This window comes from Dendronephthya gigantea, unplaced genomic scaffold (genome assembly GCF_004324835.1).
Source record: "Dendronephthya gigantea isolate DGI-Jeju-01 unplaced genomic scaffold, DenGig_1.0 000013F, whole genome shotgun sequence".
Taxonomy (NCBI): domain Eukaryota; kingdom Metazoa; phylum Cnidaria; class Anthozoa; order Malacalcyonacea; family Nephtheidae; genus Dendronephthya; species Dendronephthya gigantea.
The window spans coordinates 356,906-578,992 of NW_021163023.1; the positions used below are offsets into that span (position 1 = coordinate 356,906).

Here is a 222,087-nt window from a genome sequence, read left to right on the forward strand (position 1 = left end):
GTCTTGAAAAGATCTTTGCATGCAAATGTAAAAGGGAAAAAACAAAATAGAAAGATTTAAGCTGATCCTACATGAAACGATCCTTGTTTTGACGAAGTCCGTCGACGTTTCTGTATTAAAAATATCACTTTTATTATACTAATCATTTATATTATTTGAGAACTACGCTCTTATTTATTTTGTCAAATCTTTTTTTGCTGTCATTTTTAGTGTAGATGGTGCAGAAAAAATTTCTTTCTCATCGCAAAAAGCTTTAAAAATATTACTTAATTCAGTGTGTTATGTGAGAGCTATACTTTTATTGTAACTACACCAAGCCCATAGCGTTCATTCTCAAATTTATTACCAATTCACGAGTAATTTAACTGTTTTTTAATTTACCAAACCCTCGAAAGCAATTAGCAAAAAACACTCGGGATATTGTTTTCTCGCGTTCTGATATCCAGGTGAAACACTCACTTTCGTAGTTGATATATTGCTTCTAAACATACCTGATGTCGTTGAGACCGTTCTTGTTCCGGTCGGTGTTGGCCGTGCTATAAAGAAGATATTTCATTCACATATATGAATTTAGAATAAATTTCGAAGTGGTTTTCCTGCATTCTGAAACGGTAGTGAATATAGCTTTTTCTTGTTGTTTTTCTCAAATAACTTTTTTATGAAATTGTGTTGAACTGCACGCTTACGCTTTAGTTTAAAACTCAAACAAATTAAACGTTATAATTTGAGATACGTGTGATTGTAATACCATGAAACTATCACTTCGCTGGTAGGGCCGTAACTAGAACGATAATTGGGGGGGATGTTTATTCATATATTCAGTTCTGCCCGACGGATTTCCATTGTGAGCTATTGCACTTACAAAAGAAATCCGTCGGGCAGAACTGAATATATGAATAAACACCCCCCCCCCCCAATTATCGTTCTAGTTACGGTCCAGGGGCCGGTTGTTCGAAAGATGGATAACTTATCCAACGGATAAGTCCTATCCAACGGATAAATCTGCTATCCAGTGGATAGTTATCCATTGGATAAAAACGCATTGCACGAAGCGTGGATAGTGAAGTTGATAGCTATCCAATAGATAAGTTAAAATTTACTGGAAGAAAACAGGATTATCCTGAAATTTCGTACCACAACGTCAGCTGTTGCTAAGCATTTACAACATTGAATTCATAATCATTACGAATTCTCGAGTATAACTACTGAATGGAAAAGACTTGAACAAGAGATTTGCTCGAACTTTGCACTTCACATAATAGTGATTTTATTAATTAAACACATTGCAATTTTATTCCTTGACCTTGCAACGCTTTGCCTTTCGGTTCCACAGCAAATTTAGGAACACTATTTTAATGTTCGTGAATGAAATTACTTAGATATTAGCAAGTTTCCTTGGAATAGGTTGAATCTTTCTTTGCGTATTCGCGTTTATAAACTGATTAGAAGCGTATAGTAAATTTACCGCTTGTTATAAATGCGAGGATGTACAAAAAATCGCCGCTCGGAACGGAATGTGTAGGCAACGTTAAACGCTGCTGCGACAAATTGCACTTCGAAAACATTTTTAATAGTGAATACAATCATGATGTGTATTAGTTTGTTGAAACACAGTAACAGGAATATTGCATTTTTGTCCTATTTTATATAAATGTTTACAGTGTTACCTTGTATCTTTGAATTTATCCACTGGATAGTGGATTTAAACCACCTCCGGACCTTGGATAAATTTATCCGGTAGATAGCGATTTTTATCCGCTGGATAAAGTTATCCAAGCTTCGTGCAACGCAAATCACACGCTGGATAAAACTTATCCGTTGGGTAGCGAGTTATCCGTTGGATAGCGACTTATCCACCTTTCGAACGACCGGCCCCTGTTCGCTGGATCGTTCATTCTTTAGAGAGGTAATTAAGTTAACAAAAATCTGTAAACGAATTTTGTAAATAATCATGACGTACTTTTAAAATAGACAAAGATAATTTTTATTGTCGTATCCCTTCAATCATAATCACTCTCTGTCGTCTCTTGAAAACAGCTTCCGAAAGATATTTGTCAAGATTCATTTGAGAAAGCAACTATGAACAACTCTACCTTGTTCTTCACCGGGATATCCAAACACTCATAAACATTTAACAAAAACACTCGCGCTATTGTTTTCTCGTGTTTTGTTATCCCAAAGAAACAATCGCTTTCGTAGTTGATATATTGCTTCTAAACATACCTGATGTCGATGAAACCATTCTTGTTCCGATCGGGGTAGGCCGTGCGCATGCTATAAAAGAAGATATTTCATTCACGTTATTTAACTAGTATAAAAATAACAACTTCAGTATATCATTAGGAAGATACACTTTCATCGATCATCACTGCACGTGGTCAAGGCGTTTGTATTCTTTATTCTTATTGGATGCAGTTGAATGATTTCTTGTTGTATCTCTTGGTGTTGATGGTGGTACAGTAAAAAATCATATTTCGGTTGCTGAGAGTTAATAAAATGTTAAAACATAAATCTTTATAACTCGGCTTTGTCTATGTGCATATAATCTTACTTGTTTTAGTAGGAACATCATTTGTTGTCATTCTTGATGTAGATACTGCTATAAAAAGATCATATTTCATTCATATGTAAATAAGCAGGTATTACTTTACGTACATATTTTCTAAGGTTTACACTTTAATGGACACTAGTTTATATTTTTTGTTTATTTTCGTCTTACTTGATGGTGCTATAAAATTTAAATTATTTAAACAGATTATAATTATCAGTTGTAATTATGGATATGATTGTGCTCATCGATTAATTTTAAATAAAATAATTGTTTTTATAAGGTTTGCAACACTTTTGGTTTAGCATTTTCCCATCAAAATATCCGCGGCTCTAGTTCTAAATCTCCAGGGGCCGGTTGTATCAAGCCCGTTTAGCTTAAACGGTGGATAAGTCAAAATTAAATAACACTCTTACATCTCTCTGGATATTCAACAAGTTTCTGAACCTAGTATAAAATTCGTCAGAATAACAACCACACATATTATCAAGCGATGACAACATGCGTTAGCGAAAGTGTTAATGTGCATGCGGCTAACATTTAGGGAGTAATTAATACAAATTTGCATAAAAGTTAAAAACGTTAAAAACAATCGGCAAACTGCCAAACACGAAAACATACACCATACAAAATCACACATGCACCATACAAAATCATATACACGTCGTACCTGTTGCTTGGCGCAGAGTCGCCTGGGGCTTTGGCCTGGTTTGAACGCGATCTGTTGACTTCTTAAAAATGGAGAAAACATGAATTTAACTGAAGGGTTAAGGGTACTTCCCAATTCAAAACTCTTTTTGTGGTTTCAATCTTCAATAAAAATTTGGTCATTAATACTTCGCAATGCTGCAAGAGGATGTTGACGTATCTCAATATTCACTCAGTTAAAAACAGTTATAGCACAATTAAACCAACGAAATGTTTATTGACACGCAGTTTTAAATTGATCACGTTTCTGGTTTGTCAACCATGTAACGCTAAATGAATAAAGTAATTTAGGTGCAAAATAAAAAGCATCTGCTTGTTAACACAAGTAAGCATTTCAAAATTAATTTCTTTTAAATGATTGGTTGCTACCGTAATATGAGGTTATTAAGAAAATTTATATACACATGGAAAGTGCCCGTCATTAAACGCCTAACAAGTTTATTTTCTCGTTATTTTCAATTTTGAAATGTCTACACAATGAAACTTGCAGTAAAACATAAATGAGTGCAAAAAGTCGCAGTTTTAGTTACCTCACTAGATTAATTGACCAAAAAATTGTTAAAACATTAAACCAGTAGCGGTTTAACCATGCAGTGCCCTTATTACTCGAGCAAAAGCGAGAATCTTAAATTCGGTCAGTTTTTTTCCCCAGAACTTATTTTCTCACGCGACCAATCTTAATATTTTAATGTACGCTTTCTAAGCAACCGTCTTGTATCATTATAAACTGGCGAGAAGTGACTGGGTGGACGTAGATTGCTTATCAACAGAAGTGTAGTGCGGGTGAAAAAATACAGCGCTTTAAATCTAGTGTTGATTAAAAAGTAATGCAGCAAAACATATTGAGCGCAAAAAGTCGCAGTTTTGGAAGATACCTCAATAGATTGACTAAAAATTGTAGTAAAACCAGTAGCGGTTTAACCAATGCCCTTATATTTTTTTAAACTGGCGTGAATTGACTGGATGTTGATTGCTTATCTACTAAAGTGTAGTGCAGGGGGGGAAAGCGCTCTACTAAATCTAGTGTTGATTGAAAAATAATGCGGTGAAATTTATTTAAAAAATGATCATCTCTTGATGCCTGGGTTCCTAACACCTTATTATTATAACCTCACCCTGCTGTAACGATCACACAGCACACCTGTGCAATTACATGCATTTTAGTCAAGTTTTCCCTGAAATATATTATTAATGTTTTGCAACAGTTTGAGAAAATATTAAGTAACACACTCATATAGAACTGGAACTTTAGATTATAGATATCAATTTGCAAACAAAACAATCTTAATTTGTCTAGACGTAGTCAGGATAATAATGGAAAAATATTTTTTGACATTCAGTTTTAAACAAATTGATAATGTCAATCATGTAACGCTAAATGAATAAAGTAATTTTGGTGCAAAATAAAAGCATCTGCTTGTCAGCACAAGTAAGCATTTCAAAATGATTTCTTTCAAATGATTGGTTGCTACCGTAATATGGGGTTATTAAGAAAACTTATATACACATTTGCTACTGTTAATTTTCAAAAAGTTAATTTTCTCGTTATTTTCAATTTTGCAATGTCTACACAATGAAACTTGCAGTTTTAGATATCTTACTAGATTGACTAAAAATTGTTAAACCATGAAACCAGTACCGATTTAACCATGGAGGTGAAAAGAATAAAGCTCTCTAAATCTAGTGTTGATTCAAAAATTATGCAGTGAAATTTATTTAAAAAATGATCATCTCTTTACGCCTGGTTTTCTAACACTTTATTAGTATAACCTCACACTGCTGCAGCTCTGACACAGCACACCTGTGCAATTGCATGCATTTTATTTGCCACTGAAATATAAAATTCATTTGTTGCATCTTGCAACAGTTTAAGAAAAAAATTAAGTAAAACACTCATCTAGAACTGAAACCGTAGAATATAGTCATCAATTTGCAAATAAAATAATTATTTTTCTATAGTCGTAATCAGGATAATACTTTACGTGTTACACATGTCTCTCGTCCAATCAACCCGGATATAACTGGTCAAAAATTAGGTCAAATTTTATACAATTGCATCGCTCGTTTATTAAATGATATACAAATTACCCGCTATTCTAGCAAGGTCCTGCATTTAACAATTAATTTCTCTGATAAATCATACATATAGGCGTATCCATGCATTGCCTTTTGAATAGTATACTACAACAGTATGCTTATATAGCAGTGGCAAATATAGTTTTCTTACCTTTTCAACTTTGTGTAAATGGTTGAATTCTGGGTTATACATGCTTTCATCAGCGTAAGATATCTCTCGAAGTGTCTTGCTGTTGATCTCACAAAGACCTTTCCCGGGTCCAGAGGTTTTAAAATTGACTGAACCACATGAATCATTTCCGACCCAAAACATATAACATTCAAACTCTGTATCTGCATGTTTTGTATCAATTACATGTTTCCCTAAGTATTTTTGTTGGTGTTTCCTGAAAAAAGCCTGATGAATGATTTGACATTCGCCTGGCTGGAGTATTTTTGAGATTAAAATGAACGCACAAATGCTCTGTAAGACAGCCATTGTGAAAATGAGGTTCAGCTTTTTCACGCGCAGTTTTAAATTATTAATAACGATATTAAACAATTAATAGTGACAACTGACAAGCTCGAGTGAATTTAAGTAAACGGACTTTTAATCCTCATTAGGTTATTCTGTAGACACAACAACACACCTGTGTAGTTAAATGGTTTTACTTTGCTATTAACTTTCGGAATATCTTACGTACTGTATTTACTTGCGCGCCTGTATTTACTCTCGAGCCTATTTACTCTCAAACAAATATCTATATTATGTTTTATTCTATCCTCTTTTTACTTATGAATGATTATAGGATTTTCCTCCTTTTTTTTCTATACGTTTCCTTTTTTTACATTTTGCACATTATTCATGTCTCTCGTTTTATCTCAGTATTCTTTTATAGTCCATAAAATATCAACATTAATTCGCTCTCTGAAAGCGCGAAATTTCATTTGTTTAACGCAAAAAGGTTTTCAAGATTTGATGTACTATAATGCAAAAAAACCCTTGTTTCCTTGACAGATGTTTAATAAGGAACCGACGCGCATCTATAATTGACACGCTCAAGTAGATCTACTAGTTAAACATCAATGAGCTTGGTCCATTCTATTTTAAGACATCATACTGACTAAGATTAATAAAAATTTGATTCTACACTGGTTTTGTGTTTTAGGTTTAAATGTTCAAATTTGAAATCTGGTATAACAATATGCGCGTTGACAAAACATGTAAATGCACCCTGTAAATCAGGCATTATAATACGGAATTTTTACAAGGACACACATTGTCTTTAGGTTCAATAATCACTTAGTCTTAGAAATTACAACGTGAAATTACAACGCAAGCATATAAAAAAGAGCATAGCCATGCAAAGCACGGTCCGTCAGTCTCTAGCCTTTTTTAATATATAATATATTCAATAATGTCAATTTTATTATAGAAACAATAATTATTTTAAATAGTCAAATTCAAATTATATTAGACATTTTTGTCCATGAAGCATGATTTTTAACTACACACTTTTCCATTTACAAGGACACATTCGCTTTTTACAAGGACACAAAGTGTGTCAAAAACACGCGTATTATAATGCCTGCTGTAAATGCATCAACTTTGGTGTATAAGACGAGCAATTGCCTCCGCCCACTCATTCAAAGCAGGTGCATTCAAGTGAATATAGCTCTGGAAAATTCGGGCAATATATCGGTATAAAATAACGAGATTTTCTTAAGTCCCAAATAAAATCATCACAAAACAATTATCAGAGGTAAAAAATACAGGAAGGTCTTTTTTGCCTCCTCACATGCAGGAGTTTTGGCTCGTGCGCTAAATGTACGAAACTCCTGTCGATTATATATCTCACACGGCTTACTTATCCGTGATACATATGAAATAGCCAGAGACGTGTATTATAATGCGAGACATGTACGCAAATGCTCCGAAGCAAAAGTCACACTAAAGAACATGGCTGGGCCAAGCGAAAACTTTTACCCATGCGCTCACATACGTCAAGATGCTTCAGATGTAAATTATTTTAAATATAAAGATTACATATATACACACTCATCTAGAACTGAAACTGCCGAATATAGTCATCAATTTGCAAATAAAACAATTCTTATTTTTCTGAAGTCATCATCAAGACGTTACTTTACGTGTTACACGTGTCTCTCGTCCAATCAACCCGGATATAACTGGTCAAAAATTATCTCAAATTTTCTACAATTGCATGCATCGCTATTATATTAATATAAAAATTACCCGCTATTCTAACAAGGTCCTTCATCTAGCAATTAATTTCTCTGATATAAACCATGCATATGGGCGCATCCATGCATTGCCTTTGAGTACGATACTACAACAGTATGCTTATATAGCGGTGGCAAATATAGTTTTCTTACCTTTTCAACTTTGTGAAAATGGTTAAATTCTGGGTTATACATGCTTTCATCAGTGTAAGAAATCTCTCGAAGTGTCTTGTTGTTGATCTCACAGAGACCTTTCCCGGGTCCAGAGGTTTTAAAATTGACTGAAGCACATGAATCATTTTCGACGCAAAACATATAACATTCAAACTCTGTATCTGCATGTTTTGTATCAATAACATGTTTCCCTAAGTATTTTTGTTGGTGTTTTCGGAAAAAAGCCTGATGAATGATTTGACATTCGCCTGGCTGGAGTATTTTTGAGATTAAAATGAACGCACAAATGCTCTGTAGGACAGCCATTGTGAAAATGAGGTTCAGCTTTATGACACACAGTCTTAAATTATTAATAACGATATTAAACAATTGATAGTGACAACTGACAAGCTCGAGTGAATTTAAGTAAACGGACTTTTAATTCTCATTAGGTTATTCTGTAGACACAACAACACACCTGTGTAGTTTAATGGTTTTACTTTGCTATTAACTTTCGGAATATCTCACGTACTGTATTTACTTGCGCGCCTGTATTTACTCTCGAGCCTATTTACTCTCAAACAAATATCTATATTATGTTTTATTCTATCCTCTTTTTACTTATGAATGATTATAGGATTTTCCTCCCTTTTTTTCTATACGTTTCCTTTTTTTTACATTTTGCACATTATTCATGTCTCTCGTTTTATCTCAGTATTCTTTTATAGTCCATACAATATCAACATTAATTTGCTCTCTATAAGCGTGAAATTTCATTTGTTTAACGCAAAAAGGTTTTCAAGATTTGATGTACTATAATGCAAAAAAACCTTGTTTCCTTTACAGATGTTTAATAAGGAACCGATGCGCATCTATAATTGACACGCTCAAGTAGAACTACTAACATCAATGAACTTGGTCCATTCCATTTTAAGACATCATACTGACACAGATAAATAAACATGTAATTCCACACTGGTCTTGTGTTTTAGGTTTAAATGTTCAAATTTGAACTCTGGTATAACAATATGCGTGTTGACAAAACATGTAAAGCACCCTGTAAATGCATTAACTTAGGCGTATAAGACGAGGCAATTGCCTCCGCCCACTCATTCAAAGCAGGTGCATTCAAATGAATATATAGCGCCGGAAAATTCCGGCAACATAGAATAACGAGTTTTTCTTAGATCCCAAATAAAATCATCACAAAACAATTGTCAGAGGTAAAAAATACGGGCAAGTCTATTTTGCCCCCTCACATGCAGGAGGTTTGGCTCGTGCGCTAAATGTTCGAAATTTCTGTCGATTATATCTAACATGGCTTACTTGTCCGTGATACATATGAAATAGCCAGAGACGTGTTTTATAATGCGAGACATGTACGCAAATGCTCCGAAGCAGAAGTCACACTACAGAGTATGGCCAGGCCAAGCGTAAACTTTTACTCATACGCTCGCATACGTTGAGTTGCTTTGGGTGTAAATGCTTTATAACAAAGCCAAACGTACTAAATGCAATATATTAAGTGAAGGCTGCTCCTTCACACAATTTTATTTAGGTAGGTAGAACGAGTTGAAAGCTGGGCTCGGTTTTTCCTTTTTTCACACGTGGGTTGCACGAAGTCTTCGAACGAATCGAAATCGTCCCAGGATCGTTTCTCGCGCGCGTGTCACGACCGCTTTGACAACATCAGATTACGTCATAAAACTGTTATTTTCACACTAAAAATTAGAAGTTACAAGCTCAAGCGAGATAACTGTAGCCCGAGTGAACGCCTGAGCCGGCGTCTTGTTATGATGTAAGCTGGGGAACACAGTTAAAAGTATAACTGCATTGCGAGTTGCAAGAAAAATTGTAATGTGATCCGACTAAATTTAAAGTAGTAAGCATTAAGGGACACTGAAGCTCCAATTCATTAATCTTATATTTCTGTGGCGATAAATAATTTTAACATTCAGTTTTGCAATGTTGGTAAAATAATTTATAAAGTTGCCATTTCCTACGAGTTCCTCTGACGTATGGTCCTCGGGTGGGTATAAATCTCATAATCATTACCACACCATTAGAAAGGACAAAATTAATCGTATTTTTAGATGCCAAGGGCCTGTTGTAAGAACAATGCCTGTGGTTGGATAGGGCTATCCAACGGATGGTGTTTTTTTTTAATCGCTCTAAAATTATCAATAGCGTAGCCAACCTGACGATTTGTCCCGCTATCTTAATATTTGAGCTGTTCATTTACTGTGAAAACAATAAATTTCTAAAAACATGAGTAATCAAAATTTCCATAGCGGGACAAAATTTCCAGGCTGGCTTCGCTAACAAGAGGATATACTTTATCATCCAGCTTAAACGAGCAAAAATCCCAATACCAGATATACTGCTCTTCTACTGCACTTGTTTAAGACCAACTCTTGAATATAGTTCTGAGGTCTTTCACTATGAATTGCCAAATATCTTCAAGATTTTATTGAACGTGTACAACAAAGAGTACTTTCTATCATCTATCCGGGTTGTGGCTATACGGATTGTTTAAAGTATAGCAACCTACAAACTCTTCATGCTAGACGAGATGAAGCCTGTCTGAAGTTGTTTAAAAGCATCGAAAACAGTACGGATCATAAACTTCATAACCTACTTCCAATGCGAATGGTCCAGTCTCACTCTTTGAGAAGTCATCGTGAGTTTATAATTCCCAATGTGAATACGAACAGATTTTTAAACACATATGTCTTATCATCCGCGATGGCAATGAACAGGTTACAAGCGTAGATTTAATATAGCGTCCTTTCAGAGCGATTCTTTTTCAGCTTTTAAGCTGGTTTAAAGAGTCGATTTGTAAAACACGGACTGGACTAAATTAGTAAAACACGGACTGGACTAAATTAGTAAAACATGGACTGGACTAAATTAGTAAAACACGGACTGGACTAAATTAGTAAAATATGGACTGGACTAAATTAGTAAAACGCGGACTGGACTAAATTAGTAAAACCTGGACTGGACTAAATTAGTAAAACGCGGACTGGACTAAATTAGTAAAACATGGACTGGACTAAATTAGTAAAACGCGGACTGAACTAAATTAGTAAAACATGGACTGGACTAAATTAGTAAAATACGGACTGGACTAAATTAGTAAAACACGGACTGGACTAAATTAGTAAAACACGGACTGGACTAAATTAGTAAAACACGGACTGGACTAAATTAGTAAAACACGGACTGGACTAAATTAGTAAAACATGGACTGGACTAAATTAGTAAAACACGGACTGGACTAAATTAGTAAAATATGGACTGGACTAAATTAGTAAAACGCGGACTGGACTAAATTAGTAAAACCTGGACTGGACTAAATTAGTAAAACGCGGACTGGACTAAATTAGTAAAACATGGACTGGACTAAATTAGTAAAACGCGGACTGAACTAAATTAGTAAAACATGGACTGGACTAAATTAGTAAAATACGGACTGGACTAAATTAGTAAAACACGGACTGGACTAAATTAGTAAAACACGGACTGGACTAAATTAGTAAAACATGGACTGGACTAAATTAGTAAAATGCGGACTGGACTAAATTAGTAAAACATGGACTGGACTAAATTAGTAAAATGCGGACTGGACTAAATTAGTAAAACACGGACTGGACTAAATTAGTAAAATGCGGACTGGACTAAATTAGTAAAACATGGACTGGACTAAATTAGTAAAATGCGGACTGGACTAAATTAGTAAAACGCGGACTGGACTAAATTAGTAAAACATGGACTGGACTAAATTAGTAAAATGCGGACTGGACTAAATTAGTAAAATGCGGACTGGACTAAATTAGTAAAACATGGACTGGACTAAATTAGTAAAATGCGGACTGGACTAAATTAGTAAAACACGGACTGGACTAAATTAGTAAAATGCGGACTGGACTAAATTAGTAAAACATGGACTGGACTAAATTAGTAAAATGCGGACTGGACTAAATTAGTAAAACGCGGACTGGACTAAATTAGTAAAACATGGACTGGACTAAATTAGTAAAACATGGACTGGACTAAATTAGTAAAACGCGGACTGGACTAAATTAGTAAAACACGGACTAGACTAAATTAGTAAAACGCGGTCTGGACTAAATTAGTAAAACACGCACACATGCGTATCGAATGCGTACTGGAACGCGTCCCAGACGCGTTCGAGGACGCGTTCGGAACGCGTTCTGGAACGCGATTGAAACGCCTTCTGGAACGCGTTTGGAACGCGTTCTGGAACGCGTTCGGAACGCGTCCTCGAACGCGTCCGGAACGCGTTTTTGATTAGGTTATTTCTGAGCAGTACTGTATTTTTGATGGGATAGCTCTCCTTCAAAAGTTTAAGCCTCCTGGCTGTGCTACATTTGGAATCCTTGCAGAGCGAACCCTTGACGCAATACTCAATTCCTCTGAACAACGAATAGACGTCGTATTTGATGTCTACAAATATGTTTCAATTAAGATTACTGAACGGTCAAGGCGATCTCAGGAGTTAACAAAGGGAACAAGGTATAACACAAAATCATACACAAGAGAGTTTATATATTCTGCCAAAATATACTGTATATATCTGGCTATTAACATATTTTTCATTTATCAAAAAGATATAAGAATCTGCAGCCTGGATTTCCCATAAAGTCATGGAGGAACTTCTTGACTCTCTCCTGTAACAAAGTTGAAATTGTGAAGTTTCTTGTGACCTTTTGGAAGAGACCTGAATGCAGGGGAAAGCTTGGAGAACGAGTGTTTATGTTACCCAAGAGGAAGAATGTTAGAAGCTGACCTCATCGATTTTAGAGATGGTTCCAGAACTTAGGTGTAGTCACGAAGAAGCCAATACGCGTATTATTCTCCATGCAGTACATTGCCAATGTCCATTTATTGTTCATGCCGATGACACAGATGTGTTGGTTCTTCTTTTAGCACACAGTACCTATCTCAACAGAATTGGATATATGAAAATGGGTAAAGGCCAAAAGACGAGAATAGTCCAACTTCACCTCATAAGAGAGAAGCTGTTGAAAGATCTAGAGTCTGATCCTGAAATCACTGAAAATAGCTTCTTGAAATCTCTCATTGGGTTGCATGCTTTTACAGGTATACTTATTTCACATATAGGCCATTATTATTTAGCTTTGAACTTATACAATTGTCATTTATATCATGTGGGTTGTGATTCTGTGTCTTCGTTTGCTGGCAAAGGTAAAACTAAAGCTTTTAAGTTGCTAAAAGGTAGTTTCAGATATGTAAATGAATTCATTGCTCTTGGCGATTCTTGGATAGTTGATGATGGTCTACTTGATGTACTTGAGGAATTTGTTTGTGATCTCTATGGCAAGAAAACCAGTTCAAGTGTGAATCTACTTAGGTATCAGCTACACTGTGCCAAAGGTGGGAGCGTGGAACCAGAATTGCTACCCTCTTGTCGTTCATCTCTAGAGCTTCACATACGTCGAGCAAATTATCAAGCAGGGATTTGGCGAAGAGCCAAATGGTCAAGGATGGGAGGTTACTGATGATGGCAGTATCAACATCAAATGGCTAAGTTCTAAACCAGCACCAGAAGGAGTTCTTGAAATGCTAGTTTGTGTTTGCAAGAAATCATGTACCATTGCTTCCTGTTGTTGCTTGAAAGCTGGACTAAAATGCATCGATATGTGTTCCCTGGAGTGCGATAACATGGTTGTTGCCGATGAGATGGACAATAACTTTGATATAGACGAAGATGGAGAAGACGATTTCTAGATAAGGCACGAAACACAGCAACACAGAAATACCTTATTATAGAAAATTAACGCTTGTACATATTTATACATAAGCTAAGATACCGTGATATTGTATCGGATCAAGCAAAATCAGTTGCAAGAATATGTATTTTAAATTATCTTGCTTTGTTTTTTTCTATCACATTTTATGACTAAAACACAATATTCTCTACATGTTTTAACTAATTTTGTAGGTTTTGCCACCTTTTCTATTCAAATCAGGGTATTTTTTAGCTTGTTTTGTGTAACTTGGTCCCAGACCTCTGCTCGGCCAGACATGTAAATGACTTGTGCAATCAACAATTCTCAAAATGGCGGATGCTCATTCGTGTATACTGAACTTTGAAACATCGTCTTTGAAAGACAGACATAAAACATGGGATTGTTTTCTTTATCATATTAAATTTATTAACTACGTCATTACTGCACAAGGTACTCAATTTGTCTTTTTCCCAGCTATATTTTCAGCTTTAAATGCACATACAACCATTTTTTCGTATAATTGTTGATTTAATTATAATTTATTACCAGTGCATGTTGACTATTAAGTGATAATGCAGATACAACCATACTACACTACTTCTATATACGCATGTTCGTATATCTGACTGTAATTTATAGTTATTGTATTTGATGTCACTACATTGCTAATGACTAACTTATTCTTATCTCTTATAAAATTCACAAACTGGTCATTCACTGATCATCTACTAATTATATAATTATTCAACTGCTTCGTAAGATTCACCAGGTGCAGGGCTGCAATAAAATATAACGAATGCACTTTAACTTCGATATTCTGTTTCTATTACTATGAGAAAATGTATTATAAGATTTTGCAAGTTTACTGAAAGCCAAATGAACTGAAGCATTGAATGTATTTACGTTTACCAACTGTCAACAGTTGCGAGTTTTGGCACCTGAGAAAGTCTGGGGCTGCAGGGGCAGAATTTTAGAAAAGAACAGAGTCTTTTTACCACAGCAATTACACGCGGAGGAAGCCTGATCGTATTGGTAGGTACACACGATTTACAGATCCACAAGGGACTTGTTTTTAATGATATGATCATGGCTACAGTACCATTTTAACATTACTTCATATTTGATTATGGGATGAAATGGTAAAAGTATGACGCTCTATTGCAGCAAAGGGTCGCCGGGCGTCCTCGCTTGTCTCTGAAAGCGCTTGACCTTCGCTGTTCCTGTGGTCCGGCGTCCCACAGTTGGCATATCCCGTACATAAGGCGTAAATTACATAATTTTAAACAGAAACAAGACACCAACTTGGTGTTAACCTTAGGTCGTTGTAGCGCTGCAGGGTCAATAAAGACAACAAATCGGGTGGCATATATCTTATGTCTGAGAATACACATTCAAATCGTCAAAATAAATGGTAAACAAACGGTAGGATGTGACGTTACAGAGGCGATCATGCATTAGTGGTAAAAAACGCAATAAATGCCATGCAATGGTGAAGATATTTTGTTTGTGAATATCGCAGTTCCACGCGGTCAAATATATTCTCTGGCATGTAACCTTGGCTTCGTTTCTTCACTCAGATTTAATCACAGGATTTTAAAATAAACTTATATTCATATGAAGTATATAAGGTTAGTACATACCTCAGAAACAACCATAAAGCTCAATTCCCATACACAAGTAGGTATCCCAAGACTCTGGATGTATACGAATATAACGAGCAGTGATTGGTGGAGACAGAACATTCTTCACAATGGTATTCCAGTCACTATTCCCATCAAATATCTAGACAAAGTTGAAAATTAAATACTGATGTATTTTCTTGAAAATCATAAAAACCTACCGAAATTCGTTTAGAAAAAAATACAACCATTTAGTATATGACGGAACCGTTCACCATGCAGGCTTCCTATGATAGTATTGTACATTCAGTGACAAAGAAACAACAGACATATACTTTTACATAAACGGTGCAGTATGTGAAAACAAGGAGGAATTTCGTTTTAAACTTAAGCCGGTTTTTCACTAGGCGATACTTTTCGATCAAACAAATTTTTCGCTCGATTTTCTTTTCGATTGTGACTGATCAATTGTGACTCCCCCACGGTCGATTTAAACGCCTAACTCAAATGCATCTTGGTAAAAGTAAAAATCGAGATTTCAGTTCCCTTATTGATATCATTAATAAGGGTGCTGCCTTGCTCGCTCGCTCCAGGCTTGCTTGCTTTGGCAGCAAAAAGAGTGTTAACTGGCTGCTAATAGTGTTCAGAAGATTAAGAACAGCTGCAGCTAAAGGCAAAAGATCCACCATTACAAGACGTTTTGTAAATATTTTCTCCATATTTAAATTTGCCCGCGTTACCAAAGCGATGTCCCGGGTAAATGTCCCGGTGATATGTCCCGGTGATATGAGCCAATTTTATGAACCAATAACTAATTGTTAGCTGATACTATCGAGAATAAATCATTGATTTACTTGTATGAGGGAATTCATGACACTATTTTTTAACCGTGGCATGTCCACCGCTTAAGGTGACTCGATACTGTTTCTCGAGATTGCACATTTTAAACTGGGATATCAAGCATCCAAATATTTGGCTATAGGGATAAAAGTTAATAAACTTTGCAGGAAACATATCTAGAGCAGAAATCTATTCAGAAATTGTGCCTGTCACCCGTTACCATGGCTACAAAGACGTTTCAAAATATCTCCTTTGTGTTTATATCGCAAACGCGTTCGGTGATCCCCCATATAACGTTTACGCTATAGATACTTTATCTATGAAAAAGTTTTTAAAAAGTTCTGTCATGGGAAAGTTTTTTAATAAGCTAAAATAACGTTTTGTAAAAAGAAAAATTTCGATAAACTTTATTGAGCCACCAGAAACCTCAACCTCGTACCCAGGGTCTATTATCTGTGCTCACTATGGGGGAAGAAAAGACCCTGGGTACGAGGTTACCTCTAGATGAACCGGCCCCAGACTTTACGAACTGTACGCTATGTAGTGCAATTCTCACCTTATCTTTGTAAGATTCGAATGTTGTTCCATTCAAACTATGCGTCACAGAATAGGTCTTCACCCAACAAAAATGAAAAAAATTTTGTAAATTATAATATTGAATATAATAATATCCTCCCTGAGTGGCAATCCCGGAGACAACTTCCTTCTTGCCAAGATCAACCTGTATCCACTGGTTCCTATCGTTTACTCCTGCTATCCACCCTGCTATCCATTTTTTTCCCCATTCTCCAACGTTGTACAATCGTCCACTCGCTGCTGAGGTCAATGTGTTCCAATAACTCGAAGAAGTCAATTGCGAATCTTTAACTTTATTCTTATCTTCCACGCCAAGTGTCTTTTCACCAGTTTTGCAAGGAATTGCTTTCACTAGAGAGTAGTTTAAATTTAATAACATGCTTATTCACCTCCTAAATATACAACATAAAAGTCATACGACTAGTTCTAGAGGTAAGGGTCTTAATTTTGAGTGGAATTACACACACTTCAAATTCAAGCTAGGATTAGTTGATGGAATAATGAGTCAATTATAAGTCCTCCGGCAGAAATCGAACCTACGCTTTTGCAATGCTGGTGCAATGCTCTTGCCACTTTACCTGCATCGAGTGAAGTGAAAAAAATCATAATTGATTTACCCTCATTAGACTAGTTATATATCAGACAAGCGCTAGATATACATGACTAGCTTCAAAGAAATTAATAACTACTGTTAATGAGCTAATATAACCACTGTTTGTGCCAAATGAGCTTTGTACAACCGCTTAGTTTAGTACTAAACATTTATATTTCTTACTATTTCTTGCGGAAACAATCATAGTCCCGTAGATACCTTCCAGTACGGGCCAAACAAGTGCAATCCATTGCCCTCCCTATTTAGAATATGTTATCATATATCATGGGGTCCTGATATACAGACTTTTTTACCTTCTGTACCGCGTTCAAAATTGTAACCGATTTTATCCAAAAAGCAACTAATCATGTAAAAGAAAACGCTGTCCCTATTGATGATGCGCATACGGCTAAATTAATAAGTCTCTTATGATTACAGCAAGCAGCAGTTTGTAGATTTGAATTGCGTGACAAGAAGTGCCCAATAGTCTTGCAACGATAACGACCCTCACCCACCCGGGTACGGCAGTCACGAGGTTGTTGTTCGCTTGCGATCCTATAAAAATTATGTAAGTAACAGTGTTGACGGTTAGTTCGCGCGAGATCCTGACCGTGTCCAGGTCAGGATTCAATTGGTGCATTATCAGATCAACAAGGTACATCAGCAGATATCCCACAATAGCAGACTAGCATGCGCTCTTCAGCTTCGTATTGTATATTCGTCTCAAGAACGTCTACTGCTAGTCCAGAAAACCTTGTTATATATTTGTCGAAAATTTTGACACTTTCTTCTCAGTGTATTTTATAAAAACGCAATTAAGAAGAAAATATTTAAACTTACAATTACTGTTAGCAAACTTCTGCCTGCACTGCTTTAATCCTACCTCTTTGACAACCATAAAGTTCCACTCTCAAAGAAATGTGAATGTTCCATGTCTTTGGGTGTATGCGGATATAATGAGCTGTTACAGCTGGTGATAAGACATTTGTCACAACAGAATTTTCGTCCGTATTTCCATCGAACACCTGAAAGGAAAAACAGAATGGTCGCTGTATTTTCACTATTTCATAATTTTATTTTACTTGCATGGGTGTCTTTATATTAAATTCTAAAGGATTGGTTTAAATTTCAAAGCAGTAGCAAAAGCAAAGCGCAGTTGCCCCCACATGCCTCAGTAAACAGACAACAAATGGGGAAGCCGCCCTCTCTGCCCCATGGCTCAGGCGCCCCTGGCTAAAAGCGTCTATCGTTCGATTTAAGACGGGCAGAAACTCACTACTTTATGAAAATTTTTTCATATTTTCATATTCCCTTTAACAGGTTCCCCAATAATGTCATTTCAGCAACCAACCATTATAAACTAGAAATACATTGCATGCAAAGTCCCCTCGTCTGAAGCAATCAACTTATATTTCCATCACTGAAATTCTATAATACTCGTTTCTGCTAAAGTAAAATCCTATATCTTGGTACAATTATAAAGTCGACTCTCGAGCTATCAAATTCGACTATAATCATAATTGTGTTACGAATGGCTTTAAATACTACAATTTTTAGAGAAATTTCAATTACTTTTTAAACAAATTCACCTTTAAAAATAAATACTTTCCAAATCAAAATCATTTCAACGAAATTGACGAATAAATTCAAAGAGGTGTCATACATTTGTTGATAAATCCACCTGTTAAACTTACAAAACACTTGTATGCTTTAAAATACAAAATCTACCCATTTACCTGTTCAAAAACACTTTAAAAATGCTTCAAAATCGTAGATTTTTTACCATCCCTTTGAATGAAAATTTTTCTATCGAAAGGCAACTTTTACTTTATATTTTAATCAATTTTACGTATATTTTTAAGACTATCAAAATGAAAAATATTATTTAAAAAAAGTTTTATAATTCAAAGTATGAGTTATGCTGACGTGAACCCAAATTTTAATTTAGCCAATCGCACGTTTGTAAACGTTTGCTGTTACCAGTTTTGACTCGTCTTATACCCACGCATGCGCATAACTTACAAAAACGCCCAACGTCCATGACATAATCGCGGACAACTTTCATTTCGCATTTGCATTCCCGGGCGTAATTAAAATCTCTGTGTGGAAATAGTACCCCCGCCCGGTGCTTCGCACCGGCTCGGGGATTATATACTTGCAATATAATGGTTATTTGTTGAAATGACAGCACTGGGGAAATGGGAATCTGTTAAAATTAATATAAAAATCCTAAATTACGAAATCCTGGCATTATGATAATTAATGTCCTGAATTTCAGGTAGTGACTCTGTATAGAAAAAAGGCCTTCCTTTGTATGTCAGGAAATTTCATCAGATTGGTGAAACACAGTGAGTGTTACAATTAGGTCAAAAAAACAGGACATTGGCTGCGACTGGATCACATTTTATGATCAGAAAAAATATTTATTTCCCTCTGGAAACTGTCTGCTAAAAGATAGTTAAAAGTGGACAGCAATCTGATTGAATAATAGCTGTACTGGATTAAAAAATTACTTGACGGTTTACGTGTTTGGATGGCTTGACCCTAACACGCGGGAATGTTGCGAGAGTGAAGAAAAGCTCACGGAGAAAAATCTTGACTTTTTGTTACAATGTAATAATATGATTATTATTTCTTTAGCTTCTCACCTTCTGAGTTGCATTAATTTTGTATGAAGTGAGGTTTTCTTTATCCACACCGTAAGAGATCGAATAAGTTTTCACCCAACAACCATCACCAGAACCTTGAGTGGCAATCGCTGTAACAAGTTCCTTTTTGTCAAGATCGACTTGGAGCCATTGGTTCTGATCATTATTTGCGGGACGCCAAGAGTTTGCACCATTTAATCTTCCTTTTGATGTAGAAGATCCATTTTTTTCAGTTGATGATGACACCTGAGAATTCTTTATTCTTCCATCCTCTACTCCAAGTGGAACTTCACTGGTGTTGCAAGAACCTTGATTGTTGTAAGGAATGCAAAAAAGTAAGCGTGTAAGATCTAAGAGCTTCACTTAGATAATTGCGTACATTGGTCACTTGAAGAGGCCAAGCAAATTAATGTTACATACTAACTCATGCCACAATGGAGAAAGGGAACTGGGATCAGATGTGAGTAAAAAAATAGAATCAGGATAAATCATGCAATGTGTGAAAGCAGAGCTACAAGAAGAATATTTTTTCCAAATGTTATGTCGTTAAATGGATCGTTAAAAGTATCGCTAATACACCAAAGTTCACTGCCGTAATTGTAATGCAGAATAATTTAATGCTAATAACTTAATACTACATCATTTTGCTCCCCGGCCGTTCCAACCAAAAATCCTCAATATCCAGTGTTATATATTGCCTTGATGCTCGACTGTACGCAGGCATTTGCTCGGTGTTAATGCATTGAAATTCTAGCCACATGATTATGATCTCAAATGGTAATAATTCAGGCCACCCGACCCTTCACCCACAATCCAACGCTATGTTATTTTGGGACATTCATGTTAAAGGTAAACGAAGGACTGGAAACAAGTCACACATGCTCAATGTTAAGTATAGTTTACCTGTGTAGCAACCAATAACTTCGATTCTCAACGATATTTGATTAAACCAAGACACTGGGTGTATGCGAATATAACGCGCATTTATTGCTGGATATAAGAGATTTGTCACGACAGAATTCTTGTCATAATTTCCAGCGAATACCTTTATAAATTATAAGTGATTGATAAAATTGATCGTTTACATTATGAACTAATTTTGATTTAGGAAAATCATCACAGACATAAATAAAGAAATATATCACAGCCGACAATTTCGCGAAATATAATATAACATATCCGAAAATAAACTTCTTGAAAACACACAGTTTTTATCAAAGACAAAAAAATTTGGTGATATTTCGAGCATATTACCTCAATTCTGTGCGTTGTTTTTTTAACAACTTAGTTTTTTTAGAACACGTTTTGTGACTGTGGTGATTTATTTGAGTTTTCATTTTTATTTGGATTCGAAAGCAATTTTGAGGGACATTGCGTAACAATTGTGTATCAGTTTCCTTTTGTTAAAGGCCTGAGGCAGTCATTGGCTCTGACTGTTTGTACGATATTATTATAATAATGGGATTATTATCTCTATGGTTGCTCACCTTCTGAGTTGCATTAATTTTGTATGAAGTGAGGTTTTCTTTATGCACACCGTAAGACAAGGAATAAGTCTCCACCCAAGAAGCATTACCAGAACCTTGAGTAGCAATCGCTGTAACAAACTCCTTTTTGCCAAGATTGACTTGGAGCCATTGATTCTGATCATTATTTGTGGGACGCCAAGAGTCTGCACCGTTTAATCTTCCTTTTGATGGAGAAAATCCATTTTTATCAGTTGATGATGACATCTGAAAATTCTTTATTCTTCCATCCTCTATTCCAAGTGGAACCTCACTGATGTTGCAAAAACCTTGTTGTAAGTAGCCCAAAAAAGTAAGATACGTACATCTAAGAGAATCCTAAAGTAATTTCCCCCCAATCTTCCAACAAATAGTACATGTATAAAGGAAGAAAAATTTAAATTCTAATTTACAGTAAAGTGGAAAACAAATGTGTTTCCCTGTAGAAATAATAGAGTTACTTAACAATTTCCAGTGCTGACGTCATATGAAATGAAATAAATGATAATTCAGTTTTGTCGAGGATTTGGTTTTTGATTGGTTGATTTTTATGCTCAGATCAACTGGATATTATCATGAAAGATAATAATTAACGCCACCCGACTCTTCCACAATCCAACGCTTTGTTGAAGTTAATTTAGGATGTGCATGTTGAAGGTAAACGAGGGACTAGAAACAAGTTAGATATGCTCAATATTAAGTATTATTTACCTGTGTAGCAACCAATAACTTCGATTCTCAAGGATATGTGACTAAACCAAGACACTGGGTGTATGCGAATATAACGCGCATTTATTGCTGGATATAAGAGATTTGTCACGACAGAACTTTTGTCATAATTTCCAGCGAATACCTTTATAAATAATAATAGATTGATAAAATTCAACTTTTGCACTATAGACTACTTTTGATTTAAGAAAAAAATAAATATATATCACCACAGATAAACAGAGCGCACTAAAATTAGTAAGACACATTCGGGGGGGTGGGGTGATTTAAATGAATTTTCAATCCTAGACCAAAAAGTAGTCTCATCACAGCCCTAGAGTCAGTAATACGAAATTAATTTAGAGGGAACTTGAGGGAGAAGGATTGTGTGTCAGGTTCCTTTCGCAAGAAAAACCTGCCATTGGCTCTAACTGCTTGCACAAGAATAATTTAATAATTGGATTATTATCTCTTTTGCTGCTCACCTTCTGAGTTGCATTAATTTTGTATGAAGTGAGGTTTTCTTTATCCACACCGTAAGAGATCGAATAAGTCTTCACCCAACTATTACCAAAACCTTGAGTGGCAATCGCTGTAACAAGTTCCTTTTTGCCAAGATCGACTTGGAGCCATTGGTTCTGATCATTACTTGCGGGACGCCAAGAGTCTGCGCCGTTTAGTCTTCCTTTTGATGCAGAAAATCCAGTTTGTTCAGTTGATGATATCATCTGATACTTCTTTATCCTTCCATCCTCTACCCCAAGTGGAGCCTCACTGGTGTTGCAGGAACCTTGTTGTAGGAAATGCAAAAAAGCAAGGTAAGTGCAACATAAAATCTAACAGAATCACCTCATCAATAATTGGGTACATTCGTTCTGGATTTTGTAAATTGCACTATAACTCTACTGCATTATTGTGCCCCCCTCCCCCCCCCCCTTATGCAATCCTTGCGTTAACGAACAGCCAAAAATGAAACAAAATTTTAAACACTTTTGCTGTGAGAACAAGAAATAAAGTGGTCGACGTCTAATATAAAAAATCTTTGCATGCATATGCTAAAAAAAAAATTAAGGATGTAAAAAAAAGAAAGATTTAAGATGATCTTATAATTTTACGAAGTTCGTCGATGTTTGTGTTATGAAAATGTTATCTTATTTGAGAACTGCGCTCTTATTTATGTCTTCAAATCCTTTTTTGTCGTAATTTTCAGTGTAGGTGGCGCTGAAAAAATCTCTACCTCATCGCAAAAAACTTTAAAAATATTACTAATTCAGTATGTGATGTGAGAGTTATACTTTCATTGTCACTATACTGAGCCTATATATAGTGCTCATTCTCAAATTCATTACCAATTCACGAATAATTTAACTGTTTCTTATTTCAAACTGTGTTTTATCGGGAAATCGAAACACTGGAAAACAATTAGCAAAAACACCCGGTGAAACACTCGCTTTCTATAGTGATATATTACTTCAAAACATACCTGTCGATGAGACTATTCTTGTCCCGGTCAGTGTAGGCTGAGCTATAAAGAAGATATTTCATTCACATAAATTATATGACTTTAGTATAAATTTCGAGGTGGTTTTCCTGCATTCAGAAATGGTAGTCACTGGTCAGTAACTATAGTTTTTTCTTTTTTTTTTCTCGAATAAATCTTTATGAATTGTTAACTATTTTTTGTGTTTGAAAAATCATCATGTTTGTTCTAGCCTTGCCCGCTAGTCCAATTTCGGCAAAATATTCAAACACTACTCGTACTATTAATCCCTAATTGTACTCGTCATTCCATGATTATTTATTTATTATTAGCAAATTTCGAACTTTTAGGGCGTAATTTACAATCACCAGGGTGTTTTCTATAAATGTTATATTATAATATAATCTTATCACGTTGTTAAAATGGGGATGTGATATTCATTTCCCGTCGTATTAAGCTGACCTGCGCTGTTTTAGCAGTGCCTACCGATCTTTTGTTTTTATATTTATAAGTTTTCTCCGGCTAAGAGCACGAGCAAAACACTCCTTTAGCTCTAGTAAACGCTTAGCAGAGTCTTTCTCAGTGCATGATTGAATGGCTCGCGTGTACGCAGGCATTTGCTCGGTGTTAGAAGGATATGGCAATAAAATATTTCTGTTTTGTCGACAAGAAAACTTTTTCTAAAATTTGTTTATCTTCCTTACTTCGCAAGGTATTGCATGGTGATCGAAAACATCGTCTATTGAGGTATATCCGCCATTTTGTTTTATAATGAGATCTAATTACGTGAGGTCAGGGTTGACAATAAAGTTAACAAAAGTCTGTAAACGAATATTGTAAATAATCATGACGTTCTTTTAAAAGAGACAAAGATAATTTTTATTGCCGTATCCCTTCAATCATAATCACTCTCTGTCGTCTCTTGAAAACAGCTTACGAAAGTTATTTGTCAAGATTCATTTGAGAAAGCAACTATGAACAACTCTAGCTTGTTCCTCACCGGGATATCCAAACACTCGTAAACATTTAACAAAAACACTCGCGCTATTGTTTTCTCGTGTTTCGTTATCTCAAAGAAACAATCGCTTTCGTAGTTGATATATTACTTCTAAACCTACCTGATGTCGATGAAACCATTCTTGTTCCGCCCGGGGTAGGCCGTGCGCATGCTATAAAAGAAGATATTTCATTCACGTTATTCAACTAGTATAAAAATAATAACTTCAGTATATCATTAGGAAGATACACTTTCATCGATCATCACTGCACGTGGTCAATGCGTTTGTATTCTTTATTCTTACTGGATGCAGTTGAATGATTTCTTGTTGTATCTCTCGGTGTTGAATGTGGTACTATAAAAAATCATATTTCGGTTGCCGAGAGTTAATAAAATGTTAAAAAGATACATCTTTATTACTCGACTTTGTCTAATAGCATATATTCTTCTTACTGGTTTTAGTAGAAACATCATTTGTTGTCATTCTTGATGTAGATATTGCTATAAAATGATCATATTTCATACATCATGTAAATATGAAAGTATTACTCTCAGCACATATTTTCTGAAGTTTATACTTTAATCAACACTAGTTCATATTTTTTTGTTTATTTTCGTCTTACTTGATGTTGCCACTCTTGATGTAGATGCTGCTATATAAAAAGATCATATTTCATTCATATGTAAATAGGTAGGTATTACTTTACGTACATATTTTCTAAGGCTTACACTTTAATGGACACTAGTTAATATTTTTTGTTTATTTTCATCTTACTTGATGTTGCCACTCTTGATGTAGATGGTGCTATAAAATTTAAATTGTTTAAAAAGATTGTAATTATCAGTTGTAATTATGGATATGATTTTGCTCCATCGTAATTATCGCTACTCTGGTTTAAGTAAAGTAATGAAAGTATTCGGCTACTATTCGCCACACAAAGATTAACTTTCACGACCCAACGTTTCGACACTCCGGTCCATAGTGCCTTCATAATCTTTGTGTGGTGATTACTTTCATTATTTTAGTAAAACCTGGTTGCCGTGAACTCTTTAACTTCAATGATTGTGCTCATCGATTGATTTGAAATAAAATGATTGTTTATATAAGGTTTCCAACACTTTGGGTTTAGCATTGTCCCATCAAAATATCCGCGGTTTTAATTCCAAATCTCCGAGTGAAGCTAAGTACCCTCGCACGAGCACCTGCTGGTGGATTATCTGAAATCTGCACTTTCATCGACACATGGCCAACTGAATGTTTTTCTGTTCAATTTCATCTTACTTGTTGTCGTATCCTTGTCTGTTGTCGCTTCAAAAAAATTATTTCATTCGCTAATACTAGAAATACATGCATGCAAAATCGCCTCGCCTGAAGTAATAAACCTATATTTCCATTAGTGAAATTCTATAATACTCGTTTCTGCTGAATGATCGAAGTCGTATAAGTAAAATCCTATATCAAGTACAAATAGTCGACTCTCGAGCTATCACATTCAACTATAATCGTAATTCATTAATTGTGCTACGAATAGTTTTAAATACTACAACGTTTGTTGATAAATCTACAAGTTAAACTTACGAAATACTTGCATGCTCTAAAATACAAAATCTACCTATTTACCTGTTCAAAAACACTCGTAGATTTTTCACCATGTATTTGAATCAAAGTTTTTCTATCCGAAAGCATCATTTACTTTACATTTTAATCAATTTTCCGAATGAATTTTTCCGTATGTTTTCAAAACCATCCAAATGAAAAATATTTTTAAAAAAGTTTTATAATTCAAAATATCAGTTATGCTGATGCGAACCAAAATTTTAATTTAGCCAATCGCACGCTTGCAAACGTTTGATGGTTACCAGTTTTAACTCTTTTTAAACTCACGCATGTGCATAACTTACAAAAACGCCCAACGTCCATGACATAATGGCGGACAACTTTCATTTCTCCTTCGTACCTTCTCCGACTGATACTCGCAATACTGGTGCAGATCCGCGGCCGGCAGCGGTCTGGAACCCACAAATTTTTTGACATGCGTACTAACCATCCTCTTATTTCGTGGGCAAGCTTCGGTTTGAACTCATTTTACAAACAAGCGAAAAAAATCGCATAATCCCTCATAAATATTAAACATCCATCAGTATTTTCATGAAAGATGGCTACTAACCAGGTGAGTGAACAATTTCTCTTGTTGTACTGCGAGAATTAAGTCACTTAGACTTTGAAAACTTAACATTTTGTTGTTGACAAGTCGAGATTTAGTATATCGACTGGTTTTAATGAGGATTCCAACTAGTTATTCTGTAATTGCACGTGTATGTTATTATAGTTTAACTACCTTATATATTACGGATAAAAGACTGTACCTGCTTAAACAGTCTTAATGCCAAAATAAATAAACAAATAAGGTTCTGTTCAGAGTGCCAACTCGAACAAACCATTGGGTTTCAGATCAAACCATTGGGTTTCAGATCAGTTTCAAAAGTACCCCCTTGAAATTTATGCTACTGTACTATAATAAACAGTCTAATGGACTGTTTCCACCCTGCAGGTACCAGCCTTGCAGGAGATGGAGATTGAAACTGTTCAGAGTAACAACTCATCATCACTTACTGATGAAATTCGCACACTGGTCGCTGATCAAGTTACTAGCACAATTCAAAGCACTTTACCAATGCTTTTGAAAGAAGCATTGACAGCTGTTGCCCAACCTCAGTCTACAAATTCGATAGAAGAGTTACCCAAGGAAAGTGTAAACGATACCCCACAGCTCAACAGTCGTCTTGCCAAATATTATAATGAGGCTAAGGAAACCGAGTTGTCTGAAGAAGTTACAACCTTCTTGACCACAGCTTTCACCAAGCGTCTTTCTAAAGAAGTTTGGTCCGATCTTATGCAAAAGTATCCCCCAATAAAAGGGATGGATCAAGTGCTTGTTGCCCCTACAATGGAAACAGGCACTAGAGAATATATCAAACAAAAGTTTGGTTACCACAAAACCAAGGAGGTTTTCACATCAGATGATGGCCTCGTAGAGAAGCAAGCCCCCTTCCTGGCTGTTGCACGACCTATTGCAGCAGCATTAGATTGCCTGGAAGAGCCTCCAAATCTTGATGAGAGTGACGAGGGCATTGGTCCTGACCCGGATGAAATAAAAGCATACCTCGAAGATGCCCTGGTCTTACTGGGTAATGCAAACTTTCGATTAGATGCATGGCGCCAAAAGCGTTTTGGAGAATTTCTTACTGATGTTGGTAAGCGAATTCTAAAAGATGATATCCCAACGGATAAACATCTCTTCCCTGATAAATTTCATCAAGTAGTCCAAAGTGAGCATGACCATTCGAAGACAAATTCCAAAGTTATTGCAGCTCCCTCCAAGCCACAATACCAGAAGGACCGACCCAGGCAGCCCTTTCGTGCCACCTCAACCCCCAGTACCAGCGGTTCACGTCCTTGGGGGAAACGTAAATGGTCCTACAAATCCTCGGGTCACCCAAAACCAGATTTTAGTCGCTCATCATCAAACAGACCCTCCTTCAATAAGCGACCAAGAAATTCCAAGGAGCCCAACACCCAAAACAACAGCTGACTATATGATCCCTCAACTCAACAAAATTACCTTGCAAGAGAACCAGACAGCGGGTCGAATAAAACATTTTATGAAAAACTGGAAAATGATAACTTCAGACCAGTCGGTCCTAGAGACAGTGAAGGGATATCGAATTCCCCTGACATCGAAACCTTATCAATGGCGCAAACGAGTAACCAAGGCCAGATCCTTGGAACAACAAGCATTGCTATCACAAGCCATAGAGGAACTTGTTTCAAAAGGAGCAGTGCATCAAGTTGTAGAACAGGAGGAACAGTTTCTGTCTACACTATTCATAATACAGCAGGCGAACAAGAATCGCCCAGTTTTCAACCTGAAGACACTAAACAATTATGTCCACACAGAAAAGTTCAAACTAGAAAGTTTGGACCTAGTAAAAACAATATTGCAACCAAACGACTATCTCATGAAACTGGACCTGAAGGACGCATATTACTCTGTCCCAATGACAGAAGAACACAAGAAGTACCTTCGGTTTCAATTCCAAGGTATAACATACGAATACCAGTGTCTGCCCTTCGGTCTCTCATCAGCACCACGAGCATTCACCAAACTTGTCAAGCCAGTCATTGCCCTCCTGAGAAGATCTGGTATACGAGTAGTGATTTATTTGGACGACCTACTGATCCTTCACCAGGATCGAAAAGAGCTACAAACAATTTTCAAGATTGTTACCAACCTTCTCACCAACCTTGGGTTTATCATAAAACTCGAGAAATGCTCACCCTCACCCACACAAGTAATCATCTTTCTGGGTGCACAACTGGATTCAACCAACCTGACCATAGCAGTTCCTCTGGAGAAACTTTGTCACATACAATCAGAGTGCAAAGAGATCCAGACCAGGCAGGGGTGCTCCATGCTGGAGCTGTCGGCCTTATTGGGTCGGATGAATCAGACAGCCCGAATTGGGCTCTGGGAAGCACCATTGCACTATCGAGCCCTTCAAAGGATGTTCATTGCAGCTCTACACAAGAGAGGCCACTTCACAAGGTCGAAGACGTACTTCATTCCCCTGACAACGGAAGCATCCTACGAACTCAAATGGTGGTCTTCAGAGAAGCTGCATCAAATCAACGGGATGGCTTTGAACCCCCCAGCAATCGATATGATAATATCGACCGACGCATCCAAGAAAGGCTGGGGAGCCAGTTCTCTGGGCCAAAGGACGGGTGGTCAGTGGCAGAAGGACGAAGCCAGAGCACACATCAACTTGTTGGAGCTGAAGGCAGCTTACCTAGCCATTCAAGCGTTTGTGAAAGACAGCACGCGTCCACGCCACATTCAAGTGCTTATGGACAACTCCACTGCAGTTTCGTACATGAACAAGCGAGGAGGGACACATTCACCAACCTTGGCATCTCTGGCATTAGAGATATGGAACTTCTGCATTTCCCAGCAGATATGGATTACAGCGAGACATGTTCCAGGAGTGACCAACGACGAAGCAGACTTTGCGTCGAGGAATTTCAACAACCGAACAGAATGGACTTTGGAGAAGAGAGTGTTCCAGATGATCACCAAAAGGTTCTACACACCACAGGTGGATCTATTTGCATCTCGCATCAACCACCAGCTTCCTCGCTATGTGGCAAGATACCCCGACCCAGGGTCAATGGCAACGGATGCTTTTATTCAATACTGGGGGCAGTGGACTGTGTTCATACATGCTCCGATAGTGCTCCTGCCACGGATCCTTCAGAAACTGCGCCAGGATCATGCAACAGGATTGATGATAGCCCCAACATGGCCAGGGCAGCCCTGGTTTCCGACTCTCCTGGAGTTGCTGGTAGATTTTCCAGCGCAATTACCGATAGCAGAAGGAACGATTTTCTTACCGTTCGAGCAGCAAGCAATCCATCCAATGTGGAAAACTCTTCGACTAGCTGTATGGCCGTTTCATATCTGCAAACAACAGGCCTTTCACCAGAGGTGTGCAAAATTCTGTTGGCTTCCTGGAGGACAAGCACTCAGAAGCGATATGAAGGACCCTGGAAGCTATGGGCTAGCTGGTGTATGCAGAGGAATAAATGTCCCTTTTCAGCCCCTGTAACTGATGTCTTGGAATTTCTATCCACTCAATTTAGTGAACGTAATCTCGCTTACAGAACAGTAGGTGTGTACAAAGCTTGTATCTCACAGATGCATGACCCAGTTGATTGCTTGCAGCTTGGCAGCTTACCCCTGGTATCCCGCTTTATGAAAGGAATCTTCCAACTTCGACCAGCAACCCCTCGAGTTTGCACGACTTGGAAAGTCGGTCCAGTGCTGCAATATTTTTCATCCTTAGAACCATTGGAAGGACTTTCTCAGAAACTTTTGACGTTGAAGCTAACCACTCTACTAGCCTTGACTTCAGCCGCAAGGGCTCATGAAATTGCAGCCCTTCACTGTGATTATCTTTCAAAGAAAGCTAGCAGCTATGAGTTCATTATTCCCCCCCACGTGAAGAATTCAAGGCCCTATCATCCCTCTAGGAAGATATTCCTGGGACGTTACCAACAGGATTGCACCATTTGTGTTGTGAAGTGTTTGGAACATTATCTTCAACGTACCAGTAACCATAGAAAGCATAAGGAACTCCTACTTTTATATGTCAGTCCATACAAACCAGTGGGAAGCCAGACCATTTCAAGATGGATATGCACCCTAATTCGATTAGCAGGAGTGGATGTGTGCTTTACAGGACATTCGACCAGAGCAGCATCAACTTCGGAAGCTGTCGACAGTGGAGTGCCCGTAGAAGTCGTCTTGGAGGCTGCGGACTCACTGGTCCTCAGCACAAACTTTTGAGAAACATTATCACAAACGAGTAGATAAATCTACATTTGCTCACAAGGTACTTGATGCTATTAACGATTAAGATACTATGTTTAATTAATTAAAATCTTACAATTTAGTTAAGATATATTGAAACTGTCGACATTGGTAGCATAGGTTATATGCACTGTACCTGTAATTCACATTGTTTTAGTTATGAAAAGTATTTTGTTCTTGATGAAGTGCTTAATAGTGATGACATGATTCACATAGCTATCTTTGTATATCTGCATCAGTATTGCGAGTATCAGTCGGAGAAGGTACGAAGGAGAAATAAAATTTCCCCGGAGGGTACTTACCTGAAGGGGAGATGTAGTTCTCCGAGGACCTTCGAAGACTGATAGGAGCAATACTGGTACCCCTACCATGGTGGCTTTGTCTAGTCCACCCCTCCCAGCTACGTGAATCATAAACAAACCTCAGCAGTCAACTCAATAAGAGGATGGTTAGTACGCATGTCAAAAAATTTGTGGGTTCCAGACCGCTGCCGGCCGCGGATCTGCACCAGTATTGCTCCTATCAGTCTTCGAAGGTCCTCGGAGAACTACATCTCCCCTTCAGGTAAGTACCCTCCGGGGAAATTTTATTTCGCATTTGCATTCCCGGGCGTAATTAAAATCTCCGGGCGGAATTAGTACCCTCGCCCGGTGCATCGCACCGGCTCGGGGATAACTATAAAACTGTGACCTTCATACAAAGATAATGTTTACAGCTAAATATTCAGTGCATGTTATTCAAGTTGACTCGTTCAAAAGAGATGTAAAACTGTTATCTCACCTTGACTATTTACCCACCGTTTAGGGCCTGTTTTCCACTTCAACCGTATCGTAACGTAACGTAGAGTAGCTAATTCTTTGTTTCCGAAGTATTCGACCAGAACTAATGACTTTAAAACAATGAGATACGCTACGTTTTGCTACGATACGGTTGAAGTGGAAAACGGCCTTAAGCTAAACGGGCTTGATACACAGGCCCAATGGTTTAATTCATACTTTGGTCATCATTTTAAACTTACGTGATGTGGACGAGACCATTTTTATTGTCGCTTTTGGTGTTGATGGTTCTGTAGAGAAGATATTCATCTGCATGTATGACATGTATAACTTTTAATTGCACAACATATGACTCCCATATTTCTTCGTTATTCATGCCGTACAGTTTTAGGAAGAAACCTTTTTCAAATTCAAGCCTGATTGTTTAACTATGTTTACCATCATGACATCATTAACAATAAACCATCTATACTATGTTCTAAATGTTCTGTAGCCGTGTCATTATCACAATTTTTCATATTGCGTTGACCCAAAGTTACAGCTGGTATACATGTCGTACCTGTTGCTTGGCGCCGAGTCACCTGGGGCTTTGGGCTGGTTTCAACGCGATCTGCTGGCTTCTAAAAAAGGGGAAAATATGAACCTAACGAAGGGTTAAGGGTGCTTCCTAATTAAAAACTTTTTTTGTTGTGGCAATCTTCAATGAAAATATAGGTTAGTTGCAAAATATCATTTGGACAGCCTCATAACCCAGGCGTTTTAATAGTAAAATATGTAACGTTCAAATCAGTTATTTCTTTAGAGGTCAGCTGAAAAAAAGCGAGCGCGCGGGGGTGCTTGGGATAGTCTTGTTAACCAAAACTATACGAATGTGCGCATATTAGTCAATCTTCACCGTAGAACGAGAACGGACGAATATATGCAAGTGTGCTAATGTTGTTCTTGAAATTTTGAAAAGCTGATTGGTTTGCATATTATTCTAAACATGTATACGAAACGACGAAGGCGACGAACGAATGAACGACAAAAGTCGCTCTTCTGTACTGAACGACAAGAGTCGCTCTACTTAAGGTCTGTTCATACGACCATTGTTGGCTCGTCATTAACCTTGATAAAAAAGGCTAATATGTCGATAAAAAAGGCTAATATGTCGATGAATGAAAAAAAACCTGGTTACACCCATTTACAAGTCTGATGATAGGTTAAAATGCGAAAACTATCGCCGTATATCAATGCTACCTATCGCCAGTAAAATACTCGAGAGAAGCGTCTTTAATCAAATTTGCAAATTCACTTTTCTCAAAACATCAACATGGTTTTCGGCCCAAACACTCAACTCTTACCACCCTGACTCAGATGAGCGATACTCTTTATGAAAGTATGGCCAATGGTCTATTTGCGGGGTTGTTTTTCGGATATTCGTAAAGCCTTCGACTCACTTGATCATAATATTTTGCTTCATAAATTAGAAGACCAATTTGGAATATCGGGCACTGAGTTCGGATGGTTGAGTCTTAGTTAACTAAAAGGGAACAAGTCTGACATTCTGTATTGTCTAATGTCATCCGTCAAAAAGGATTGTTTCTGGGGTTCCGCTGGGATCTATTTTAGAAAATCTTCTACAAAAGCGCAATAATTTTCATCGCTTCAACAAAAGCATAATAAACTTTCACCGCTTCTATATACAAAAGCGTAAAAACTTTCACCGCTTTCATGAAAGCGTAATAATAATAACTTTCAATTGCTTCAACAAAGAATAAATCAACGTCAGATGCCACTAAAGGGTGCATATATGACTTGAAAGCGTCATGCATAACTTCATTGGCATTGCAAATTTTTCAAAGACGTTAAAATGTTGTAATCCGGGCGTAGAGTCAACCCGTGGACCATAAGCTTCCATTTGCTTTGAATAATTAATTTTGTAAACGTTGGCTATATAGCCTCACTTAAAAGCGGCAAAGTAGGAACTAGGAAGTATAGAAATTCTACACTGTTGTCTATAGTCGTATACAAAGGAAATTAAATGCTGCGATAGAGAGCTATTAAATCTGGCAGTATACTTCCTGATCTATAAAATAGATATATTTTGGGTAGGAATGCACATGGAGAGACCCACTCCGACAGCACGACTTGTATCCCACCGGCCCTGAACACGAGGATCCCGTCGTAGAATATAAGGTTTTCCGCGCTACACGGGAAGGGAAGCCAAGTGTGAATCTCCAGTAAATCGGTATACAGGTGAATGAGAGGTGAAGGGGAAACGCGAGTAACCCTGACCAAAGCGAGATAAATTTAAAAAACTGAACTTGGGTGGCGGATCTTATTCCCGTGTCTAAAGGTTCACTGCATTGTCATCAACTGTAAGCAATGGACGACTTGCGCTTTGGACTAACTTCTTACCTCGGCGATAAAAAGGGTATTTTCTGAATTTAGTAAAACTTTTTAACTATATACATATTTAAAAGAATTCTAAATAAAACTTGACCAAAATTAACTATTCTAATCACCATGCATTTTCAAATGGACTGTTTAAACTCTTTTCGAAAGTCATAATGATTGTTGTTCTTCCTAATTTTTATAGAAGAGGAGTACTTCACACGTAAAGTAAAAATCTAAAAAACTTTAAAAAACCTCAGCAATCTTAACATTTAGTCCAAAATCGTCTACTACTTCAAGTTCTTTTCTATAAAAAGGTGATCTAGATCCCCTTACACTCACATGTAAATACCGATCTTAGAATTTCGAAAGAGATTCTGGTTCTCAACCAAGCTATGACAACTGCATAACGTTCATGATCTCTTTCTGCCAATTTCTGCGCCAGCTGAGTATAAGAAACTTGTGGCATTCAGACCCCATTCCGCCATTGGTTCCGAAAAGAAGTGGGGTAAAAGAGCCAATTTCAACATCTAAAACTCTCTGTTGGTATTTTCTCTTCTTATTTTAAGTAAAACTGTCAATTTTGGCTGCGAATTGTCGTAAATTACAGAAAATAGAGCCAAGCGAAGTTGTCGAATTTTGTATACCTTTGTATTGCGGCCGGAAGTGTGTAACCAAATTAATTACACATTTCCGCACGTAATACAAAAGTATACAAAATTTGCCAATTCGCGTGGCTATATTTTCCGTATTTTAGAAAATTTCACAGCCAAACTTTGCATTTGCACTATTTTAGGTAAGATCTTTCTAGCTGTGATGAATTATTTCCTTCTAATTCTTCGATCAATAATTAGTCTAAAGTGCAAGTCGTGCATACCCATACCCATGCATGATATATTTTACGCAACTTCTGTCACATTACAGCCGCTATACGACTAATTTGAATTTCAAGTGTCAGGTTTTTTTTATTCATCCTGTATATGGGAACATGCAATAGACATGCACGTAAAAATCTCACTTCCTGTCAACAGGTTTTGATGTCAGTTTGTCAACAAGTTGTAGCAATGCAGTTGTTTTGTCAAGTTGTAGCAAATTTGTTGGAACAACTTGCAACAGAACTAACATGGCTGAACTATACACGGCTTCTAGAAGTCATCAAGCTTGACGAAAGTCTGCTGCAGATTTGTAGCAACTTGACAACAAGATACAACAAAAGCCGTGCGAAATCTTGCGACAAGCTTGTTCCAACAACCTGGAACCCAGCATGATAGCGCTCAGTGTGTTCTAATTACTACATTTGTTTGTGTGCACCAATGTTTTTGTTGGCGTTGTGTTTACTTGGCCTTCAATCCTTGGCAAAAATTAAAACGTGTGTACATTTCATACAGTTTAGAACAGAGTGTTTCAGAATAACTGCAAACGCCAAAAGTATTGTAATTTCATCACATTATTTTGTGATTTGAGCAATGTGCGTGAACATAATAGAAAGGAATTTTCTACAGAAATTAATCAGTAGCATTAAATTTAACTAGACTTCGTGTTGTTATTTTTAAATCCCAGGAGCATAATAAGATCCACAGCCACAGGAGTTGAAGTGTAAATCAGCAGTAGCTGGCAAATCAATTATTTGCTGCAGTTTGCAGTCACTCTGTCTGAATTCCCTGCATGTGTATACAACTTAGTTATTCGGCTTATTCCAAAAGGTTCAGAAACTACCATTACAAATCATCAATCATCGTCACCCTGTTTACATGCATGGTAGTACTTATAAATATACACGATATAACAGCATAAAAATATGACCAAAATATGCATGTTGAATATGGCTTAAAGTATACAAACGAATATGATAATAAAACTTGTTTTAGCCAATAGAAAGTATATATGAAGGATTGTGACCGTACTTTCGTTCAGTTAACGACGCTACTCGTTCGCTCTCGTTCTACGGTGCAGGTTATAAACTATGCTGTGTACTCGAATGATGCTAAATGACAAAGCACGCATATTCTGCGTTCTCGTTTGTACGCATATTCCATGAACTCGATCAAAACTAAATTAGTGCGCCTATATTTTCTGTACTCGAGCTAGTTATTAGATTTCAAAATTTAATGATATAATTATTATGTTGCTAAAATTCCGCCCTTAAAGATAGCCCTCGTTTTAAATTAACCTGCGATGTTTTTGCAGTGCATGACAATCTTCAGCTTTTATTTATAAACATTCTCCGCTAAAAGCAGCTGCTTTAGCTCGAGTAAACGCTTAGAACAGGCTTGTATCATTTTAAACAGGCGAGAAGTGACTGCATGTAGATTGCTAATCCATACTGAAGTCTAGTGCAGGTGAGAAAAAAGTGCTCTAAAAATATAATGTTGATCAAAAAATAATGCCGTGAAATTTATTAAGAAAATGATCATCTCTTGATGCCTGGGTTCCTAACACATTATTAGTACAACCTCACCCTGCTGTAACGATGACACAGCACACCTGTGCAATTACATGCATTTTAGTTATGTTACCACTGATATATAACATTTATGTGTTGCAACAGTTTAAGAAAATATGAAGTAACACAGTCATTAGAACTGAAACTGCCGAATATATATATTCATCAATTTGCAAATAAAACAAATATTTTATTTTTCTAGTTTTAATCAGAACAAAACTTTACGGATATAAAGTCAAAAATTAGGTCACATTTTATACAATTGCATCGCTCGTACATTAATATACAAATTACCCGCTTTTCTAACAACGTCCTTCGTATAACAATAAATTTCTCGGATAAATCATGCATATAGGCGTATCCATGCATTGCCTTTGAGTAGGATATAGCTACTACAACAGTATGCTTATATAGCAGTAGCAAATATAGTTTTCTTACCTTTTCAACTTTGTGTAAATGGTTGAATTCTGGGTTATACATGCTTTCATCAGCGTAAGATATCTCTCGAAGTGTCTTGCTGTTGATCTCACAAAGACCTTTCCCGGGTCCAGAGGTTTTAAAATTGACTGAAGCACACGATTCATCTCTAACGCAATATGTATAACACTCAGATTCGGTATCTGCATGTTTTGTATCAATTACATGATTCGCTAAATATTTTTTTTGATGTTTTCGAAAAACAGCCTGATGAATGATTTGACATTCGCCTGGCAGGAGTATTTTTGAGATTAAAATGAACGCACAAATGCTCATCAAGCCAGCCATCTTGAAAGTGAGGTATATGTTTTGACACGCAGTTTAAATTCACTAAATTGCTTGTTTATCAATTATGTATAGTTTTGTTTTGGCAAAGTAAATATCTTAATTAATATAGACGCAAAATTGACCTGCTTTCAGTTTCGATTGTCACAACATCTGAAATTCAGTGAAATGAGTTAATTTGCCACTAGACTCTATGTCTCCAGATGAAGGCATTTAATCAAGTTTCCCGTTTAATTTATTCAGCCTAGATATAAATATTTCGTATTTCAAAAGAACTATATATACATATAAATACTATGAAAGCATATAATTCCCTCGCTAAGTGTCGCAGAATTCACTTTATTCGTTCAACGAATTTGTCTGCACACGCAGATTCACAACTAACACGTTGGTTTTTCAATTTATATTTTACAACGATCTTAACAACGCTATACTCAACAATCAATACTCAATACTAACTAGTTCGCCCATTACTTATTGTCCTGGTTCGGAAACCGCACTCTGACGCATTTACTTTATCACATACTGCACTGCACAGGAACAACATAACTATAATACTCAGATAACTATATTTCCAATTTCCTCTTATTTTCTTTTCTTTTTTTTGCGAAGCCTCTTATTAAATCTATTTATTATTTAACCAAGTGTTCAGTTTACTAACATACAACTCCATAAATAAACACTATATGAATAATTTTATAAGTCAATATATTGTTCAACACGTAATCATGATACATTACACACATGAAACGTACATAGACTTTAACAACACTAAGAGTGCATGATTTCATGTAATCTAATGCAAAAAAATTCATTTCAATTTTTCTCGCAAAATTACTGTAATACTTATTTTTCTTCAAAACACATGTTTGCTTGGCGAACCTTTTTCAAGAGTTGATATTTATAATTGATTTGCGCGGCTAAGGATAAAGCGGCGACTAAAAGGGCCACTCAGCGTTGCGAAGTGCGCTTATTTCTTATACAGAAATATGCAAAAACTGGCGTAACACTAATAATAATTGTGCTCCACATTTGCATTCAAAAGTTCCGATTCAAGTGGTCCTTCTAAAACCTGATACACACTGATGCACTTCTCACACACACATGTCAATCGTAAAAATAAAATGTTTCTAGTTTGCGGGAGATATTTTGCTATTCGTGTCGTAAAATGTCTGAATTTGGTACCCTGAGACGACAAGTCAGTGGTCATGGCCAGAAATGCAGGCCAATATGGCCGCCAAGCAGGCGTGACTCTGCGCTAATCATTGAACTCAAATTACTCAATCAATGAAATTTGCTTTTTAATGTAAAGTTAGGATTGTAGATGGTAGATTGTACAGTTCTAGAACCAAAGCGCTAGCTTGGAGAAACCATATTCTAAAGCACTCAAATTACGTTTCCCGCGATATTGCCATTATTGAATTTTATTTTTAGTTGCTCATGCGAAGCGTTTCAACTGCGGTGTATGTATTATTATGTATAATGCGCTTCCTTCTATTTATGTATTTGTAAATCGATCTTAATAAGATAAACACTGGGCAATATAATTGGTTAAAATTTACCAGTGTATATTATATGCCTGGTCTAGCGCCTTGGCCATGAAGGAACCTTACTTACGTGATGCTTTTATGGCTTTTAATTGCTCCAGCTTAATTGAGCGAAAACTTAACAGAAGTGGACTCCTAAGTGGACGTATCACTAGACAGTCAAATTACATTCATGTCCCAAAATTTAGAACTGCCATGGGCCAAAAGTAGTTTGTGTATAGAGCATCAGTTATATGGAACTCTATCTCGTATGAACTAAAATTAAGCCGCCCTCCAGCCTCCAGGATTTTTAAACGTTGTTTGAAGGATGTTTTATACTACAGAATTTTTTTGAAGAAAATTGACTTGTTTTAGCCTAGCTTTGAATGTATAATTATACACTCATTTGTATTTGATCGATATAAATTTTATCTAATTTTTCAAAAATATCTTGTAAATTAGTTGTGTACAGCCGTCAGGATAACTATAATAAAGTTCTCACTGTATGGATGGATTTATGTTTGTATGTAAACAGATCATATCAAACTCACTCAGGACAAAAGATCAATCGCATTGCACGGGCTCTCGCTTCAGGCTGAGACGCAATAAAAATTTATCGAAGTTTTGTAGTTTTCGCTTCATACACTTGTACCAATAACTTGTGACCGAGATACCTGCGGAATTCGAAAATATATCATATTTGTAATGTTTTACAAGGGATTTAAACAAAATTTACCTTAATTTGAAGTCGGACTTATGGGGTTGAAATTTCATGTTTGTTTACAAAATCAGCCAAAAAATTGAACCGAAGTCAGTTAAGAGCGGAAATATCAAGCTTCTGGAAAGTTTATGCTTCCGCTCTCATTTTGGTATCAAAATCTTAGTAAGTATTGATGAATTCCCGCTTCGGACTAATATGGTCGAGATATTGTAATTTAAGCATTATGCTTCATATTTTCGTACTGTTTACATGCATGTTTGATCAGTGCTGCGGTAGCGGCCGGCGATGATTGTGAATCAAGTGTATCTGTTACAGTCCCGTCAATTTCCTGTATACGATATAGCTCAAGTAAATGAGTATAAAAATTACACTAACAGAATAATGAATCAAAGTTTTATTGCCCATCAGTTTGCTTGGACTTATTCCTATAATAATTTTATTTCATATATTCTTGCACTATAGCTTGGTGATATACACTCTAGAAAATGAAAATAAACGAGACGATGGGGAAAGCATGAAGTCTTTCGCGATCAACCTCAGTTATCTCAAGTTCATAGATATTATTGTCTTTTCTCTGTTTTTTAACCGGTTTAAACGTTTAGGGCAGGGCGTGTTTAGGCTGACGCACATTTCGTTTGGGTTTTTCTGTCTTTCAGCCCATTTTGTTCACATGCACTTCCAAATGTCCAATTTAATATGGCGAGGGTTTGAAGCATTAAGTATCGAACTTTAATTTCACTTAAGAGATATCTATAGCTACCTAAACACCACAGCTAAAGCGAGAGCTTTAATCTCAGTCGGGGTTTTTTAATTTTTGCAGACTTATTTTCCCACGCAGCCAATCTAAATCTTGGTCGCACGTGACATATTTGTGAGCATCTTATTGGCGTTGAGCGGCTAATTCAACTTCCTGCTTCGTAATGCACACTTCAACGTCTCATTCAACTTCTAGCTTCTTTGTGCTTAAGCTTAACATGCTTCTCGACCAATGATATAATATTATTAATAATATTTTTTAGAACACAAAGTTTTCAAAAATAACCGGGTGCCACTCAAACTTTGACCCAGGGAAGATGGGAGAACATAATGTTCAAACTAAGCCACCAAGATTTTAAGTGGGCAGCAGTGTTGGGACACTAAAGTTGTAATTTACAATGTTTTAGATTTCTATGCTAATAGCTATTTTCAAAAATTCATTTTTATTACAATATTGGTAAAATTATTGCATTAAATTGTAAATATGTATTGCTTCTAATTAAAGGTGCCATTTGTTTCAATCGCTCTGAAATTATCAGTAGCGTGGCCATTTTTTCCCACTATGCTAATATTTTGGTGTTCATTGATTGAGAAAACAATGAATTTCTAAAGAAATGAATAATTAGAATAACTCGAAATACATAGCAGGACAAAATCATTAGGCTGTCATGGCTACGGCGCCTACGAGCTGAAAATTATCTGTCCGTTGTTCGGTGTAACTTGGTTGAAACTTTAATATTCTATCACGGATTCCCTTTAATAATTGTTAGCTCCAAAACGGTAATTTTATTGCTTTTCAAGTATTTTTACAACGCCAACGGTTAAAGAATTACTATAAACTTGATAGTTCTACTTTATATCTAGCCGTCGTACAACTGGCCCCAGGCCCAGGTAATGAGTTACAGCATTATAAAATACTTGACTAACCTGCAAACTATACTCATTGTAAAACTTTTAAACAACATAACGTGTCATGAGAGCATAAACTTGTGACCATTGACAACACGAATATAATTTATTACAACACAACGATAACACAGGCTATATTCACTTTACCTCAAATTGCTCCAAGGAGTGGGCTTTTTTTGCTTTCAAATAATTTCGGTCCAGCAGTTTCTCTGTCTTTGAAACATAATCAAACTAACAGAGAATGTTGTGTTAGAGTTATCCTGCATAATCTAGTTTTCGCGGCATCATTGGTATTGAATGAACTATGTTGAAATTTGACCACAGCAGGAGGCCATCTTTAAATCGTACGATTTCTCAGGAGATGACGTCACAAATTCACCTGATTACTTCATGTTGGATCGACACAATGGTGATAACGGGAAGACCACGGGATAAGCATGCGCACCTGAGTTAGGACAATAACGAACATGGAATACTTAAAAACAAAAGACAAAAATTCTCTATCTTGAACTGCCGTAAGAAAAGTGATAAACGAAAACGTATAAATATTGTGCTGTAATTATTCATTTTTAGGAATTCTTTTTATTTTAAATTAGTTTTCAAATCAAAATTACTGATTCGAAACAAGAAGCACTGTGCAGTCATTGTAATGAACTATTCACATCAGTATCTGAATGCGTGCACGAGCAAAACACTATCTCATAGCCACCAAACAACAGTGTAAAATAATTGTTATCTAACAGCGCTTGCTGTAAAATTCCTGCACAAAATATTCCAAATACCCTGAAAATGTATAGCACTGAGATTCATAGCACATAAGCATTTTTTTAAACGAATCGAAAACTTGGGAGATTTTCTAAAATTTTTTTAGTAATAGAGATCTTTGAATAAATTCTTTGACATCTGCCTTCCATGACCTTCCAGAGATATTGCAAATCGACATCTAATGGACTCCAAATCCCCCGCCCCCTCAACAAAGGAGAACTTTGCCACTCAAGGTACGGTTTAGCGTAACTTCGACAAATAGCAAGAGAAAAAAGTAAAGTTTCGATACAGCAATTTCTGCTCTTCTAAAAGACTAATTCAGACTTTATCAATTGATGTTCGACTTTCATTCCTTGCTATGAAGTTAAAAGCGTTTAATAGATTTTAATTGGAGGAATGAAGCTTTTTGCGTACAATTTCCTAACTTTCTTTGTCTTTGGTGTTTGACGAATGCATGCACAACTTTGCTTCCCTCCCGAAACTGATGTTGTGAAATTAAATGCGTTTGATATTTATTCATTCTTGTAAATCCGTTTCTACAGATTTCTTCTTCCTGTTTCGATCGGAAAGATCAGAAGAAAAAACAAAATCAAGATGCTGTGAAATTTATAATGTTGTTCCAGCAAAAACCATTCAAAAACTTAACAAAAATTGCAAGTGCATGACTCGTGCAATCAACAATTCTCAAAATGGCGGATGCTCATTCGTGTATACTGAACTGTGAAACATCGTCTTTGAAAGACAGACATTGTTTTCTTTATCGTGTTAAATTACCAACAATACGTCATTACTAACACAAGGTAAACAACTTGTGTTTTCCCAACCATATTTTCGGCTTGAAATGCACACACCGCCATCTTTTTTGTATAATTGTTGATTTAATTACAATTTATTACCAGTGCATGTTGGATTACAGACTATTAAGTAATAATTCAGATTCAATCATACTACACTACTTCTACGCATGCTCGTATATCTGACTGTAATATAGTCATTGTATTTGATGCCACTGCATTGCTAATGACTAACTTATACTTATCTCTTATTAACTTCACAAACAGTTCATTCACTGATCATCTACTAATCATATAATTATTCAACTGCTTCATAAGATTCACCACGTCCAGGGCTACAATAAAATATAAGGAATGCATTCTAACTTAGATATTCTGTTTCTATAACTATGAGAAAACGTATGTATAAGGTTTTTCAAGTTAAATTTGTGTAAATTTTTTTAAAAGCCAAATGAAAAGCAATGAATGTATTTACGTTTACCAACTGTCAACAGTTTGGGTGAGTTTTTTGGGTTTCGGCACCTGAGGAAGTCTGCGGCTGCAGGGACAGAATTTTAGAAAAGAGCGCAGTCTTTTTACTTCAGCAATTACACGCGGAGGAATCTCAACGTATTCGTACGTACATACCATTTACAGATCCACAAGACGACGTGTTTTTAATGATATTATCATTACGACCATTTTAACATGACTTCATATTTGATTATGGGATGAATTGATAACAGCATGATGCTCTATTGCAGCAAAGGGTCGCGGGACGTCCTCCCTTGTCTCTGAAAGCGTTTGACTCTCGCTGTTCCCGTGGTTCCGGCGCCACAGTTGGCATATTTTGTACATAAGGCGTAAATTACATAATTTTAAACCGAAACAACACACAGACTTGGTGTTAACCTCAGGTTGTTGTAGCGCTGCAGAGCCAATAAAAACTACAAATCGGGTGGTATATATTTCATGTCTGAGATCTGACGTTTGAAGAAAACACATTCAAATTGTTCAAAATAAATCGCAAACAACGTTACAGACGCGACGATGCACCAGTGGTAAAAAACGCAATAAATGCCATGCAATGATGAAGATATTTTGTTGGTAAATATCGCAGTTCCACGCAGCTAAATATATTCTCTGGCATGTAACTTTGGCTTCCTTTGTAACAAGCTGATATTTATATGAAGTATATAATTTTAGTACATACCTCAGTAACAACCATAAAGCTCAATTCGCATGCATATGAAGTATTGCCTAGACTCTGGATGTATACGAATATAACGAGCAGTGATTGGTGGAGACAGGACATTCTTCACAATGGTATCCCAGTCACTATTCCCATCAAATATCTAGACAAAGTTGCAAATTAAATACTGATGTATTATCTTGAAAATCATAAAAACCTACCCAAATCCGTTTAGAAAATCATAATCTTGACCATGCAGGCTTCCTATGATAGTACTGTACATTCAGTGACAAACAAACAACAGACATACTTTTACATAAACCTGTGCAATATACGAAAACAACGAGGAATTTCGTTTTAAACTGAAGCCGTTCTTCCACTAGGCGATAATTTTCGATCGAACGAATTTTTCGCTCGATTTTCTTTTCAATTGTGAAATGCCGGTCAAAGGCATCCGCCACGGATTTTTTTCAATACTTCACGTAAAATGGTGAATAATGTTCTTTTTCACCGAATGAACGATTTTAAACCCTCGTAGGACCTTTCGTTACTGTTTAGTTTCGTGACATTGACATTAAACCCAACATTAAATTTGGCCGCGTTACCAAGGCGATGTCCTGGGTTAATGTCCCGGTGATATGAGCCTTTTTTTTGAGCCAGTAACTATATGTTAGCTGATACTATAGAGTAAATAATTGATTTATTTTTATGAGAGAATAAGTATGATATTTGTATGGCTCAGTACAGTTTCTCGAGATTTTTAGAAGCACATTTTAAACAGGGATATCAAGCATCTAAATATTTCGCTAGAAGGCTAAAAGTTCATATACTTTGCAGAAACATATCTAGAGCGGAAATCTATTCAGAACTTGTACCTGGCATCCGTTACCATGGCAAAAGAGACGTTTCAAAATAGCCGCCAAACAGGGTTTAATCGTGTGTTATAAGTTTTTTATTTTCTACTTTTATTAATGTTAGTTTCTTTTCTGGATGCTCTTCTCTTCACTTGGGATCTTTGTCATTTTTGGGTTCTTGTCTTGGTTGTCTGTTCTGTAAAGTTGAGCTTCGTAACGTTCAAAGGTTTTTACTCCGCTAGTCCACTGGGGCCGGTTGTTCAAAAGCCGGTTAACGCTAACCCAGGATTAGTGCTAAACCTGGGTTAAATTCCTTAACCCTAGGTTAGTTAATCCTGGGTTAATTCTGCGTTGCTGGAAGGTGGATTAGCGGGTTGATTAGTTATCCCTGGGTTAAAAAATTTAACCCACGGTTTAGAAGCGCGCGAAAATCAAAATGGCGGAAAAAAATTTAGGCCAAAATGAAAGAAAGAGAAAATTAAATTTTTCCACATCGGAAATTAATATAATAACGGAATTAGTGGAAGAAAATCTAGAAATTATCCAGTCAAAGCTTCCAAAAACGCTATAACAAATATAAGGAAGCAAGAAATATGGGCAAAAATTGCCGGGCAAGTGAGCGCACTCGGGATAGCTCACCGCTCCGTGCAAGACATAAAGGACAAGTGGAAAAACCTACAAACCACGGCAAAGAAGGAGTTCGCGCGGCAAAAGAGAAGCTTTGGACAAACAGGAGGTGGTCCACCAGTTAAGAAACCCAAAAAAGCCACGGAGAAGATCATTCGGTTATTTGAAAACGCCCCGTCTTTTACCGGACTAAGTGGCTTTGAAACGAGCGGTAAGTTTAAATTTCATGGGCGAGTTTAGGCAGGTTTTGCTGCCGTATCCAGGCTTCCAATGCCTCTCAATTCATGCACACAACAACAAGAAACCGTTTTCTGTAAAAGAAGGCTTTTCGTCAGTATTGGCGAACTTTATTATTTACAAAGACGTGATATTTTTCGTAGTTACCCGTAATATCAGAAAAAGATAAGTATTTATGTTTCATAATTTAGTAAAGTAATTCACAACTCACAAGGTCGCAGATTATTTTGCATGTCATGATACCAGTCGTCAGTCGATTATACATTTTGATATACGCAATTTTATTATTTACTTCTTCCATGCACAATGAAATCAATATTAATACGATAATTTTTTAATTTTTGTTTAGGGGAATCGGCAACGTTGTTGCGCGATGAAGTTTACACCAACAGTAACGGTTTTGTACAAGTGCAAAGGGAAGCTGATAGCTGTGAACTTGATAACAGTGATGACGATTTAAATACACCACCACCTTCTTTCACACCAGTTTATGGTCCAATTGATGTGGAGCAGCATACCAAACCTACACCCCTACCAGTTGGCACCCAAACAACTCAAAATAAGTCAAAGCTGAAAAAAAAGGTTAACCAGCAAGTTGTCCTTGAGATGCAATACGAAGTCCTCAAGGTGCAAAAGGAAATGATTCTGCTGAAAAATGAGAGACTGAAACTACAAGTAGCGGAGTTGAAAGAAAGGGCAAATGGCAGTAGCAATGGCAATTTTTAATTGAGGGATTTATAATATTTATATCGGGGGTGACATGGACATTGCTTGAAATCATTGTGTACTATAAGTGTACACAGTAAATTAATTACATTATTGAGAATATTACTTGTATTTCATTATTACAGCATTTGTGTTACAGTGGGACCAGTTTTATTATAGGTTCTAGGTCAATCATTTAATGTTGAAAGGTTTGCTGCAGCCAATAATTCAAATATGTATAAATAAATATTGCAAGATCTTTCAGACATACCTCTTGTTTTGGGGCCCCAGCTAGTGCTGTTGTGTATAATATAAGTTACTATAGAATGTGCTTAATTATCTTGTATTTCCCAATTCTAATATTGAAATAATTTCAGGAAAAATGTATTGTAAATTGTTGTGTGGCATATATGCATGCATGGTACATATTTCAATTAAAAAAAGTTATTTGTGATATGTGCCCTGATTTGCCTTCCTGTGTCATGGCCAACTGTGGTTCAACCTCTGGATCTGGTTCTTCTAGATCAACATCCTCTTCTTCATCTGGCTCATTAAACATTATTGCAATATTCTGAAGGACAGCACAAGCACCAATTAACAAGCAGACTTTCTCTGGTTCCATTCTGATCTCTGAATGCAGTAGGTGGAACCTTCTCTTCCATCGCCCAAACACTTGCTCAATCAATACGCGTGTTTTCTTCAAAGACCGATTAAATGCTCTTTCCTTTGCTGTAGTAGGGTCTGTGTAAGGTGTCATAAGGTAGGGTTTTAAGGCGTAACCATGCACTATCTCCCAATATGATCCCATCTTCCAGTGATGTGTGATGCTGCTCTATAAACTGTTGTATCTGTGACATTCGAAATATATGGCTGTCATGGACACTTCCAGGCCATCGGGCAACCAGATTTATGAACTTTCCTAAATGAAATGTGAAGAATGTTTGCTTTTCGACTGTATTCCATGCATTCCACCAGTATTAACAGTATCCCTACTTTACTATAGTAATTGTAACTATAATTGGTACATATAGAGTATAATAATTTACCTCGATCGTCGCAAATTGCTTGAACATTAATAGAATGATAGCGTTTCCGATTGACGTAATAATTCTCGTTTAGATGTGGTGCCTGGATTCGAATATGCGTACAATCGATACAACCAATAACGCCAGGAAAATTGGCCATGTCGTAAAACCCGTTCTTTATTTTCTCTTTTTCTTGATTTGAAGGCCAACGAATGAACTGTTCTCGTTTGTTTGATAGAGCAAGGCATACGTCACGAACTACTCGCGATACGGTGGACTTGTCAACGCCAAATGTGTCTCCGATAACCTGTAGGAAGCTTCCGCTTGCGAAAAACCGTAGTGCGATGAGAACTTGGACGTCGGGAATTAGTGAAAAATTTCTTTTAGTGTCACGAATAAGGTCATCGTATAGCAAATTTGTAATGTAATTTATTGCTTGGTAACCAAATCTGTATCTAATTCGCAATTCCGCATCAGTTAAACCTCGAATGTTCACGTTATCGTGACGATATCGCCTTTGTCTGCGAGGAAAATTCCGTATTGGTACAACAAACTGTAAAACATCCGCCATGTTATTTTGCACTTAACCTAGGATTAAAATTTTAAACCACCTAGCTAGCAGGGTTAATTTTTTTATCAATTTTAACCCAGGGTTAACGCTAACCGAGCTTTGTGCAACGCAAATTAACCAAGGTTTAACATTTAACCCTGGGTTAGGCATTTTTAACCCTGGGTTAGCGTTAACCGGCTTTTGAACAACCGGCCCCTGAAGGTTGGGGTGTTGTGCACGTCCTTTTATAGTAACGGTTGAGGGAAACTTGCAGACGTCATAAACCAGAGTGGCTGATTCTTATCCAACCAATCAGCGTTGTAAGTTAGAAATGTGGGCTGGTCTAGAAGCTCGTTCCAGCTCTCATATCTTGTTTGTTTAAGGCGTTGTCGCACTGTTGCTCAATCGATCAATACTTAAAAATGTTCATAACTTAAAATATTCATCATCAACAACTAGTAAAATTTACAAACAATACCTCTGTGAACAATATCTTTTAACTTAAACTATTTTCACTCTTATTTTATCGAATTGAACTTTTGATGACGTAATCTATTACATGTTTGACCGAGCAACATTTTTAACACAATTGATTGACATAAGAACTTGAATGGCCTACAGCACGCACATTTTTTATAAAATGTGACCATTAAGATAAGTGACGACTTAAGACTGTTTATCCAGGTATTAGTTCTGAGAGGGTGATAAATATTTTCACCTTATTACTTATTTAATCCCACGATATGTCATACATAAAAGGGAAAGGCGATTAATGTTTGTTAATGGCTGAAAATGATATTTACTCTGGCGTCTTGTGGCAAAAATCATTCACTAATCCCTGTCATGCTATTGATATTCCTATTTTTACAGCTATTTTTATATGCATATCTCTAAACTCAATAAAGCCTTGCGTAACACGTGTTTACATCAGTGGCGTAGCCAGTCCGACAATTTAGTCATGCTATGCTAATATTTTGGTGTTCATCGACTGTGAAAACAATGAATTTCTAAAGAAATGAATAATGATAATAACATAAAATTTGCATAGCATGACTAAATTGTCAGGCTGGCTACGCCACTGGTTTACATTCCAAACGAGTTCGGTGTCCCCAATTTTTTTGTATTAAACATTTACGCTATAGGTGTTTTATCTATAAAAAGTTTTAAAAAAATTCTGCCATGGGGAAGTTTCTTAATAAGCTAAAATAACCTTTTTTAAATAGAAAAAATTTCCATGAAAGAACTTTTTTAAAACGTTTGATAGCTAAAGCATCTATGGCGTAAACATTTAATACAAAAAAGTAATCAAGGGTCACCGAACTCGTGCGATATAAACACGATTAAACCTTGTTTGGCGACCATTCTGTTGTAATGGTAACGGGCGGCAGGAACAAGTTCTGAATAGATTTCCGCTCTAAACATGTTTCCTCCACAGTACATTAACTTTTAGTCCTCTAGCGAAAGATTTAGATGCTCGATATCCCTGTTTAAAATATGCAATAAAAAATTTCGAGAAACTGTATCGAGCCTTCCTATATCGGTAGCCCTCCAATAACCTGCCCCAGACTTTATTAACTGTATTTTTTTATAAGTCCTGCAGTGCAATAATTCTCACCTTATCATCACCCTCATCTTTGTAAGACTCGAATGTTGTTCCATTCAGACTATGCTTCACAGAATAGGTCTTCACCCAACAATAACCATAATAATGTTTATAATAATAATATCCTCCATGAGTGGCAATCCCTGAGACAACTTCCTTATTGCCAAGATCAACCTGTATCCACGGGTTCTGGTCGTCCACTATTGCTATCCATCCTGCTTTTGTTCCCCAAATTATTTCTTTCCATTCTCTAATGTTGTACAATCGTCCATAAGCTGCTGAGTGACTTTTCCAATAACTCGAAGAAGTCAATTGTGAATCTTTAACTTTTTTCTCATCTTCCACGCCAAGTGTCTTTTCACCAGCTTTGCAAGGAATTGCATTCACTAGAGAGTGTTTTAAAAATTTAAACCTGTGCAGGATAAAAGTCATAAGACTAGTTGCATATCACACAAGCGCTAGATATACATGACTAGTTTCAAAGAAATTAATAACTACTGTTAATGAGCTAATATAACCACTGAAGCACCGGGCGAGGGTGCTAAATCCGCCAGGAGATTTTAATTTCGCCCGGGAATGCAGATGTGAAATGAAAGTTGTCCGCCATTTTGTCATGGACGTTGGGTGTTTTTGTAAGTTATGTACATGCGTTAAAACGAGTTAAAACTGGTAACTAGCAAACGTTTACAAACGTGCGATTGGCTAAATTAAAATATGGGTTAACGTCAGCATAACTGATATTTTGTATTATAAAACTTTTTTTTAAATAGTATTTTTCATTTGTATGGTCTTAAAAATATACGAAAAATTGACTCGTAAAATTGATTAAAATATAATGTAAAAGATGCCATTGGATAGAAAAACTTTCATTCAAATGGATGGTAAAAAATCTACGATTTTGAAGCATTTTTAGAGTTTTTTTGAACAGGTAAATGGGTAGATTTTTTATTTCAAAGCATGCAAGTGTTTTGTAAATTTAATATGTGGATTTACTTTGTATGACACCTCTTTGAATTTATTCGTCAGTTGCGTTGAAATAAAAGTATTTATTTTTAAAGGTGAATCTGTTTAAAGAGTAATTGAAATTTCGCTAAAAATTGTAGTATTTAATTTTAAAACTATTCGTAGAACAATTATGATTATAGCCGAATTATTTTATCTTTGTTTTTTTACGACTTCGATCATTCAGCAGAAATGAGTATTATAGAATTTCAGTGATGGAAATATATGTTTATTGCTTCAGGCACGGGGACTTTGCATGCATGTATTTCTGGTAAGACTCTTATGATTACAGCGAGCAGCAGTTTGTAGATTTGAATGGCATTAAAAGAAATCCCCAATAGTCTTGGAACGATAATGCCACAGAGGAGAGATGGACAGAGAGTCGACTCGCGGCTCCACGCGTCCCCACTTTTTTACTCGCGCGCGCTAGTAAGCGTTTACACCCGATTCCCTTCTGGTAAGCTCCGAGCACATTTTTAATAAGGAAAAATGGAATTTTTGCTAGAAAAAATGCAATTTAAAAAAATTTAGCCGCTTTGGCTGAAATGTTCCAAACGTTTTTTGTAGTGTAAGGTAAGAGCTAAAATATATTTTCTTTAGAAAGCCCAGGGATGACATGCTTGGTGAAAATTTGATCAAAAAAGTTTGAAAAATGACTGAAAAACTATATGTAATCGAACGGCAACTCCGCTTGAGAAGTAAAGATACATAATTATGAATGTTTTCAGTGAATGTTTGTATCATCAAATTGTACTAATTATTAAAAAACTGATATCCTCTGCGAGTTAAAGCTATACAACGCCTAAAACTCTGTTTTGTTTTGAAATATTTTGCAATGTATTTTGTCGATATTTTAAAATGAAAACGCGAATTTAAATCCTTGAAATTCGTCCTATATTGTTATCCCACAAATATGCAAACGCTCTTCTGCTAGTTGACAAACAATAAAAAAGCAGCTCTGAGAACGTTTCGCTTTGGCAAACACAATTTGACAATTCAGGTAAAAATATGGCAGTCGACAAGGGTAATCAGAACTCACTTACAAAACAAGGATTTTAATACTGCTTTTAAAAACAGTACGATCATTTAAACCCAAAAAAACAAACAACTTACCGTTCGTCTCCAAAATTTTAGCCCAAAAATGAAGATAATCCGACCCAGTAAAAAAAAATCAATTTTTCACCTCTCGAACAGCGTTTTTTTTATACTTTTGTTTTGAAATTTGGCCGAAAGAGCTTACCAGAAGAGAATCGGGTGGTTGCATGGCGCGTGGAAATGACGTGAGAATGACGTGCATTAGGCAAAACTCGGGGACACTCGTTTAAACATTAAATCGGAAGAGTTGACTCTCTGTCCATCTCTCCTCTGTGATAATGCCCCCACCCACCCGGGGAGGCAGTCGCGAGGTTGCTTTTCGCTTGCGATCCTATATTCATAACCCGCCTATTGTGCGTTTATATGAGCCCGTCATTGCCGAGATCTCGCCTCGCTCAAGCGAGATCTTGGCAAAGCGGGCTGGCCCACTTTCCATGTGAATCAAATTTGAAAAACATATAGAAACAAGTTAGGAAGGGCGATCTCACCTCTGGCGAATCAGCCGGCAAAGCGGCCCAGCCTGGCTCAATATATAAAGGGCCTTAGCCCGGTAAGCCGGGCTGAAAATCGCTGATCGCTTTCTTCACAAACATGCCATCATAGCATCATTTCTCCATCTTATATATATGTATTTTGCAAACCAAAAGAACATATGAATTTGAAAAATTAACGAAAAAAACCCACCGAAAACTGTAATCGATGCAAGCAACATTTTCCCAATTGTGTAAACAGCAATTTGTATTTCCCGCTTTACCGCGCATCAGTGAATTAACTACGTAACGCTACCAGGCAAGCCCGCCCCATGTGAATCAGAAAATAAACTGGCCCGGCAAAGCGAGCTAGCCCGGCTACTTCGCGCGAGATCCTGACTGTGCCCAGGTCAAGATTCAATTGGGCGTAATTGGCGCATTATCAGATCAACAAAATACATCAGCAGATGTCCAACAATAACAGATTAGCATTCGCTCTTCAGCTTCGTATTGTATATTCGTCCCAAGAACGTCTATTGCTAGTGCAGAAAACCTTTTTATTTGTCGAAAATTTTCACACTCACTTTTCAGTGTATTTTATAGAAACGCAATTAAGAAAATTTACAAATTTACAATTGCTATTTGCCAACTTCTGCCTGCACTGCTTTTAATCCTACCTCTTTGACAACCATAAAGTTCCACTCTCAAGGAAATGCCATTTTTGTTCCATGTCTTTGGGTGTATGCGGATATAACGAGCTGTTACAGCTGGTGATAAGACATTTGTCACAACAGAATTTCCGTCCGTATTTCCATCGAACATCTGAAAGGAAATGTTGAATAGTCGCTGTATTTTCACTGTTTCATATTTTACTTGGGCGTCTTTATATTAAATTTTAAAATATTGTAAAATAGCAAAAGCGCAGGTGCCCCAGCATGCCTCAGTAAGCAGAGGACAAGTGGGGAAGTCGCCCTCTCTGCCTCATGGCTCAGAATACATTATTAATTTTTTCGAACGGGATTGACTGTTGCATTTTTTGTTCACTAATTTGAATCAAGTAATTCTAAAATCAACATACCGACCGTGCGGGAGCCGACAACTAATGTCACACTTTGTAACGCAACTAATGAATAACCAGAGATTCCACCATAAACCTCACCCATCTTGACGCTTCGTGACATTATGTATAAAACTTCATACCAAAATCCTTCAAGTATTATCCAGCAATTAACCATAACTCCAGCAAATCATCGCAGTTTTAGTACTTAATTAATTAGCCATTTTTTAATCGAGCAGGGTACTGGTTTCGTCGCGAACCGCAAAGCATCTATAGATTGTTTGGAGGGACAAATGATTTCAGACTTATATTTCCTGTCCCTCCAAACAGTCCATAGATGCTTTGCGATTCGTGACTAGACCCAGTACCCTGCTCGATTGGGAAATGGCTAATTAATGCCACAAATCGTCATAGTAGGTAAGGTTTTTTTTTATATCAGACCTCCTTATAAGGCAATAATGAAAAAGGATTAAAAATTTTTTAACGAAGACTACAGAGTGTATAAAAAAGAAGATCTTTAGAAATTAATCAATTGCTATAATTTCCATCACTATGCTAAGCCTTTGATGTGTAAAATATTGTCAGCGTTGTGCAAATATTACATATCTTTGTTATGAGCCAAAAAGTCTTTCTGCTCCTGGGAATTTGACATAACTTCTAAAAGCAAAATTCTGCACAATAATGCATGGTCAAAAAAGAGTTTTTTTCGCCCAGACTTATATCCAGATGTAAAGTACAGCTGTGGTACAAAACACGTTTTGAGAAAGGTTCTTGATCGATCGAACCTGAACAACGCCGGTGTGAAATTAATGAGCAGTAATAATTCGTGCCATGCATTAGATTTTATTCGATTGTGCATGTTTGCAAACCCGTGGGTTTGGAAAAATTGACCAGGCATTTAAATTATAACAATAGTTTAATTTCTGAAGGTCTTTCTTTTTTTATACACCCTGTATAGAAAAAAGCCCCTGCTGTGTCATTATGTCAGGAAATTTCGTCAGATTGTGGAAACACAGTGAGTGTTACAATTAGGTCATAAAATCAGGACATTGGCTGCGACTTGATCACATTTAATGATCAGAAAAAAAAATTCATTTCCCTCTGGAAACTGTCTGCTAAAGATAGTTAAAAGTGGACAGCAATCTGATTGAATAATAGCTGTGCTGGATTAGACAATTATTTAATGGTTTCCTTGTTTTGGATGGCCTGATCAAAACACGCAGGAGTTTTGCGAGAGTTAAGAAAAGCGCGCTGAAAAAACTCCTTGTATAATAATATCAATAATAAGATTATTATCTCTTTAGCTGCTCACCTTCTGAGTTGCATAAATTTTGTATGAAGCGAGGTTTTCTTTATCCACACCGTAAGAGATCGAATAAGTCTCGACCCAATAATGATTAGAACCAGAACCTTGAGTGGCAATCGCTATAACAAATTCCTTTTTGCCAAGATCGACTTGGAACCATTGGTTCAGATCACTATTTCTGGGATACCAAAAGTCTACACCATTTAATCTTCCTTGTGATGCAGAATATTCATTTTGTTTAAATGATGACATCTGATAATTCTTTATACTTCCATCCTCTACTCCAAGTGGAACCTCTTTGGTGTTGCAAGGACCTTAATTGTTGTAAGAAATGCAAAAAAGTAAGACACGTACATAAAATCTAAGAGAATAATCTAAATAATTTTCACCTGTTTTTCCGAATTATAGTATGAAGGGAGATAATGTAAATTCTAATTTACATTAAAGTGGGAAAACAAATGTGTTTCCGCATAGAAATAATAGACTTACTTAAAACTTTGCGATCTTATATGTAAGTAATGGTGTTGACTGCCAATTCTCGCGAGATCCTGACCGTGCCCAAGTCAAGAATCAATTGGTGCATTATCAGATCAACAAGGTACATCAGGAGATGTCCCAGGATAACAGGTTAGCATGCACCCTTCAGCTTCGTATTGTATATTCGTCTCAAGAACGTCTATTGCTAGTCCAAAAAACCTTGTTATTTGTCGAAAAATTTCACACTTTCTTTTCAGGGTATTTTATAAAAACGCAATTAAAAAAAATTTTCAAATTTACAATTAATATTTGCAAACTTCTTCCTGCACTGCTTTTAATCTTACCTTTTTGACAACCATAAAGTTCCACTCTCAAGGAAATGTAAATGATCCATGTCTTTGGGTGTATGCGAATATAACGAGCTGTCACAGCTGGTGATAAGACATTTTTCACAACAGAATTTCCGTCCGTATTTCCATGAAACTCCTGAAAGGAAATGTTGAATGGTCGCTGTACTTTCACTGTTTCATATTTCACTTGGGTCTCTTTATATTAAATTTTAAAAGATTAGCTTAAATTTCAAAGCAGCATCAAAGTAGCAAAGCGCAGTTGCTCCCGCATGCTTCAGTAAGCATAGGACAAATGGGGAAGTCGCCCGGCTGCCCATGGCTCAGGCGTCCCTGCCTAAAAGCGTCTATCGTTGACTGAATGACAATATAGAATATTAATTTTTTCGAACGGGATTGATTGTCACGTTCTTTGTTGACTAATTTGAATCAAGTAATTCTAAAATCAACATACCGACCGCGCGGGAGCCAACAACTAATGTCACACTTTGTAACACAACTAATGTATAACCAGAGATTCCACCATAAACCTCACCCATCTTGACGCTTCGTGACATTATGTATAAAACTTCAGACCAAAATCCTTCAAGTATTATCCAGCAATTAACCATAACTCCGGCAAATCATCACATTTTTAGCACTTATTAATGCCACAAATCGTCATACTAGGTGAGGGAATGATGAAAAAAGAGGCAAAATTTTTTAGCGAAGACTACAGAGCGAATAAAAAAAGAAGACGTTTAGAAATTAATCAATTGTTATAATTTAACAGTCCCATCGATATGCTAAGCCTTTGGATTTGTAAAATATTGTCAGCTTTGTAGATATATTATATGTGCAGATATATGTGCAGATATGTATACAGATCTTTGTTACAAGATAAAAAGCCTTTCTTCTCCTGGGAATTTTACATAACTTCTAAAAGCAAAATTGTGCACAATAATGCATGGTCAAAAAAGAGTTTTTATTGCCCAGACTTTTATCCAGATGTAAAGTACAGCTGTGGTACAAAACACTTTTTGAGAAAGGTTCTTGATCGATCGAACCTGAACAACGACGGTGTGAAATTAATGAGCAGTAATAATTCGTGCTATGCATTAGATTTTATTCGATTGTGCATGTTTGCGCACGCGTGGGTTTGGAAAAATTGACCAGGCATTTAAATTATAACAATAGTTTAATTTCTAAAGGTTCCTTTTTTATACACCCTGTGTAGAAAAAAGCCCTTGCTGTGTCATTATGTCAGGAAATTTCGTCAGATGGTGGAAACACAGTGAGTGTTACAATAAGGTCATAAAATCAGGACATTGGCAAAGACTGGATCACATTTTATGATCAGAAAAAAAACTCGCTGCAAAAAAAGATAGTTAAGAGTGGATAGCAATTTGATTGAATAATAGCTGCTGACTGGAATAAAAAAATTACTTGATGGTTTCCGTGTTTGGATGACCTGATCCAAACACGCGGAAATGTTGCCAGAGTGAAGAAAAAGCGCGCTGAAAAAAATCCTGACTCTTTGTACAATAATATAATAATAGGATTATTATGTCTTTAGCTTTTCACCTTCTCAGTTGCATTAATTTTGTATAAAGTGAGGTTTTCTTTATCCACACCGTAAGAGATCAAATAAGTCTTCATCCAAAAAGCAATACCAGAACCTTGGGTAGCAATCGCTGTAACAAGTTCCTTTTTGCGAAGATCGACTTGGAGCCATTCGTTCTGATCATCATATGTAGGATACCAAGAGTATGCACCGTTTAATCTTCCTTTTGATGTGGAAAATCCATTTTCATGATTTGATGATGACATCTGAGAATTCTTTATTCTTCCATCCTCTACTCCAAGTGGAACCTCACTTGTGTTGCAAAAACCTTGTCGTAAGAAATGCAAAAAAGTAAGAACGTATGTAAGATCTAAGAGAATCACTTTTTCGATCAATGCGTGCATTGGTCACTTGAAGATGTCAAGCGAATTAATTTTACATACCAACTCATGCAACAATGGAGACCTGGAACTGGGATCGGATGACAGTAAAAAAAATAGAATCAGGATCAATTATATATAATGTGTAAAATCGAAGTTACAAGAAGAATTTTTTTCACAAAATGTTATGTTGTTTAAAGGATCTTATGATGATAATTCACGGCACCCGACTTTTCACCCACAATCCAACGCCATGTTGGAGTTAATTTGGGACGTGCGAATTGAAGGTGAACGAGGGACTGGAAAGATGTGAGTGTTTAGTATTATTTACCTGTGTAGCAACCAATAACTTCGATTCTTAAGGATATGTAATCAGACCAAGACACTGGGTGTATGCGAATATAACGCGCATTTATTGCTGGATATAAGCGATTTGTCACGACTGTATCCTCGTCATAATTTCCAGCGAATACCTTTATAAATTATAAATGATGGGTAACATTGAACTTTTGCGTTATGAACTAATTTTGAGATCCATGAGTTTCTTTAATAGACAAAAACATTTCCGTGACATTTCGAGTGTCTATTTCAAGGTCATTGTCAATATCACCTGAATTCTATGTCTTGTTTTTTAACAACTTAATATTTTAGTACACTTTTTTAGCTGCGGTGATTTATTCGAGTTTTCATTTTTATTTTGATTTGAAAGTAATTTAGAGGGATTGTGCGTAACAATTGTGTGTCAATTTCCTTTCCATAAAAAATCCTGAAAAAGTCATTAGCTCTGATTGTTTGTACGATGATAATATAATAATAGGATTATTATATCTTTGGCTGCTCACCTTCTGAGTTGCATTAATTTTGTATGAAGTGAGGTTTTCTTTATCCACACCGTAAGAGATCGAATAAGTCTCTACCCAATAACTATCACCAGAACCTTGACTGGCAATCGCTGTAACAAGTTCCTTTTTGCCAAGATCGACTTGGAGCCATTGGTTCTGATCATTATTTGTAGAATACCAAGAGTCTACATCGTTTAATCTTCCTTTTGATGTAGAAAATCCGTTTTTTTCACTTGATGATGACATCTGAGAATTCTTTATTCTTCCATCCTCTACTCCAAATGGAGCCTCACTGGTGTTGCAAAAACCTTGTTGTAAGAAATGCAAAAAAGTAAGATACGTGCATAATATCTAAGAGAATAACCCGAAATTTCTCACCATTATTTCAACTAATAATGTGAAAGGAGAAAATTTAAATTCTAAATTACAGCAAAACAAATGTGTTTCCGCATAGAAATAATAGAATTACTTAGAATTTTCCAGTGCTGATGTCATATGAAATGAAGGAAATGATAATTCAGTTTTGTCGAGAATATGGTTTCTGATTGGTTGATTTTTATACCCAGATCAGCTGGATATTATCATGAAGGATAATAATTCACCCCACCCGACTTTTCACCCACAATCCAACACTATGTTGGAGTTAGTTTGGGACGTGCGAATTGAAGGTGAACGAGGGACTGGAAAGATGTCAGTGTTAAGTATTATTTACCTGTGCACGTGTGGCAGCCAATAACTTCGATTCTCATGGATATGTCTTTAAACCAAGACACTGGGTGTATGCGAATACAACGCGCATTTATTGCTGGATATAAGAGATTTGTCACGACTGAATCCTCGTCATAATTTCCAGCGAATACCTTTATAAATTATAAAGATGGGTAACATTGAACTTTTGCATTATGAACTAATTTTGACTACCGAAAAAAAAACCTTGTTAAAACAAGATCCATGAGTTTCTTTAATAGACAAAAACATTTCGGTGACATTTCGAGTGTCTATTTCAAAGTCATTGTCAATATCACCTGAATTCTATGTCTTGTTTTTTAACAACTTAGTAATTTTAGTACACTTTTTTAGCTGTGGTGATTTATTCGAGTTTTCATTTTTATTTTGATTTGAAAGTAATTGAGAGGGATAGTGCGTACCAATTGTGTGTTAGTTTCCTTTCCATAAAAAATCCTGAAAAAGTCATTAGCTCTGATTGTTTGTACGATGATAATATAATAATAGGATTATTATATCTTTGGCTGCTCACCTTCTGAGTTGCATTAATTTTGTATGAAGTGAGGTTTTCTTTATCCACACCGTAAGAGAACGAATAAGTCTTCACCCAATAACTATGACCAGAACCTTGAGTGGCAATCGCTGTAACAAGTTCCTTTTTGCCAAGATCGACTTGGAGCCGGCCATTGGTTCTGATAATTATTTGTGGGACACCAAGAGTCTGCACTGTTTAATCTTCCTTTTGATGTAGAAAATCCATTTTGTTCAGTTGATGATGACATCTGAGAATTCTTTATTCTTCCATCCTCTACTCCAAGTGGAACCTCGCTGGTGTTGCAAAAACCTTGTTGTAAAAAATGCAAAAAAGTAAGATACGTGCATAATGTCTAAGAGAATAACTCGAAGTAATTTCTCCCCATTATTTCAACTAATAATGTAAAGGGCGAAAAATTTAAATTCCAAATCTAGATCACAGCAAAACAAATATGTTTCCGCATAGAAATAATAGAATTACTTAAAATTTTCCAGCGCTGATGTCATATGAAATGAAGGAAATTATAATTCCATTTTGTCGAGGATCTGGTTTCTGATTGGTTGATTTTTATACCCACATCAGCTGAATATTATCATAAAAGTAATAATTCACCCCACCCGACTCTTCCACAATCCAATGCTTTGTTGGAGTTAATTAGGGACGTGCGTGTTGAAGGTGAACGAGAGAGTGGAAACAAGTTAGACATGCTCAATGTTGAGTATTATTTACCTGTGTAGCAACCATTAACTTCGATTCTCAAGGATATGTAATTAAACCAGGACACTGGGTGTATGCGAATATAACGCGCATTTATTACTGGATATAAGAGATTTATCACGACAGAATCCTTGTCATAATTTCCAGAGAATACCTTTATAAATTATAAATGGTTCATAAAATTGAACTTTTACATTACAGAATACCTTTGATTAAGGAAAAAAATTAAAGATATAAAATATATCACGACAGATAAACAGATCGCATTAAAACTACTAAGATACATTGGGGAGGGGGGTATTAACAACCGCTGTAGGTAATAGAATATTAAAAATTTGCAAACTTTGAGAGGCATATGTTGCACATTTTACAACATTTCGCAACTTATTATTTTAGTACACGTTTTGCAGTTGTGGTGATTTATTTCAATTTTCATTCCTAGATCAAAAAGTAGTCTCAGAATAGCTCTAAAGTCAGTGATTCGAAATTAATCTAGAGAGAACTTGGAACCTAGAGGGAGTGGTAACAATTGTGTGTCAGGTTCCTTTTGCAAGAAAAACCACAAGAAGCCATTGGCTCTGACTGTTTGCAGAATAATAATATAATAATAGGATTATCATCACGTTTGCTGGTAACCTTCTGAGTTGCATTCATTTTGTACAAAGTGAGACTTTCTTTATCCACACCGTAAGAGATCGAAAAGGTCTTCACCCAATAACTATCACCAGAATCTTGAGTGGCAATTGCTGTAACAAGTTCCTTTTTGCCCAGATCGACTTGGAGCCATTGGTTCTGATCATTATTTGTGGAATACCAAGAGAGTGCACCATTTAATCTTCCTTTTGATGCAGAGATTCCATTTTCATCAGTTGATGATGACATCTGGGAATTCTTTATTCTTCCATCCTCTACTCCAAATGGAGCCTCACTGGTGTTGCGAAAACCTTGTTGTAAGAAATGCAATAACGTAAGATACGTACATAATATCTAAAAGAAACAATTGATGCAATTTCTCCCCGTTCTTCCAACTAATAGTATGGGACGCCAAGAGTCTTCACCGCTTAATCGCCCTTTTGATGCAGAAAATTCGTCTTTTCGATGATGACATCTGCATGAGTATTTTCTATCCTTGCACGAACCTTGTTTTTACATATGCCAAAAAATTAAGTAGCTACGTTTATTGGGGCGAGCCTGAGCGCGCCCCATAGTTTGGTGGCTAACAGAGCTCAAGCGCAATGCATTATATGGTGCGTACGTATGTACACAGAACTAGTCTTGTTCTACAGTGATTTAAATCCTGTTTAAATCCTACCGGTCTTTCGCCATGGATGCACCGGTTATTTTGAGAACTTTCAGTTCAACAACTATAGACCTATACAGTCATTTAGAGTACATTTTGTCATGACTACAGTGCAGATATTTTTTTTTCTACGTTAAACAATTTCTGAGTGCGAAGCCCAGTTTCAATTTTATTTTTGCTGGATACTGATGCATTCTGGTAGTCTCTAGGATTACGAGTATGAACCTTATTGCAAATATTTAAAACATTGTTTGTATAAATGTTTTGTTTACATGAATGCATCGGCTATTCGTATTTCGTACTTATTTATATTTCTACTTTTGAAATGGAAACCCGAATTCGATTTGATTTGGGCTGAATATTCTACCTGTAATCCTTTTATTCTCCCCTGGTACTATTTGCATTATTTTCAAGTTTTTTTGCAATCTTTGAATGTTTTGACATTTTATTATGATGCATTTATGGTCTGCTATTTTTAGCGTGCGTGCTGAAAAGCATTCAAAAATTTCTATATTACATATTCAATATTTTATGCGTGAAACTGAGTGAACGGAAGATCATTTCATGATTTCAATTGCATGTTTAATGTGTTAACAAAATATCAAATAATAATGATACCCTGTTTCTAGAAGCTCTTTGCCAGAGCTGCAAAAAGAGTTCATCCTTCCTCCGGTAGGATTTCAAGTTTTGAATATCTTCCTCAAAATGGGTTTCCACTGAGCCAAGTGGAAACCGGCAGAAAGAAATATTTGGTTTTTTGTTACATGCATATGATCAATTAAAGCGTTCAGCTTTGAATCTTCCTCACAAATCTCATTCAAAGAAAACCTTCCTCCGGGTGGTACCCGCGTACCCGCAGCTTTTTTTGCAAATTGGCAAGGTCAATTATTGAACTCAATTTATTACATTTATTATGTTATATTTATTATAGACGAATAGTCGAGTGGTATCATTTGCTTTCATTTAATGGCACCCATGCTTTAAGCAAAGTCTACTCAGAGATATGGGAGTAATATATCCGTGACAATTTCCAATACATGAAAAGTAATACATTTTTTATACACTTCAACAAGAGGGAATTTCGCTTTCAACTAATCGGCACTGTTGTTTAAATTTTTTAGGCAAAGCCAATTAGAATGCCTAAATTTTTAATACTTCATGTAAAATGGTAAATAATTCGCCTTTTTACCGGAAGTAGTCAAAATTTATGCATTCTGATTGGGTTACAGAAAATGTAAAAAAACTTGCTGATTGGTCTAAAACGAAATTCCCCCTTGTTATACACATTACAAAAAACGTCGTATGATTTATGTCACGCACCAACCTACCTTTTGGTACAGTGACAGGCGCCAGTGGAAGAACGTTTGTACTCGGAACTAAAGATGAGAGGACACCGTCACATCAGTCACATAGATTAGGATAGGAGAAAATACTAGTTACATATGGATACCAGGGGCCGGTTGTTCAAAAGGTGGATAAAGTTATAACCACTGGATAGTGACTTTTTCAACCGTCGTAAAAAAGTTCAGAAAAATAAACGATAAAGTTACTTAAAAAAATTATTTCAACTTCGAAATTGTGAAGTTTAATCTTGGCCCCATAGCGACGACTTTTTAGCCAGCATAAATTCTCCCTAACTAACCCTAACTAACCCTCAAAAAACCCACTCACCTGAAAAAATGAGATAGTTCTTGTCCGTCTTCAACCAAAAATCACCAATAAATTCATATTTTTCTCCTTTTCCAGTCATAACTGTAACCTAAATGCGTACCAAATGTAATTTAATGAAAGAAGACAAAAATTGGGTGCATTTTTTTAACGCTAATCTAACTTAAATAGATAAATTCAAAATGGAGGAATAAACACCTTTTTTAACTGCCACTCTGGTCCAGACGTTCTAACTTCAATTTTGTTAATATTAATTAAGTCTTTGGGATCTTGAAGATTTTTGAAAATGTCAGTTCTAAAATATTGGAATTATATTTATCCACTTCATTTATAATAGGTAACTATTTGAAAAAAATCAATCAGCAATTGGTCTATCAATTCAAACCGAGTTACCATCTGTCAAGCAGAATACAAGAGAACTAACCGGTGCACTTCATGAAAATTGACAAATTTTCTGGGAATGGTAATCAGTGTCATTTTAAGTAAAAATAAAGTAAGGCGAAGTATTTTGTCTCCTACAGCAAAGCTGAATTCCTCAAAGAGGGGTTTCACAGAGACTCGTACACATAAGTGAAAATGGTGGTTACGATGGTGCATGTATCAGTCTTTGGCCGTGTGACTCGTGTCAGTCCCCAAAGATTTCCTTCAAAACTTACTTTCCCATTTCGAAGTTGTTCTCATGATTTTCACTCTTTTCTAATTTCAATCGGTTGGTAGCAGCATTCAATCCTGTCTTTCTTGACATTCCATAGAGCGTGATCTCAACGTTACCGTCTGTGCCCGCTCCAGCTGACGTGCCAGTCTCGACAATAATTGTATACTGTGTGTCTTATAAATAAACAGAATAAACTTAAAGGTAATGTACAGTTTGGTCTGCTCACTAACAACGCAGGTCCTGTAGATTTAAAAATTGTTCAAGATTTCTCTTGCATGTTTAATTTCCGCGATATTTCTGGAAACGAACTTTACACTGTATAAGCAACAAACAATGCCAATTTACCTCGGATAAATTTATTAGACCAATATTTTATTGGTTAAAAAAAACGTAACTAAATCTAAACCAAACATTGGGTTAAAACAAGCAGTGTTTGGGTAGAATATTCTCTAATGCTAAATGTTGACCAACGACCTCAGATACTTTGCGCATAAAAGCTAAAACTCTCAGGGTGGGGAGTACAAAACCAGCAGAAATAATAGTCACTTACAAGTTGTCACGTCAAACATGAAATATTGATTTACGTTTCTCATCCATCTATTCGCTGGAAATACAAATTCTTCCCCATTTTGCGTAGTGACAGAAATCTGAAAGGCATGAGAGAGAGCTTTATATGATTTTATATAACATCTTATTCATATAATGTTTTTTAATTGAGATTTTCAATGTTTTACTTTATACATTAAGTTTGTTCGTCAGAAAGTGACTAGTTAATTTTATTCCAACCACGTTGTGCAAACACGTATTTCTTAAATAGTTGTGAATGATCCGAAGTATGCTTATTGTTGCAACTCACGTCTTCTAAATACCAATCATCTCCTCTGCTATCTCTTACAACTCCGATCTTATTGAGGGTTGTCAGGTCCTCTTCATCTTCAATAGTGAATGTGTATACCCTGAAATTTACCATAAAAAACAATGGTAGTTCTAAGACTCTCAATCCCTAATTCTTACTCCAATCCTAATCCTAATCCAAAGTCTAATCCTAACCGACATTAACCCTAACACGAATCCCGACAAATCTACACCATGAAATAACAGAGAAATTTCGATTTACGCCCTCGGTCTTGCTTTGAAATTATAACAGGTTTCCAAACGGGTAGTGTCGCAGCTCCTCGGAAGAATGATTTTCATTGGCTGAACTTTACAATACATTTCTGTTTCAACCAATAGCATAGCTTCGTTCTTTAGAAAGCATAGAAAAGCATTATCGAATTGGACGAAAGCTTCCGAGCACTGCGACATGTCCCTTCCCAACATCACTCAGCTAGGCAATCTGATTGGATTTTGGCCAAAATGTAAACAAGCACTCTGATTGGCCTGAACCGTAATTCCTCCTTGTTTCAACAATAAGAAAGTTAACCAAACTCACGATGCGCGTGAAATGACATCATCAGCTACTGCTCCAGTGAGTTGTGTTGGAGTGATAGCCTTAGGCTGTTTCGTTCTTCTAGACAGACCATATATCTTGATATACACTTTGGAATTTGTTCCCGCACGATGCATATTGCCAGTTCTCACTATGACAGTGTACCTCGCTAGAAACAAACAGATGCATCGGGTATATGAAGCATAGTTTAAACAACGTTTCATGTTTTTCATGTCATAAAACCCGAATCTTATTGTGAGGTTCGCCTTTAAGTCCGTTTTCCACAAGGCGAAATTATTTGCGCGACGCAAAGCGATATCTAAAATCCGGTTATGTGATTGATTCGCCGCGAAAAAGTAGAAACTCTTTCTAATTTTTATCTGTTCGCGCAAATAAATTCGGCTAGTGGAAGACAGGCTTAAGGCCTTAGTTTCGCCGTCTTTTGGTGCTAGGAGGCGAAAATTAAGCAGAGAGGACGGGCAGGAAAAAACTCATTTTGGTTTCTATAAATCTTCGCAAAAGCGGCAAAATTGGCAGAGCTGCAAAAAGAGTTCATCCTTCCTCCGGTAGGATTTCAAGTTTTGAAAATCTTCCTCAAAATGAGTTTCCACTGAGCCAAGTGGAAACCGGCAGAAAGAAATATTTGGTTTTTTGTTACATGCATATGATCAATTAAAGCGTTCAGCTTTGAACCTTCCTCACAAATCTCATTCAAAGAAAACCTTCCTCCGGGTGGTACCCGCAGCTTTTTTGCAACTTTGATTAAATTGGCAAGCTCAATTATTGAACTCAATTTATTATATTCATGATGTTAAATTTATAATAGACGAACAGTCGAGTGGTATCATTTGCTTTCATTTATTGGCACCCATGCTTTAAGGAAAGTCTACTTAGAGATATGGGAGTAATATATCCGTGACAATTTCCAATACATGAAAAACGATACATTTTTTATACACTTTAACAAGAGGGAATTTCGCTTTAAACTAATCGTTACTGTTGTTTAAATTTTTTACGCAAAGCCAATCAGAATGCCTAAATTTTTAATACTTCATGTAAAATGGTAGATAATTTGCCTTTTTACCGGAAGTAGCCAAAATTTATGCATCCTGATTGGGTTGCTGAGAATGTAAACAAACTTGCTGATTGGTCTAAAACGAAATTCCCCCCTTGTTATACACATTACAAAAAGCGTCGTATGATTTATGTCACGCACCAACCTACCTTTTGGTACAGTGACAGGTGCCAGTGGAAGAACGTTTGTACTCGGAACTAAAGATGAGAGGACACCGTCATGTAGATTAGGATAGGAGAAAATACTAGTTACATATGGATACCAGGAGCCGGTAAATCCGGTTGTTCAAAAGGTGGATAAAGTTATAACCACTGGATAGTGACTTTTTCAACCGTCGTAAAAAAGTTCAGAAAAATAAACGATAAAGTTACTTATCGTTTATTTTAAAATTTAAAAATTATTTCAAATTCGAAATTGTGAAGTTTAATCTTGGCCACATGGCGAGAATTTTTTAGCCAGCATAAATTCTCCCTAACTAACCCTAACTAACCCTCAAAAAACGCACTCACCTGAAAAAATGAGATAGTTCATGCCCGTCTTCAACCAAAAATCACCAATAAATTCATATTTTTCTCCTTTTCCAGTCATAATTGTAACCTGAATGCGTACCAAATGTAATTTAATGAAAGAAGACAAAAATTGGGTGCATTTTTTTAACGCTAAACTAACTCAAATAGATAAATTCAAAATGGAGAAATAAACACCTTTTTTAACTGCCACTGTGGTCCAAGTGGGTACCCTGACGTTCTAACTTCAATTTTGTTAATATTAATTAAGTCTTTGGGATCTTGAAGATTTTTGAAAGTGTCAGTTCTAAAATATTTGAATTATATTTATCCACTTCATTTATAATAGATGGAATTATTTGAAAAAAATCAATCAGCAATTGGTCTATCAATTCAAACCGAGTTACCATCTGTCAAGCAGAATACAAGAGAAATAACCGGGGGGGGTTGTCACTTACTGAAAATTGACAAATTTTCTGGGAACTGGTAAACAGTCATTTTAGGTAAAAATAAATAATAGTAAATATTCTGTCTCCTACAGCAAAGCTGATTTCCTCAAAGAGGGGTTTCAGAGAGACTCGAGCAGACAAGTGAAAATGGTGGTTACGGTGGTGCATGTATCACTCTGTGACCGTGTGACTCGTGCCAGTCCCCGAAGATTTCCTTCAAAACTTACTTTCCCATTTCGAACTTGTTCGCATAATTTTCACTCTTTTCTAATTTCAATCGGTTGGTAGCAGCATTCAATCCTGTCTTTCTTAACATTCCATAGAGTGTGATCTCAACGTTACAGTCTGTGCCCGCTCCAGCTGACGTGCCAGTCTCGACAATAATTGTATACTGTGTGTCTTATAAATAAACAGAATAAACTTAAAGGTAATGTACAGTTAGGTTTGCTCACTAACAACGCAGGTCCCGTAGATTTAAAAATTGTTCAAGATTTCTCTTGCATGTTTAATTTCCGCGATATTTACTGTATAACTCACTGTATAAGCACCAAACAATGCCAATTTAAAATTGGTCACCTCGGATAAATTTATTAGACCAATTTTTTATTGGTTAAAAAACGTAACTATTCTAACCAAACATTGGGTTAAAACAAGCACTGTTTGGGTAGAATATTCTCTAGTGCTAAATGTTGACCAAGGACCTCAGATAGTTTGCGCATAAAAGCTAAAACTCACAGGATGAGGAGTACAAAACCAGTAGAAATAATAGTCACTTACAAGTCGTCACGTCAAACATGAAATATTGATTTACGTTTGTGATCCATCTATTCGCTGGAAATAAAAATTCTTCCCCATTTTGGGTAGTGACAGAAAGAAATATTTGCTTTTTTGTTACATGCATATGATCAATTAAAGCGTTCACCTTTGAACCTTCCTCACAAATCTCATTGAAAGAAAACCTTCCTCCGGGTGGTACCCGCGTACCCGCAACTTTTTTGCAACTCTGCTCTTTGCATGCGAGAAAGTGATCGAGCCTGTGTCACCAGGCAAGATAACGTATAGAGATACAATTCCCAACATTTATCCCAATATATTCCCAATAATCTCGTAGCGGTAGCGGGGGCGGTGGTCAAATCTAAAGCGGCGTTGTTAGTAGCTCTATTAAACAAACCAAAAAGAACCTTCCTAAATTTAAAACTGTGGGAATAAGTCTGAACCAACCTCGCTAGCCAGGCTTTTCTACCAACGCTTGAAGTCTCAACACGAAACACGAAATGAAATCACATGTTTTACCTCGCTCTCATTGTTCTTGCATGCTTAGGCCCGCCCCATGATGCTTAGCATCTCCCTAGTATAATAACGTTTAATTTCATTGGTCGAGAGCCTTGGTCTATAAGAGGACAGACGCACAGGATGACGTCGCAGATAATTTTAACAAATTTGTTTGGTCATCTCTTGTTTTATTTTTTCAACCAATCACATTTCAACACGTGTCTTAAGCTAGCTAATAGCATTTTTTCAATCATGTAGATAATGTAGGCGTGATATCTGCAAAATTTTCACTTTGACAATTTTCCAAGTGTTAGGGAAACTATTTGCCTGTTTAATTTATGGTATACCATGTACCTATAACTGAACAGACAACGGTTCAATGTTATGTATTTGTTAAATACAAGATGTAAGAGATTCACCTCTTCGATAATTGCGTATATTGGTTACGACTACTGTATAATGCACTATATTTCTACTATACACCATTCCTCTGTCAAAAATATCCAAAATATCTCATTTTATGCACTGCCTAAATTGACAAAAAGCTAGAAAAACACGGAGTACTTTTGCTATAAGATCAACAAATAAAGCCGTTGCCGATGATAAAAAGATCTTTTCATGCAAATGTAAAAGAAAGAAAGATTTAGGCAGGTGTTACACAAAACGATTCCTAGGGTTACGGTTCGTCTTGACGAAGTTTGTAAAATGGAAAGAACGCGAAATTTTATAAGTCGGGAACACCGGCAGGATCGCATTTTACTCAAAAAAATGCAAAAACCTCCTATTGTTCGAAGAAACAAAATATACAAGCTTCTAAAAAAATCTTAGTTATTGATTATGGTCTCAGACAACCCTTGCCAAATAACTACAATATTTTTATATAATTTTATGACATTGTAATTAATCAATCAAGCCTTTTGTGTGAAAAGTCTTAGAATAGTTACTTCATGAGGTTTGACAGCGTCGTTAAACAACTGAATACTACCAGTTTTGAATAAAATGTGTTGAAATTCTCCGAGAATCCTTGACATGCATGTTATATTGGACTTATGCTCTACTAACAGATTCAAAATACTGAGAGTCAAAATTCTTCTGAGTTCTGGAGAGCATGTTTCTGCATGCACGTTGTCAGCAGACATTCGATAATGCTTTCTCGCAACAACAAAAATATTACTTTGATCAATATCTACTTTGATCTCAGATCAATATATTTAACAAGCTGTGTATATGAGCTGATGTTCATAACATAACTACTAAAACTGAATTCGCTAAATGTTTATAAGATGTTAAATTGAATTTCAAAAGCCCGTTTTCTTGAACAAAAGGCTGCTTTTTGTCAGTTCTGCTTACTAAATATTGTATCCCATATTTTGTTGATTTGTTTTAAATCTCTGGGAGATGCAGATTAAAAAACAGTTTTAATTTCTCATTTTCTTCTTCTCCATGCAAATAAATATGTTTAGAAAAACAATTCATGATGCCGTACAGTTTTGAAAGAAACCTTGCTTTATTACTTATTTTTTTATGCATGAATACAATAATATATTATGTCGTACCTGTTTCTTGGCGCTGTGTCGTCTGGGGCTCTGGGCTGGTTTTAGCCCGAACTGTTGACTTCAAAAAAATGGGAATACATTTAATAATGTAATTAAGGGCGGTCCCCAGTCAAAAACTCTGGCCATCTTCGATAAAGTTTGATTCCTTTAATATATCTATGAATAATGCTACAATGATGTATTTCAATATTCACTAAATCAAATACAACTAGCTATATAGCACAATAAGCTAACGAAAAAACAACACACCTTCTCTTGGCTATCATGCATGATCTTATTCTAGTAGTTTGTTCGGTGATTTAAACCTTTTGGAGTAAAATCCGCCGGCCAACATATAGATATCGTTGGTGCATGCGCTGAAAGATTGCCTGCATGGTTTATAGAATTTTCACGCGTTTTCCGACCATCAACATGCAGATCATAAATAAAAAAAACGTTAATTATCTTGAAATACATTTCTCGCGTTTGCATTTCAAATTACATGATCTGAAATGGTTAAGTTTTATTGGCTATTCCATTGTCACAACATCTGAAATGAGTTAATTTGCATGCAAGCCGAGACGGTCTATTGTTTAAAACTAAGCTACTTTCTAAAACTTACCAAATTTAGAAGTTTATAGTGATCAAAACCTGCATTTCTCATCAAATTTACTACAGGTTCTTCTGAATAGGAAGTGTTGAGTAATTCACAATTTCTTTCTGCTGTAGACTTTGTGTTTTTCTTGTAGTTTACAGATCTGCATGAATTTCCATAGTTGTAACATGCAGCGATGCAATACTTTTCCGACTTTTTGTCAATATACATGATTCTCGATGCATTACTTTTCAGGCGGTGACCTTTGAAAATTGTGAGAATAAAACACGTACTTGTAGCTCTAAGGCCTGTTCTAGACGTCAAACTTTTCGTATGTCGAACCCAATGTTAATGAGCTTTGTTTAGGTTTATAAATAACATTTAACTTAGCACATGAAAAGTTCGACGTCTGAAACTGGCCAGTGCAACATGACTGTTCTATTATAAATCTCATCGCTATGTACGCCCTTCAATAGTGATCAAGGGATTTTTTCGACACATGCCAGAGGGAAGAAAACGCCTTCGGTAGAGGATGGAAAAGCAGGTTCTAGCATGAAGCAGCCAGGCATAAACTGAACTAATCTCATTAGTAAGCTAAATTGACTTCAAGCAAACTTCAAAAGAGAGCGAAGTTATCGTTCCAGTTTCCTTAGAGTTTACTGCATCAATTTGATATCTCTCCTTTGTCTCATCATAACCAAAGCGGTATAAGGTTATTCCTCTCTGAATTCTGAAATCCAGTTTTTGTTTGAGTGCTTGATGCGTGAGGGCTGCCCGCCGCTTTCCACTGTCGCGTTTTTCATACGCACGTACACGCACGTAAAAGTCTAAATCCTTATAATTATACATGTAGCTAGTATTTGAAAAAGCTATGTTATTAAAATTGAGTTTTCGGCACATCTTAGTGTGCATTTGTTGAGCAATTCGTTAAATGATAACAATTTGGAAGCACTTAATGTTTTCCGCGCGTAAAAACGCGACAGTGGAAAGATGGCCTAAGTTCATCAGCGCAAAAACATTCCTCCTTATCCCGTAGATATTCTTAATTTTAAAGATTAGGTTCTCAATAAATACACATGCGTGTCCAGGCTCTACACAAGCTAGTATAACGTGCAATTATCTTATAATAATAATATACAGTTTTGAATTCGTAGCTTTCAATATAAATTAGCGACTATGTAAAACCCACCTATTTTGGAGCGATCAAAACAAATGCGGATCTCTTCTCCAAAGGTTTCAACATTCAAATTTGCCACAATCCATAAACCTAGAAGAATATGAATTAAACTCTGTGTCCAGACTTTGCAAGATGAAATGAAAACTGCTCCGGCCATCTTCTTTTGAACAGCTGCAATGCGACGTGACGCTTATTATAATTTTTAGCAAAAACAATATTCCTACAGCAGAAATATTTCATTTAATCATTTAATCATTTTGTCACAACACAATACAATTATTACGCATATACATGTACGATAACAGAGGACATAAGTGTGACAGAGGAAAGGAACAGGACTTGCGTCCCAATTGACACCTGACCCCAATATTATAACTGGACTTTATATTACACAAATAACACTTATTTTAAGTTATAACTTATAAATCTAAGTAAAGCCAGGAGGGCTGTAAGAAGTTAACTTAGAAACATAATAATTACGAATACTAACTCTGAAAGAGTTAAGCGAGCCACAGGTTTTTAGATATATATTGTGACACGATTATATACAATAAAATTCCCCCGAAATTTCTCTCAATTGCGTGGAAACTTCTGCTTGCACGAAAGTCGAACTGTCGAATATCTTAAAATTAATAAAGTTAATTGCTGAATTTAAAAACATTTAAAATTAAGATAAATTAAAAACATTTTCTTTTTCGGTATATTTTCTTTAAGTTCCGTTTAAGACGTCGAACTTTTCATGTGCCGAACCTAATGTTAATGAGCTAAAGTCTTTGTTTAAGTTCATTTGCATTCGATTCGGCACATGAAAAGTTCGACGTCTGAAACGGGCTTAAGCATTTGTTGACTTTAGCTTCTTTCTAATACAACCAAAGTTAAAATGAATATTTAAACAAATGGCATGACATAATGTGGATAAATTTATATTTTTAGAGAAGTATAAGCAGCAACGAATTGCAAATATTTATATTGTAGGATATTTAATAAGAAAAGTTATATTGCTGGATCCGGTTGTATCAGGCGCGTTTGGTTTGAACGGTAATATTCGAGCTAATTTACTTATTTCAAAATCTACAAGTTGCCTCATTCAAGAGAGATGACAGGCCCGTTTCAGACGTCGAACTTTTCCTGTGCAGAACCTAACGTTAATGAGCTAAAGTCTTTGTTTAAGATCATTTGCATTTTTTTCGGTACATGAAAAGTTTTACGTCTAAAACAGGCCTAATAGTGCATGTTTATTAATTTTTGCTTATCCACCGTTGGGCTAAACGGGCTTGATACAAGTTAGAGTAGAGTAGAGTATAGATGTAGGCTTTACTTCAAACGTTTGCATGGAATGCATTACAGAGTCAAAATCAACAAACGTCAAAGTGAGTCCAAATTAGTTTGTCAAAGTCCAAATATCATGAAACACCTGCGTGTTAAAAGTATGTAATGCAAGTTGACTAATCAGAAGCGTATCTGAAGGTAAGTTCATGACATTGGCCATGACATGGCAATTGCTGAGAAAGATCCTTCCTGAGTACTCCTATTAAAATAGTAACCATGTAAACTGACGAACATACATGCAATAAGCCGCCCAAATTTGCGTGATAATTCGAAAATCGAAATTACTGTAAACATATTATGCAAATGCCGTTTTTGACAACACGTACGTTGACCGGAAGTAAAGTTTTTGTTTTTCACCAATCACATGCAATCCTTGACCCGGTCTTTTGACGTTACTCTTGCCGTTTGTGTTGTAAAAAAACGTCACTTGCATGTTTAACCTCACTGAGTCACTGTTAACTATTTGTATACGATCAATAAAGATCCATTTGATTAATTGATTGCGATGCGAAATGATAGTTGGATAGGTGTGCATTTCCATGCACTTTAGGTACTTACCTTTAGGCTGCCGTTGACCCCATAGAAAAAAAATAATTATTTATCCCTGCTGGCTGCTGTATAGGACACAGTACAACTTTTCTCTAACTCGTTCCTTTGGAGAAAGGAGAACTTTGAGAGCGGCAATTGCTGTAACAATTTCCTCTTTGCCAAGATCAACGTGAATCCATGATTAGTTTTGATTGTTTGTATCTTTGGGATACCAAGAGGCTGCCGCGTTTAATCTCTCTTTTGCTGTAGAAAATCCATGTTGATGATATGACCTGCATGAGAATTCTTTATCCTGCCATGCGAAACCTCACTGGTGTTGCAAGAACCTTGCTAAAGGAAATAAGAATAATATTAAGTAATTTTGTCTTCTGTAATTGCGTAATCCTCTTATTTGATCCCTGCTATTTGTAGGAGTTTATATGGTATCAAAACTTTTAAGCCACGTACAGACGGGCAAGTTTACCTTGACAAGGTTTCTTGACCACTTGACTTGCTGGTGTGTATGCCACAGTTAATAGAATATACATGGTTGAAGAATAAATAAAAGTATACAATACAACTCATTATAACTATGCTATTGTCCAGGTTTATGCAAAAATTGGTTCCTTTCTCGTCACGTGTCTATTGTTTTTTCGCCAAACGTACCAATGGCATTCGTCTTGCTAAGCTCCTCAACCTTGACTTGAAAGATATGTTAATTATAAGATTGCTATTGGTTTATCTGTGTAAAATACAATAGGCAATTGATGAGAAAGGAACAATTTTGTGCATAAATCTAAATCGAATTGTATTGTAGTTTTAAGTGGTCTCCAAACCATGTATATTCTATCAACTATATAATGATATGGCGAACAAGTTTTCGTTGACAAGTTTTATTTGCTCGTGTGTACGCGAAAAACTTAACAAATTTTTCTTGACAAGTTTTACGAGAATATGATAATATTTTACGATAATATGAGGCATGATAAATGAGTATATGACCGAATCTCAAAACAAACAGAAATGATAAAACTTCAAAAATCCACTCGATTGGCTCGAAGATTGTTGCGCTGTTCCCTACTGCGCAATTCCTTGTCAAGTTTTCCTTAACGGCCGTGCACACGAGCATTTCAGTTACCTATCACAATTTCACCCAGGGAGGATGGGATAACATAATAAAGCTCGCTCCTTCGTCGCTTGGTCCACACTTTTAAAAAGCCTCGGTCTGATATTTCACAGTAACGACTAAACAAGCGAGGTCAATAATCTGTTTATTATATGGCTGAACTGCATGAGACATCCGGGATACTGGTCCAGATACGGAATATACGCACCTCGGTCCGGATACGAGTTTTCACGGACAGCTCGCCAACCAATCAGAATAGAGGATTTTGCAAAGCCGTATAATAATGTTTGATACTAAAGTTGTAATTTACATTTTTTAGATTTCTGGCAATAACTATTTTCAAAATTCATTTTTATTGCAATATTGGTAAAATTAATGCATCAAATTGTAAATATCTATCGTTTCTAATTAAAGGTGCCATTTGTTACGAGTTCCTCCAGGATATTTTTCGTCTCCGAAGGACTTTTCACAGTATGTCCTATGGTCCTCGGGTCAGTATAAATCTCATAATCATTACCACCCTATAAGGAAGGACAAATATTATTAGATGTCAGGGGCCTGGTGTAAGAAAGCTGGATAGCGCTAGGGATAGTGGTTTTTTCAATCTCGCTAAAACTATTCGTTGTTTGTCCGGTGTAACTTTGTCGAAAGTCGAAACCTTAGTATTCTTAAGTTGGGGATTCTTTTTAATAATTATTAGCAATGGTTAGCTAAAAAACTGTAATTCTATTGCTTTTCAAGTATTTTTACAACGGTTGAAAAAATCACCTCCTGCTAAACCTGCCTTCGTACAACCGACCGGAAGAAAGGAGGAATTTCGTTTTAAACTAATCGGCAAGTGTATCAAATCTCGAATAGTCCCTTGGGCCAGCTGTGCCCCAGGACGGGGGGAGGGAAAAAAGAACATAATGTATAAAAATGGCGGGCAAGCTGTGTTGTTGCCATTGTCATTGAACATACGATTATTTTGTTGAGTTTATGTCATTTTGTTTAAATAAAGTTCTAATAATCAATTAACAATCAATAATCAATCAACTTTAACGAGGGAAACACTGAACAGTATATCAAATGACTAACAAGTGGCCCTAATAAGCGACTGGTTTGTGAAGAATTCGTGACAGCAAGTTTGTTTACATTTTTCAGGCTGGAAAAACAATCAGAATGCATAAATGTGTAATACTTCGTGTAAAATTTTACATGGTGAATAATGTACCTTTTTACCGAAAGTAGTCAAAATTTATTAATCCTAATTGGGTTATTTAAAACGTAAACAAATTTCCTGATTGCTCAAAAACGAAAACCTCCTTGTTCCGGCGCTAAGTAATGAGTTTCAGCATTATGAAATATGCAATGCTCGACTAACCTGCCAAGTTTTGTCTCCAAAGAAGTGAATTTGTTTATAACCTTCGTCTGTTAAATGGTTTAAACAATATGTTTTATCCCAGCCGATGGGAAAAACATCGAAACTAATCTGTCCTCCGATGGAGAAGTGCAAGTTATAATCAGCAAACTGTTTTTTCAGGACCTCAACAAAATCTCTTCTCACATTATGGATCTGTGGAAAACAATAATTAATGATTAAAATTGATTTAATTAATATTTAACTATTGATTTGATTGGTTGAAGGTCACGTGTAGAAGAAAGCCTGCTATTTCTAACGTGTCAAGGGAACATTGATTTAATTGGGTTTGGCTAACACCGGATTATATGCAAATGTATTTCAATACATGTTTCATATTCAATTCATACAAATACACATTTTTTCTTGAAGACTCGCTACAAATCAGACACTATTTTCAAATCATCAATACACCTTTCTCAAAATGACGTCAAACGAAGAAAACCTGACGTTATTGGCTCGTTGGTTTTTTCCGAGCCAATCAAACTTCGTGGAAAATTCTGCGACCTTCCGCGCTTGACGTGTTATGAGAAAGGTCTTCTATCCCTTTCTGAAAATTATATCTCACCTTATCGTACTTCTCAAAGTCGTCACGTTCATCTTTAGAACAGTTTCGACCAATCGGAGAAATATTTATTAGGCCACTTCGAAACTCTACGAATGTACCCCTAATGTGAAAAATATTTTAAAAACATTGAAAACATTGTGTAGAAAATAGCAAGAGAAGTTAAACTATGAATAACTGGCCTCGTGGTAAAGACAGTGGGAAGTTTAAGATCTACGACGCTGTTATAGTTTGACGTCGCTTGTGAAATATTCTGCTTGAAATAAGCTACGGCATATGGTAGCATACTACCAGGACTTTGAAATAATCATGCAAAAGTTTCAATTGTGCTAAGAACCTCCTATTTTTAGCTGATATTACAGTTTCATATAAGCTGTAAAACAGCAATCACTTTGCAGCTGCTCTCATGTCGTCAAGAACTCGAAGAAGCCGTGAAATTGCTTCATTTGAAGGCGTCGTAAGAATTGCAACGCTGTTCTGGGACCACAAGTTATGCATAGCTATTGTCTCGCGTGTGGTGTTTCCTTTGTTTCGTAAGCGCGCCGTTAATTTTTAACGCCCTCTAGTGACCAGTGCCAACGATACGCATCCAATTTAATGATCCTTACCGCTTAATAGGTATTGATATTTCAGATAAATACTTCAGGGTAAAGTTGATAAATTTCGTAATCTTTTCTTCCCCGAGAAATGACTTGATATTCTGTTGATAAAAAAAAGTATTTCGAAGCTTCCTGTATATATAACTGGTTTGAAGGTTGTCCCTGACGATTCAAAACCTCAAACCCTATAATTAAGTAATGAGTACTTAGGGTTTAATTAGCGTGAAGTGAGACTGGGATTATTTTCAACCCATGAAACGTGATTGTCTATTTAGTAATCCGTGATCGAAAGGTTCAATGACTATACGTGACCTTGAATAATAGTTAACCTCGTCCTTGGTTATATAACTTCATACTTTTGACAGGAACTTAAAAGTTTTGACAGGAATCAGAAGTGAATGTGAATTTTTTTAAGATTATACGTGACATTTAATTGGGGTTAAGTACTGTGAATGCAGTGTAAAAAGGGGTTTTGGCCTTTGGGAGGACCCTCAGTATTAGTATAGGCTAATGGGGTTTACATACTGTGTAAAGGTCAACACTAAGCAAACTAGATCAATTGAAGGTAGGTTTTGTAGCTAAAACTACAGGTTTATTATGACAAGTGTACCCTTCAAAGTTCTTAAAGAATTGTCACAAAGAACAGGGATTTCTAGCCCCCTCCCCCCCCCTGCGGAACAAATTGTTCAGTATCTAAGCTTCGCTGGATTACCCCCGCATTTTCATTTTCTTGCATAGAGATCTCGCTAGGATTGTGGGAACCTTAAATATGACCAACCTGCGTTGAATGATAACAGCCATGCTTGTAGGAAACTAAGCCGTTTTCTGGGAACAGATAGTCATACTGTTTGAACACTAGAATTGAAGATAGAGAATTAGAATAACATTATAACCAGACTTAATATGATCACAATATTCTTGTTCACTTCAGACTTACCATCCCCTCCTCCAAGCTGTTCTTGAACCTTGGAATAGTCAGAACCACCAACCATACCAATGTCAACCTTATCCCGTAATTGCGCTAAGAAGTCTTTCATGTCATTTGTGATTACCTGAAATATATTACCTTAGATCTTGAGATTTCAGAATGAATACTTGAATGACATAAAAATATGGTGTAATAGCAATCAGTGAATATATGCAGTGAGTTTGAGATTTCTGAGGGATGATATTTAACTAAGATGAAGCTTGAATCAACCATCATATTTACTTTTGATGGATGTTTTATACTCTGTTGACTTGCAATATATGTTAGGTAGTAAATCAGCTAAAGCCACACAGTACTGCTTTATCAATGAGAGACTACATTCCATATGTCAAAAGTGGATTAAATCCAACAAAATTGTTGGCAAAGTCGAATATAAATTTGTTCATCTTACAGCACGTGTAGATTAATTAAAAAAAGTTTTTTTAAAAACATATGATAACCTAGATTAATTTACAAATGGGCAAAATGGCCTTTGTCTTGAAGAATATGGTTGTTGTTTAGAAGATTGACACGTCCACTAGCATTCTGTACATGAATTTACAAATTTTCAACATACTGTAATCTGAACAATCATAAGTGTGGAATAGTGGATGACCTCACCTGTCGTGGTAGTGTGACTGTACCATCCACATCAAACAAACACAAAATTTCATTTCTGGCCTGAGACATTTTCGGACAATATGCACACACTAACCGTTACAGACACAACAAGATTTTGACGATTTAGTTTAACTTGCCACGTTTACATCTCTTTCATGTTCTTGAAAATCTTTGTATACACACAAACTAAGATTGTTTTGTGATGTGGTTTGTTATGGTTTCCACATCTTAAAATTAAAAATTCATTTTCAACGTGGAAGAGAAATATAGTTTCCTAATGTGGAAACACGTCTCTCCGTTGTTTGCACCCAGATGAACAGATGTATGTTAAATTGAAACTTTTAAAAATTTAATACCTAATAACTCCATGTCTGGAATTAGTGGAATATAATACACTCTTCCCTGATTTAATCCTTTGAGGTTAGCAGTTGGGTAGGGATTAGGATTAATGTTAAGATTATATTCTTGAAATCTGGTCATTGAATTACCACCATTACTACCATATCAACAGACCAGTTTACCGCCGCCGTTTGTTTCTTTACATGTTATATTTCTGCTGTTCTCTTTTCCATACAATAACAGTTCCCTATAATAGACGATTTTCAATAAAAGTCGATGTTAATGAAATGTTCACAAGGGATTACTACGGGGATCAAACAGTTCACTTTCTGTGGAATATATAAAACTAGTGTGTTTCCACGTTTAAACTACACAAAATTTACCGGAAATATGAGCTACTTTAGTGCGTCTTGTTTCAATATTTTATTTTAACTGATCATAAGTACTCTGATGTAACCCAGGCCTTACTATACCCACCTACATGAGCTATAATTAATGCCTGATAATTTTTCTCTCAAGCCATAGATTACAAATTTCTTCTCACCTCAGAATCACAAGATGCTAACAGACTTTCATCATAATTCCAGCAAACATCCACAACTGGTGCTGAATGGCCGAGCAATTTATTCACGCAGGGTTTCTCTGCCTTCTCAACATCAAAGAAATACACCGCCATATCTTCACTCCCACTCACTAAACAACAAACACGACACACGGTTCACTTTCTACTGGGGTGTTCGTTTTACTACCAGGGGCAGGTTGTATGAAAGCTGCATGCACTTTTAAATTACCTGTAGCTCGACACAAACCATTAAAAAGTTTTGCATTCTTAAAGAAAGTATTAGCATGAAAATTTAGTTACGATTATTGTTCTATGACTCAGGTGAGATTAATGTTGTGATTGTGCACCTATGAAATACTAACTGCGCAAGCCTCAAAAATAGCTTCACCACGGCGGGAAACAAACGAGCAAGCTTTGGTTTCTAGTCAATGTTCTTCTAACTGAGCTATAACTAGGTCAGGATAGTTCGAATAAGCGATATTTCAAAGTTCCGTCCATATCTGCGTGTCTTTATGTTGATGATGGTGTCTATGACTCAGGTGTGATAATATTGTGATGGTGCTACTCCGAGTTACACGAGTCGGAGTGCACGAGTCCAGTGCATGGTGAGCCCAATGGATTCCTTATATGAAAAAGCAATGGTCCAGTGGCATCAATATTAACCATACAGCCATACTGATGAAATATTAATAGGCAAAAATTTGAGGGAGGTGAAGATTTTAAAGTTTTCCAAGTTTCCAGACTACGTTTTTTGATAATGTTACCATGAATTAATTATACCAACTTGTGATAGCAAGTTGAATCATTGCATGATGAATACTTTTTCAACTCACCAACACATGCTCCTTGTCTGAATGACATGAGAGGGCAAAACGAGCTGCGAATACCCAGAGACTGGTGACGAATATTAAATGATCTTTTCAACTTTAAGACACCCTCTTCATTGACAACCCTGAAGAGACAAAATGGGTTTGATATTTCAATCTGGGGCTCTATAATAGAAAGATCGCAAGATTTGCAAATATTTGAGCGAACGTGTCATTAGTACCGTCAAAAAACAAAGAAAACAAAGAGCCATTGTAACAGAGTTTGGCCTCCGAAATTCACAAATCTGGCAACCCTGTTTATAGTCATTTTAATGTGTGGAATTGTGTGTGGAATTGTGTGTGGAAAAAGAAGGGGGGACTTCGTTTTAGACAAACAGCAAGTTTGAAATGAATATTGTGATGTTGCTACTCTGAGTCACCAACCAGGTAAGCTGAAAAATTAGCTTGACCACGGTGGGAATCGAACCCGCGACCTTCGATTTGCTAGTCCAATGCTCTTCCAACTGAGCTACTAGGTCGAGACGGTTCGAGTAATTGACATTTAGAAACTCGGTCACCTCAGTCTTACACCCGAGTCTTTGCGGTATTACCATAGTCTGGGTTCCGAAATATCAATTACTCGTACCGTCTCGACCTGGTAGCTCAGTTGGAAGAACATTGGACTAGCAAACCAAAAGGTCGCGGGTTCCCATTTGGGTTTGTTTACATTTTCAGTAACCCAATAAGAATGTAGAAATTTTTACTACTTCTGGTGAAAAGATACCGGCAATTATTTACCCGTAATTTACATGAAGTATTTCATATTAAGACATTTTGATTGGCTTTGCCTAAAAAGTGTAAACAAATATGCCGATTAGCTTAAAACGAAATCCCTCCTTGTTAAGTGGAACTGACCTGAATAGACAGAGGTTGTTATTAGCAACATTAACAAGCAGCGAGGGATCTCTTGCTTCACGATTTATCCAACTTCGATACGATATTGATGTTATTGCGCAACCATCCGCGATCACCATCCTGAAAACGAAAGTTCGCAACTTTATTGGAACGATCCACTGATCTGATAAAACACTGGATATGTACCCTTTATGTACCCTTTATGTACCCTGTATATGTTACAAAAAAATACCAAGAGTGGAGTTAACAGATATAGCAACTACAGATATATAATTTTGCTGCGATTTTATGTCCGATTTTCTTCTTTTTATAGATGTGAACGAGTGAAATAGTTACAGATGTTTAAATAAGAGCTCTTTTACATCAGAGTATTCGTAACTAATTATAACTCGTTCACATGAACCAAAAGAAGAAAATCACACATAAAATCGAAGCAAAACTGGCAAACTTTAAACGGGCCTTAAACGAGTTTCCTCGCTTTGCCGGGGCGCTTCGAAATCAAAGTACCAACAATCAAAACATAAGCCCCCCGTTTACAATACACTCGATTTATTGACACGGCACGGCTAAAATTGGCACTTTAGCCCCATTTACACAACACTCAATTTTATGGCACGGCTAAAATAGGTAACCGTGTTCATTTCATCCATGCTCAGACTTTGTTTTTGTAACCTGAACACTAATGAAATTCAAGCCCCGTTTACACTACAGTCAATTTATCGGCACGGCACGGCTAAAATGGGTAACGTGCCCAATTTCACTAGTGGTCAGGCTACCAAAACAAAGGCCGGGCACGAATGAAGTGGGCACGGGTACCCATTTTAGCCGTGCCGTGCCAATAATTCCAGTGTAGTGTAAATGGGGCTTCAGGCTACCAAGGCAGGCCGAGCGCAGATGAAATGGGCACGGGTACCCATTCTAGCCGTGTCGTCCCAATAAATCGAGTGTAGTGTAAACGAGGCTATAATCACCCAGTATGACCTTTCCTAGAGTCATATGATTGGAATACCAATAAACATTTGGAATAATTAAATCAGATTTCAAACTCCAGTTGGGTGGTGAGTTCAGTAATATCGTAAGTGGTCGTAAACAGTGAACTCCATACAACTGGAACGCTAACTCCTGACAAACATCCCTATGTTAGCTTGAAGCCAAAATAGTTTTTCTGAGTTTTGAGATGTAATACTTGACACCGGACGTTGGGCTGTGTGTCAAATTAAAGCCATTGAAAAGTTATATTATTCGTAGAAATTTCAAGACTTAAACTACATAGGAAATATTTAAAAAAAACAACAATTACTAACCGAAAAAAAAATGGAAATTTTCAAATAATTTTTAGATATTTCCCTTGCTTTTTGCTTTTCATGTTGTTATAACTTTTAAAACCCGTTTGAAAAAATTGAAAGTACCCCAAAAACGTTATCGTGAGAAAGGCTAATTTTCCCCCTGAGTTATCGTTCCAGTTTGTTTCCAGTTCAATGGTCGTAAATAGAGTTAACTGGCGATTACTTACGATGTCTCTGAACTCATAGTACAACTGGAGTGAGAATACATAAGTACTGACCGTTTTCCCTTTTGTACCCTTCCGGTAGCAATGTCGAAACAAAAAGACAATACACCACCCTAAAATGGGAATATTTTTGTAGTTTGCTTTCAAATGATTTAGTAAGCGTTCTAGATGTTTATCCATTTTTACAGTATTACTTATGGGGGTATCGACAATCGACGTAGCATGCTGCATGCAAAAATAAGCGTTCGACAATATTTTAGTTTGGAATAAATCAGTAGAATGGTGGACTAGTCAAGAGAAAGGAGCATTTTTTAAGAGCCGCGTTTAACAGGCTTTTACAGGTTGTCTTATAAACTTGAGGTAATTCTGACAATAGCGCAAATTATTCCACAAAAAACTAGTTGTAACGTTTTGCGCGAAGGGATTTTTATCCCTTTTTTAAAATATCTGGGTACGTGTGGACGGGGCCTCATTCTGTTTCAATTTTCAATTCTGCTTTTATCTCTAAAGCGTAATTTCGAGAACCTTCGTAATAGCGTGTTCGCATGTATTTTCAAAGCAACAAATGCATTTCAGCAGGCGAAATCTCGACTGCCCGATTGTATTAAACAGCATTTTACGTCGCGGCCAGTTCTCGAGTTTGTTTATCTACACTATGATCGATAGCATTGTTTTTTACGATTGACGATTTATAAATTTGAATTTACACTGAAACATCTGGAAATACTCACTTATCAAGAGCAGGTTTCTGATATTTACAGGCAATCATTATATCCTTATTTATTTTCAAACAAAAGTATATTTAATGTTTAAGAAACTAAAAATACTTCCGTGTTTCTATACAGGATGTCTAAAAAAACACGAAAACTATTGAAATAACCCATAACAATGTAATTGTTAGAGTTTGAATGACTAAGCACTCCGATCGGTCCCACAAGTGTATATAAATGTTTGCCATAAGATTTTTAGGCATGATGCAGTAAAATTTCCTTTGTCGTTTCGCACTTCCGTTGTACTTTAGGTGCCCGGATAATTTATCACAATAAACACTCGCTGTTCCGCGGTCAGCTGTACCATTTTCTTTCGAAGCAATAACAAGGCAAATTTAAATTTAATCATATTCACAATTTCAAATTTTTCGTATTTACCATTTTATAAGTTGCATTAAATCCCCACGGGCTAAAATTTGTGAACACGGCATTCAAATTTTAACAATGAGTGATTTCAATAGTTTTCGTTCTTTTTTGAGACACCCTGTACAGTTTTATAATATAACATTTATAGAACGCGCGTGCTGATTGGTCGAGAAGCGTGTTTCTATAACTGCATAGAAACACGGGAATTTTCCCACCGAACTTGACAAGCGAAGCGATGTAATGAGAATTTGTAATTCATCGAATTATAATATTTGTACAAAATATTTTTATTGAGTTATATTATAAAAGAAATAGAAAACATTTTCTCCTGTGTTTCTATACAGTTATAGAAACACTTGTGGGAGTTTGGAAGAACACGAAATAACGTGGAAAAACGAGCACACTAATTGTTTCTCGTTCTCCCAAACTCCCACGCATGTTTCTATAACTGCATATAAACACGGAAATTTTTTTCTATTTTTTAAATATAGAAACACGCATGGGAGTTCGGGAGAACGAGAAATAATCAGTGGCAAGCGTACAAATGTTAACAATATATATATGTTAACAATGATAACACAAAAAATAGCGAGTTATAAATGAATTTTTAATACATTAATACGCTTATATAGCGTACCTATTGCATGGGGGCGACAATACATGGGGGACTATCACAACTGTGGCAAAACTAATCACTTAAGGCTGCTTTCCATAATTCCATTTACGCGTTTTTTATACGCACGTACACGTACGTAAAATTTTAAATGCTTTTAAATTTTTACTATTTAACATCTAGGTCAACTAATGCATATTAAAATATGCAGAAAACTAAGTTCCTTCGATTTATTCACTTAGTTTTTTCAAAGGTAACATGTATAAGGATTTGTATTTTTACGTGCGTGTACGTGCGTATGAAAAACGCGTTAAGTGGAAAACAGCCTTTAGTGGGGGCAAAACTAATCACTTAAACTAATTAATGGGAATCCAGACTCCAGCAATGATTTAATTGCGAGTATAAAACTTATTTGTGTGAGAGATTCCAGTATTGTTTAGTCAGAACCGAAACTCAAGACTTGCACGACGGACTAGTTAAAGTTAAAGGACGATGATCATTATAGCACACCATGTATGATCCATGTTTGTGAAACGTTCGGCCTTCGAGAAGGCGTTTTACCTATCGTTGTTGATTTTGTTGTCGGTCTAAAACTTTAAATCCTTAATACATGGCGTTCGTAGAAGCAATATCATGTGGATTGGTAGTAGCTGTTGTGGCAGAAGTTGCAGTCTTTTCTTTGGGGATGTTGGTTGGTTCTTTTTACGACATTTGTGCGAAAAAAATAACTGAGGGAGGAGATCTATTTGATGAAACATTTCATGCAATATTTGCTCGAGATTCTCACCAAATTAAAAAAAAAATTGACTGTCTTGCGCTTAGCGATCTCAGAACAAGTTACGAACACTATTCTGATGGCATGAAGCTTCTAAGTCTTGCTCTCAGTGAGTCCAGAGAAGGTCAAGAAGTGAACGAGGCTACTGCCAGCACTGCAAGCGAAACACTAAGTGACATCGCTTCTAATATTGTTATGTTAGCGAGTACAGCACGTTCTCAAGCGACTCGAAATGTTGTCAACAATACGAATTACATTACCGTTCAAGAGTTATTCAAAACGTCTTGTGAGAAGGCCACTAATGTTTGCAACAACGAAAGTCTAAGCATCACAGATCGGATTGTAGCTTTTAGATTACGTATCGCTGCCACAATAGCTGAAAAAGGACATACAGATCCAGAAGCCACCATTATCATTTGCATGAATGCGCTTAAAGGACTGCATCATTTAGAAGCAGTAAAAGTAATGTTTGCAGTCTTTTTTAAACGAGGAGCAAAAAGTAAAATAAAATCAAAATTAAAAAAAAAACAAAGATTGGAAAACATTCAAACAGTCTTACTCATGAATTATGCTTTACTTTTTTTCGCTTACGAAAATCTCAAAAGTAGAAATTATTCCCAAATCGTGGAGTTAATTAAAAACTGGCCTGTTATAAACCACCCGAATTGTAAATTTCATCCAATTTATGACGCCGATCAGGTTCTCCATATGCATGAAAACCCCTTTGTTCCACGTACTTTAGAGTTGTTCAAAAACATTCTTTATGAAAAAGTTTCCCAGAATATAGAACGAGTGATCGAAGATCCGAGCATATCAACGGGGAAATATTTCGCTGTGAATAGCCACGATGACATTATTGTTTTAGCTGATGGCAAAATCACAATCATTTGTCACCAAGGCGAAACCAAGACTGTTACTATTTCTGAAAATAACTCTGACGGTACGCGTAACGAACTGGATAAAGGACTTGCTATCGACAACAACAACATATACGATCATTGCAAGGATAATATATTCGTAGTAAGGTGGCGTGGACAACAAGATGAAAACAACAGTTGTGAGCAGCGAGAGTATGTGTTGTACGTGATAGATAAGGAAGACAACATCGTGGAGTTTAAATTGTGTTTTCTCGACGCAAGAGCTTGTGAAGATCTCAAAATTGCCTGTGACCAGATTGGATATCTAGTCATCATCAAAGAACACGACGACCAGGTCTATATTTGTGACGACGTGGGACAGCTGAAATCTAAATTTCAACGAAGTGGAATGGAAATATTCGATTTGGGTATTTCTGTCCCGAACGACATAATGATAGTTTCAGATGACCGCAGAGCCGTTCACGTGTACACAACTGCCGGTGGCCTATCATCCACATTAGAATTACCAGAAAGTTATAAAGCCGGGCGACTGGCATTTCACCACAACATTAATAAAATAGCTGTCTTAACCCACATTGCACAGGGGAACAATTCCTACATGGTCTTGCTCTTTTATAGTACAAGCGGCGAGCTCGAGGATTTATATACTTTTTGTAAGAGTGAGGAAATCTGGAAGAAAGTAAATTTGACAAGCTCTCCGAACGGACGAATTGCCATTAGGCACGAGAACAGCGTCACATTCCCCAGAGGGGCTGTAAGACGAAGGAATGGGAAGTCTCAGGCCGCAATTCCTTACACGGTACAAACGGCCAGACCGGTCCTGTTGTATTTCACTACAGACAGACTCCAGGTATTTTAAAGGGTTTCAAAAACTCTGCATTTAAATATATCGTTATTTTCATTTGCCCAGCACGGAAAATGCAGTTTGGCCGCTTTATTTTTAGCAAAATACTCAATTTCGATTCAAAGTACAACCGGTTTGGCCATTTTTGCAGTTTAAAGGAAAGCACTCCTAATTGTACACATTATTAATTTAGTCATGTGCGAAATTTTAAAAAGGTAAAAACTGGTATAAAACCAATATAGATGTCACTTTTTGCATGATATTATATATGGTGAACGTCTAACAAACCTTTTCATCCCCTGTCCAAAGAATTGTTCCAGTAGAATCAAATGCTAGCGAATAAACTGCTCCTGTTGTACGACCAGTACCACCCTAGAAAGAAAAGGATAAGGATGGGAAACAACAGATGAGATATGTTATACGGAAAATAACAGGGGTGGATCCAGCACTAGTGCACTAATTTGCATTACAAAACAAAATTGCTATTCTCAGCAGTTTTCTTGTGTCATGCAAATTAGTGCACTAGTGCTGGATCCACCCCTGGAAAATAATTATATTATGCATTAAGGGAGGTTAGGGTTGCACGGGGTTAATTGTAGGTACGATGACACGATGCAGAATAATGCACTACCAGGGACGTAGCCAGGGGGGGGCTCGTTGGGACGGTGATTTATCGCTAATATATACTCACTTCGAAATGAATTAATTTAATTAAGAAGAATTAAATCTACTCAGTCTTTCAAGTATGCTTGTTTTATTCAGCCGGGGCTGAAACTCAGTGTTGTTGTCATGTAAAACAAGCTGAAACTCCGGTCTCCGCCCCCCCCCCCATCCTTAAGGTCTGGCGACGTCCCTCTGCACCAGAGTTGTAAAATATAAATATCATGATCAATATGATTTGATTCGATAATTTGATCTAGAGAATACAAATTGAAGAAACTAAAATTGTCGTTGTGTTGATTTTAACTCTTGAGCTGTTCCCCGGCCGGGGCCGATCCTGCTGGCGAGTTATTGGTTTGGAAGACCAACGCAAAAAGGGCTAGTTTAACAATAGGTAACGCTGTTACACGCATTACAGAAGATGGGCGGTTAATATACTCCAGCTTACCCGAGAATAAGGGGTCAAGATTACTTCTGAGGTATTGAAGTAAGTAAAAAACACGATCCTGTTGTCATTCCCACAATAACCTTTGTTTGTTTGGTTTCATCAATACAAATTTCAATACCTCAAAATCATATATAAACAGCTAGCCCTCTTAATTTAGTATGCCAATAAAAATGCCAGCCTAATAATTGTCAACCAAATGTCCTACCAAATCTAAAATTTGCAGAAGTGCATTTTAAAAAAAAAGCCTTTCCTTAGCATTTAAAATCTGAAAGGGGGAAGTAGATGCCCCAGTCCCTAGCTTGGTCGTTAAAAGAATGCCGACTCGTTTTCCTTAAGCCCCTGTTACACGGTGCAATTTTTCTTGCAACTTGCAATGCAATCCTACTTTTAAGAGATGTAATTTAGTACAGAGTATTCAAAAAGTAAGGGTAAGAACGTACATGGAGTGTAATAAACATAAAAGTTTCGTAATGGCCAAATTTACATCTCACAAAAGTAGAATTGCATTGCAAATTGCAAGAAAAATTGCACCGTGTAACAGGGGCTTTACTCAAGGACTTAATTGGATTCAATACCTTGATGCATTTTCCCGTGGACGTGTTGTAGACTTGAATATGACCTTTCTGATTTCCTGTCTAATTTTAAGTGTTAAGACTTTCACCATCGAAATAAATATGTCATTATTATTATAGTGAGGTTCACTTTTGAACACCAACGGAAACCTTACTGCGCTCCTGATTGGTTAACAACACATACGCATTGCATTTGATTGGTTAATGTGCCCTTAATACTGCGGTATAGTTTCTGAATTCTTTTCGAAGGTTATGTTATCACAAATCTTGAAGGGGGGGCTTAACTGTGTCTGCAAATCGGTTCTGCTCAGAACAGTGTCAGGTTACCTGATTTTGCACAAATTTCATATTGAAGTTATTGAGTTCACGGCAACCAGGTATACAATCCATCGTAATTATCGCTACTCTGGTTTTAATAAATGAAAATAATCACCACACAAAGATTAACTTTCACGACCCAACGTTTCGACACTCCGGTCGAGTGTTTTCATCAGGGGTGATCTGATGTTGAAACTCGGTTCCTTATATACTCTCAAAATGACGTCATCTGACAGACAAAGGCGTTGTTTGGAAGCCTGGCATATTAATGCGAGTCTTTGTGCCCCTAATAGGGATGACGGAAGCTATTTGCCAAAAGAATATTTACATCTGATTGATAGATGACGTCATTTGGAGAGAATATAAGGAACTGAGTTTCAACATCAGATCACCCCTGATGAAGACACTAGACCGAAGTGTTGAAACGTTGGGTCGTGAAAGTTAATCTTTGTGTGGTGATTATTTTCATTTATTAAAACCAGAGTAGCGATAATTACGACAAATTTCATATGTTTCATACTCATTTAGAAAAAAAAACCGATCCGAAATGGTGCAGTTATTATAGGTAGAAATAGAGCAACTTAAAATGTACAAAGCTATATCCATTTTAGTCAGAGTATTTGATATTATAGCTAGCCGTCAACCTTTTAGCCGTCAAGCAAACATAGATCTACATTCAAATAAATGAATTGAAGAATCGTAAGGCGTGCACATGCAATGAAAAATATCAATTATATTTTTGAGATTATTCAAAAGGATACAACAATCATGTTGTTATTCAAGGGTTGAAAACGACAGGACAGAACGGGACACAACCAGTGGTCATTAAACTCTCGAAGACATTGACCAGAGGTTGGGTTCCAGAGTCGTGATGTTCCATCCAAAGATGCAGAAATAATGAAATCATTTGCAACTGACCAGTCAAAATCTGGAAAAAAATATGAAATTTACATACCGCTGACTGTAAAACATTCATAACAGGTATGTACATGGAATACCATATAGTCTGAAGTCATGAAATGGATGGGGTGCTCATGTTGGGCCAGGTTTAGCAGTAATCATATATGTGCTTTTACGGTCATGTTCCTTAATTTCTCTATTCTGGCATAGACTATGCCAATCCACCTTTCCCACGGTCAAAACACGTGTCAAAAGACAAGTGTCACAGGACACTAGTCTGTTCTTGTTCTATAAACTTTATAACTTAAATGTGACGGTTATTCAAAAGGTGGATAAAGGTATCCACTTGATACCTATAAAATTTATAATTAAAAACTATTTCAACTTGAAAATTGTGAAGTTCAATCTTGGCAATAACAAATCCATTTTTCAAACAACTGGCTCCTGGATCAAGCTTGATGACGGAATCCCGTACCTTTGATAGCAGCTTTATGACCACGTAGAAAACATGTGACGGACGGAGGTGATGGTATTAAATGACATACAGATATGGTACCATCAGATGAACTGCATGCCAGTTGATGTTTCTCATCATGCGCAAACTTTATCGATGTAACTATAGAAAGAGTAAATTGAAAAAAAAACTTAAAAAACAGTATAAAACAGAAATTGCATGATAGACATGATCTGTATATTCCCTGAAGAGTTTCTACAATATCTGTCGGTCGAAATCATTTATTTGTCATCAAAAGTTCCTGGTTATAACTCACCAGCCTCGGCATGTTGATCAAACACATGATGCATACCACTAAATGCATAGTTCTCACCCAAACTTTTGTCGCCAGCCATTTTTCTGCAGTTACAAAAAATAAATAAAATTATCAATATTGCAAGTTAACTAAATCCCCTCAAAAAATCTGATTGTTTTGTACAAAGCATAACAAGTTCAGATAGTTACAAATCAAGTTGCTAATCAATCACCTACTAGCCTCCGCCTTCTTGGTGGGTACCACACCTTGCAGAGACGTGTGTTCATGTATTGTCATGGGTACATCAGGGGGAGGGACAAACTGAAATGATCCACCGCTATGGTAACGATGGTGTGTCTTGATGGTTGTGCCATGATCATCCAATTGCATGGAATCAAAACTTTGCTACATCAATCACAAACACTTCTCATGAAAAATGGTTACCCTAATGTTCAACCTCAATGTACGGTATTCAATTTCATGCAATATTCTAGCAGACTTTAGATTGGGATCATGACAATGACACCAAATCATCAAAATGGCCAGAACACACACCTCAACAGAACTGATCCTGCTAGGAATACTTGTACTTCTACTCCTAAAAATAAAGATTCAAATGTTGCTCTAGCTTGTCACATACAAATTTGAGCTATAACCTAATGATCTCACAAGGGAGTTAGCTCTGCATAAAGACTATCCACATATAAGAGAAACTTGTCTATTTCCCCACAAGAACTATTGGAACTTACAAGAAACGTGCTGTTAGCTCAAGCAAGTATACAGTATATATAGGTCTCTGGTGCATGTAGTTCTTAGGCAGCTAGGCCTTTTTTACCATGCAGCTCTATGCAATATTGTACTTGTACTGTATGTGAATGATTCTATAAACCAGAACTCTTTTTCAATGGTAGTAAAATAATTTGAATTTGTTGGCATACAACTCCAAAGCATGCATAGCTAAGCTTAAATGTAGGTTTGACAAAGCAAGACACTTGACAGATTTGTCAAACAGAGGCTGGTTGTATGAAAGCCGTATAGCGCTATTCACTGGATAGTGTTTTTTCAATCACATTAAAATCACATTAAATTGTTTGCTATAATTAACTTTGATTAAATCTTAGTATTCCTATAAATCAAGGATCCTCTTTTATGCATGTATCTTCAAGGATCTTCCTTGTTGGTCAAAAAGATTAAATTGTATCGCTTTTCAAGCATCTTTAGAACAGTTGAAAAAATCACTATCTGGTGGATAGCGTTATCCAGCCCTCATACAACCAGCCCCAGTACACTACATGAGGCTGTATATATACAACCTAATTGATGGATAAAATCATCAACACTAGATAGAGTTGGTAGGTCACATCTGGGGAAACTTATAGGTAATGTAGCAATTGAAAACTGAAAAATTGACCTATCATATCTAGCATTAGAGTAAATTACTAAGAATAGCCTCATCTAGTTAGTTGATATATTGCAAGGGATACCTTAGGGATAGAAGATCTGAGATGGTGCCATATTGCTTGCTCAAAATTAACTTTCTCAAGTGAAGGTAGTGACGCCGAACACTGTGATCAATCTAAATAGTGAATTTGTAAAGCCTGTAGGTTAGTCAAGTCCTCTTTATTGACATAAGCATACAGGGTTGGGCTCCTCCCCAGAAACATTTGAATATAGAGAAGTAGAGCATACTATTCTACCAAAATTTAGGCAATTGTTCTGAAATCAGCTATAAGACAGGCAACTTGTACTTAAGAGCCTGGCAATTTTTACCAAAATCATTGCCTGCCCCCCAAATTGTTTAGCTAGGTTGTACACCATCTTTGATAATATAAACAATCTTCCATTTGCATTTGCTCAAGTGCATGTAAAACAACAGTTTGAAAGCAATAGTTGGACAAATTTTACTGCAAGGGAGCACACTCAGGCCTCAGGGTAAGTCTATAAACTTGAAATCTTGAACTCATATTAAAACTGTTTATCTTTGTCAACTTGAAGACGCATTTATTTGCTCACATTTTTCTTCGCAATTTCTCTCAGCAGCTGAGTTCTCCTTCGTATATACAAAGTTCCTAGCAAAATATTTAATAAAATGTCAGAAGTTAAAAATGACTGTCAACTGGATTTTATAAGACATCTCTTTATATTGTGAAACTTGTACAGTTGTACTTACGATGTTGTGGGTTCGTCTGCACTCTGTACGCGTTAAATCTCGCATCTAAAGCTAAAATTTGTTGACAAACGTTCATAATTTCATATCTCTTTATTAATTTCCTAGAGCTTCAGCAAGAAGACATTAATTCACGAATAATTCATTTGAGTTCCGCATTTCGCCATGTTTTTAATACTACTTTGACGAGATCTTACATAAAGTTTTCCCATGAAGTTACATATATTCAAAACTTCATGTAAAAATATTTTCGTTAAACAGCCTAAACTGCAAGTCTATAACATGCATAATACACAATAAATACCTTGACTAGTTGACTTAGGGTGTTGCTTTTTAAGTAAGATATGTGCGGTGATTGATTACATTTAAACGAGGCTCCCAGGCCGAGTGGCATAATTATTGAGCCAGAATATATTGTTATTTAATTTTTGGAAGTCACTTCCAAATGTTTTGTATTCTGTCACTGGAAGAAACTATTTTAAAACATAAATACTGTTTTAAAGAATTATCTATAAATCTCTGTGAAAGCTTTCACGTCCCATTTTGAAATTCTTGTACCAAGTCTGTGAGGCGTTGTTTAGCAATTTTTGTTCCTTGACAAGTTAGAGCAAAATCCTAGAGAAAAAGAGATAATAACAAGTAACAACCCTGTTGGATTGCATCAAGCCAAGCAAAATTGGATTTTTTCATACTTTTTCAGCACCATATATCGACCCTTCATGAGGTTGTCCAGTAGCAACTTCTGTTAAGTATGTGATTTGGTCTAGCAAACCTTTCTCAACTCCCTAAAACAATCACATGTGATCACGTTTGAAACATCTCTATCAGAGGAAGATTCCATGCCACACAACGACAATTACTTTGACGCAAATTTATAATATTTAGCAACAGACTTCAAATTCAGTGCCACAGTGTTGACAAAACATATACAAAAGTATTTTTCTCCTATTAATGGGTTAATTGTTTTAATAGCTTGAACTATTAAGTTGATAAGCAAGACTACAGAAGAAATATAAAGCAGAAATGTAAAGCCTTTTCACATGAATAAAACAATATTGTTTACAATTACACATAGAGTATATCAGATTTAAGTTCAATGAAAGTAATATATTTTCGGCTTATCCAGGCCCAGTAACACCTATTGATTTAAATTCTGTATTGCACCTATACAAGCTGTGCTTGAAGCTGTCAAGATTTCATACCAACTGACTGAGCTACAAATACATCACTAACACCTGAAATAATCCACTCTAGCACAGACATGCATGATTGCATGTTATAGGTACCCAATAAGTCCCAATTGTTTACTATACCATTATACCTGCAATGAATTCAGAAACTCCCTAGTGTGCGTGTTCAAATTTTCATGATTTGGTTGTTCTTGTGAGATTTCTTGTAAGGCATGGCCAGCACTTGATACAACCTTGACTATTTCCTAGAAATCAATGCAAAAGCTAGAGGCAGTCTGAAAGGGAGGCGACTGAAATGCAACTATAAATATCTTTACTGCACGTTCTGCACCACATATATTTCCAGCGACAGTTTATCACAACAAATTTAAAATTTGCATACCTTTTCAATCTCTTGCAGTTGTTGCAAGCGATCTTGAGATTGCAAAGAAGACATATTCAAAAATAATTTGGACCATGAAATTAACAAAACGATACAAAACTATATATTTTTGAGTGATTTTATCACATTGATTTACTATGTCAGGTCAAATACTTCGTGTAAGAGCATATGAAATGGTTCTACGCGTGTGATGGCAATTTGGGTAGGGTCGCAGCTCCTCGCAAGAATGATTTTCATTGGCTAAACTTTGCAATACATTTCTGTTTCAACCAATGGCATAGTTTCATTCTTTGGAAAGCATAGAAAAGCATTATCCAATTGGACAAAAGCTTCCGAGCACTAAATATTCATTGTACATACATATGGGACAGCCTCGTACCCAGGCGCTTTAATACTAAAATATGTAACGTTGCATTCAGTTATTACTGTATAGAGGTCAGTTGAAGAAAGGCAAGCGCGTGGGGTGCGTGGGGTGGACGCAATATGGGGACATTTTGTCAACTTGCCAAAACGTCCTTCTGAACTACTGTGTGCTTCTGAACCACTGTTAGTTTTACACCTTTAGAAAATATCACTTCTATCGGTGCAGCAAATATTTATGAAAAAAGATGTTCAACTTTGTAAACAAGAGATTAAAAAAATGATGTAAAAATATTCTTTAACCCAGGGTTAAGCTAACCGGCTTTTGAACAACCGGCCCTAGGAATTTAAATATAGCTCGGGCTTATAAACGGGCTTTAGTCCAGTCGTGCAATCCAACACACGACACAGACAACTCGGCAACGTTTTTTTAATTGTTTTAAAATTTTTCATCAAAATTATCGTATTCCAACCAGAATCAACTCACGAAATCAAGCAAAAATACTTTAATTATTGGTTAAAAACATCAGTTCGGTAATAATTCGAGGAAATGGTCATGCATTATATTCTAAGTTAAGTAATTAATTTTGATTGTTATAATGATTATAATTAATTTTATTTGTTTAAAAACACCAGTTCATTGATAATTCCCTGAAACTGTTAGATTTTATTCCAGAGTTCAGGGCATCAAACTTTATATTACGAAAGTGACAGCCCTGACCAGTTAATTTGCTATTTAATTTGTTTTACATTACCAAAGCTTGAAAGGACATCCTAAATTTCTGATAGCGAAATATTGCAAAATTTTAGGATGCTCCGTCTAACCTTAGTAAAATAAGCTGGGTTTTTATTTTTTTAAGGTGAAGATAAACTTTTAAAGTGTTTTTTTAAAGACCTTTTAAAAAAATTTGTTTTATTCCACTTGGGATGTGCTTTATTCATAATTTTTAAGTCAGTCTATAGCCTGAGACAAAAAATTCAGTTGTTTTTTAAGTAACTCATTGTTTATCTCTGCCTATCAATGATTTCTATCGTGTTGTCTTCGTCAGCAAAGTGTTGAGAGTCCCAGTTTGGAAAACAGCACCCAACAGGGCAAACGGAACGACATTGCCCCGGGGAGCAGTAAGAGGGGCATCGTACGATTGGCGGGAAACCTGCGGGCACAATGCCGGTTTGTTGCGGGCTGTTACAACAGGCAGGTTGACAGGTGGATGCACAAGACGGCTGTCCACAAGTGGATTGACAATAAACTGGTGAGCCTGCAGAACATATTGATAAACATATTATCAAAACATCGACTTTTACAGGAAGAAAAGCGAAAATTGTCTGTTCTCAATGCATAATGCTTGTCATAGTATTTTAAGGTAGGGGAAACACTAGGGGAGATCTGTGTATCACCTTTTATGCTTATGGCAAAGAAGCCGTCAATGATTTAAAATTTTCTGAACATGAATTCTATTTTATATTCATTATGGCGAACGCAAAGAACTTCATCTTTTGATGTAAGAAAAAATTGTAAAATTGTTGAGACTGAAGCATGACCTACCATAATTATTGGGCATGGTTCCTCCGGGAACAGTTTGGGTATTAGGTGTTTGGGTGGAAGAGGTGCCTGGGGTCGCTGGTGGAGCTGGGGTTGATGGTGCACCAGGGCTTGATGGCGCACCTGGGGTCGCTGGTGGAGCTCTAGAAGGGGATTTTCCTGTCGGCGATTTACCAGTGCTCTCGGGTTTTATCACTTTGTTCGTTTTATCTACAAGAAATATTAATGTAGAATACTTCGCCAGTTATCCCCTGAGAAATTCACATTTTCTATCTGAACAAATCACAGGTGAAGTGCCTTTTAGCTAGGTTTTCCAGTTATCAGCGCTAGCAAAAATAGTTGACGCCCATTTGAAAATGAAGCTGATGTCTAATGACGGCTCTGATAGGCTTTGCCTCAGTAAATTTCTTTTGATAAATTCCCGTATTTCTCGCCGAATGGTAGTTATCTATTACTTTGAAATATTCATTTTTCGCTTGAACTTTTCGCACCAAATCACTTATTTCATTTTTATTTAATCCTCGTAGCACTCTGCGATGCACAAGGCCTGAAGGCCATGCGGGTGCAACAGGATCACCTAACTTTAAAGAATGTTTAAAGTAAAATGGAGGACCGTCTTCAATTGTTGTAACTGATAACAGCAAACATAAACATTTGGCTACCAAACTTTAACAGCCCTGCCCAGATAACCAAGAAATTGGAAATAACTTAGATGAATTGCCAACGACGAACTTCAGATTTTGACATTTTGCAACTTCGGGTAATCGGTACCCTAAAACAGGGGCGTACTGGTCTGCATGAAAATTCTTCATGTATTTTTTTTGGCGGGGGGAAGGCATTTATTTCTGTGAGGCTGTAGTCTCCCCCCGGTCTTGCCGTTACTGGCCCAATATATATATAGTGCTTTTAGTGATAGAAAAAATTCCTTTGGTAGATATCCTTGACATTGTCTTACCTATGAAATCAATTATCGTGTCAGCTGTATCGCAGGTCGAAGTGAAAGTCAAAGGCACATTTTCCTGTCCTTTTGTAATTGAAATACACTTTCCACTTTTCACTTCCATCAACGAGCCACCGCTGGTAAACTTAAACTGCAACGCATGAGGCGTATTATAGCCAGGACGATATAATGTACAAGGATTATTCAACGTAACGCGATCGCCTGCCGCAGTATTGAGTGGGTCACCATTCTTCATGCCTTGAATACACATGCCACTCGTGAGGTGCTGTATGACTCCATCCGGTTGAAGTTTGAAGAGGTTTTGTAGCCTACTACAAGGTTGTAATAGGACGACATTTGACCCGGGATTCGGGTGCAACTTCGATTCAGTTGGCTGAACACACGGAGAATATCCTTTGAACTTCATTGATGTCGCAGGATATGCTGGAACATAGACAATGATACGATTTAATTATCCATGACACGAAATTTTATCCCATCATGAATGTTCATATTCATTGTAAACATAGAATCTCAGTAATTTGCTTTTTTGGAATATATTAAATCTTAATGGCAGATTTTTTTTAGGTCGCGTATTTTGGCGGGAAAATGTTCAAAACAAAAAACTTTTCGGCGTGTCCAGGATAAGAAGTTTCCTATATTTCCATTTTTGTAAAGTTCCTATATTTTAGCTTTAATTGTTCTTTAGCTTATGCAGTGAACTAAGTTTTTAACAGCATTTAGTGGTTGCAAAACACCAAGCATAAATTGTTTTTTCAAAATATAATGAGGCTATCAACAATGTTATAAATCGGTAAACGCCGTTATATCTAAAATGAAAACAAAAATATTTTCGATTTTAGTGTCATTCTTTGAAATTATTTTTGGATTATATAATAAGGGGCTAAACACATGAACCCAGTTATCGGGATTTAACATAGCGTAAAATGACTTTGAGGTATTGAAATTAGTAAATGACATGATCCTGGTAGTCGTCTAAACATCCCAAGAATGAAAACTGAAAAAATCGCGTCCGATGTGTGTCGGCCTTTATGCTTCGTTAAACACCGGTAACTGGGCTCATGTGTAACTGCCCCTAGGCATACGTTTTTTGTGCTTTTAAGGTTTGAAAACGTTTTATTGTTAGAAATTTTAGCACTAGCATGATGATAAAAATGAGGTTTTCTGCACATAATAGACGTGAGATGAAAACTGGGGTATGTTGTTCGAAAGGCGTTTAGCTTAAACGCAGTGGATAAGTTCCAAAAGAAAATTATCTATTTGTTGAACAACTAAGCTGAAATATTTCGATGTATGTAAATAGTTTAATTTTCAATGGAAGTAGCTACATATTTAATGCATAAGATGTAGTTTCAGTCATTCACAAGATGCATGTGAGTATTTTTAAACTTGGCTTATTCATCGTTATAAGCTAAACGCCTTTGGAACAACTGGCCCCTGGCTGTAGTTAAAATAAAGATTCAAATGTTGCTCTAGCTTGTCACATACAAATTTGAGCTATAACCTAATGATCTCACAAGGGAGTTAGCTCTGCATAAAGACTATCCACATATAAGAGAAACTTGTCTATTTCCCCACAAGAACTATTGGAACTTACAAGAAACGTGCTGTTAGCTCAAGCAAGTATACAGTATATATAGGTCTCTGGTGCATGTAGTTCTTAGGCAGCTAGGCCTTTTTTACCATGCAGCTCTATGCAATATTGTACTTGTACTGTATGTGAATGATTCTATAAACCAGAACTCTTTTTCAATGGTAGTAAAATAATTTGAATTTGTTGGCATACAACTCCAAAGCATGCATAGCTAAGCTTAAATGTAGGTTTGACAAAGCAAGACACTTGACAGATTTGTCAAACAGAGGCTGGTTGTATGAAAGCCGTATAGCGCTATTCACTGGATAGTGTTTTTTCAATCACATTAAAATCACATTAAATTGTTTGCTATAATTAACTTTGATTAAATCTTAGTATTCCTATAAATCAAGGATCCTCTTTTATGCATGTATCTTCAAGGATCTTCCTTGTTGGTCAAAAAGATTAAATTGTATCGCTTTTCAAGCATCTTTAGAACATTATAATAACTTGTAGGTACACCACGTAAGTATTAAATACTGCAAAGCTTTCGGTCCGTTAACCCGGACCTTCATCAGTGCAATAAGAATTTAAATAGAATTCATCAGTGCAATAAGAAGAAGGTCCGGGTTAACGGACCGAAAGCTTTGCAGTATTTAATACTTACGTGGTGTACCTACAAGTTATTATAATTACTAAAGTCGCCATGCAATCATACAAGAAAATTATCTTTAGAACAGTTGAAAAAATCACTATCTGGTGGATAGCGTTATCCAGCCCTCATACAACCAGCCCCAGTACACTACATGAGGCTGTATATATACAACCTAATTGATGGATAAAATCATCAACACTAGATAGAGTTGGTAGGTCACATCTGGGGAAACTTATAGGTAATGTAGCAATTGAAAACTGAAAAATTGACCTATCATATCTAGCATTAGAGTAAATTACTAAGAATAGCCTCATCTAGTTAGTTGATATATTGCAAGGGATACCTTAGGGATAGAAGATCTGAGATGGTGCCATATTGCTTGCTCAAAATTAACTTTCTCAAGTGAAGGTAGTGACGCCGAACACTGTGATCAATCTAAATAGTGAATTTGTAAAGCCTGTAGGTTAGTCAAGTCCTCTTTATTGACATAAGCATACAGGGTTGGGCTCCTCCCCAGAAACATTTGAATATAGAGAAGTAGAGCATACTATTCTACCAAAATTTAGGCAATTGTTCTGAAATCAGCTATAAGACAGGCAACTTGTACTTAAGAGCCTGGCAATTTTTACCAAAACATTGCCTGCCCCCAAATTGTTTAGCTAGGTTGTACACCATCTTTGATAATATAAACAATCTTCCATTTGCATTTGCTCAAGTGCATGTAAAACAACAGTTTGAAAGCAATAGTTGGACAAATTTTACTGCAAGGGAGCACACTCAGGCCTCAGGGTAAGTCTATAAACTTGAAATCTTGAACTCATATTAAAACTGTTTATCTTTGTCAACTTGAAGACGCATTTATTTGCTCACATTTTTCTTCGCAATTTCTCTCAGCAGCTGAGTTCTCCTTCGTATATACAAAGTTCCTAGCAAAATATTTAATAAAATGTCAGAAGTTAAAAATGACTGTCAACTGGATTTTATAAGACATCTCTTTATATTGTGAAACTTGTACAGTTGTACTTACGATGTTGTGGGTTCGTCTGCACTCTGTACGCGTTAAATCTCGCATCTAAAGCTAAAATTTGTTGACAAACGTTCATAATTTCATATCTCTTTATTAATTTCCTAGAGCTTCAGCAAGAAGACATTAATTCACGAATAATTACTCCGGCGTCAGCGACGGAGTTGAAAATTCGCCTCGGTTTTGTTTTGTTTTTGTTTTTTTTTTTTTTATTTTTTTTTTATTATTTTTCGTCGTCGCAAGTCTGTAATGGCGCGAAACATTCTAGTATTTAAAATGTGTATGTGATTGGATTTATCTATGTCCCAGTCTTGTCTCCCAAGAGTTGTGGTGCACAGCTTTGGCTAATTTTCCGATGCGCGATTCGATTTCGCTCGCATGATACGGCAATTCCTCCAAGAGGAACAAATAAACCGTTCTTTTCATGCTTTTCGATTAAGTTTAGACTGAATTGGGGTAAGAATATATTTAATACATGTAGATTCTGGTCCTATTTTAGTAATATCGCTGCTATTTCGCCGTTTAACAAGATGATGTGGTCGTGTATGGGCGCTTTGACTCGTCGTAGTTTGCACAGGATTGAAGATATAATATATATAAGCGCGAATGCCAAAAGCAAAGTGTAAGACAAAGCGAATGTATCATGCGGTTTATTTACATTTTTGAACAATTGAACTTCTATACTTTTTAAAGTACGATGTGCTTCTGAATTTCGCGATGGAACATTTAGGTTCGCAAGGCGTCTAAATGCGAATATGATCTGCATTGTTTATGTTCAGAAGCTCTATATTGAAGACTGGCACGTGCGCCGGAGTTAACGCCAGAACAGGCGTCTTGTTCATTTGAGTTCCGCATTTCGCCATGTTTTTAATACTACTTTGACGAGATCTTACATAAAGTTTTCCCATGAAGTTACATATATTCAAAACTTCATGTAAAAATATTTTCGTTAAACAGCCTAAACTGCAAGTCTATAACATGCATAATACACAATAAATACCTTGACTAGTTGACTTAGGGTGTTGCTTTTTAAGTAAGATATGTGCGGTGATTGATTACATTTAAACGAGGCTCCCAGGCCGAGTGGCATAATTATTGAGCCAGAATATATTGTTATTTAATTTTTGGAAGTCACTTCCAAATGTTTTGTATTCTGTCACTGGAAGAAACTATTTTAAAACATAAATACTGTTTTAAAGAATTATCTATAAATCTCTGTGAAAGCTTTCACGTCCCATTTTGAAATTCTTGTACCAAGTCTGTGAGGCGTTGTTTAGCAATTTTTGTTCCTTGACAAGTTAGAGCAAAATCCTAGAGAAAAAGAGATAATAACAAGTAACAACCCTGTTGGATTGCATCAAGCCAAGCAAAATTGGATTTTTTCATACTTTTTCAGCACCATATATCGACCCTTCATGAGGTTGTCCAGTAGCAACTTCTGTTAAGTATGTGATTTGGTCTAGCAAACCTTTCTCAACTCCCTAAAACAATCACATGTGATCACGTTTGAAACATCTCTATCAGAGGAAGATTCCATGCCACACAACGACAATTACTTTGACGCAAATTTATAATATTTAGCAACAGACTTCAAATTCAGTGCCACAGTGTTGACAAAACATATACAAAAGTATTTTTCTCCTATTAATGGGTTAATTGTTTTAATAGCTTGAACTATTAAGTTGATAAGCAAGACTACAGAAGAAATATAAAGCAGAAATGTAAAGCCTTTTCACATGAATAAAACAATATTGTTTACAATTACACATAGAGTATATCAGATTTAAGTTCAATGAAAGTAATATATTTTCGGCTTATCCAGGCCCAGTAACACCTATTGATTTAAATTCTGTATTGCACCTATACAAGCTGTGCTTGAAGCTGTCAAGATTTCATACCAACTGACTGAGCTACAAATACATCACTAACACCTGAAATAATCCACTCTAGCACAGACATGCATGATTGCATGTTATAGGTACCCAATAAGTCCCAATTGTTTACTATACCATTATACCTGCAATGAATTCAGAAACTCCCTAGTGTGCGTGTTCAAATTTTCATGATTTGGTTGTTCTTGTGAGATTTCTTGTAAGGCATGGCCAGCACTTGATACAACCTTGACTATTTCCTAGAAATCAATGCAAAAGCTAGAGGCAGTCTGAAAGGGAGGCGACTGAATGAACTATAAATATCTTTACTGCACGTTCTGCACCACATATATTTCCAGCGACAGTTTATCACAACAAATTTAAAATTTGCATACCTTTTCAATCTCTTGCAGTTGTTGCAAGCGATCTTGAGATTGCAAAGAAGACATATTCAAAAATAATTTGGACCATGAAATTAACAAAACGATACAAAACTATATATTTTTGAGTGATTTTATCACATTGATTTACTATGTCAGGTCAAATACTTCGTGTAAGAGCATATGAAATGGTTCTACGCGTGTGATGGCAATTTGGGTAGGGTCGCAGCTCCTCGCAAGAATGATTTTCATTGGCTAAACTTTGCAATACATTTCTGTTTCAACCAATGGCATAGTTTCATTCTTTGGAAAGCATAGAAAAGCATTATCCAATTGGACAAAAGCTTCCGAGCACTAAATATTCATTGTACATACATATGGGACAGCCTCGTACCCAGGCGCTTTAATACTAAAATATGTAACGTTGCATTCAGTTATTACTGTATAGAGGTCAGTTGAAGAAAGGCAAGCGCGTGGGGTGCGTGGGGTGGACGCAATATGGGGACATTTTGTCAACTTGCCAAAACGTCCTTCTGAACTACTGTGTGCTTCTGAACCACTGTTAGTTTTACACCTTTAGAAAATATCACTTCTATCGGTGCAGCAAATATTTATGAAAAAAGATGTTCAACTTTGTAAACAAGAGATTAAAAAAATGATGTAAAAATATTCTTTAACCCAGGGTTAAGCTAACCGGCTTTTGAACAACCGGCCCTAGGAATTTAAATATAGCTCGGGCTTATAAACGGGCTTTAGTCCAGTCGTGCAATCCAACACACGACACAGACAACTCGGCAACGTTTTTTTAATTGTTTTAAAATTTTTCATCAAAATTATCGTATTCCAACCAGAATCAACTCACGAAATCAAGCAAAAATACTTTAATTATTGGTTAAAAACATCAGTTCGGTAATAATTCGAGGAAATGGTCATGCATTATATTCTAAGTTAAGTAATTAATTTTTGATTGTTATAATGATTATAATTAATTTTATTTGTTTAAAAACACCAGTTCATTGATAATTCCCTGAAACTGTTAGATTTTATTCCAGAGTTCAGGGCATCAAACTTTATATTACGAAAGTGACAGCCCTGACCAGTTAATTTGCTATTTAATTTGTTTTACATTACCAAAGCTTGAAAGGACATCCTAAATTTCTGATAGCGAAATATTGCAAAATTTTAGGATGCTCCGTCTAACCTTAGTAAAATAAGCTGGGTTTTTATTTTTTAAGGTGAAGATAAACTTTTAAAGTTTTTTTTAAAGACCTTTTAAAAAAATTTGTTTTATTCCACTTGGGATGTGCTTTATTCATAATTTTTAAGTCAGTCTATAGCCTGAGACAAAAAATTCAGTTGTTTTTTAAGTAACTCATTGTTTATCTCTGCCTATCAATGATTTCTATCGTGTTGTCTTCGTCAGCAAAGTGTTGAGAGTCCCAGTTTGGAAAACAGCACCCAACAGGGCAAACGGAACGACATTGCCCCGGGGAGCAGTAAGAGGGGCATCGTACGATTGGCGGGAAACCTGCGGGCACAATGCCGGTTTGTTGCGGGCTGTTACAACAGGCAGGTTGACAGGTGGATGCACAAGACGGCTGTCCACAAGTGGATTGACAATAAACTGGTGAGCCTGCAGAACATATTGATAAACATATTATCAAAACATCGACTTTTACAGGAAGAAAAGCGAAAATTGTCTGTTCTCAATGCATAATGCTTGTCATAGTATTTTAAGGTAGGGGAAACACTAGGGGAGATCTGTGTATCACCTTTTATGCTTATGGCAAAGAAGCCGTCAATGATTTAAAATTTTCTGAACATGAATTCTATTTTATATTCATTATGGCGAACGCAAAGAACTTCATCTTTTGATGTAAGAAAAATTGTAAAATTGTTGAGACTGAAGCATGACCTACCATAATTATTGGGCATGGTTCCTCCGGGAACAGTTTGGGTATTAGGTGTTTGGGTGGAAGAGGTGCCTGGGGTCGCTGGTGGAGCTGGGGTTGATGGTGCACCAGGGCTTGATGGCGCACCTGGGGTCGCTGGTGGAGCTCTAGAAGGGGATTTTCCTGTCGGCGATTTACCAGTGCTCTCGGGTTTTATCACTTTGTTCGTTTTATCTACAAGAAATATTAATGTAGAATACTTCGCCAGTTATCCCCTGAGAAATTCACATTTTCTATCTGAACAAATCACAGGTGAAGTGCCTTTTAGCTAGGTTTTCCAGTTATCAGCGCTAGCAAAAATAGTTGACGCCCATTTGAAAATGAAGCTGATGTCTAATGACGGCTCTGATAGGCTTTGCCTCAGTAAATTTCTTTTGATAAATTCCCGTATTTCTCGCCGAATGGTAGTTATCTATTACTTTGAAATATTCATTTTTCGCTTGAACTTTTCGCACCAAATCACTTATTTCATTTTTATTTAATCCTCGTAGCACTCTGCGATGCACAAGGCCTGAAGGCCATGCGGGTGCAACAGGATCACCTAACTTTAAAGAATGTTTAAAGTAAAATGGAGGACCGTCTTCAATTGTTGTAACTGATAACAGCAAACATAAACATTTGGCTACCAAACTTTAACAGCCCTGCCCAGATAACCAAGAAATTGGAAATAACTTAGATGAATTGCCAACGACGAACTTCAGATTTTGACATTTTGCAACTTCGGGTAATCGGTACCCTAAAACAGGGGCGTACTGGTCTGCATGAAAATTCTTCATGTATTTTTTTTGGCGGGGGGAAGGCATTTATTTCTGTGAGGCTGTAGTCTCCCCCGGTCTTGCCGTTACTGGCCCAATATATATATAGTGCTTTTAGTGATAGAAAAAATTCCTTTGGTAGATATCCTTGACATTGTCTTACCTATGAAATCAATTATCGTGTCAGCTGTATCGCAGGTCGAAGTGAAAGTCAAAGGCACATTTTCCTGTCCTTTTGTAATTGAAATACACTTTCCACTTTTCACTTCCATCAACGAGCCACCGCTGGTAAACTTAAACTGCAACGCATGGGGCGTATTATAGCCAGGACGATATAATGTACAAGGATTATTCAACGTAACGCGATCGCCTGTCGCAGTATTGAGTGGGTCACCATTCTTCATGCCTTGAATACACATGCCACTCGTGAGGTGCTGTATGACTCCATCCGGTTGAAGTTTGAAGAGGTTTTGTAGCCTACTACAAGGTTGTAATAGGACGACATTTGATCCGAGATTCGGGTGCAACTTTGATTCAGTTGGCTGAACGCACGGAGAATATCCTTTGAACTTCATTGATGTCGCAGGATATGCTGGAACATAGACAATGATACGATTAAATTATCCATGACACGAAATTTTATCTCATCATGAATGTTCATGTTCATTGTAAACATAGAATCTCAGTAATTTGCTTTTTTGGAATATATTAAATCTTAATTAAGGGAAGGTTTTTTAGGTCGCGAATTTTGGCGGGAAAACGTTCAAAACAAAAAACTTTTCGGCGTATCAACAGACCTATACTAGTATAGGTCAGTGGGCGTACCTATATTTCCATTCTGTAAAGTTCCTATATCTTAGCTTTAATTATTCTTTAGCTTATGCAGTGAACTAAGTTTTTAACAGCATTTGGTGGTTGCAAAACACCAAGCATCAATTGTTTTCTCAAAATATAATGAGGCTATCAACAATGTTATATATCCATTAAATCGGTGAACGCCATTATGTCAAATAAAAACAAAAATAGTTTCGATTTAAGTGTCATTTTTTGAAATTATTTTTGGATTACATAATAAAGGGGCTAAACATATAAGCCCAGTTACCGAGATTTACTGACATGAAGTAAAATGACTTTGAGGTATTGAAATTAGTAAATAACATGATCCTGGTAGTCGTGTAAACCTCCCAAGAATGAAAACTGAAAAAATCGCGTCCGGTGTGTGTCGGCCTTTATGCTTCGTTAAATCTTGGTAACCGGGCTCATGTGAACTGCCCCTAGGCATACGTTTTTTGTGCTTTTAAGGTTTAAAAACGTTTTATTGTTAGAAATTTTAGCACTAGCATGAAGATAAAAATGAGGTTTTCAGCACATAATATACTCGTGATGAAAACTGGGGCATCATGTTGTTCGAAAGGCGTTTAGCTTAAACGCGATGGATAAGTTCCAAAAGAAAATTATTTATTTGTTGAACAACTGAGCTGAAATATTTCGATGTATGTAAATAGTTTAATTTTCAATGGAAGGACATATTTAATGCATAAGAAATAGTTTCAGTCATTCACAAGATGTATGAGAGTATTTTTAAACTTTGGCTTATCCATCGTTATAAGCTAAACGCCTTTCGAACAACCGGCCCCTGGCTGTTGTTTTAAATATTCCTTCCAATGAGACCGAAATAAAAATTTATATGTTTTCCTAGTAAAGTTCCACTTACAGTCAGTGAGGCTTCTTTCAAGAGCGGTAACTGCTAACCATGAACCCAGGATGAACTCGTAAACTGTCAGATGTTCATGAATGACCAAAACCTTGAATGCAAACGTGAAACGTGACGATGAATGACAGGCAAAATTTTAAAATTCTTTTTGGCACAGTCAGTAAGGCCACGGAAGATCGTTAAGTGGGGAGGGATGCTAACAGAAACGCGTGTCAAGAAAGGGCGCAAATTACTTATGAGGTAAAAAAAAAGTGCACAAGAGCCGTTTTATAATGAATTTTTCGCCCCGCGTCAAGATGAACTACCCATGCACTCAAATTCGTTTAAATAGACGAACTTTTGCGGATCGATAATTCATGTTGATCGATCTGTTTGCTTGTGTTTATACACGAACGAGCTAGAAGACGAACTGTATCTTCGTCTAGACGGATGATCCGCCTCTAGTATAAATCGGGCCAATTATATGTTGACGTTCAAGATTATTAGCTTCTTCTGAAATTGATTGTTTTGACGGCCTGCTAACTTGAATATATAAATCATGAAATGAACAAAGAAATCCAATGAAAACCTTGTTAATGTTCCAGTTTGGAGAGGCAGAAGAAACATCCTGACGAACCCTGATTATTCTTATTGGTCCAACATCTGGTATCTTTACTTGGAAAATTTTGGAACTAAAAGGTGATGTATTTGCACATTGATTTCATAAAAAAATGATTCAGTCATTTCATGGACACAAGGTGATTCCTTACGAGAAAAATTGAATATTAACCCAGGATTGGGATATTTGACTTTTTAGCGACCCCAACATAGAAACAAGGGGGGATTTCGTTAAGCCCTGGGAACCTCGGTTGGGGGGAATTTCGTTTTAGACCAATAAGTGAGTTTGTTTATATTTTCAGTAAACCAATCAGAATGCATAAATTTTGAATTCTTCAAGGTACATTATTTACCGTTTTACATAAAGTACTAAAGATTTAGGCATTCTGATTGGCTTTGCCTAAAAAAATGTAAACAAATATGGCGATCAGTTTAAAACGAAATCCCCCCTTGTTCAACATAGATTCACTGAGATGCGAAAAAATCATCCAAAAATTGCTCACCCCCTCCTTTGAACACGAGTTTCCAAAGTTGAGCTTTTAAGATGAATCTCGGAACTTGTAGCTAGCGCTCCTACGAACGTCATGTAAACCTTGGCTCTTGTACCTGCCTTAGCCACAGAATCGGTGTACGCAATGATACTGTATTCAACACCTAAAAATTTAACAATTAAGCAGCTCTCTCATTCATTGATAAATTGTCTAACAGGAGCAGTGAACTCTCAATAAACACTGGAGCATAACTGGCAGTTTTTCTCTAACTTGGAACTCATTAATTAAGACCGGCTTACACTTGCATTTAGCTGCTTTATTCCCTTTGATTGATGCGAACGAGCAAATAGTTGTTAATGCTGTGATGTGCATGTCTCTTCATAAGAAAATCCATAACTTATCCCCTCGTTCACATCCATCAAAAGAAGAAAATCTCAACGAAAATTGCCAATTGAAGAGGATATATAGTTGAAAATCGAACAGGACTTTATAGTTGAAAAGTAAATTAAAAATCGGTTTTCACACGGGGTTTTCTAATTAAGAACATAAACCAAGATTTCTAACACCGTCCAAGATGCCGGAAGGTACACCACTGACCTGTCTTGGCGGGGGTAGGACTCGGGGGCTGAGGTGTTGGCGGTGCCGTGGGAGCAGGACTTGGTGCTAGAAAACAAAAATTAGAAACGTAAGAAATCACAAAGGTCTGCTATGGTATGGAATAAGTAATGCTAAACAATCCGTACGATAACGCTGATCAAAATTTCCCGCATGAAGGCTGAAACTCACAGGGTGGAAATAGGCCAATGTGGAAATTGTGCTAGTGAAACAGGGCCTTTACCAGTCGAGATTTTATTTAATAATTAGTACGAAATTAGCAGTATGGATCACGTATAAGTCTAAAAGTCCTCCCTGTTACTCAAAAAAGCAAAAGTTCCCCAGGAAGCTTGAAATCAGTACACTGGTTGTTCAATTTTAAAAAGTTGCTGAAAAGTTGCCGAGCACAATCTGCAGAGCCTTGTTGGAAATGCAGGGTGCAAAATGAGCAAAAATGGTAATTATTTACCGATTGTCACTTTAAAGACGAAATATTCATTCCTGTGGTTGATCCATTTCTTGGCAGGGAATACATATTTCTCTCCGTCATAAGTGACGACGGTGATCTGGAACAGATATAAGCCTTATAAAAAAAGCTTAGATTATAGGTTTAAGTCATATTTGGATAATATCATCCAATTACGTCGGCGAACCGCACGAAAAACCAACCATTTCTGTTAAAATTTAAATGCTAAAGCTAAGTGAAATTCGAAACTCACCTCTTCTAAATACCAATCATTCCCTTTTTCCCTTATAACTGCAATTCTACTCAGCGTAGTCAGGTCCTCTTCATCTTCGATGGTGAATTGGTTTATTCTAAATACAGCATTAGGAATATCAGTATAATTACCAGGGGATAATTCTGGCATCTGATTGGTTGAGCGACCTGGGACTATTACGCAATAATCACCTAAACGGATTTTTCTAAATGGCGGCGAGTTTTGTCAAAGTGACACAATAAGAAAAAAGTTAGTTTAAAGAAAATCAGAACTTGAAGCACAAAAGGGAAGAACAGATTGGCTTTAAATTATTCTGAAGAAAGAAAATTACGTCGTAGAACGCTCCCTGTATTAAAAATCTTGACTTAATCTCGGTTTCTTATTCAGCGAAATTCACTTTGCCGTCGGCGAATAATTGTTAAATATGGTAGTTCTATTTAACAATTAGACAACGAGTCGGAGTTGTCTATGAGCGAATAGTCAACGAAGGCGAAGCCTGAGTTGACTATTCGCTCATAAACAACGAAGGCGAGTTGTCTAATTGTTTTAGTATACACCCTGTACTTAGATATATTAATTTCGAGAAAATTATCGATACACCGCAATTACACCGAAAAATAATTCAATTTTATACGGTCGCGCGAGCGAAATTTTCCTAAGCGTGCACCATCACGAATAGACAATGGTTGAGTAGCCAATCAGAATGTAGGATTTGTAATAGACAATAATCGGGTGTATACTAATATGTAATGTTAGTTCTTTCTCAATGACAGGTCCACTGGACTGACCTATTTCCAAATCTTCTCTATAACACCTTTTTATTTGTCGTTATATTCTCAGTTTTTAAATTACTTTTTAAATATATGGTCTTTATATACGGTCCATATATACGGTATCTATAAATCAACATATCACGCAAACTGATTGGTCCATAGCCAAAATGTAAACAAGCGCTCTGATTGGCCTAAAATGAAATTCCTCCTTGTTTCAACAATAACAAATCGAGCAAACTCACGATGCGCGTGAAATGACGTCACCAGCCACTGCTCCAGTGAGTTGTGTTGGAGTAATAGCCTTAGGTTGTTTCGTTTTCCTCGACAAACCAAATATCTTGATATACACTTTGGAATTTGTCTCCGCATATTTCACATCACCAGTTTTAACTATAACAGTGTACTTCACTAGAAACAAATAGGCACAAGTCTTTAGTTCACAAGAAAACAACAATTCTTGAAAAAAAAAACGAGAACTGGCAGGAAGATGGTGGCGTAGCTAGCATGACAGTTTATTTTGTCCTGCTATGCTGATATGTTGGTGTTCATTGGCTGTGTAAACAATGAATTCCAAAAAAACGAATAATTATGTTAATAACTTTTGCAGCAGAAAAAAAGAGTCAGGCTGGCTACGTCACTGCAGGAAGAAAGCATTTTTTAATTATTCAGTACAATTATATAGCCTTTTATAACCCCCCCCCCCTAAAGGCGTACAGGCAGGGGCGCACATTAGGGGGGGGGGGTGTGGGAGGGTGTCATATGAAGGTATGCTCTTATGTCATATGAAGCTATGCTCTTACGTCATATGAAGCTATGTTCTTACGTCATATGAAGCTATGCTCTTACGTCATATAAAGCTATACCTACCTTTCGTTATAGTGACAGTTTCCACTGGACGAATGTATGTACTTGGTCCTGAAGAGGATAAAGATGCCATAGTATAGATTAGGTAGGATAAAATACGAGTTACTGATATTATATATAAATGTTTTAAATTGCCGCTATTTTGGTTGACTATACAATAGCCAAAAAATAAACAAAAAGAAAGTAAAACAACTCGGTTTGTTACTCTTGAAGCGCGGAAGAGAATTTCGTAAAGCCAAACCAGGATGGCGCCTAATGACAGATTATGAAGTCATATGCAAACAATTGATAGAGATCAGGACGGAAATGAGATTAATAATAGAGATGGTCTAGGGTCTTGTAAATAGTTTCTTGTATAAGTTCATATCGAGCGAGAGTTAGAGCAGGTGTTCAAAAAGATTCAAATCGCAATATCGCACTTACTTGAAGTAATAGAATAGCTTACGCCCGTTTTCTTCAACCAAAAATTACCAATAAATTCATATTTTTCTCCTCTTCCTGCCACAATTGTAATCTAAATACGCCCCGGAAGTTAATAAAATATCAGTATTTAGGCTTTTCATTCATATCGCACGTTGGTCATATTAGGCAAATTTTCTCCTAGCACAGAGGGCTCAGTTTCCCAGCGGTCGTCGCATCAAAAATTAAAACCTTTTCGTTTTACGCACTACTCTCAATTTTATGTAAGTTGTCCTCTGACAATATGAGCCTGCACGAGTGGGAGAAATTTAGCCAATTTCATTCAAGGTAAAGTGGAGAAATACATACTCTCTTTAACAGCCACGGTACTCCAAATGAGAATCCTGACATTGTAATTTCAATTTGGTCTATATTAATCAGGTCGTTTGTTGCTCGAAGATTCTTGAAAGTATCAGTTCTAAAATAATGTAATTTTAGAATATTCATCAATATAAAAGCAGTAACTCAAGTTGTCAATTCAAATTGAGTTTACATCTGCCAAGCAGAGCGTAACCAGTTGGTGGACGGTGGATGATGATAGTTGGTTAGTTTAATTCACTTCTGATGGATGTTTTAAAGTCTGTTGACTTGCAATGTATATGGCCAGCAAATCAATTAAAGCCAGTGCAGTACTGCTTTATCAATAACAGACTACATTTCACACGTCAGAAGTGAATTGGGTCAGACAAAAATTGGATGGTGTGAAGAGAATTATGATTATTTTTTGCTACTTACTTTCCCATTTCGAACTTGTTCACATGATTTTCACTTTTTTCCAATTTTAATCGGTTGGTAGCAGCACGCAATCCTGACTTTCTTAACATTCCATAGAGCGTGATATCAACGTTACAGTCTGTGCCCGCTCCAAGTGACGTACCAGTCTCGACAACAACTGTGTACTGAGTGTCTTATATGAGAACAAAACGTTATTAAAACTAACTTTAGTAAATCAGATTTTGAATAAGTTTCTACTATTTGCATTTAAGGATGTAGCTGTTTCACTGGTTTGATAATGAATAAGGATACGTTCACATGGGACCGGACGAATTTGGAACCGTCCTCGAATTTTTCACACAGTAAAAATGGATGAAAATTTGGCCGGTTCTTCGTGTGAACACACGAGGAAACGTCCTAAATTCGTCCCTAATTCGTCCTGTCCCTTGTGAATGTAGCCTATAATGTATAAATAAACTTAGGTAAAAGGTAAACATGCAGACATTTTGTTTTGCTAATCCAAATGTTTCAAGCTTGAAATTTGCACATTTAATGTTCTTTTTGATCGATTTGAGACGCATATCGTACGCACGCATTGCGTATTTCATTCATTTTAAAGTCATTACAGTTCCACCCGACGCTTCAGTTTGATACAGTTTTACATATTTTTGTCAGACCATTGATCAAGCCTTAAAATGAATAACTTCTTAGACTGCTTGATATTGGAAAAATAATCCAAAACTAGATTCGTAATATTTAAACGTAAACAAACTGAGTGGTGAACGCAAATGGTAATGTCGTGTTTCTTCCCAAGTTGGGTTTTGTCGTAATATTTGAGAACAAAACATTGTTATTCAGGGCCAGATTATTTTTTTCACAATTTTTGAAGGCCCTGTTACAAAGTTACAACTTTTCATGCATGCAACTTGTCTCACAATGTCCTTGCAAGAGTAAGACAAGTTACATCAAGTGTTAAACACATGAGAACTGACTCCTGCCTCGCGCAGCCTGTCTTGCAACAGCACTGCGAAACAAGTTGTATGAAAAATTGCACCGTGTAACAGGCTTTCATGAAATAAGTGTTTATTTCGGTATTTGTGTGATCAGGAATCATCAATGATTAATGACAGGCCTTGGGAAGTTTCAACTATGCGTCGGCGTTTTGCTCGACACATAAGATCTACTTCGACCTGATCAATTCCTGATGTCACAACTTGCCTCATCCAATATTAGTTCCCTGTCAATATATGTTCTCATTATGGTTGACCAGTGACCGCAATTTACAAAATAAAAGTTGAAACTCAAGGCACAAAATCTGAGGAAATAATAATCACTCACAAGTGATGACTTTGAACAAGAAGTATTGATTTACGACGTTGATCCATGACTTGGCGGAAAATACATATCTCTCTCCATTTTGAGTAATGACCGTTATCTGGAACGTATAGGAAAAAACAGTTATGCAATGAAAGAACACAAAATCATACCAATATCTCAAAGCAAACACTTTATTTGTCAAAATTTTGTTGGTTTTGTTGTCTTTGTTGGTTTCAAACTTTCCCGCGGCTCGGCCTTCGACGCTAAACTCAATATATAACTGGATGATCGACTCCCCCCGCCAGATGAAATAAAACAAGCTCAGCAACGATGGCATTTGAGAATTCTCAAACTAAAATCTATTTGTTTGCATAAAACTCTAAATGACGGTTCTCATAGCCACCATATTTGAGCATTCAACGGGTTGACCTTTTTCACGAGAAGTACATTTTAAAACTAGAAAATGGGCGAAGATTTAAATGTATCCACGACTGCATTGCTGGATGTATTCCATGGGTTTATGGTAAAATTTGACTTCAAGAAAATTTATCATGAGGAATCTAGCTATTTTCTCGCTTTCTTTCCACTTGTTGAGATCGCACAGCCCAAAGTCGAAACACGGCTCCTCCTATTCGTATTTCCAGTGCTTGTGAATGATCTGAAGTATGCTTATCTTTGAAACTCACTTCTTCTAAATACCAATCATTCCCTGTGTTATCTCTCAAAACTTCGATTTCACTGAGGGTTGTCAGGTCCTCTTCATCTTCAATGGTGAATGTGTTCACTCTAAAATGTACAAACGCCTCGTGATTAGCCTCGTGAAAAGAAATTAATCCTTATAACCCAAAAAATTTAAAAAGCAAATTCCGAATAAACAGGACATCCTGAAGGTCACAATTTGAATGAAACAGGTCACAGGTTGAGACTGTAAATTTTCGACTTTATTTCAAAGTTATCTTCAGGCAGAATGAAGATGACTTTGAAATAAAGTCGAAATTGATTAATTCTGTGTGAAGATGACTTTGAAATAAAATCGAAAATTTAACCGTTTCAACCTTTGTCTTGTTTGATTCATATTTTGACTCTCAAGATTTCCTGTTTAAACGGAATTTGTTTTTTTTCACTTCAATCCTTGTAGCATTAATACGAAAGACTCACGATCCTCGTAAGAAAGCATCACCAACAACTGCTCCAGTTAGTTGTGTTGGAGTGATAGACTTAGGTTGTTTCGTTTCCTTCGACAAACCATACATCTTGATATACACTTTAGAATTTGTTCCCGCACGCTGCATATTGCCAGTTCTCACTATCACAGTGTACTTCGCTAGAGACAAACAGATGCATCGGGTATATGAAGCATAGTTTAAACAACGTTTCATGTTTTTCATGTCATAAAACCTGAATCCTATTGTGATGTTCGCCTTTAAGTTCGTTTTCCACATGGCGAAATTATTCGCGCGACGCGAAGCGATATCTAAAATCCGGTGATATAATTGATTCGCCGCGAAAAAGTAGAAACTCTTTCTCATTTTTATCTGTTCGCGCGAATAAACTCGCCTAGTGGAAAACGGGCTTTAGGCCCTAGTTTCGCCGTCTTTTGGCGCTAGGACGCGAAAATTAGGCATGAGAGGACGGGCAGGAAAAAACTAATTTTGGTTTCTATAAATTTTCGCAAAAGCGGCAAAATTGGCAAGGTCAATTATTGAACTCAATTTATTATGTTATATTTATTTATTATATACGAACAGTCGAGTGGTATCATTTGCTTTCATTTAATGGCACCCATGCTTTAAGGAAAGTCTACTCAGAGATATGGGAGTAATATATCCGTGACAATTTCCAATACATGAAAAGTAATACACTTTTTGTACACTTTAACAACGGGGAATTTCGCTTTAAACTAATCGGCACTGTTGTTTAAATGTTTTAGGCAAAGCCAATCAGAATGCCTATATTTTTAATACTTCATGTAAAATGGTGAATAATTTTACTTTTTACCGGAAGTAGTCAAAATTTATGCATTCTGATTGGGTTACAGAAAATGTAAAAGAACTTGCTGATTGGTCTAAAACGAAATTCCCCCTTGTTATACACATTACAAAAAGCGTCGTATGATTTATGTCACGCACCAACCTACCTTTTGGTACAGTGACAGGCGCCAGTGGGAGAACGTTTGTACTCGGAACTAAAGATGAGAAACCACCGTCATATAGATTAGGATAGGTGAAAATACTAGTTATACATATGGATACCAGGGGCCGGCTGTTCAAAAGGTGGATAAAGTTATAACCACTGGATGTTGACTTTTTCAACCGTCGTAAAGAAGCTCAGAAAAATAAACGATAAAGTTACTTATAAAAAAATATTTTAACTTCAAAATTGTGAAGTTTAATCTTGGCCACATGGCGGGGAGTTTTTGGCCAGCATAAATTCCCCCTAACTAACCCTCAAAAAACGCACTCACCAGAAAAAATGAGATAGTTCATGTCCGTCTTCAACCAAAAATCACCAATAAATTCATATTTTTCTCCTTTTCCAGTCATAACTGTAACCTGAATGCGTACCAAATGTAATTTAATGAAAGAAAACAAAAATTGGGTGCATTTTTTTAACGCTAGACTAACTCAAATGGATAAATTTAAAATGGAGGAATAATCACCTTTTTTAACTGCCACTCTGGTCCAAGTGAGAACCCTGACGTTCTAACTTCAATTTTGTTAATATTAATTAAGTCTTTGGGATCTTGAAGATTTTTGAAAGTGTCAGTTCTAAAATATTGGAATTATATTTATCCACTTCATTTATAATAGGTGGGACTATTTTAAACGAATCAATCAGCAACTGGTCTATCAATTCAAACCGAGTTACCATTTGTCAAGCAGAATACAAGAGGACTAACCGAGGGGGGGGGGGGGGTTGTCACTTACTGAAAATTGACAAATTATCTGGGAAATGGTAATCAGTGTCATTTTAAGTAAAAATAAAGTAAGGTAAAGTATTTTGTCTCCTACAACAAAGCTGATTTCCTCAAAGAGGGGTTTCAGAGAGACTCGTGCAGACAAGTGAAGATGGTGGTTACGGTGGTGCATGTATCACTCTGTGAACGTGTGACTCGAGTCAGTCCCCAAAGATTTCCTTCAAAACTTACTTTCCCATTTCGAACTTGTTCGCATGATTTTCACTCTTTTCTAATTTCAATCGGTTGGTAGCAGCATTTAATCCTGTCTTTCTTAACATTCCATAGAGCGTGATCTCAACGTTACAGTCTGTGCCCGCTCCAGCTGACGTACCAGTCTCGACAATAACTGTATACTGGGTGTCTTATAAATAAACAGAATAAACTTAAAGGTAATGTACAGTTGGGTTTGCTCACTAACAACGCAGGTCCCGTAAATTTGAAAATTGTTCAAAATCTCGCTTGCATGTTTAATTTCCGCGATATTTCTAGAAACGAACTCACTGTATAAGCACTAAGCAATGCCAATTTAAGTCCCAGAAAAAAGTACTCCGGTTTGATTCATAATAGCTTCTAAACTAGCTAAGTAAGCTATTAAACTGAAATAACTTTCACTAGATAGAGGGAAGACTAACTTAGATTTTGATATATGACAGTTGTATTTTACTTAAAAATTTACGGAGATATCAATGTTCAAAATTGGTAGCATATTTCTGGATGTGTCTAAATTATGCAAAAAACGCCGTATCAAATATTAATCAAGCTTTTCTCAACTGAAACATGCACTATTAGCAGTAAATAAATGACACTTGACAAATTGTTTATTATGAAACGAAGTATTATTATTTAATGTGGAAAATAATACAGCCTTTTTGCAATTACACATATAACAGTATCAGCGCTATTGTTTTCGTTACGTTTTGTTCAAAAAATGTTGGATGTCCCTGGGGAGTTGCATGTTGTGCCTTATGGAATTATGGTTTGAATGTGTTTTATTTTGAGTTTATCTTTAATATGCCAAGATTAAGTAAAGATCAAAGAGTATGGGTGTGTTTATTTACTGCTAATAGTGCATGTTTCAGTTGAGAAAAGCTTGATTAATATTTGATACGGCGTTTTTTTGCATAATTTAGACACATCCAGAAATATGCTACCAATTTTGAACATTGATATCTCCGTAAATTTTTAAGTAAAATACAACAGTCATATATCAAAATCTAAGTTAGTCTTCCCTCTATCTAGTGAAAGTTATTTCAGTTTAATAAATTAGCTAGTTTAGAAGCTATTATGAATCAAACCGGAGTACTTTTTTCTGGGACACCCGGTATTTTAAGCAAACCGTGATTGGGCAGAATATTCTCTAGTGCTTAATGTTGACCAACGATCTCAGAAGCAGAAATAATAATCACTTACAGGTTGTCACGTCAAACATGAAATATTGATTTACGTTTGTGATCCATCTATTGGCTGGAAATACAAATTCTTCCCCATTTTGGGTAGTGACAGAAATCTGAAAGGCATGAGAGAGAGGTTCATATGATTTTATATATCACCTAATTAATATAATGTCTTTTAATTGGTTGTTTTTGATCACGTGGCATTAAATAAAAATTTACATTTTACCGACCGTAGTTCTAGCCGTGCAAATAGTTCTTTCCATTGCACTGTTACTTTCACTAAATTATTAATATTAATTATTATTATTATTTCTTATTTTTTCACTTTTATTATTAAGTAGATCTTTTTTGGTGTCATATAAAACATTCCATCTTTCACCTCATGAAAATATTCTTACCGCATTGCACTCATATCCATTCATTATTAGTATATGACTGTACGTGATTAGTTGAAGAAAGATCGTGTTTGGATAACATTATCCAAAAACAAGCAGTTTCGGTCAACATTTTGAAAAGAACTTTTAAAAGCTTTATTTGATATAAGAAACACCAATCATATTTTCGAATTGAACTCATTGTACGCGAGATTAGTTGTGATGTTTGGATAGCGTTTGGATACCCAAAATACACACTTTGTAGTCAAAATTTTCAATGTTTCAATCTTTTACTTTATACAATAAATATGTTCATCAGAAGGTGACTAGCTAATTTTAATCCAACCACGTTGTGCAAACACGTATTTCTTAAATACTTGTGAGTGATGCGAAGTATGCTTATTTTTTAAACTCACGTCTTCTAAATACCAATCATCTCCTCTGCTATCTCTCACAACTCCGATCTTACTCAGGGTTGTCAGGTCCTCTTCATCTTCAATAGTGAATGTGTTTACCCTGAAATTTACCATAAAAAACAATGTTAGTTCTAAGACTCTCAATCCCTAATTCTTACTCTAATCCTAATCCAAAGTCTAATCCTAACCGACATTAACCCTAACTCGAATCCCGACAAATCTACACCATGAAATAACAGAGAAAGTTCGATTTAAGCCCTCAGTCTTGCTTTGAAATTAACAGGTTTCCAAACGGGTAGTGTCGCAGCTCCTCGCAAGAATGCTTTTATTGGCTGAACTTTACAATACATTTCTGTTTCAACCAATAGCATAGCTTCGTTCTTTAGAAAGCATAGAAAAGCATTATCCAATTGGACGAAAGCTTCCGAGAGCTGCGACATGTCCCTTCCAAACATCATTCAGTTATGCAATCTGATTGGACTTTGACCAAAATGTAAACAAGCAATCTGATTAGCCTGAACCGGAATTCCTCCTTGTTGCAGCTATAAGAAAGTTAACCAAACTCACGATGCGCGTGAAATAACATCACCAGCAACTGCTCCTGTGAGTTGTGTTGGAGTGATAGCCTTAGGCTGTTTCGTTTTCCTCGACAGACCATATATCTTGATATACACTTTAGAATTTGTGTCGGCGTACTTCATAACACCAGTTTTCACTTTAACAGTGTATGTCACTAGAAAGCAAGGAGATAAAAGCCTTACACATCGTGCATATGAGGCATAATTTTAACAACGTATCGTGGCATAGATCCGAAACTTATCCACAGGTCAGACCCTCAATTTTTCCTATCCGGCTAATGCCCACAAGTCCCCGTTTTTAGTGTTTTATTGAGCAAATCACGCGATAGCTCCAGGGGCGGGGAATGCATTCCAAATTATCTAAAATGATGGGAAAGGACTGGAACTGTTGTCAACCCATTTCTCGGTTGAAACAACTTAATATCCTCGGTCTGTTAACCTGGGCCTTCAGTCAGTGCAATAGACCTTTCTCCAGTTTTAACTTTCAAGCGCGCAATGCGTGACGGTAGTTGATTATCAAGGTCAATTTAAGTTGTGATTTATGGCTAAAATATAAGCGAAGGATCACCTAGATGACGAGATAAGATTAACAAGCGGGATCTCGAGCACAATCGCTGTCCATACTTTACTGGGTGCGATTACTTTGAGCATTTTGATTTTATATTCCTTTCCTAGGTGATATCCCTATATTGTTTTAGATTAAAGTATTGAACTCTCGGAATCTGTTATTACTTTGGTTAGTTTTTGGCTGGTTGAGGGCGAAAAATGCTTTTGAAATGGCCTTAACAACAGGTTTATGGCTAAAAACACATAAAAACAAAAATAAAATAAATAAAAACAAGTTTTTGCGGTTCCTACTTTTGATGTATGTTATTTATTAACCATTGCAAAAGCTGCGATTTGATTGGTCCATTTCCCAAGCTCCCAGCACATGTTGCTACAGCGAAATTCGCCTGCGAATATTATGTGATTTCTTTGTATTTCTTGAAGACTTATTGCCCTTTTTTTGAAACTTCGTTTGTTGAATTATCTTTTTTAAATAATTTGGGACGAAATAATGGGAAATCTGCAGAACAGGAAAAGAAAAAAGAAGAGAATTCCACCGTCAAGGAGAGCTAAGAAATTGAAATTCAAAGATGGCGGTGAACAAGTAGAACAACCATGTGAAAACCCCGGGCCTTCTCCATTCAGTCCTTTGCCTCCTCTGGCTCCTCAGATGAAACTTAGGGATTCACAAAGCGAATTTAGTGAAACCTCTTGCCACAGTGACTCTGTTAAAGAAGGTACTATTTTTATGGATTTGGAAATACTTTTTGGTGCATTTGGTGAACTATTGAAATGCCCTGACTGTGGCAGTCAAACAAGATCCCATGTTGACATGAAAAAGAAGAATGGTTTCTCGCATTATATCGTTCTACAATGCGATAATCCCGAATGTGACTGGAAGCATTGCTTTCATACATCACAAAAGAATGGGCGATCATATAATGTCAACACAAAAGCAGTCTTGGCCTTTAAGGAAATTGGTCATGGACACAGTGCCATGAAGACATTTGCTAAAGTCATGAACATGCCACCACCACCAACCATACATAACTTCATGAAAATCCAAAATAAGGTACAAATATAGAATACCCTGTGCATTATGTTAAAGACCTGTTGGAGGATCGATTTTAGAGAATAGAATTGCCCTGTTCTTTCAAAATTGCCCTATTCTTGTTCTTTGGAGGTCCAATTCACACATTAAGAAATATAAAACAAGGTACATTTATCTAGACTATATGGCATTCACTGTTAAGAGTTGGGTTGGCAGGGTATTCTATAATTGCTCTGGTTGAGTGGTTGTTTCACCAAAATTTGTCAAAGGAAACATGAAAATTGTGTTTTAAGAACAACTAGCAAATATCTCTGGTATTTACGTACATTCACTTATTTTTTTAATAAATTGTAGTCAAGGAAGGAATATCTGTGAATGTGCTGATGATTATGCCTAAGATTAACTTTACCCAATCGTTGCAATAGAATAAAGTCAATAAACAGTTATTGTTCCAGTTTCTATTGAGTTCACTGGTAAGAAAAAAGTTGAAGAAAAGAAGAAAAGCAGCTATTTTTTAAAAAAGGTGTATTGAGAGGCATGGGTGAAATATCCCCCATGATAATTTCCTATAAACCAAAAGTTGCTTACTACACAAAGTGTCATATATGATGTGATTCTCACACCTACCTTTCCATATGGTGACAGGTGCCACTGGTTGAATGTTTTTACTAGGGGCTAATGAGGGAGAGAAAAACACCATGGTAAGGATTAGGATTGAGTGAGATTCGAGTCATAGGTGGTTTACAATTGCAACCATCTCGGATGAACAGGCACCGACCAAGAAGCTTAATTGGGTGGGTGCATATTCATATATTCAAGTTTAAAAGAGGCTATCAAAAGAAATCAATCGGGTATAAGAAGAAAATAAATATGCACCCCCCAATTAAGCTTCTACATGAAGTTTCAAAACATGTGAACAATTTTTTTGTGGCTGTATTTTAATAGCCAATAAAACAAAGAAACAAAGACATAAAAAACTTTTTTTTTGCTTACTTTGTAATCAACTTAAAAAGCACAAAAAAGTTTGTAAAATTAACCTAGAGATTTTGATGTCCAATGCATGAAGGGATAGCTTCAGGCAAAAATATTGATTAAATATGGAAGATGGAATATATTTAAGATGGAATAGAAAATTGAGGCAAATATGCTATGTTGTAAAAAGATTATCTGAGTCATCTCCAAATTAAACTCATTATTTACTCAGTGAGTGTTTGATATAAGTTTACTTTGTGGGAAAGCTGGAATAATAGTACAAAATGATTCATCATAAAGTCTCTTTCCACAATTTCAGAATATCGCACTCACCTGAAAAAAAGAGATAGCTTGCATCCGTTTTCTTCAACCAATTATTAATAGCAAACTCGTATTTTTCTCCTTTTCCAGTCATAATTGTAACCTAAAGATGTCCCAATATATTTATATTTCGTATATTTAGAGAAAAATTTCACAATCATCACAAACATTTCACTACCATCACAAACATTTCACAAACATTTCACTACCATCACAAACACTTCACTACCATCACAAACATTTCACAAACATTTCACTACCATCACAAACACTTCACTACCATCACAAACACTTCACTACCATCACAAACACTTTATTTTCTTTAAAACACTTCTCATCATTATTACAACATTCATTCCAAAATTATGGAGAATTAACTACCTTTTTCAACTGCCACTCTGGTCCAAGTGAGAACCCTGACGTTCTAACTTCAATTTTGTTAATATTAATCAAGTCTTTGGGATCTTGAAGACCGATGAAAGTATCAGTTCTATTAAAAATAAAATTATTTTTATCAATTCATTGCCCGGTGTAATTTTCAGAAAATCTTTGCTCACATCTGTTAAGTAGAATAACAATAGCATAACCACGGGGTGGTTGGTGGTTGGTATTTGGACTTTGTAGGTGCTGAAATTTAAGGGCTCGCGGAGAGTGTTGAGCCGCGTTTACACTACGTGGTTTGACAAGGCCTAGACCTAGGTGTGAACGTTGTTTATCTGGCCTAGACCAAGCCTGGACCTGGTCTAGGCCACAAAATCCAGGCCAACAGAAGAAGGTGGGCCCAGTGGGCCAGGACCTGATCAGGTTGATCTGGAGCACGATTTTAGGGATGTGAATGGATTTTACCTAGTCCTGGTCTATTTTTTTTGTCTTGTAGTTCCATTTTGGCGTGTTTGGTGTCTTGTTCAAGACTTAAGAGAGTGAGGGCTAAATCAAAGATAGACTTTCCCCGCGTGGAATTTTTTTTTATTTTCTGTGTTTAAGGAACAGGGGTATCTTGATAAAGTCGGCCGGGAAATATCTGCCAGTTGCCTACGATGTTTAAAGCTCTTTTACTATTGAAGTGGATGACGAAAATATGACCCCCCCCCGCTCTCACCCGCGCCCCACTCCTCCCTTCTCCGCTGCCCATGAAGATGGAAAATTTTCTTAGAAAATGCGATCAAAAACATTGTTTTTGTAACCTACTTTCCCTTTTCGAATTTGTTTCTATGATTTTGACTCTTTTCCAATTTCAATTGGCTGGTAGCTGCATGGTTTCCCGTCATTCTTAATAATCCATAGAGTGTGATTTCAACTGTACAGTCTGTGCCCGCTCCAGGTGACGTGCCAGTTTCGACAATAATTGTGTACTGGACTGCCTCTGAAAACACATAAGACTTATCACGTTAACGCAAATAGTAACAACTCTTATTTAGAGGATGCTAGAAAGTGTAACAATAAACATAGAATAAAAATTATTCCGAATTATGAGTGCAGATTCGAAATAATAATTATACAGTTTCAATTAACAGTTGTAACTTTAAAGTCGGTTTTCCACAAGGCGGAATTTTTCGATCGAAAGAAATTTTTCGCTCGATTTTCTTTTCCAATTGTGACCGGTGAAGGGAACCGTTAGCACAAATTTATTTTGGGATCACTTTCGCTGGGAGCTTAAATTCTGCGTTCGGAGTTTACATATAGTGCTTAAATTCTGAAACAAAAACAATTAAACCTGCCACAAACATAAACCCTCAAACTAACCAAAAAAAGAAGTGACGGAAAAACTGCCTAGACGTGTCTTAATATGCACTCATTATTCGGAATAACTTTCATTCCATATTTGCTAAAATTATCGGCTGAAAAGTATTTTGTAAAAATAAACGATAACTGAATTTTGACCGACGTACGAAGAAAATTTTGCACCACAGCTATCATTTCATTCATTTGTCCCTCCAAACAGTCCATAGATGCTTTGCGGTTCGCGACTAGACCCAGTACCCTGCTCGATTAGGAAATGGCTAATTGTTGGGCTGTCCACGATGTTATTCATGGGAATAGGGATTTTATTGTCACTCGAGATATTGTCACTCCCTTCATATATTTAAATTAAACAAAGGCAAACAAACATTTCCACGTTTGACCACAAGAAGATCATAATCTGACTTTGCCATCTGGGACTCTTCCCCAACGAAGTTTACTAACTTTTGCTTTTCGAGAGAACTTACTCAGTGCCGTGGAAATTTTGTTTTCTTGCTTATTTTAAAACTGTCTATACCATGTTTACATAAGGTTTTTTTGGTGGCTATTAAAATAAAACGATGAAAATATTATCTGCCTACATGTTTTAAAAAGTTGACGAAGATGGCACTTGCCAATCTGTATATATATAGATCAGAAACCTGCCCATGTAATTCCAACGAATGGTCAACTTGTCATCTTAGTGAATACGGTAATATACAATGGCAATGCTAAATTAATTTAGCGCGTAAACAAAGAAAAGGAAACAGAGCAATTACAAACAAATGTCAGACATTCAAAATATTTCATTAACTGTAAACAAAGCTAGGGGCTTGAGTCAAACCCTAATTGAAACTTACCTGAAAATGCCACCAACAAAATTAGCCAAATTAAAGAGAATATTTGAGTCATGCTTGTTCGTTGTTTTTGAATATGTCAATTTAGAACATTGTTGAGTTATATTTTCTAAAAAAGATATTAACACAAGCCTTGCAGTCGCAGTCACAAGACAGGTGGGTTACTGGTAAAAAATAAACAAAGTCAAAGTTGTTTGTCAAAGTTCATGGTTTTAACCGTAGCATATTATATCAGAAAACTCGACGGAATAACAGCAAAGAAAACTCGAGGAATTAATCATTTAGATCCCGTATTTGTCCGACAGACACTAACAGTACTGTTAGTATTGTTAACAATGTTGTTAAACCTTCAATGTTGTTGCAACGGTATTGATGGTTTAATAACTATTGCTAACAATGCTGTTAACAGGATGCAAATGCTGTTTTAAATAAACTTATATCAATGATTTGACACTTGTGGTCGAGGTAAAGTGGTATATCAGAGATTTAAAATTGTGGCCAGTTTTGTTCGATCCAGTGGTGTTAACGCACGTTAAAAAAAAGGCCCCCGGCATCAGAGACTAGTGTCCTATTCGTAGAGTTTACGCAAAGATTGAAAAAGGAGGATTATGATGTATTGAGAAAAACATGATTACTGACAAACAGGGGCCGTTTGTATTAAGCCCGTTTAGCTTAAACGGTGGTTAAGTTCAAAATAGAAAGCATGTTTATCGTTTTATTCAAGAAGAAAACTAAATGTTTTTAACCTTAATACAAAGATACTGTTTACATCTACCCAGTGAATAATATTCAAGTTGACTCATTGAAGAGAGATGTAAGAGTGTTATTTAAGTTTGACTTATCCACCGCTAAGGTAAACGGGCCTGATACAACCGGTCTCAGGGCGCCACAATACCTAATATACCCAAGGACCCCACCTCCGTTCGTTACGCCACTGATTCGAGCCACGTCTAAACCACACATAATTTTCTAAACGCCCACGAGTATTCACCACAATTTTCCACGCCTAATTTTTTAAACGCCCAGTATCCTTCAGCGGATAGTGATATTTGTTCAAGTATTGTAACAATGCCGGAAAAACAGTAAAATTACAGCTCAAATATAAAGTGGTCCGAAGTCGGAAATAGTTGTATTGCATGGGTTTTTGTTTCCCGGACCACCTCTTTACAACGACATTGTTGCTAAGCAACTCTTTGGTTATCTCTGGCTATCGTTATCTTCGTTGTCTTCGTTGGTGCTGCCCTGGTCACCATAGGGTTGGGTATCCCAGGGGACAGAGTTAGAAAAACAACACCCAGGTGGGCACTCGGAACGGCATTGCCCCGGGGAGCAGAAAGGGGGGCATCGTACAACTGGCGGTAAGCCTGCAGGCATAAAACCAGGCTGTTGCGGGCTATTACAACAGGCAGGTTGACAGGTCGATGCACAAGACGACTGTCCACACGTGGATGGACAATAAACTGGTGAGCCTGAAAAAAACATTCACAAACATATTATCAACTATCGACAGCTCTGACTTTAAGGTATTGAATAATTGAGTATATAACATGACTCTGGCAGTAAAGTAATCATCCAAACAATAGCATGCGCTTGTTTGGTTTCACGAATACTAATTTCAATACCTCAAAGTCATCTCACGCTTCGTTGAATCTTATGACACTTTTAAAAGCAATTTGTCAGCCATTAATCTTTGTATTCAGAATTCGCTTCCGCAATAGCGCCTCACTGGGAGACTATTATTTTAAACAATTGTCAAAATTCCCCTTGTTTTGAATTCTTCTGAACACTAAAGCCCGTTTCAGACGTCGAACTTTTCATGTGCCGAATCGAATGCAAATGAACTTTAACAAAGACTTTAGCTCATTAACATTAGGTTCGGCACATGAAAAGTTCGACGTCTTAAACGGGCCTTACTCTATTTTATATTCATTTAGCGCTATAGCGAACGATCAGAACGTCATCCCCTGATATAAGAAAAAACTGGTTAAAAATATTCAAATCAAACATGACCTACCATAATTATTAGGTATGGTTACTTCGGGAGCAGTTTGAGTATTCGGTGTTTGGGTGGAGGGGGCACCGGGGACACCGAGGGTCGATGGTGCAGCTGGGGTTGATGGTTTACCTGGTGACGTGGTTGGCGATTTACCTGCACTCTTGGGTGCTATTACTTTATTTCTTTTATCTGCAAGAAATAAATATATAAAAATCCACGAAAAATCCTTCCGCCAATTAATGAGAAATTCAGACAATCCATTTGACCACTGTAAAGAGCAAATCAAACATAGTAAAATTGAAACGTTTGGTGGTGAAATAATTATTGTAAAGTGTGAAAGATCATCGTTTGAGTATATTACAAATTTCGTATATAAATTTGTATTACGTGTAAAAAAGCATTGCGGTCACAGACTCTTTTCGAAAGTTCCCAAAGCCTTTGTTTAAAGACCTTTTTGCCACTCCGAAAAATAACTTTTATTCTATATCTGCTGAAATTATCGGCTGAAAAGTATTTTGTAAAAATAAACGACAACTAAATTTTGACCGACGTACAAAGGAAATTTAGCACCACAGCTATCATTTGTCCCTCCCAACAGTCCAAAGATTGAAAAGTTTGGTGGTGAAATAATTATTGTAAAGTGTGAAAGATATTCATCGTTTGAGTATATTAAAAATTTCGTATATAAATTTGTATTACGCGTTAAAAAGCATTGTGGTCACAGACACTTTTCGGAAAGTTCCCAAAGCCTTTGTTTAAAGACCTTTTTGCCACTCCGAAAAATGTGCATCTTATATCCATTTAGCGCTATAGCGAACGGTTAGGGGACGTTTGTATAAAACGTCGTAAACTTAGTTAGCGCACTTTGAAAAATCCAAAGCTTTGCCTTTGGTAGATATCCTTGAAATAGTCTTACCTATGAATCCAACTATCGTGTCAGCTGAATTGCACGTCGAAGTGAAAGTCAAAGGCACATTTTTCTGTCCGTTATTAACTGAAATACACTTTCCACTTTTTACTTCCATCAACGAGCCACCGCTGGTGAACTTAAACTGCAACGCATGAGGCGTATTATAGCCAGGACGATATAATGTACAAGGATTATTCAACGTAACGCGATCGCCTGTCGCAGTATTGAGTGGGTCACCATTCTTCATGCCTTGAATACACATGCCACTTGTGAGGTGCTGTATGACTCCATCTGGTTGAAGTTTGAAGAGGTTTTGTAGCCTACCACAAGGTTGTAATAGGACGACATTTGACCCGGGAATCGGGTGCAACTTCGATTCAGATGGCTGGACGCACGGAGAATATCCTACGAACTTCATTGATGTCGCAGGATATGCTGGAACATAGACAATGATACGATTAAATTATCCATGACCCAAAATTTTACCCAATGAATGTTCACGTTCATTGTATACATAAGTCATAACCTAAAATGACCTAAAACGTCTTTCTTAGATCTTCAGTAACTTGCTCGATCCCTTCGAAATAAATTAAATTTTGTTTCTAATGTAGATTTTCACCGGTGCACGTGTTTCCTCACATTATGATATTTAGAGAATGCAATATTTCACGATGTGTGACAGGGTATTTTTAGGTTAGGATTAGCGTAAGGATTATATAGGTCTTCAGCCCTGGTCAAACAAGAATAATAGTTGATGAGAGTTGATGAGAGTTGCAACTCTCGCTTGCGTTTGACCGCGAACTCTGATACACTCTCGTGCACTCTCGTCAACTCTCATCGACTTTGAACTGGTTCAAATTTTGATGAGAGTTGATGAGAGTTTTGGCGCGTTTGATCGGTCATGAGAGTTGATGAGAGTTGCAAAACCACCAGCGGCTTGCATTTTTTTTTTGCAAAAAAAAAAGAAATCTTCTGAAAACAACTGGCAGAAACAAAAAAATAGCAAAACGAAGTGGAGTAATGACGAAATTAATGCGCGCGGTAATCAACTCTCGTTCTCAACTCTCATCAACTCTCATTCTCGTTTGACCGTCGCATCGAGAGTTTGGAAAACTCTTGTGTGAACTCTCGCTTCCCAACTCTCATCAACTATCATTCTCGTTTGACCAGGGCTTTAGAATAGGTCGATGTTTGATCCTAAATCTAACCTTAATCCTGGTCTAATCCTAAGAGATCATTTTAACCTGGATTTTTTTCCGAACTCGGAAGATCAGGAAAAAAACGGGTCAAGTAAAGTTTTACGTACAATCAGTGAGTGGTTTTTCCAAAGGTGTAGAACTGCCCAACCATGATCCCACGATGAACTCGTAAACTGTGTCGTGTTCATGAATGACTAAAACCTTGAATAAAAACGTGATACCTGTGTTAAAGAAATATACCTCAACTTATATTCAAATTTGGAGGCCGATGTGACTGTAAAATATTGATACCACAATCGATTCAAATAAAAATATTATTGGTATCGAGGGTCCTTTGGGGTTATTATCTCAACAATGTCATAGAGTTGGTTCTGCATCAAAATAATGCAATTGAAGACCTTGACAATGTTCCAGTTCGGAGAGCCAGCTGAAACATCCTGACGAATCCTGATTTTCCTCAAAAATCCAACATCAGGTATCTTTATTTGGAAAATTTTGGAACTAAAAAGGAAATATTTATGGAGAGTGAAGGGAATTAGAGAAGAGGGGTGAAGCATTTTGTCCAATGATTGAACCGAAAGCATTTTATCCAATGATTGAACAGAAAAAAAACGTCTTAGTTATTTTGTCGAGACGACATATATGATGCCTTTGCACCTTTTGTGAAAAAGGACACGCAACACGCAATTTCTTGGAAGTGAGAGTTGGATGAAAGGTTGACATCATCCTAAAAGACCGCTTGTAAACATTCATTTAAAGGTAGGTTTACAGTCGGTAATGTAGACAAACGCTTCGTTTACAATTTGAATCACTATATCTCTTAAAATATCCTGTCCTGTAGGAATAGTTATTACTATTTAATTTCACTATGTTCACTAAATGAATAAGAGATTGAGTTTATGTTCAAAGAAATTCAAAACATGCGAAATTTGGACAACTTCTAAATCATGGTGTCCCCCAATTATGAGCAGAACCGATGCGCAGAAGCCGATGTAACCCTTCTTTAATATTACGCTGGATAAAGCAGCATCAGTTATACCTTGAAAGTGTACCTTGCTCACATGCATAAGTTCTCGCGTCGTTTTGAAATGGTTAAGTTTCTGGGTGTAGATGTATTATCAGATCAGTGGTTGTAGAAGATTTAATGGTTGAAATTTTGAGTATAAACACAAATAAAACTTAAAACCTTTGATATACAGTATAGATTTCTTTCAGAGAACTTTAGAACCATTTTTCGCGGCTGTCCCGTTTATGTCTTAAAAATTGTAAACTTAAGATATCCACAATTTCCACCGCTTAAAGTGCCTATATCACTTGTAGGATCTTTACGGATTTGAATAGAGCTTGAAAAATTAGTTTATAAGTTCTACAACCCTTTTTCATATAGTTAAATAGTTTCGGAAATATTTACATCTAAATATGACGATTTGCCTAAATTTCCGTCGTGCTCGGAGGCCTGGGATTCAGGAACCGAGTTCTTGTCAAACATGATATAATCAATTGTAATTTTACTTCGATCTTCCAATAACGTAAAATATTTTGAGAAAACTCGCCCAGTTGCTACAGCCATACACAACGCACCGTTCCCGCATTTTTTTCTTGAAAAGCGCAAACTATATCGCCAGTGAAACTCTTCATGTTCACATTATAAAAGACGGCGTGTTTGCAAATTATTCCTGAGTCCCAGTCCCCCCAACCAACGTATTTTCGAAACTATTCTAAAATTATATCAAAAAAGGTTGTAGAACTTATAAACAAATTTTTAAGCCCTATTCAAATCCGTAAAGATCCCACAAGTGATATAGGCACTTTAAACACCCTCCCCCCGTCAACATCCATCCAGTGAGATGCGAAAAAAATATGATCAAAAAATTGCTCAAGCCCTCTCACCCCTCCGTTTGAATGGTAGATTCCAAATTTGGGCTTTTAAGATGAATCTCGGAACTTGTAGCCAGTGCTCCTTTGAGCGTCACAAAAACCTGGGCTCTTGTGCCTGCCTTAGCCACAGAACCGGTGTACACAATGATACTGTATTCCACACCTAAATATTATACAAACAAGCAGCTCTCTCATTGATTACATTATCTATCAGGAGCAGTGAGCTCTTATTACACACTGGAGTGTTACTAGCAGCAGTAGCGTAGGCAGCCCGAAGATTTGTCCCACTATGCTAATATTTAGGTGCTCATTGTCTGTGAAAACAATAAACCTCTAAAGACATGAATAATTATAATAACTTATGTAAATTTACATAGAAATTTACATAGCGGGACAAAATCGTCAGGCTGACTACGCCAATAACTGGCAACTTTACTGAATGACTTATTTAAGGGGCTTTAAATCTTCTTTGCTCTATAGATGCGAATAATTCATGCTGTAATGTGTAAGTCCAACAATTATGTGAATCAGTCACTGGTGAAAAAAGGAATAGTAACAAGTATTTTAAAATACTACACGAATAAGGTGCATCACTAACCAGGCTTGGCTGGAACAGGACTCCGGGATTTGGGTGCTGAAAAAAAACAAAAATAGGATCGCGAAGAATCATTTAAGATAAACGTAATGCCAAACAAATTCCAATCCAGTTACATATACGCCAACCTTAGTCTTGACCTTAAGGTGTACCCTACAGTTTGGAAGTTTTGAAGTTTTGAAGACAAGCTCGTCACTTTGATCGAAAATTTAATTAAAAAATAACATTAGGCCAAATTCTTGGAAAGTAAAACATTTTTCACAACAGACAAAAATTTTTCACTACAGAAATTTTTTGAACTTCTTAAAATTTTTCATCTTTTTATAATAAAATATTTCGGGAAATAAAAACTAAGGGTAGCAAGGCTTCGTTCGAGTCATGCGTAGAATGTAAGATATCGGCCACATTTAAACAATATAATTATTGTTACCATAGCAACAACAATGACGCCAATTTTCTGAATACATAATATATATTCAAGTTTCAAACCGTTAGAATATTGTTCAATATATGTGCTACAATTTTTGTCCTTCAACAACAAGAGATCTCCGTTTAAGGAATTTTTTACCTTTACCCAAACAGACAAACCATGTAACCACTTGTCTTTCACCCAACAAACCCTTAAGCTCTTGTCTAATTTGCATGTTGGACTAATTTCGTTTTTTTTCTGCGAATTCCTTTCATGCAATTCCTTTCAATATCTGATCGCAGTACGAAATCCTAAATGTTATGCTTGAAAGAAGTTTGTTTGTTTTGTTTTTCTTAAGAAATTTTCAAACAAAAATTTTAATTTTCACATTGGAAAATATGGACTGGGAAAATAATCATCAAAATAAAAGTGAAATTCAGTAATTAATATAAAAAGTATTTTCATCATCTGTTTTAGTTACCGTAAGAGTCTGACCATACAATCAAATCAGACGATTGCTTTAGGTAAAAAAAATACATTATTTGGCGGTTATTAACCGTTTTAGTCGTTCCACGGGTCCGGATAGCACGATATTTTCCCTCTGCGGCTTTGGGCCGTTTTTTAAAACCTCTGGAAAGTATTATTCTATCCGACCGCTCAGTCTCAAAATGTAACATATATTTTTATTTACTATAAACAATGGAACAGAGTGAAACATTAAACATACCTGAAAATGCCACCAAACAAACAAGCCAAATTAAACAAAACTTTTGAATCATGGTTATTCGATGTTTGTGATTATATCAATTTAAATCATTATGAGTTTTATTTTTTTAAAAAAGACATTAAATAATACGAGCCTCGTAGTCCCTAGATAGACACATCAACCAGTCACAAGACAGGTGGGTTACTGGTTAAAAATAAACAAATTCAAGTTTATTAAATAAAGTTTATGGTTATAACCCGGCGTAAGATATTAGTTCAGCAAACTTAATTTTATATGCGGGATTTCGTAAACGATTAACGGCATTTGATACAATGAAATCCTGATAGCAAAGAAAAAGAATTAATAATTAAAACGCATCACGCCTTTAAGGTAATAATTCCATGTTTAATAAAACCTGAATACACGACTTTATTCCTTATAGATTAGGTTTGGATTAGGGTAAGATTTAGGATTAGATTTAGGATTAGGTTTAGGATTACTTTAATCCAAACCTAATCTTCAGGATTAAATTCGTATATTTAATACTTTACAGGAACTGGAATTACAGGTTTGAAGACGTAGTTGTTGGACTGTTTACGCCCGTGGTCGTGATCAGTTTAGTCGACTCTTTTTGGCCTAGATTAATAGATTGTTTTTCACAATAAATTAGAAATTACACAAAAATTTATCATAGCCATGGTATATAATTATGATTTAAAACAACTTTTATTCTTCAACTATAGTTCTACATTAATTTTATACGATTTAACTCTTGTGTCGTACAACAATAATGTTATTAACGTTTTTACCTTATCAGTACTTAGTAGGTCGTACACTAATATTTTATAGAGAAAGTATAGATTTATACAGAGAATTAAAATGCTCTTTAACGAGTGAATGGGTTATTCATTAAAATGAAGAGTAAAACATGTACATTTACCCGAGACTGAGTAAAACATTAACAACAGATGAAAGGACAAGATGGGTGACAATGCCTCTTGCAACCACTTGGACAAATTTGACCCTGGGTCAGACTCTGGGACATGTAAGATCCTCCTTGGCTTTGACCTATATATTATTGACAAAATGATCAAGAATTAAACATGATATGAAGTTTTCATTCTCATCAAGTTTGGAGTTGGAAAAAAATTATTAACAGTTTGGCTTGTTTTACTTCTTTGAACGCTAGTAAATACGGATTGGCAGATGGAGGTGATGTTAAAAATTTAGACTGAATTTCATGATTTTCAGAAGTGAATATCCTGTCTAGAATATCAACTGTGTGACGCGTATCTTATCTTTGCGATGTATTCTACCAAAGTTCACTGCTGGAGTTATTTCAACAACACCGAGGTAGCCAAAGACCTTCTCTACGGATTTTTTGGTAATTTTTAATACTGATTTTCCTTTGAAATTTCCGCGCCAGAAGCCTGGATCAAACCTACAAGAAAGGCTTCATGATCCGCCATCTTGGCTTCACTCATTAATGAGGGAAAGTCAGAGAGTGACCGTTCCAGTCTTATTTCAGTTCACTGCAGATCAGTGACACATCTAGCCAATCAGAGCAATCCAGCTGAATATGGAGTACTAAATGGTTTATTCATATCGATGGCTTTGACGCTCACCACAGAACGACAATGGGATGGAGTGATCCCAATCCTAATACTAAACAAAGTATCTCACCCGAACAACAGGACTGCGGACAATGACTGGATGGACATTGTGAGGCGCTGCTACAGCTGCCAGGACACAAATTCTGCGATATTCCTTGACTGTCCCCAGAATTACAACAGGACGAAGTACATGACGGATAGCAACTGGATGGACATCCACTCCCACAGGAACCTGACGCTAAAATATATGCGGGAAAATTGTTAAAGGTGATATCCAGTCGTAATGGAAGTATACGCTCTGTTTTTATTTTTAAACTATTGTACTTTTTGAAATAAAATCATCTATTCAAACCGGATTTGATCTAAAAACTCTTTAAAGGTGATGTACAGTCCGCAATGTAAGCAACGCATGCTTTTTTTCATTATAACTGCTATGTTTCTAGAAATATGACGTACCGTTTGCAGATCTAACACAATATTGCTTTACTATGGGTTTGTGATTTCTTTCAAATCTGAACGCACGTTTAGCTTATCGACCGCTCAAAAAGCAATCGCAATGTTTTATTTTTGGGAGGACGGTTCTCTTAGGAGTCATTCAGAATGCTACACCTCTTGCGAAAAGTGCAGCTAAAATCCCGAAGAAAGGAGTGACACTGCATGCAATTAAAATATTGAGGCCGTGTTGTCACTCCAGTTCTCTTAGAGCCCAGTGCATAAAGCAATCATACTATACCTAATGAACCTAATGATGACAGTCCAGAAGAGCAGCAGGACTGAGTGCACGAGGGATAACATGAAATAGAACATGAACCTCCACACGTACTAACAACTAAAGAAGAGAGTTTATGAAAGGTTAAAATTAAGGTCCAAGTTAATGCGAGTGGTATTTCTCAACAGCCTCCCCCCTGAGCATACTAACCTGTTGAGGCTGTTGTTGTGAAAGGTATAAGGGTTGTTGAATAAGGTATAAGAGTTGTTGAATAAGGTATAAGGGTTGTTGAATAGGGTTCTTGGGTGACGGTATAAGGCATTGGGGTTGTTGATTCTGTGCCTACAGCTACCATTTCTGGGTTTTCTGGTTGTCCTAGTGTCTGGGTAGTGGTTCCTCCAACTGGTTTACCTGAAAAGTTATTTGGAATTCTTAGAAATTCTCGATTAAATTCCTAGAAATTTCCTATCTTGATTTTCGACGTTCATGATAGTTTGATAGAGAAAATAATAATTGCGATCGTAGTACCATAGTTACCCCAAAACACTCGTTTCTAATCGCATCAAAACAACTTACCACAAAACTTAACAGAAGATGGTACGGATTCGCAAGGCATAAGAATCATTTGTTTGTCCACATAACCCATACACAGTCCAGTTTCATTCTCTTGAAGGTAATACTTAAGATTGGTTGTCAGAGCACGTTTTTTCCCTTCTCTAACCATTTCAGCACGAGGCAATTCTTTCTGTGACTGTCGACCAATTCTTCTGCCAAGTTTTGTTAACCTGAATTTCAAAGATCGATGTAACAGGCCCCTGTTCTTAAAACGTTCATCATTCTGCGATGAGCCAATAATTGGTTCGCTGGTCACGCTTGAATCTGTCTGGACATTTACGGGATTTGATGTGTACTGGAATTGTAGATTTGACGTAGAGCTTAGGTACAAATCTAAGCCCTGGTTGCTGGGTGTAATAGCATTCTTCTTGGCGTTGTTTTTCATTGCAGCTTGAGCAACAACCCTTGACTTGTATTTGGAGTGAAGGTTGTATTTGGGAGTGAAGTGTGAAAAACGTCTCAGATGCCTAATTCCTAGTCCTTGAGGTGTTCCATCTTTGTGGAGACTGGATGGATGTGACAATTTTGTACCATGCGATCCAAAAGCAGGATGGGGGTTATGCCTTCTTCCTATCTCTTCACCAGTAATCTCTTCGCCCATGTTATTAACAATCGGTGTATCATCATCTTTAACATCTACGGGTTCACTCTCAAAATCATTATTTAAACCAGTATTGGTCGTCTTGACATGAACAACTTCAATTTTACGACCAACGTCATTGTTTACTGCATGGCTACTCTCTGTGTTCATATTATCAACCATCGGTGTACCATCAGCACTCATATCTGCCGGTTCACTCTCAAAATCATGACTTAAACCAGCATTGGTCGTCTTGACATGTACAACTTCAATTTTACGACCAACGTCATTGTTTACTGCATGGCTACTCTCTGTGCTCATATTATCAACCATCGGTGTACCATGAGCACTCACATCAGCCGGTTCACTCTCAAAATCATGACTTAAACCAGCATTGGTCGTCTTGACACGTACAACTTCAATTTTACGACCAACGTCATTGTTTACTGTATTGCTACTCTCTGCGTTCATATTATCAACCATCGGTGTACCATCAGCACTCACATCTGCCGGTTCACTCTCAAAATCATGACTTAAACCAGCATTGGTCGTCTTGACACGTACAACTTCAATTTTACGACCAACGTCATTGTTTACTGCATGGCTACTTACTGTGTTCATATTATCAACCATCGGTGTACCATCAGCATTCATATCTGCCGGTTCACTTCCAAAATCACTATCAATGGTCTTTCCATCCATGGTGGATGGTCTCTTTTTAATAGCAGCAACTTGAACATATTCATGACTTTCCGCACCACCATCACTATGGCTACTGAGATTTGCAGTAGCAGATTTGTCATTGATGACGTCACCAGTAGCATCCACATAATGACCATCGGTGTTGCTATGTTCACCACCATGAACTGGCGAGTCATCATTTTCGAGGCTGCTATTCATAGGCAACTGTACCTTGCTACCACCCGCACTCGACAAAAGGGGTTCATTGTTACCAACACTGCCACCACCAGTGCCACCAACACTGCTATCAACATTGCCACCTTCAGTACCACCAAGATTACCACCGACATCGCTATCAACACTGCTACCACCAGCGCCACCAATACTAGTATCAACATTACCACCTTCAGCACCACCAAGATTACCACCGACATCACTATCAACACTGCTACCACCAGCGCCACCAATACTGCTATCAACATTACCACCTTCAGCACCACCAAGATTACCACTGACTTCACTATCAACATTGCTACCACCATTCGCCGGAATGGTACCACCAACGGTATCTATGTCACCATCAACATATAAGCCACTGGCAATATGCTGTAATCTTTTATCAGGGGTGGTTGTAAAGAAGGTGTCCAGTGTACCACAGTTGTAACGTAGGACTAATTTCGTTCCGATGGTAGGAGGTAGGGAGGAGTCCAGGGGGTTAACACACATACCATTTACCATGAAACGAATGGATTGTGCTTGATATTCTAGAACACAATTTTACAATAATAACTGTATGGTTGTTGCTATTAATAGCTATATGCATGTAATCTGGGAGGTAATTTAAAAACTGTCCAGAAAATGAAAAATTTATTCAAAATATGTAGTCTCATAAGGTGTAGGTAGTATTCTTAAATTAGCTATCATATTTTGTCTGAACAACCTAAGAAAATATCTCTAACGTTATTATCCAGTGTAGTCAATAATCTAGAGTAATCCGACGTAGTTTGTCTGAACAATCTAAAAAAATATCTCAAACGTGTTGGTCCAGTGTCGGTGATATTCTACAGAAAGCTGTCGTGGTTTGTGTCTGAACTAACTGAGAAAGATATCTCAAACGCGGTGATCCAGTGTGTCGTGGTTTGTTCAAACATTCTGGCAAAGACATCTCAAACGTGGCGGACCAGTGTATAGGTAGTGCTCTGCAATAGGGTGTTGTGATTTGTGCCTGAACTATAGCCAGAAATAAATGTACAGCATACCATTGACAAGTGTAGCATTTCTAGTGTCTTCATTCAGGGAGAGTGCTTTGACAATCAAACGTCTTGCAGTTAAAGGATGAAATTCATACACAATCTCGTTATTTCTCACGATCAAAATCTGAAAACCGCAAGAAATATCTCATAAATCGCGTGTTTTCTTATCCTTGCCAACCCTCGTTTTCCAACTAACCTTATCAAAGTATGGTACTGTGCCATTACCGCTGGAAACAACGAGATTATCTAATCCTGGAACTGGCTGGATCATCACTCGGTAAACTAATGGTCTAGGTATATATCAGAAAAAACTTTGGTTTTAAATGTAAAATAGCAGAAAATTATTGTTTTCACAAAATGCTTTACGATCTTTTCGCCATCTAACATCTTCCTAGGCCCAAGCATGGTGCGAATTTTTTTATATTTACTTCAAATATTTTGAGGTGTGAACAATAAAACGTATACCCAAATGAATAAAAATATATGTATATGTATTTAAAACTAACTACGCAGGTTATTGATTTTTTTGATGGTGCATGGTGCATGTCCTCTCCAAATTGTTAACACAAAATGGTGTCCTGGTATTTATTAGGACTATTTAACTATCGATCTGTTAAACGTACCCTTATCCTCCTTAGTTAACCTGTCCACTCAACGGCACCCCCAGTTTCCCCCACCCTAAAATTATGTGACCAGTGGCGTACGGGAGACGATAATTGGGGGGGGGGGCACATATTTATATATTCATGTTAACGGACCTGTAAGGACAATGTATTTGATAAGAAATTAATCTTGCACAACATAAATATATGAATATGTGCCCCCCTAAAACTATCGTCTCTCGTACGCCACTCTACGTGACACTGGACCCCATACCCCCCACATGTTATATTGTGTGGGCGAGCTGTGAACGACTGTGCTTAATTTAAAGCAAAAATTAACAGTTAAAAGTAAAGTAAAAGTCAACATACGTAGCTGTCTGGAGGCTAGAAGTTGGCGTGGCTGAATTTTGTTGTAAGTGAACTACTTGTTCGGTTTGAGATATTGTTCCTTGTAGAGTGATATATATGTCGGGATTACCCAGCAACTTTTGAGTCCAGTACATAATGATATCGTGTTGAACTTGATAGAAAAAGTGAAAACAATTATTCGTCAATAGGTTACTGTATATAAATTATAGAAAAGTCACTGAAAAGCCAAAACAAAAATTCAAATCGCTTCCACAATATTTAATACACTTTCTAGAATTTATCTCACCGTTTTCTTTGTATTAATTTGAGCTATTCTTAAACCAGCTTTTCCCTTTTTTCGGATAATCGAAAGCATCTTGGTTTTTTGACTTGACGATATTTAAAACTTTATAAATCCGAACGAATTTCAAAACAAAAGACAATTTACAAAGTTTGTCTATAAATTATAAAATTTTACAAGCAAAAGTTTCCCGCGGTAACTGAAGAACCAATCAAAATGCTTCATTGTCGCCACTGACCTCTAATACAACTGAAATAATTACTGGAGAGAAACAAACCATACCAGTGAACTAAAGTGGCCCATACTTGCTTGAAGCCAAAATAGTTTTTCTCGGGGTTTAGTTGAAATGCTTCACCCCAAAACATTACGCTATTTATTTTGAAGTTATATCATAGACTGACTAATTGATTTTTATCATTAAATTTTTGCCATTACCTACAAAATTATTTTTGTATTCCCTAATACTTTCTTCTTAGCTGAAGTCTTAAAATTTCGGCACCAAATGGTGTTTTTAGTATTTAGTTTTATGTATACCTTCATTTCCGACAGTTGCCGCGACGTTCCTTTGATTAGCCCGTTGCTCGATTTTGTTTTCCATTTTATGTGACATAAACCTCAAACGGCGGAAAACTGAAAAGAAAAGATACATTTGACACTTCATGCTAAACCACCAGGGCTCTGCTGTTTTCAGCTAAAATTTAGCCCCGTAAACGCAATGTTTTTTTTCTCATTCTAACAAAGCCAAGTGGATAATCGTTTTCTTTACCAACCATTGAACCTGGCGCGGGAATGCTTCCACAAGACCCCAAAAACAAGACATAAAAGCAGCCTTTGAAGGAAAACAAACCGCATGTCCGATTGCTAGAAATCCCAACTGCGCCTAGCAATTTTATATGACTGACTTTAGAAAAAGAAAGGTCGTTTGCTCAACGCATCCGTTTGCAGTCTTAAAAGCAACCTCCCAAACAATACAGCCACAGAAAAATATCTTCAAAATCAAAGAATACTAAGAAATAAGGTCATATAAGAGCTCTGGTGATAGTTAGACTTGGATGCACTTAGAATAAGATAGCTTTGTTTAGTTTTCAAAGAACCTGTCGGCTAATGAATGAAGTACTTTCAGTGCAGATAAACCGATAAAGAATAGCCCAAAGGGCTGAAACACTGACGGGGATTATGCAAATTATCCGAACACGAAAAGATCTCGCGTGACGTGCTCGCGCGGGAGCAAAACATAAACAAGATGGCGACTTCAATGGACAAGTTTGATGATCTATTCTTTGGTGTTCTTCAACATTGCGAGCAAATTGAGCCCTTCCTCGAGGTTGTGTTTAGTTTCCTTGCTCGAAGGACGGATTTCCTACGTGTGATGCACAGCAAGAATGATAAAATGGGGTTTCCACCGGGGGTGGCTGAAAAAATGCTACTCAAGGTAGAGATATTTGTACAACGATAGTACATTTGATGCATAAATTTTACAAGCACAAAAGAGCTATATTATGTCGTATGTTCTTTACCTTTCTAAAATATGACCAGATTTTCAAGAAGTACCAAAGTATGGTTCTTCAATCAGGGCAAGCAGCGAAATCTAAAGAAAAGACTGGTAATCAACCACCATCTCAACCAGATAAACCACCTCCTGTGATATCAACTGTCGATGTCCAAACTAGCAGTGACAGTGAGCCACAAATACCAGCAAAAGAAAGGTACATTGGTCATGTCATTGGTCATGTACATTTCAAACAAATACAATGCAAGAAACCTAATGCAAGATACATGAAAACAAGGCTAGTCAGATTCCCCCCCACCATTGCAACTGGTCTGCACCCCCCCCCCTTATGAAACGACTCTAGATCCAGATCGGAGAAAATTTCATGAGCTTGTTTCCAAATAACTTGTTTTCTGCTATTGAAGGACAGAATTAGGGGGTATTAAGCTAATAGCTATTTTTATCTCTAGCAGAAAGAAAACTGAAAGCACCCTGGCCAACTCTTGTGTCTCTGAGCCATCTAAAGCATCAGAATGTTTTAATGGTGCAGTGTTAGAGAAGTACATGTGGTCTCAAACTGGAAGTGATATAGATGTACGAGTCCCAGTGGCTAGCGACATCAAAGGAAAAGATTTACTTGTAGAAATAAAGGACAAATATCTTAAGGTGGCTTTAAAAAATACTCCAGGTAAAAATGAGGCCTTTGGTTTGTGAAATGTATCAGATTGTCAATGTGTTAACTTCTCACAGTTGACACACAGTCCATCTCATTTCAAGAAAATATCTTTTGATACCTCTAACATTGTCATTAATCATTATATGACAATTCTCCAGTATTGCAATCTACCAGTATTACAAAGTTATCATCGTTTTTCCAACTAGAATCAAAATTGTTACTTGAAGGTGAACTTCAATGGAAGATCCATGCAGATGAATCAATGTGGACGTTAATCCGTGGGGAGCATGTGCATATATCATTGGATAAAGTTGAGGACAGATGGTGGACATGCGTTTTTATAGGGGATGATGAAATAGACAAAAGTAAAATAGACACAACCCGAGATATCAGTGAGTTTGATGAACAAACACAGACAGATTACCAACGAGTTATGTTTGATCACCAGCAAAAATTGATGGGAAAACCAACCAGTCAGGAAATGGTATGACATAATGATTTCGGGAATTATGAATATTCTATATTAACTGTATGTGAATATTTACCTTTTTTTCCTTCATCCTTTAGCAAACTCATGACATGTTAAAGAAGGCATGGGATGCACCAAATTCACCGTTTGCAGGAACCCCATTTGATCCTTCTAAAGTAAACATGTCTGGAAATTTCTCATGACTCAACATTTCTGATGCCATCAGCCCTATTCAGATGTTCAAATAAGCATTAGACACAAAGCAAGGAGAGAAGTTTCAAACATTGTTGGCAAATTATATATTTTTAAATTAAGTATGATAGACATAAATATGTTGCTCTACTACATTGCCTGCCTATGCATTGTGTTAATGTGTTCAAATATGTTACGAAAATGTACAAAAATGAAAGATTAATAACTCTACTTAACCAATGACTTAAACAAATAGGCCTTCAGGAAATAATTTAAACCTGCAATTCTCTAGGTCCAGCATATTATACATGCTATTAGCCTTTTAACCATTTGGCCATTTATATGAGAAAATATGTTGTGTCCCACCTATTTCAAAACTTTAAAAAGATGCAAAAGTTCAATAAAAATACAAATAGTGTCATATGAACTTATTCAAGTCACAATTGACGTTAGTTTTTTGTATCTGGTAAGTCTTGTCTTTTATAGTTCTCAAAATATTTTCTACCATATAAATGGACCTTATCTTTTATTTTTCTGCCATCCACAAATAAACAATAAATTTTACTCGTTGATGGCCTAAAAATGATCCCTAAAACTTGTGAACTTCCTCCTGGATTCTCTTCCTTGCGAAACTTATCAATTCCTCTCTCCTGAAATGTCTTGTATTCCCAATATATATATGGTAGAAATCTCGAAAGCCAATGAACCCAAAAATAGCCTTCAAATATGGCACTTGAAAATCCAAAGATTTCATTGGCTCATTAGAAAAATCCGAAGATGATGAAGTAATTAGTAGTAATGGTCTGCCAGTAACAAGCCCTTCAGGTCCATTTGCTGTGTCATAGAAAGTTAGGTCAGACTGTACAACACAGTCAATGTATTGCTTCAGTACATACGGTATGCTATAATTCCACATTGGGCAGCTGATTATGACTTTATTAGCAGCTAGGAGTTGTGAGGTCATCTCTTTAACAACTAAAAGTTTTAATTTGTCTTCAGGCAAGTTCTGACCAGACGCAATTCTCATTTTACTTTCAACATGAGACAAACCAAAACTAAGTAAATTCTCATCCCAGAGATTGATTTCTTCTATTAAATGTTCCGGATATATTTGAGTATATTTCGCAAGAAATTCTCTTGCTGTCTGACCGGTATATGATCTATTGTCTGACCCAGAACTATTTAAATAAAGCACCTTGCAAACTGAAGAATCATCTTTAACAACACTTGAATACCTCCTCCAAACTTGTGCTGGGATATTTCGTATGTTTGAGCGAGAAAACAACAATAAAATCGCACGTTTAAACGATGAATTTTGAAATTTTGAGCAAAGTCCAAAAGCCATGCTTTTTCGAGGATCCCGCGACAGCGCGAGGTTTTTCCACGCGAGGGAAGAACACTGACCTCAGAGATCCACTGGATGATCAAGATTTAGGGCGGATATTTCCCTTCTTCACTAGGTTTGTATCTTTCATTTGCAATGTTGTATACTTACAATAAATACATGAGCTTGAGTATGAAAAGTATGAAAAAACTATCTGATGACAGCAGCAGAACGTGGTCTCATAGGTGTGTGGGGTCTAGAGGACGTTTGGCGATTGGACAAAGAGGAAGGTGACTTGGGGGGAGTTGGCGGTGATGTTTGGGGTTGCTAAAGACGAGAAAAAAAACAAGAAAATTCTTTACATAATCTGACCTCAGATGCTATCATTTTTTTTCTCCTATCAAATTTCGAAAATTCAAGTCTTTGGACCACACTCTCCTTTGAAATTTACAGAAATTCAACGAGTTATTTTAGGGCCTGTTTTCCACTTCAATCGTAGTTTTCCACTTCAAACGTAGCATATTTCTTTGTTTCCGAAGTAAGAAGTTTTTCATGGCGGCCGTCTTTGTGGTCAACTTCAAAGTTCCGACAAAGAACATGCATACATTAATAAAGCGGAACTTTGAAGTTGACCACAAAGATGGCCGCCATGAAAAAACACTATTCTGATGACTTTAAAACAATGAGATACGCCACGTTTTGCTACTATACGGAAAAAGTGGAAAACGGCCGTAACTCTCGCTTGAAATTTACAGAAATTCAACTAGTTCTTTTATCGGCAGAATACCAAGAACAAATACAAATTACAACACTCCACTATCGCTGGATGTTAATTTTTTACACTGTTTGGGTTCGGCATCCCAGATAGTTGTTTTCAATACTGCAGCGGAAATACAGTTTCCTTTTTCGTTGTTCTACTTGTCAACACTTGGGCAAGTTTTTTTTCACATGAACGTAATCTTAAAAGATACCAAGAGAAATCGCTTAAAAATACCTGAAGGTTTGGGAACTGTTCATTGTACTCTTGACCTCTATAAAACTGTCCATCATGACCTTGTACTGGGTTGTCATCCCTGGAGAGATAAAGAATCATACGAGTCAATAACAAGAAATAACCACGCAAAAATATACAAGTTCTATTCTGAAACATTCAACAGTCTCCAGAGTAGCAAAAAACGTAAACCTTCCTCCAGGAGGCGCAAGCCATATGAGGTCTTAAAATTAGGTAATTCTGCTGCTCATAAGGTTTTTGATAATTCATTTGATCAAGTATCAAAAAGGAGCAAGAACGCTCTCACTCTTTTCAATAACTCATTTATATCGAATTTACTGATCATCTGGCTAATAATAAGACTGTTATGATTTGGCACCCCGAATTTAAATTACACTTTCCTCAGAAGCCACATTTCCGTAGCTTTTTTGCAACCCTGTCATTCTTTTTATATAAGTAAAATTCCAATGAATAGAAAAAGCATACTTCAGTGATATTATGACTCCTTCGTCTTCTTTGTAATAGTAACTAAAAGAAACGTTTTTCAATTCGTGTCAGTTTTCATGAAAACCAAAGGAAAAGACAATATTAAAAATTCATTAACTCCATGTTGGCCGTTCTTACTTAACGTTCTTGCTTAATTTTCTAGTGTTGTAAGTCATTGTGTGTTGTCCTCCGCACGGCCTTGTTGACACGTGATCTGTACCATCATAATTCCTAGAAATTAAAACGGTTTTTTTTCATGGTAAAAAGGTCAAATGACCGCGTTACTATCTAGTCAACAGAAAGTTCCATTGTCTTCACGTTATTTCAACCACCCAGGCAGTGAAAGTTCGCCGTCCGTTGGGAAACGTGGTAACTGAGGAGTGGCTAACTCCTCAACTTCTGTGAAATTGACATATTCGGAAAAACCATTAATCAACTTACCCTCTTGCGTGTTGTCTCATCTGTTCCAACTCAAATGGTGCGTAAGGGCGTGACGACTTCGAAGGGGGAAAAGCAGGATATTGAGGCAAAGGTATCGCAGTCCTTCAAAATGAATAGCAAGAGAATTGCAATAGACGTTTGATGCAATAGAGGTTTTTCAAATGCAAAACTGATGAATAGTTTAACTTACACCCCTGGCTGTGTTTCAACAGGTCTTGCGCATGAGATACAGTGGAACTTTATTGCCGGCCTATACAATATATTATAAACGTTAAATCAAAAAGCACATATCATAAATCATTTTCTCACAGTCACATAATTTACGATTTAACTAAGATTCTCTTCGCCTATACTGAAGAAAATGATAACGTTCTTAATGCGTACAGTAATGGTAACATGCAACCTCGTCCCCAGGGTATTCGCTCTGCTCACACTTGAGCGAAGTAGTGGGCAGCGCGAAGAGCTGGGAACGAGCTTGGGTAACACGAAAATTGAGTAACAAAATCATGTGGAGTTGTACTAGGAAAGATATTGAACAATTACTTTGTCATTCCAGCCGCAGAGTCGTCAGATATTGGCAAGTCTGCGTGTTTACATTTGTTTGCTTTGATACGTTTGTCTGCAAAAAAATACAAGTCGTATTACTACAAGTATTAGTTCCCCGTCAAAACGAAACAGATGTTTTAATAAACGTATCATTATAATGAATCTAAACTAAAACTATAGCTTAAATTTTGATTTAGGCAAGGCCATAAAAGTCAGAAATCCCAGACAGGAACCGTGAGAAAGTCTTATGGCAATTTCATTCGTTCTTCTTGCCCAGACTAAAATTTTTTTCATAACTTTTTTCAAACCAGAATTCCCCAAAAATGATTTTCGAAAATATCCGAAGAGGGTCTTACTGATATAGTCTTTGAGAGGATCCATTTCCAGCCTGTCCATTTTCCCATCCACGTCGTCATTCAGTTTCAATATCGCGTCTTGCAACGCGGCTTCCTGGGAAGAAAAATATCGCATATATTTTCAATGGTTATATAAAACCAAGATATTGGTAATGATCCCACGTTCCGTAAAGCCTAAATACACGAATTCAATCCGTGAGATTAGATCAGGATTAGAGTTGGATTTAGGATTAGGGTTAACCTTTATTAAACGTAAACCTAATTCAAAACCTAATCCTAAGCCAATTTCACAATCTAAAGGATTAAATTCGTGTATTTCGAATTTACTAAACATGGAATTGTCGCAAAAATATTGAGGTTATCGTACAGTCATGGCAGCGAACTGAACATTCTTCCCTAAAGAAGGCGAGGTTTTTTCCAAAAACGAAACAAATCGATCACTATATTAGAATACTGAAGTTCTGGTTAGGATTCCTTACTTGTCCTGCGAGTCGATTCAAAATATTTTGCACAGATTGTTCTAGAGTTCCAAAACTCGAATCAAATTTCAACCTGCTTATCATGTTGTCCAACGCTAACTTGTCTGCTTTCTACATATTAGAATATGGAAATTATTGAACATAATATATTAATAGTGTTGTGATACGAGTTATGATATTTGTATTTAGTGGAAACACTCGCAAATCGCTCTGTACGAGTGTAGCCTGCATGGTCAACATGGCGGTGGGCTACATGGCGGTCCCTAAATTCGGGCTATATACGGGTGAGGTTGTTGGAACAATTTCCAACAACAATAGCAATGTGAATATGGCGCAATAGCAACTTACAGTGTCCATTTCCATTGCCACAGAATCTTTATCAGCCTTTGTATTTTGTAAATCCCCACACATCGAATACAGTTTCTGAAAGAAGTACAAAGTCATTCTAACAACGAAAGTACACTTTGAGAATAATCCATATACTCAAGCAGATTATACAAGGCCAGTTAGTGCGTATGTAATAATTTACTGTTCAGTTAATCTTAAATACACGAATTATATCCCTGAGATAAGGTTAGAATTGGGGTTAGAATTTGGTTTGAGTTTAGGAATATGGTTGGTTAGGGTTAACACTAATCCTAAATCTACCTCTAATTTAGGATTCAGTGAACATGGAATTATTATCAAAAGATTGAGAACCAAACATCGAACCTAGGAAAAATTAGTGAACACGACCCCCTCCCCCCCTTCTATCCTTCGCAATCAAAAAAAGGCATACGGTCCCGGGGTCCTCCCCCCGTCTCGTATGGTATCGAGTTTATATAAAGCTGTACAAAAAACAAACGATGAACTAACGTCAATATCCTTCCGTTTTCTGTCTGCATCTTCGACCAAATTTCTTGTTGAAATATTCAGTCTTTCCAGATTGTCCCGAAACTCCTTCATACGTTGTTCGTCGTCTTCAATCTGAAATAAATTGGAAATATGCACGATTATCTTCTGCCGGATGTTATCTAAATTGCCTATGGCATTATACCATCCTCTGCTGGATATTTTCCAAATCGCCTATGGTGTATCATCTGCTATTGCATGTTATCCAAATGGTCAATGGCACTACATCGTATTCTGTTAAATGTTATCCAAATCATCAATGCCATTATATGTATATCACCCTCGGTTAGATGTTGTGCAAATCGCTTTTGATAACCAGAATTTTAGACAAGTTTTAATCAAAGTTTAGATGCTTGATGATTTTTAATTATTAATTACGTGTGACGCGCAATGTTTGAGGTAATTCAAACTCTTAATTATGATATCCCAGGGAAACAGGACAAATGTTGAACATCAAGCAAATTAAAGTTTACATTAGTGGTTTAAATTAATATTTATTTTCGCATAACTAAAATGTTCAGTGCTTTAATAGTTAGAATTATACCTGTAGGTGTCTGTCGATAGGCGGAAGAACCTCAATCTTCGTTTTAAGCTTTAAGTTTAGCGTCTGTTTTTGAAATGTTAATAGGTAATACTTAAAGTTTTATTAAAAAATTAATTTAGTTTAGGAATAATTAGTTTAGTTTAGATTTGTTTAGATTAGATTAGATTAGGTAGAATTATTATTGGTTTTCCTTAAAGTTTTATCAAAAACGTAATTTAGTTTAGGTTAAGTAATCAGGTTAAATTAGAAGATTTCATTTCATTTATTCTTTAAATTACGTTTAATTAGTTTCAAGCGCAAAATGTCAAAATTCATGAAATTCTATGCACATATGTTTTTCATGATTCAATAACGTAAACTTAAAAAGCCAGTATTCCTATAGCTTCAAAATGCACTTTAAGGCCCTTAAAAGGCATTGTAGCTATAGCATCGATAATTGAGGGGCATGTTCATATATTCATGTTAACAGACTGTAAAAGACAATTGATTTGAAAATAAATTAATCCTGCGTATCGCGAATATATGAATACGCCCCCCTCCAATCATCGTGCTGGCTACGTACGCCACTGTTGAAAGGATAATTTTTCATCATTCAAATAAGTTTTTTTATAAAATACTAATTTTTACAGACCAATTAATTTTAGGTCTTTCTATGAACCAGATAGCTTTTCTTGAAATTCAAGGGGCTTTAGGACCGCAAATTTTTAAAACGAAAATAAAGTGGGTTTCGCTAAGGATCCGGTATTGGCCTTGGATATTTCAAGATAATACATTCATCATCACCAATACAACCAATATATACCTTATTCATCATTTCATCTTTCCAATTGATCATGTTCTCCATTTTTGTGTTTAAATCATTCAGTTGATTGATCAGATTATCTGGAAGTTCTGGGTAAAATAAAGTTCTTCATTTAGTAAGCAATGAATATGAAGAGATGATTCACCTGTGGATTCACAAAGGCTAGCTCTAAAAAAAGTCCAAACTGTAGCTCAGGTCCTCCGGCAGTAACTGAGCGTACTTCGTAGTTTTCATCGCTCCTAAATCTGAGCTCCTGCACCTGAGCTAGGAGGCGCTAAGGTTAGATTCTCAACAGTAGACCTGAGAGCAGAGGCGTAGCCAGGATTTTTAGAAAGGGGGGGGGTCTGCAGCAAAGAACCTAGGTGGGGCCAGGGCGGGAGTGTGACTCGAGACAATTAAGGTTCGTGCTAAACATTCTGTGCAGGATTTTCTGGCATTAATGATGGACAATTTTGATACGCAAGATCACAGAGATCTTTCCATCATTGACGGCATAACAATGATTCACTTCATTTTCTCAGGAGGGCCCAAAATTCTACCAGGGGAAGGGGGGGGGGGGGGAGCTAGCCACCCTATGCAGAGAGCTGCAATTTTCGGCCCTGTTTACGGTTTTGGTCTAAACTCTTAAGACTGGTTATTATCGATATCCGACCTTTGCAAGCCTGATGTCATCCACAAGCAATCCATTGAGAAGACAAGGAAGTGCAAAATAAAAATAATTCTTGAGTGACGCTTACCCTGGGCTTTTCTTCGCAATTCTTCAATATCTTCTTTGTCAGCTTTTGTGGGCATTGTTTCCTGTGAAAACATATTATTATACATGTACTTAAAGACAGTAAGAGGTCAGTGAGTTTTTCAGGTTATTTGGTGCCCATACAGTGGGCCATTTATGGAATATTTAAAGTCAAGCTTGTGTAATAAGATTTGTTCAAGTTGACGTTATATAAAGCAATTGTGTAAAGTTGATTGTGCAGCATTTTGCACTGAACGGGAACAGGGTGGGGGTGCACTTCTCCTAATACTGCCAGTCATCATCATTCTGGTATGGGTGGTGTCAGGCTGATCTAGGCCTGGTCATAATAATCTTACCTGCAGCTCTTGAATGTTACTCAAGACAGTGTCATGACCATCTACCATGTTACCGATCTGTTTTACAGTATCCAAAACACCCAAACTTGGAACACTTTCTGTTGACATCGAACTAGCAATGGCACTGCCTGATTTCAACGCCGATTCAAATTGAGGCCATTTCATACATGTGTCAAGATCTTTCTTTGTTGCCAATGAATCAAGTTTACTCTGTAACTCTTCCTAAAATTGGTTAAAAATGAGATGCCAAATTGTCTATGATCACTTTGTTTGTGATCAATAATTCTCTAAAAATGACACAACACAGCTTAATTGACCCTAAAAAGAATGCTGCTAAATTTATAAAATATATATGCCAGTAAAATGATTTCATATGTCACTATTAACTTACTATATTCTCCTGCAGAGTTCCCAACTTTTTAAAATCTTCACTCTTATCTATACCCAAATATAAATGAGGAAATTTAAGGGTAATATATTACAACAACAGATATCAACATAGATCATGACATACCAGAATCCTCAAGTGCACCAAGCCGTTCTTTCAGTTTTCTGTTGCTTTCCTCAATCTAGTAATCAATAAACTGATTTTGTCTTTTGATCTAAGGCTTGATGCAGCCAGCAATGACTACCATAAAAAAAATATATAGTATATTGTAATTATAAACTCAAAATTGTATAAACTTACGTCCATCAGAGATTTCTTCAAATGCGATAAATCTTTTTCTATGTCTTTAATACCACCAAGTTCAGAAAGAGCATGTTCCAACAACCCAGTAAGCTTGAAACATATTGAAAGAAGTGCGTGTTATAAATGGTGATTGCCACATTCCAAATGGGAACACGTACATTAATAGCTTAGTGACATCAAATTGGGGGAGGGTTGTATATGGGGTACTATGGCCATGTACCCAGAGTTGGTAGATATGCAAATATTTGAGGCCAAATTGTCATTAGTGGTATCAAGAAAACAAAGAAAACTAAAGGCAAAGACAAAAGAAACAAAGAACTAGTGTGATGTTGTTTGGCCTCAAATATACAGCTATCTACCAACCCTGCATGTACCCCATCAATTTCTTCCAATTGTTTGTACGCTATATAAGCATTGAATGTATGAATATACACAATAATAACCATGTATGGTTATGCCACTGCATGTTTGTGGTGTCAATTACTCACCTTAATTGCCCCCCTTTTGAAATGATATAAAATGTTTTGTTGCCAAAACAGTCTGGCTCTCACCCCATCCTCCCACAGGAATTCTTGACTGTGCACCCTGACTTTATTAAGTCTCCTCCCACGGGGGTTCAGCAGTTTAATTAATAATAGCTCCTGATGAGTGATGATGTCAAAGTCACAGCAACGTGACTGTAAATGTCAACATATCAATTTTTGGATAAAAAATTAAAGTTAGAAAAACATGTAGTGATCTCTTATTCCTACCTTTTCAATGGCATCCTCTGTTGCCGACAATCTTCTATTGATATTAATAAACTGCCAGATATCAGTGACGGAAGATTTTGAATCTCGCTCACGAATTCGCTTCACAATATCAGAATTATTCGGCAGTTCGTCGAGGACTTTCAATTTATCTTCTAAATTTGTGACTTTGGCTTCCAAATCTAAGCCGTTTAGACTTCGCGGGACCTTTTCGTTGTACGTTTGCCTTTTGGTATTATCGAAGCTTTTCCCTGAGGCCGGCAAACCAGATCTCCCCGAACCAAAATCCTCAGTGTTCTGTACTTCGACTAACTTACCACCGACTCCTAAAGTCTTAATAATTTCCGACAATACTCCATGTAAGGCGTTGAAGTTTACCGCCCCAATTTCAGGAGTTCCTAACGCTAAATTCAACAATTTATCGAGCTGTATTTCCGACGACATGTTGCTGGGTTGTATGAAATATTATTGCCGTGACTGTATCTTATGTACATGTGCGTTGTCAGGGCAACACAGCTATTACAACATGCTAACGAAGTCGCTAACATGAAATATTTATTCTATAATTTCATAACTGGCAGTTACATATTTAGACTAACGGCGTTAATGTGTCGCCAAATGCATTGTTACGAAATTTTTTGACGTATTGATAGCTACTAGTAATAATGACGGTTGATGTGAAATGTTTCAATTTGTTTCAAGTAATAAATAAACTCGGTTAATAATTTGCTACTTTCCAAGTTCTCAAAGAGTTACCGGTCACCGCCAGTGGCTGCTAGCCAATAAGAAAAGTTAAATGAATTGTTTTGCCATCTTGCGATCTTTTCAATTTCAAAACAAAACAGTATAAACATTCGTTTATTTTACTCCGTATTACAAATATTGAAAACGCGATGTGAAGACTTGACACTAAGTTGTGGCAATTTTTTGATTTTGAATGTTATATCTATAAATCTTTGCAACAATAATCACCTGCATCTAGTTCCTACCGTACTAATGAAATATTTAATAATATTTTTAAAAACAAAAATCTCAATGAGGTACATGCAAAACACACAACACGCAAGTTTCCCCCATCCGTAAATCGCCTTCAAAAACCCTTTTAATTTTCTAGAAATTACACTTTCTATGGAGCATATGAAGCCAGAAAAATGACTGAACTTTGCATTCGCATTTCACACAATTCTCATGTAAACAAAAATAAAATGATGAATCCATCCTTGGAAAACGATGGATCGATCCATTGATGCGGAAATATCCTGTTTTTTTCTGCTACATTCTCCCAACAGAATTTTACCTTTTCCCTCTTGGTTTTTTGGCTTGTTTTACATTACCGCCTTTACCTTTCCCCGCGCTCTTTGTTTTCTGTCTTTTTCCACCTTTTTTCTTCTCGTCTGAAGCTCTGATAAAGAAGGAAAAATGTTCAAAAGACAAGGACAAGCTCGAAGGTTGTTGAGATGCTTTCAAGCCTGCTCTTTGCGAGAACGTTCTCGAGAGGTTTTAAGGTTAAAACGGTTTCTGTAGCACAAATTGATTATGAGTACTCACTTTGTCTGCTCTTGATTGATATGTTGGTTAGTCGCCTTCTTAACATCTAAGGTTTGTTTGTTGCCAATTTTACCCAACAGATCCAAATTTCGCTGTTTCTCTGCTTTCAAATCTCCGACGATAGGTTCATACTTAAAAATTATCATAAAGAAGAGAGGTTGAAATCGTAGAACAAATCCTTCTGGGGTCGGTTGTATGAAAGCCGGATAGCGCTATCCACCGGATAGCGGTTTTTTCAATCGCTTTAATATCGCCCGTTGTTTGTTTAAAATGAAATTTCATCGCTTTTCGAGCATTTTTAGAACGGTTGAAAAAATCACTATCCGTGGATAGCGCTATCCGGCTTTCATACAACCGGCCCCTGGTGAATAACGACAAGTTATACAATATACAAGTGATGTTTACCTTTCTTTTAGTTCCGGACTTCTTTGGGAGAGTTTCATTGCGCTAAATAAAACAAAGGCAAAAAAAGGTTTAAAAATTCAATTGAATCTTGATTCTGGCGTAGGTTCGATTTCTGACGAACGTTTCCAAATTCCAACGTTTACTGTTTGGCCTTCATAATCGTTCGTTTTCAAAACCACCATAAACAATCAATTTATGTTGAAATAAAACGAAGGAATTGGAAAACCCAATCCATATAATTTTGTTCTCTCGGTAAGGAGAAGTGAGTAAATTGCCACAGCTAGTACGAGCATACTCAGGTAAGTAAGATCATGCATAGGTAGCCCAGAAATGTCTTCGTTCTCGTGGAGCTCCGCGAGTCTACTCAGACTCGGTCTATTAAGGTTGGCAAGCTTTTTTACTAACATTTAGTACAAGGTTTACTAGGCCTGAATATCTTGCAAAGTCACAAATAAAAACAATAAAAAATTACATCGTCATAATAATAGAGTAGATTCGCATACACGCGCGAGTGCCAATCTATTGTCTCTCCAATCACGTAACAGGAATATATGAATATTGTCCCCCCTACACCCCCCCCCCCTCCCAATTATCGATGCTAGCTACACGGCAAAATCCCTAACAATCTAGTTACAGCGATAGTAGTTTGCAAGATCAACAGGTAAAAAAAGCCAGGGGCCGGTTGTATCAAACCCGTTTAGCTTAAACGGTGGTTAAGTTCAAAATAGAAAGCAAGTCTATCGTTTTATTCAAGAAGCAAACTAAAGCAAGTTTACAACTACATATTCAGTGAACAATATTCAAGTTGACTCATTCAAGAGGGATGTAAGAGTGTCATTTAATTTTGACTTATCCGCCGTTTAAGCTAAACGGGCTTGATACAACCAGCCACAAAGGTTAATTCTTCGTGTCAATTGACGCAAGCTGAGTAGCTCGTGACAGTCAGATGACATCGCAGCATGTTGTCGTGAATAAATTCCATGCGTATGTATATTGACAATCGTGTTTACAAAGAATAGACAATCGTGGAAGAAAAAGCACAACTACCCAATAGGCAATACAGCATTGCTTGTCTCAGCAAAGCTAACAAGGGTTTCAGAAGTGAACTTTCAAAGCAACATAACTCGTTTAATAACTCGTTTAATAACTCGTTTAATAACTAGAAGTGTGGACGAAAACCATCAGATCAACAATCGAAATTGTTTGAAGCTAACCGGAAGCAGAACAAGCGAAGACTGCACTAGAAGGGGAAATCCACACTTATATTTTATCAGACAGGACGGGTAAGAGTGCATTTGCTTGTTTTTATTCAGATTCCTAGGGATGTTTTGTGTTCTATCGTTGAACGTGGAAATTTTTACAGATTGTGTGAATCGAATCACATGAGCTATTTAGATTAGATCAGTTGCTGCAATGCCTATAGGTTGCAAAGCCCAAACGTCAGGAGTGAGATTGAGTGTGAAATTTGAGTTCTAAGCGTAAAAGAAAACGTAGAGAAATTTGCAATGTTTACAAAAGTGAGCAGCGCAATGTTTCTAATTTAACTATTTTATAACGTTCCTTCGCTTAATTGTGCAGGACCAAAGATTACTAGAACACAATTATTCCAGGAATTGACATTAGACGAAAATTTGGGGCTTTCAGGGAATCGAAGCATGAGCCAGAGAATAAGCAAATATCAGTTGATATTCAAACGCCATATTCCGGCTACTTATCCCTAAACCTAATCCCAACCTTAATCCTAACACTAACAAAACCAGAATCCTAAATTAAACCCTAATCCTGACCCATAATCCTGACAGTAATATTAATCCTTTGACGTAATTTCGGATAGTTATTTCATGTTCAAATTCGAGTGATTTTAGGATTGACGTTTAAATCTTCGCGGTTATAGTCATACTCGAATAGGCTGTTTCCAAAGATCTAGAGGCTTCCAAGCTGACCACCTTGCCAAAACTGGGGGGGGGGGGAGTGTATTTATTTCACTTTAAAAGTAGTTTTAAAAATAACTTCAATTTCATTGGATTTCAACATTTCCACATCAGGTACAGTTCATTGAACACAAAATCTTTCATTTGAGAAAATATGGCTACTGCTATTGTAGAGGAGTCGAAAGACGAAGATGAAAACTTTTATGAGGTATCGAGAACTTTGATTTTTGATTGAGGATTATGATTTTATAGGGCCTGCTAGTACCACATTTTCTTGCTTTCAACAGCCATGCTGCTGTGAAAGTCCTTGTCCTTGCGGGAAGTCAGGGACGCCGGAACAGGGGGACAGCTGCCTATGCGGCTGTGCTTTACCAGCAGGGACAAGGAGCGCAAATATGCCCTTTCATTTTAAAGGATTACATTATACAGTAGGAGGCAAAAGTTTGAGTCCAGTCGTTGTAGAATTCCAGTATTAAATCCTGGCAGCGTATTCGAGTTAAGACATGCGTGCTAGTGTTTCAGTACTGTAAACTATATTAATTGCACACTGTTTTGGTCCTAATGATCTAAATTATAACAAAATAAAGTTCTCATTCCTTTACACTGCCCAAGATGGGTGGGAAAAAGGGCAAAGTGATGGTGCACAAGGACAAATAGTTGCATTAAGTATTGAAGGATTCTTTCCTCGTAAGGTCGCAGAAAAAGTGAGAATTTAAAAAGGTTGTATGCAACTAACCTTGGACGGTTCGAAGAAACTAAATCCTACTCAAGCAAACTTTTAGCTGCTTTGGTCATGCTCGGTTTGGCAATATTGAAAGATATAATAGGATCCTAATTAAAGAAAAGTATCATCCAATTCTTCAAGGACATGGAATTTCATCTGGTACAAAGATGATCGCACGTCTAACTACATGATAATCACCCTAAGCACATGCACATCTTCTATGTGCCAGAAATCTTTTAGAAGCAAACTCATTCTGGTGATCTCGTTGTCATGGCTTTCCACCTCATATTCCAGATCTAAAACCTATGGAGCACTTGTAGAACCGTTTTAACCGGAAGAGGGCGAGGCACAGACCCGCCAGCCAGGCTGACTTGAGGCAAGTGGTCAACGAATGCTGGCAAGGTATTGAACGTGTGACATTAAAAAACCTATGGAATCTATGCGAGCAAGAATAAAGGTCATTTCAAGAGCAAAAAGAGGGAACTAAGCAATGACATGTAAATGCATGTTTGCACATTAAAATACGTAAAAATGAATATCATAACATCTCATAGTTGTTGTACAGCATGTATTTTTCTGTTTACTTATTTACTTTTTTCTAGTTCACTTATCGGTAAGGTTTTCTGTAGGATATTAATATATGCTGCTAAAACAATGAAATACAGTCACTGGACTCAAACTTTTGCCTCCTACTGTACATCTTAAGTAGAAGTGCCATCAACGAGCGTCTTGCACAATTGTCGGAATTGCACAATTGTCTGGTCAAAAACTCCAAGACACCGAGATTATCATGGAACTAGTTTAGCTAGAAAAGTTTTGCAAACATTCTTTATTATGCTCTGCTACAGAAGTGACCTTTCACCAAAATCTGTCCCCCTTTGCCCTCGCATCATTCCGGCGTCCCTAGAATTAATTGGTCTTTTTAATCAGTGCTTTCCACGATACAGTTTCTAGGCGGAGAGCAAAATGTATCAAATGAGGCCATCGAGCTCCGTCCTTTGTCGAAAGAGGGGTACTCTTACAGGAACATGGTTGACTATGAAAAAGCGACACGTGACTATCAAAATGTGACGTACGTAAACATCAACCTACTTCCTCCTGAAAAACGGCGCAAGCATGAAGAAGATTTGATTGGCAGTGGGACTAGGAACGAGAAGGCACTACCGCTGCCTTGTAGTATCTGCTCGAAACACAGTGGAAGATATGCAGCCAGGTGTCTGAAGGGATTTGGGCACAAAAGTCCTCTTATCGAAGAATTTCTCGCAGCCCAAAGCGAATACGAAGCTCAAATGCATTCACAGCAAAACGAGGAGCCCGAATTTGCCGAATGCCTTGAAAAGGTTCTTCAAAATTTTGTGAAAAATGAATTCCCGAAGTTGTATCCACTAGCAAACGCTCCGAATCGCAGACAGCGGTCTGCTGCTGCTGCTGCTGCTGCTGATTTGAAGCAAGATTCGCCTCTTCCCAGTTTTGTAAACGACGTCTTGAAGCAATGTTATCTTTCAATGACAGAGGAGACAAGTGATGAAACGGAAGTGTCTTCCTTGCCAACGGCTTCAGAAGTTGCGGATGTTTTAAGAGAAAGCCAAACGCGACCCTCGCGGCGTCGCGATCCAACAAACCTGTCTTTGACAAACAAGTTTCCGATGTATGACATGTCAACCTTATCGGACAAGGAGTTGGGACTAATTCTGGATTACTTAAGATTGCCATACGAGACCTCTGCTAATCGTGAAGTGTTAGAGAACATGGCTAACCGATACTGTCCCATGGTGGTTCTGTTACCAAATTTCGACGATCAATCGCTGAATCAAAGTAAGGAATGCGGTCGGTGTTCGAGTCAGTTATCTTTGATAGAAACCTACTTCAGGACACTAACCTCGACGGTCTGTTTTGCCTGCAATCATGTCTGTTGCGGTAATTGTCTGATAAAAACGAAATGGAAAGTTCCCTCTTCAGGTTCGTTCGATTTGAGGACAATTTGTTCAGAATGTTTAAGAGTATTAAAGATCTACGAATCTCAGAGTTGGTTGGAACGTGGAATTGCTTTAATCGAATCCGACCAGAATAGGAAGGAAACCGTACTTGCTATGTACAGAATTTCAAACGCAGTGCGACCATCGGACGTTGCCATAATCCAACAAGCCAAGCTGCTATATGAGCGGAAAGAATACACAACGTTGACTGAATTTGGAAAAGCAATTCTGCTAAACGAAAGTCTGTTGACAAAAGACAATCGCACGGTCCTTTTATACCTTGTCGTAGACAGTCAATTGCAAGTTGTCGGTGCAATGCCAGATACGGATTTTATAAATAAAGTTGAATTGTACGAAGACGCCATTAACTGGATCGAACGCTTTGATACTCTGGTCGATGAGAGGATTAATAATTTAAAACTGAAAGCAATCCAGACGAAGTCGGTTCTTCTTAACCAGCGCGATGAAATTTTAAAGAAAAAAGCGGCTATGGTTTGGTCACATTTGACCGAAGCCATCAAAGAAGGCCTGTTTCTCGAGGCGCTTCACGTGATAGACGATGAAAAAAGTGATAAAGAAGTTATGCAATTGTGCTGGCAGCAGTTGTTGAAGGAATCGAATGAAAACTACAACGAATACAGTAGACTACTTTTGCGACTCTTAAAGGCTACTGCCCTGCACGAACAAGGCAATTCGACGGCTGCCATGAATGAAGTTGCTGATGTGTTTTGGAATGGCTTTGAACTCTTCCTCTCTTCTTCGCCCCAAGACCGCGTCATACCTATCATAGAGTACGTAGTGCATTTCACATTCAAGTTGATTATAAATGAGGCAAGTTTGCCTCTAGAAAACCTCGCCGGAATAAATGTTTCCAATTTTCTATCAACCCTTCAAATAACTGAAGAGGACCTCATTAATCCACCTGATATAGATGACCGCAAATGGGAGAACCTCAACGTAGAGGATTGTGATGTGAAAATGTTCCTGAAATACGAAAAGGCGGTAAAGACACTTGTTGAAAGAAAGAAGTGGAGGCCACTAGACGCTGCCCTTGCCTATTACGACTTGATAACTGCTTGCAAACACCCAGCTCAGTTGTTGTTAACCATCATAACGTCTGCCCAGTGGTTTACGCGTCAAATCTCATGTTCGGATTCCAGCGAGTCGTGCCGGTTCGCGTGCAAGAAGATGATCACGACACAGACAGATGTGGCAGCAGCGGTGGCCTTCGAATTCTCAACGCAACCATACATGCAGTATTACGTTGCGAAGATGGTGATCGCGTTGCAGTTCTACTCGTCTTTGAAAACTGGACACCAGGGCCAGATGACAGCAAAACTCATTGGGATGCACATGAAGTGGCTTGTGGCTGCCGGTCGCAATTGCCCTTTGCACAAAATGCCAATTGTAACACCCACAGAGGCAGTGCTTATGAATATCATTTCCAGTGAACTCCATCACGAGTATCTCTTGATGCTTCAAGACGCCGTTCCACCCGAGTTGCGTCCAATGTCTGAAGCTATATTGCGCTACCAGATTTATGAAAACTGTTGGCTTAAACGAGGTAATGTTGGTTAACACTATCCCATCACTTGAATTTTGATCACGAATTTTTGACTTCATGAAAATAAGATACTTTTCTACAAACGTTAACGCCAGGACATGACCTATCATTAAAGCCCCGTTAACACTACACTCTATTTATCGGCACGGCACGGCTACAATGGTTACCCGTGCCCGGCCTTTGTATTGATAGCCTGAACACTAATAAAATTGGGTACGCGTATCTATTTTAGCCGTGCCGGGCCAATAAATTTACTGTAGTGCAAAAGGGCCTATATTACTATTTTTTTCAGGTGTTATCGTGGATCTAACTGATGGGGGGCTTCGTTTCACCGCCATGGCCGCACTGCTGGCCGAGAAGAAATGGTCATGGGACGATGTTCAACGACACCTCGTATCAAATATGATTGCGCTGGACAGAAATGGCTGGAGAATCGTAAACGGAAAACTCATGGATACCGTCGAGTCCAACATCCCAGGAAACATCCACCGGCTTGTGGGTTTGGAAATCAACAAGAAAGATTTTGACATCAGAGTTCTTGTGGAGCGACCTTCTCCCTTAAACGTCTTCAATCGACAGCCGGCGCTGCTAACCTGGGGGGATATTGCTGTTGGATTGTCCCTCAGCCAGCCAGGAGTTGTCTTCAATTTCACAGAGGCCGATCCACGAGAGACGCCGTACCACCCCTTCTACGAATTGATATACTCCCCAGAGCAGCTGGAAGGAACAGAAATGCTGTTCACGATGTTACACACGGATTATCTGCTAAAGCAGTTCAGCATGGGTCATGAAATTCAATCTTATCCACCCTTTCAAGTCCGACCCACCTCCGAGGGTCTTCTCAAAAATCTGCCCGAAGATTTGAAAGTAACGCTGCGCTCGATTCCTAGTCGTGGTGCCTCGCGCAATCGCGTCCACCGTTTGTGGATACAAGCTGACACAATGGAGATCGACGTTCAAGAGACAGGCGACACAATACGCTGGCTGTTTGGAGAAGTCAAGATTGCTGTCCGCTGCATGCCCATGCTTCATGGCGAAGACGGGGAACTGAAAGATATCAACACCGATCGCCCTGATCCTGATAGCCCAGAAGGTCGTTTCGTTGAGGATTTTACGAAGAATTACGATAAAATCGGAAAGTATTTCCCCGAATTTCTTCGATTGAAAGAACTTTGCAAAGTTCAGTGGTTGGGGAAATTTCTTGACAGCTTAAAAGAAAGCATGGAAGAACACAAGGAACACATTAAAAGTGGAAGACGGGATTCGCTAGTTCAAAACATTCAGGACTCGTTGATCAAAAAAAGGGAAGCTAGCATTGCGAGTAATCTCGATAAAAAGAGAAATGATATAAAACGACGAGTTTCTAAGATTACTGACAACGTAGTAAATCAAGTTCAACAGCAAGGTAGTATTTCGGCATCGCGTAGCGAGATCTCGAACTGGCTGCACACTGGAAATTCGCACGATATTGCGAAGAAAATTGCCCGAGAAAATGCACCAAGTCTAAATGATATTCGAAGAGATATTGTCCAGATGAAAGAGGTAAAACTGGGAAAATGCACGAGCGTGATAGAGAATCTGAGAAAAAGTTCGAAGAAATTTTTTTCGCCCAGCAACAAATGCAAGTGGATACCCGCGGTCTATTGTAGCCAAGTTAAAGACCAATTTATTCGACTCCACTATGGTGGCGTGTCGCTGAGGCCAAAAGTTGTGAAGACGGATCTTTCCACATCCAGATTCTTCTCCGGAATCAGCAAGATAGCGCTCACTCCCGCCCTGCTGTCAAATTGCGCACCGAAAAAGCAACTGACTCCGCCAGCATTCAATCCTCCCAAAGTCAATGCAATATTTACTATGATGCGACAGAGGTCGGCGAACACCCGCAATACACAAGCGTCGAGAAAAGGTAATTGTTAATTAGGTCATAGACAATCCAGGTGTCTTCTGGATTGTCTATGATTAGGTAATGTAATGAGTTGGGAAATTTGTGTTTACTCACAAACAGACGATAATCGGTTTTATTATATTCATTTTGAAATCAATGGTGTTTTTTGCAATCTGATTGGTTAAAAATAGTGTGATTAATTCCCAAATCGCACTATTTTTGAGCATTAATCACATTATTTATAAGCCAATAAGATTGAAGCTCTGCACCACAATAACCAATCAGATTTAGTATTTCAGTGTAACTATCCAATCAAATTACAGGGAAAAATGGAACAAAATTTTATTATTTTGAATTTTTAAATGCCCCGCAAAATTTCTTGACAAAAATAAATGAAAATTACTCACATTTTACACCGTTTACGGTTCTTTCAGCCAATAAATCGTTTTGAATTTGTTTAATCTTTTGTATGATTTCAAAATGAATATAATAAAGTGGAAATTGCACTTTGTGTCGTGCAATTTTGGTGTGAAATCAAACTTTTGATTACAAATCACACTCCTGCTTCGCGGTCGTGCGATTTTGTAATCACGCGTTTGATTTCACACCAAATTGCACTCCACTCAGTGCAATTACCATTATTTATCAAACTGCCCTTTCGTGGTTTACAAAAAATTTTCCGTATCCAGAGTAAGGTTACGGTTGAAATTAGCAATGGATAAAAATCTTCTCCCATATCCTGATTCGTTTGAAAAGCTATATTTTAGCAGCCCCTAATGTCCTTCCTCCAAACAAGCTAAGTTCGGTCAAGGAGGCAAAAAAAGCGGTATTGCCTCGTGTGTAAACACCGGTGGCCCTGATCCTGATAGCCCGGAAGGTCGTTTCGTTGAAGATTTTGACGAAGAGTTACGATAAAATCGGTTGGTTGGTATTCTATATTGTGGTTGAGAAATCGTACGAAGAACCCCATCTTTTGTTTGATATACTACATACATAATATTTAAGAGGTAGAAAATATTTTCCGTGTTTCTATACATTTATAGAAACACGCGTGGGAGTTTGGGAGAACGAGAAATAATCAGTGGGAAAACGAGCCCGTAGGGCGAGTTTTTCTACGTTATTTCGAGTCTTTCCCAAACACCCACAAGTGTTTCTATAACTATATAGCAACACAGGAAAAAATGTTTTCCACTTCTTTTATAATATAACTCAATAAAAAGATTTTGTACAAACATTATAATTCGATTCAATTACAAATTCTCATTACATCGCTTCGCTTGTCAAGTTCGGCGGGAAAATCCCCGTGTTTCTATACAGTTATAGAAACACGCTTCTCGACCAATCAGCAAGCGCGTACTATAAATGTTATATTATAAAGATAAATATTATACCATGTGCTCCATTTCTTCCGGAATAGCCCTAACACTAGGGTTAGCTAAACTTAACCTTTTACTTTCTTTCAATGATAATCTTCAATTCCAGACGAGGATTGCGGCGGCCCTAGTGGAAGTGGTACTAATTGTGCGAAAAGCGGCAGCAGTGGTCGGGAAAGCGAAGGAGGTGGACGTGAAGGTGAGGGAAGTGGGAAAAGTAAGATAGAAAGCGGTGGGGGTTTGGAAAGTGGTGGTGAAAAAGAAGGGGATCGCAGTGGCGGTGACAGTTCGGGGAACAAAACGAAAAAGCCAGAGACTAAAAAAAGGTTCCCGAAAACTACGCAGTATGTGAAGCCTTTGTCCCCTGGAAAGTCAGACTGGGAAACTGCGTTGTCGGAATTCAATACCGCATTCAAAACAGATGTCGAAGTTAGCGACGGGAAAACAACAGGTAATGATTATTTGTTTCTTGTTATGTACCGCATCATCGAAAATGCTTTTCTGAATGAAGCATTAATAAAAATGTCAAGATACTGTCTAAAATATCAATGACATATATTTTTGTCACTTATAGCCGCAGGCAGTGGTTGGGATACTTTGAAATCGTCTTTAGAGAAGGTCCAACGAGGAGAGAAACCGCCAAGAGGTTTTAGTTTAGTTCATTCAATGACAGGCGAGGGACAGAAATGGTTGGTGCGTGTGCGCAGCAGCAAAGATAAAAGACCTATGATGGAGTTTTATCGGAAAGGTATCCAAGGTAAAATGGCAGAGAAACGGATCAGGATTCGATTTGGTGGCAAGCAGTCGTGAGGAAAGCAAACGTTATCAGGTTACACACAGATTGAGGCTGTAAATCAAAAGGCTCACTCACACTCATTGAGTGGGACAGAAATTATGTTATTAGTGATTAGTGATAGTCCTTTTTTAATCAATTGAAATAATTATTTTATTAGGTAAAACATTGAAAATCAAGCCGTTACGCCGGTTTTCAACTAGCAATATTTTTCGCCAAAAGGGAATTTATTCTTTTGTAATGAAGCAACTTCTTGCAGATTGTTGCAGTTGGCAGCTCTTAAATGAAAGTAAAATGTCGCGCAAAAATTATCAGATCAGTCTGAACCTCGACGTTTAAGATGAAAACACTAATCTATTGTTCAAATTCGGTTAAAACACTAATTTTTACGGTATAATGATGATCAATTGATCAAATCATTATGTAACCAATTTCCTGTAGGAAGATTTAAAGATCAGTTCCTATTGATGAACTAAGTCAACTAACTGATTCCTTGTGCGAATAACTTGAATTTTAAATTCATGTCAACGTTAACATGAATTTTTTTTAAATTGTCAAATGATATTATAAATACTGATATGAAAATATTTCAAATCGACTTGTTATAGGTGTTGTTGTTGTTGTTGTAACGCATGTTGATTACAGCATTTTTCAATTTATTTGATATTATTGTCATACACTAGTGCCGTGAAATTATACTAAAACATTTATTTACCATGGGCTCGTTGATTATATGCTTGGTGCATGCGAGTATTTACCTCTTCAGACGTTGTCTCAGTGTTGTAAATAATCACTAACAGGCTATAACAACATGGCCTTCAGTTAGCAAACTACCGACATGCAGATATTGCTGTATTATAAAGAATTCTTTGCTACACCTAAATTCGCTAACTTTCCTCTTTCCTTCAAACAGTTTTTAATTAATTTAACTACGGTCCACATATTCGCCTCAACACCGCAGTAAGTATCTACCTAAAATGAACGAGTTTTGTGATTGGCTTTTTGTAACAATAGAGAACAGTGTTTATGATTCGTACTTTTAAAAATCACTTTCTATAGTTCATTGTGTTTTATTGTTATCATCAGCCAATAGCAAAGCTTGTTCATATAGGTACGCACCGACCCCAACACCGAACAAATTGTCTGTGGCTGTGATCACCCACTGTAAAAATGATGCCAATCATGTTTCAGTTTTAGCGACTATCCCTTTGTGTACAACGTTTAAGGCCATAAACGTATCAACATTTTTTGTCCTCGAGGATTAATGCTATAATGTGGTGCGGCCGGTCAATAATTGAACATACCCACACACCAATACTTGCTACATACCATAAATATGAGATAAATTTGGCAGAACAGGAATATATTAATATTCCAACTCCCAATTTTCGATATGTAGCTGCGCAGCTGTCGTAGTATAATATAAGAAAACGTTGCCGGTTTATTTACTGAACTCTCTAGTGATGCAGTTACAACGCGCGGTAGTACTTCGTAAACGTAACCTAAAAAAGCCAAAAAGAGGCTAATTCTTTTGTTTAACATCACCCTGGCAGGGTGTCTTGTGACAGTCATATGATATTGCAACATGTTCTTGAAATTCATATTCCAGGAAAATGTAAAATATACAATATTGTTTACGAGCAATAACTGGCAATAACTGGCAATCACCAATTAGTTATGTTAAGACTATTATGTTCCGTTGTTCCAACGAGACGAATTAATAACCGCTTTTGAAGTAACAGAACTCGCTTATATAAGAGTGCGCCTGGGCTCAACCATACAATTCAGCAAAGTTCCAAGCTAGTTGTCTGTAACTCAACTATAAACAGGAAGCAGAACTACAGCGGGTTGTAGAAGACGAAAAACCACATATAATTTATTATAACAAGCAGCGCGGTAAGATGATGCTTAAATTGGTCGTTTTTATTCAGATTTGTGATTATTCTAGGCAAGCTAGATAGAGTCTCGGCAGATATAGATAGTCTAGGTAGCCTGTGAAAGATAACAAGGGCCCCTCGCCACAAATTGGTAGGAATTCGAAGAGACTTCAACAGGAAACGTCGACAAATCTGTTAAAATTAATGTTCAAGCTCACACTCGGTTTGTTATCGTATATGAACTGTACCATGGCCAAGGCTGAGAGCCTGAGATGTAGCCTATGTTTGCTCATTTTAAAATATGTATACACAAACGTTTGTGTGTAGTCCTGCCATTTTATAATTTCCTATACAATATTTTTACCAAAGCGTCGCTCAAACTCCTAGCAATTTAATGCGACAATTCCCTTGTTAGACTGAAGTTCAGATAAATATATCAATATTGTCAACATTTTATGGTATTCAATTTTACAAAATGTGATGTGATACTTGAATACCAATATCATTCGCGGAATTAACATTTCACGTAAATTTAAGGAAAAATATGCTTGATTGAACGAATTGTATTAGACGATATTTCCTAAATAACAGTTTATATTCCCGGAATTAATATTCCACGTAAATTTAAGGCTTTCGGGGAAAATATGCCCGATTATTACTTAAACCTCATAAGTGAGTGGTTTCATTTTGTAACCTCAACAGACTGGTGTCACACGAAATTTATGACCATTGCGAAATACATGACCACGCGTGACAAGTCACGAATTTCGCAGCATACTCGCGCGAAAAACATGACGATTGCGAAATCTATGATTTCGGCAGCCGAGCGCGACTGTTTTGGTTTTGGCTAATTTTGATCAAAATCTTAATTAGTAATTAATCGAGAATAAGTGTAAAACAAAGATTTACTAGGACAAATAAAACATGCATTGAAGGCTATTTATCGACCCAAAATGATCGTATCACTTTTGATATTGCGACGAGAATCGGTACACGACGATTCAAAATTGATTGTCGAACTCCTTATTAACTCGCAACCCTCCTCCCAGGGCCTTTTGGGACTTTACGACAAAGAAGAGGAAAGGCCCTGGGATCGGCCGTTCAAAATACCCACATTTCCAAATGCCGGCGTCACGTAGAACGGATAATATTGTCCCATTAAAGCGTAGTTGGAATTGTGCTATTTTGGAATAATTACTAAATATTCCGCCAATTACACATAAATTAGGAAAAATCATTTAACCAATCAGAAGTCAGAAGCGGCTTGCCGATCCCAGGGCCTTTTACCCCAACCCAAAATCAAGGTAAAAGGCCCTGGGAACGAGGTTGATTTTATTGGTACAAATTTCATCCGTACGAAAGCTAAAATTATACGTAGTGTAAACGGGGCTTTACTCAATTTATTTACACGGCACGGCTAAAATTGGTACTCTAACTCATTTTCGTCCGTAACAGGCGCACAAAGGCAAAGCAGGGATAAAATGGTACGGATACACATTTTGTCGTACCGTGCTAAATCGAGTGGCAGTGTAAACGAGGCATATTTGTATCATTAATATTCAACCTCCCCCTCCCTCCCTGACCCTAACCCTAACCATAAACATATTATGGTTTATGTCTTATGATCGATCACATTGATGCATTGCAATTTGCAAATAGATAACTGTAAAATAACTATCGCATTACAGGCATGATGAACGAGAACCGGAAACTAAAATTTATATGCATTAATTTATCGCCCTTTCACAATTAACTTGGTCATTTTGCTATTCTAGTGAACACAGGAATTTATTTGGGACAGAATGGCTTCTGCTAATGTAGGAGAGTCAGATGCTGGCCTAAACTATTATCAGGTATTGTACCTTCATTTTTCAACGTATGTCTGACATTATTGGAAGAGCACGTGGAAGATATCCCTAAAAACGCTTGTCTTCGTGTATAAAGAAAAATTTAACTCTCGACTTATTTGTGCACAAGGATTTCATAAATAATGTACAATTACTCCTGATTGAGTTGAATTGGCCATACATTATCACATCCATTACCCACCCTTGTCCTTATTCTTTATTTATATATACTCATCTATACTTATTCTTTATCTATGCTCACCCATCATTATCCATCATTAATTCTTATCCACTCATTATTCGACCTCATGCATTCATCCGCATCCACTATATCTATATCCATCATCTATTATCCATCCCAGTGAGCTCCACATATATCTGGAGTAAGAACTTTGGGTGCAAAAAGTGAAGCCAAAGATGGCGGAAATTGAAGCGCTATAGTACGTCAGTTTCAGTCTCCTAACTCGCGCGGCCAAATATTTCTCATTGTTTTTGACCGGGAGTGACGGTTCCCGAAACCCTCATATTTTCGTGTTTTTCATAATTTTGAGAGCACAAGAATGGAAAAAATTGATTCATTTTAATGAGAATATGTTTCTCTGCATCTACCCGATGTGGGTGCCGCATTTTCCGACTGTACGTGTGAGTAAATATGCATTTTTCGCCATAAATTCAACTACGCATTTCAGATTTGTTTAATTTTGAGTTATTTTCATATATTTCATATATTTCATATATTTTCATATATTTTCTCAATATCCGCCATCTTTGGCTTCACTTTTTGGCCTCACGGAAGTCTTAAGTTCTTACTCCAGATATATGTGGAGCTCACTCTATCCATCCCTATTCCTCATCTATCTTCACCCTCATCCATCATCCATTCTAATCCAATATCGAAACTCATCTATCCTTATCCATCATCCATCATCATCGTCCTTATGACGCTTCATATTATTCTTTACAACACAGCTTCTAGGCGTAGAGCAAGATGCATCAAATGAGGCTATCATACAAGCCTTTCGTCGTTTATCCAAAGAAAAACACCCGGACAAGAACCTAGGCGACCGTGAAAGAGCGACACGTGACTACCAAAAGTTGACGCATGCAAAAATTATCCTGCTTGATTGTGAAAAACGGCGCAAGCATGACGAAGATTTGATTGACAATGGCGTTAGGAACGAGAAAGCGCTACCACTGTACTGCAGTATTTGTTCGAAAGAGCGCGGAAGATATGCACGCAGATGTTTGAAGGGCTTCGGACACACAAGCCCGTTGATAGAAGAATTTCACGCAGCCCAACGTGAGTACAAGACTCGAAGATATTCACAGCAAGACAAACACCGGGAAAAGGCTGAATTTATCAAATGCCTGGAACGAGTTCTACGAGAGTTTGTAAAAAATGATTTCCCAAAATTGTATCCACTCGCAAAAGCTTCGAAACGTAAACATCAGACTGCTGCGGGTAGCCACGGGCAAGATATGCCTCTTCCTAGTTTTGTACACAACGCCCTAAAGCAGTGTTATGTTTCCATGAGAGACGAGACGAGTGATAGTGAAGCGTCTTCCTTTCCAACGGCTTTAGAAGTAGCAAATATTCTAGTGGCATGTCACACTAGACCAACACGGTGTCACCATTCGATAAACCGGTCCTCGACACACAAATTTTCGATGTACGACTTATCAACTTTATCGGACAAGGAATTAAGATTAATTCTAGACTACTTAAGATTGCCATACGAGACCTGCGCTAGTCGTGAAGTGTTAGAGAACATGGCTAACCGACACTGTCCAATGGTGGTTCTGTTACCAAATTTGAACGATAGATCTTCTATTCGGGGTACGAAATGTGGACGGTGTTCGAGTCAGCTTTCGTCGAGACGACTACTCCACTTCTCGACACGAATACCGTCGGTCTGTTTCTCCTGCAATAAAACCTGTTGCGAAAACTGTCTAATGGGAACAAACTGGAAAATTCCGACTTCTGGTTCGTTCGACTTGAGAAAAATTTGTTCAGTATGCTTTAAAGTATTAAAGATCAACGAATCTCAGGGTTGGTTGGAACGTGGAATTGCTTTACTCGAATCCGACCAGAACAAGACGGAAACTGTACTTGCTATGTACAGGATTTCAAACGCCGTGCGACCATCAGACGTTGCCATAATCCAACAAGCCAAGCTGCTATATGCGCAAAAGAAATATACAACATTGGTTGAATTTGGAAAAGAAACTCTTCTTAAGAAAAGTATGCTTACGAAAGACAATCGCACAGTCCTTTTATTCTTCGTCGCAAACAGTCTGTTGCAAGTTGTCAGCGCCATACCAGATACAGATTTGATGAGGAAAGTCGAATTGTGCGAAGACGCCATTGAGTGGATTGAACGCTTCGATAGTCTTGTCGATGAGAAAACTCGCAATTTAAAACTTAATGCAATCCAAATGAGGTTGGTTCTTCTTCGCAAGCGCGATGAAATCATTAAGAAAAGAGTGGCCACGGTATTGTCGCAGCTGATCCAAGCCATTAGAGAGGGTTCGTTTTTAAAGGCGCTTCTTGCGATAAAAGACAAAGATGAAAACAGCGACGAAGTTATGCAAATGTGTTGGCAGCAGTTGTTGAAGGAATCGAATGAAAACTACAACGAATACAGTCAACTACTTTTGCGATTCTTAAAGGCCACTGCCCTGCACGAACAAGGTAATTCGACGGCTGCCATGAATGAAGTTGCTGATGTGTTTTGGAGTGGCTATGAGCTCTTCCAGTCCAATGACGGCAGTATACCTATTGTAGAATACGTAGTACATTTTACTTTAAAGTTGATCATAGATGAAGCAAGTTTGCCTCTCGGAGACGTCGCCAGAATAAGCGTTTCAAATTTTCTATCGACCATTCAATTAACAGAACATGACCTCATTAATCCACCTGATATAGATGACCGTAAATGGGAAAACCTCACTGTAGAGGGTTGTGATATGAAAATGTTCCTGAAATACGAGAAGACGGTGAAGAAACTTGTTGAAAAAAAGAAGTGGAAGCCACTAGACGCTGCTTTTGCCTATTACGACTTGCTAACTGCTTGCAAACACCCAGCTCAGCTGTTGTTAACCATTATAACGTCTGCCCAATGGTTTACGCGTCAAATCTCATGTTCGAATTCCAACGAGTCGTGCCTGTTCGCGTGCAAGAAGATGATAACGAAACTGACAAATCTCGCAGCAGCGCTGGCCTTCGAACTCTCAACGCAACCATACATGCGGTATTACGTTGCGAAGATGGTGATCGCATTGCAGTTCTACTCGTCTTTGAAGACTGGACACCAGGGCCAGGAGACAGCAAATTTCATTGGGGTGCACATAAAGTGGCTTGTAGCTGTCGGTCGTCATTGTCCCTTGCACAAAATGCCAATGGTGACACCCACAGATGCTGTGCTTATGAATATCATTTCCACCAAACTTCATTGCGAGTATCTCCTTAAGCTTCAAGATGACATTCCGGTTGAGTTACGTCCAATGTCTGAAGCTATATTGCGCTATCAAAATTACGAAAACTGGTGGTTTAAACGAGGTAATAAAGATTTAATCGCGTTTTGTTCAAATTTGAGACTTTTTAAATCACTCTTACAGGATTTTCACATTTTATTTACACGATTTTTCACATTAATTTTTACAATACTTTTTACACCACTCTTACGCTACATTTTACATAACTATTCACATTGCTTTTTACTTTACTACACACATTACTTTGCACGTTACTCTTTACATCCCTTTTTTACATTACTTTTCACAGTAATTTTTTACACTCCTTTAAAATGACCTAGATTACTTTTATAGCACTTCATATTATTTCTTAGATTACTTTCACATTCTTTACATCATTTTACAGCACTATTTATATTAACTCTTACATTACTTTCAGCAAAACTTTACTTTTCTTCAATTCCCTCCATACTTCTCACTGGCCAACAATTTGCGCTTACGAGCACATATAGATTCAAATTTTACTATTTTTAGGTGAAATCGTGGATCCAACGGATGGGGGACTGCGTTTGACTTCGATGTCCGCACTGCTGGCCGAGAAGAAATGGACATGGGATGAGGTTCAACGTCGCCTCATATCAAATATGATTGCTCTTGACAGGAATGGCTGGCAAATTGTTAATGGAAAGCTAATGGATGCTACTGCGACAAGCAACATTCATCAGATTGTTGGTTTGGAAATCGATAAGAAAGATTTTGGCATCAAAGTTCTTGTGGAGCAATCTTCTTCAAGGAACGTCTTCAATCGACAGCCGGCGCTTCTCAGCTGGGGAGACATCGCAAGTGGATTATCCCTCAGCCAGGCAGGGGCTTTCTTTAGTTTGGAAGCCATCGATCCACAGGAAACACCGTATCACCCCTTCAACAAGTTAATTTACTTCCCAGAACAGCTGGAAGGAATGGAAATGCTGTTCACGATGTTACACACGGATTATCTGCTAAAGCAGTTCAGCATGGGTCATGAAATTCAATCCTATCCACCCTTTCAACTTCGACCCGCCTCAGAGGGTCTTCTCAAAAATCTTCCCTATAATTTAAAAGAAGTCTTGCGCTCGATCCCTAGCCGAGGCGCCTCGCGCCATCGCGTTCATCGATTGTGGATACAAGCTGACACAATGGAGTACGACGTTCAAGAGACAGGCGACACAATACGCTGGCTGTTTGGAGAAGTCAAGATTGCTGTCCGCTGCATGCCCATGTTTCATGGCGAGGACGGGGAACTGAAAGATCTCGACACCGATGGCCCTGATCCTGATAGCCCGGAAGGTCGTTTCGTTGAGGATTTTACGAAGAATTATGAGGAAATCGGGAAGCATTTTCCCGAATTTCTTCGTCTAAAAGAACTTTGTAAAGTTCAGTGGTTGGGGCAATTTCTCGACAGCTTTAAAAACAGCATGGAAGAACATAACAAACGGATTGAAAGTGGAGAACTGGATCCGGAAATTCAGCGCATCCAAGCTTCGGCAGTCCAGGAGGCAGAAGCTAGCATTGCGAGTAATCTTGATAAAGCAAGAAATGATATAAAACGGCAGGTTTCGTATATCGATGACAACGTAGTAAGTCAAGTTCATCGGCAAGGTGGTATTTCAGCATCGTACAGCCAAATTTCCAATTGGCTATACACTGGCAATTCGCGTGACATCGCGAGGAAAATTGCCCGAGAAAACGCTCCAAGTCTGAACGAAATCCGAAGAAAAATCGCCGAGCAGCAAAAGGAAAGCCTGCGAAAATGCACGAGCACGATAGCGGATCTGAGAAGGAGCTCAAAGAAAATCCTCTCCCCCAGCAACAAATGCAAGTGGATACCCGCAGTCAACTACAGACAAGATGAAGATGAGTTTACTCGATTTCATTATGGCGGCGTGTCCCTAACACCAAAAGTTGTGAAGACAAATCTTTCCACATCTAGATTCTTCTCCGGAATCAGCAAGGTAGCACTGACTTCTGCCCTGCTGTCAAATTACGTACCAAAAAAGCAACCGCCTCTACCAGCTTTCAACCCTCGCATAGTCAATGCAACAAAACCGTCGACTGGAATGCAACAGACTTCGGCAAACATTTCCAGTGCTCAGGCCTCGGGAAAAGGTAATTATTACTGAAATGCGTTAGGAGGACTTTCGTCAAACAGCTAAATTAATAGTGGTTCCCGTGAATTTTTACTAATCGCTGCAGGATTACCAATTAATGTTACTACGAAATATGTTTTTCCTGGTAAGTTTAGCGGCATATACATCGAGGGTGTTCTTTTGATGCTAAAATATTGTGTTTTCTCATTCTAGGTGGGGGAGTTGGAGGCCATGGTGGTGGTTATGCTGGTGGTGATGGGAACGGTAGAAGTGGTGGAAGCGGAGGAGGTGGGAATAGTAGCAGTGGGGGGAGCAAAGGGGGTGGGAGAGGTGGAGGAAGTGACGGTGGAAAAGGCGGGGGTCGAAGTGGTGGTGACAATTGGGAGAGGGTGACGAGAGCACTAGAGAAGGCATGTGGTACCACGATGGGAACCCGAATAAGAATGGATAAGAAGGCTCCAAAAGCCAGGCAGTACGTGAAGCCTTTGTCCCCTGGAAAGTCAGACTGGGAAACTGCGTTGTCGGAATTTAATACCGTAATTGGAAGAGACGCTGAAATTAGAGCTGGAAAAACTAGTAATGGTTTTTACTGTGTAAATGTTTTTCCATAAATTGAACCAAATGAATGTCAACATCGTCTAAATATTACGTACATTTTTTCTGTTTTGCAGTTCAGGGAAGTGTTTGGGATACTTTGAAATCTTCGCTACAAAAGATTCAACGAGGAGAAAAACCGCCCAAAGGTTTTAGTTTGATTCATTCAATGACAGTTGAAGGACAGGAATGGTCGGTGAGTGTGCGAAGCAGCAGCGATAAAAGGCCCACGATGGAGTTTTATCGAAAAGGTATCAAAGGCAAAATGCACGATAAATGCATCAAGATTCGTTTTGGCGGCAAACAGTCGTAAGGAGAGCAAACATTAATCATAACTCATATTAAATGCATGCAGATCTGCAATTAGGCCAGAAATGTGTCACCAAATTCGAGCCGCCTTAATCGACGTTGATCAGTCTGAATAATACAATAGACGTTGATCAGTCCGAATAATACAATAGACGTTGATCAGTCTGAATAATACAATAGACGTTGATCAGTCCGAATAATACAATAGACGTTGATCAGTCTGAATAATACAATAGACGTTGATCAGTCTGAATAATACAATAGACGTTGATCAGTCTGAATAATGCAATAGACGTTGATCAGTCTGAATAATACAATAGACGTTGATCAGTCCGAATAATACAATAGACGTTGATCAGTCTGAATAATACAATAGACGTTGATCAGTCTGAATAATACAATAGACGTTGATCAGTCTGAATAATACAATAGACGTTGATCAGTCTGAATAATACAATAGACGTTGATCAGTCCGAATAATACAATAGACGTTGATCAGTCTGAATAATACAATAGACGTTGATCAGTCTGAATTGCGAAGCCTAGCAAGTAAACACTGATGCGTTTTGTGTACTCTATATTTAAACCGAATTCGACGTAAAAACACTAATTTTTACCGTATTATACTGCATAGTTATGATCAAATCATTTAGTGTCGAATGACAATCACCAACAAGCTATGAGAAAATTTAAACACCATTTGCTTTCGACTTAAAAGGCGATTATACTTTGAGTTAGACATGTGCACTTAACTTTTTATATTTTTATATCAATGATACTTTAAAAATCGCAAATTTTAGACTTGTTGTATGTTGTCGATTTGCTGATTCGATTAAATTATATTCATAGAAAAATTGCATGTTGATTATAGTTTTTTTTTAATTAATTATATGTCTTCTGTAATCAATGGCAAATACTGCAATTTCATTGGCTAAGAGGATTTCAATTTGAGCATTTACCGCACCCTTACCCTTCGGAAGTTGTAAATACACTTTAGCCCGTACAAAATAAAAATCGCTCTACTAGTACTTACAGCTAGCTAACCACCATTCAGCGATATAAAACATGAATTGCGTAAGCAAATAATAATGAATATTAATAATTCGAAATTGGAATTAAGTAATAATTGGAATTAGGTAATAGAAGAAATAAAGTCGCTCAATTAAAACAAAATCATACTCGTGCATGGTTAACAAAGTGCAGCTTACACTACACTCAATTTATTAGCACGGCCCGGCTGAAATTGGTAGCCGTGCCCTGTTTTTATTGCTGTTCAGGCTACCAATGCCAAAGCCCGGCCAGGGATGAAATTGGTACGGGTAACCATTTTAACCACGACGTGCTGATTACCGATAACTTATGATGAATTTTGATGTGTTATAATTAGCAATACATGACGTCCTGGCTAAAAGTAGCTTTACGCCGCCGCTGTCCTTTGAAAGCACGCGCGTAAAAATTGATCAGATTACTCCCAGTTGACGCAAACAGGTCTTAACAAGGTTGTGCTGCACCCTAAAAACTTGTTTGTTATCAATTTGCAGCAATTTGTTAAAGCCTAACAAGTTGCTACAACTTGATAGCAGGTTCTTAGCGAGAAGCACAACTGTTAAGCCTGTTTTCATCAACCGGGAACAGCTTGAGCGTTTTTTGCCATGTAGCTTTGTTTTGGAGACGTTAGATGTAGCACGAGCAATCGTATTGTATAAAATATATAAGGTTGGCAAGTGTCCAACTGTATGCAAACAATATATCAAGAAAAAATGCATTAAAAACACTTAAATTCCTTTTGAAAAACAACTGAGTGTTAGCACGAGTAAGTTTTTCTATCGTGTAGTTTGGGGTTTTTTAATCACACTACAATGAGGGAATCAATTCGAAAATTCGTTAAAATTTGCCAAATTTTGTCAACTTCATGGGGATGCATGTTGCGAATATTCACGAATATCCGCTTTCTATTCGATCACAAAAGATCGAATATTCACGAATGTTAGGTGTTGCGTTCTTTTACACACTCTGCATGTTTTTTTTTTTCAAATTGATTGTTTTTGCAGTCAGTGAACATGAATGCATAAGAATGCCCCCCTCCGATTCTCGCCACTAGTTCTTACAATTCATATTCAACGAAAATATAAGTGATAAACCATTGGTTTAGGTTCTAACCACAGGGAATGGTTTGTAAGCAAACTAAATAGAGTCTCAGTATAGTGTCTGGGCTTACATAAATCGATTCAACGACATTGCAAGTTGTCTGAAGCTAAATATTCACTTAACCACATGCATATCATTTATTAACAGGAAGCGGTAAGATGTTTCTTAATTTCACTTCTTATATTTAGATTCTAACTACAGATGATGGTTTGTAGGCAAACTAAATAGACTCTTGTGCGGTAGTTACATAGAGCCCAGATATAGCTGGATATCTTCGAAGCAAAGGAACTCGCCAACTAGGCGTGTGTCTGAGCTTCCATCATTTGATTCAACAACATTCCAAGTTCTCTGAAACTAAGGCTATGTGCACACGAGCGTCGTTTTCGAGCGTTTTCAAAATCGTTTTTGTCCATTTTATTGTTTTGACGCCCTGTTCACACGTTCCAATGAAAAATATGCTTTATCTTATAAGTTAGCTTCAACTTCTATTGTAAATTGACGGTGTTTCAAACCGTTTTGGCATGAAAACGAAAATGAAAACGCTCGAAAACGTTACCGTGTGCACATAGTCTAAATATCCACATAACCACATACACACATTTATTAACAGGAAGCGGTAAGATGTTGCTTAATTTCACTTCTTATATTTAGATTCTAACTACAGGGGATGGTTTGTAGGGAAACTAAATAGACGCTCGTGCAGTAGTTACATAGTCCAGAGTCCAGATATAGCTATATATTTTTGAGACAACAAAACTTGCCAACTAGGCGTGTGCCTGGGCTTCCATCATTCGACTCAATTCCGGTTAATTAACTTAACTACGGTCCACAAATTCGCCTCAACACCGCAGTAAGTATATCTACCTAATATGAACGAGTTTTGTGATTGGCTTTTTGTAACAATACAGGGTGAGTAAAAAAAACCCTGCACCTTTGAAAGTCGAATTAGCCGCGAACTTATGGCTGGAATTTGACAATTCCGATGTGTACAATCAACAGGACGTGGTTAATTAATGCGAAAGTGTTTAAGCGAATTGAACCAATTCAACGTGGCGCGTGTGCTAGAAAAACGATTTGATAAAACTGTTCTTTTTTATTTACAGAGCCTAGAATGTATTTTAACTCCCAAAGGGAACAAACTTTATGTTCTAGGTTAATTAATGATTCACCTATTTGATATACTTCGCATACCCATGAGATATTTTAGGCAACTTCTGTCACATTAATTTGAATTTCGAAGGTGTCAGTTTTTTTTACTCACCCTGTAGTGAACAGTTTTTATAATTCGTTCTTATAGAAATCACTTTCTATAGTTCATTGTTTTTTATTGTTATCATCAACCAATAGCAAAGCTTATTCATATAGGTATGTACCGACTCCAACACCGAACAAATTGTTTGTGGTAAAAATTACGCAAATCATGTTTTAGTTTTAGCGACTATCCCATTCTGTACAACGTTTAAGGCCAGTAACGTATTAACATTTTTTTTCTCGAGAATGGTATCGTGTTAATGCACATATCATTTATTATAACAAGCAGCGGTAAGATGCTGCTCAAATTGATCGTTTTTATTCAGATTTGTGATGATTGTAGGCAAGCTAGATAGAGTCTCGGCAGATATAGATAGTCTAGGTAGCCTGTGACAGAAAAAAAAGGGCCCATCGCCACAAATTCGTAGGAATTCGAAGAGACTTCAACAGGAAACGTAAGCTATTCTGTTAAATGTTTCAAGCTCACAATTTGGTATCGTATATCAACTGTCCCATGGCCGAGGCTGAAATGTATGCTTGATGATTTTAAAATATGTAAACACAGAAGTTTGTGCTGGCATTTTGAATGGCGATATTATAATTTCCTATACAATATTTTTACCAAAGTGTCGCTCACACTCCTAGTGTGAAATGTGATATTGAATATCAATATCATTCGAGGAATTGGTATTCTACGTAAATGTAAGGGAACATATGCTTGATTGAACGAATTCTATCAGCCGATATTTCTTAGGTAACAATTTATATTCCCGGAATTAACATTCCGCGTAAATATAAGGCTTTCAAGGAAAATATGCTTGAATGAGCGAACTGTATTAGCCAATATTACTTAGGTAACAGTTTATATTAAAACCCCATAAATGAATGGTTTCATTTTGTAATCTCAACAGATCGGATCTTTATCGACCCAAAATGATTGTATCACTTTTAATATAGCGACGAGAATCGGTACACGACGATTCAAAATCGATTGGAACAAATTAAGTCGTGCAATTAATGTCAAAGACAAAATCATACTCGTTTGTTGATTTTGTAATGATTTGGCATTAATCATCATTAACATTTGGAGGGTCACACTAAACTGAGGGAGTATTAGCCGAATTTTGTCAAATCTATACAGGATGCATATTATCACAATTTTTTGTCCTGTGATTAGCAAAAGTCAGAAAGTTATCACGGCGAATAATCATGAATATTCGCTATTCACAGATTGGACTTAATTAATCAGTCGCATATCTCTAATTGCACATCTGTTATATCTTGAATTTCATGACAGTATGCATATGTCCCCCCTCGTGCAACGCGACTGGTTCTTGCAATTCAATTCAGCCACTATAGTGTCGAAAAAGTACGACAATGTTTAATCGTTCCAGCAATCCGAAAAAGAATTAACAAAGGCTTTCGAAGCAACAAACCTCGCTAACTAAGAGTGTGTCTGGGCTTCGATCGTTCGATTCAACAAAATTCCTAGTTGTCTGGGGCTAAACGAACCCGGAAACAACAAGACACGTCTGTAGTAGAAAACAAAAACCAAATATCATCTATTAACCGGCAGCGGTAAGTTGTTGCTTAATTTCATCGTTTTTATTTAGATTCTAAGTACAAGATCAAGGGATGGTTTGTAGGCAAACTAGATAAAGTCTCTAAATATATGTCTCAGTATATAGTTACATTACATCTCAATGAGATAACCTCATATATATTTTCGCCGGCGTGTGAGAGATAACAAGAGGCCCTCACCCTAATTCGTAGTCGTAGGAATTTGAAGAGGCTTCCGCAAGAAACGGCGAGAGGTCAACAGAACAGACTGCCGAGGTTGAAGGCCTTTACGCCACGGTTTATCCTATCAGGTGAACCACAGTTGATGATAAATTGTACGTTTGAAGATTTTACAATATGAATAAATTGTAAGTTTGTATGTATCTATGTAGTACTTGGGTAACTTTGCATTTTAATAGTATAGTGTTTCGAATTCGTATACAACATTATTTTAGCAATGTGTTAAACTGAATTTATGCCACGTAATTCTGCAAAATGAAATTAAATACAGTAGAATGATTCGCATACTTGACATTCCAAGTTAATTTAGAGATTTTGCAGAACATATGCTTGCTTGATTGAGCAATCCCAAATGGTAGATATCAGTTGCATAACATTCAAACCCAGTACAAGGAAATGCTTAAACTCTGTAATCTCAAATAATGTAAAATGGCTGACAGGAGCTAATTTTTTGTTTAATACGAACGAAAAAACTCATTCCTCTTACTTCTGAGAACGATATCTACAAAAGCTAACTGAAGCTAAGTTAAGTAGGGACAGTTTTTGTGAGATAGCTCATATAGGTTCTACATTGAAACTCTTTACTTTTTACTTTTTGTGTTTTGTGAGTTTGCAATTTGCGACAACCCGCACTCACTTCTCTTATAAAGATATCGCTCCTTTCTTAGTAAATTTAAATACCTTAATATAGAAAATCAGCATTTAATTTTAGTGCATATTTTCTCATTTTCCACTAAGAAATTCAGGGAAATACGAAAAAAATATGAATTCAGTTTGGCCGCGCACATAGGTGGACTAGAGTGTCCTCCAATAGCTCCTTCAATTCCCTCCATCTTTTGCTTCACTTCAAGTTCCTACTCCATAATCTCCATATTTATATATAGATCTCACTGGCAAGTTCTTGCAATTCATATTCCACGAAATGTAAACAATCTTGTCAACGATAAATAAGCAATTAGTGATGAAAAAGTATGATTATGCTTTATTGTTCCAGCAAGACGCTTTGGAGGCACATATTTGCAACTAAGAGTGTAGTGTAAGGGTTCAACCATAACACTCAACATTTCCAGTTGTCCCAAACTAAACCAGAAAAAGTTCATCTATTAAACAGGCAGCGGTGAGATGTTCTTAATTTTATCGTATTTATTTAGATTCCAACTAGGGCATATGATTTGTAGGAAAGCTATAGATAGTTCGGTATCCTGTAAGAGGTAACAAGGGCCCCTCGTTAACAATTTAGTGGGAATTCCAAGGGGCTCAACAGGAAACTTCGAGAACGTTTGTGCGCTAAAGACACCGAAGTTCCTACCACTCAATGATAGCGCTTGAAAATGCCTTAAAAGTAGTATATACAAGTTAGCAGACTGTTATAAACAGTACTTTTAATACGAGTGAAGTGCTTAGATGTTAAAGTGCAGAGATCCTAAGCCTAAGATGATTTATTATATATTTCATATTAACCACCCATAGCAACCATATACTTCTGGAAAATCTGTTTTATTTGGTATCCTGTTATCTTTCAAACTGATTGAATTTTCCATTCTATTTTTGGGTCATGATTCTAAGAAATGCTTAGAGCATGATGTGCAAAAGAATTAAAGAAATTTTTATTTTTTAGCTTTGAGAGTCAAGCGTTGCTAAGAGCGTGCTTGAAATGTTGTTACGCGTTTCAAAAATGTGACAAAAGTAATTTATGCCTATGTCTATAGGGAATATTTGACCGCAGAAATCGATTCCTGACCTAAAATTAGACCAGGGACGGTTTTTCGGCAATTTTTTCGCTTAAATTTATTCGATTTTTTGTTATTGTGAAATATTCGAATTCCATCAGTTATGCAATGTGTACATATCATTATTACGCCCATATTATGAATGTTCATGTAAAAAATCGGCATAATTCTCCAAAGGCTCGACTTTTAGGCTAAATATATCAGAACTTAACTAAATTACTGCGCTGCATGGTTTCCGTTTGTTTTACTTTGAGACTGATAATATATTGAATGATAAAAAAGTCGCATGCATTTTAAAGTAAATATCATCGCTGATTTATTATGTTAAACCAAACAAACCATGTATAGCTACTTAGTAATCAGGTCGATTTTGTCTTTAAAGTGGTACAATTTTCATTAAAATCAGTCACGTACATGAATAGGAAGTTACAATAAGCCAAACAATTTTAAAGCTCGTCGCAATGAGCCGACCGCAATGAGCTCCAAGTTAAGATAAATACATCAATATTGTCCAAATTTATTACGAATGTGATAATTGAACACCGATATTGTTCGCGGAATTGACATTCTATATTATTTGAGCCCCGTTTACACTACACTCAATTTCTTTGGCACGGTACGGCTAAAACCGGTAACCGTACATAATTTTACTAGTGTTCAGGTTACCAACACAAAGGCTGAGCATAGATGAAATTCATATGGGAACCCATTTTAGCCGTGCCGTGTCAATAAATTGAGTGTAGTGTAAACGAAGCTTTAGATATCAGTTGATAATAAACGACATATGGTTGCATTTTGTAATCTCAACAGATCAGCTCTTTAGCGATCCAAAATGATCATGATTTTTTGCCATTAGCCATTTCCCAATCGAGCAGGGTACTGGGCCTAGTCCCGAACCGCAAAGCATCCATGGACTGTTTGGAGGGACAAATGATTCCAGACTTATATTTCCTGTCCCTCTAATTGCGAGAGAGGACAATTAACATTTATTGCGAAACTCCGTACCGTGTATTCTGCTCCGTTTACACCACACATGATTTGCAGTTTCTCTTAAGTGTTGATGGTTGTTGACCCTATTTTTCGACTATTTTTATTTTTAACAGCAATCTTTAAAATTAAGAATTAAAAAACGAGTCGACTGCCTTTATGGTGTAATAATGCACGATGAGGGAATGTTGCTTAGCAATGATGTTGTTGCGTAATAAGTTGCTTAGCAAAAAACCAGCTCGATTCGCTTTCAGCAAGCGACTTTACAGCAAGAAATTCAGCTCTCTTTCTAATATTTTTGCAAAACCTTTCTTTGTTGGCATTAACGCTTTGCTTTTCAGAACAAGACTTTGCATTCTAGTGTTTTATGTTCAAATTTTTAACTTGTTTTGTGAAATTTTGGATTTTAATTACTTTTCAACAAGAGGCGGGTAAATTTAAAAAAGTACAATTGATGTGGTTTTTGCATTGCAAACAAATGTAAAACTATCGTATTACAGGCATGATGATTCAAATATCTGGGTCATTTTGCAAGTCTATTTTATCATTTCCAGGACCTGGTTCAGTGTTTAGTGAACAAAACCTTTGGGCTGCGTTTAACCAAAACCAAAATGGCCTCTGCTGATACAGGGGAGTCAGAAGAAATGTTGAACTACTATCAGGTATTGTGCCTTAAATTCTCTCCGTTATTGAAAGAGAACTATCCGCTTGTCTTTGAAAAAAGAAACTTTTAACTGTCCCTGCTTTTTTGTAGGAAGGTTTCATTGAATAAATTTCAATGACCTTTATTGAATCGAACTAACCACCCATGATTATCCATACTCATAATCATCATTGATTATCATCTATCACTTACTCCATCCATCATTCAATCAATCTATCATCCATCTTAATCTCCATCCTCGCTATCATCTATGCTTATCCTTATTCTTTATCTATATCCTCATCCATCTTCATCCATCATTCACACTTATCCATTCATCCTTATCTTTCCATTCATTTTTATTCATTTTCATTCATCCATCCATCATGCATCCTAATCTATATCCATTATCATAATCCTTACGGCCTTCATTTTTTTTTTCACAATACAGCTTCTAGGCGTAAAGCAAAATGCATCGAATGAGGCTATCATACAAGCCTTCCGTCGTTTATCGAAAGAAAAACATCCGGACAAGAATCTGGACGACGGTGAAAGAGCGACACGTGACTACCAAAAGCTGACGCATGCAAAAATTATCCTGCTGGATCCTGAACAACGGCGCAAGCATGACGAAGATTTGATTGACAGTGGCGTTAGGAATGAGAAAGCGCTACCACTGTACTGCAGTATTTGTTCGAAAGAGCGCGGAAGATATGCACGCAGGTGTTTGAAGGGCTTCGGACACAAAAGTCCAATTATCGAAGAATTTCACGCGGCCCAACATGAGCACAAACGAAGATATTCACAGCAAAACAAACGCCGCGAAAAGGCTGAGTTCATCAAATGCCTGGAACGAGTTCTACAAGAGTTTGTGAAAAATGATTTCCCAAAGTTGTATCCACTCGCAAAAGCTTCGAATCATCCCAACACCGCTTCAGAGCGTCATTCAAAAAGCTATGTTTCAATGAGAGAGGAGACAAGTGGTAAACCGGAAGCGTCCTCCTTGTCAACGGCTTCAGAAATAGCAAATATTCTAGAGGCAAGTAAAACTAGACCATCACGAGGTCGCCATTCAACAAACCTGTCGTCGACAAACAAATTTCCGTTGTACGACTTATCATCCTTAACGGACAAGGAATTGAGGCTAATTCTGGATTACTTAAGATTGCCATACGAGATCTCTGCTGATCGTGAAGTTTTAGAGAACATGGCTAACCAATACTGTCCCATGGTGGTTCTGTTACCAAATTCGGACAATCAATCGATAAATCAAAGTCGAGAATGCGGACGGTGTTCGAGTCAGCTTTGGTATATACAATTCTACTTTCCGAGACTAACATCGTCGGTCTGTTTCTCCTGCAATAAAATCTGTTGCGGTGATTGCCTGATGAAAACCAACTGGAAAATTCCGTTTTCTGGTTCGTTCGACTTGAGAACAATTTGTTCAGAATGCTTTAGAATATTAAAGATCAACGAATCTCAGAGTTGGTTGGAACGAGGAATTGCTTTACTCGAATCTGACCAGAACAGGACAGAAACCGTACTTGCTATGTACAGGATTTCAGACACAGTGCGACCATCAGACGTTGCCATAATCCAACAAGCCAAGTTGCTAAATCAGCGGAAACAATACATCAGGTTGGCTGAATTTGGAAAAGATATTCTGGTTAGCGAAAGTATGTTTACGAAAGACAATTGCACCGTCCTTTTATTCTTCGTCGCAGACAGTCAGTTGCATGTTGCCAGCGCAATGCCAGACACAGATTTGATGAACAAAGTCGAATTATATGAAGACACTATTGCCTGGATTGAACGCTTCGATAGTCTTGTTGATGAAAAAACTCACAATTTAAAACTTAGGGCAATCAAAATGAGGTCGGTTCTTCTTCGCAAACGCGATGAAATCATTAAGAAAAAAGTGGCCATGGTATTTTCGCAGCTTATCCAAGCCATTAGAGAGGGTTCGTTTTTTAAGGCGCTTCTTGCGATAGAAGAAAAAGATGAAAACAGCGACGAAGTTATGCATTTGTGCTGGCAGCAGTTGTTGAAGGAATCGAATGAAAACTACAACGAATACAGTCGACTAATTTTGCGATTCTTAAAAGCTACTGCCCTGCACGAACAAGGTAATTCGACGGCTGCCATCAATGAAGTGGCTGATGTGTTTTGGAGTGGTTATGAACTCTTCCAGTCCAATTACCGCAGTATACCTATCATCGACTACGTCGTGAAGTTTACTGTAAAGTTGATTATGGATCAAGCAAGTTTGCCTCTCGGAGATGTCGCCGGAATAAAAGTTTCAAATTTTCTATCGACCCTTCAATTAACAGAACAGGACCTCATTAATCCACCTGACATAGATGACCGCAAATGGAAAAACCTCACCGTAGAGGGTTGTGATATGAAAATGTTCCTGAAATACGAAAAGGCGGTGAAGACACTTGTTGAGAAAAAGAAGTGGACGCCACTAGACGCTGCCTTTGCCTATTACGACTTGATAACCAGTTGCAAACACCCAGCTCAGCTGTTGTTAACCATCATAACGTCTGCCCAGTGGTTTGCGCGTCAAATCTCATGCTCGAATTCCAGCGAGTCGTGCCTGTTCGCTTGCAAGAAGATGATCACGAAACTAACAAATCTGGCAGCAGCGCTGGCCTTCGAATTCTCAACGCAACCATACATGAGGTATTACGTTGCAAAGATGGTGGTCGCGTTGCAGTTCTACTCGTCTTTGAAGACTGGACACGAGGGCCAGGAGACAGCAAATTTCATTGGGGTGAACATGAAGTGGCTCGTGGCTGCGGGTCGCAATTGCCCTTTGCATAAAATGCCAATGGTGACACCCACAGAGGCCGTGCTTATGAATATCATTTCCACCAAACTTCATTGCGAGTATCTCCTCAAGCTTCAAGATGATATTCCTGCCAAGTTCCGTCCGATGTCTGAAGCTATATTGCGCTATCAAAATTACGAAAACTGGTGGTTTAAACGAGGTAATAGAGGTTCAGACCCGTTGCTCAAATTTGAGGCTTTTTCCACGAATTTGTACGTTTTTTTGGAGAATTTTAACCATACTATTACACGATCACATCACTGTTTACACGGTTCTTTTTACATCACTCTTAGGCAATTCATATTACTTTCCACATTAATTTTTTATATCATATTATACTAAGACCCCTTTTCAGTTAATTTTATTTTTGTATTATTTTTACATCACTTTCCCATCACATTACCTCTTACATTATTTTACTTCACTTCACTTTATACTTCTGACTAGCGCTACAGTTCGCGTCTACCGTGGCATTTATAGATCCAAAAATTACCATTTTTATAGGTGAAATTGTGGATCCAACGAACGGGGGATTGCGTTTGACTTGCATGTCCGAACTGCTTGCCGAGAAGAAATGGTCATGGGATAAGGTTCAACATCGCCTCATATCAAATATGATTGCTCGTGACAGGAATGGCTGTCAAATTGTTAACGGAAGGCTAATGGATTCTATCGCGACAAGCAACATCAAGCAGATTGTTGGTTTGGAAATCGATAAGAAAGATTTTGGCATCAAAGTTCTCGTTGAGCAATCTTCTCCAAGGAAGAGTCGAATGCCGGCGCTTCTCAGCTGGGGAGACATCGCAGGTGGATTATCCTTTAGGCAGCCAGGGGCGTTCTTCAGTTTGGAAGCCATCGATCCACAAGAAACACCGTATCACCCCTTTAACAAGTTGATCTATCACCCAGAACAGCTGGATGGAACGGAAATGCTGTTTACGATGTTACACACAGATTATCTGCTGAAGCAGTTCAGCATGGGTCATGAAATTCAATCCTACCCACCCTTTCAACTCCGACCCGCCACGGAGGGTCTTCTCAAAGATCTTCCCAATGATTTAAAAGAAGTCTTGCGCTCGATTCCTAGCCGTGGTGCCTCGCGCCATCGCGTTCATCGATTGTGGATACAAGCTGACACAATGGAATACGACGTTCAAGAGACAGACGACACAATACGCTGGCTGTTTGGAAAAGTCAAGATTACCGTCCGCTGCATGCCCATGTTTCATGGCGAAGACGGAGAACTGAAAGATCTCGACACCAATGGCCCTGATCCTGATAGCCCAGAAGGTCGTTTCGTTGAGGATTTTACGAAGAATTACAAGAAAATCGGGAAGTATTTTCCCGAATTTCTTCGTCTAAAAGAACTTTGTAAAGTTCAGTGGTTGGGGACATTTCTCGAACGCTTTAAAGACGGCATGGAAGAACAAAAGAAACGAATTGAAAGTGGAAAACAGGATTCGGAGATTCGGCACATCCAAGCGTCGGCAGTCCAGGAGGCAGAAACTAGCATTGCGAGTAATCTTGATAAAGCAAGAAATGACATAAAACGGCAGGTTTCGTACATCAATGACAACGTAGTAAGTCAAGTTCATCGGCAAGGTCGCATTACAGCATCGTATAGCCAAATTTCCAATTGGCTATACACTGGCGATTCGCGTGAAATTGCGAGGAAAATTGCTCGAGAAAATGCTCCTAGTCTAAACGAGATCCGAGAAAAAATCGTGCAGCAGCAGAAGAAAAACCTGCGAAAATTCACGAGCACGATAGCGGATCTGAGAAGAACCGCAGAGAAATTTCCCTCGCCCAGCAACAAATGCAAGTGGATACCCGCAGTCAACCACAGACAAGATGAAGACGCGTTTACTCGATTTCATTATGGTGGCGTGTCTCTAACACCAAAAGCTGTGAAGACAAATCTTTCCATATCTAGACTCTCCTCGGGAATCAGCAAGGTAGCCCTGAAAGGCAGCAGGTTGTTAAAGTACGTGACGAAAAAGCAACTACCTCTGCAAGCATTCAACCCTCCTACAGTCAATGCTACAAAACCGTCGACTAAAATACAACGGTCCTCGGCTACTGGAATGAAACACACCACTGCAAACACTCGAAATTCTCAAGCATCAGGAAAAGGTAATTGTTATCTGATGAAATGAGATAGGAAGTTTCGTTTATTCACATAGAAACAGAGTAAACTATCGAGATGCATATTCATGAAACAGCCAAATAATGATTCCAAGAATTTTTTTCCTAATCACGGTGGAAAAACATCGCGAGAAACAGTAAAAATCAATTTGCTTGAGAAATCGGATGACAACCGATCGAATTCAGCAATCTCCGGAATTGATTCTCCCTATGGAGGGAGGTTCCAATTAGACCTAAACTTAGAGTTTATACCCACCCTTTAAATTTCTTTCAATGTTAAAATAGTGTGTTTTTTATTCCAGGTGGAACAGGCGGTAGCTCTGGTGGAGGTAGTGCTGGCGGTGGGGGAAACGGTAGAAACGGATCGGTAGAAAGCGAGGGAAGCGAAGGTGGGAATAGCGAGGATGGAGGTGGGGAAAGTGAAGGAGGTGGGGAAAGTGAAGGAGGTGAGAATAGTGAGAATAGAAGTGGGGGAAACTGGGCCGGTGGAAATAGTGGGGGTAGAAGTAGGGGAAGGGGAAGGGGCAGAGGAAGGGGAGGAAATAGTCGGGGTGGACGTGGGAAAGGCAAAAGAGGTTGGACTAGTAGGGATGAAGGTAGAAAAAGTGGAGGAGGTGGAAATAACCAGAGTGGAGGTGGAAAAAGTGGGGGTGGAAGTCGGAAAAGCGGAGGTGGGAATAATGGGGGTGAAGGTGGGAAAAGTGAAGGTGGTTGGAATAGTGGGGGTGAAGGTGAAAAAAGTGGAGAAGTTTGGAATTATGGGGATGGACATGGGGGAAGTGGAAATAGTGTGGGTAGTGGTAGGAAAAGTGGAAATAGTTGGGGTGAAGGTCGGGGAAAATGTGGGAATAGTGGGAGTGGAGGTGCAAGAGATAGAGAAGAAGGGAACAGTGTGGGCGGAAGTGGAAAAGGCGGAAGAAGCGAAGGAGGTGGGAATAGTGGGGGAGGAGGTGGAAAAAGCGGAGGAGGTGGAAGAAGCAGAGGCGGGAGAAGCGGAGGAGGTGGAAGCGGAGGAGGTGGGAATAGTGCGGATGGAGATGGGGGAGGTGGAGGTGTGAATAGTGGGGATGAAGGTGAAAAAAGCATAGGAGGTGGGATAACATTGGTAGAGATAGAAAACGTGGAGGAGGTGGGAATAGTGGAAGAAGGAAAAGCAGAGGAGGTGGAAAAAGTGGGGACGGAGATGGGGAAAGTGAAGGAGATGGGAAAAGTGCGAACGAAGATGGGGCAAGTGGATAAAGTGGAAAAAATAGGGATGAAAGTGAGGGAAGTGGAGATGGAAACAGAGGAGGTGGAGGTGAGAGAGGCGGTGGGGAAGGTATTAACCCAGGTGGATGTAGTGCAGGCAGTGGGGGAAACAGTAGAAAAAAAGTGAAGCAGCGAAGATAAAAGACCAACCAAGATGGAATTTTATCGGAAAAGTATTAAAGACAAAATAATCATGTAAACAGCCCGATAGTAAATAGTTACAGTTATAGTTTAAGACAGTTACGGAAAAACTGTCAAAGAAGTTTTAACGGTTTTGTAATTTTAGAGAATATAAAATGTATTCTCAGAACACAAAAACGTTTTCTAGTTATACTATTTTAAAACAAACCACGCTGAAAAAAAAACTTTTATACGATAGCATTAAAATGTAGTTAATAAATAGATCTTTAAGTTACAGGCAAAATAAGATGTCATTAAAATGTAGTGATAAATGGATCTTTAAATTACAGCTTAGTGTGTCAATACCATGATCGCCTTGAATATCGCCCCCGTTCATGTATGCAAGCAAGATATATATAATGAATTTTGAGGGTTTTAAATCACACTAAAATGAAGAAATATTTGGAAAACGCTTTAACATTTCAGGCAAATTTTGTCAAATTCATGGGGGTGCATGTCCTCAACTACGCCACAAATTTTTGATGCTATTGGCTGGCTTGGCGAATTGACTAAAGCCAGCCAATCCAGGGACGAATATTCTCTTTCTATTCCACGAATATTTAGTGTTTTTTATACACCCTGCATGTCTTTTTTCAAATTGATTGTTTTTACGGTCAGTGAATATGAATGTATGAAAATGCCCGCCCCCCGATGCGACGCAACTGCTTCTTGCAATTCATTATTTAACAAAAATATGAATAATCTTGTTTTCGATTAATAAGCCATTGGTGAAGAAAGAGTACAGTTAACAATGTTTCACAATGTTTAATCGTTCCAGCAATTCGAATAAGAATTAACAAAGTATTCCGAAGCAACAAACCTCGCCATCTAGGAGTGTGTCTGGGCTTCCATCATTCCATTCAACAACATTCCAAGTTGTCTGTGATTAAACTAACCCGGAAACAACTAGAAAGCTTTGTTGTAGAAGCCGAAAAACCATATATATCATTTATTGACAGGCAGTAGTAAGATATTGCTTTTAAATTTCATCATTTCATAGAGTCTAGATATAGCTAGATATTTTCGCCCCAGCGTGTGAGAGATAATTCGTCCTAATTCGTAGGAATTTGAAGGTAAAGAACATCGTCGAGAAGTCTGTTTTCGACAGACTGCCGAGGTTGAAGGCCTTCACGGTTTATCCTATCAGATGAACCACAGTTGATGATAAATTGTATGTTTGAAGATTTCACAATATGAATAAATTGTAACTTTGTATGTAGTACTTGACATTTTAATGTAATGTTTCGAATTTGTAAACAACATTTACCAATGTGTTGAAGTAAGGAAAAATACATATACATATTGCCCAAATTTCGTCGTGAAACGAAGATATAGATTTAAACTGAATTTATTCCACGTAATTCTGCAAAATGAAATTATATACCGTAGGATAATTCCCAAACTTGACATTCCAAGTAAATTCAGAGATTTCAAAGAAAATATATGCCTGATTGAGCAAACCGAATAAGCAGATATCAGTTGACATTCAAACCCAACACAAGGAAATGCTTAAATTCTGTAATCTCAACAGATCGCTTCTTTATAGTGACCAAAAGATTGATTGGCCAGTTGTATAAAAGGCTAGTTAAGTTTTACTGTAGTTAACAGAATTGCATGGCCAATCAGAGTCGTTTCATTACAATAATCCATCCTTATTGGTCAATAGACAGGAAGTAAGGAGTTTTTCAAGGAGTTTCCCAAATTGTTTGACAAACTCTGTTCAATATGTTTTGGAACATGTAACAAAGGCTTTCAAAGCACGAATTCGCTTACTATAAGAGTGTGTCTTGGCTCAACATGCAATGCGATTCAGCAACATACAAAATTATTTGAAACTAAAAGACGAAAAACAACATATCATTTATTAACAGGCAGCGGGTAAGATGTTGCTTTTATTGTTTCATTTCTAGATTTCAAGCTAGATATAGTACGGTAGCCTGTGCGATATAACTAGCGCCTCTCGCGACAAATTCGTACAAATTCGAAAAAGATTCAGAATAAACCTGCCGAGGGTAATGCTATTTACAGTTTGTTAATAGCCTAACCACTGTGCCACTGCTGAGACTGAAATGCATGCTTCATGTTTTTACAAAATGAATGCATCCACGTAGGTTTGTATATTGCTAGCAATTTTTTACAATGTGTTCCGTGAGCTACTTGGCCTCGGCTGTTTAATGGGGTAATAAAGCCGGGAAGAAACAATATCGTCACGAAGAAACAAGATTGATACTCTCTTCGAGTATTTGTGCCAAAGACACCTGCGTACCACCAAATGATAGCGCTTGAAAATGTCATAAAAGTAGTATATTCTAAGTTAGCAGACATTTATAAACAGTACTTGTAATATATATCAAAGACAAAGTGATGAGATGTTTTGCTATTTTAAATTAATCACCATAGCAACGATATTTTTATGTTCCCTGCTAGCTTTCACACTGTCTGAATTTCACATTTTTATCCTCGTTTTTATCCTTCGGTCATGATTCTCAGTTATGTTTAAAGCAGGATGTGCAAAATAATCATCGCAATGCCAACAGCTATATTCTCATTTCTAAGCAATAAGCGGTGCTCAGCGCGTCCTTAGCAACCCTTGTGGCTTTAGAAATAAAAAAATAATGAGCACAATCCAGTTTTCGGAATTTTACATTTGACAAAAAAATGCGAAAAAGTCGTCGATGACCATCCCCCCCAAGGGATTATGTGATTGCAGAGATCAATTCCTGAGGTAAAATTGGACTAGGGTCGGCTTGTCGGTATTTTTAGCCGAAATTTGTTCGCATTTTTTAATTATTGCGAAACATTTGCCAGCAGCACAGCAGTGATAAATATCATTATACATGTTACGAATGATTATGTGAAAAATCAGGGAAAATCTTCTAAGTGCTCGACTTTGAAGCTAAATATATCAAAATAATTGCAGGGGCCGGCTGCTTGAAAGCTGTTTAGCTTAAACGGCGGATAAGCCAAAGTTTGAAAATGCTCTCATAAATCTTGTGAATGACTGAAACTAAATTTTATGCATTTAATATGTACTTCCAAAATGACAATTAAACTATTTACATCGAAATATTTCAGCTCAGTTGTTCAATAAATAAATAATTTGGTTTTCCATTTTTAACTTATTCACCGTTTAAGCTAAAAGACTTTCGAACACTGGCCCCAGAGATGTAAAGTAAATGACTGTACTGCTTTCCGTTCGCGTTTTGAGCAACATTTTAAGCATTCTAAGCATGGGCTTTCTTGAGATACACTATTGAATCATAAGTAAATCGCATGTATTTTGAGGTGAATATCATGGCAAATTGGCAGGATATTGATCCAAACAATGTATCTATTGAGGTCAATTTTATTTACTGAGTTCTCAGGCTGAGGTTAAGATAAATATACATCAAAATTGTCCAAATTTTGCATTGAAAGATTTAAGCTGTATTTATTTTATTCAATTTTACAAAACGAAATGCGATACTTGAATAACCGATTTCACCCGCGAAATTGACATTCCACATAAATTTAGGAAACTATGCATGATTTAGCAAACTGAAGATTCACCTAAGTGTTGCTGGTTGTTAATTCTTTAAAGACTCTTTTCTTTATAAACAGCAAGATTAATAAACGTATTAAACATTAAAAAGTCCCTAGTTAGGGACATCCGTGCCCAATTGAATTTGTTAAAATATCATATTATTATGGTTTTTATATAGTGAACAGAACATTTCATTTGGGACAAAATGGCTTTTGCTAATGTAGGAGAGTCAGATGATGGCCTAAATTATTATCAGGTATTGTACCTTTATTTCTTACTGTATGTCAGTGAATATTAAAAAAGAATGGGGGACATATCCGCTTGCATTTTTGGAGAAAGAAACATTTAACAGTCCCAGCTCATTTACGCAGGAAGATTTCGTTAATAAATACAATTGGTTCGAATTGACATCATAACCATTGTCAATTGACATCTAAACCCATTGTCACTTATTATCATCTATCATTCATCATTATTCAAGCCCATCCATCATTCGACCTTGTAATTAACCATCCACACATCATTCAATGTTATCCATCCTCACCTTTCCCGATCCCTTTTCATCCATCATTCATCCCTATCCATCATTCATCCTCATCTATAATAATCCTTATGAACTTCACTTACAATACAGCTTCTAGGCGTAGAGCAAGATGCATCAAATGAGGCTATTATACAAGCCTTTCGTCGTTTATCCAAAGAAAAACACCCGGACAAGAACCTGGACGACCGTGAAAGAGCGACACGTGACTACCAAAAGCTGACGCATGCAAAAATTATCCTGCTGGATCCTGAACAACGGCGCAAGCATGACGAAGATTTGATTGACAGTGGCGTGAGGAATGAGAATGCGCTACCACTGTACTGCAGTATTTGTTCGAAAGAGCGAGGACGATATGCACGCAGATGTTTGAAGGGCTTCGGACACAAAAATCCAATTATCGAAGAATTTCGCGCGGCCCAACATGAGCACAAGGCTCGAGGATATTCACAGCAAAACAAACAGAGCCAAAAGGATGCATTCGACGAATGCTTGAAACGAGTTCTAAAAGAGTTTGTGAAAAACGATTTCCCAAAGTTGTATCCACTCGCAGAAGCTTCCAATCGTATAATCATCATCAGACTGCTCCGGTCACCCACAGGCAGGATTTGCATCCTTTCAACGTCGCTTCAGAGCGTTACTCAAAAAGCTTTGTTTCAATGAGAAAGGAGACAAGTGGTGAACCGGAAGCGTCTTCCTTGCCAACGGCCTCAGAAGTAGCAAATCTTCTAGAGGCTTGTCAAACAAGACCATCACGACGTCGCCATCCAAAAAACCTGTCGTCAACAAACAAATTTCCGTTGTACGACTTATCATCTTTAACGGACAAGGAATTGAGGCTAATTCTGGATTACTTAAGATTGCCATACAAGACCTCTGCTAATCGTGAAGTTTTAGAGAACATGGCTAACCAATACTGTCCCATGGTTGTTCTGTTACCAAATTTGGACAAGCAAGCGATAAATCAAAGTCGAAAATGTGGACAGTGTTCGAGTCAGCTTTGGTATATACAATTTTACTTTCCCTCCTTTACATCGTCGACATGTTTTTCCTGCAATAAAATATGTTGCGGTAATTGCCTAATAAAAACATACTGGAAAATCCCGTCTTCTGGATCGTTCGACTTGAGGACAATTTGTTCAGAATGCTTTGGGTCAATGAAGATCTACGAATCTCAGAGCTGGGTGGAACGTGGAAATTCTTTACTCGCAACTGATTCAAACATGACAGAAACTGTACTTGCTATGTACAGGATTTCAGACGCAGTGCGACCATCCGACGTTGCTATAATCCAACAAGCCAAGTTGATGTATCAACACAAAAAATACACAATGTTGGCTGAATTCGGAAAAGAAATTCTGCTCAACGAAAGAATGTTGACAAAAGACAATCGCACGGTCCTTTTACGCTTCGTCGCAGCCAGTCAGCTGAAAGTTGTCAGCGTCATACCGGACAAGGATTTTATAAGTAGAGTCGCATTATGCGAAGACGCCATTACCTGGATCGAACGCTTCCATGGCCTTGCGGATGAGGAAACTCGCAATTTGAAACTTAAGGCAATTCAAATGAGATTGGCTCTTTTTCGCAAGCGCGATGAGTTCATTAAAGAAAAAGCGCCCATGGTGTTTTCGAAGCTGATGCAAGCAATTAGAAAGGGATCGTTTTCAGAGGCGCTTCTTGCGATAGAAGAAAAAGATGAAAACAGTGACGAAGTTATGCATTTCTGCTGGACGAAATTGTTGGAGGAATCGAATGAAAACTACAACGGATACAGTCGACTACTTTTGCGACTCTTAAAGGCTACTGCCCTGCACGAACAAGGCAATTCGACGGCTGCCATCAATGAAGTGGCTGATGTGTTCTGGAGTGGTTATGAACTCTTCCAGTCCAATGACGGCAGCATACCTATCGTCGACTACGTAGTGAAGTTTACTGTAAAGTTGATCATAGATAAAGCAAGTTTGCCTCTCGGAGATGTCGCCAGAATAAAAGTTTCAAATTTTCTATCGACCCTTCAATTAACAGAACAGGACCTCATTAATCCACCTGATATTGATGACCGCAAATGGGGGAACCTCACCGTAGAGGGTTGTGATATGAAAATGTTCCTGAAATATGAAAAGGCGGTGAAGACACTTGTTGAAAAAAGGAAGTGGACGCCACTAGACGCTGCCTTTGCCTATAACGACTTGATAACTGCTTGCAAACACCCAGCTCAGCTGTTGTTAACCATCATAACGTCTGCCCAGTGGTTTACGCGTCAAATCTCATGCTCGAATTCCAGCGAGTCGTGCCTGTTCGCGTGCAAGAAGATGATAACGAAACTGACAAATCTCGCAGCAGCGGTGGCCTTCGAATTCTCAACGCAACCATACATGCGGTATTACGTTGCAAAGATGGTGATCGCGTTGCAGTTCTACTCGTCTTTGAAGACTGGACACCAGGGCCAGGAGACAGCAAATTTCATTGGGGTGCACATAAAGTGGCTTGTAGCTGTCGGTCGTCATTGTCCCTTGCACAAAATGCCAATGGTGACACCCACAGAGTCTGTGCTTTTCAATATCATTTCCACCAAACTTCATTGCGCGTATCTCCTCAAGCTTCAAGATGACATTCCAGCCGAGTTCCGTCCAATGTCTGAAGCTATATTGCGCTATCAAAATTACGAAAACTGGTGGTTTAAACGAGGTAATAGAGGTTCAGACGCGTTGTTCAAATTTGAGGCTATTTCCACGAATTTGTACCGTTTTTTGCAGGATTTTAATATACTATTACACGATCCTTTACATTAACATAATCACATTACATCACTGTTTACAAGGTACTTTTTACACCACTCTTACGCAATTCACATTACTTTCCACATTAATTTTTTTACATTACATTATTTTATTATCGCATTATTTTTACATCACTTTCCCTCTTACATTACTTTTAACATTACTTTACTTCACTTCACTTGCGTCTACCATGGCATTTATAGATCCAAAAATTACCATTTTTATAGGTGAAATTGTGGATCCAACGGATGGGGGACTGCGTTTGACTTGCATGTCTGCACTGCTGGCCGAGAAGAGATGGTCATGGGATGAGGTTCAACGTCGCCTCATATCAAATATGATTGCTCGTGACAAGATTGGTTGGAGAACTGTTAACGGAAAGCTGTTGGATGCTATCGCGACAAGTAACATCTATCGTATTGTTGGTTTGGAAATCGACAAGAAAGATATTTCCATCAAAGTTCTTGTGGAGCAACCCTCTATTTGGAACATTTTCAATCGACAGCCGGCACTTCTCAGCTGGGGAGACATCGCAGGTGGATTATCTTTCAGTCAACCGGGGGCTTTCTTTAGTTTAGAAGCCATCGATCCACAAGAAACACCGTATCACCCCTTCAACAAGTTGATCTACCACCCAGAACAGCTGGAAGGAACGGAAATGCTGTTCACGATGTTACACACGGATTATCTGCTAAAGCAGTTCAGCATGGGTCATGAAATTCAATCCTATCCACCCTTTCAACTCCGACCCACCTCAGAGGGTCTTTTCAAAGATCTTCCCAATAATTTAAAAGAAGTGTTGCGCTCGATTCCTAGTCGTGGTGCCTCGCACAATCGCGTTCATCGATTATGGATACAAGCTGACACAATGGAATACGACGTTCAAGAGACAGGCGACACAATACGCTGGCTGTTTGGAGAAGTCAAGATTACTGTCCGCTGCATGCCCATGTTTCATGGCGAGGACGGGGAACTCAAAGATCTCGACACCGATGGCCCTGATCCTGATAGCCCCGAAGGTCGTTTCGTTGAGGATTTTACGAAGTATTATGAGGAAATCGGGAAGTATTTCCCCGAATTTCTTCGTCTAAAAGAACTTTGTAAAGTTCAGTGGTTGGGGAAATTTCTTGACAGCTTTAAAGACAGCATGGAAGAACATAAGAAACGAATTGAAAGTGGAAAACAGGATTCGGAAATTCGGCGCATCCAAGCGTCGGCACTCCAGCAGGCAGAAACTAGCATTGCGAGTAATCTTAATAAAGCAAGAAATGATATCAAACGGCAGGTTTCGTATATCAATGACAACGTAGTAAGTGAAGTTCATCAGCAAGGTGGCATTTCAGCATCGTATAGCCAAATTTCCAATTGGCTATATACTGGCAATTCGCGTGAAATTGCGAGGAAAATTGCTCGAGAAAATGCTCTTAGTCTAAACGAGATGCGAAAAAAAATCGTCCAGCAGCAAAAGGAAAGCCTGCGAAAATTCACGAGCACGATAGCGGATCTGAGAAGAACCGCAGAGAAATTTCTCTCACCCAGCAACAAATGCAAGTGGATACCCGCTGTCAACTACAGACAAGATGAAGACGAGTTTACTCGATTTCATTATGGTGGCGTGTCCCTGACACCAAAAGCTGTGAAGACAAATCTTTCCACATCTAGATTCTTCTCCGGAATCAGCAAGGTAGCCCTGACAAGCAGCATGTTGTTAAAGTACGTGGCGAAAAAGCAACTGCCTCTGCAAGCATTCAACCCTCCCACAGTCAATGCAACAAAACCGTCAACTGGAATGCAACAGACCTCGGCAAGCATTGGCAAAACTCAAGCCTCGAGAAAAGGTAATTATTGTGACTAAAATGCGCTAGGCCTAGGAGGTTTCGTTTGTTTACACAGAAACACGAAAAAGTCGAGATACATCTTAGTAAAACAGCAAAATAACACTTTTCGATATTTTTTCCTAATTACTGAAACCTCCTCGCGAGAAGCAATGAAAAGAAAATCAATTTATAACCAGGGTTAAAATATCGGAAGATTTCCGATCGAAGTTAGCAATCTGGAGAATTGATTATTCCTAAAATCCTGATTCATTTTAAATGTATTGAAGCTAGTTCTTCTTTCCACAAGACGCCTGCTCTTAACTTCGACGTGCCGCGCAGGTCCCAGTATTCAACATAAAGCTTCTGAACATAAAAAATACAGTTCAACTTCATACTCATTTAGAAGCCCTGCAAACCTAAATGTTGTTCGATATTCAGACAGCACAACGTGCTTTAAAAGTATAGAAGCGTTGTGAACCTAAATGTTGTTCGACATTCAGAAGCACATCGTACTTTGAAAGGTATAGAAGTTCAAAAATGTGAATAAACCGCATATGTCTATAGCAGCGATATCATTAAAATAGGACCAGAATCTGCATGTATTAAATATATTCTTACCCCAATGAAATCTAAACTTAATCGATCAGCATCAAATTAAGAACGGTTTATTCCTTTAGAGTTTAGACCTAAACTTAGGGTTCTTTAAGTTCATTCAATTCTAAAATATTGTGTTTTTTTATTCCAGACAGAGGAGGCGGTAGTCCTAGTGGAAGTGGTGCTGGCGGTGGGGGAAACGGTGGAGACGGGACGAACGGTGGAAACGGAACGGCAGAAAGTGGGGGAAGTGAAGGAGGTGAGAATAGCGATGGGGAAAGTGAAGATGAGAATTACAGGGCTAGAGGTAGGGAACTTGGAGATGAGAATAGTAGAAGTGGGCGTAGGAAAAGAAGAAGACGTTGGAAAAGTAAGATTGGAGGTAGGGAAAGTGAAGAAGGTGGAAATAATGGGAGTGAAGTTGGGGGAAGTGGAGAAGTTGGGAATAGTGGTGGTGGAGGCGAGAAAAGCGGAGGAAGCGGGAATAGTAATAAGGGTGGAGGAAGAGGAGGAGGTGGGAATAGCGGGGATGGACGCGGGAAAAGTGGAGGAGATGGGAATAGAGTGGGTGGAGATTGGAAAAGTGGAAATAGTGGGGGTGAAGGTGGGAAAAGTGGAGGTAGGGCTGGTGGGGATGGAGATGGGGGAAGTGATGGAGGTGGGAATAGTGGGGATGGAGATGGGGAAAGTGATGGAGGTGGGAGTAGTGGGGATGGAGATGGGGGGAGTGATGGAGGTGGGAGTAGTGGGGATGGAGGAAGTGATGGAGGTGGGGGTAGTGGGGATGGAGATGGAGGAAGTGGAAGTAGTGGGGGTGAAAGTGAGGGAAGTGGAGAAGATGGGAATAGTGGGGATGGAAGTGGTGAAAGTGAAAGAGATGGGAATAGTGGGGATGAGGATGAGGGGAGTGGAGGAAGCAGGGGAGATGAAGGTAGTGGCGGAGGTAGGGATCAATGTGGCAGTGACAGTTGGGAGAGGATGACAAAATTACTTAAGATGCTGAGAAACGAAAAAAAAAATCGATTTGGTGGCAAACAGTCCTAAGGGAAGCAAGTGTTATCACAGATTAAAGATGTCAAATTGAACCAAAAATGTGCCGCCAATTTTTAGTTAGTCGTAAAACTCTTGGTAAATCAATAAAGTTTAAAGTTAAATATCTCGAAAACTAAGACAGTTACGAAAAACTGTAAAAGATGTTTCAAGTAGGTTTAACAGTTTTGTCATTTAAAGAGAATATAAAATAATAAAATGTATTTCCATAACATTATACTATTGACAAACTACGTCAAATAAGCAATTACTTCTATACAACAGCATTAAGATGTAGTGATAAATAAATGTAGTGATAAATAAATGTAGTGATAAATAAATGTAGTGATAGATAAAATATCCTGGCATTGTTTACTAGTTTATTGTCGTAATTTACCATAATCGCCTCGAATTTCTCTCACAAGGGATGTACACCCGGTATTTTCCTCATTACCCCTTGCATAGCCTTGTCTGGGGAATTCAGTAAAACACAAAGGATTTCTTTGTGTACTAAATCTTCAAACGTCGTACGACGTGTACCGGACTCACAGTTTTTTAATTACATCAACAAACATGTATAGTCACATTTACCTTTATAATACACAACTATTCTAACGCAAATGCCGCCACTTAAACAGCCCTAACAAGTACAAAGCATGCCCCATAGGTACGATTACTTCGATCAATACTAAAAGTCGTAAACAAGTTCACTGAAGTGACTGAACCATACAAGAAGAAAAACCTAAACTTATCTCAGCGACTGAGTTTACTGACTATTTCTCGGCAATCATAATTAACAATCAATTAACAATCAATAACAATCAATAATTCGGCGTCGGACAATGTATTCGCTAATTTCCCTCAAAACATGGTATTACTTATAAAACGATTTTGAGATCAGTGTCCCGCTGACGTGTAGGCGTTGACACCCAAATGTTAGACATCTGAATGAATGAATGGTTATAGTTGTTTGCCAGCATCTATATACCACTAACGGTACAGCTATACGGTATATATAACCTTATCCTTACACAAACCCTAATCTCTTCTCTAATCTTCAACCAGAAACCTAACCCCATAGGTAATTTTGGGAAATTATAATCGAAAGTCAACCGCAAAATCAATAAATACCCGCTATCGTGGTACTCCTGATCCGTGCCTGACCTGGATACGCGATCCACGTCTATTCATGTCAATCAGTACAGAAATAGGTACAGACTGGAAGCGAGTTCTGCAGACTTGTACATACAGTACGTCATTACCGGTATGACGTACATGTAACTTATCATAGCTACTTCAATTACATTCTTTACCTTGGCAAAAAAGTGCATTCCCAAAGAGGTGTACTAAAATTTATTGCAAAATGCGGGATATATACACCATTTTCGAGTTTGAAAATTTAAACTTATATATTCCGCGTTTTACAAAACTTCGCCACCAACTTTAGAATTTTAACCAATTTGGTATGGTATTTTAACCAATTTGGTTTTTAGCTGTGGCGATATATTCGCATGTCACTATTTACTGATGCAAAATTTCATCGGAATAAATTCTGTGCAATTGTATGAAACGACTCACCAGTTTTGGAGTAAATTTTCCCATTGATGCTGTTGAAATCCTGGCAGCATTAATCGTTGCCTTGACCTAAAACGAACACGTAAGAACAATGCGTATTTACGTCATTGAAGCTCTTGCAAGCGCTGTCTGAATTCTTATTTGTAGCTTTCCCACGTGTTGTGTGACAAATTAAAGTACAGCGATTTAAAGCACATGGAGGCCTTTCTTGGCATGGAATAGGCCATATTGTAGGGTACGTCATGTTTGTATGATCGTGTTTTTGTTTGCATTTTGAGCTGACAAATCCAATTAAATTTTCGTCTTTTAATAGATGCTAACGAACAAATAACAATGAATGCTCTGATGCATGAATCCCGCTATCTGATTATTGGTAACTTACCACTCGTTTACATCTATCGAAAGAAGCGACTTGCATGTGACAAAAAGTGCAAGTTTGAACGGGCTTTATCACCGAATGTCTAAGTTAGTTTAACACACCTGATTTCGAGTGGGCTTCTGTGTGGGAGCCAGTTTAGTTCCTTCTGTAAAGATATCCTCAAAGTTAATAATAAAATATTGTGAAACATAAACAATATAATAAAATCACATGCCTGTCATCTTTTGAGATCTACCAATGTTTCGCAGACGTTGATATTCATTCTTCGACACTCGTTCTTTTTTGGCTTGTTCGCGTTTCAAAAACTGGTCTTCATATGGATCTAAGGGCATACCAGAAAGTTTGTAACACAGGAAGTTATTTTTTTACCTCGGTTACACGACAAGTTAATTACGACGAATTATGTCATATGAAAACCAGCCCGGTCTACACTAAATAAAAGCTGTGGAAAGTTATAAAATGTGAAAAAATTCTATATGTTAGAACATTTCACGAGCAAACTTTGCAGTTTTACACATTCTAAGATGCTACTAATAACTGATAATTTTTTTAAAATAAAACACAAGTTACACAAAGTTGAATCACCGGCCCTACCTGCATTTCCAGGCACCTCAATCAGCCACTCTTTTGTGTCATCCTTTGCTCGTTTGAAACCCCAACGTGGTTTCCAGGTCTACGGTGAATAAGAGTAATGTTTAAATAATGGTAAATTTATTAATATTACATAAATGTGTATTAACCTATTAATTAGAGAACAACTTACTGGAGGGGTGGGCATCCTCCCACCTTAGCCTAGTCCAAGGAAAAAGAGGATGCATGAAGGAGAGCTAATATGGGTATCAATTCAAATCTGCATGGATTGTGAATATTTGTGGAATTTGGAAGTTCAAATTCTTCATAAGCACTGACAATCCAGCATCAAAATGACATTCTAACATCCCTTACAGGCAGTGCTTGTACCCAAACCCATGCCCGGCAGCTAGCCAGCACCCATCATACAAAACCGCCCTGGATCCATCCCTGATATAAATGATCACTTACCTGGCTGGTTTCATCCCATAACATTCTTCCTCTTTTCTGTTTCCTTATTCCCTAATTCAGAAGATAAAAATATTTTTATATTGAATGTCCAACCTGCTTCTTGATTGGTCTAAAAGCATCAGGTAAATCCTGGTATTCAAATTCCCCGTTGTACACAAAACTTGAAAACTAGAGATTTGTTGTTATTGACAAGAGCATTGGATCTAAAACTCCCATTTCCCATGCAAGGTCTTTAATTATTAATTTCTTTTTAATGACCATTTTTATTGCATTTCTTTTCAATGACTCATATCAATGCCTAAGTACTATATCTTTGTCCATCTTTTGTACACCCACTGTGGAAATCAGCCTTGGTAGATCTGGCTTGGGTGAATAAAGCTTTGCTATTTACCAATTTTTAGTATAAATTTCAAGGTGACTGTGATTTCCCTGCATTCCGATTGGTCAAGATTCACTGTCTCTGAACAGTTCAAGGTTTTTCGCATGGACCTCGCTCCTTCATACTAAAAAGCTTCGGTCTGATATTTCACAGTACAGACCTCATGCACGCTCAGTCAATAATCAGTTTTATTATAATATTCATGCACTTCGCCTTCGGCTCCTATGTACGTGCTTAAGGTTCAAAACAATTGGACTAGGCTAAGAGGAAGTAGTTTAAATGTATAATTTCTTTTTGGTAGAGGCACAAGAGAGTATTTGAAAAGAAATAAACATTTTATATTTCTTTATTTTCACAATACCTGACTTTTGAGTCATTCACCCGCTTCCAACTCGTTAAATACGCATTTAATTTTATCAAAAATTGAAAGAATTCTCGGACAAAATCTTTTTCATCCTTAAACAGTTTTATCTTGGAATGTGGACGATGTGAACAGGACATTTCATGCTGGTTTTTGATGTATTTTTGACAGGTTTTCGCGACAAAAACAAAATTCATCGTTTTACTGATTTTAGTAAACATTTTCGCGCCAAATGTTGATATTAGAAAAACATACATCAAAAGGTTGATACCGACAGGAGACTGGGGCGGGTTCAAATGAATTCTGTTCAAAATCTTCTTTTCGAAGTATAATTTTTAGTCAACTCACTATAAAACACCAGACACGCGAGAACTTATTAGTGGGTTTAATTTTTTCCCTAATATTCTTCTTAATGTTCTTCTTAATATTCTCTTTGGACTTTGTTTAAATCTTTGTCAACAAGCTTACAGACCTAATATTCATCTACAGACATTCTATAGCAATGGCCAAGCCAGGCTGTGCCTGGGCTCTCACAGTTGGGGGGAGGGGCTGGTGCCAGCCAAAAGTCCTACCGTAAATGGAAAATTACTGAAAAGTCTGAATATTTTCTTTTCAAAGAACCTGTAACTGTTTCCCAAAGAATTTTATTGTATTACAAGTAAATTTGATTTTCCCAAATATTGCATAATATTAGTACTAACTTGGGTGGTGTGGGACCGTCCCAATACCCACTTTTTGTACATCGATGGGCTAGCTTGGAAAAAGTGTGTCAAAAGAAGTGCACATATCACTATAGGCCACAAAATGAGATCTACACAAAATTAAGCTGGCAACTATAGGATTTCTTCTAGCAAACAGGAAAACCTCCTTATTTAGATATATATATATATATATATTTCCCCTAACAAAGCAGCAAGATAATGTGTGGACTTATGTGTGGACTTTCCAGCTCATAAATGTTGATTGTATATCAACCAACGTAAGATAAAATTTCTCAACCAAAGATCACAAAACTTCAATCTTTTGATGTTAAAATGAGCAATAATTCTATATAATATTCGTTTATGTATTTAGAATTTACCAACCTTTCGTTTTGCAAATTCTTGCCATTTTGTAAGAGGTTTTGGTTTGGGAATCTATAATCATAATATTAAAAATTAATTTTAGAACATTTGCCATTTAGCCTAGTGGTTGATGTTTCAAAATTCATGCAAGAACATACCGGTTTCTCACGTGGAAGCACAGTGCTTGCTTCTGGGAGCTAATAACAAGTCAAAGGTCTCAATGAGACGACTCACAGATGCAGGAATAGGCGATTAATTGTTGGCTAGTAGTTAACCAGATAAACAAGTTTCTATTACTAAGTACACAATGCAGGTTGGTCAAGTTAATGGCACTAAGGAATTTGAGACCATTAGCAATGACTCCCTGATACTCCTACAGAGTATCTGTGAGGCAAAAATTTTACAATAAAAATGATTGTCATTGAAATGATGGAACTCCTAAACATGGCTAGTACCCTTGTTCACAGGATATTGATAATATCTTCAATATATATACGTATATACCTTGACAACCATAACATTCTCAGATTTTTCAATGGGCAACTAAAAGTTAAATCACAAAATAATAAAGTTATTTAACTTGAATTCACCAGAGATCAAACCATCTATGTCAGACTGGTATGATGTTGACAAATTTTATGCAGCATCCACAGAATTGTTAAAATTACTTTAACCCGTCTTACTAATGCCTATATATTAAGGCCCCACAACCACAAAATGGCAATGTGCTTGCTCAAATACTCAGAACACAATCAATGATTCTTTATTTGATAAACAAACAATAAAAAGCATACATCAAAACCTCAGTGTGATATTTGATCTGATTTGATGCTGACCTTATTTCTGTATTGCAAAATTTTCCACATTAAGTGCACAACTGGCAATGGCCTATGAACACTTATCTAAAACCTGCTCCTAATGAACCCATAAGCTTAAACTCCTATCAAGAGGGAAAATCATCTTTTAAAGCAAATGACTTGGGAGTCAGTGACACAACTTGGGAGGAAATGACTTAGAGGACAACTTGTGCCAAAGCAACAAAGGAAAAGAAGGCTTGTGGGCAAAACTACTTGTCAAGGTGTATTCCATTTACTTTTTGCCACAGTCTGAATCAGTCTTCGGTGCACAGTTGACCTAATATGGCACACAGTAAAACAACATCACAGCATCTTCAGCTTGAGGTTCACATAGAATGCATTTTGCATAACTTATGGTAAAATGACTTGGGGGCAAAATATCTTGTAATGACTTGTATGATATAATTTCACACAACCCTTCGCCACTGAAAGACTAAAATATTGTTCAAAGGCAAGGGACTTTGGTTGACTGCAAACTAGAAGCAAAAATACACACTACTGACTACTAGACAAATTCTGAATAACAATATACCTTCCAGATTGCATTAAAAAGAAACTGTGTATTGTCTCTTGCAAGTGTCTTGAGGATTTCATCCTTGTTTCGTCTATGAAAACACACATTCATTCATCCGATATGGCCACGTGCGACAAACGTTTATGTTGTGATGGAGACATATACTCACTTAAAGTTCTTGGTTTCGATCAAATTTATGTCTGTAACTAAAAGATTGCCAATGTCTGTTTGCGGTTCAACTAGTTTATTCACTTCTATAGTTTTGTATTTGCCGTCATTTTTCGACTTTGATGCTGAAATTATTTCATCTATATCCATGGCGTTTGAAGGTTCACTTTCCACCACTTTGTCCGCCATATTGGAATTAACCGCGTGGAAGTCTGGGACTTTGGATTTAGTAATCCGATAATAAATCTGTGTCCGATTATTATTTATCCTAATCGCAAACTTGATATTAGCGTTCTTATGATAGAACAAGTGTAAGGATTATAGTGGCGTTACGTCACTACGATACCTCAGCAATATCTCTAACGGGCCTGAAAAAAGATATCTCAAACGTGGTGTCGTGGTTTGTGTCTGAACTACCTGAAAAAAGATATCTTTAATTTGTTGGTTAAGTCATTGGTTAAGTAGGTAGTGTTCTATAATTCCACTCGAAATTAAGACCCCTTTAACCTCTAGAATTTACCTACATCTAGTAAAGGGCCAAAAATCATAGGTGTTCTACAATAAGCTGTCGTGGTTTCTGTCTGAACTACCCTAAAAAAGATATCTCTAATGTAGTGGTCCAATATAAGTAGCATTCCACAATAAGCTGTCGTCACTGAAAAGATATATCTCAAACGCAGTAACCTTTGTACTAGGTGGTATTCTGCAATTATCTATCGTAGCGGTTTCTGAAAAAGATATCTGACATGTTGGTCCAGTGTTGGTTGTATTCTATCATTTCTATGATAAGCTATAGTGTAGTTTGTGTTCGGCTGAACTTTGGCTGAACTACCTTAAAAAGGCATATCATAGTAATCATACATGGTATTCTATACGATAAGTCGATAAGCTTTCTTAGTTTATCTGAACTACCTGAAAAAGATAACTCAAACGTGGTGGATCCAGTGTAGGTAGAATGTAAGTTGTCTTGGTTTTTTTGTCAAGTACCTCAAATTCTGAATTCGAAAGCGGTATCTAAAAACGTGGTGGTCAAGTGGTCGACTAGTGCGAGTGGATTTTGCAATATAAGGGCGCTACTGGGTGCTTTCACTGCTTTATATACGCAAAAACATATTCAAAATATCAAACTTGATTGGCTGGTGTTCTACAATATACTTGTCAGAACATCCTATAAAAAGGATTGAAAATTACGCAATACGTCGTGCATGACCACGAGTGATCAGTTTTTCGAATTCAGTTTTATCGTTTTCAGTCGCAGTTCGAAAACAAACAATGCAACTTGTGAATGCTGTTTAGAATTTGTCAATAGTTACCAGCAAGTACTAGCAACTGCGAGATTATCGAACAGGTTCCTATTGAAAGGCGCAACGTTGAAAAAAAAATCAGGACTCCGATATAAAACAGCTCTATATTAAACGTATCACAACATAATGGATATTTATACCAGTGATATATTGTGATGATAAGATAACATCAGGTAAGACGATCTTTATATTTCAACAGTAGGGACAAAAGTGATTAAACCAGAACAGGTTACGAGTACAGCCAACCTTTCATTGATTTATATATACACTACATGTAATCCGCTCGATTTAAAGTTTATACTGTATAAGGTCGGTTTTCCGCTTGCGATAATATTCGCGCGAAGCGACATTTTACTTTTGTTCTGCGACAATTTGGAACAAATCGCTCGAATACAAAAGAATAAATTCGCTTCGCGCGAAAAATATCGCAAGTGGAAAACCGAAGAGGGAAAATCCAGTTTTTTAAAATCCAGTTTAACAATTTTGGGGACGAAAAATAGTTATTATATAGTTCAGTGTATATAAACCCAGGCATATAATCAATCTTTTGGCGAAATCTCTGTTTCGGCGAAATCTCTGTTGCGGCGAAATCTCTCAAAAGCGAGAGATGATTTGGTACAAATCGAGCCAATGATCAACTTGGGAAATATTTTAGGTTGTCATAATTGGTTTAAGAGAACGAAGAAAGTAAAAACAAGCGCCAGGTAATTTAACATGAACAAGCGCCACAACTCAACGAAATTGAACATTTTGTTTTGTACTTTTTGTCGCTCTTCTAAAGGGGGGTTACAGTCGCTTCTTCGCATCAGTTTTGCTCATAACAATGGTTGTCTACTTGCTTCAAAATTGCTCAAATTTCGCATGTTTCGTATATTTCTGAACATAAACTCTCTCTCATATTTATTTAGAAGCATAGCAAACTAAAAGCGTGCCAAATATTTCATTCGAAAGTATTTGATATTTTCGGAAATATACCGATTCAAAATGTAAACAAAGCGTTCGCATGTTTACATTACGGAGTGCACCCCACTTATCTTGCAATGAACAAAGTAGACGTAGAAATCATTAGAAGTCACTTTTATTAAATTCTCATCACAAATTTTCACGGTATTACTGAATGTTTTCATTACTACCATACATGCATATACGAGATGATATGGCTCTGCGAGTAGCTCAGCCAGTCAGACCGCGTAAAGGCTAGTTTCCACTCAGGGAAAATCGCCTTTGGATCGGAACGGACGGGGAATTTTTTTTTTAATATTGTCGGTGAGTTCTCAGGCGGCGTTCATACAAAGGAAACTTTCCTGTCCTGTACGATCAAAAGGAGAATTTTCCTGAGTAGAAACTAGCCTTAACAACTCCTATATTACTGATAAGAAAATTTATTTATGTTCGAATAGAAAATAACAGAATTACAATAAGTCAATAACCAATCCCATATTCTTCCTATAATTATATGTATAACTTCATATATATTCATCAACGTGTTACGACATAAAAAAACCCCATTAATCAAAATATGACAAAAACTTATCTATCAACTTGACAAATCATTTCCTTTTCATTTTATATCGCCGGACGAGGATAATACTTCAATGACAATGAGATGTCTGTAATTATTTGCGAAAATGTTGTTCTTATAATTTATTGGAAGATTATTTATACCAAAACGTTTTCTATGGCACAATTTCCGTCAGAGTTCGGCACAATTTCCGTCAAAGTTCCACATGCATAATTTGTGTCAAACTTCCAGTATTAGGCTAACATTGGCAAAATATATTTGTGACATAAAATTTATAACAATGAAAAATTGCCCGTGTATAAATCAGACTATAATCTTATAATCTAGATTGAATATGAATCATATGAAATTGGAATCAATTTATTTATAGCCCACATGATCTTATACGAGTTTTGTGAAATAAGTGGATAAACATGCCGTTATAAGTTTATGTCATATATTTATGATATGGGTCATAAGGCTGAGATAAACGGCGCACGCTAATTGGTTGATTGCGGGCTGGAAAAAGTCATCTTGCCCTCCCAAAAATTCATCTTGCCCGATTGGAAAAAGTTTAATTGTAAAATGTAAAATATTAACAAAGCCATATAACATATTCCTTATTAAGCTCGTTTGTTCGGTCTGTACGGGAAAGTATTGCCTTCGGTTTTTATCGCACAGACCTCGCTTCTTCGTCGCTCGGGCAATACCTCAGGCAATACTTTCCCGTACAGACCTCACACTCGGTTAATAAGTAGCTAGTTAATATACACTTCTCGCTATATTACATATATTAAGCAAGCGTGAGGTTGGTATTACAGAGAGATATCAGACAAGTCTTTTTTAGAGACCAAGGTCTAAGGTGCTGTTTACATGAGCCCGGTTACCCGAGATTCAACGAAGCATGAGAGGACTTTGAGGTATTGAAATAAGTCTTTATGACACCAAACAAGCACATGCTATTGTTGTGGTGATTATTAGACTGCCAGGATCATGTTATCTGCTCATTTCAATACCTCAAAATCATCTCACGCTTCGTTGAATCTCGGGTAACCGGGCTCATGTAAACAGCCCCTAAAATATTTCTTGTATCTATATGAACTGAGCAAACGAGGTAAAAAAGTATAGTTGGTATTTTTGTGGAACAAAACATTCGCCAACTAGTGCTTTGTTAACGAGGGTCCCTATATACAACCTAAGGGAGGGGGGAGGGGCGGAGGTAGAAAGACGCAGCGTGGGCCGTGGAGCGGAAGTAAAAAGACCCTGGGTACGAGGTTGGGTCCCTATATTTTTACCGTGAAGCGTGATTAGTGTCATTTTTCATCCGTGAAACGTGCATGATTGTCATGTATTTAATTTGTGATACGTGATCGAAAGGTTCTACGTGATCGTGAGTGTAACTTTGGATCTTTGGATGACCCGTGAAATATTCAGCATTACTTTCATGTTGTGTGATTTTTTTACTTTTCTTTAAAAGGGATTAAGGGAACCAAAGTGGCTGGTGACATGCAGTAGTGTCAACACAGGGTATAATCAATTTGAATCCTTTGTGCGACTCACCGACTTTGTTTGGGTAAGCAAAGTAGTGAATGATATATCTCATGTATTAGTCACTCATTCCCGTCCTAAATTATTGCCCCTAGCAACATAACTCTGCTTCTCAAAAAATGTCCCAAACGATATACTGCATTAATTTGTCGAAAAGTCAGCATATATAGATCTTGCAAAATGGAAAATTATATGCTATTTATAAAAATAATAAAAACATTACCCGCTCTAAGAGCATTTAATACCAAACTACTATTCAACACATTACATATATGTATTCTCTTCTTGCAGCAAGAAAGATCTGGTAAAAAACAAATGTTTTCTGTTACTGTAAGTTTCAACTCATATTTAAATCAGGAAGACCTCAGCCATGCATTGCAAAGCTCAAAATAACGGTCGATTAACGGTCAATTAACGAGCTTCTTGACCGGTCGTATTTTTATTTTGCCGGCCAAACCATGTTTATTAACAATTCGCTTAGATAGAAAATTCACACGGTGGTTTCCTCAAAAGCGATAGGGTAATATAGCTATATAGGTTAACGATTGAACGACTGTAAGACACACCTGAGATTCTGTGTCTCAAAACATGATTATATAGTTCCGCGATTTCACGGTGTTTAAGTAGCATATGAAAAATCGTGGGCATCAGATTATAAACCGATTCTGACCGAGCTAACATGTAGTTGAGTTGACCGGTTAGTCATTTGGTTGACCGGAGATAACACGATTGTTATTTTGAGCACTAATACTGCTTTGTATATTCGCAATTCAAAATAAAGGTGGCACCGTATATATTTTGATATTTTTGTGATCGTAGAAACCGATTACAGCGCATTTCTTTTCGTTTTAGAAAAAATCAAAAATATTGTTGGTGGTAGTTTTTTGTGTGTTTGTTTATTATTTAATAACACCATTAGCAGATCAATTCAGAGGTATGATCCATGGTTATCATATGGTATTTAAATGCATTTAACATCATCTTAACTACATTTTGTTTCATTAAGGTCGTGGTACACCACAAAAAGGTCATTTGTATATTTATAAAATGAAAATATCGAAATATCTTAACATACTTAATATGTGTTTTTTCGAGTCTAGTTCACAGCACAGACATCAGTGTGCCAAGTATGCTTTAGTCGTTTTAGAGCTTAGTTTTATGGTAGAACGGAGGGAGAGTTTTTTGAGAGATTGCGCAAAAAATTCTTTCTTTTCGGACGTGTATCTAAACTCCGAAACGACTGCTGAAGCGAACTCAGCACGTGAATGTCTGTGCTGCGAACTAGAATTAGAACAATCATACCACTCTACTTCAACATATTTCAATATTTCTAATTTTATAAATATGCAAATGATCTTTTTGTGGTGTACCACCTTAAATCGTAGTTATATATAACTTGATTCTGATTGGCCAATTCCGTTACTGTAAATACAGTTAAAACTATCTTTTATACAACTTTCCCTGGGCCAACAGCTTTATAACTCTTTATAAGTTATCATGATCCTTGCTTATTTTTAAAAAAATATTAAATATAAAGACGTATTTTCTCTAATCAAGTCTTAACTCTTCATAGAAAAAACGATATTACACGTTCATCAAAGATATGTTCATGACAAAGGTAACTAGTTAATCATGATATAATTATAATAAACAGCACATGATGGGCCCAGACTGACATATACTTACATCCAGAGAACTGAAATAGAAAATTAACAATTTGAACAAGTGTATATGTTTGTATATAATATGCGACATAATATTTTTATACGCCATAAACTTTGAAATTTGCAGGTTTCAAACTGAAATTTTTGCGCGTGTTAAATTTTCCAACGATGGAGGGCTTTATTTTTTGGCAGAAAAAAATTGAATTTACAATCTCTTGACTATATTAATCTTAATTTAGCAAATCGCAATAAAGAACGGCCGGAACTTTATACGAAGCAAGAATACAAGAAGAAAAATAAGATCTTGACTGATTTGTTGTTGAATATCGAGAGAGAGGGAATATTCCCCGAGGACGACCCGTGCCCATATTTGGGAGTGCGTAAGCCAATCAAAGAGAGCAGATATCCCAACGACTATTTTGGAATTTCATGTCAACCGCACAGGTAATGCATGGCAGGCGATAATGAAATTATATATTTTAGAAACATTTCGTGAACTCTACCTCCTCCGCAGGCCCTTTTTGGCCAATATTGCGGGCGAATTACTTTTGTATTGAATGTATTCACTTCATTTTTAATGGTATAATGGCGTTGTAAATACTCTTGTAGCAGTTGGTGTTTTGCAACCACCAAATGCTGTTTAAAACTTAGTGATATTTGAATGTACGTCGAAAACATTTTGTTTCGAACGTTTTCGCGCCAAAATACACGACATAATAAATCTCCTCTTAATTAGTCCCGCTACACAAATGTTATTATGATTCAACAGTCAATGAGCAATAAAATATTTCTACGATATTTTAAGATAATACGCCACTGTTCGATATGCAAACACGAATTTCATTCGCGTAAAATGGTGTATTCACTCGCGGGCAAATTTTAATGCATGGAAATATGGCGCCTCAGTTTTTGTAATGCGAAAGAAGTAACCTTTCATGTCAATTAAATGGACTCATCTCTTTCAACAGGCCTGATGTAAAGGATTGTGAAACGGCTCACGAGATCTACGGTTCTGCAAGTGATCTTCCACCCCAGCAATGCACAGAATTCAAGTACAAAGATTTGTGTACGTTTCGAGCCAATGGGAGTACAGAAAATTATAACTTGGAATGTGATTGGTCGATTTGTTTCCCACGCAAACCATACATCGGGGAGATGGACGCAACCTACGGTAGGGCCACGAGCTGGGTGTACGCCCCCACAGACAAAACGATCGAAGAAATTATTCAACGTAGTATGAAAAATGGCTTCAATTTCGTATTCCTTCAATGCGGCAGTTTGAGGCAGGTTCTCCCTCTTCCAAGAACAATAAAATTATCCAGTAAGAAGAGTAAGAAGAGTAAAAAGAAAAGTAAAAAGATTAACGTGAACATAATACTAATAGATTCAATCTCTCGACCACACTTTTATCGGTCAATGCCACGGACTATAGAAGCACTACGTCATGTAGTATACAACGAAAGTATTCCAGCTACAGTGCTTGATTTTGAGCTCCTGCAGAGCGTTAGTCAACACACAATGGATAATTGTAGACCTCTCTACTCTGGAGTGACCGCAGGTAAAAGCTCCTATTAGCGCAGTTCTTATCGTAATATTCCACGATGACACAGAGTTGACTGCAGAATCTTTCATTCGTCTCCGACCAGCTCACTTATCATTCCATATCATATCTCAACCTTGTTTCCCACATCTTAACGACAACGCCCACCGCACTTTACTCTCTTTCCTGACATCTTTATTAAATATTTCCAACTATCATTCTTGCTTGCCTCATTTTCTGGACAACCATAAAATGAGTTCTGTTCTAGGTCTTCTTTATCCCTTCTTATTAAATATCTATAAAATCTTAGTCTTTTTGATCTCTTTATTCAATGTCTTCCACAAACCAAAACATTTTTCTTATTGTCTTCAGGTGTATATAAAGAGTTCAGTAGCAAATGGAGAAAATCGATTAAACCGCTGGGAATATCTGTTTTATTTGGTGAATATCAGAAAAATGGTTATCAAACAATGTTCCAGGAGGAAGGGTGTTGGTATGACTTGTGGGGGTTGATGCTGACCGACGTGGAGAGGCACCCCACACTCACAGATAGGGAAGGCTTTGCGAAGAGGTAAAGTGCATGCAGTGAATTATCCAAAGTGTTAAATGGACCCTGGACGCGAGGTTACCATGAATTATGATTTTGCTGTGAAGAAACTTGATTTTACTTTTTAGAAGCACAAGTCCCCACATGATTTTCCCGTTAAGAATAATGATTTTCCCATTCAGAATCTTGATTTTCCTGTTGAGAGTCATGAATTTCCCGTTAAGGTGGAAACAATTGCAAGAAAGATGGAAACATTATCACATTGATGATTTTGGACTGACACATTTCACTTGTGAAGTTGTAAAGAAGTATGGTCAAACCAATGATATGGATCGTCCAAAGCACGTTTGTTTCAATGGTGACTATATTAGCACATACTATCTGAAATATCATCTCGACTACCTGAGGTTAGTGACAATGGCCTGTTTAATCGACCATAACAGCTTTAAGGTTTAGACAAATTTTTGACCTAGTCAAAGAAATCTAACTCCGCAGTAAGAAATGCCAGCTTAAAATAAATAAAACTGCCAAGTTTAGTTGTGAAATGTTAGCGGGTATCCCGACAGGGATGAAAGTCAGAGACGTTTTTTAAACAAAGTGAAATCAGATGCTTAAAACTAGCGGCTGTGTTTCTCATCATCTTTTGGAAATTTGACGATACATTCAAAGGTCTCTGAAGTAGAGTGTGGAAACCGCACCATTACCGAAGCATCGTTATATTAGTTATTGTTATTTTTTAGTATTTTTAAAATCATTTTTGAGCCAAAGTGGTCGTTCTTCCGCACTTAAAACAAATATGTAAAAAATGTTACACTCGGAAACACTATATTTCCATAATTAACAACACTTCGCAACCAATTTTTCTGTTTTATTCATTCCGAGGTGCTTCAGCTGTGGCGTTTGTTTTCAAACTGAAATAAAATTTGTCCTAACACAAACTTCAATTAACTGACTCGATAATTGACATCAAGTTTCTATGATTGTTTCCATTAGATCAATCCGGGAGCACAAAGACTCGCTCCCACTCCTCCATTACCTTCATCTGGTCACCGGTCACACCTCCTATGGCACACGCATTCGTAACGACGACGTCGGCCTGGCTACTTACGTCACTCAGCTAGCACGTGACCCAAACACGCTGACCATAATCTTATCAGACCACGGTCACACGCGAACAAAATATTCCCAAACGGTAGAAGGCCGGTTTGAGCTCTCAAATCCATTAATGTTCGTCTTATTCTCGGAAAATGTCGCCGGCATACTCGGGAAAAATAAGGTGCGCTCATTGGTGGAAAACCAACAACGACTCTTCACGACTCTCGATATACATCGTATGTTGATGGCATTAAACAATCCAGTCAAAATGCAGTCAGATGATTACCGGGTCAATGGTATCCTATCAGTGTTGCCTAGCAATCGTACATGTGAGAACCTGCCTCTCACCCCCCTGACGAGATGTAAATGTGAAGGATGGGATCATAAAGTTGGAGATAATTCGCAGCGCCATATTTGGCTAGCCGAGTTTGCTCTAGGACAACTGAATAACGTGATGCAGGAACAGTTTATGAAAGGTAAGACTTCACATTCAATCTTTCATAAAGTTCTGCTATATGCAAATCGCCTATTGGGTGATCTTTTTTTGCACAGGGCACAAAAATAGTGGTTATGGCTCGTGTATACGGCTACGGGGCCTGGAAACCAAGAACAACATCGAGAAACAAACTGAAAAGAGACTGAGTGTCACTATGGATCTAATTGTAGAATCTGCAGTACAAAATAGAGTCGAAGTATTTCAAGTTTTGATTGAGACGCCGTTGCTACCAGATGAGAACATTGCCAGTGCAAAACTGATCAAATACGACAGGCAGAGTCTGTACAGCCGTTACCTACACTGCGTTGACGATGGTGTTGATGTTAGCCTTTGCGCATGCGCGAAGAAAACTGATAACAAAGATACGATCGCTTCCGACGCTCTCCGAAGCCTAGCTACTCGCAGCGCGTTCGGAGCGGAAACTGAAGTGACATTGGTTGATAAAGAGGGATGTCTGTTGATGTTAAGTAGAAAGCATAACTTCAGTATTTCGTATGAAGTGGCAAATCTCTGTGATAAAACATATCACTTTAAATTTCATGGGAAGGCATTTAATATGTTATTAACGGCGAAACTGCCTGTTATTATTGTTGTTAAACCTAGGACGATATATTTTTTAATATCTGCCACAAGATATGTAGTTAATGATAGTTACTTTGATGTTAGAACTAACCACAAACTAATGAATTAGAAAGTCCCTTTGTATTTCAATTGGGGTTAATTGAGGGTCATTTGGCATTTTTGTACAAAATAAATTTATTTAGTTTTTTTCTCATGCATTTAGTCACTATATATATATATTTTATTGATAAAATGCAAGGCAAACCTTTCTCGCATTACAAATATCCTGCAATTATAATTAAAAAAAAAAGTATAAATTTCCAAAAAGAAAACTATTATATGGTATTGGTCATGAAATCAACAACCGAACCACAAATGGCAAACCTAAATTTGTGTAATTAATATTGTGTGATAAATATTCTTGCATTTTTTGCAATAATCTTGGGATAATTTGTTTATGAAAATTGAAGGATGAAATGTCTGTCGAAAACCGGTATAGGGTTTAAAGTCTGAAATACCATTACTTTAGAGGTTTGCCGCTGACGGTTAGCGTATTGCTGTGAACGTCAATCTTAAGATCTCTTATCTATTGTTCTATTAATGACCTTCCAAAATCTAGAAGAACCTGATGGGTTTCAGCTTGCTAGATATTCAACTTATTAATCACATTGTACCAAGGGTAGATAAAACCCTGGGTGCGAGGTTGCCTACAGCAATCAAGTTTTCAAACAGTTTTATTACTAAAATTCTTGTAATTTGGCATGGTGACATCATATTATAAGTAAATTAGCTTGTAGGTACACCACGTAAGTATATAGTAATGCTGCAAAGCTTTCGGTCCGTTAACTTGGGCCTTCATCAGTGCATGTAATTCCGCTATACTCTACATATAGAACCGTTGGTTTCCAGGAGCGTAGCCAGCCTGTCGATATGTCCCGCTATGCTAATATTTTCGTGTTCACTGACTGTGAAAACAATAGATTTCTAAAGACATGAATAATTATAATAACCCGAAATTTACATAGCGGGACAAAATCGTCAGGCTGGCTACGCCACTGTTGGTTTCAAAGATAACTAAAGACCCAAAGATAAGATTTTTTAAGTCATAAATATATCAACTTACTATATTTATCCATGACGTATCTGTCTGACCAAGTTTTCGTCAACCTGATCTGTGCCATCAACCAAATTAGCAGGAAGTGCGACGTCTATAGAAGGGAGTCTTACATTAGTGTCGCCTGCATTTTGAATAGTAATCGCAAGTCATACGTAGGGCAAAGCACACCCCCCCTGGCTTAAGTAATTACCTATTTTCTTCGGATAATCCAAGTTGAGGTTTTCCATGATTTTGATAAATTCTTCCCTGCTCTTTGTCAATCTCGGATTGTGAACTTTTTCCTCTTCAACGGTAGTAACAGTCAAACCTATGGAAATTAAACCACTCAGTTCATGGTGCCGAAAACATTTGACGGTTTTAAGGGTTTCTACTGTGTTGAGGCCACTTTACGGGCGATTTTTGCTGCGATTTTCTTCTTTTGACAGTTGCATTCCAGTGAATAGTTATGAATATTCTGTGCATATGTGCGTCCTTATTTGAAAATTCGTAACTTATTCATTTGATCACATCATTCAAAAGATGAAAATTCTGCGTGAAATCACAGCAAATCGTTCATGTGAGGGGCAAATATTCTATTTTTTAATCATTTCGAGTTTTTTCAAGTAGTCATAATTTCAAAACCAATGGCAATGATTTTCAAAGCGCTCAACAATTTGTATTTTTCAGAAAACTAAGTGCCTGGTTTACAGACAACTGAGACAAGACTAGGGTCGAGCTTACCTTGGTAATCATGGCCAGGATAAAGAAGAAAGTCGGACGGTAAAGATAATATCTTTTTATGAACGGAATCATAAAGTTCTGACGAATTACCTAAGAAGATAGAAGAGTTTTTCTTTCAATCTTCAACACGAAACGTTGGCATATTGAAGGTGCGAGTTGATTGGAGAGCAGTCTGGGTTCCTAATAGATCTCTAATTGGTCTGTATATATAACTATAATCGTCCAGGTGATCTGAAAAGGCGGGAAAGGTCGAAGGACGGGACGGGAACTTTTTGTGAAATAAAACCCATTTTTCAGTTGAAAATTTTTCGGTTCCAATACTTATAATTTGTTATAAAAATACAAAAAACTTTTATCTTAACACATATTTTGACTTTTTCTGCATTTTTTTCATAATATAGAAGAAAAGACACTTTCACTGAAGTGTAGTGGAGAGTTGGTTGGTATAGCTGGAAACATAGGGATCCCCATATGCCCTAAAGCTGGAAACATAGGGATCCCCATAGGCGCCATAGCTGGAAAAATAGGGATCCCAATGGGCCCCATAGCTGAAACATAGGGATCCCCATAACTGGAAACATAGGGATCCCAATAGTCCTCTAAAGCAAGCAGGTTGATGCTGTTGAAGAAACGAAGATATGTTTTCACGAGCAATGTCATCAACAAACCTTGCTGAAAATCAGTTCTCCCACAACCTCGTATCAACAATGCATCTCCAGTGAATGCCATTTCATTGGCAAGATCAACATACGTGGTGCAACCTGAGCAAAAATTTTCAGGAAAAATTTCATTCATGATAATGGCTTTGCAGTATTCATGGTTCATCTTTTAATTTAAATCTATATATTTGACATTTTGACAAAAGATATTCATATCAAATGTCATTTTCAGTTTTACTTTAGAAATCATTTGCACATTTTGATTAAAGTTTGGACTTGGGTTTCTGCAAACAGGTTAATAAATAATCTATCATTAATCTATTTTCATTACCATTTGTGTGTCCTGGTGTGAGTCTACATTCAAGAGCATGGTCACCAAACTCTATTATATGTCCATCTTCAAAGAGAATATCGGCTTGTCCCCCAGCAACTTTTGAAAGCACACTTTGACATGTTGGAAAGAGAGCTTTAAGCCACCCTGTGCCAGTGATATGATCTGCATGCACATGTGTGTTTACTAAAAAAATGGACTAGGTGTGAATACAAATTTAACATGCACAATTCAATAAACATGTACGTTCTCATCTCATCGTTCTCAAGTATGTATAACTTTTCATCAACACGGTGTCCCAAAACTATTGAAATCACCTATTGCTAAAATTTGAATGAATTTGTTTGCAAATTTTTGCTCGTGGGGATTAAAACAATTTATAAGAAGCTAATAGGTAAAAAAAATTAGAATTTGCTAGAGAAGAAGATCATGTTGAGGGTCATGGTGCATATATAAGTTGTTAATACAAATATTGTTATCCATTTAAGTCAAAATATTGTTAATAAAAATCAGGCACTAGAACAACCTAATAATATATACTATAATACTTAATAATAGTTAATAAATTAACTTTTCTTACCAGCATATTGAAGGTCCAGGTTTAACTCTTTAAGTAGCTGATAATCTCTGGAGGCCTATAATGACAATTAAGTCAAGCTTACATCCAATTATTATAATGTAATTTCAATACAGCAATAAAACACAAGTTGTATACAACATGTTAATGCCTTAAAAAGTAAGTTGCAATTTACTCATGTTGAACAGGATTAATATTAATTCATTTACAAATTGAAACAATATATTAGGGGGGTTTATCAGGTCTTGTGAAATAAACTCAATTGAGTCTTAAATTTGGAATTTGTTTGAGCTGGGCCAATTCCTTGGCAGTGGAGTTTTGTGTAATAAGCATAGTATTGTTTATACCAACCTTTGTATCAACTGGGTCGATGATTACAGCTTTTCTGGTATTTGCACATCCAAGAATGTAACTGTACGTTGAAGATTGAGAGTCTAACAGCTTGAATGAACGATCCCAAAATTAGTTTAAAATGTGGCAATTAGTGACATATAAATGTTGCAATAAACAACAGAATTTGACAGTAAAAGATAATATAGTTTCTACGAAATTTACTGTCCGTCTTTTTCTCAACCAAAAGAATACAACAAGGCAGGCATTTATGATATATTTAAGCCAATAATTTATTACGTATATTATTTTTTATTTCGAGTTTTCTCCAAATTTTTAATATATTTTGTTGATATTTTGCATACCTGACGAAAGATAAGTCTCGCTCTAGCCATGGTTGTAGCATGAATGAGGTTTTTTCTATAAATCCAAAGATTTCTTACAAATTATTTCTGCTTCGACGTGCAGCTCGACATGTAAGTTGAGACTAATGGACGTCACAAAAGATATGTTAAATATTACGACGGTTTCAGTCAAGTGATGAAACACACAATTATGCACGATTTGCAATACAATGCGGTTTTCAAATTAAAATAAAACAAAGCAATAAAAGTGAAATGAAATGTTCAAACGGAAAATTTGTAAACAGCGATCCTTCCCAAGACAAACCCAAATACGCCTCCTCGTTTAATCCCATAGAGATTAAAATCCTTATTAATTAATCCACCAACTGACCTATATGAAACTATTAAAACACTGGAATATCGTTTTCTCTTATTTCCTTGCGAAAGAGCTGGGACTAGTTGTCAAAAAACATTTCCCAGTTAAAAGTTTAAACAACTTTATAATATGATTATTATCCCTTGATATATACTTTATTTCGGTTTCAAATTTATGTCCCAGCTATAGTTCTTGATCACGAGATTTTGATTGGTTCTATTAAATAATAACAAAAGATATAATTGATTTAATACGACAAAATGGGGATTTCTATTTTGACAAACTTTCTGGGCGCTAATTGGCTACAATATGAGCGCGAGTTGACCTGGACAGCTTCCCAAAAATGTCCACTTAAAGGAAGCGCTACTTGGTCGTGCAGGGATTCACCTCTGAACACGAGAATTTAATAGTGTATCAATTTATTGGCACGGCACAGCTAAAATTGGTACCGTGCCTAAGGGCGCTTTCAATTAAGTGGCCAAAATGGTCAGATTGGGTCCGGTCGTATTAGTGAACATGCACAATTCAACGAGAACGAACGACTATGCAGTTATGTTAATAAGGGTTATGTTAGTATAAAACAAAACACATTTGTGCCAAACTGCTTGTATACATTTATAAATAATAATTACAAGGACCTTAATTTTTGGATAATGAAAATAATGTTCGTTCAACCATTACACATTTGATGTTAGGGTTTCGGTTCATACGTTTACGCGGGTAGCGATATTTTACTCAATGGATTTCTCTGTAATTATTAACATGTTTAATCATGCAATTTTTGTTTGGCTCGACCTTTTACAAATAAATTGAATAGCCATGCCATAATAATGCTGTGTTTTCTTTGATGATTCATCCCTATATACATTCATATGGTTTAAGTGTTTTCAAAGCAACACTATTGTTTTCTGAAATGGATGACTTAGAAACAACCTTGACTGCTTTGCACTAGATGACTTGTTGACAGTTTTATTAAATGTTTTATTTTCTGTATACTTACCTGCGATTAGAGGAAGTATTGAAATATCGGAAGAAAACTACATAATATTGAACGGTGAGATAAAACCTTTGTGGCAATCATCCGCCTTGATAATTGAGCGTTTTAACAAATTGGTAGCCCTTACGGCCTTAAAATTATACAGGGTGTCTCAAAAAAAAACGCAACCACATAAATAATATGCAAGAATATTAATATTGTTCGGGTTTGCACCATAGTTCAGCTAAAAAGACTTTTAGCATTGTAAATGAAGGATTAAGAGCCATTTTCAATTCCCAGAGGTGCACTTTAGAGCTGTATTAATGCATGTTCTTGCATGTTTAAGTGGTTGCGGTTTTTTTGAGACACCCTGTACTCCTTTCTTTGTTTCCTAACCTTACAACTTGAGGAGGAGGCATTGTCCGTAGCAAAGTCAAAGCTGTTTGCAGACTATTTTTAAAGCATTTAATTACATAACAAGGAAAGGGCTATACAGAACTCTCAACTCAAGAGTGCATTGCTTAAAGTCGTCTGGGTTTGAAGTTTTATTTCTTCCTTGTCAGTGAATTGTTTATGCTAATCGGCTTGGAACGGAATAAAATTATCACATTCGTCTAAGTGGTTGTCGAAAATTCATATTTAAGGTCTCATCCAGTAGCCACGCGAGTTTAAACGACTGCAGACAAATGAGTCGCTCGGTTAATGAGGCTACTCGTTCGTTCTCGTTGAATTGTGCAT

General features: G+C 37.2%; 20 protein-coding genes, 1 long non-coding RNA gene and 1 other non-coding gene across 36 annotated transcripts; 5 read left to right on the forward strand and 17 right to left on the reverse strand.

Annotated features, from left to right (window-relative positions):
- Window positions 1-14,130: 14,130 nt before the first annotated feature.
- On the reverse strand, window positions 14,131-41,468 carry LOC114519442 (neuropilin-1-like). 3 transcript variants are annotated; one of them, XM_028539568.1, is made up of 18 exons: window positions 41,298-41,468; window positions 32,217-32,277; window positions 31,900-31,947; window positions 25,226-25,255; window positions 25,074-25,103; window positions 24,904-24,951; window positions 24,755-24,805; window positions 24,572-24,622; window positions 23,457-23,498; window positions 22,459-22,763; window positions 21,977-22,118; window positions 21,248-21,555; window positions 20,664-20,805; window positions 19,761-20,068; window positions 17,996-18,137; window positions 16,501-16,871; window positions 15,126-15,267; window positions 14,131-14,262 (listed from the first exon to the last, which is right to left on the reverse strand). In XM_028539568.1, the coding sequence occupies exons 3-17, from the start codon at window positions 31,916-31,918 to the stop codon at window positions 15,127-15,129; spliced, it is 2,130 nt and encodes a 709-aa protein (XP_028395369.1). In that variant the 5' UTR covers window positions 31,919-31,947; window positions 32,217-32,277; window positions 41,298-41,468; the 3' UTR covers window positions 14,131-14,262; window position 15,126. The 3 variants fall into 3 exon arrangements, with proteins under 3 accessions (XP_028395369.1, XP_028395368.1, XP_028395370.1); XM_028539567.1 differs by lacking the exon at window positions 41,298-41,468 and adding an exon at window positions 36,915-37,042; XM_028539569.1 differs by lacking the exons at window positions 31,900-31,947; window positions 32,217-32,277; window positions 41,298-41,468 and having other exon boundaries at window positions 25,074-25,100; window positions 25,180-25,255.
- Window positions 41,469-47,099: 5,631 nt separating this feature from the next.
- Window positions 47,100-47,899, reverse strand: LOC114519389 (putative nuclease HARBI1). Its single transcript, XM_028539512.1, has one exon. It carries the CDS (start codon window positions 47,897-47,899, stop codon window positions 47,177-47,179), a length of 723 nt encoding a protein of 240 aa, XP_028395313.1. The 3' UTR covers window positions 47,100-47,176.
- A 1,886-nt stretch (window positions 47,900-49,785) lies between these two features.
- Window positions 49,786-54,486, reverse strand: LOC114519443. The gene is made up of 3 exons (XR_003686576.1): window positions 54,418-54,486; window positions 52,726-52,870; window positions 49,786-49,867 (listed from the first exon to the last, which is right to left on the reverse strand). It is a non-coding gene; the product is annotated as an uncharacterized LOC114519443 (long non-coding RNA).
- Window positions 54,487-54,900: 414 nt separating this feature from the next.
- Window positions 54,901-58,246, reverse strand: LOC114519390 (EGF-like repeat and discoidin I-like domain-containing protein 3). The gene is made up of 5 exons (XM_028539513.1): window positions 58,001-58,246; window positions 57,490-57,631; window positions 56,799-57,106; window positions 55,233-55,374; window positions 54,901-54,959 (listed from the first exon to the last, which is right to left on the reverse strand). The coding sequence occupies exons 1-5, from the start codon at window positions 58,244-58,246 to the stop codon at window positions 54,901-54,903; spliced, it is 897 nt and encodes a 298-aa protein (XP_028395314.1).
- A 16,631-nt stretch (window positions 58,247-74,877) lies between these two features.
- LOC114519294 (phosphomannomutase-like) lies at window positions 74,878-78,974 on the reverse strand. The gene is made up of 7 exons (XM_028539408.1): window positions 78,774-78,974; window positions 78,123-78,237; window positions 77,964-78,040; window positions 77,195-77,286; window positions 76,590-76,689; window positions 75,986-76,177; window positions 74,878-75,143 (listed from the first exon to the last, which is right to left on the reverse strand). Exons 1-7 carry the CDS (start codon window positions 78,840-78,842, stop codon window positions 75,027-75,029), a joined length of 762 nt encoding a protein of 253 aa, XP_028395209.1. The 5' UTR covers window positions 78,843-78,974; the 3' UTR covers window positions 74,878-75,026.
- On the reverse strand, window positions 78,910-93,061 carry LOC114519293 (WD repeat-containing protein 13-like). Of its 2 annotated transcripts, XR_003686570.1 has the most exons (16): window positions 92,969-93,061; window positions 92,812-92,867; window positions 92,283-92,374; window positions 91,354-91,396; window positions 91,031-91,203; window positions 90,820-90,902; window positions 90,525-90,665; window positions 89,911-90,077; window positions 88,835-88,894; window positions 87,440-87,523; window positions 82,960-83,018; window positions 81,396-81,515; window positions 80,508-80,626; window positions 79,657-79,805; window positions 79,130-79,359; window positions 78,910-79,000 (listed from the first exon to the last, which is right to left on the reverse strand). XR_003686570.1 is itself a non-coding variant. In XM_028539407.1 (15 exons), exons 1-15 carry the CDS (start codon window positions 93,042-93,044, stop codon window positions 79,312-79,314), a joined length of 1,470 nt encoding a protein of 489 aa, XP_028395208.1. In that variant the 5' UTR covers window positions 93,045-93,061; the 3' UTR covers window positions 79,093-79,311. The 2 variants fall into 2 exon arrangements, 1 of the variants encoding a protein (XP_028395208.1); XM_028539407.1 differs by lacking the exon at window positions 78,910-79,000 and having other exon boundaries at window positions 79,093-79,359.
- Trnaa-agc lies at window positions 80,947-81,019 on the reverse strand. Its single transcript has one exon. It is a non-coding gene; the product is annotated as a tRNA-Ala (tRNA).
- Window positions 93,062-93,473: 412 nt separating the features above from the next.
- On the reverse strand, window positions 93,474-94,677 carry LOC114519296 (mediator of RNA polymerase II transcription subunit 11-like). Its single transcript, XM_028539410.1, has 4 exons — window positions 94,538-94,677; window positions 94,287-94,400; window positions 93,658-93,750; window positions 93,474-93,580 (listed from the first exon to the last, which is right to left on the reverse strand). Exons 1-4 carry the CDS (start codon window positions 94,589-94,591, stop codon window positions 93,497-93,499), a joined length of 345 nt encoding a protein of 114 aa, XP_028395211.1. The 5' UTR covers window positions 94,592-94,677; the 3' UTR covers window positions 93,474-93,496.
- A 770-nt stretch (window positions 94,678-95,447) lies between these two features.
- On the reverse strand, window positions 95,448-100,809 carry LOC114519551. Its single transcript, XM_028539701.1, has 6 exons — window positions 100,657-100,809; window positions 100,500-100,555; window positions 99,973-100,064; window positions 97,396-97,824; window positions 96,444-96,650; window positions 95,448-96,156 (listed from the first exon to the last, which is right to left on the reverse strand). The coding sequence occupies exons 4-6, from the start codon at window positions 97,805-97,807 to the stop codon at window positions 95,903-95,905; spliced, it is 873 nt and encodes a 290-aa protein (XP_028395502.1). The 5' UTR covers window positions 97,808-97,824; window positions 99,973-100,064; window positions 100,500-100,555; window positions 100,657-100,809; the 3' UTR covers window positions 95,448-95,902.
- Window positions 100,810-101,419: 610 nt separating this feature from the next.
- On the reverse strand, window positions 101,420-103,059 carry LOC114519562 (mediator of RNA polymerase II transcription subunit 11-like). Its single transcript, XM_028539712.1, has 4 exons — window positions 102,920-103,059; window positions 102,671-102,784; window positions 102,042-102,134; window positions 101,420-101,964 (listed from the first exon to the last, which is right to left on the reverse strand). Exons 1-4 carry the CDS (start codon window positions 102,971-102,973, stop codon window positions 101,881-101,883), a joined length of 345 nt encoding a protein of 114 aa, XP_028395513.1. The 5' UTR covers window positions 102,974-103,059; the 3' UTR covers window positions 101,420-101,880.
- Window positions 103,060-104,179: 1,120 nt separating this feature from the next.
- Window positions 104,180-125,769, reverse strand: LOC114519234 (lipoxygenase homology domain-containing protein 1-like). 2 transcript variants are annotated; one of them, XM_028539330.1, is made up of 29 exons: window positions 125,044-125,769; window positions 123,653-123,827; window positions 122,846-122,954; window positions 122,477-122,567; window positions 121,799-121,846; window positions 119,564-119,729; window positions 118,997-119,096; window positions 118,223-118,319; window positions 117,002-117,173; window positions 116,513-116,621; window positions 116,318-116,405; window positions 115,991-116,038; window positions 115,012-115,177; window positions 114,540-114,639; window positions 113,875-113,971; window positions 112,558-112,729; window positions 112,132-112,240; window positions 111,787-111,877; window positions 111,367-111,414; window positions 110,742-110,907; window positions 109,727-109,823; window positions 109,477-109,573; window positions 109,011-109,076; window positions 108,426-108,576; window positions 107,894-107,996; window positions 107,326-107,416; window positions 105,775-106,203; window positions 104,824-105,030; window positions 104,180-104,537 (listed from the first exon to the last, which is right to left on the reverse strand). In XM_028539330.1, the coding sequence occupies exons 1-29, from the start codon at window positions 125,093-125,095 to the stop codon at window positions 104,284-104,286; spliced, it is 3,699 nt and encodes a 1,232-aa protein (XP_028395131.1). In that variant the 5' UTR covers window positions 125,096-125,769; the 3' UTR covers window positions 104,180-104,283. The 2 variants fall into 2 exon arrangements, with proteins under 2 accessions (XP_028395131.1, XP_028395130.1); XM_028539329.1 differs by lacking the exon at window positions 125,044-125,769 and adding an exon at window positions 124,354-124,415.
- A 45-nt stretch (window positions 125,770-125,814) lies between these two features.
- Window positions 125,815-132,929, reverse strand: LOC114519238. Its single transcript, XM_028539336.1, has 8 exons — window positions 132,755-132,929; window positions 131,622-131,657; window positions 131,036-131,186; window positions 129,544-129,646; window positions 129,253-129,346; window positions 127,953-128,381; window positions 127,055-127,225; window positions 125,815-126,509 (listed from the first exon to the last, which is right to left on the reverse strand). The coding sequence occupies exons 1-8, from the start codon at window positions 132,804-132,806 to the stop codon at window positions 126,238-126,240; spliced, it is 1,308 nt and encodes a 435-aa protein (XP_028395137.1). The 5' UTR covers window positions 132,807-132,929; the 3' UTR covers window positions 125,815-126,237.
- A 540-nt stretch (window positions 132,930-133,469) lies between these two features.
- LOC114519236 lies at window positions 133,470-142,195 on the reverse strand. 3 transcript variants are annotated; one of them, XM_028539332.1, is made up of 10 exons: window positions 142,146-142,195; window positions 139,970-140,065; window positions 139,156-139,306; window positions 138,381-138,474; window positions 138,191-138,308; window positions 135,632-137,695; window positions 135,266-135,466; window positions 135,080-135,175; window positions 134,417-134,584; window positions 133,470-133,801 (listed from the first exon to the last, which is right to left on the reverse strand). In XM_028539332.1, the coding sequence occupies exons 1-10, from the start codon at window positions 142,174-142,176 to the stop codon at window positions 133,692-133,694; spliced, it is 3,129 nt and encodes a 1,042-aa protein (XP_028395133.1). In that variant the 5' UTR covers window positions 142,177-142,195; the 3' UTR covers window positions 133,470-133,691. The 3 variants fall into 3 exon arrangements, with proteins under 3 accessions (XP_028395133.1, XP_028395134.1, XP_028395132.1); XM_028539333.1 differs by lacking the exon at window positions 142,146-142,195 and adding an exon at window positions 140,953-141,025; XM_028539331.1 differs by lacking the exon at window positions 142,146-142,195 and adding an exon at window positions 140,206-140,364.
- LOC114519240 (nudC domain-containing protein 3-like) lies at window positions 140,679-142,509 on the forward strand. Of its 3 annotated transcripts, none has more exons than XM_028539338.1 (5): window positions 140,679-140,867; window positions 140,972-141,141; window positions 141,395-141,612; window positions 141,807-142,084; window positions 142,168-142,509. In XM_028539338.1, the coding sequence occupies exons 1-5, from the start codon at window positions 140,679-140,681 to the stop codon at window positions 142,270-142,272; spliced, it is 960 nt and encodes a 319-aa protein (XP_028395139.1). In that variant the 3' UTR covers window positions 142,273-142,509. The 3 variants fall into 3 exon arrangements, with proteins under 3 accessions (XP_028395139.1, XP_028395141.1, XP_028395140.1); XM_028539340.1 differs by having other exon boundaries at window positions 141,828-142,084; XM_028539339.1 differs by having other exon boundaries at window positions 141,398-141,612.
- Window positions 142,510-142,608: 99 nt separating this feature from the next.
- LOC114519241 (FMN-dependent NADH-azoreductase-like) lies at window positions 142,609-143,631 on the reverse strand. Its single transcript, XM_028539341.1, has one exon. It carries the CDS (start codon window positions 143,604-143,606, stop codon window positions 142,851-142,853), a length of 756 nt encoding a protein of 251 aa, XP_028395142.1. The 5' UTR covers window positions 143,607-143,631; the 3' UTR covers window positions 142,609-142,850.
- A 140-nt stretch (window positions 143,632-143,771) lies between these two features.
- On the reverse strand, window positions 143,772-152,224 carry LOC114519237 (glutamine-rich protein 2-like). The gene is made up of 18 exons (XM_028539335.1): window positions 151,654-152,224; window positions 150,899-150,991; window positions 150,725-150,779; window positions 150,602-150,648; window positions 150,211-150,432; window positions 149,859-149,919; window positions 149,122-149,210; window positions 147,740-147,850; window positions 147,233-147,307; window positions 146,885-146,995; window positions 146,406-146,499; window positions 146,047-146,122; window positions 145,694-145,753; window positions 145,504-145,605; window positions 145,201-145,293; window positions 145,063-145,104; window positions 144,580-144,658; window positions 143,772-143,912 (listed from the first exon to the last, which is right to left on the reverse strand). Exons 1-18 carry the CDS (start codon window positions 152,092-152,094, stop codon window positions 143,796-143,798), a joined length of 1,968 nt encoding a protein of 655 aa, XP_028395136.1. The 5' UTR covers window positions 152,095-152,224; the 3' UTR covers window positions 143,772-143,795.
- A 216-nt stretch (window positions 152,225-152,440) lies between these two features.
- LOC114519239 (ribosome biogenesis regulatory protein homolog) lies at window positions 152,441-205,854 on the reverse strand. The gene is made up of 13 exons (XM_028539337.1): window positions 205,665-205,854; window positions 205,514-205,586; window positions 204,629-204,667; window positions 204,283-204,321; window positions 204,146-204,196; window positions 202,321-202,371; window positions 201,874-201,952; window positions 201,494-201,601; window positions 201,381-201,424; window positions 200,904-200,969; window positions 153,604-153,645; window positions 153,199-153,329; window positions 152,441-153,052 (listed from the first exon to the last, which is right to left on the reverse strand). Exons 1-13 carry the CDS (start codon window positions 205,850-205,852, stop codon window positions 152,944-152,946), a joined length of 1,020 nt encoding a protein of 339 aa, XP_028395138.1. The 5' UTR covers window positions 205,853-205,854; the 3' UTR covers window positions 152,441-152,943.
- LOC114519233 lies at window positions 154,208-164,369 on the forward strand. 2 transcript variants are annotated; one of them, XM_028539328.1, is made up of 7 exons: window positions 154,208-154,264; window positions 154,767-154,886; window positions 155,649-155,742; window positions 157,206-159,798; window positions 160,091-161,704; window positions 163,166-163,507; window positions 163,631-164,369. In XM_028539328.1, exons 3-7 carry the CDS (start codon window positions 155,689-155,691, stop codon window positions 163,864-163,866), a joined length of 4,839 nt encoding a protein of 1,612 aa, XP_028395129.1. In that variant the 5' UTR covers window positions 154,208-154,264; window positions 154,767-154,886; window positions 155,649-155,688; the 3' UTR covers window positions 163,867-164,369. The 2 variants fall into 2 exon arrangements, with proteins under 2 accessions (XP_028395129.1, XP_028395128.1); XM_028539327.1 differs by lacking the exon at window positions 154,208-154,264 and having other exon boundaries at window positions 154,527-154,886.
- Window positions 173,524-174,849, forward strand: LOC114519243. Its single transcript, XM_028539342.1, has 2 exons — window positions 173,524-173,749; window positions 173,845-174,849. The coding sequence occupies exons 1-2, from the start codon at window positions 173,599-173,601 to the stop codon at window positions 174,078-174,080; spliced, it is 387 nt and encodes a 128-aa protein (XP_028395143.1). The 5' UTR covers window positions 173,524-173,598; the 3' UTR covers window positions 174,081-174,849.
- On the forward strand, window positions 178,787-189,348 carry LOC114519232. 3 transcript variants are annotated; one of them, XM_028539326.1, is made up of 6 exons: window positions 178,787-179,053; window positions 182,547-182,654; window positions 183,087-185,628; window positions 185,973-187,601; window positions 187,916-188,248; window positions 188,345-189,348. In XM_028539326.1, the coding sequence occupies exons 2-6, from the start codon at window positions 182,604-182,606 to the stop codon at window positions 188,986-188,988; spliced, it is 5,199 nt and encodes a 1,732-aa protein (XP_028395127.1). In that variant the 5' UTR covers window positions 178,787-179,053; window positions 182,547-182,603; the 3' UTR covers window positions 188,989-189,348. The 3 variants fall into 3 exon arrangements, with proteins under 3 accessions (XP_028395127.1, XP_028395125.1, XP_028395126.1); XM_028539324.1 differs by having other exon boundaries at window positions 187,916-189,348; XM_028539325.1 differs by lacking the exon at window positions 178,787-179,053 and adding an exon at window positions 180,277-180,392 and having other exon boundaries at window positions 187,916-189,348.
- A 3,634-nt stretch (window positions 205,855-209,488) lies between the features above and the next one.
- LOC114519290 (persulfide dioxygenase ETHE1, mitochondrial-like) lies at window positions 209,489-220,333 on the reverse strand. 3 transcript variants are annotated; one of them, XM_028539402.1, is made up of 9 exons: window positions 220,019-220,333; window positions 219,675-219,764; window positions 219,327-219,381; window positions 218,747-218,932; window positions 218,425-218,517; window positions 217,757-217,846; window positions 217,227-217,343; window positions 217,043-217,127; window positions 209,489-210,317 (listed from the first exon to the last, which is right to left on the reverse strand). In XM_028539402.1, the coding sequence occupies exons 1-8, from the start codon at window positions 220,046-220,048 to the stop codon at window positions 217,048-217,050; spliced, it is 741 nt and encodes a 246-aa protein (XP_028395203.1). In that variant the 5' UTR covers window positions 220,049-220,333; the 3' UTR covers window positions 209,489-210,317; window positions 217,043-217,047. The 3 variants fall into 3 exon arrangements, with proteins under 3 accessions (XP_028395203.1, XP_028395204.1, XP_028395205.1); XM_028539403.1 differs by lacking the exon at window positions 209,489-210,317 and adding an exon at window positions 210,480-211,712; XM_028539404.1 differs by lacking the exon at window positions 209,489-210,317 and adding an exon at window positions 216,015-216,205.
- LOC114519289 lies at window positions 210,848-216,080 on the forward strand. 2 transcript variants are annotated; one of them, XM_028539399.1, is made up of 8 exons: window positions 210,848-210,950; window positions 211,590-211,634; window positions 211,920-212,124; window positions 212,649-213,238; window positions 213,593-213,791; window positions 213,992-214,174; window positions 214,761-215,338; window positions 215,415-216,080. In XM_028539399.1, the coding sequence occupies exons 4-8, from the start codon at window positions 212,836-212,838 to the stop codon at window positions 216,047-216,049; spliced, it is 1,998 nt and encodes a 665-aa protein (XP_028395200.1). In that variant the 5' UTR covers window positions 210,848-210,950; window positions 211,590-211,634; window positions 211,920-212,124; window positions 212,649-212,835; the 3' UTR covers window positions 216,050-216,080. The 2 variants fall into 2 exon arrangements, with proteins under 2 accessions (XP_028395200.1, XP_028395201.1); XM_028539400.1 differs by lacking the exons at window positions 210,848-210,950; window positions 211,590-211,634 and having other exon boundaries at window positions 211,784-212,124.
- Window positions 220,334-222,087: the final 1,754 nt, after the last annotated feature.

Bases quoted from the DNA above. Each gene is read 5' to 3' on its own strand.
- LOC114519289 (XM_028539399.1), top strand. From the start codon at position 212,836: ATGGACGCAACCTACGGTAGGGCCACGAGCTGGGTGTACGCCCCCACA. The intron at 213,239-213,592 runs GTAAAAGCTCCT...TATTGTCTTCAG, and splicing joins CTACTCTGGAGTGACCGCAG to GTGTATATAAAGAGTTCAGT. The intron at 213,792-213,991 runs GTAAAGTGCATG...TTTCCCGTTAAG, and splicing joins AGGGAAGGCTTTGCGAAGAG to GTGGAAACAATTGCAAGAAA.
- LOC114519238 (XM_028539336.1), bottom strand. From the start codon at position 132,806: ATGATTCAAAAGTTTTGTTTAATTTGGCTTGTTTGTTTGGTGGCATTT. The intron at 128,382-129,252 runs GTACGTAAAACT...TCTATGTTCCAG, and splicing joins GGAAAAACCACTCACTGATT to CATATCCTGCGACATCAATG. The intron at 127,226-127,952 runs GTAAGACTATTT...TATTTCTTGCAG, and splicing joins CACGATAGTTGGATTCATAG to ATAAAAGAAATAAAGTAATA.
- LOC114519239 (XM_028539337.1), bottom strand. From the start codon at position 205,852: ATGGCGGACAAAGTGGTGGAAAGTGAACCTTCAAACGCCATGGATATA. The intron at 201,425-201,493 runs GCATGTGATTTT...ATATCTTTACAG, and splicing joins TAGATCTCAAAAGATGACAG to AAGGAACTAAACTGGCTCCC. The intron at 200,970-201,380 runs GTGTGTTAAACT...TGTTCGTTTTAG, and splicing joins AGAAGCCCACTCGAAATCAG to GTCAAGGCAACGATTAATGC.
- LOC114519237 (XM_028539335.1), bottom strand. From the start codon at position 152,094: ATGTCGTCGGAAATACAGCTCGATAAATTGTTGAATTTAGCGTTAGGA. The intron at 150,780-150,898 runs GTAAGTTTATAC...ATTGATTACTAG, and splicing joins TGAAGAAATCTCTGATGGAC to ATTGAGGAAAGCAACAGAAA. The intron at 145,606-145,693 runs GTAAGTTAAACT...TTCATTTTGAAG, and splicing joins GTTGAAACACAGCCAGGGGT to GACTGCGATACCTTTGCCTC.
- LOC114519294 (XM_028539408.1), bottom strand. From the start codon at position 78,842: ATGTCTCAGGCCAGAAATGAAATTTTGTGTTTGTTTGATGTGGATGGT. The intron at 78,238-78,773 runs GTGAGGTCATCC...AATATATTTCAG, and splicing joins CAGTCACACTACCACGACAG to GTAATCACAAATGACATGAA. The intron at 77,287-77,963 runs GTTGGTCATATT...TTTTATCAACAG, and splicing joins GCTGTTATCATTCAACGCAG to AATATCAAGTCATTTCTCGG.
- LOC114519442 (XM_028539567.1), bottom strand. From the start codon at position 36,956: ATGTATAACCCAGAATTCAACCATTTACACAAAGTTGAAAAG. The intron at 24,952-25,073 runs GTAAGACGAAAA...ATCATTTTATAG, and splicing joins ATCAAGAGTGGCAACATCAA to CAATATCTACATCAAGAATG. The intron at 21,556-21,976 runs GTAAATAATACT...ACTTACAACAAG, and splicing joins AGTTATTGGTTGCTACACAG to GTTTTTGCAACATCAGTGAG.
- LOC114519390 (XM_028539513.1), bottom strand. From the start codon at position 58,246: ATGTCATCATCAAGTGAAAAAAACGGATTTTCTACATCAAAAGGAAGA. The intron at 57,632-58,000 runs GTGAGCAGCCAA...TAATTTATAAAG, and splicing joins AAATTAATGCAACTCAGAAG to GTATTCGCTGGAAATTATGA. The intron at 57,107-57,489 runs GTAAATAATACT...TCTTACGACAAG, and splicing joins AGTTATTGGTTGCTACACAG to GTTTTTGCAACACAAGTGAG.
- LOC114519551 (XM_028539701.1), bottom strand. From the start codon at position 97,807: ATGAAGTTCAAAGGATATTCTCCGTGTGTTCAGCCAACTGAATCGAAG. The intron at 96,651-97,395 runs GTAAGACAATGT...TATTTCTTGTAG, and splicing joins CACGATAATTGATTTCATAG to ATAAAACGAACAAAGTGATA. The intron at 96,157-96,443 runs GTAGGTCATGCT...TATGTTCTGCAG, and splicing joins AACCATGCCCAATAATTATG to GCTCACCAGTTTATTGTCAA.
- LOC114519234 (XM_028539329.1), bottom strand. From the start codon at position 124,411: ATGGACTGTTTGGAGGGACAAATGAATGAAATGATAGCTGTGGTGCAA. The intron at 118,320-118,996 runs GTGAGTTTAAAA...CATGCCTTTCAG, and splicing joins ATGATTGGTATTTAGAAGAC to ATTTCTGTCACTACCCAAAA. The intron at 111,415-111,786 runs GTAAGTGCGATA...TATCCTCTTCAG, and splicing joins AAGCTATTCTATTACTTCAA to GACCAAGTACATACATTCGT.
- LOC114519243 (XM_028539342.1), top strand. From the start codon at position 173,599: ATGGGAACCCGAATAAGAATGGATAAGAAGGCTCCAAAAGCCAGGCAG. The intron at 173,750-173,844 runs GTAATGGTTTTT...TCTGTTTTGCAG, and splicing joins AATTAGAGCTGGAAAAACTA to TTCAGGGAAGTGTTTGGGAT.
- LOC114519240 (XM_028539338.1), top strand. From the start codon at position 140,679: ATGGCGACTTCAATGGACAAGTTTGATGATCTATTCTTTGGTGTTCTT. The intron at 140,868-140,971 runs GTAGAGATATTT...AAATATGACCAG, and splicing joins CTGAAAAAATGCTACTCAAG to ATTTTCAAGAAGTACCAAAG. The intron at 142,085-142,167 runs GTATGACATAAT...TTCATCCTTTAG, and splicing joins AACCAACCAGTCAGGAAATG to CAAACTCATGACATGTTAAA.
- LOC114519233 (XM_028539328.1), top strand. From the start codon at position 155,689: ATGGCTACTGCTATTGTAGAGGAGTCGAAAGACGAAGATGAAAACTTT. The intron at 159,799-160,090 runs GTAATGTTGGTT...TATTTTTTTCAG, and splicing joins AAACTGTTGGCTTAAACGAG to GTGTTATCGTGGATCTAACT. The intron at 163,508-163,630 runs GTAATGATTATT...TGTCACTTATAG, and splicing joins TAGCGACGGGAAAACAACAG to CCGCAGGCAGTGGTTGGGAT.
- LOC114519562 (XM_028539712.1), bottom strand. From the start codon at position 102,973: ATGTCTTCTTTGCAATCTCAAGATCGCTTGCAACAACTGCAAGAGATT. The intron at 102,785-102,919 runs GTATGCAAATTT...ATTGATTTCTAG, and splicing joins AACTGCAAGAGATTGAAAAG to GAAATAGTCAAGGTTGTATC. The intron at 101,965-102,041 runs GTATGAAAAAAT...CTTTTTCTCTAG, and splicing joins CGATATATGGTGCTGAAAAA to GATTTTGCTCTAACTTGTCA.
- LOC114519389 (XM_028539512.1), bottom strand. From the start codon at position 47,899: ATGGCGGATGTTTTACAGTTTGTTGTACCAATACGGAATTTTCCTCGC.
- LOC114519241 (XM_028539341.1), bottom strand. From the start codon at position 143,606: ATGGCTTTTGGACTTTGCTCAAAATTTCAAAATTCATCGTTTAAACGT.
- LOC114519290 (XM_028539402.1), bottom strand. From the start codon at position 220,048: ATGGCTAGAGCGAGACTTATCTTTCGTCAG. The intron at 219,765-220,018 runs GTATGCAAAATA...CGTTCATTCAAG, and splicing joins CGAGACTTATCTTTCGTCAG to CTGTTAGACTCTCAATCTTC. The intron at 217,847-218,424 runs GTTTGTTGATGA...CTATCTTCTTAG, and splicing joins GAGAACTGATTTTCAGCAAG to GTAATTCGTCAGAACTTTAT.
- LOC114519232 (XM_028539324.1), top strand. From the start codon at position 182,604: ATGGCCTCTGCTGATACAGGGGAGTCAGAAGAAATGTTGAACTACTAT. The intron at 185,629-185,972 runs GTAATAGAGGTT...CCATTTTTATAG, and splicing joins AAACTGGTGGTTTAAACGAG to GTGAAATTGTGGATCCAACG. The intron at 187,602-187,915 runs GTAATTGTTATC...TTTTTATTCCAG, and splicing joins TTCTCAAGCATCAGGAAAAG to GTGGAACAGGCGGTAGCTCT.
- LOC114519293 (XM_028539407.1), bottom strand. From the start codon at position 93,044: ATGAACGTTTGTCAACAAATTTTAGCTTTAGATGCGAGATTTAACGCG. The intron at 81,516-82,959 runs GTCAGTACTTAT...TTTCGTTTTCAG, and splicing joins AGGGTACAAAAGGGAAAACG to GATGGTGATCGCGGATGGTT. The intron at 79,360-79,656 runs GTGAGAAGAAAT...CGTCTATTATAG, and splicing joins TAGCATCTTGTGATTCTGAG to GGAACTGTTATTGTATGGAA.
- LOC114519296 (XM_028539410.1), bottom strand. From the start codon at position 94,591: ATGTCTTCTTTGCAATCTCAAGATCGCTTGCAACAACTGCAAGAGATT. The intron at 93,751-94,286 runs GTATAATGGTAT...TGATTGTTTTAG, and splicing joins AGTTTCTGAATTCATTGCAG to GGAGTTGAGAAAGGTTTGCT. The intron at 93,581-93,657 runs GTATGAAAAAAT...CTTTTTCTCTAG, and splicing joins CGATATATGGTGCTGAAAAA to GATTTTGCTCTAACTTGTCA.
- LOC114519236 (XM_028539331.1), bottom strand. From the start codon at position 140,287: ATGCGGTTTGTTTTCCTTCAAAGGCTGCTTTTATGTCTTGTTTTTGGG. The intron at 140,066-140,205 runs GTTGGTAAAGAA...TTTTCTTTTCAG, and splicing joins TTCCCGCGCCAGGTTCAATG to TTTTCCGCCGTTTGAGGTTT. The intron at 137,696-138,190 runs GTATGCTGTACA...ATTGTGTTCTAG, and splicing joins AAATGCTACACTTGTCAATG to AATATCAAGCACAATCCATT.